Source organism: Notolepis coatsorum (assembly GCF_963971535.1).
Source record: "Notolepis coatsorum genome assembly, chromosome: 8".
NCBI lineage: Eukaryota > Metazoa > Chordata > Actinopteri > Aulopiformes > Paralepididae > Notolepis > Notolepis coatsorum.
In genome coordinates, this window is record NC_140172.1 from 56,730,310 (window position 1) to 56,995,088 (window position 264,779).

Genomic DNA, 264,779 nt, shown 5'->3' on the forward strand with positions numbered 1-264,779 from the left:
CCGCACAAGCGGGCACGGAATTTTTGTACTTCGACACCACAACCTTTACCTTATACCACCACCTTAAAGCGGACAAAAGGCACTAGAGAACACTTAAATTCACACCCTTTAATTAATGAAGCAAACAATAATAATAATAATAATAATAATAATAATAATAATAATAATAATAATAATAATAATAATAATAATAATACACTGTATTTGTATAGCACCTTTCATACAAGAATTGCAGCTCAAAGTGCTTCACAGCAGTAAAAAAAGACACAAAAAAACAAGGCATAAAATGAGCACAACATTGGCAGATCAAGAGCAATGCATAAAGTGCAGACATAAAGCATAAAATAGATAGCAGCAAAATAGACAGAGTCAAGGTAAGACATAGAACATTAAATCACATCGTTTTTCATATTAGGATCTAAGATCTAGGGTTAACTCGCCGAACGTTGAGCGCCAGGAACCCCGAAACAGTGGCGGCCGCTGGCGCTGGTGCCTTGTGGGTCGCAGTTCACGTTAATAGGTCGAGTTGAAAATGTAATGCTCTGAGATGCTCTGGAGCAATCTCTCTCTGTCTCTCGGATCAATCAAATCAAATAATTAACACATGTATGTTGTCATTTTAAACAACTCACCATTCATTCATTATGCATCAGCAGCAGCTAAATTAATGTTATAGTTCAGCGTTTTGAATCGCTAGCCTATTAATTATCGTCTCAGCAAGCTCAGTCAATACTTTTTTCCGTAGCCGCATTTCGCGGAGACAGCTGTGTATAGCGAGAGAGCGAGAGCGAGAGCGAGAGAGAGAGAGACTGACTGACTGACTGACTGACTGACTGACTGACTGACTGACTGACTGACTGACTGACTGACTGACTGACTGACTGACTGACTGACTCACTGACTCACTGACTCACTGACTCACTCACTCACTCACTCACTCACTCACTCACTCACTCACTCACTCACTCACTCACTCACTCACTCACTCACTCACTCACTCACTCACTGTTTAGTTGAAACGTCCAGGGCAGGAGAGCTTGATAAACGTGTATAATCCACTGTTGATGTATTCCAGACCACTGTCCACTGTCTCCAGACTGCATCCGCCATATAGCTTGTTAGCACAACACAAGTACATTTCTTTGTCCATTTTTCCGCGTCGAACAGACTGCAAAATACCTGGCGTTCTATCGCCATGCTCTAAGACAAACTCTAACCTTAACCAACTTTGAAAGAGTGCCTAAGCTTAACCGTCTAAAGAACTTGCAGTCATGGCACGCTCTGCTGCCTGCATCTCACAACAACACAACTATCTCTCACCAACGGACCAACCTAGGAAGCTAGAATTGGAACATTAGAAATTGGATTCGGCCAATCAGAGATCGTCTCTGTGAAATTCTGCTACGGAAAAAAATACTGGCGTCGGCCAATCAGAGAGCGTCTCCGCGAAATGCGGCTACAGAAATTCTTGACGCTACTGGCTAGACCGCTTCAAATCGCGCCCGGATTCCAACATAATAGTGATATTTCAACGCACAACGCGTTATGCACTGATTGGCTGTGACGGATACAGCGATCAAACTGTGACGCGCACTCAGAGCGCTATCGCGTCTAGCCCGGGCCGAGAAATACGAAAAAATAAAGAAAATAAAAAAAACGTCACTTCCTGCTCAGGAAAACTAGTGTTTTTTTATTTTAGATAATAACGTTATATTGTGCATTGGAAATACAAACATACTTAACACTTTGACTGCCTAAAAACGCTTTACAGCGTCATTGCTGGCCATGCTAAAGTTGCCGGGGGACGCTGTACAGCGTCCTTATATCAATATTTCAAAAATCTGGAATCGGATTCATATTCCCCCTCCGCTGGCCTGAGGTCCACCAGCAGGACCCACTGAGCTCTCTGGCGGTTCAGGAGCGCCATCTGGTGGCCGATCGGCGCAACCGCTTAACAGGAAGCGCAGTAGAGGTTTTGCTGGTCGGCCCTATTACTTCCGGGCACTCGGTATTGGTTCCGGCATTCTAGCTCGTCACTCTACATAGCGATCGATTGCCAATAACTCGATAAACAACATGATTTGGACGTATATACCATTATACAAGCTGGAGATGGACCGGGTAATAATATATCCCATAATGATAAAATTTCTACTCGACGATGATCGCCCAACGGCGCGCGGAGACTGGGGTGAGTTTCAGCGTGTAACGTTACCATCTTCGATACTAACTGCTTTTATCAACATTTGACCCACATTAGATGATTGGTATAACGCTGCCCACGGAATTATAAACGCCCCCTCGCCCATCCGGTCAACATCAGATGACGTGTAGTAACTTCTAGAAGTACGTCTAGTTGGAATTTTTTATATCGCGCTGATTGCCATCAAACTGTATTTCATCATCAATATAATGCATTTGGGGCTATATATCACGTTCTGGAGAAAGCTGCAGAAAGAGATGAAAACATACTTATACATTAGACCATACTTTACTATGAATATGTGAATGAAAAAGTTTAACGTTGCTACACAATGAACAATACATATAGGACTTTGAATGGGCCCTAATAATGGCAATGTAGCAATAGAATTTAAAAAGTTATAGCCCTGCAAAGAAGGGGACTTTCTCCATAGACAAATAGCGCTGGCAATCTATGGTATATCATTAATTTAACCCAAGGCAACCAAAGTGTTAAAATGAGTAAATATTATTCATTTTAAACATGTTTATATTATTTATAGGGCTATAAAACAAAAAACGAAAAAGTTTTATTTTCTTCTTCTCTGATTAAACAGCAGGTGGGTCGGCGCCCTTGCGCCCCTAGTGGCAGAGCCGCCACTGCCCCGAAAACCAGAGTATAGTCGGGTTTTCATCGTTGTTTCTTTTATTCTTTTATAGCGCCTTGCGCCCGCTATTGCACTCCATTTGAAACGATGTGGCTTGGTGTCTGGGCCGAGCTGCGGCCTGCGGGCGGGGTCTAACTAATCTGTCAAGCCAAACGCTTATAACGCATGCATCGACGATGTGAGGATTCGTCTGTTCCCTGAGCATTTTCCCTGCCTCCTACTCTTCACCAGCCCCCACCCTTGTGAGAACTTTTGCCTGCCTCCTACTCTTCACCAGCCCCCACCCTTGGACATTCTGTTCCTCTACCCTCACGCACCTGTTGGGAGTTTGCAATCAGCTGGAGAGTACTTAGGTTGCAGACTCCCCTCCAGTCCTTGTCGGGTCGTTCTGTGTTCTGGACTCTGTGTTCGTTCTGTATCTGTATCTGTGTACACGCTGTGTTCATGGAGTTCTGTACGTTACCATCCTGTACGTTACCATCACCTGCCGCGTCTCCGGCGTGAGACGACGTGCCAGCCATCACCACCTGTCGCCGTTTGCCTGGAGTGGGACACCGTCTTCGCTCTCTAATTCTCTACGGGAGGTTTTCCAGTGTTCCCACTCCAGACGTCAAGCCGGCTCGTCATTGCTCCCGACTCCACGGGAGGAAGGCGTCTCTTCGTGATCCTCGTTCCTGGGGGTGAGGCTCGTCGTCGCTCCCTAGTATTCCACGGGAGGACGGCGTGTGCCCATCCCGTTCCCCTTGGACCCAGGCTCGTCGTCGCTCCCTAGTATTCCACGGGAGGACGGCGTGTTCCCATCCCGGTCCCCTGGGACCCCCTTTGTTCTGCGCTGCCCGTCTGCAGCATCCGAAGAGGAGGAGGAGGATCTCCGTGCCAGGCCCCGCTGTCGGGCCCCTGTTCCCGTGCCAGGCCCCCGCCGTCGGGCCCCTGTCCCCGTGCCAGGCCTCCGCCGTCGGGCCCCTGTTCCCGTGCCAGGCCTCCGCCGTCCGGCCCCTGTCCCCGTGCCAGGCCTCCGCCGTCGGAACCCTGTCCTCATCCCTGTAAGCAGCTCTGGCCCTCGCCCTGTCCAAGGCCTTAACCCTGTTCTCTGTCCCTGTCTCCAGCCCGCCTCTCCGGGCCTCTGTCCCTGTCCCCCTCTCCAGTGCCCCTGGTCCTGGCCATGACACTTAGCCCTGGTCCTTAGCCCTGGCCCTTAGCCTTAGTCCCTTAGCCTGTTCGCCTCTTAAAGGCACAGTGCAGCATTTTCCAGATTTCCTTGACTCTAGTGTTTTTGTGTTTTCCCTTAAAGGGACTGTGCCGCTTTTTGTTCTATAATAAATATTTGCCCTGTTTTGGCTTACTCTCATACCTGTCTTGTGTTGTGCGATTGGGGTCGGTTACAAACCATAACAGACGAGGGTTGGGTTCATGTTCAATGCTGGATTACATTGGCACCTTGATCGACATCAGTACTTGGAATGGCGATCAGATAATTGGAATATTATTTTCGGGACAGATCCTGGTCAAGGTAAGGACTATATGGTATCAATATTGCATTGATCCAAAAATTCCTTCATGCTGATCGGGCCGTGTGTGTGTGTGTGTGGCGTGTTCCGTTGGTTGCGATCAAAGCACGGAGGGGTGCCCCCCCCCCTTCATGCATCCATGATGAAACATAATACCGATAATCTAAATTTGATTTGAGAACAGTAGCTAGTCCAGGGAAGAAACGATAACGCGTTTACTAGAATACACGTTGCCGGCCATTACGAAACATTTTGGAAATGACACCAGACCACCCTGAAACTACACTCATATTCACGACGGTATAAACGGAAATGTATGGATGGAAAAATGATCTGTTTTTTGCATCTTGACCGGAAGAAACTCAATGACAATCGACTATATTATTAGATCCATAGCTATAATATATAATATAGTTTAGGCCTGCAAACACAGCCACGTATCCCCATGTTAAAAGGTGCTGGCCTTTCAACAGTAACAGTAAACAGCGCCATCTGGCGCTGAAAGTGTTAATAGGCTTTGTTTGTTTACGGTTTGATTATCACTGATACAAAGTTAAATAGTGCAGTGCAATAAAATAGTTAGTAAAATAGAATAAAATAATGCAATAGTGCATTGCAATAAAATAGTTATCATTGTATTTTTTCGGGAGGCCGGTAAGGAGTGCGTTACAGTAGTCGAGTCTGCTTGAGATAAAGGCATGGATCTGGTTTTCAGCGTCCTTTTGATTTATAAATGGCCGTACTTTAGCTATGTTTCTAAGGTGGAAGAATTATGTTTTTGTCAACTTGTTGATTGTGATTTAAAGCTTAGGTCTGAGTCTACCATAACACCAAGACTTAACTCACTCAAATACAGTTAGCAGCTGGATAGACTACAGATGGAAATTAGCTTCTGCTAAATCTGGTGCAAACATATTTTCATGTAACAATGATTAATTGTCTTTTTTATTTTTTATTTTTTTTAAAGTAGATTCGGGGCTTTTCAGAAAACATTCAGGGCTTGAGCCCAAGTAGCCACCCCCTAGCCCCGCCCCTGCCAAGACAGCTTTTGAACTTCTGTGTCACCAGGGAATACCGATTTTATTCTACATGGATGACATTCTGATTTAGCCAGTCAGAGGAGACAGTTGTAATTTGCACTTCTTTGCCCAGCCAGAAGATGGCATTCTTGAGCATCATTCTGAGCTCAGCATCAATAATGATTTCTCAGAGGCGGAGTTCCTTCTCCACCCTCTTCTCCACTGAGAGAGACAGTGGTTTTGTGATTACAGGTCTCATTCCAGCAACTCTGTCTCATGGCTCTCCACATTGCAGGTGAGGACAATGTGAGAGCAGACACCATCTCTCGGGATGAACCCAGATGAGTAGATATTGTATAACAAGCGGTAGTGAACCGCTTTGTGAGCAAAGAAACCACTCATTGCCTGCTGTGGCTTTCCGACAGGATGCATTCTCCTTGTTCTCGTAGCCAGACTGCCAGACGGGCTCTGCTTTGCGATTACTGATGAATCAGTTGTTGGAAAGAGTGAAACTAAAGCACTGGACTCTTATTCTGATAGCTCCGGACTGGCCACATCCTGATACAGCTACTGGCAGCTCCTCCATGGCCATTCCATATATCTCATCATATCACCAAGGTTTTGAGTCTCTTTTGAGCCATTCACTGGTCAAGCACTTTCTGCAAGTTGCCTCAAACCAGTCAAGAGTTTGTACATTGGAGGTGGGGGGGGGGGGGGGGGTTGGGTAGGGGACACACACACATTTTACACTGTACATTGGAATACTGACAAAGCCTTACTTGGTAATTTACTGTCCAACTAGGTTAGGCCAGTTTCGAATTGCAGTCTCACGTAGGTGTTTTTTGAGAGTGTTTTTGAAAGTGGGTAGTGATTCACATTCCTTTACAGCTTTAGGTAGGGCGTTCCACATTGATGTGGCATAATTGCGAAACGTGTTTAGTCCCTTGTTTGAGCCGAATCTGGGTTTTACATGATTTGTGGAGCTCCCTCTGGTGTTGTGATCGTGGTATTCACTGACCTTTGGGAAGTATTTTGACATGTACATGGGTACCTTGGTCACGTAGTGTATCTTGTAGACCAGGCCCATTGCAAGTTGCTGTACTCTGTCGTCTACTCTAAGCCATCCTAGGTTGTCAAAGTGGGCAGGGGTGAGGTGGGTTCTAGGAGTCAGGTCAAGCAGTAGTCTGACTAGCTTGTTTTGAGATGTTTGTAATTTGTTTTTTAGTGCCTTTGAGGTGCTTTGGTACCATGAGGTGCAAGCATAGTCGTAGTACCCTTGAATGAGTGCTCCTGCTAGAGTCTTCAGGGTATTCTTGTTTACCAGAGAGGAGATCCGGTACAAGAATCGCGTTCGTTGGTTGACTTTTTTTATCACATTGGATGCCATTTTGTCACAGGAAAGATTAGCCTCTAGGATGGACAGTTCTGGGCAGTTCCGTTGGGTCAACACCTAATGGAAAGGAAACTTCTATCAGTGGCTTGCCGTTTCCCTCCAACCATTCACAGCGAGGTGATAAAAGGCACTGGGCATTGAGGAGCCCCAGATGAGTAGCCTCAGTGCCTGCAGTGGAATAAGAGATGGATGGGTCATGGGGAGAGGACAAAGCTGGAGGATGTAACTGAAGCCAATTTCGCAGAAAGGAGGGTGCGCATTCACGTTCAGAGTCTTCCACCAGGACAGGTCTTCCATGTTGACTGTTGGCTCCCATTATAATGCCCAGTTGTGTCTCGGTTATGCAGTAAATCCCAGGTATATATCCACGGCACTCCAATAGTATACACAATCTACTGTACATGTGGCATATTACAACAGTCTTTAGGTGTTTCAAAATAAGTGTTTGTGAAAAAACCCAAAATAAATTGCACATAAAAATGACAACATTTTAAAAGGGTTAGCGGGAGAGCATTGTCCTGCCAACCTCTGACACTACCCTTAACCCTGAACATAACAGCAATATGGAGTGGTAGTGTAGTGGTTAATGCACCTACCTCCAACTGCAGAGACTGCTGGTTCAAACTTTGGTCATGGAATAATTGTTTTGCTGCTGGTAGTTAACTGCACCTTCATCCCTGTGTGTCCTTTTCACGCACCATAACTGTTTATCGCGACACTGACACGCTATCCTGTGTAGTGGACTGGCGTTTGTATTTCACGCATGAGCGTGATATATAGGGTTCAACACACACACACACACACACACTTGACTTGCCAATTTCAGGCGAAACACCGCTAGAGGGTGGGGAAATTCTTGTGGACCTGAACACAACCAACAGAGTGACCTATAGTTGCTGTTCGCAACTAACGTTTATTTGACTATCTCTGCATACTGTACAGTCTTGGAATTGCATAATTTGGGTAAAATTGGGAAGCTGAGACTCTAATGGATCCAATGAGCCAAATTGTATTCATGTGTGATGATGTTAGTCCCCATAGTAGCAATTATATTGTAGTGAGACCATTTCTTTTTAAACTTGACTTCAATGTATAAAATCACCTATTGTGTCCTCTAGTATAATCACAGCCTTGTGAAACTTTACAACCACAGACTAGAAGCGTTGTCCCTTCATAGGATAAATAGCTTATAGGTGTTATGGTTTGTAATGCGACCCCAATTGCACGACACAGACAGGTAATCAGAGTTAGCCAAAACAAGGGCATGATTTATTATATACAAAAAAGCGGCACTCAGCCTTTAAGGGGGAAAAAACACCAAGTCCATAAACACAAAAAACGCGGCACTGTGCCTTTAAGGGGCGCACAGGCAGGAATCCTCTAGCACACAGGCAAAGAGGTACACGGGAAATCTTCCAGAAACACGGGCAAAAATACACAGGACTCTTCATTGAACACGGGCATCCTCCCGACCAGAATGCTGCAGATGGGCAGCGCAGCAACCAGGGGGTCCAAGGGGAATGGGGTGAGAACACGGGCATCCTCCCGTGGAGTAATAGAGAGCGATGGCGAGCCTCACCCCAGGAACGGGTCCATGTAGAGGGAGTTGGGAAGTAGCCGGCAGGACATCTGGAGTGGGAACACTGGGATCCTCCCGTGGAGTAATAGAGAGCGAAGACGGTGTCCCACTCCAGGAAACGGCGACAGGTGGTGATGTACAGGGGTGGCACGACGTCTCACGCCGGAGACGCGGCAGTAGATGGTAGTAACAAGAACGACCCGACCAGGAGTGGAGGGGAGTCAGCGTATATGAATCCTCCCGATGAGCTGATTGTGGATCAATCTCAGGTGCGTGACTCAGAAAAACGGCACGCCCCCTCGTTGGGCAGTATGCAGAATTCCTCCAGCCCTCACAGTACCCCCCCCCCCCCCCCCTCCACGGGAGCCACCCGGCGACCAGCCAGGCCTGCAGGGAAAATCTTTTTTCAGAGAGGCACCAGGGAAACTGACCTTGCTAGCTGAAGGGGCAGTCCTAGCAGTGGGGAACAGGGTAGCTACACACAAAGTGGAGGCCATGCTAGCCGGGGAAGCTACACATAAAGTGGGGCTAGCAGAGGGAACAGGGTTAGCTGCCAGGGCATAGCTAGCTACAGGGCCTATGCTAGCTGTAAGGCTACATCAACATAGAGGCTGTGCCAGCTGCTGGAGCTAAGCTAGCAGACTGCTGGACTAGCTGAGGAAGCCGGTTAGCTGCAGGGGCTTAGCTAGCTACAGGGCCTATGCTAGCTGTAAGGCTACATCAACATAGAGGCTGTGCTAGCTGGTTAACTGCAGGGGCTAAGCTAGCAGACGGCTGGACTAGCAGAGGAGAACAAGCTAGCTGAAAAGACAGACCTAGCTGTGGGGAAGCTACTGTCACAAACAGGTAATTTATGACAAATAGGGAGTCCACACGTGATAACAATTTAACAAAAATGATTTATTTAAACCTATCTAAATCCTAATCTAAACAAACAAAAGCATAAGCACATGAACAATGGAATGTTTTGTATTAGAATCAGTGGTGAGTGCAGTGTGTGGATGAGTGAGTAAGTATGCTGTGGTGTGTGTTTGGTGTAAGTATCAAAGTCAAAGGATGCAGCTTGGGTGTTGGTACAACCTGTGCCTGGGAGTGGAGAAAGCAGACAGAGAGGGAATTAGAATGAGACACATATATTGAGGTGCAGGCAGCTCTGCTCTGCACAGGTGAGTCTCATACAGTTAACGAGCCACCCACTCCACCATGCTTCCTGGTGAGTCAGACTCTCCATTTAGCAGGTAGAGTGGGGGTCGTCACACCCTCCCCCTAAAGAAAAGGGTTCTTCCCTATTAACAAATTACATTTTAATATACAAGTGACTAACCAAACTAAATCCATACATAAACTCAAGTAACACAATATTTTGTCCCCTATATTCAAATAAAAAATAAACATTGTTTTACCCTTCACCCAGTCCCCTCACCATCCTGCCTCCGCTCTCAGCAACATAGGGCCCTAAGAAGCTATTTAAGAGAGCAGGAGACAGTAGGGATTGGGGAACAGATAGAGAGAGGCAAAACAAGGTATCCTCATGGGACCAACTTAGGGTATGCGGGACAATGCGTCCGCAATTACATTCTGAGACCCTTTAATGTGACGAATGTCCAAAGAATAGGGCTGTAAAAACAAAGCCCACCTCATCAACCTCTGGTTGGGATTTTGGAGGGACTTTAAAAAGGTCAAAGGATTATGATCCGTGTACGCCACCAGGGGAGTCACCCCTGACCCCAGATACACGTCAAAATGTTGGAGTGCCCAAATCAGTGATAACGCCTCCTTCTCGATAACTGAGTAGTTAAGTTGGTAGGTGTTAAATTTCCTCGAGAAGAAGGCCACCGATTTATCCACCCCATGCACATCCGCCTGCAGGAGAACTGCCCCTGCCCCCACGTTGGAGGCATCCACCTGTAATGAAAAAGAGGCATTTAAACGTGGAGCAGTTAACACAGGTTCAGAGCACAATAGGGCCTTCACATTTTCAAATGCCACTTGGCATCTGCCTGACCAGACATACTTGGAGTCCTTCCTCAACAAGTTAGTCAACGGCTCTACTACGGATGAGAAGTTGCGACAAAAACTCCGATAATAGCCCACTAAACCCAGAAAACGCATCAAATCCTTTTTTGTCGCTGGAGGGGGATAATTTACAATAGCCACAACTTTATCCTGAACCATGCATACGCTGCCCTGACCGACCACCTTCCCTAAATAGGTGACAGTGGCTCTTGCAAATTCACATTTGGCCAAGTTAATAGTCAACCGTGCCCAGACCAATTTTTTGAACAGTGCCCGGATACGCTGAAGGTGTTCAGACCATGTGTCGCTGTAGATCACCACATCATCCAGGTAGACGGCACACCCATCCAGACCAGCCACTACTTTGTTCATAAGGCGCTGGAAAGTAGCGGGGGCGTTTCGAAGACCAAACGGCATAACCAAGTATTTGTACAACCCAGAGGGAGTGATAAAAGCGCAAACCTCCTGGCCACGCTTAGACAGCGGGACTTGCCAATAACCTTTTAAAAGGTCAAACTTACTCACGTAAGTAGCCGATCCCACCTGATCTACACAGTCTTCCATGCGGGGAAGAGGAAACACATCTGGTTTGGTAATGTTATTCACTTTACGAAAGTCAGTACATGGTCTATAGCTTCCGTCGGGTTTACCGACCAACAGGCAAGGCGACGCCCAACTTGACGAACATGATTCGGCAATTTGGTTGTCCAACATATACTGAACCTCATTGTCCAAATGCTTGCGTTTCTCGGGTGAGACACGATAGAAGCGCTGCTTTATTGGGGCTGCCTCTCCCACATCCACATCATGTTCAATTAGATGTGTGCGTGAGGGTACATCTGAAAACGGTTAATCAGAGCTATTAACTCAACACGCTTCGAGTCATCCAAATCTGCCAAAATCACATCCAACCTCCCCAATGACTCTGAATTTTTCAACCGCCCCTGCAACACCACATCCGGGTTTACTCCTTCCTCAGGGCCGGCTACTGGAGAGGTGGACCTGTCCACTGTAGTGGTACAAAGAGAAACCTTCTCAGTCTCCCCATTATTCTCCCCATCATTCACCCCCCCTTCAGCACGGCCAGAGTAGTAGGGTTTTAAAAGGTTCACATGACACACCCTATTTGCCCTCCTGCCTTTGGCAATAACATAATTCAGGTCAGACACCCGCCGCACAACAGTGTAAGGGCCCGTGAACTTTGCCTGAAAGAGAGACGTTACTACCGGCTGTAAAAGCAAAACTTGATCGCCAGCCTTAAACTGCCTAAGCTCAGTGCGATGATCATAAAGGGATTTCATTTTACCCTGAGACCTCCCCAACTTCTCCTTCGCACACTCAACAGACAAAAATAACCTGCGTCTGAAACCATTGACATAATCAACCAATTTCCGAGGGGGTTCTGTCATGTCCCAGCTGTCTTTCAACACAGCCATGGGACCACGGACTTTGTGACCAAAAACCAGGTCATTAGGGCTAAACCCTGTGCTCTCCTGGACTACCTCCCTGGAGGCCAATAGAAGCCAGGGCAGGCCCTCCTCCCAGTCACCCCCTAACTCCACACAATAGGAGCGCAGCAATGACTTCAACGTCTGATGAAAACGCTCTAACGCTCCCTGAGACTGGGCATGATACGCTGACGCTTTGTTGTGCTTGATGTGCAGTTGCCGGAGAACTGCCGCAAACATGTGTGAGGTGAAATTGGAACCTTGATCACTCTGAATGACCCTGGGTACCCCGAACACAGAAATGAACTGCGTCAGCGCCTTAACAACAGACTTTGTCGTTATTGACCTAAGCGGAAACGCTGCCGGGTATCTGGTCCCCTGACACATTACCGTAAGCAAATACAAATGTCCCTGTTTGGAACGCGGCAATGGCCCAACACAGTCAATAATCAAATGTTCAAATGGCCGATCAACAGCAGGAATAGGAGAGAGCGGGGCCGGTGTGATGGTCTGACTGGGCTTCCCAGTTAACTGACACGTGTGACGCATTTTGATATATGCGGCAATATCACGTTTTAAACGGGGCAAAAAACAGTGTCTCAGCGCACGGTCATACGTTTTCCGCACTCCCTGATGCCCTGCCACATTGTCATGACAGGTCTGCAACACCAATGGACGAAATTTGCATGGTACCACAAACTGAAAAATGGGGTCACCCACGAAAGCATCCCCATGCGGTATCCACTTCCGAAACAATAAACCGTCATGAAGACAGTATCCCTGCGCCGAGCTACCTATGTCTTCAAATGGTACGGCTTTCTCAAACAGCTCTCTTAAAGCTGGATCATTCACCTGTTCTGCAACCAAATCAGCCTTCGACATGGTCTGGAGTTGCTCAGGCAGAATCAAACCCACATGAACCGAATCAACACCTGTTGCCTGGGTAGCACCCGGTGTGTCACCCGCCGCTGTCATGGCACGTGTAACCGCACAGGCTGGATACACAATGACATCAGATGAAGCGTCTAACAAAGTTAGACTAGGTGACTTTTGGGTGACTACATTAGGGAGAGGCCCATCGGCCCACACTTGTACCCCGGCCAGATTGTTACCCAAAATGATGTCCACTCCATCAACAGGCAACTCAGCACGCACACCTATCTGCACATCACCATTCCCCAAACCTGAAACAAGAGAAATGTTATGCACAGGAACAGGGAACACAGACATCCCCATCCCTCGAATCAAGATAACATCCCCTGTGTCAGAATCAATTGAAAAAGGCAACACTGACTCACGCACAAACGAATCGATTGAGCCAGTGTCCCGCAGTATCTTGACCGGCACCCTAACGTCACTGCCCTGTAAAAACACAAAACCATCAGAAAGAAACGCACCATAGCCTTCCAGGCATGTCTGTCCTATGGTCTTAGCAGACGGTACCGATGGTGACACCATCCCATGGGTAAGGGAATTGGCCAGCAGAGCAGGTTTTACTTGTGCCTTAAACCCACCCCTCGAGCCAAGAAGTGGGCACTCATCCTTCCAATGTCCAGAACGTTTACAGTAGTTGCATGTTTTGACAGACGCCGGTGGCTGTCTATACCGTGTGTCAGATGCAGGTGGCTGTCTATACCGTGTGTCAGAATCACCCCTCCTCTCTGATCCAAACTTTGGACGAGGAGACAAAGTCTCTCTGCTATGAGCCTTTTCTATAGCTAAACCACCGAAGGTACCCTTGTGAATCAACACATACTCATCTGCCAATGCCGCAGCCTCCCCCGGCGTCACCGCACCCTGCTGTGTAATGTAAGTTGCCACATTTACAGGAACAGAGTTTTTAAACTGTTCTAATACCAGCAGATCAGAGAGTTGTTCAAAGGTATCGACACCAGACGCTACACACCAACGGGTAAACTGGGTACTTAAATCCTGTGAAAATTCAAGATGAGACTGTTTGTCCCTCTTCTTCCACGTACGGAACCGCTGTCTGTACGCCTCAGGTACAAGTTCGTACACCTTAAGCACTGCCGATTTCACCCGCACATAAACCTTACAGTCCGTGGGACTCAATGCAGAGTACGCTTCCTGGGCTCTACCAGTGAGAACACACTGTAACATCATACAACTATCATCACTACTCCAGTGCCTTGCATCTGCCAAACGTTCAAACAATGAAAAAAAAACATCGGGGTCCTTTTCATTAAACTGAGGAAGCAAACGCAGTTCACGTAAAACGTCAAATTTACCCCCCTGAGACGGATCCCCAGCACCATCAGTAACATCAGAACTGAGCCACTTTCCCGCTCCGACCAAATCCAGCTTTCTATTCTGCACCTCTACTTTGGCAAGCTCAGTCTTTTGCTTAAGTTCCTCCAAAGCAAACTCTTGACGCTTACTATTCTGCTTAAGTTCTTCCAAAGCCAACTCTTGATGCTGCTGCAGTAACAGAAGTTCCTTCTGCTGCTCAAAACTGAGAAGCGGTACCCCAGCTGGCTTGAGAACACCTTTCTCCACCAACGCTGCCTTTAAAGTGGCCTTGACTGCCACCTTTGACAGTCTAACAGGTATCTCAATATCATACTTCTCAGCAATCGCTAACAACTGCTCCTTAGTACACTGATCAATCAGTTCCACTGATGGTGACTGCTCAAAGTCCTCCACAACAGAGGTCATAATGTACCAGTGGCTACAAACAAACCAAACTTATGTCGGGATCATGAAGCGTGAACACCAATAATAAGACAGTCTGATCCAATGAACCTCCCCACCCTGACTAACTACAGGTCCTAACTAACTAACTAACTACCTCAAAACCTCAATCTTCGTGCCACTACTTGTAGGGGGTATCTATGCACTAGAACTCTCTGGGCAGAAAAAGTACCTGTTATACAGCCACTCCTCTGAGCCAGAGACGTGCTCCCGAGAGGACAAAAGCGCCTATGCCAGTGCCTGTCTCTGCCTACGTTTTTGCGGCCGCCTAAAAAAGAAAATACCAAGACAAGTCCCCCTATTGGAAACCTGCCCTCTTCGCCTACCTGGGGATTTTTGGTTCCCAAAACACACAGACTGTATTATTTAAGGCATCAAACCCCAAAGCCACAACACAAGCAATAACAAACAAACAAACAAACAAACAAAACAATAAAACAAAATAACAAATCTCTACTACAAGAAATCTGCACAAACAAACTGCTACTCTCTCCCAAATCCCACACAACCAACACCCCCAAGAACAAATCACGTGCTAACTCCCCAACACTGGCATACAAATAATTAGGCTACAAACAAACACTAGCCAACAGGCTACAAATACTAGCTGCAAACCACAGGTCACAGACACTAGCCAAATTAAGCAGCCTAATTACCTTTCAAAATAGCCCTCCTGTACTCAAGACAGAGCCCAAACAAATTGTCCCCATAGGAACCTAAATACAAATGCCAGCCAAATACACAATACCAAATGCTAATCAAACTACAAATACCAAATGCTAGTATGAATCCAACCAAAATTCAACCACACTAGGCCAAATACAAACAAATGCACCAACTCCTACAAAAAGGCCCTACAAACGGACGAGCCCCCAATTTGTCACAAACAGGTAATTTATGACAAATAGGGAGTCCACATGTGATAAAAATTTAACAAAAATGATTTATTTAAACCTATCTAAATCCTAATCTAAACAAACAAAAGCATAAGCACATGAACAATGGAATGTTTTGTATTAGAATCAGTGGTGAGTGCAGTGTGTGGATGAGTGAGTAAGTATGCTGTGGTGTGTGTTTGGTGTAAGTATCAAAGTCAAAGGATGCAGCTTGGGTGTTGGTACAACCTGTGCCTGGGAGTGGAGAAAGCAGACAGAGAGGGAATTAGAATGAGACACATATATTGAGGTGCAGGCAGCTCTGCTCTGCACAGGTGAGTCTCATACAGTTAACAAGCCACCCACTCCACCATGCTTCCTGGTGAGTCAGACTCTCCATTTAGCAGGTAGAGTGGGGGTCGTCACACTACACATGGGGTTAGCTGCAGGGGCTGTCTCACATACACTGTCTGTGCCGGCTGGGGTCGTCGACGGGTCGGGTCGTACTGTTATGGTTTGTAATGCGACCCCAATTGCATGACACAGACAGGTAATCAGAGTTAGCCAAAACAAGGGCATGATTTATTATATACAAAAAAGCGGCACTCAGCCTTTAAGGGGAAAAAAACACCAAAGTCCATGAACACAAAAAACGCGGCACTGTGCCTTTAAGGGGCGCACAGGCAGGAATCCTCTAGCACACAGGCAAAGAGGTACACGGGAAATCTTCCAGAAACACGGGCAAAAATACACAGGACTCTTCATTGAACACGGTCATCCTCCCGACCAGAATGCTGCCGACGGGCAGCGCAGCAACCAGGGTGTCCAAGGGGAATGGGGTAAGAACACGGGCATCCTCCCGTGGTGTAATAGAGAGCGATGGCGAGCCTCACCCCAGGAACGGGTCCATGTAGAGGGAGTTGGGAAGTAGCCGGCAGGACATCTGGAGTGGGAACACTGGGATCCTCCCGTGGAGTAATAGAGAGCGAAGACGGTGTCCCACTCCAGGAAACGGCGACAGGTGGTGATGTACAGGGGTGGCACGACGTCTCACTCCGGAGACGCGGCAGTAGATGGTAGTAACAAGAACGACCCGACCAGGAGTGGAGGGGAGTCAGCGTATATGAATCCTCCCGATGAGCTGATTGTGGATCAATCTCAGGTGCGTGACCCAGAAAAACGCCCCCTCGTTGGGCAGCATGCAGAATTCCTCCAGCCCTCACAATAGGTATATTATCGACAATAAGGAGGGGGGGTTCTAAGGGCATGTTGGGGCCCCAGCATCAGCACCATGATTAGTCGAGAGGGGAGAGTCTCCATTTAGTTATGACACTAATTACTTCCTAAATTGCTGACAAAAACCAAACACCCCTGGGTTTCTGAACCATTTCCAGAATTGATCCCCAATGAACCTGTGAGAACTGGGGTCTGGAGCACAGCCCAATTGCTGAATACACGAGAAGAGATAGGAGCGGTTTCAAGGGTGTTTAATGTCAAATGAGCAACACAGGAATTGGGGGGAATAGAACGGGGTTATGTTCTATCTTGTGGCGGCAGTGAGCGAGCAAGCGGTCTTGGTGCTTGTCTTGGAAGCTGCTGGGTTGCAGCGGGAGAACGAGTGTTCCTCTTCGGGGACAGGTGACGTCCAGGCAGGGACGGCGGTCCTTTGGGGCACAGGAGAGAAACAGGTTAGAGTAGGCAAATACATGGTTGGTATCTAGCAGAGCTTTCGGCAGAGACGTCGTACCTGGGCAGTGGTAATTAATACCACGACAGCTTCTGGTCAGCGTCGAGGTGTAGAAATAGTCCCCCCATCAGGGAAGGATTGAGTGCAGCTGTGGAGAGTGGGGTGCTTGACCGCGTGTGAATTAGGGGGATGGAATACAGCTGGGCTTATGAGGGTGAAGGAAGGGGTGACTGGAGAAAGAGAGGATGAGGAGGAGTGCGCAGTGGATGGAGAGGGGGATGAAGAGGAGCGTGTGGAGGACGTGAGGGGAAAAGGAGGGGGAGTGAAGTAGGCCCGTGCTGTGATTATGACAGGACCCCCCCCCTCGACGGGCGCGTCCCGGCGGCCCAGGCTTGTCAGGGTGAGCCCGATGAAAGTCCTGGACGAGATCTGGGTCCAGGATCATCGACCGGAAGATCCAGCTCCGCTCCTCCGGGCCGTAGCCCTCCCAGTCGACCAGGTACTGGAAGCCGCGGCCGCGTCGCTGCACGTCCAGCAACCCCCGGACCACGTAGGCCGGGTGGTCGTCTATCACCAGCGGAGGAGGGGGCTCTGGAGCAGGGGGAGACAGGGGACTGTAGACCACCGGTTTGAGCTGGGAGACATGGAAGGAAGGGTGAATGCGCATATGGGAGGGGAGCTGGAGCTTGACAACAGAGGGATTAATGAGGGACAGGATCTTGTAGGGCCCCACGAAACGGGGGGTTAGCTTCCGTGAGCCGGATTTGAGTGGCAGGTCCCGAGACGAGAGCCATACCATCTGACCTGGTACATAGGCGGGAGCCGGGGTCCGGTGGCGGTTGGTGAAGCGCCGGTTCTGGTCCGCAGTCCGGAGCAGCGCAGCCCTCGTCTCCTCCCAGATCGTCCTGCAGCGACGGAGATGGTCTTGCACCGACGGCACGGCGATCTCCTCTTCCTGGGCAGGGAACAGCGGGGGTTGGTAGCCCAAAGATGACTCAAAGGGGGACTGACCTGTGGCCGCCGAAGACAGGGAATTGTGGGCGTATTCAACCCATAGCAGGAAGGCGCTCCAGCCGGAGGGGTCCCGGGCTGTCACGCAGCGGAGTGCGGATCCCAGGTCCTGGTTGGCCCGCTCCGACTGGCCGTTGGTCTGTGGGTGGAACCCGGAGGAGAGGCTGACCGTGGCCCCCAGAGCCCGACAGAAAGCCCTCCAGACCTGGGATATGAACTGAGGGCCCCTGTCGGAGACGATGTCAGCCGGGATCCCATGGAGCCGGAAGACGTGGAGTACCATCAGGTCAGCGGTCTCTGCAGCAGAGGGGAGTTTGGGAAGAGCAATGAAGTGCACAGCCTTTGAGAAATGGTCAACAATGGTTAGGATGGCAGTGTTACCGTGTGAGAGGGGAAGGCCGGTGACGAAGTCCAGGGCGACGTGCTACCAGGGCCGACCGGGGACTGGGAGCAGACAAAGGAGCCCGGCGGGCGGTCGATGGGAGGCCTTCGCACGAGCACAGACGGTGCACGCCAGGACGAAAGCGCGGGTGTCCTCTCTCATGGTGACCCACCAAAAGTGCCTCTTCAGCAGGGATAGTGTCCGGTCGATCCCCGGGTGGCACGCGAACCGGGAAGCGTGAACCCACTCGAGCACCTGGGAGCGGACAAGGTCAGGGATGAAAAGCCGGTTAGGTGGACCGTTACCTGGGTCCGGCTGGGCACGCTGTGCCTCCCTGACGATGGACTGGATCTCCCAGGTGGCGGTGGCCACCAGACAGGAAGTGGAGAGGATGGTGTCGGGGTGTGTGGGACCCTCCTCAGGGACGAACTGCCGGGAGAGAGCGTCTGGCTTGGTGTTCTTGGAACCAGGCCGGTAGGTCAGGGTGAAATTAAACCTGGCGAAGAACAGCGCCCAGCGAGCCTGGCGAGAGTTCAGGCGCTTGGCCGTTGAGACGTAGGCGAGGTTCTTGTGGTCCGTCCACACCAGGAAGGGGACCTCCGATCCCTCCAGCCAGTGCCTCCATTCCTCCAGGGCTAGTTTGACCGCCAGGAGCTCCAGGTTCCCGATGTTGTAGTTGACCTCGGCTGGGGTTAAGCGGCGTGAGAAGAAGGCGCAGGGGTGCAGCTTCTGGTCGGTGGCGGAGCATTGGGAAAGAACCGCCCCCACTCCGGTGCAGGAGGCGTCCACCTCCACCACGAACTGGCGGGACGTGTCCGGCTGGACGAGGATGGGAGCGGTGGTGAAGTGCCGGCACAGCTCGGCGAAGGCGGAGTCCACTGCGTCGGACTAGACGAAGGGCACCGAAGGGGAGGTGAGTTGGGTGAGGGGCGCCGCGACCAGGCTGTAGTCCCTGATGAAGCGCCGATAAAAGTTCGCAAAGCCCAGGAAGCGTTGGAGCTGTTTGACGTTGGTGGGACGGGGCCAGTCGGACACCGCTCTGATCTTCTCGGGGTCCGCCCGGATCTTGCCGCCCTCAATGATGTAGCCGAGGAAGCCGATGGAGGAGACGTGGAACTCACACTTCTCTGCCTTGACGAACAGCTTGTTCTCCAGAAGACGCTGGAGGACCCGGCGGACGTGCTGGACATGCTCCTCCATGGAGCGGGAGAAGATCAGGATGTCGTCTAAGTAGACGAATACGGAGCGGTGAAGTACGTCACGGAGAACGTCATTGACGAGGGCCTGGAAGACAGCAGGGGCGTTGGTCAGTCCAAAGGGCATTACCTTGTACTCGAAATGGCCGAGTGGTGTCTTGAAGGCCGTCTTCCACTCGTCTCCCTCCCGCATGCGGACAAGGTGGTAGGCGTTCCTGAGGTCCAGTTTTGTGAAGATGGTGGCACCTTGCAGGGGCTCAAAAGCAGAGTCGATTAAAGGTCAACCTCCACGTTGTATTTTTGTTCAATAAACAATGTGGACTAGGCCAACAGTGACTTTCATGAAGAATTGGGAAAAAAAGTATTGAAATTGACCCAGTTTTAGCGTTTTTATCAAAACATTTTGTCTGCCCAACACAATCACCACGCACGTGCATATTTTAATCAATGGTTCATAACGTGCCTGTGTAATGTCGTCACAACAGGTGTTGGTCACCAGGGGGCTCTGTGAGTCACAGGCAGTAGCAAGGAGGCAGAGCATTATTTCCGGCGTTGGGTGCATGATGCGCATGCGCTGTGATCACACCAGGCAGCCAACGCCGGAAATAATGCCGTTTTGAGCAGTTTATAAAAAATATTTAAAATGTTTATTAGCAACGCAGAGCTTTCAAGCCATCCCGTATCTCTGTCCGAAACCCTCGTGCAACTGTGAGTACATTTGAAATGTCTCTGTGATACTTGTATAACGAACGGTTCGGCCAGAACCAGTCCTTCATGGTAAATCTAGGTTGGTTTCCTATTAAGGAGCAAGTGACTGTGGATTCACTCGGTGCATCAGTCACGAAAGGGGCTATGATGAGCTTGGCAAGCCAGAGTAAAACACAGTTTTCATTCAATCAATAACAACATTAACCAGACTCTCGTTGTGTCTATTATGCTAACGCTAACGTTACCTCATTGTGTCTATTCTACAAGCTTTAACGTTACCTAGCCTCTCGTGTCTATCTGCTAACGTTAGCATTAGGCTAACTAACGTTACCACTCGTCCCTAACCCCAACAACAAGCGTAACTAATCAGCTATCTTTTTGTCAGACTAAACTCTCCGCTCGGTGGCAAATTGTGTTGATGTCGGTTTTGTTTCATCAATAAATGAGGCAGAATACACAGTGACTGTATCCTTTTTTATTGCACTTGTTTCGTGCTGCAAACATACATAAGACATCCTACGCGAGACATTAAAGATGGCGGCGTTCTGTTTTCATTCAAACTCTCCAGACAGTGACGCGTCTCTCTTCTGACCAATCAGTAGTCTGCAGTTTTTCACGTGACATTTCTGGAGCTCTCATGCTGATCACCAGCAGCCCCGCCTCCCCACACGGAGACAAACTGAGTACTTTATTTTAGTGGAAAAGCAACATTAGATTCGGCTCATTAATATGCACCTGTGTCCTGTTGTGACGTCGGCGTTTGATACGCTTTTTTGATTCGCGCGTGCATGTTATTCGTGCGTGGACCTTTTTAACTCTTTCAGAGTGGCATTTCCGGTGTCAAATGGAAAAAAATAAATAATGAAATTATATACCAATGATGTAAACTACCCATAATTGATCAGTAGGGTTTAAGCTGGAGGTTGGCCTTTAAAGGCAGGGGGTATTTGTTCTTTACCGTGATGTTGTTGAGACCCCGGTAATCGATACAGGGGCGAAGGGAACGATCCTTCTTGGAAACGAAGAAGAATCCTGCGCCGACAGGAGAGGAGGAGGGGGTGATTATGCCCGAGGCCAAGGATTCGTGGACGTACTTCTCCATTGATTCTCTCTCTGGGCGCGAGAGGTTGAACAGCCGACTAGCGGGGAGTGGCGCTCCCGGGAGTAAATCAATGGCGCAGTCATATTGGCGATGGGGAGGTAGGGAGAGAGCCTGTTGTTTGCTGAAAACCACTTTTAAATCATGGTAGGCCGGCGGAATTGCAGACAGATCAATGTTCTCATTGGGGGGGTGCGAACCGGCGCCCTCTAGTGGCGGCCGAGCCGACTGCAGACAAGCGACGTGACAGTGGGCGCTCCAACTGGTCACCAGGCCGGTAGGCCAATTGATAACGGGATTGTGTAACTTGAGCCAAGGCATGCCCAGGACAATGGGATTGTGGGGAGAGTTGGTAACGTGAAACCGAATATTCTCGCTGTGATTCCCAGATAGCAGAAGGCGAAGGGGTACGGTGTGGCGAGTAATCCGCGTCAGAAGTTTCCCGTTTAACCCCCGGGCGTCACGGGGTATCGGCAAGGCGTCAGTAGCAATGTTGTAACGGGAGACTACTCCGGCGTCGATGAGGTTCTCGTCGGCCCCTGAGTCAACCAGGGCAGATAACGGGAGTGATTGGTTATTCAGACACAGCGTGGCGCGGAATAGCATGTTTGGGCCGGAGCTGGGAGCGACATCAAGACTCGAACAGACGCCCAGAGCTACTGTCGAGCCCCGTCGTCTTGGGCGAAGCGAGCACGAGACAACGGAGTGACCTGTTTGACCGCAGTACAGGCATGCTCCTGTAGCGAGCCTGTGTCTGCGTTCGCTGGGGGGTAGACGTGAGCGGTCGAGATCCATGGGCTCGGAGGAACTATTTTCTTCAGCGCGGGCGCCGCGACGAGGCGGACCGGGTATAGGCGAACGAGCGGTGCTAGCTTTCTCTCGACGACGTTCCCGAAGATGCAGGTCCAGTTCCCTGGCCAAATGGATTAGCTCGCTCAGGGAGGTGGGTCTTTCTTTGGACGCAAGCTCGTCTTTAATAGCGTCGTTCAAGCCCTGGCGAAATGCGCCTCGCAACGGTGTGTCCCCCCAGTCGGAGCCGGCGGCGAGGATGTGGAAATCGATAGCGTATTCGCTTACGCTGCGGCTTCCCTGGCGGATTGAAAACAAGCCGGAGGCCCCCTCTGAGCCATCTGGAGGGTGGTCGAACACTTTACGCATGTCGTCGACGTACTTGGAGTACGAATTGCAGAGGAAGGAATTGTTAAAGTGGAGAGCGGTGGCCCATTTCAACGCCGCGCCTGTGATCAGCGCCGACAGGTAAGCTACTTTAGACCTATCGCTGTGAAACATGTGGGGTTGTTGTTCGAACACTAACGAGCACTGGAATAAAAACGCACAGCATTTGGAGACGCTTCCGTCGTAACGTTCTGGTGCGGGGACAGGGGGTTCTCTATGCGGGGGGCTTGGTGCAGCGGGGGTAGCGGCTGGTAGGCCCTGCTGTGCCAAGTGTGCCTCAATACGGAGATATTGTGTTTCTCGCTCCGCAAAGCCGTGTGCGAGAGCGGTAAGCTGAGCAATGATGTCATCCAACGAGTGAGCGAGTTGGTCTACCCGAGCATTCTGGTTGTCGATAATACTCACGGGCTCCCCTTGAAACTTTCTCTTACGTGATGGATGTGTATCCTCCTCCTCTGTCTCGAGTACAGCTGGTGCTGACATTTTGGTCGTGGTATTCTGTGAGAACTGGGGTCTGGAGCACAGCCCAATTGCTGAATACACGAGAAGAGATAGGAGCGGTTTCAAGGGTGTTTAATGTCAAATGACCAACACAGGAATTGGGGGGAATAGAACTGGGTTATGTTCTATCTTGTGGCTGCCGTGGCGGCAGTGAGCGAGCAAGCGGTCCTGGTGCTTGTCTTGGAAGCTGCTGGGTTGCAGCGGGAGAACGAGTGTTCCTCTTCGGGGACAGGTGACGTCCAGGCAGGGACGGCGGTCCTTTGGGGCACAGGAGAGAAACAGGTTAGAGTAGGCAAATACACGGTTGGTATCTAGCAGAGCTTTTGGCAGAGACGTCGTACCTGGGCAGTGATAATTAATACCACGACAGCTTCTGGTCAGCGTCGAGGTGTAGAAATAGTCCCCCCATCAGGGAAGGATTGAGTGCAGCTGTGGAGAGTGGGGTGCTTGACCGCGTGTGAATTAGGGGGATGGAATACAGCTGGGCGTATGAGGGTGAAGGAAGGGGTGACTGGAGAAAGAGAGGATGAGGAGGAGTGCGCAGTGGATGGAGAGGGGGATGAAGAGGAGCGTGTGGAGGACGTGAGGGGAAAAGGAGGGGGAGTGAAGTAGGCCCGTGCTGTGATTATGACAGAACCCCAAACAGCAAACCACCTCTGTGGGTTTCAGGACGTTTAGATTAAATTAGATTAGATTAGATTAGATTAGTGGTGGTCGTTTATATGGTGGGGTGGGGGTGCTGTCAACGTGTTCAGAGAGATGACAGCTGAGGGAAAGAAGTTGTTCCTGAGTCTGCTTGACTTGGAACAGAGGTTCCTGTAGCGTCTCCCAGAGGGGAAGAGGGGAAATCAGAGGTGTCCTTGACAATGCTGCATGCCTTCCTCAGACACCGTTGGTGATGGATAGACTCAATAGTGGGGAGTGATGTACCGGTGATGCGTTTCACCACCCTCTGCAGTGATTTCCGGTCAGAGGCAGTGCAATTGCCGTACCAGAATGTGATGCAGTTGGTGAGTATACTTTCTATGGCACACTGGTAGAAGTTCACCAGAATCTGAGGGGACGGGTGGGCTTTCCTCAGTCTCCTCAGGAAGAAGAGGAGCTGGTGAGCCTTCTTGACCAGTGCTGAGGTGTTGAGGTTCCAAGAGAGATCCTCTGAGATGTGGACTCCCAGGAATTTGAAGCTGGAGACACGCTCAATCTCCATCCCGTTGATGTGGCCGGGCACGTGTGCACTGGCTCTAGTCTTCCTGAAGTCCACAATGAGCTCTTTGGTTTGGCTCCTCCCTATAGGCAGACTCATCGTTGTCTCCAACAACCCCCAGGCTTCCACAGGCTTCTCCCCCTTGAAGTTGCTCTACGGCCCAAGGGGGCTACTCAACCTCAACAAGGAGGCCTGGGAGCAGCAGCCCTCTCCCCATCTTAATGATGGAGCATATCAAGGAAGTCCAGATGCGCATGGCTACCCTGTGGCCCCTGGTGATAGAACACACGGCTGCCCAGGCCGTCCATGCCCACGTATACAACCGGAGTGTGCAGCCACAGGAGTTCGGCCCAGGAGGTCCTAGTCCTGGTGCCCAAGTTGACATATCCTTGTTGCCTAGAGAGGAACGGAGAGAAATATTGCTAGCTACAAAGGCCCAAGAGGCATATGAAGAGGCCCAGAAAGCTATTAAAGTGGCAGCACGTATCCGTGAGTTGGCACGGTATAAGTTGGGTAATGCTGGTGTTGTTGAAACCTTAAGAATGCACACCATGAATGTACCCCTGCATGATGTTCTTGATTGTGCCCTAGTGTCAGGCCCAGTAATCGGAGTGGTGGCTGATAGTAACCCTATGGAGGGGGTAACGTTGCTCCTGGGAAACGACATGGCTGGAGGGAAGGTGAAACCCAAGGTGACATGCGTGCCAGATACGCAGCTGGCAGGTGACGATCTGGCGAAGCAGTGTCTCGAGGTCTTCCCAGCCTGTACGGTGGCTGAGGCCATGATCGAGTTGGAGGAGGAGAATGAGAAGGATGCTAATGATGCTTCATGTGGCACCATTTCTGTTGATGTTTCTGCTAATTCATGTGGCACCATTTCTGTTAGTGCTAATTCATGTGGCACCATTTTGATTGGTGATGCTACAAGGCCAGAGTTAGGCTGCCAGCCTTCCTACGATAGCTCTGATGTTTTTGATGACTCACTTGTTAGCAGTGTGGATCCCAGTATGTCAGTTACTAATTCTGATCTTGACTCACATGACCACACTGACACGCTAACAGGCACTGGGTATGCCAGGTATGCTAGTCAGCCTGGTTACCTGTGTCCTGTACAGCAGCATCCTGCGCAACCGAGCCTAATGTGTGGCAACCATTTTGATCGTAATGATGTTGATGTGTGTGCCACCATTTTGGATCCTGGCCGTGTTATTTTTTGTGACACCATTTTGGTTCAGGACAATGTTGATGTGTGTGCCACCATTTTGGATCCTGTCAATGTTACTTTGAGTGACACCATTTTGGATCCTGTCAATGTTACTTTGAGTGACACCATTTTGGATCCTGTCAATGTTTTTTCTGACACCATTTTGAGTCATGACGTTGATTTTTGTGCCACCATTTTGGATGGTGAGAATGTCATGGCTGTTTCTGTGAATAACAAAGTACTGTGTTCCAGCGGTGGTGTTGACATGCCTGAAGCAGTACATACTACCCTGGAGAGGCATGAGTTACTGTCTGCTGCACTGGCGATGCCAGGAAAGGAGATGGGCGCTGTGATGGTACCAGGGAAATGTGATGCTTTTTGTTTTCCTGTTGGCTATCCTGAGCACAATGAGTTTATTATTTTTTCGAGGAAATGATTCCAGTTTGCTGTCTCCTTTTGACAGGTCGGTATCGGTGGAGCAGCCTGTTAATGTGAAGCCTATGTTTTGTGACGATTTCTTGATGGGTGGATTGGCTTTTAAGCCTTGCGCCTCAGTAGAACAGGTGGTGGGGAAACCAGGTTGGGTGTTTCCACCAGCTCCACTCCATCCAGGCCCAGCGGTATATGTTTTGGAGAGGACTCACTTGCCCGAGAGTCGGGACAGTGTTGTTTTTTGGCTTAAGCAACATTGTCGAATGTTCTCAAGTGGGGAGCATTCGACAAGATTAAAGGTTGTGTTCGACAGGGGCCGACCCATTGTCGCTCTGTGGTAGTGACTCACGGCAATTCCCAATTCGTGGGTCACACATTTTTAAACAGGCTTACTCATTCAGTGAAGTGAGATCAAAAAGGCCCAGCATGCAATCTACTGCTACACTGAATACAGCCAGCCAGGTGTACAACTGTTTGTTCTGTGACAGTGCTGATCACAAAGCAGAACATTGCCCAGACAACAACGTTATTGAACGTAAAGACATTAATGAGAATGGGGAGATGTTTTGTGTGTTTAGGAAAGAAACACATAGCCAAATTCTGTAAAAAGCAGGTCTCCTGTGCAACCTGTGGAAGAAGACATCACATTGCTGTGTGCACTGGCAAGAAAAGTGAGGAGCAGAAACCCCCTGTTTCGGAAGAGGCTGTTGTTTCCTCAGTCATTCCTCATTCAGTGAAGATGAAACCAGATGGACAGAACACTGTGCTCTTACAAACTGCCAAGGCATGGGTGGAAGGCCCAGGAGGCAGGGCAATAGCTTGTTGCTTACTAGATGGAGGGAGTCAGAGGAGCTTCATCCATGAAAACCTTGTGAAGAGCCTGAAGTTACCAGTAATGCTACAAGAGAAACTCACTCTTCACACATTTGGATCCTCTGTCCCTACAATGTCACAGTACAACACAGTGAAGGTCACCTTGAGGAATGTCTGGGACACCCAGCAAAAAATCGAAATAGAGGCTATAGAGACCCCACAGGTGTGCTCAGCAGTGATGAAGGTGCCTGGTGACCAGGTTCAACATGAGCTCAAGAGAAAGGGGCTGAAACTGGCAGGCTTCCCAGGAAATGAAAGTGATCCAGAGCTCTCCATCCTGATAGGAGCAGACTATTATTGGCAAATAGTATCAGGCAAAGTGGAGAGGCTGACAGAGACTTTGGTTGCAGTGGAGAGCACCTTTGGATGGTCTGTGCAGGGGCCGGTGTCCATGTCAAGTGTAGCTGAGGCAGCATGCATGTTCATCCCCATTGATGAAGACACACTTGTCTCCAAGCAACTAAAGGAATTCTGGGAAATTGAGTCTCTGGGTATAACAGGCGAGAAAACACAGAACCCAGCGGAAGAAGAAGCTCAACAGATGTTCGAGAGAACAACAACCTTTAAAGATGGGCGATACCAAGTGGAGTTGCCATGGAAGGCAGAAAGAACAGAACTCCAAGACAACTACAGAATCGCTAAGAAAAGGTTTGATGGTCTGAAGAAAAGACTAAAGAAAGATGTTACCTTTTACAGCCGATATCATGAAGTAGTGGAGGACTATTTACAGCAGAACATAGCAGAGGACGTGCCGAAGGATGATGCAAGGACAGACCGTGTGAAATACTACTTACCTCACCACGCAGTACTCAGAGAGGACAAGGTGACGAAGAAAATTAGAGTAGTGTTTGATGCTTCATCTCATGAAAATGGCCATCCATCCCTCAATGACTGCTTATTCACAGGACCCAACCTGAACCCAGACCTCCTCAATGTCCTGATTAAGTTCAGGCAACATGCGATCGCCTTTATGGCAGACATCAAGAAGGCCTTCCTGCAGGGCGGTCAGGTGGCGTAACGGAGATTGCGTTCGTCACCAACCCCGGAGACGCTGGATTCGCCTGTTCGAATCCAGCTCACAGCTCCGGGGTTGTCACCAGCTTGGCTGGCCGTTCACACTAATACAATTGGCAGTATTAGAGGGTGGGAGAAGCTGGCGGGGTGGGTCTGGGTCGTTGTAAACAGCGACTCCTACAGTTCGGTCAGGGCGCCTGCTAAGCGCGGATAGGATCTAAGTGGGATAGTGTGATCCTTCCACACGCTAAGCCCTCTCAGTGAGAGTCCACGCTGCCAGGTGAAAAGAAGCGGTTGATTGGCTAGATGTGTGTCGGAGGAAGCACGTGATAGCCTCCACTCTCCCAGACCGACTGTGGGGGGTAAGTGCGCAGCGACCAGGAAGGGGATTGGGAATTGGCATAACGACTAACATTGGGATGGGAGAAAATCGGAGGAAAAAGGAGGGGGAAAAAGATTAAAAAAAAAGAAAAGAAGGCTTTCCTGCAGATATCCCTCCCAGAAAGGGACAGAGATGCTGTGAGGTTCTTGTGGCTCACTGGCCCACCAAAGGGAGAACAGGATGAAGAGCCGCGAGTGTTAAGGATGACCAGAGTGGTCTTTGGCGCTTCCCCAAGTCCATTCTTACTTGCTGCTACAATCAGGAAACACCTGAAACAGTATGAGACAGAACATCCATCCGTTGTAGAGACATTGAGAGAATCACTTTATGTAGATGATTTTATTGCAAGTTTACACAACGTTGAAGAAGCTTACACTGTGACGACAACTGCTAAACAAATGCTGTTGACCGCAGGCATGGACCTCTGCAAGTGGATAATGAACTCTCCTGAGCTGATAGAAAATGGGAGAATAGCAAAACTGACCTCACGGTGGCACACAGAGCAGTACTGAAAGTGCTCGGTTTGGTATGGAGGCCAGAAACTTAAGGCCACTGGTGAGCATTCTAAAACAGAAGGAGAACACAAAGAGAAGTGTTCTGCAATCGTCTGCATGCATCTATGACCCCCATGGGTTCCTGACTCCTTTCACAGTCCGAGTCAAGTGCATGTTTCAAGAAATGTGGGAGAGAGGACTCTCCTGGGATGAGGAGCTACCACCTGATCTGACTCGAGAATGGCAACAGTGGTGTTCGGAGCTCCCCCAGCTACACCAGCTCGCTATCCCAAGATGGTACAGAATAGACCTGCAGACAGAGAACAGCCACATCCTGAAACGACATGTGTTCTGTGATGCCGGTGAAAGGGCTTACAGTGCTGTAGCCTACCTGCAGGGCGAAAACCAAGATGGAGAACTTGGAACGAGCTTAGTGCCATCCAAGTCCAGGGTAGCCCCTCTCAAGAAAATGACACTGCCGTGCCTGGAGCTCATGGGAGCTGTGATTGGGGCAAGACTAGCCAGCCACTTGATGAAGACTTTGAAAATGGAACACAAACCGATCACAATGTGGACAGACTCTATGATTACGCTGCACTGGATTTGCAGCTCCGCTCAGAAGTGGAAACAGTTTGTCTCAAACAGAGTGACAGAGATCCAGTCCTTGACCAACCCAGAGTCATGGGCACACATAGAAGGGAAGGTAAATCCAGCTGACCTCCCTACCAGAGGACAGACTGTGGAAAACCTGATACAGAACAAGCTATGGTGGTACGGACCTGAAGTTCTGACAACACCTGACCAGTCAGAGGAGACTGATGAGGGCCAGGTTCCAGAAGAAGTTCACACAGAACTCAAGTGCCATCACCAGGTCACAGTACAGCTTACTGCAAACGACACAGATCTCTCTGAACCAGTATTGGAGCTAGCAAGATATAGCAAACTGAGAAGGGTCTTAAGAGTGACTGCCTGGATCAAGAGATTCATAACCAATGCTCAAAGGAAGACAAAGACACAAGGAGAGCTGACTGCTGACGAGCTCTTTGAGGCAGAAAGGTACTGGATCAAGATTTGATTTGATAGTTTATTTGGTAGGGACAACACACGTCAATGAACATCAAGTACAGAATACAAAATGTAGACATGCAGGGTTGTAGCAAGAGCTAATTTACACCTGTAGTCCCTAAACAGGAGACATAAAAACTCTTTCAATCAATAAATAGCCTGCTTAAGGTAAAAGCATTGTGACAATCAATGATAAAAACAACAATAAAACAAGTTACATTACTAAATTAGATTAAAAATGATCACAGTTCTGGTTTGCCTTGAGATGCAGTTTAAGATGAGTTTTGAACATGGAGTATGTGGGGCACTCTCTAATCGCAACTGGTAGGTTATTCCAGTAGTTACCACCTTTAACAGAAAACACAGTTTTTGCAAAGGTAGTATACCGAAAAGGCACCTTACAGTCCCCTCTACTGATGGCCCTGGTGGTAATGCCAGTGTCTCCTTTTTGTTGGATGAACTCATTCAATGGGGGAGGGGCAAGTCCATGCAGAAGCTTGTACATGAAGCAAGTATATTTAAAAACTTGGAAATTCGCGAAACTTAGCATGTTATGTTTTTCTAAGATATTACAGTGATGAAATGAATTTGGTTTCCTATCAAATACTTTTATGGTTTTTTTGTAGAGTAATTCTATTGGTGTAAGAGTAGTGACATATGAAAGAGACCAGTTAATAAAACAGTACTCAATGTGTGATAGAATCATTGAATGCATGAACATCCTTGCAGCATTAACTGGTAGGCAGGGCCTGATCTGCCTGAAGTTTTCTATGTTAAACTTGACTGTGTTTGTTACTTTCTTTACGTGACTTTTGAAGGTCAATGTAGAGTCCAATGTGACCCCAAGATACTTGAACTCCTTTACAATGTCCAGCTCCGCCTCTCCCAGAAACACATTAGAGTGAGTGACCTCTACTGGTGACTTTGTGAACATCATACACACTGTTTTTTTGGTGTTTAGTGAAAGACATGATTTTGTTAGCCAGTTTTGAACATGGGTCATTGCAGATGTCAGGGTTGCAGAGGCGTCTTGTATTGATTTTGCAGATGTAAAGATTACACAGTCGTCAGCATACATTTGGACATTGGTGTTATGGCATGCATCGGGTAGGTCATTGATAAATAATGAGAACAGTATTGGCCCAAGACGTGAACCCTGTGGAAGGCCTGTATAACAGTCAAGGTAGGGAGATTTGACACCATCAACACAAACACATTGCTTTCTACTGGATAGATATGATTTCATCCATAATAGAGCTCTTTCAGAGAAATTAAAATGTCTGAGTTTGGACAATAGAACCTGGTGGTTGACAGTATCAAATGCCCGCTTCAGATCAATGAAGACGGCGCCAACACAGTAATGTGTGTCCAGTGAGTATTTCACTTTTTCTAAGAACATACAGTTAGCTGATTCTGTTGAATGATGGGCGCGGAACCCGAATTGCATGGGGTGCAATAGGGTACAGCTTTTATTTAGGTGTTCATTCAATAGCTTTACTACCCACTTCTCAGCTACTTTAAATATGACGGGAGAATACTGATTGGCCGGTAGTTAGCAATGTCATTTTTTGACCAGATTTAAAGATTGTGGCAACCGTGGCCACCTTCAATGCTGAAGGAACAGTTGATTCCCTGAAGGACAGATTGACCAGATCTGTGTGATTGGGGGGACCAAATATTCTATATGGGTTTTCAAGAAATTGGTATCAAGCCCATAGGCGTCCTTAGCTTTGGAACTGTTTAGTGTACCAATGATATTGGTCACCTCCAGCTCTGTTATTTCCTCTAAATTAAAAATAGGTTGTGCATGATTAATAGTGCTATGGATGGCATCAGATGGGGTAAAACACTGTGTTATCTCCTGGACAGAATCCAAAAAGAAACTGTTGAATTGGGTGGCTAGAGTTAGTGGGGTTTTCACTAATTCATTATTAATTTTGAGTTCTAATTTTTTGTCGTTATGTTTGTTTTGTCTACCAATTAGTTTATTAATATGTTGCCAAATTATCTTTCCATTCCCTTTAGCATCTTTGATCATGTCCATAAAATAATTTGCTTTGGCCATTCGCATAGTATATATTACTTGATTCCTCATTGAAGTGAATTTCTGTCTGTCTGTCTGCCTGTCAGCCAGGCCAGAATTCAGAAATGTTTTGAGCAGAAGGTCTATTACTTTCATCTGTCTCCTACATTCATCATTCAACCAGGGCAACGTGTCCTTATTTCTTCTCTTTTGACTCCTCATCTTGGTGAAGGAGGACACAACTTCATTAATTGTTGCCAGGAATGATTCGCAGCCACTCTCTGTCCTTATTTAGGAGAATTTCACTCCAATCCTGCTCTTTAAGAGCTGCCACAAGATGGTGCTGTTGATTCTTTGGAACCGTGTTCTGATATACAGTAGGTCTAGATTTAAATGAATTAGAGAATCGTTGTTTTGTTAGCTTTCTTGAAAGAAAAATTGCATTGTGATCTGATATACCGGTCAAAAAATGATAGGTCTTAGTTATTCTTTCGGGTCGATTGGTAAACAATAGGTCTATTCTAGTTTTTGAGGTAGGAGTTATCCTAGTAGGCTTTTCTATAAATTGAGTAAAACCCAAGTAATCTGTAATCTGTTTAAGATTTTTCCTTTCCTTATTTACATCCCAGTTAATGTTAAGGTCACCTACAACAATTATTTCTTTCTTAGAATCACAGTGATTGAGGGCGACCTTCAATTTATTATAGAAGTCTACCTTTGTTGAGGGTTTCCTATAAATACAAATGACACAGAAGGACATTTCGGGGGAGAGTGAAATGTTCACACCAATACATTCCAAATCTACTTCTCTTGGCCATTCAATTAGAGTACATTTCAAGGAGCTTTTAACATACAGCAGAACCCCTCCATGTCTGTCTTGGTCTCTGTCTTTCCTAAACACATTATAGCCAGGCATAGTTATTGCTGCTTGTGGGGAGGAATGGGTTAACCAAGTTTCTGTCAGACTTAAGAAGTCAATATTAGAATTGCAGAGTAGGTGCTCTAGTTGTTCATGTTTAGGTATCATACTCCGAATATTTAGGTGTCCCCCAAATAGCCCTTTTGTTTTACATTGTGGGTTCCAGACTATTTTGGATGCATTCAGTGTTTTGAAAATTTTAGTTTTTCTGTGTCTTTTCACAACTGGATTCCTTTGTCTAGTTGGCATGGTTTGTTTGTCCATTTTATGACCAACAAGGCTGCGACTGTTCCCATGGGACACAATAATTACAGGGGAGGAAGGGTGTTGGTCCAGCTGAGCATCCAACACAGAGAAGGTGTTATGTCAGGCCACGACGCTGGAGATGTGACATGCAAAGTTTTTGGCTGCAATCCCATTGTGATTGGGGTGGAGATTGTCATGTTTGTAATGTTTAGACTCAGTCCAGAATGAGTCAAAGTGGCTGATAAAGCCGTGTCCACAAGCTGAGCTGAAATGTCGCAGCCACTGATCGGCACTGGATAGCCGACTAAAATGTTCTGAGCTCCGTCTAAGGGTGGGGATTAGACCGGAGAATGTACAGGTTTTCCCAAGGCTCTCTATCAGCACTGCCAGCGTTTCGTAATCTTTGGTGAGTTTGATGTGCCCGTATGTCTCGCGATGGTCTGCTGATTATTTACACCTGAGGCTGACGTCATTCACTCCCACATGCACGATGACTGTATGAGCAGATGGGTAGTGCTCCACAATTGATGGGATATGTTGGATTAGATCAAGAACTTTTGCACCAGAAAAGGAGTACGAGATGCCCTTGGGAATCGGGACGTTTCTCACTATGGAATCTCCCACGAGGATATATTCGGGAGGAGAAAATAAAGAGGGCTTGCCCTGGGGACGTGAATGGCTAGCATCAGCTATGCTAGCTGTAGCAGCGTTGTCAGCGTGCGAGGAATCGAGGGAGGCTGTGGGGGCCAGCGGGGAGCATTTTCGTGTACGCTTACCGGAGGGAGAGCGAGATGTAGACGTGACCTGGAAACGTTGCTGCCGGCAGAGGTGCGTTTCCTACGTGGGGTAGCTCCGTCTCCCTTCACCGTCTTGGACCAGGCAGCTAGTCCAGCGGCGCTATGTGGCCGAATTGGAGAGATCACGGGGCAGTTAGACGGTGGCGTTTGATCGTGGAGTTGAAGATGTTCCTCATCACGTCTCAGGGGATCAGGAAACTGCGGGGTCAGCCTCCTTTTCTTTGTCTGCAATCCCTTTGTCTCCACCGAGGCCCAGGAGGATGCGGTGTGGGGCTTGCTATTTGCGGCTAGCGTTAGCCCAGGGTAGGCAGCCAGCGAAGCGGCGCCGCCACGCCGGAGGGTCCGATCTGGGGAAGCTGCTCCTTGGATAACACCATGCTCGTCAGAAGAAGGTGATCCTGAGGCGTCTAAGTGTTCTGACAATGGAGCATAACGATTGGAGAGCATCGGGGAGTCCATGGGGTCGAAGAGAGGAAGGGATACTTTTCTTTTCCTCCTCACAACTGTTGCCCAGGAGGAGCGAGCAGGCGAGGGGACAGCGGCCGATGGCTCCAGACTATCCAGTCGGGACAGGAGCTCAGTTTGACGACTAAGAAGTTCCACAATGAGGTGTTCTATGGATTTAATTTCGGCCCGCACTTCTATAATGTCCGAAGTCGCGGCCATACTTCCGCATCAGCGTCGCCAAGACAACAAGCCAGGTATGTAAACAACCTCCGAAATGTCTGGATGTTGCTTGTGTGTGGCCAAGTTTTGCAGAGAGTGGTAAAAACAGGATAAAACAGGTGACGTGACCGCAGCCCAATGCAGTAAACATTTCCCGGGAGCTCTTTGAAAGACAATACAACAACAAAGTTTCAGTCAGGAGATCAAATTACTGAAGACAGAAAATAATCTGACGAATGACTGTAAAATAAAGGAACTCCAACCATTCCTGGATGAATATGAACTGCTCAGCGTGGGAGGAAGACTGCAACAGTCCAACTTCACCTTCCGAGAGCAGCACCCGTGGATTCTGCCCGGAAAACAAAGATACTCAGAAATGCTGATACAGTCCTGTCATGAAAAGATAATGCATTCAGGAGTGAGGGACACCTTAGTACAACTACAGTAAAAGAGAGATACTAGATCCTGCGTGCTAGACAGCTAGTCAAGCGTGTTTTAGCAAGATGCACTGTCTGCAAGAGATTCAAGGCAAAGGCTGGATGTCAGATCACTGCACCTTTACCAAGAGACAGAATAACTGAATCCCCACCCTTCCAAGTCACAGGTGTGGATTTTGCAGGACCGCTTTATGTGAAGGCAGACGGATCGGTGACGAAGTCATACATTGCACTGTTCACCTGTGCTGTGACCAGGGCGGTACACCTGGAACTGGTCTTGGATCAGTCGACAGAGAAATTCCTGTTAGCTCTGAAAATATTCATTGCCAGAAGAGGAATATGTAAAGTTATCTACTCAGACAACGCAAGAACATTCAAGAGAGCTGAGCAGGACTTGAAGGAGCTGTGGAAGGCCATCAAATATCCACAGCTGTTGGAGTTCTTCTCAGAAAAGGGCATCACCTGGAAGTTCATAGCCGAGCGAGCTGCATGGTGGGGCGGATTCTGGGAGAGGCTCGTCAGATCCGTAAAAACGTGTCTGAGGAAGGTGCTTGGAAGAGCTTCACTCAACTTTGAAGAGATGTGCACAGTCCTAACGGAGGTTGAGGCTATCCTAAACTCTAGGCCTCTGACCTTTGTGCACAATGAAGTGGATGAACCACAGCCGCTGACCCCAGCCCACTTCCTGGTGGGTAAAAGACTCACATCTCTGCCGCCAAAGACATTACCAGTTGACACACAACGCTCAAATCCTAAGTGTGAAGAAATCAACCGAAGATGGAAGTACAGGCAGAGACTCGCAACCAGCTTCTGGAATAGCTGGCATAAGGATTACTTGCTGGATCTGAAATCAGCACATCGCTGTGACACGCCGTCATCCACCCCTCTGAAAGAGGGTGACATTGTACTCATCGGAGAAGATAACACACCCAGACAAACCTGGAAGCTGGGAAGAATCAAGGAACTGTTCCCAGGCTGAGATGGACTTGTGAGGTCGTGCACAGTTCGCACTACGTCAGGAACTTTGTTGGGGAGACCTATTCAGTTATTATATTGTTTAGAGGTCTAGGATGAACTAGCAGTTCATCGGGGGGGAGAATGTTGTAACTTAATGATTATGAGTTATATTTCATATATGTTAATATCAATTATTGTTTACTAGGGCTGTCCCCGACTAAGGATTTGGATAGTCGACTTTGATTGGCCGAAATTAGTCGACTATTAGTCGACAATGGAAAAAAAATTAAAAAAAATGTTTTAATTTTTTTTATCATTCCATTTGGGCTGTGGGGGTGCTTAATGTCTGAAGGAGTCGACGGAAGGCTTCTTGTCCTCTGCAAAGCATGCAATTGGTCCACTGATGGATACATCTTGATATTTGTCTAGTCTAGTGTGTTCATTAGATGGGTGCAATCCTCTTTCAGTGCCTCTGTGCCTGTTTTCTTAGGCAGTTAGCCTCTGGTATGCGTGCCATTAGCGTTAGCCTAAGCGTTCTAGGCCTCTTTTCTTTTGGAAAGAACGATAAAAAAAATGTATGTAAAAAAAAATATATATTATACTTTTTTTCTTTTTTTTGCATTCGACTAAGAGGTTGGCAGTCGACTACGGCTCCTTTCGATCGATTAGTCGACTATTCGACTAATAGGGGTCAGCCCTATTGTTTACATTTGAAAGAAGAAGAGTGGAAGAGTGTTTGTTTATAGTCAGAGATACTATTATTTACATTAGTCGCCACATTAATAGAAATACAAGTCCCAGAAGGCCTTGCGTCTGGTAACCAGCTGTGTCCTTTTAGGGTGATTGAGTTGCAGACTGCAGTGAGAGCATTTTGTGAATGAAACTGATGAGAACTGTAATGTAACGTGCGCTGAAAGTTCTATATAAAGTACAGCCTATTGGAACCCGACATATTGGACAATCTATTATTTTGGAAAGTAGTTATTCTACACTACAGCATGGTCAAGTAGATTAATCGACCGGTAATGATCTATGCAGAAACACAATATTTTTTTTCAGTGAATCTCTTAGTGAACTACATTGTGTAGCTAAGCAGGGTTGTACTTATAGGTGAAGTATTACAAATGTTTGCCATTTGGCAAAACAGACTGCTGCTTTGGCCAGAAATTACATCCCTGTTTCACTACAATATTCTACTTGATGGTGGCCTAAGTAAGGGATAATGTATAGCTACGAGGTCATTGTCGCAAAATAATTGACCGACACAGAGTTTAAAATACCGAGCCGCCTCGGCGAGGTGTTTTAAACGTCAGTGAAGGTCAATTATTTTGCGACAATGATCGAGTATAGCTATACATTATCCCGCTTATTACATGGCTAACTTACTAACAATATACCTAATTCATTTTACATCGACTCGCAAGCAACACTGGTTCAGGCTCCGCTCGTTGCTCCGCCCTGTCATCGCTGGCAGCAGAACACCTGGTTGCACTGATGTCAGTGGGCTTGATTGCGAACAGCTGCGCACAGCGGTCATTATTGTCCCACAGCGGTCATTATTGTCTGATAACTGACCTCTGACGCGCGCTATTGACCAATCACAAGCAAGCATTTCGCCGAATGTGAAAACGCCATGTAATAATAGGCAATAATAGCAATCATTAAATCAATACCAAAAATGAGTTTGAACGTGTCTGACGAACCCATAGAACAGGTAAATAAAGTAAAATTACTGGGCATAATAAGTGATAGCCAGCTGTCATGGGCAGAACACATTGATACCATAGTGAAGAAGATGGGGAGTGGTATCTCCATGTGAGGAAATGTCTTTCTTATGTCCCTACATATATTGTGGGACAGGTGGCGAAATCTTTAATTTTATGTCACCTAGATTATTGTGCACCAGTATGGTCCTCTGCATCCAAAGGTCAACTAAAGAAATTGCAAACTGCCCAGAACAGAGCTGCAAGGTTAGTTTTACATTGTTCCATGAGAACAAACACCATCACTATGCACCGGCAACTCTCATGGTTAACGGTAGAGAATAGGCTGGTTTTCAACACAGTTAAATTTTTCAGGAACACTGTCTTTTCGTCTCAAACTGTTTTCTTATACAAACAAATTGTCAGATGCAGTCAGGTTCATTCTTATTTTACTAGGTCAGCTGATGATGGACAGATTATGTTACCACGTCCAAAATCAAATGCTTTAAAGAGGACTGTTGTTTATCGTGCCATCAATCATTACTACAAGTTACTCTCGATTAAATATAGCTCAACTACAATGGAAGCTATCCCCAGATAAATGTAGCAAGCTACACTACAAGAACATGGCAAAAATAGCTAGCTACATCGGCACTACTTTTTTTTTTTTTTCTTTTTTTTTTTTACTTCATGATCAAGTTTCCACCAAACAAATAGACAGGCAAAATAAATGCTCAGTTTGATTGTTTATTATAAAACTGAAACAAGCCCTCGGTCTGGCTTTTTGTGTCATCCTTTTAACATGAACTTGTATTATGTACAAAATCCAGGAAGGCAAGTTTAGCTGGGTGCAGCCTCTACAAAAGAAAAGAAAGAGACAATTTGGTTTTTATAGTATAGTTTGTTGATTACTTTTGATGCAGTAATGGTCTTTTTCTTTTCTATTCTATCTTTATGTATTATTTATCCCTAAACTCTGCATCTTCTGGCTGCCTGATACCCTCTCCTAGCTGAAACCTGCCCACTTTATCAACCAAAAACACACTTCTTCAATATCTGAATTTTAACTAATAATAACGTTAGGTTATGACTATAACCAAGTTCTGTTAATTAGGGGTGACGCTTGGCATCACTCATGCACTCCCTCGCGTACGTGCACGCGCACTGAATAAATTCCACAAATGTACCTTTAATACCAGTATTAGTCTGACCACACCCCTCATCAGCTTACCTTCATAAGCAGGTGTGTGGTCACCTGCTCTCCTCCTTCCCAAGCTTTCACCACAAGGTGAGGTCAAGGGCTGCAGCGGCCGTCGGATGCCAAGCGTCACCCCTAATTAACAGAACTTGGTTATAGTCATAACCTAACGTTCTGTATCATTAGGGGATCCGCTTGGCATCACTCATGCACAAAGGGAGGCCAAGCGGAGCCACTGGCCGACAAATACACCCCGCTGAAGGCCCCCCACAACCAACAGAACAGGGAGGGCCGAGCCCCCCCAACCCTCCCTAATGGAGGGCACCCCCCCTATTAGAGGTTTACCGGGAGGGCGACGGACCCGACCGTGCGAAGAGGCACTCAAGCAACTCAACGCACAGGGTGAGCAGACCGTGGCTTGACCCCACGACTACACACACACACAACCCGCATGCCACCCGGGAACGAAAGGAGGGAAACAACCTCGTTACTGCCCCCAGAATCACGGGGTCAAGGGCAAACCCAACCCCGTGGCAAGGCCGTAGCAGCGGAGCGCGAAGGAAGACCCAGACCCACCAAAAGGACTGGACTCCCTGGAATGGGGGCCCGGAGAAGACCATGATGCCAGCATCAAGACCCCACCAGGTGGGCACTTAGTGACCCCGCCCCCCACATCGCCAGCGTATTCGGACAAAGGCCCCTCAGCCGAGCGGGCCCTGTCCTCCCCAACAGTACACCGTCTGGCACACTGGCCCTGTAACAGGCAGACAGCATGGCCGTAAACACACAAAGAGTTAACCAACGGAAGCAGGCAGTGCACCGGGGAAAAAGACCAGGCAACAGGCTGTTAACCCTAGCCTGGAGACTGCGGACGAGACAGGCGCCAGAAAGGACAGCTGAACACAGCCGCCCCGGCGGAAGGTGCGTATGCTGGCGTTGTTGCATGACCAAGCCTCCACAGAGAAGGCTGACACGATTGGCAGACGTCATGAACGTGCAGGGGCACCCTCAACCGGTGAACCCGGGAGTTGACACTGCAGCAACACACCAGAGAACCAACCACCCAGGTGTTACCCTACGCGGTGGTTGGTCCCATAACCCCTCAGGAAAAAAACCCAAAACACACCTGCGGCACTGCCGCAGCCCGTGTTCCAGTTTCCAACAGGGTTATCCCGGGCCTACGGGTCAACGAAACATTACCCCGGACCGGGCCCGGTGATACGGGGAGCACAGGGTCCCCCGAGGAGGCCAAAACCACCCCAAGGCCCCTCTTCGCTTCGCGTAAGAGAAGAGCGTAAAAAATGGAAAACCAGCCCCAGCACCCCGCACTTGGTATTCCCAGGAGGCCACCCAACCAAGTACCAACCAAGACCAACCTGCACGGCGGCCGAGATCCGACGAGATCGGGCGCGTACAGGTTGGCACGGCCGTAAGCCATTACGACAGTGTAGAATACAATGTACCCAACAAGGGTTCCATAGCGCCCAACCCTGTGACACCCGGACCGACCTAGCATTTTTCCCCCTGAAAAAAGCCCAAGTCCCTCAGGGTACCAGAACAGCAGATCTGCATCCCCGGCGGACAACGGGTTTAACTGATCCGGACCAGCGCGACCAGAACCAGTCCCGTGCCATAACCACGCCGACATGCCAACTCCAGGAGAAGGGGCAGATATGCGTGTTGATCTCAAAACATAAAAAGAAGGCGCCACCCAGACGTTTCGGTGCGAACCGCGCCCGGCGGCCCACCCCCAGGGCGTGAGACCCTTCCCCCTATGTTCAGATCCATTCCGTCATCATCCCCTGATATGAACGGGAACCCATCGACAACCACACAGGGCGTCGGAAGAGGAAAAAAAACCCATCCCAATTGCTTCATAAAAAACGCTGTTTTAACCCCAAGCAATCAAGGCGCGCGTGTGAATCCTACACCCGTTGACTATGTCGTACATAGCAAAAAACGCTGACCGAGAGTAACGGCTAGGCCGTGGAATGTGCGTGTACGAGTATTACTGCAACTAAACAACACAGCATTGTGAGACACATATACTTAGTTCAAGCAATGGAATAACACCAGTTTCTACCTGCATGTGGAGCATCAAGCTAATAGAACCTATTACTGAGTGTATGTTGCAGACCTTGCTTAACCTCGTAACACAACACGACTCATCTCACAACGTAAAAGTGCAGATTCATATATACACAACCCCACCATATGAATTGTTGAAGAAACACACAGTTTGTTCGGCCAAAACATAGTCCCCCTTATGTCGGGGAACTTTTTTATTTATAATGTTTTTTTTTTTTAAGGCACAAAATCATAGAGGGGCCGGGGAGGGTGTAAAAGAGAGGGGATACAGAGGGGAAAAGTCACTCAGCGGCGTCTGCCACCTCGCGCCGCTCGAGTCTTGCCACCCGAGGAGCCCCGGAGGGACGGTAGGTTACTGTCTGCTGGTCACGACGTTCCCTACCGTCTCCTCCGGTCGTGGATGGGCCGGCGGTGGCAGAAGCGCCGTCTCTTCTCCTGGCCCTCTTGGAAGGGCCAGCAGCGGCGGCGGAGGCAGTGGTAGCGGCGACGGAGACAGCTCGACGTTGCGGAAGCCTTCTGACTCCACCGGCAAGGACGGGAGGCGGAAAATGGGGTTGGAGGATGGATCTCTCCTCTGCCATCTCTCTGCATGTCGAGGTCATCAACCGCAGGGCCTTCCCGAACAGACCAGCGTCGGAGAGGGCGGCCGTCAGAAGAGGGGCTCTCTTCTTCTCTGGCACACGGGCCTGCTCCAGCCAAAGATGACGCTGGCCCAGGGTGGCCAGGGCGCGCACTTTCCCCATGGCTATGGCCAGCACCTGGGAAAGGTGCAGGACAGCTCCTGCAGCCTGGGTGATCTGATCGCATTTTACCTTGTTCAGATCCGTGCCGCCCGTCATGATCCCCGATACAAATCTAGCCAGGTGGGCGATGTTAGACGCCGCAGCCAGCGATTGTGTACCAGTGATAAATGACTGGTCACCCCAATAAGCCAATCGCCTAGCCGATTTCCCCTGGAGGACCGGCTTGCATAGGGGTTCCCACACCATATCCGGACAGAGGAGAGCGGCCATCGGACTGTCAAGCCGAGGCACGCCCTCCCCCATACCTTTGACTAACCCCGACACCCGCGTAACTGGTACGTAGGTGGGAGTTAGTCCCATGATGTTGGACACCGCCTGACCCCGACGAACATAGGCCCCCATTGAGGGGAAAAATGGGTAGACAACGTCCACCCCTCTCACTGGGCGACGCTGCCAGGGATGACCTATGAGATCATCAGGGACAGGTGCAGGCAATGGCAGCGGCAGCGGCACGCCGTTTGCGGCGGCGGCTACCGCCATGAGCTCGGGAAACAAAGCCTGCAGTTCCCCCTGCGGACTTTCCTCCACCGACCCCGCATCCCTCACATGCAGCAGGCTGCGACTGGTTAAGGAGCCACAGTCTGATGTGGCCGACAGTAGGGCATCCTGCTGATGAGGCCAAGGTGGTTCCTCGACATCCTCGAACAGGGAGCCCCATGGAGCCATTTCTCCCCCCTCCGGGGTCTCCTGAGGAGGGATACTCTCCTCCACGGGACCATCATACAAGAATCCGTCCGCCTCTTCCATGAAGTCCTCAGTTTCCATCGGAAATCCAGAGCCGGACGCATCCTCGCTGGTCTCCAGCAGTTCCCCAAACCCAGGCCGTTCGCGTCTGCATGCTACCATCTTGCGACGTGAACGGGCAGACGCGAAAAATTTGCGTCGCAAATCCTCTGGCTCCAAGACAACCCCCCGTTCACCAACGGACGATTCCCCGGAACCAGAAGAACCAGAGTCGAGATCAGGCCATCGCCGGAGCGACGGCACCGACTCCTCGGCTCTTCGGAGAGGCAAACTATCCATCGGCTGGGTCGGCAACCATGAAAGTGGCAACAGCCCAGCACCAAAACGCACGACGGAGGCGGGAATGGAGAACCGCTGGTGAAGAGTAGGTCTAGCGGGTCTACTCTCTGCGGAATACATTATGACCCAAACTTTTTCTTTACAACAGATGTGAGAGAAGAAAAAATTAAGCACAATGTAAACTCGTCACAACTCTTTTCAACTAACAACACGTCAAGTGGGGTACTACCGGGCACTTCCTTGTGGTGAAAGCGAGAAGGAGGAGAGCAGGTGACCACACACCTGCTTATGAAGGTAAGCTGATGAGGGGTGTGGTCAGACTAATACTGGTATTAAAGGTACATTTGTGGAATTTATTCAGTGCGCGTGCACGTACGCGAGGGAGTGCATGAGTGATGCGAAGCGGATCCCCTAATGATACAGAACTGTCTTACTGCATTTTACTATTATGCTACCATGTCTATACTACCACCAACTATGCTAATATGTCTATACTACTACAGTACAGTATGTACTCAAGAGTATAACACTCAAGCTAGACAAACAATACTACTTATCCTTGGCTGCTAGATATGTACCACTCCTGCTGACTTGTTGTACACAATTTGTAAGTTGCTTTGAATGAAAGCGTCAGCTAAATGTATTTAAATATGTAACTCACAAAACATTCCATGGCCCCAAAATCATGTGGGGAAGGGAGGCAAGGACAGGGGTGATGTGGTCTCTCTTGCGGGTTCCGGTCAACAGTCTGGCAGCGGCGTTTTGTACCAGTTGTAAGCGGGACAGGGAAGACTGGTTAATGCCTATATAGAGGGAGTTGCAGTAGTCTAATCTAGATGAAATGAAGGCGTGGATGACTCTCTGAAGGTCTGCAGGGGAGAGAAGAGCTTTGAGTTTGGCAATGGTGCGTAGTTGGAAAAAACTTGCCTTTACCACTGAGTTCACTTGTCTGTCGAATTTAAATTGTGGGTCGAAAAATTACACCTAGGTTCTTGACATAAGGCTTGACCAGGGAGGACAGGTTGCCAAGGCTGTTGGTAAGGGTGGTGACAGCGTCTGGGGGACCGAAGAGGATTATTTCGTATTTGTTTTGATTTAGTTGTAGAATGTTTTGTGCCGGGGTGCTCCAGTAGCACACCATGTTACCGCGCTCGCGCGGGACTCCGTGCTGCGTCACGGATCTGGTTGACTCCGAGTTCGATTCCCGGACCCGCCGTCATTTGCCGAATGTCTCCCCCTGCTCTCTCTCCCGTTTCACCCTGCAACTGTCGGTCATGCTTGACCAGGAAAGCGATAAACGCTAAAAAATAAAGTTTAAAAAAATAAATAAATAATGTTTTGTGCCATCCAACATTTAACGTCATCCAGGCAGGACATGAGACTGTTAAGTAGAGACTGGTTGTTAGGTTTCAGGGAAACGTAAAGCTGTGTGTCGTCAGCATAACAGTGAAAAGAGATGTTGTGCTTCTGAATGATTGGACCAAGGGGTAGCATGTAACGAGAGAACAGGATCGGGCCAAGGATGGACCCTTGCAGGACCCCACAGGAGAGGGAGGTTGAGGGGGAGGAGCAGTTGGCGATGTTGACAGCAAAGCTTCTATTCGTGAGATAGGAGGAGAACCATGCTAGTGCAGTGCCACTGACACCAACCCCATGTTGGAGACGATCTAATAGAGACAACTTATTCCTATCAAACCATTTCTTTAACTTTATCAATTCCCTTTCTACTGTTTTCAATTATTCTTTTATGTCCTCCCCTGAACAAAGTAAATTAGTATCATCAGAAAACGTATGCATTTTCAAAATATTCGATACTGTAAAAATATCATTTAAATAAAGTATAAATAACTTGGGTCCCAATACGGAACCCTGTGGAACACCACAAGTTACTCTTCTAAGATGTGATTCTGTATTATTAATGTTTACATATTGAAACCTATTATTTAAATAACTTCTTAACCAATGATGAGTGACACCTCTTATTCCATACCGTTCCATTTTTTGTAAAAGCAGGGAATGATCAATTGTGTCAAATGCTTTACGTAAGTCAATAAATACACCTATTGAGGGTTGTTTTTCATTAATTGCTGTTGATATATTTTCCACTGATCTATTGCTCCTAAAACCATACAAATAATTTTTCGAATATCTTTGAAAATTGAGGTAGCAATGATATAGGTCTGTAATTTGATAAAGTATGTATGTCACCACTTTTAAAAATTGGAAGATAAGAACTGTTCTTTGTTGTTGATATAATGGACACTGTTCTACGACATGTTCTACCGTTTCTTGACTAACACCGCACTCACATAGCCCATTAGCCATTAGTATGGTTTTTTAACTTTACTAACGTACTGTTCAACCCTGTATGTCCCAACCTCATTCTTGTAAAAATGTCCACCCTTTTTTTAACCCCATAAAACCATCTCCCTGTCCTCTCATTATCCCACATGACTTTCCATTTTTCCTTAGCCTTTAGTTTGACTATACTTTGGATTTCAGCTTTACTACTCTGTATATTTTCAGTGACTCGAGGAAGTTCACAAGCCTTTTTGGCCAACTTATCCGCCAACTCATTCCCTCGAACTCCTATATGGGCCAGAACCCACAAAAAGACAACATTGATACTTGAGTGCTGAAGTCTTTCTACCATCTGCACTATTTCCAGCACAATGTCCAGCCTTGACTGGGACACAACATCTCGAATACTTATCAATGAAGACAATAGTCTGACGCAATTAAGACATCACTCTTAGGTCTATTCTCCTCTATCCAGGATAAAATAAATAAATCATTATAGCTACTAGTTCTGCCAAATAGACGGCTAGTCTGTTACTTAATCTCTCTTTTTTTTTTTTTTTTGAAATTCTAAGACTGGGGATTGTAAATGCAGCACCCACTCTGTTTGATTCTATCTTAGATGCATCAGTATAAGCCACCAGTCTTTCTCCATATTAACCTGATATGGCTCTAGTCTCCACCATATGACTGTTAATCTCCTTTCTCCCCTTTAACTCTAATAGATCGTTCTAAATCAACAACAGGAGTACTCATCAACCACAGTGGAACTGCTGGGAAACAGACTGTTGGACACACACTAAGTTCCAGAAGGCCCATCTCTCTGGCTTTTTGTTCTATAATCCACCCAAAAACTTCTAGTTGAGCTTTCTCATTTTCCTGGCAATGCACTAGGACAGGGGTGGCCAACCTGCGGCTTATATATATATATATATATATATATATATATATATATATATATATATATATATATATATATATATATATATATATATATATATATATATATATATATATATATATATATATATATATATATATATATATATATATATATATATATATATATATATATATATATATATATATATATATATATATTATTATTATTATTATTTTTTTTTTTTTTTTTTTTTCACTCATTCCATAAGGACGTAGAATAAACATTTACATGTTTTTTTAAATGGTCCATTTGCATGTTCTTGGTATCTGAATCTAGGGACATATCGATCAGTGTCAGAAATAGTGTGTCTGTTACTAGGCTTGAGTAAATTGTAATGAAACAAAGGAGAATATCAATTCTATTTAAAAAAAAATATTATCTTTGACTGTGAATAACACCATGCAAAAATTTACCAGACCTGATAAATCTAAGCAAATGAATAAAGGGAAGATGATTCAACAGAAGGTTTTGTAGATACAGTACTGAATTCTGCCATCTTTTTTATAATGTAAATTTCTCCACCATTTTTCATCGTATTGCAACACCGTGTTTTGCAATTGATTGATTGATTGAAAACTTTATTAACAGATTGCAGAATGGGTACAGTACAGTACAGCTCAATACATACAATTGTTAAGGGGATGCAGACCAGAGAAAGACTTTCGTCTTGTTTACATCAGGGTCCCCCATTTTCAATTCATCGTAACATATGTGACATTCATGACATACCGATAGACAGTACTGCTACATCTATACATTTATGACATACCAGATTTGCAATTACAGTACTGTTTGTGATACAAAAAGAGTCCAGAAAGAAAAGAGTATATACATTAGACGTAGAAACTGTACATTGGATTGGGTGGGTGGGGGGGGACTGTACATTGGAGGTGGATGGGTGGGTGGGGGGGGGGGGGTTGGGTAGGAGTGGGGGGGGGGGGGGGGGTTGGGTAGGAGGGGTGGGTGGGGGACACTGTACACCTGTACAAACAAACACTGTACATTGGATTATTGACAAGACCATACTTGGTAATTTACTGTACATTGGAGGGGGTTGTGTTCGGACATTTACAGGGGCCAGTTTCGAGTTGCAGTCTCCCTTAGGTGTTTTTGAAAGTGGGTAGTGATTCACATTCCTTTACAGCTTTGGGTAGGGCGTTCCACATTGATGTGGCATAATTGCGAAACGTGTTTAGTCCTTTGTTTGAGCCGAATCTGGGTTTAACATGATTTGTGGAGCTCCCTCTGGTGTTGTGATCGTGGTATTCACTGACCTTTTGGAAGTATTTTGTCATGTACATGGGTACCTTGGTCGTGTAGTGTATCTTGTAGACCAGGCCCATTGCAAGTTGCTGTACTCTGTCGTCTACTCTAAGCCATCCTAGGTTGTCAAAGTGGGCAGGGGTGAGGTGGGTTCTAGGAGTAAGGTCAAGCAGTAGTCTGACCAGTTTGTTTTGAGATGTTTGTAATTTTGTTTTTAGCGCCTTTGAGGTGCTTTGGTACCATGAGGTGCAAGCATAGTCGTAGTACCCTTGAATGAGTGCTCCTGCTAGAGTCTTCAGGGTATTCTTGTTTACCAGTGAGGAGATCCGGTACAAGAATCGAGTTCGTTGGTTGACTTTTTTTTATTACATTGGATGCCATTTTGTCACAGGAAAGATTTGCCTCTAGGATGGAACCCAGGTAGGTAATATCTTCTTTCCTTGTGACAATATTGTCACCCACTGTAACTGAGAAGCCGTCGGTCTTGCTGAGTTTGTTATTTGAACCGAAGAGAATGGACTCTGTTTTGCCCATGTGTAATGATAGTTTGTTATCAGCGAGCCATATGCAGATTTTGCCTAGTTCTGAGCTGAGGGTTTTTTCAACCTGTAACTTGTTCTTGTCAGAGACCAGCAGGGCTGAGTCGTCCGCAAACAGGAACAAGTTGCAGTCACAAGCTGACGACATGTCATTTGCATAAATTAGGAACAGTAGCGGACCTAGTATGCTTCCTTGTGGAACACCACAGCTTACTGTGAGGGGGGGGGATAGGGTACCGTTTACCTCCACCATCTGCTCTCTCCCCTCCAGGTAGGATTGCATCCAGCTCACTGATAGACTATCAAAACCAATTGCTTTTAGCTTGTCAATCAGAATGGTGTGATTGACAGTGTCGAAGGCCTTTTGTAGGTCCAGCATGACCATGCCGCAGTATTTGCCCGCGTCCACAGAAAGGTAGACGTCCAAGGTAAACGTCCAAGACGTTCACAGAAAGGTAGAGAAACTAACTGTGTTCTGTTTTATGGCAATAACGTTCAGGTTTGTGGGAGATAATCCCAAAAAATAAGAGAAATAAAAAAGTAAATCCAGAAGTCAGATGATTGACAGGGGCTGGTGTGAGCTGGGTAGGGTAGTTTTTCGAAATTTGAAAGCCCTGAGTCTCTTCCTTCAAAAGACTACACTCACTTTTGGCTGTGCCACTTCCTCCTGTCAATATGCGCCGGTTTCCGACTCAATGCCCTGAGATTTCTATAATCTTATATTTCACTAATAACAGTTAAAATAATTGGTAAACAAACGTAATGCTGAAAATATACACTTTTACTGTATATCTCTGGCTTAAGAGGTTAACCCTGTGAGGCCCAAATTAAAAAGACATTAGCAACTTCAGAGGCCAGAGGGTGGGACATATAAACACATTTACTATCAAATAGCATTGTGAGGCTGAACAACAGGACCAATTGACTATACATGTGCTTACATTTTTTTAAATAAACATTCTTTTTTTAAATGGCTAAAAGTGATTTTGTAATTTTGCAACCGTGGGTCTCACAGGGTACTTTTAACCCTGTGAGGCCCAAATAAAAAAGACATTAGCAACTTCAGAGGCCAGAGGGTGAGACCTATAAAGTAACACATGAAGGGTGCCGTGACTGAAAAAACGGGTTGAGAAACGCTGCTATATGGTGTGGCTCTTTGTGGTACCACAGTCATTTTTGTGGCTCTTAGTCTCTGACTGGTTGGCCACCCCTGCACTAGGACATTTCTGCTAATATGTTCATCCTTATGACCTCTAAGGTTGGCCCAATACACTAGTGCCACCTGATCTCTTCTAATATGCATCTCCACTTGGAGTGCTGCAACTGCTGTAGTTTTCATAGCCACCCACAACACAATCTCAGCGCTTTGCTCTGGATTACATCCAACTTATTTAAATTAGTTTTTGCTGCAGACCTATATATAATACATCCATAGTCTATTATTGATCTGATGAGGCTAATATAAATTGTTCTCATTGCAGGTCTACTTGCTCCCCAATCCAGCCCTCTCAAACATCTCATCACATTCAGTACTTTCTTGCATTTGTCTACCATCTTACTTATATGTATAGAGACCATGTTAGTCTTTTATCAAACCACACACCAAGGTATTTAAAATGCTCTACTATTTCCAGGGTTTTATCACCAATTGATATCTTTAGATCTTGGGGAATGCTGTGTTGAGAGACAACATGCTACAAACCATTTCCAAATCTTGGAGGAAATTCGAAATTGAGACTGCAGAAAGATTTTTGTAACTATTTAAGGGTGAAGACCTGGCACAATGAACGTCCCAGATCAATAATTTCCAAAACGTTTCCAAAACTACACTGTGAGACAAGGGGCTTCAGGCTGCTTGGTCAGAGAAGGACATTCTGTGAATGACCAGAGGATATATTTTGATGAAGGGGCACGCAAAATAGCACCGTTTCACTGGGTGGGCCTTAAAATGTGTCAAACCATAACTGTACGTATCTTAACATAAACGACTTACATTGATTTACTGTCGTTAGTGAAGCACAACACTCCTCTGTGTCACCTGAGGTGGGCGCTGTTTTGCACGATACCCACAACTTTTTTTTAACTTGATTCACAGAGGAAATAGCCATTCTAATGAAACATTGGCATTCAAAAAATATGTTGTATGTTATTTGTGTATTATGTCCCGGGACCTCAAATGGGAGCTGAATTCCATCGCTCTCAACAAAAAGGCCCGGAAGAGGATGTTCTTTCTACGTCAACTGAGGAAGCTCAGGCTGCCGAGGACCATGATGGTCCAGTTTTACACCGCCATCATCCAGTCCATCCTCACCCTCTCCATCATCACCTGGTTCCCTGCAGCCACGGTTAGGGACAAGGCCAAGCTGCAGCGGGTGATACGCGCGGCGGAGAGGGTGATCGGCTGCTCCCTTCCCTCCCTCGAGTCCCTACACTCCACCAGGGCCTTGACGGTGAGGAAGATCATGGCAGACCCCGCCCACGGCCTCTTCATCATGCTCCCCCACGGCAGGCGGCTACGGCTGCCCCAGACACTTAGGTCCTGCCATAGACTGAGTTTCTTCCCCTCAGCAGCTCGCCTGGTAAACGAGTCAGGTGTCCCCCTGCTCCACCCCCCCCCCCCCCCCCCACCCCCCCCTCCTATGGCGAGCTGCTAGGGCTGGACCTCTGGACTTGAACTGTGCTGCACTGTATCCATGTCCCCAACCACTGCACTTTACAGTCTTATTGTTGTCTCACTGTTCTGTTTTGCACTTTATAATTATTTATTTACTGTTGTGTTGTTCTTAATTGTGAAAGAAAAAGCATATCTGTACATACTGTATACTCTTACTAGTTACACTGCTGGTCAGTATGATTTACTACCATAGTGTCTTTATATCTGTATCACTGTACATATTAATACTATAACTCTTACATACATATATCTGATTATTCATACATAGGACCTACTCCTATCCGAGCTCTGGGAGGGTCATCAAAGAGAAGCTGCCTATTCTCGGTCCTTGCCCCACAATGGTGGAACGAACTTCCCACCATAGTTAGGACAGCCGAAACCCGACCAATCTTTCGCCGTCGACTAAAGACACAATTATTCAATCAATATCTGAAATGAGAAAAAAAAACTAAAAGAAAATAACCTTCTTACTGTCATGCACTTTCTAATATACTAACATACACTGTAGCACTCAAGTCTGAACACTTTGATGAACATTGTTACTCAGCTGATAGAGTTGTACCCTTCCTACTGACGTGTCGTACAAAACTTGTAAGTCGCTTTGGATAAAAGCGTCAGCTAAATGACTAAATGTAAATGGCATGATTAGCACTATTACTCAGTAGTACTAATTTATATATTTTATACCCAGTTTTATGACATGTACGTTGTATATTACTATTGCACTTTACTGTTACATTTACACTCTGTTTAGATGCCAAACTTATTTTTGTTGTTCTGTACTTGTGCTGTATGATGACAATGTATTTGATTCTAATCTAATCTAAACAAGTTTAATGTTGCTTTGCGGTGGAATTTCTCTTTAATTCCAGAAAAGTTTACAGGGTTTTCACCCGACAACAGCGTATTTGGACCACCTGACAATTTGGTCTCTTTCAAGCAGTATAGCACACATACAGTAGTTAACATAAGCTTGTGTAAGTAGTAGTCACCTGTTCAATGATTATATATAAAAAATAGACTAAATTCAGGTAAAAGTTGGATTGACATGGAAAGGGATAATACAGCATTGCAGCCGCAGAATGTAAATAGCTGTGTGTGTGTCACTAAAAGCAGTTAAAATAATTTCATCCTACAACATTCTCTGAATTATTATTATTATGAATAAAAAAGCATTGTGTTTATAAAACTGCATCAACCACTAATAGCTTGTCGGAACCAAGTGACGCCATCTCCACCTCCATGGGGGCCTTCTGGTGCGGTGGGGAGAGGGGGGGCGTGGTGGGTGTGGCTGGGGCCGGGGCCTGTTCCGGAGGAGGGAGCCGGGGGTAGAAGGGCCCGACCAGCCAGTTGAGCGGCGTGTTATTGACGAGGTAATCGATGACGCTGTCGATAGATTCCTTCATCTTGACCAACTTGGATTTGCTGCTGGCCAGCACACCGTCGGGCAGGTCCCTGAAGGAGACGGCCTGACTGAAGCTGGTGTAGACCTGTGCGGCCGAGTGGAAAGAAGAGAAGAAAATGTAAAAAAGGGGAGTAGCGTAGAGGTCTAAGCACTCGCCTACCACCAGAGACAGAGACTCTGGGTTCGATTACAGCTGTCAGTGGCTCGGTCAGTCATTCCTACGAACACGATTGTCAGTGTTCGCGGGTAGGAACCCGGTGGGATGAGTCCTGGTCGTTGCAAACAGCGACTCCTACTAGTCGGTCGGGTCGCCTGTTCAGCATGGACCTGGGGGAAATAGCGTGAACCTCTGCACGCGTTACGTTCTCCCAGTGAAACTCCTCGCTGTCAGGTGAAAAGAAGAGGCTGGCGACTCCACATGTATTGGAGGAGGCATATGATAGTCTACACCCTCCCCGGACTGACGGTAGGGCAGCATGTAGTAGTCTACACCCTCCACCAGACCGACAGTAGGGCAGCATGTAGCATGGAAACAGCACGGCACAGGACAAGAAGGCCCTACAGAGAGTGGTGCGCTCAGCCGAGCGTACCACGGGTATTGCACTACCTCCCCTGCAGGTTCTATACAACAAGAGGTGCAAATCCAGAGCCTGCAGAATAATGAAAGACCCCCACCACCCCAATAACAGCCTGTTTCAGCTGCTGAGGTCAGGCAGACGCCTGCGAACCCCAGCTACTAGGACAGAGAGGCTTAGGCTTAGCTTCTTCCCCCAGGCCATCAGAGTCCTGAACAATGAACATTGAGTACCACAGAACACTGAACTATCCACACATAAGCACACATGAGCACACACACGACACGCACGCTGTGCACGCTCACACACTAGCAGCCACTTTAACACTTCAACATGAGCGGGCACACACTCATGCGCACACACCAGTGGAGGCTGCTGACCAAATTTTTAGGTGAAGCACAAATTATTATATTATATTATATATTAAATAATATTTTTAAAACATCCCCCACTGTGTGTCAGTGGTCAGTGGACACAGATGAAAACATATTAACATTAGGTGACAGCGGACCTGACCAGATGAAAACATATTAGGTGACAGCGCACCTGACCAGATGAAATCATATTAGGTGACAGCGCACCTGACCAGATGAAATCATATTAGGTGACAGCGCACCTGACCAGATCAAAACATATTAGGTGACAGCGCACCTGACCAGATCAAAACATATTAGGTGAAGGTGACAAGGAAGCCACAGACTCATACCCCCCCGACACTCAACTAACCGCCTCGGACAGTCCTTCATACCAGTGGTCATCAGGCTCCACAACAGTGGGCAGCGACTGCTGCCAGACATCGACCTAGAACTAATAGGAACCCAAGTAGGACAATAACACTACCTTATGCATACTGCACCTTATGTGGATACTGTGATACTGTGAATAATGAATAATGTATATTTCAGTTAGTTAGATAGTAAATTATATTGACCTATTTGTTTACACTGCTTGTGTTGTTTTCACTACCTGTACCCCCCCCCCCTTCCCCCATGCTGCTATGATGCCTGAATTTCCCCAAGGGGATCAATAAAGGAATATCTTATCTTATCTTAAAAGGAAAGATGAAATTACCTACCTGGGTTCCATCCTATAGAGGCAAATCTTTCCTGTGACAAAATGGGATCCAATGTAATAAAACTAAGTCAACCAACTAACTAGATTCCAGTACCGGATCTCCTCTCTGGTAAACAAGAATACCTTGAAGACTCTAACAGGAGCACTCATTCAAGGGTACTACAACTATGCTTGCACCTCATGGTACCAAAGCACCTCAAAGGCACTAAAAACAAGATTACAAACATCACAAAACAAACTGGTCAGACTACTGCTTGACCTTACTCCTAAAACCCACCTCACCCCTGTCCACTTTGACAACCTAGGATGGCTTAGAGTAGACGACAGAGTACAGCAACTTGCAATGGGCCTGGTCTACAAGATACACTACACCACTAAGATACCCATGTGCATGTCGAAATACTTCCCAAAGGTCAGTCAATACCACAACCACAACACCAGAGGGAGTTCCACAAATCATGTTCAACCCAGATAAAATAATTTAAAAAGTAAAAAAAAAAAAAAAAAAAAAATGTTTTTTTTAATAAAAGAAAATAGTCATAACTTAGAAATGAGATTGCATAGGTCTATGAATCGATATCGCGATTCTGTTTCGATTAATTGCCCAGCCCTACAGTGTGTACAGTAAGTTAGCTTGGTGATTATCATTGTGATGTAGGCTAAGCTGGCTAGCTACTGTTAGCATACAAGCACTGTAGCCTACTTACTTTTTCATCCACAACGTTTTTTCTGATCCAGATGCATAAGTCCACTTCTTCATGTTGCTCAGTTGCTGGTTTATACTTCGGTCCTAATGTTGGCGCAAAGTTTAATTTAGCCTGACTTGACTTGTTATAGCTGTACAGCTTACTAACTACTAAACAACAACTTTCTCATAGTCTCAACTTTCACATAGTCAAAACGGGTCCAGCTGCATGTCCGGAGGATAGGTTTAGCTCGGGCCAATCTCAAGTTTCTCAAGTTTCTTTATTAGTTGTCATACAGAAGTACAGAATACTTTTATACAAAATGCTTCTTTATGTTACATTTTGTATAAAAGTATTCTGTACTTCTGTATGACAACTAATAAAGAAACTTGAGAAACTTGAGATTGGCCCGAGCTAAACCTATCCTCCGGACATGCAGCTGGACCCGTTTTGACTTTGCAATGCAGCAATCTCTGATTGGATTTTCAAGGCTGCCAATCATATTCAACCTCCGTGTATTGGATGTCAAGGGCTGTCAATCAATCAATCCTCCATTCAATGGCAAGAGTTTAACTGCACAGACCGTGCTTAGATGAAGTTAATAGCCTATTTTGATTAGCTGTTATTTATTATTTATTTAACAATGGGTCACATCTGTGAAGTTTTCTTCACGAATAATTACTGCAGGCAATACTGCAGTGCAGGCCTGCTCAGAGCTGTCAATTTTGGCCATTTTTGAAGAAAAAAAAATTCACTGGAATTTTTTTACAGAGGAAAACATTTATAATAAAAAAATAATAATAATAATAATTAAAAAAAAATATATATATATATATAGTTTTTTTTTTTATATATATAGGTATATGTAAATTAATAATAATTATGAATTATGAGTGAATTTGTGTTTCACGTGTTGTCATAGAGAAACCTCCACTGGCACACACTCACACTTATTGCCAAAAGGAAAGGCCACTTTAAATCAGTATTAGCAACAGTAACAGTGTATTGCACTACCAAAGCTACCTAGCATGTCCTATATGCTCTGTAAATAACTATGTACAGATACCGATTTTGATGTCACACCATGTTACCTGTTACCTGTTATTGCAAAAAAAAAAATTGTATTGGATTCTATTATATGTTGTACCCACTGTATTGCACATCGTTGCGGGCAAGACCACCCGCATTTCATTGTATACTCGTATGCCGTGACAAATAAAAAACTCTTGACTCTCTCTTGACTCTTGAGTAGTCTACACCCTCCACCAGACCGACAGTAGGGCAGCATGTAGTAGTCTACACCCTCCACCAGACCGACAGTAGGGCAGCATGTGGTAGTCTACACCCTCCACCAGACCGACAGTAGGGCAGCATGTAGTAGTCTACACCCTCCCCGGACTGACAGTAGGGCAGCATGTAGTAGTCTACACCCTCCACCAGACCGACAGTAGGGCAGCATGTAGTAGTCTACACCCTCCACCAGACCGACAGTAGGGCAGCATGTGGTAGTCTACACCCTCCACCAGACCGACAGTAGGGCAGCATGTGGTAGTCTACACCCTCCCCAGACCGACAGTAGGGCAGCATGTGGTAGTCTACACCCTCCCCAGACCAACAGTAGGGCAGCATGTGGTAGTCTACACCCTCCCCAGACTGACAGTAGGGCAGCATGTGGTAGTCTACACCCTCCACCAGACCGACAGTAGGGCAGCATGTGGTAGTCTACACCCTCCACCAGACCGACAGTAGGGCAGCATGTGGTAGTCTACACCCTCCCCAGACCAACAGTAGGGCAGCATGTGGTAGTCTACACCCTCCCCAGACCAACAGTAGGGCAGCATGTGGTAGTCTACACCCTCCCCAGACTGACAGTAGGGCAGCATGTGGTAGTCTACACCCTCCCCAGACTGACAGTAGGGCAGCATGTGGTAGGAGAAAAAGATAGAAAGGCAAAAAATAAATAAAAAAGGAGAAAAGGATTTCAGTTTGGTTGTGAGCTCAGCCCAAATGAGGCAACACAGTGTCAGACGGGACAGAGGTCATAGATAAGCCGCCAGAAGATTGGCTAACTCTCTCTGTGCCAAACCTTCCTGGCATCTAGCCGTGCCAATCCTTGTGCAAAGAGCAGCCACATACCTGGTCGGAAGGCTGGTGGAGGATCGGTAACGTTTTCTCAATCTTGTCCAGACCTTTACAGGCCAAGTCGTTGGCGATGGTGACTGTTGGCAATAAAACAAGAACAGACGATACTGAGCAACGCAGGCTGATACAGGATGTGTACAAAAGGGTAAAGAAATAAACATGTACACATCTCTTCACTGCAGTAAGAGGTATTTATGGATGGGGCAATTCAAGTTTCAAGTTCAAGTTTTATTTTATTTGTGTTTTTTGTGGTTTTATTTGTCACATATACAGTGAAATGCTTGGTTCTGTATGAGCCTCCTGAGATTGTGCTTCATACAATAAAAAAGAAAGTAAAAAGAATAAAGACTAAACACTATACAAAATATACAATATACAAAACTAAAGTACAAAATGCAAACAAAATGCTCAAATGAGCTAGAGATATAATGCAAATATTTTAGTAATAAATAGATAAAATGTGGTGTAGTGTTAAAAAGACTTGTTTAAAGTGAACGATTTGAGTGGGTCGTCACTTTAAGTAACGGTAATTGTATCGTGCCTCTCTCGAAGAGGTCACAGGGTTTGAGATCCCATGTACACCTAAATTAGCATTATTAGGAGACATGTCTGACATTTCTCCAGATAAGAGAGGCAAGGTGCGGATCATTAAATTGGCCATGATTGCAGGGAACAAGTGTATTGCCATGCTGTGGAAAAGTGCTGAATCCCCGCCCATGTCTATGTGGCTTAGTGAAATCTCTTCGTACATGGCATCAGAGAAAATAATGTTCAATCTTAAGAAAAAACCACATCTCTTTGATAAATGCTGGGCTGGGTTTAGGCAATACTTAGAACAGATTACATAGTAGGTTGATGATGTAGGCTATTATTGAAGCTCCCTTTTGTCTTTCTGATGGGTATATATTGCAATGAATGATACTGTAAATGTTATTAGTTGCTCTTTGAAGAGAAAAGATGTAACGTTAGATATTTATTTGTTTGGTATAGAAGTATGGGCACCTGTTAGACGGGTGTAACTGGGTTTACTAAATTCTCAAAATGTGTAAAAAAAAGAAAAAAATGAATTTGTTGAGGTCCTAGTCTGGGGGAGGGGAGGGGGGGGTCTGGCCTAGAGGTTTTCTTTTTGTTTATAATGATTTTTTATTTTTATTTTAGGGGGGGGGGGGGGTATTTTGTATCTATTTTTCTGTAACTCGGGGAGGGGGGGAGGGGGGGGCAGTTGGCAGCATTTCCTTTTGTATGGTTGTTGAACTGTTGAACTGATGCTGTAAAACTGAAGAAAAAAAAATACCAATAAACATATTGTTTAAAAATTTTTATCGTGCCTCGGCGTGATCGTAAGGCGATAGATCATATAATTGGGTCAGAGGTTAAGATGAGAATGAGTCTGCTGACTGGTTTGGAAATCCCAGAAAAGCCTCTGGCTCATTAGGTCCACACACTCACTTGACAAGGAATTCCAGTTTCACAATGAGCACAAAACATTTGATGTGATATAGAAGATATTGTAAATAAAACACACTTCGAAGTTGCAATTGTTACCTAAATCTATGTAGGTCAAAATCATTATTATTTAATTTTTTCTTACTCTGAGGCTCCAGCTTGCTGATGATGGGCATGGCACTGGTGAGAGCCACAGACGTGATGGTTCTCACGCCCTGCTCTGCTGCCTCACACACAGACTTGATGTACGGGTAGGTCTCCTTGGTGTTGCAGTAGACACTGGACAGCATGCCATAGGTGGAGCTCACCAACAGGAGGCTGCTCACACGCTCCACCAGGTTCTGGGAACAAATCAATGGAAATCAAAAACTGTCCCGCTACACTGTAAAAAAGAATTATGTTTTTTCACGGGAAATTCACTGTATTATTTTACAGATTACTTTTTTTTTTTACTTTAAGTGCAAATGCCATAAAAAATACAGTAAATTACCTTTTATCAAAATATGAACCATTAAATAAAGGTTGTAATCTGTAAATGTATTTGATTTTACTGTAATTTGACAGTAAGTATTTGGAAACCATTGATGCCAGACATTTGCCGTTTTCTTGCAGCTTTTTTTCTTACAGTGAGTGTAGGCTGTATGTTGTTGCTACTAGTATCGTCCTAAAACTATCAGGAAATGTATCGTCACTCTATCGCTATATGCTAGAAACATAGCTGCATACCCATGGAGAGTGAAAAGAGCGATAAGACACAAAACCACTCGTTCACTTAAGTTCCCTAATTTGGGGTCAAAAGGTGACTAGAAAGCATGTAGAAAGCGATGAACAAACTACTCTTGTGTTATTTCCTCCAAATGTAGGCACACTGCTGCTTAACTGACAGCGGAAATTGACTCAAGGGTGTTTCTAAATCATTCCAACTAAAAACTACCCTTGGCTTGGAAACAACAATAACATATTGATGCTGAAATTCAGGGACGTTCCCGTTTAAAAGGCTATACAATCAACAGGTTTTGGTCAAACATAACAGACAGACAACCTATGTATCAGTCGTTTATTTGACAATGTTAATTAAAGTCAGTCAATAAAATTGTAGAAATGTAGTAGAAAATGAATGTAGAATAGAAAGTGTTCCAGATGACCAGACATACCTGGTTTGGGACTTCAACTTCAACTGCTGCCATGTCTACCTGTTAAACCTAGAGAAAAAGACATTTAAATGTTAGTGTAAAAAAACATTGTAACATCAACTTTAATGAATGAGTTATGACGTAGGACGTTGAACACGTTTTGTTTTGTGTCTCTCCAAGTGTCACAAGTAGACTCTCAGGCCCCGTTTAGACGGAAACGCTAGCAGGTGAATCCGCAAAAATATTTTTACAGATGTGCCTTTCGTTTATACGGAAACGGCGTTTTTACGGGGTGAAACCGCAAAAAAGTGAGACTACCTTCCAGGGTGGAATTCCTAGAAACGCAAAAGCTTTGCGCTTTCGTCTAAACTATCAAACCGTATAAATCTGTTAAAACGATGACGAAAGGGTTGTCACGGCTCTGGTCGCGCGTACTGCTTACGTCACAGGTAGCAGGTATGCGCCAGTAGCCGAGACGTAAACAAAGCAAGTATGTCTGACTTATATCAACGGAGATCACCTGAAGGCTACATTGGCAGTACTTTTAACCCTTTCACTGCCACACGACAGAAGGTTACCCCTTTACTATCACACAACCGGCTGTCGTGTGGCAGTGAAAGGGTTAAATACACAAGAATCTGTCCCGCGGCGTGAGACCCGTGAGTGGACCCACTGTCTGTGAGTGACTCTGCTTTGGTGCAATCACATTCCCCATCCACAGTCTGCGAATCAGAGGCAGAGTAGGGCGGGTCTTCACAGCACGTCATGTGGCATATGCGCCAATCGTGTGACAGCGGGTCTCCGTCGTTACAGCGTCGTCTGCACGGAGAATTCCACTCCAAAACGCTCGTCTAAACGTAAAATTCAAAGTGAAACCGCAAGATGACTTTTGCGGTTTCTGTTCACAAAACGCTCGTCTAAACGGGGCCTGAGAGGGAGACGAATCGATACTTTGAATACATATTTGATTGCTATTATACCACTATAATAGTAATCTACAGTAGACTATGATGATGCAGTGGATATACAACGAAACCTTAATATAATTAAAATAGAACTTGCGAAAGCCAGTTCAAGTTTTTTTTGTCACATGGGTACATGTACATACATTACAGTGAAATGCTTGGTTCTGTATGGAACCCCCTGAGATTGTGCTTCATACAGTGAAAAGGTCAACAGAATAGAGACCAAACACTACTGTACAATGTATACAATATACAACTAAAGTACGAACTAACTAAAGTATAAAATAAAGTACAAAATGCAAACAATGAAGTACAAACGCAAACTTTTTTAAATGCAAAAAGAAAGAGATAGTGCAAATGTTTTAGTAATACACAGATACAATATGGTGTGGTGTTTAAAAAGTGTCTAAATGAAATAGTCACAAAATACAATATATGAATACAAGCTGATCTTACCGATGTATCCGCGTCAAAAGTAAATTCAATGCGCTTTCAACTCCTCCCGTATGAAACGACTGACTGGCTTATGACTGAGTTGTAACAGCGGCTCAATATTTATATTCTCGGTTTATCGCACTTCCGGTATTTTGAGGTCGTAGGACAGGGCTATTCAACTAAATTGTTCAGGGGGCCACATTGTCAGAAACCCAAGGGGCCAGGGGCCAGACTGCCACGGCGCCTCCCCGTGCTATGAATATATGTACACTTGACACAACACGCAACCACATTTTCACAACTTTTATTAAACTACATTGCAAAAGTAGTATACTTTTCAAAAAAAGTGCTTCATTTATGTGCCACATCTGCAACATCTCCTGCAGAAAGTGCTTCATTTATGACTGTGCAACTACTGCAACATCTCCTCTTCAACATTTCAATATAAAAATAAAATAAAAAACAAACAAGTGCATGATGTGCATCTGAACATTCTAACATCAACACTTGAACAAAAAAACACATTTATAGTGCAGCTGAGCTTATGAAAAAGTGCTTCATGTCTGTGCAACAACAGCAAATCACAGCATCTTATTAGCACTTATTGTCCACTCTTAACTCTCAAACATCAGGGGGGTGGGGGGCAGACAGGCCTAGCCTACATACACACATCTAATGAGAGCGATTGCACTTCTTTGACTGGGCAATGGCAGAGAAAGAGGGTTCATAGGAAGTGAGGGCTACCCGCAAACAGTGATGCAAATGCTCATTTGTCAAGGAGGCACGTTGCTTGTTTTAATGGCATTCATGTGAGAGAAACTTGTTAGCACAGATATTGCCAGCGTTTATATTTTGGGGAATGTCTTGACATGAATACACTTTATCCAAAATGTTGTGGTGGATTCATTCTCAAGTGCCTGCTTCAGAGCAGATGATGCTTGCATGTCAATTATTTCAAGTTGCAGGAGACCTTCATCAATGTGAAGTGATGCAAGGAACTCTTGTCCTTTTGTGGAAATAGCAGCTACATTGGCAAATGGGTTGCTCACAAAATGCATCAATTCTCTGGACATGTCAAATTCATCAAATCGACTTGCAAAGTTTTCCCTCAATTTATCAATGAAATCTGTCATTAATTGAGTGACTTTTGGCTCAATTGTGCGTGTTAACGTTGACATGAAAAGAAAAAAGTAAAAAAAAAAAAAAAAAAAAAAATTAAAAGTTTTTTTTTTTTTTTTTATTATCATGTAATCTTTGGCGGGCCGGTCAGAATCATCCCGCGGGCCGACGGAGACGCTCTCTGATTGGCCGACGCCTGTTTCTACACTGGTTAAGCTTAGGCACTCTTTCGAAGTTGGTTAAGGTTAGAGTTTGTCTTAGAGCATGGCGATAGAACGCCAGGTAGTTTGCAGGCTGTTTGACGTGGAAATGGGCAAAGACACAGCTCATCACGGTCATAAAGTACAAAATAAACACCCAAGACAGTAAACCTTTTTCCCCTTCAACGTACAGATCCAATGAGTAGTGTTGCTAATTCTCGCTATATATATATATTTTATTTAACCTTTATTTTACCAGGTAGTCACTTGAGATCAAAGATCTCTTTTTCGAGCAAGACCTGGGCCCTGTTCCTCGTACCTGGCTAACTGAGTTAGCTGGATAATTTTCAGCATAGCTTGACTTAAGCCAGACATTTCCGTTCCCCGACGTCGGATTTTCTAAGTCGCTATGGCAACAGATCCAAAAGTTTGAACCTGGTCGAGGGCAGGGTTAAGTTCAGTTAGCTGGATAAACTGCATGGCCACACCCTCGCAAATAAATGCCAGCTCGCTTCCTGAAATAATTATCACAGTGTAGATCCCATTATACCATTCTGAATTATGTTTTTGTGCTTCGTTTTTCTAGAGGGGGCTTTTGAAATGTAAAATAATAGACCTAAAATGCTGATACTAAATTTACTTTGTCCTATATAATGCACGTCATAGTTATACGGATACGGCGCTCGCGACACAGTTATTTTAATAACGGACTAAACGGATCATTGCAAATGTGAATCCCGCAGGGATATTTTTAATGAATGAAACCCATCGGGCGTTTGGCTCTGATTAGTTTAATATTCTTCGCTGTGTATTTGCTTAACGGAGCGCCCGGATTGTGTTTCATTCAAGCATACATGAAGAGTCTATGCGTGGATTGTGGATATGAATTATGAGGAATCTGAATCTGTGGATTGTTTAATTGTATCACTGTCACTGTGACAGTGTCACACGTTATTGTGATATTGTAACTGGGTTTAAAATATATGAGGAGATGCGCTGTTTGATGGATTTGATGACGTGACGTGACTTGATAAATTGAATGAGCCTTTGACGTTTTTGATGAATGAATTTGAGAAAATGCATTTATCTTTTCAAGCACTGTTATCTGATGATGAACATGAGGTGTCACTGGTATAAACTAAAGGGTAATCAATTCAATGCATGTATGGATGATTAAAACCTGATTAATAGTGAAACTGCAAGCCTCCCTCCAAGCCTCTCTTTGGGAACCATGTATTTATATAGTACATAATAACTAAGCACATACAGTACAGATATCCTCATAATATAATTCGTATCAATTAGATATACTATTTGGGCTTGTTTTTATCCTTATTCTGAAAGAGTTGAAGTAGTTATTTTCGCTAGCAAGATCTCATTTGATTATTCATTCCATTAAGCCTACTGCCAGCAGCACATTTAAAGAAATATAATCTGATTGATTGGGGTAATGAGGGACTTAAAATGTGCCTATAGATTATGCATTTAACTTGTCAGCGAGGCTATTGAGCCGTACTGTATTGTACCCATTCTGCAATCTTGTTAATAAAGTTTTAAATCAATCAATCAATCAATCAATGCCGTTAGAAAATCAGGATTTCTGCGATCGACATCTGCTGTCTTTTCAGGTGAGGCGGCCGCGCGCAATTATCCTGAGTATCAAGTCTGGTTTGAATTAACGAGACTGAATCAGCCTTCGAGGAACAGGGAAAGCCCGGATTCAAACATCGGGTTAATTGAATCTGGATAATGGGACTTTTGATCGACTTAGTTGAACCAGGTACGGGGAATAGGGCCAGACACAGACAGAGACATAAAAGGCAAAGTGGGGCAAGCAGATACATTTGAGCTGCAGCAAACAAGATTGAATGGGATTGGGGGAGATTGGAGGGTAGGGTAAAAAGGTAGAAAGAGGATGGAAGGTGAGGCTTTGCAGGAGGTTGCTCACAACAGAGTTAGACGGCAGCATCGGTGCGGTTCAATCGTACACCGATGCTATTTACTGTACTTTCTTTGTGCAAACAGGGACTTAGATTCAGTCGCCGACCGTTGTGTGAACGAGGACCTCTTCATCCGAGGAGAGTCCAGGCGACAGTGTGGGCGGGCTGCGTAGTGGTCGGTCCTGTCTCTTCACGCGGGGCGGTGCGTGACGGGTCCTCCGACACCAAGAGAGAGCTGAGCTGTACCGGGAGAGGTCCACACCCTGGCCTGGACCTGAGGGCCTCCTGGAGTGCAGACCCCGTCTGTAGCAAGACCGCGTCCCTTTTGTCCCTTTAGATCAAATAGGATTCAAGCCTCAAAAGTCTATGAAAAATCTATGGCCAGGCCTCAGCTCTATTAGGCAGCGTGTGTGTGTGTGTGTGTGTGTGTGTGTGTGTGTGTGTGTGTGTGTGTGTGTGTGTGTGTGTGTGTGTGTGTGTGTGTGTGTATGTCTGTGTGTGTGTGTGTGTGTGCCCTCAACAGGCCTGCCCCGACTGCTTCCGCTGGTTGTAGATGTGTGTGTGTCTCTCTGTGTGTGTGTGTCTCTGTGTGTGTGTGTGTGTGTGTGTCTGTCTCTGTGTGTGTCAGCCCTCCTCAGGCCTGCCCCGCCTCCCTCCGCTGGTTGTAGATGTGTGTGTGTACGTCTCTGTGTGTCTGTGTGTGTGTGTGTGTCTCTGTGTGTGTGTGTGTCTGTGTGTGTGTCTGCCCTCATCAGGCCTGCCCCGCCTCCCTCCGCTGGTTGTAGATGTGTGTGTGTACGTCTCTGTGTGTCTGTGTGTGTGTGTCTCTGTGTGTGTGTGTGTGTCTGTGTGTGTGTCTGCCCTCATCAGGCCTGCCCCGCCTGCCTATGCTGGTTGTAGGCGTGGTAGATGTGTGTGTGTGTCTCTGTGTGTGTGTGTGTCTCTGTGTGTGTGTGTGTGTGTGTCTGTGTGTGTGTCTGCCCTCATCAGGCCTGCCCCGCCTCCCTCCGCCGGTTGTAGGCGTGGTAGATGTGTGTGTGTATGTCTCTGTGTGTGTGTGTGTGTGTGTGTCTCTCTGTGTGTGTCTGCCCCCCTCAGGCCTGCCCCGCCTCCCTCCGCCGGTTGTAGGCGTGGTAGATGTGTGTGTGTATGTCTCTGTGTGTGTGTGTGTGTGTCTCTCTGTGTGTGTCTGCCCCCCTCAGGCCTGCCCCGCCTCCCTCCGCCGGTTGTAGGCGTGGTAGATGTCCAGGAACATGTCGCGGCAGGCGATGCGCGCGCCCAGCCGGGAGCAGATGAGGAAGGAGCCGGCCATCTTGCGGTGCAGGGAGTAGGTCTCCTCCGGCGGGGGCGTGAGGCGGTGCCGCAGCAGGGCGGGCACCAGGCTCTGGATGCGCTGCGTGGTGCTCTGGGTGCTGAAGTCGAACGGCTCCGCGGAGGCGAAGGCCTCGCCTAAGATCATCACCGCCTCCACGTGCGCCTCCTGGAAGGCCTGGGGGAGGAGGAGGAGGAGGAGGAGGAGGAGGAGGAGGAGGAGGAGGAGGAGGAGGAGGAGGAGGAGGAGGAGGAGGAGGAGGAGGAGGAGGGAGAGGAGGGGGAGGAGGAGCCATTAGTACGGGTTACCTGGCAGGTGTGTGTAGAATAGAATAGAAATCATTTAATAATCCTGAGGGAAATTCGGCACTACAGATCGCTCACATTGAACAACAATAAACATTTAGGTAGTCAATAGGACAAAAATAGGAATAATAATATAATAATATTAAAAATAAGAATAAAATAGAATAAAGAATTAAATACGGTCCAGTATCTACATTATGGTATGTATATATAATATATACATTCAAAAATCTTGAATATACAACTATACAGCCAAAAATATACAGTAAAATGTACAGTAATAAGTGTAACATTTTTAAAGTATCCAGTAAGATTTCGCCAGGCTGTACTGTCACCCAGTGTGTGTGTGTGTGGCCCACATCTCCAATAGAAAGGCTAAACAGTTAGCAAGGTATTGCTCTATATCTGCTATTATTGCTCTATTTGGAGACAGAGTTGCTTTTGGTACCCATAGAGTAGATGTAGTTTTACGGTAACGCTATTGTATCTGTTAACCCACATTTGAAACATCCTCTGTTAACACTTTGCATGCCACGCCCGAGATTTCTCGGGTTTACCCCCCGCGGGTTGAATGCCCATCACGAGGATATATTCGTTTTATTCGTTTTTTTTTTTTTATTAGCGATCTGAAATCATATTGCATCAAGCGAGTCTACCGTTGGAGATCCAGTCACCCCAGGCGCTCAGATGTGACAAAAGCGCCCCCTATCGTCTCCCAGATGGTAAATCACCCTTTTGGATTGGACTCAATCTGGGAGAAAAAAAACCCGCACTCCACATTTTACTTCTCACTCATGTAACCGGGGTCTACCAGCTTCACTCTGGAGCCTCGGAGCCGCGGGGAATATGTGTTTTACTGTATACACGATGGATCAATCAAATGAGCGATTTTTTCGAATGGCGATCAGGAATTGGAATAATCCATTTGGATACCATCTGATCTCAGGTAAGGAATCTATGTTATCAGTATTAGGATAATCAGACCCGTTTTCACGGATATATAAGCTTTTATGCGATTATGGTGATAGGCTGTTTTACTCTGCTCGCGGTCAGGAAATAGGAGAATCGATTTTCAACTGGCGGCACGAGCGTGCATGCGTACACATATACTATCGATCATCTAGCGTTTATTTGAAAACTATTCATAAATAGGCCGAAAAATGACAACGTTCTAGAATATTCCAGTAAAAGGTGATTATCATAGAATGTGTTGTTTTTCCCGTGAAAACGAGTGATTTTCAAAATGCTATCAAACGGAAATGAAGCGATAAAAAAACAATCTGCTACGACAATGTTGACTGGAAAATTAGTCTTTGATAAGCGACGGGCAGATTAGACACATAGCCATAATTTAAGACATAGATTAGGCGATATTAACGTTAACATTGGAGTGGATGTGGGCATTAAAGGGGGTAAAAAGGAAAACACGGCTGGCTCTCAAAGTGTTAATATTGTATGTGTAAGATGGGTGCTGCAGTCACAAACGTAAATGAATGACTCCCAATTTACTAGGGAGTATAGCTCGCAGTGGTGGGTCCTGTAGGGGGCATTGGTAGCGAAGCGAATGGCGGAGTGATATAGGATATCTAAGCGCTCTAGATCACCTTTACGGGCCAAGCGGTAGATTACATCGCTAAAATCAAATAGTGGCAGGACAGTCATCTGGACCAGGGTGAGTTTAGCAGATCTAGTGAAGGAGGAACGGTTCCTATACAGAAAGCTAAGCCTTGCTTTGACTTTGGCCTGCAGTTTAGTTAGGTGTTCAGAGAAGGAGAGTTTGGTGTCGATCCACACTCCCAGGTATTTATAAGAGGTGACCAGTTCAAGCTTTTTGCCATCGGAGGCTACAATGGTGCCAGTCTGGGAGGTACCCTTGTGGCCGAACCACATAACTTTGGTCTTGCTGGTGTTTAGGACCAGGCAAAGGGCGGAGAAACCAGCTTGGATTTTTAGAAAGCTCTCCTGGAGAGTTTTCAGGACAGCATCCGGGGAGGGACCAGAGGTGTACAGGACTGTGCCATCAGCATAGAGGTGAATTAGGGAGTTTCCAGCGAACTGCCCTATGTTGTTTATATAGATGGAGAAGAGGATTGGAGCTAGTAAGGAGTGCGATCAGAGAGGTAGTTCTCGAACCATGCTACACTGTGATTAGTGACACCAATGTCTCTCAGCCGCTCCAAAAGCTGTTCATGATCGACAGTGTCAAAGGCCTTGGCCAGATCTATGAAGGCAGCAGCACAGTAGAGTTTGGAGTCAAGGGCATTGAGGACATCATTGAGGACTTTCATCGTAGCAGTCTCACATCCATGCCCTGAGCGGAAGCCAGATTGTCTGTATATGTGTATGTGTCTGTATATGTGTGTGTGTCTGTTAGGGGTGGGACGATACATCGATCCAGATCGATACATCGATGTAATTATCAACAATCGAATCGGATCGATGCGATGTAATAAGATCGATTCATATCGATACTCTTATTTTGAAAATCCTGTGGTGAGTCTCATATCCGCCCAAGAACAACAGCAGTAGCTCCGTGTGTGTAGATGTTACAGCATAGCATTCTCCCTTTCTGTGTGTGTGTGTGTGCGCGCGTCTTTGGAAAGACCAGATGAGGTCAGAGGAGTTTGATGTTTAAATGTTATTTAAACATAAACAATATAATACATAATAAATGTAGGCCTATACATGATCATGCAACATCAACAAATTGTTGTAGGAACGGTTTGGGAGAGGGAGGTTGTGAGTTTTGAGTTCCAAAAAATGTAGCTTAAAGTTTAAAGCTCAATATATAAAAACGTGGCACTTTACAGTGAACAGGAGGTCTATTTGTATTAAAAACAATAGATTGATTTTCCTTTAAATGTCTGGAAGAGCTCAAAAATACAAATGTCAAATGATATTTTCATGACCTTTTTTTTGTTGATCTAAATGTTACTGATTGTGTTAAATGGGCATATGATATCATCTCATATCGATCGCAGGCACCTGAATCTAATCGTATCGTATTGTATCGTGAGAGACTTTGTGATATCGGCAAATATCGTATCGTTGTCCAAAGAATCGATATCGTATCGTATCATGATGAAACTGGTGATTCCCACCCCTAGTGTCTGTATGTGTGTGTCAGAAATGCCCTATTCACAAAGTACAAAACAAGTGTGTGAATTCATCTTGAGGACGTTTTCAAAAGCTAGTCCTTTAAGACTGTTTTGAAACAGGATCTCAAACAGGATCTCAAAGAAGACAGGTCACAGCTTGTAAACAGTAAATACCCTGGCTCGTTAATAATAGACCTTGGATGAGTAGCGGACATTCTCGTGACACCCAACAAAGTGGGTTGCTAAGGTCATAAAACTGATCCCTCCAGACTATATGCGGATGATCAAACAGGAGGTTGTGTGTATTTTAGGGTAAGACAGCAAGTGACCATTGTGAGAAAGCCCCCCTTTTTCAAACAACCTTCTGTCAGGAAGGAGATAAGGTTGTTAAAGAAACAGGAACCGGCTCCAATCATAAAATTAGAATACAGTTTGAAGTCAGAGGGCTGATGAAACTTGTCAGCTAAACTAGGCCCTAGGAGGAGATAGAGAAAAGGCAGCTGGTCAAAACAGATTATGCCTTACACAACTGAGCAAAAAGCTAAACTTCAAACTAAAAATAATTATTAATTAAAATATAATGTAGGGAAAACAGCAAGAAAACGCAAGCAATATAGTACCAAGGATGAGACAAATTGGACACTGATAAAGGCAAAAAGTATCATTAATGATATAAAACAAATTTGGTAATAACACTCTAAAGCAAAGTGAACTAAACAACCATACTCAATTAGTTGGTATATTAAACAACAGTATTGCCTTTCTCCTGATGCATTGCTTCTTAAATAAAACACTATTGTTTTCTCTTAAGACATCATTCTATCAACCTAACAGTAGTAATGTGGTTACAAAGCTGAAAATATGGAAAATGTATAGATAGCAGACTGTATTCTATGTATGAAAATGCTTCATATTATAGAAAGTGAAAATGTTGAACTGTGCTGCCACAAAAGATTATAATCAAACTAGGTTTGATTTCTATTCAGAAAACGGCCCAGGCCAAAAATAGGCTGTCTCCTTACAGAACAGAGACAGCCAGCACAGGGCGTTAGCCAATCAGGCGAATGCTGGAGTCTTTGAAATGTGACATCACATTCCAAAGACTCGATTACTGGGGGATGGGTTTTGAGTCCTATATAACACAGATCAGGGACATTGGTGGAAGAGAAGCGCTGAGACGAAAACTACACCAGAGGAGACGGAGACGAAAAAGCAGCTTGAGACTCGGACCTGAAACACTCCCTCACTAGACATTCACTCCCTCCCTAGGCTGTTTTTCCTTAAATTCCTCCCTTCCTGTCTAGCGTGACATACTCTAGTCTTCCCTGGACTCCTCTCCTCTGGAGGCTCGTATGTGCTCCCTCCCTCCCGGGCCCCTCCCAGTGTGTGTCCCCCTCCCCGGCCCGGCAACACCCTCCCACCCCCTCTCTTCCGCTCTCCTATTAGGGAAATATTGGAGGGTTAGTTAGGGGGGGAGTGGGACGTGGTTATATATTATATGGTGAACGTGTTGTTATGAGGGGTGTTGTTAATTGTTGTTTGTGGGGCGTTGCAAGGAAAGTAGGAAACACGCGGCAGGAGGAGGGAAGCAGGGATAACGCGGAGGAGGGCAGGCCGGTCCAAGGATGTTTGGTTTGTCTAGGCATGCGGAGTGCGCGTTGGTGATGTGCACTCTGGTAACAGGTTTCATATTATGTACGGCGGGAGTTTTGTTTTATTGTTGGCCCCAGGCGCCGGAACTTATAAATATAGATGTGGACAAGCGGGCATTGCGAGAGCTTCACACGAATATGTTTATAAAAATAGCGAGGGAGGTGGCGAAAAGTGCGAATAGAACTGATTGTTATGTGTGCGGCCTAGCACCAGAATCTTCTGCAGCCGGTTTACCGCTTATGGCCCACCCAGTCACTGAGTGTCATGACTCTGTGATGAAGGGGTATAATTTGCCTTTCCTATGTAAGGGAGTGAGTGAGGGGAGGATAGAGGCGTATCGTAAGACGGGGCGGTTGCTAGGGGGTGAGGCGGAGCAGGCTAGGTTGGATGTTAGGCCTATTCCGGTGGCGGTTAGGCCAGAGGAGTTTACGAGATGTGAAGACGGCGAGAATGGTAGGTATGTGGGCACGCTGGGGAATTGTGTAGGTGGGGTGAGCCTGGGGGCTGCAAAGGTGGCTGCACGGGCTCCCCCGGGTACGTATTGGATTTGTGGTGAGAATGCGTATGCAGCGTTGCCAGCGGGTTGGAAAGGAAGGTGTGCGTTGGGATATCTGGTGCCGGCGATGAGGGTAACGGATGTCTTGCCGACGCACCCTGGGGCGAGGAAGACGCGGGCTGTGAGTGCGGATAATTTTTTTTAGGGTGGCGCTTCCTGCGTATGGGACGTATGCTAATATGAAAGAGATTGATCATTTGGCTGCATTATTTGAGGAGATGGCGACCACAACGACAAAGGGGTTTAGCCTAGAAAATGAGGAGATGCGGTCGTTGAGGTTGATGGAGATGCAGACAAGGGCGGCTATGGATTTTTTGTTGGCAGCTTCAGGGGGTACGTGTGCGTTGATTGGTCAGGAATGCTGCACATATGTGCCCGATAATGATGAGATAGGGATGCCAGACGTGATAGCACATTTAAGGAACATTACGAGGGATCTCCATGACTCTCGAGAGAGTTCGTGGGAAGATTGGGGTCAGGAGCAGATGGGGTATATAGGTTGGGTGATAATTAAGTACCTTCTCTATGCAGTGGTGATATTTGTGATATTGGTCGTGTGTGTGTCAGTGATTAAAGCATGCTTTGGGTGTCTGATTAGGACTCTCTGCGCAGCCGGCCCGGCGGTGGAGGAGTCACTCCGCTCGGCTGCTCCTGTTATGACTAAGATGATGGCGGTAGAGGAGGATGAGGAAGGGAGCCGAGCGGAGGTGGGCGTTCCGTTGGTGCCAAGATACCATGAGTACGCCCTGGCTACCATTTTGTGATCTGGACTGCTGGACAGTCTGGGTCGATGGGTGGTGGATGGGGTGTACAGAGGGGTATGGTATTGGGGGACGTGCCTGGGGATATTGTAAAAGTAATGTTTGTATTTATGGATGAATTTTGTTTCCGTAGTAGGTACACAGGGGAAGAATGAGTTAAGAGTTGTTAGGTCCCTGGGGTCTGGTGCTGAGTCTGTACGGTTATGCATGATCGTTTAGCAGGGCACTGGGTTTCCTGGGGTTAATAGACTGGGTGACAAGGCGGGGTGCCTGGGCGTTAACTACCTTGTACCTGTGGTGAGGTTATCCTGGCCTCTGTGGGGAGTCTGTAATGGACGCTTCAGAAAACAGAGGGTGGGGCCTCGCGGCGTGCAGGGAGTAATGTCAGGAGGTGCTTAAGAACGGTGTTAGTGGACACGTGTCTGAAGAAGACAAATGTCCACTGGGGGGAAGTGGTATTGAGAAATGGAAACAGAAAAATGAATGAAATGTGTAATCAGGGTTGAGACACTAATCTAAAAATGTTTGTGATTTTCGAGGTGAAACAGAATATTGGAGTGGGACCACAGGGGAAACATCAGAAAGCCGAAATTCGACGAAAGAGGAATCAACATAAAAGCGGAAATAAGGGAGTAGACACCGGAAACGCAAACACCACTGTCAATCACAATATCTCTAAAATTTTTGAATAAGTTGTATGAATTAAGTAAAGGATATTCATACTGTTGGTAAAAAATCTCTCAAAAATTTGATGTGGTATGAATATTAGATAGAAGATATATTCATACTGAAAAGACGGAGTAAAGTGAAATTCCAGTTGAAAATTAAAGAGAACTGTTGTATTTTGTGCTCTGTTTTTCAGCAGTTCTGCCAGGCAACAAGGGCACCGCAAGTCAGGTAAGACTACAGATCACCAGTGAAAAGGGAAAGAAGAGAATAGACAGGGCTACAAGTACCGTTAGCGGTTGTTCAAGTAGGAGATAGTCACAAAAGCATAGACACCTACATTTAGACAGGGAATACAAAGACCACTCTTGCCTGCTGCCATTAAAAAAAAAAAAAAAAAAAAAAAGAGAACACGAGAAAAAGATTTCTTAAAATAGGAAACAGAAAGAGGAATTAAAAACTCTAGTACATGAGAAGATGAAAACGGAGGCAAATAAAGATGCGACTACCCTAATTGGTTGGAGGGAGGATAACCCGATACAAGTGCTTGCTAAAAATAATCCTTACACAGAGGACAATCCTTATTATGTGGCAAGACTTACTGAGTTATCACTGAAATGGAATGAAAGATGGCCAAACATCACCAAACCCTGGCCTATTGAGGGCTCTTTTGATTTAGAGATAATATCAGATCTGCATGCTCTAATTAGGACATATAGAACGGGGGAGGAAAAAGTGGGAAAAATGACAAAAAGAGGGAAAAAACGCATGCAAGAAATGGACGCATTAGCACAATTCGCTCGGGAAGCTGAGAAGGAAGAGTAAGGAAAAGGGCAGTTCGACTGTCAATGAGGAGGCCCTGCCGACAGAGGAGATAGCCCCCATCCCGACCACTCCCCTGACCCCTAATAGGACAATAGTCACCTCCCAAAGAGCAGCTGAGGTAGTCCCGCTCACCCAAGGACCCCTAATGAGAGCAGAACAGGTAAGGACTGAGGTAGATATAGCACCCCCACCATATGCCAGCAGGAATAGGGAAACAATCTACCCTATCCTGCCTGTGATAGACATGGATAGCCAATACGAGATAACCAACAATAGCGGCCATAGGACAGAGACGGGACGGGCAGTGACAACAATCACCCTAACGCCTGAAACAGACGAGCCAGAGGAGGAGAGAAGGAGGGAGCGAGACATTCAGCCCCACAATATTCCTCATCCCAGGGCGGCGGAGAGATATCAAGACGAAGGGAGACATCGAGGCATACATATACCGCTCAATGCCGCACAGAAAGACATTCTCTGGGCGGAAGGAGAGGGACGCCGAAGCGACGACATCAGGGCTTTGGATGACCAAATAGAAAGTCTATACGACAGAGATCTCAGCCACAGAAGAGACTATCCCTAGGGAAGGTCAAGACAAGCTCCCATCCATCGTCGGCTCTCCCCCCCCCCCGCAACCCGCGAATACTGGGAAGACACAGAGGAAGACGTAGATATGGGAAACACTGGACAAATACCAGGAGAAAGACAGAGAACGAGAGGAAGAGGAGAGAAAGGAGAGAGCCCCCAGAGGAACGACGCCAAGCAGAAGAGCTGCTCCACGATTCTCTACCCCACTCTACGCTTCCGCACCTACCATCGAAGAAAGCAACCAGATGCTGAGACTGACGGGTACCATGGAGGAATTAAACCGACGGCACCAGGGAATGAATAAGGAAAACCGCGAGATGGAAGCACAGATACAGTCCTACCACGAGGCCAAAGACACTGTTTCCGAGGGATACAAAGCAAGCGCCGCAAACTGGAGAAGGGTCAACACTGCACGACGAGAATTGGAAGAACAAATAGATAAAGCAAGGGATGAAATCAAAGCGTTGAAAAAGACGGAAGACAAAAGAGTGACCAGATCCAATACCAGAGAGCAAACGGTCAGCATGCAACCATTGATGATAAGACATCAGGGATTGGAGTACCAGCCATGGAATGCTTCAGACATGTCCCAAATATCGGAGAAGTTGCCCTCCCTCCAGAATGGGGCTTTTCCGTGAATTGCCAAGCTGGAGGAAATGATGGTAGGCCAACAGCTGGCTATCGGCGATGTCAAGCGATTGCTCTCTCACAAAGTAGGAGTCGCTGGCATGGAAGAACTACTAACCAAGGCTGCTATGGTGCGGTACGTAGTTTCAGGAGCCCACGACCAGGACCTCTTCGCCGCCCACAGAGGAGCACTGTGGCGAGTCCTGCGGGAAACCTATCAAACCATGATGCATCCAGACAAGATCCACATTGGTGCCTTAGAACCTGATACCCCCCCCAGAGAGTATGTGGCAAAGGCCTACGCCACCTGGAGAGACATGACTGGCCAAGACCCCGCAGCAAATCCAATGGGAGAGGCGATGCTTAGAGAAAAGATACAGAAGGGCCTCTCCAGCGAGGTGAGACAAAAACTGAACGAAGTAGTATGCCTGGGAAGCCTTCCTTTAGATGCATACATGGAGAACGTGAGCCATCAAGTGGAGCTGCACAGGAAGAAGGAGCAACAGGCCAAAGACAAAGAAACGGCAAGTCAGCGAAAGCTCATGTACCAACAGCCTGTCGAGGCAATCAAGGTGGTAGAGTACAGTGGTGCAGTGGCAAATTGACAGTAGGTCAAACGCTCCACGCGCGTGCGCGCGCATGCAGTTTTTTTTGGCTGCTCTCGTCCTGCAGCTGGATACTATTGCCTCACAGCGCGGCCGTCAGCTGCATGCTTCTCCGTGGGTCCGGTTGGATAATGCCATGTAAAAAGCGATTGCGCGTACTTCAGCCTCAGTGACCGAGGTATAACGCCGTTATACCGAGTTATACCAGCACTGCACCACTGGTAGAGTACCTCCAAGCCATGGTACAAGCCACACAGCCCAGAGCCGAGACGGGGAATAGTGGACAACTGAACAACCAGGAAACAGCACAGCCCACAAAACAGGAAGCGCCGGCACCCTTTCAACAACAGAATCAGAGGGGATCGAACTGGCAGCCCCAAAGAGGAAATGGACAGCAAAGAAGCGGACCCCCGGGATGGCCGGCATCGGCTGAGTGTTGGCATTGTGGAGAAATCGGACATCTCGCCCGGACATGTGACAAAGGGTGGCGAAGCCCAGGACCCAGCAGCAGGGGTCGAGGAAATAACAGAGGAGGTGGCCGAGGAGGTTATGGCCGATTCCAGGATCAGTGGTACGGACCGAACCAATACCAGACCCAAGACCAAGGCCAGACCCAAGACCAGAACCAGCAACAGAACATGGGCCCAGTAAATCCATCCAGAGGGCCGGAACAGGCGTTCTGACGAGGCCCAGATAGTTCAATGGGGGGGTGCCAGCTGTCATTGTCACACTTAAGGGAGGAACCAATAGTGCACGTAGCGGTAAATAATAAATCTGTCAGGATGATGGCAGACACCAGGGCGGCGTACACTGTGGTCCAACTTAAAGATGCGACACACCTGCCCATGTCTGGTCGATATGTACGGACCATTGGATTTGAGGGAATAAAAAAGCTGATTCCAGTGACAGAACCTGTCACCCTGAAGTACAGAGGCAAAGAGGCGACTGTTTCCATCTTGGTCTCCGACACCGCACCCATCGGCTTACTGGGCAGGGACGGCCTTGGTATGCTGGGGATGAACATTCTATGCACGCCTGATGGTTGTGTGATCGACGTCCCAGAAGACCAATACTATGAAATGATGCAAAGAACAGACCCCCGACCCCCGGAAGTATACTGGTTGGGGAACCTAAGCCAGGAATTGCTCGGACCAGCGTTGGAATGGGAGACATTCATCACCGCCAATATGCCAGCTGCAAAGAACCCAGAGACACCATACCATTGCACTCTACAGTACTATAGAGATGCGGATCAAAGACAAGCCAAGGAGTGGCTGAGAAATCAACCAGAGGAGGTGCAGCTCAACGCCACCAGCATAGTGATGGGTCCCCAAGGAGCAGCAATACGGCTTGCACGGAGCAACTATCTGCAAAAGGAACACGAGATCACAGACAGCGTTCCCCACGTGACTCCCCACTAAAAGTGACCGACTCGTGCGACCAACAACACATCGGAATGATGATGAAAGAGGCAGAAGAAATAAAGTTCGAACAGATGAAGGAGAACCGACTCATATGGATAAGCCCGGACAAGCGGTTCGTCAAGATAATGATTCAAGGCACAGGGATGGGACGTCCCCAGACGGTGCAGCTGTCACAGGAGACAGTAGAAGACACCCCCAAGAAATTGAGCCTCCAGGAGGAGATGATGGGGGCCATACCAGAAGTGCTGTGGTCAAAACATAGCACCGAGATTGGACTGATCAAATCTGCTCAAACAGTGAGGGTGGAGCTTAGACCAGGAGCAACCCTGCCCTGGAAAAGTCAGTACCCACTGAAGGAAAAAGCGGTGGCTGGAATCGAGCCACAAATCAAAGGACTTCTAGAAGCCGGAGTACTACGAAAGACAAAGAGCCCCAAGAGTACTACTGCACTAATACAATACTATACTACTGCACTAATACAATACTATACTACTGCACTAATACACTACTATACTACTGCACTAATACACTACTATACTACTGCACTAATACACTAATACACTAATACAATACTACACTACTGCACTAATACAATACTACACTACTGCACTAATACAATACAATACTACACTAATACAATACTATACTACTGCACTAATACACTACTGCACTAATACAATACTATACTACTGCACTAATACAATACTATACTATACTACTGCACTAATACACTAATACAATACTACACTACTGCACTAATACAATACTACACTACTGCACTAATACAATACTATACTACTGCACTAATACAATACTACACTAATACACTAATGCAATACTATACTACTGCACTAATACACTACTACGAAACAGACTGAGGTCCAAACGACACAGAACCACATTGCCCAGCATATTGTTGGCCAATGTGCAATCGATAGGAAATAAACTGGACGACATCAGAGCACGGATCCAATTCCAGAGGGACATTCGGGATTGTAACGTCCTCTGTTTCACAGAAACTTGGCTGAGTCCAGATGTCCCGAATCACGCAATAGAACCGGCAGACCACTTCTTCGTTCTCCGCAAGGACCGGACGGCAGAAGAGTCACTAAAGAAGAAAGGAGGCGGCATTGCCTTCATGATAAACAAGGAGTGGTGCGATTTAGGCAACACAAAGGAACTGTCTAACCACTGCTCCCCAGACCTGGAGTTTATCACGATAAAATGTCGACCCTTCTTCCTCCCAAGAGAGTTAACGTCCATCATCCTCATCGGAGTGTACATTCCACCACACGCGAACACTGGGGTCGCACTTTCAAAACTTCACGACGAGGTAAACAAACTCCAGACAGCTAATGTTGACGCTGCCATTTTGGTTCTGGGTGATTTCAACAGCGTGCGTCTTAAAAAGGTGTTGGCGAATTTCTATCAGCATGTGACCTGTCCCACCAGAGGCGAGAACATATTAGACCATGTATACTCGCAATTTAAGAATGGGTACAAGTCACAGGCTCTTAGTCCATTCGGTAAAAGCGATCACGCCGCCATCTTCCTTTTGCCAAAGTACAAACAAAGTCTCAAGCGAACGCCGGTGGTCTCGCGAGAGGTTAAGCGTTGGGCCGTGACGTCAGAGGAGTCACTCCAAGCTGCACTTGGATGCACAGACTGGAGTATATTCCGTGATAACACAGCCAATATTAACGAATACACCGAAACGGTGATTGACTATGTCTGTACTCTGGTAGAAGAAACAATCCCCTCCACCAAAATTAAAATCTACCCAAATCAAAAGCCCTGGGTAGACAAATCCGTCCGTGAGGCTCTGAAAGTGCGCACATCAGCATACAACACCGGGCTGGTGACAGGCAACATGGAAGAACACAAGATGGCAAGATACAACGTCAGGAGAGCAGTAATAGAGGCAAAACGGCGTTACAGGGATAAAGTTGAACTTCAGTTTGAACAGGCTGACTCTAGAGGCATGTGGCAGGGCCTCAGAACAATGACAGACTACAAAGGCACCCCCCTCAAACTGAACAGTGACATCTCCTTAGCAAATGATCTCAATTCCTTCTATGCGAGGTTTGAGGCTGTGAATAACAACACCAGCCTACAAACCACGGCAATGGGGGGGGGGGGGGGTCTGCTGATGGAGACTCAGTGTTCAGGGTAACAGAGCATGAGGTGAGACAGATCTTTAAAAAAGTGAATATCAGGAAGGCAGCAGGACCGGACGGCATCCCCGGCCGCGTCCTAAAAGTCTGTGCCGACCAACTGGCCCCGGTATTCACTGACATCTTCAACCTGTCCTTGGAACAGGCTGTCATCCCCACCTGTCTGAAGAAGTCCACCATCATCCCTGTACCCAAAAAATCTACGCCCGCTTGCCTCAACGACTACCGCCCTGTAGCCCTCACCTCCATAGCCATGAAGTGCTTTGAGAAGCTAGTGAAGGGCTACATCTGTTCCTCCCTCCCCATCAACCTGGACCCTCTGCAATTTGCATATCGCCCCAACAGGTCCACGGAGGACGCCATAGCCCATGTGCTGCACACAGCAGCATCACACCTGGACAAGAGGCAGGGGAACTATGTGAGAATGCTGTTCATCGACTACAGCTCAGCATTCAATACCATAGTCCCCTCCAAACTCATAGCCAAGCTCAGGGACCTGGGCTTGAACTATGACCTCTGCCAGTGGGTCTTGGACTTCCTGACGGGCAGACCCCAGGTGGTAAGAGCCGGCAACTGCACCTCCTCATCCATCACGCTCAACATAGGGGCCCCCCAGGGCTGTGTTCTGAGCCCCCTCCTCTACTCCCTGTACACACATGACTGCGTAGCACAGCGGAACAACAACACCATCATCAAATTTGCTGATGACACAGTAGTGGTGGGCCTGATCTCTGCCAACGACGAAAGGGCCTACCTGGAAGAGGTAGAGAACCTGTCACAGTGGTGTCAGGAGAACTGCCTCTCCCTGAACGTCAGCAAAACAAAAGAGATGATTGTGGACTTCAGGAGGTCGGGGGTCAAGGACTACAGCCCCCTCAGCATCGACGGGGCACCGGTTGAGAGAGTGAACAGTTTCAAGTACCTCGGAGCCCACATATCCGAGGACTTGACATGGACCACACACATTGACAGTGTTGTGAAGAAGGCACGACAACGCCTCTACTTCCTCAGGCGCCTAAGGAAGTTCCAAGTCAGTCAGAAGATCCTTAGGAACTTCTACTCATGTACAATAGAGAGCATCCTGACCGGCAACATCACCTCCTGGTTTGGGAATAGCACTGCACAAGACCGTAGCAGACTACAAAGAGTGACACGTTCAGCCGAACGCACAATTGGAGGGGGGCTTCCCACCCTCCAGAACATTTACAACAAGCGGTGCAAGGGGAAGGCTAAGAGAATTATTAAGGACTCGAGCCACCCGAACAACTGCCTCTTTGAACTGCTGCGGTCAGGCAAGCGATACCGGAGTCTTAAGGCGAGCACAGAAAGACTCAGAAGAAGCTTCTATCCCCAGGCCATCAGGCTGCTAAACGAACAATAATCACTATGCAACAACCATCAAATGCACACAGCACACACACCCACACGCACACACTCACTCAAACAAACAACACACTGCAGCACCCACTCTCCACACTTTAGATCACACAAACACACTTACACTTTATATTTATTGATAAAGGATTTGCACTACAACTCGTACACCTACTGTGAATTGTACCTAAATTGCACCTCGTCCCATTTCTCCATTTCTGCCTTGCACTATATAGTATTGTATATTAGTACACTACAGTATTGTATATTGTATGGTAACTACGTCTATTCTGCATCGAACATTGTACATGTGTCTAAACTGAACACTGTGACCTCATTTTTTTTACTTCTAATTTTACTATGTTATTTTATACTTATCTTGTCTTGCACAGTCTCTGGAGCGCAACAGTAAGAAGCATTTTGTATAAAAGTATTCTGTACTTCTGTATGACAACTATTAAAGAAACTTGAAACTTGAAACTACACTACTGCACTAATACAATACTATACTACTGCACTAATACAATACTACACTAATACAATACTATACTACTGCACTAATACACTAATACAATACTACACTACTGCACTAATACAATACTATACTACTGCACTAATACAATACTACACTACTGCACTAATACAATACTATACTACTGCACTAATACACTAATACACTACTACACTACTGCACTAATACAATACTATACTACTGCACTAATACAATACTACACTACTGCACTAATACAATACTATACTACTGCACTAATACACTAATACACTAATACAATACTACACTACTGCACTAATACAATACTACACTACTGCACTAATACAATACTATACTACTGCACTAATACACTAATACAATACTATGCTACTGCACTAATACACTACTGCACTAATACAATACTATACTACTGCACTAATACACTAATACACTAATACACTACTACACTAATACAATACTATACTACTGCACTAATACAATACTACACTACTACACTAATACAATACTATACTACTGCACTAATGCAATACTACACTACTACACTAATACAATACTATACTACTGCACTAATACAATACTACACTAATACAATACTATACTACTGCACTAATACAATACTACACTACTGCACTAATACACTAATACACTACTGCACTAATACAATACTATACTACTGCACTAATACAATACTATACTACTGCACTAATACACTACTGCACTAATACACTACTGCACTAATACAATACTATACTACTGCACTAATACACTACTATACTACTGCACTAATACACTAATACACTACTGCACTAATACACTACTGCACTATTATACTACTGCACTAATACACTACTGCACTAATACACTACTATACTACTGCACTAATACAATACTATACTACTGCACTAATACACTACTATACTACTGCACTAATACAATACTATACTACTGCACTAATACAATACTATACTACTGCACTAATAGAATACTGCACTAATACACTACTATACTACTGCACTAATACAATACTATACTACTGCACTAATACAATACTATACTACTGCACTAATACACTAATACACTACTGCACTAATACACTACTGCACTAATACACTACTATACTACTGCACTAATACAATACTATACTACTGCACTAATACAATACTATACTACTGCACTAATACAATACTATACTACTGCACTAATACAATACTATACTACTACACTAATACAATACTACACTACTACACTAATACAATACTATACTACTGCACTAATACAATACTACACTAATACAATACTATACTACTGCACTAATACAATACTACACTACTGCACTAATACAATACTATACTACTGCACTAATACACTAATACACTACTGCACTAATACAATACTACACTACTACACTAATACAATACTATACTACTGCACTAATACAATACTGCACTAATACAATACTACACTACTACACTAATACAATACTATACTACTGCACTAATACAATACTATACTACTACACTAATACAATACTATACTACTGCACTAATACAATACTACACTAATACAATACTATACTACTGCACTAATACAATACTACACTACTACACTAATACAATACTATACTACTGCACTAATACAATACTACACTACTACACTAATACAATACTATACTACTGCACTAATACACGAATACACTACTGCACTAATACAATACTACACTACTACACTAATACAATACTATACTACTGCACTAATACAATACTACACTACTGCACTAATACAATACTACACTAATACAATACTATACTACTGCACTAATACAATACTACACTACTGCACTAATACAATACTACACTACTGCACTAATACAATATTATACTACTGCACTAATACACTACTGCACTAATACACTACTGCACTAATACAATACTACACTACTACACTAATACAATACTATACTACTGCACTAATACAATACTATACTACTGCACTAATACAATACTACACTACTGCACTAATACAATACTATACTACTGCACTAATACACTACTATACTGCTGCACTAATACAATACTATACTACTGCACTAATACAATACTACACTACTGCACTAATACAATACTATACTACTGCACTAATACAATACTATACTACTGCACTAATACAATACTATACTACTGCACTAATACAGTACTACACTACTGCACTAATACAATACTACACTACTGCACTAATACACTACTATACTACTGCACTAATACAATACTATACTACTGCACTAATACACTACTATACTACTGCACTAATACACTACTACACTAATACACTAATATATTACTGCACTAATACAATACTATACTACTGCACTAATACACTACTACACTAATACACTACTATACTACTACACTAATACAATACTATACTACTGCACTAATACAATACTACACTACTGCACTAATACAATACTATACTACTGCACTAATACAATACTACACTACTACACTAATACAATACTACACTACTGCACTAATACAATACTATACTACTGCACTAATACACTAATACACTACTGCACTAATACAATACTACACTACTGCACTAATACACTAATACAATACTATACTACTGCACTAATACACTACTGCACTAATACAATACTACACTACTACACTAATACAATACTATACTACTGCACTAATACAATACTATACTACTACACTAATACAATACTATACTACTGCACTAATACAATACTACACTAATACAATACTATACTACTGCACTAATACAATACTACACTAATACAATACTATACTACTGCACTAATACAATACTACACTACTACACTAATACAATACTATACTACTGCACTAATACACGAATACACTACTGCACTAATACAATACTACACTACTACACTAATACAATACTATACTACTGCACTAATACAATACTACACTACTGCACTAATACAATACTACACTACTACTAGGGGTGGGACGATACATCGATCCAGATCGATACATCGATGTAATTATCAATGATCGAATCGGATCGATGCAATGTAATAAGATCGATTCATATCGATACTCTTATTTTGAAAATCCTGTGGCGAGTCTCATATCCGCCCAAGAACAACAGCAGTAGCTCCGTGTGTGTAGACGTTACAGCATAGCATTCTCCCTTTCTGTGTGTGTGTGTGTGTGTGTGCGCGCGCGTCTTTGGAAAGACCAGATGAGGTCAGAGGAGTTTGATGTTTAAATGTTATTTAAACATAAACAATATAATACATAATAAATGTAGGCCTATACATGATCATGCAACATCAACAAATTGTTGTAGGAACGGTTTGGGAGAGGGAGGTAGGGAGGGGTTTTAGGTTGTGAGTTTTGAGTTCCAAAAAATGGAGCTTAAAGTTTAAAGCTCAATATATCAAAACGTGGCACTTTACAGTGAACAGGAGGTCTATTTGTATTAAAAACAATAGATTGATTTTCCTTTAAATGTCTGGAAGAGCTCAAAAATACAAATGTCAAATGATATTTTCGTTACAGTTTTTTAGTTGATCTAAATGTTACTGATTGTGTTAAATGGGCGTATGATATCATCTCATATCGATTGCAGGCACCTGAATCTAATCTAATCGTATTGTATCGTGAGAGACTTTGTGATATCGGCAAATATCGTATCGTTGTCCAAAGAATCGATATCGTATCGTATCATGATGAAACTGGTGATTCCCACCCCTAACTACTACACTAATACAATACTATACTACTGCACTAATACAATACTACACTACTGCACTAATACAATACTACACTACTGCACTAATACAATACTACACTACTGCACTAATACACTACTGCACTAATACACTAATACACTACTGCACTAATACAATACTACACTACTACAATACTATACTACTGCACTAATACAATACTATACTACTGCACTAATACAATACTACACTACTGCACTAATACAATACTATACTACTGCACTAATACACTACTATACTACTGCACTAATACAATACTATACTACTGCACTAATACAATACTACACTACTGCACTAATACAATACTATACTACTGCACTAATACAATACTATACTACTGCACTAATACAATACTATACTACTGCACTAATACAGTACTACACTACTGCACTAATACAATACTACACTACTGCACTAATACACTACTATACTACTGCACTAATACAATACTATACTACTGCACTAATACACTACTATACTACTGCACTAATACACTACTACACTACTACACTAATACACTAATATATTACTGCACTAATACAATACTATACTACTGCACTAATACACTACTATACTACTGCACTAATACACTACTACACTACTACACTAATACACTACTATACTACTGCACTAATACACTAATATATTACTGCACTAATACAATATTATACTACTGCACTAATACACCACTACACTAATACAATATTATACTACTGCACTAATACACTAATATATTACTGCACTAATACACTACTGCACTAATACACTACTGCACTAATACACTAATATATTACTGCACTAATACACTACTACACTAATACAATACTATACTACTGCACTAATACACTAATACAATACTATATTACTGCACTAATACAATACTATACTACTGCACTAATACAATATTATACTACTGCACTAATACACTACTGCACTAATACAATATTATACTACTGCACTAATACACTACTACTGTTACAAAGGATCAGATTAAACCGAATATATATATTTATTGATTGATATATATTGCATAGTATTTGTATATCGTTTGATATCCCTTGTATATTCCTTGTACATATACACGGAATATCCCTTTAGCCTAGACCAGACCATAATATTTCATTCTCCTATTGGACAGCGGTCCACAGGCGCCAGAGCCATGCCTCCAGAGTCAGGTTCAAGGCCACCGACAAGACATGTCTGTACATGCCCGGCCTTGCCCAGGGATACGAGACAGAAATGAGGTTGGCACTAGATTGTTCGCCGTGCATATAAATATGGCGCAGGTGAATACAGAAGTAGAGTTACCCAATAAGTTGAAGCCTCACCCACGATACAACGTGCGGTGAAGTATGGCCTGTTTGGCCCCAAATAGAGCATTGAGACCGCGTGCGAATTAATAACTGAATTGTCAGAGTTTGGCGCTATACCGTCGAGTGCGACATATTTCTATTAAGTCAGTAATAGTCTATTTGTGTATAGTGTATCGTGCGGCTAAAGTTCTACAGTGACCAGCATCACCAACGCTTCCTCGTACCAGCTAGAGTGCTTATCCAGGCTGGGCTGCTTTCATGGCGCTTTCACCCGAGGAGACCTAGACGAGAACCGTGTGGACATGTACACTGGATTAATCTACCCGACGACTACATAGCCCTTTGCGGCTGGATTATATTTGTTTTGGTCCTGTGATTTATGGAGCGGAGAATCGCCGACGCCTACACGTGTGGGATTTACCCTGTGAGGAGCCAAGTCGAGTCTGCGCCTCAGAGAGCCTGAGGCCGGCTAGCTTTCTTCACTGTGGAGCTACAGTCTACAGAGAACAGCTGTATTCGTCTGTGGATCAAGAGACTATTGCACCGTCTCCTGTACTTGGAGTCTCCTTAGTCATCGTTGACCAGACTCTCTACTACCGACAGATCCTCTACCCCTGCTGGCTTACAACCGGGGGGACCCTTCCAGTATCTCCCGCTATATATTACTAGTGTACCATAGATATAATTCCCTAAGATTCAGGTTGTATAATTACCTCCTGCGTAACCAGAGAATGGACATTCATTATTGATTTGCCTACGCACATTCCTTTGCCTTATAAGCGCATCCAAAGTAAGATAGAGAAGTATATTATGTACCTTTTGCTGCAATAAATACTTAATTATTACTTTGTGTGGAACCGATTCATTGTGGGAAGTGTTCATCATATTTATATATCATGTACTGTATGGCCAGTAATTAAAGTACATAAAGCGGTAGTGGTTTAATGATACCATACTTATCAATACAGTCAGGGAATTGTACCCCTCAGTTACAATTGGTCCTTCGAGCCGGAGGGTAACTAGTGTAATATTAATATAGTGGTATTAATATTGACATGGCCTATGATGAACACTCCACAAAACGGTTCTCCTAAAGTAGATCGCCCGCAGCGTAGACGGCAGACACCTCAGTACTTAGAGGATTACGTTGCCAATATACTACCTAGCTTTCTACAGACGGTAAACGCGGAAAAAGTAGATAGTAAAATTATGTCCGACCCTATCGACCAGGCTACCCCGCCAATAGAGGCCCTAGTGGGTTCTAACGTAACTGACCAAGCTCACGGTAGGGACCAGGAGGGACCCGACATGACTTTACCCCCCGCCAAGACAGAAGAAGTAGTCCCCGGAGAGCTCCAGGATAAAGACAGCTCTCCAGGGATGGAACTCTACCCGCTACAAGAAGAGGAGAGCACCCCGGAGATGGATCTCCAGGACTCGCCACAGGAGAACAGATCTCCAACGAGTACTGCCAGGAGCGGATCACCTCAACCAGCGTCTTTCCCCAGCGAGGCGGACAAGATGCTGGCACAGGCATTCCTCGCCAGCCTAGCAGCCTCAACAGAGCGCGATCGACTCCAAGCACAGACGCTTAGTGAGCGCGAACATTCTTCCATGGAAAGAGAACGCCTTCAGGCGCAGCAACGGAGCGACGAAGATCGTATACGTCTAGAGATTAGACGCCTTCAGACGGAAGAGAATATGGTAAGGGGCCGGGCCGAAGCCCAGCGCGCCGCCGCCGAAGCCCAGCGCGCCGCTGCCGGTGCCCAAAGAGAAGCAGAGCGCGACCTCGCTCGCACCAAGCGCGAAGCCGAGCGCGACCGATTACAAGCGCAGATAATGGAGCAGCTGATCACCAGGGCAACACCCCCTCCCTCCGCACGGGGTTCCAGGGCCTCGTCAAGACAAGGGTCAAGGGCACCCTCCCCTACCCGATCAAGCGACCCTGAGCCCGACCACCAGAGAGAGCCTATACCCCCCTCCGAACTCCTTCCCCGACCGGTCCAAGTGAGACCCAGCTACAAGGAAGAAACGGTCTACACCGCGGAGAGGCTAAATAGACGACTACAGGATCTAGAGGACCTGCCAGAGGAAGAAGAAGAGGGAGAGGAGGAGAGTCAAGACCGACAGCAGCACAGTACTCCACAGGACCAGGAGGTCCAGTACAGCCCAGGCTCTACCCCCGCGGCTCTGCGCTACAGACCCCCGACTCAATTCACGGGTGAGCTTGACGCACGACCAGCCCCGAGGAACAGCACCTGGATACGCGGGCCATGGTACCCAGCAGGTACCAGCCCACCAAGAGGCGTAAGAGGAGACTCGCCTAGGAGGCCTCTCTTCCAACGCTCACCGATGTGCCAGCCATCCATGGCATCATACATTGGCACATTGACGTTTCCGGACTTCACCCACGAGAACAGAGCACAGTACACGGAGCTACGAATGTGCTTAGAGACAATGATGTCCGATGCAGCTGATGAACCGTACAAGTATGCTATCCTACTGAAGCACCTCAAGGTGCCCCGAGCGCACAATATAGCGCTGGCCTATGCCACCTCTACTACCCCATACACAGCGGCTCTAGCAGCACTCGACCAAAGATATGGACGCATATGGGACTACGTAATACAAGAGATAAGGCATATTGACCGCCTACCCCCAGCCACAGACAATCGCTCACTAGATGACCTGTCTATCAAGGTACAATCCCTGGTAGGGATGCTGGGGGCGCAAAGAGAAAAGGGTATGCACGAACTGTACGCAAACTCTAATGTCGAGAGGATTTTAGAGAAGCTTCCGCCCGCCCGACAAGAGCGCTTCAGGCGGCAAAGAGACCACCGTGATCCTAACGGTCCCGAGCCATCCCTCCTAGACCTAGCCGACTTCCTGGCGAGAGAAGTCAACAGCCTACGGTTGGATACGTTCATGCGGAGCACACCAAGCTCCAGAGAGGGACCTAGGAGAGCAAACGATGGCCGAAGATTGGTGACCGTCATGCACCAATCAGAATCAGTACCGAGCAGCAAGAACCACAGTACCCCCTCGATGAAAGAGAAGTGGAAGATGGTGTGCCCGTACTGCGAAAAGGAACACTGGTTGTCACAATGTGACACGTTCAAGAAGATGACCGCCGACGAGGTGAGTCAATGGATAAAGTCCAACCGACGCTGTTACCAATATGCGCGCAGTCACATGGCAGCCGATTGCCGCTTAAAGAAGAGGTGTAGTCGGTGTGACGGAGCCCACCTAGATGTCCTACACGACAGTAACAGAAGAAAGCCTGCACCCTCAAGCAGCACAAAGGCAAGTGTTATGTACATTGACCCCGCCAGCAGCGGGGGCGCCCGGGTGCTCTTAAAGGTGGTCCGCGTAACACTGAGTTACCAAGACAAGGTCATGGACACTTACGCCGTCCTTGACGACGGGTCAGAGAATGGAGGTGCCCGCGCATGCGCATGAGATCCGACACGAGCGGAGCTCAATATATATAAGTCACCGCCCCTTATTCAGTATCTAGCAATAGCTCAATTGGCAAGGACACATGGCTGTGGATCCTATGGCTTGTTTGCTGGCGAGTTCGAATCCCATCGAAAATATTTTTTAACGTGATTTTTTTTTAACGTGTATTCTTTCGGTTAAGGTTAAGGTTAAGGTTAGGCATTGTTTCGGAGTTGGTTAAGGTTAGAACGGTTAAGTTTAGGCGCTGTTAAGGAGCTGGTTAAGGTTAGAGTTTGTCAAAGAGAATGGCAATATAATTTCTATGGTTAAGGTTAGGCATGGTTAAGGTTAAGGTTAAGGTTAGGCATTGTTTCGGAGTTGGTTAAGGTTAGAACGGTTAAGTTTAGGCGTTGTTAAGGAGCTGGTTAAGGTTAGAGTTTGTCAAAGAGAATGGCAATAGACAGCCTATTTCCGCGCGACCTGGGCGCTGGGCGGCGGAAAATGAAAGGCGCATTACTGCATGCCACTACGGTAAATTTTTGCACTGCTTGCTTGGCATAAAGCTACACGCCGGCTGGACCCCGCGCTACCACAGACAATGTACAGGCCTGAAGAAGCGAACGGCCGAAGAATGTGGAGGTACAGTCAAGTATTGGCTGACAAGTTTTGGAACAGCTTCCTACTCCACTATCTACCGTCTCTACAGACCCGCCAGAAATGGGTGAAAGAGAGAGACAATTTGACAGAAGGAACAGTCGTCATGATTATCGACCAGTCACTACCCCGAGCTATGTGGCCGGCTGGCCGCGTAAGCAAAGTGATCACCGGTGCCGACGGAAAGGTCCGAGCAGCCGAAGTGCTCGTCCAAGGACGGATCTACACCCGACCCGTGGCGAGGCTAATAGAACTGCCAAGGCTCCCCGATACTATCGATGACGACCATGACCCCATGACTTTGTGAACTGCCCGACCCCTCACAACAGACATTGAGTAGTGGACAGTGCGGTTAATCTGTCTCTGCTTAGCTAATTAGGTGGGACTAATTAGGAGGCGGCTGTTACAAAGGATCAGATTAAACCGAATATATATATTTATTGATTGATATATATTGCATAGTATTTGTATATCGTTTGATATCCCTTGTATATTCCTTGTACATATACACGGAATATCCCTTTAGCCTAGACCATAATATTTCATTCTCCTATTGGACAGCGGTCCACAGGCACCAGAGCCATGCCTCCAGAGTCAGGTTCAAGGCCACCGACAAGACATGTCTGTACATGCCCGGCCTTGCCCAGGGATACGAGACAGAAATGAGGTTGGCACTAGATTGTTCGCCGTGCATATAAATATGGCGCAGGTGAATACAGAAGTAGAGTTACCCAATAAGTTGAAGCCTCACCCACGATACAACGTGCGGTGAAGTATGGCCTGTTTGGCCCCAAATAGAGCATTGAGACCGCGTGCGAATTAATAACTGAATTGTCAGAGTTTGGCGCTATACCGTCGAGTGCGACATATTTCTATTAAGTCAGTAATAGTCTATTTGTGTATAGTGTATCGTGCGGCTAAAGTTCTACAGTGACCAGCATCACCAACGCTTCCTCGTACCAGCTAGAGTGCTTATCCAGGCTGGGCTGCTTTCATGGCGCTTTCACCCGAGGAGACCTAGACGAGAACCGTGTGGACATGTACACTGGATTAATCTACCCGACGACTACATAGCCCTTTGCGGCTGGATTATATTTGTTTTGGTCCTGTGATTTATGGAGCGGAGAATCGCCGACGCCTACACGTGTGGGATTTACCCTGTGAGGAGCCAAGTCGAGTCTGCGCCTCAGAGAGCCTGAGGCCGGCTAGCTTTCTTCACTGTGGAGCTACAGTCTACGGAGAACAGCTGTATTCGTCTGTGGATCAAGAGACTATTGCACCGTCTCCTGTACTTGGAGTCTCCTTAGTCATCGTTGACCAGACTCTCTACTACCGACAGATCCTCTACCCCTGCTGGCTTACAACCGGGGGGACCCTTCCAGTATCTCCCGCTATATATTACTAGTGTACCATAGATATAATTCCCTAAGATTCAGGTTGTATAATTACCTCCTGCGTAACCAGAGAATGGACATTCATTATTGATTTGCCTACGCACATTCCTTTGCCTTATAAGCGCATCCAAAGTAAGATAGAGAAGTATATTATGTACCTTTTGCTGCAATAAATACTTAATTATTACTTTGTGTGGAACCGATTCATTGTGGGAAGTGTTCATCATATTTATATATCATGTACTGTATGGCCAGTAATTAAAGTACATAAAGCGGTAGTGGTTTAATGATACCATACTTATCAATACAGTCAGGGAATTGTACCCCTCAGTTACAACTACACTACTGCACTAATACACTAATACAATACTATATTACTGCACTAATACAATACTATACTACTGCACTAATACAATATTATACTACTGCACTAATACACTAATACAATACTATACTACTGCACTAATACAATATTATACTACTGCACTAATACACTACTGCACTAATACAATATTATACTACTGCACTAATACAATACTATACTAATACACTAATATACTACTGCACTAATACACTACTACACTACTGCACTAATACACTAATACAATACTATATTACTGCACTAATACAATACTATACTACTGCACTAATACAATATTATACTACTGCACTAATACACTACTGCACTAATACAATATTATACTACTGCACTAATACAATACTATACTACTGCACTAATACAATATTATACTACTGCACTAATACAATACTATACTACTGCACTAATACAATACTGCACTAATACAATACTATACTACTGCACTAATACAATACTATACTACTGCACCAATACAATACTATACTACTGCACTAATACAATACTACACTACTGCACTAATACAATACTATACTACTGCACTAATACAATACTACACTACTGCACTAATACAATATTATACTACTGCACTAATACAATACTATACTACTGCACTAATACAATACTGCACTAATACAATACTATACTACTGCACCAATACAATACTATACTACTGCACTAATACAATACTACACTACTGCACTAATACAATACTATACTACTGCACTAATACACTACTGCACTAATATACTACTGCACTAATATACTACTATACTAATACAATATTACTGCACTAATTATAATAAAAAGTATTTTTTTTTACATTTATCTAACCTTTATTTACAATTAATTCTTATTTTATTTATTGTGAAAAGTATGCATAATGTTGTGTTTTTGGGGGGGAAAACCCCGCATATATCGGTATCGGAAATTAAGAGTTGGACAATATCGGTATATCGGATATCGGTAAAAAAAGCCAATATCGAACATCCCTAATTACTGCACTAATATACTACTGCACTAATACAGATCATGGGAAACCCGGGGTCCTGCACTAATACAGATCATTCAAAACCGTCTTCCCCAATGAAAGGTGGGTCTTAGTTTTGAACTTACTCTATATGTAAACAACAACAGCTTAAGAGTTAAACAACTTAAAATCTCACCCTCTGGCAGGACTACGCTCATTTTCCAATTTCCATGTATTTTGGGCAGTGTGTGGTATTAATTTTCATGTGTTTTGAGCAGTGTGTGGTATTAATTTCCATGTGTTTTGGGCAGTGTGTGGTATTAATTTTCATATTTCAGAGATAAACAGAGATAGATAGAAAGAGAAACAGAGAGAGAAAGAGAGTGAGAGAGAGAAAGATAAACAGAGTGAGCGAGAGAAAGAGATAAACAGAGTGTGTGTGTGTGAGAGAGAGAGAGAGACAGAGGTGGAGAGAGGGAGAAAGCCCTTACCTGGATCTTCATGGCGATCTCTCTGCCATCATGTAAAACCCCATGATGCACCTGGCCTATGGACGCTGCAGCGAAGGGTTTGTCTTCAAAAGACGCCAACTTTTCTCTCCACCCCGCCCCTAGCTCCTCCTCCAGGACTTTCTACACACGCATGGACGCACACGCACACACACAACATTGATTGTCCCCATAATTCTGGTACATGTGATGACAAATGTGCTCAAAGACATATTACCGACACTGCAGGCAGCGACTCCAGAGTTACAGCCAGTCTGAGCGTGTTACATCTTTAACAATAGCACCCCGTGTGGCCACTGGGGGTTATGCCGCACGTGGAGCCGTGAGACGCAATCCTAACATCATTGTATAGGATCCCATGTATCAAGCACATACAGATGAAGCCATGAATTGTCCGAAGAATCTCCGACTTCAAAGCTGCGGTGTCTGTAGCTGGCATTCTTGAAGGAGTGGCTTTCGTCACCGGTGTGGTGGTGGAACTCGGCATCGAGGCTGTGTTGGGCCTAGGAGTGGATGGTCCAGTGTACTTAAATCTACGCAGATTCATCGCCATCTGTCCACACAAATATTGTCCACTGGCTTAGTCAATGTATCCTGAGTAAAATTCACCAAGTTTTGTGAAGTAGAAAGCTTATTAAATTAAAATAAAGCAGAGACTCGACGAGAGCTCAAACAAACCACGTGTTGCACCATTGCCAGGTTAGCCACACCCCTGCTTTCTACCTTTTGAACCCCCTTCCCTCTGGCAGAAGACTCCAAAGTCTCAGGTGCAGGACATCCCGTTTTAACTCAAGTCCAAATGCACAGGCACTTTGTACCACAAGGGCTAGCACCAGCCGACAGGCACTTTAAGGCAATATGCACTTTAAACTGGAACACTGAGCTATTTATTTTAGGTACTGTAGCATTTTTTTTCTTCCGTTTGTGTACAACTTTTATTGTGGGGATTGTATTGCATGTATTCTTGTGTTTTTATATTGTATGTGCTGGCACCAAGACAAATCCCAATCAACCATGTGTTGAAATGGCAATAAAGTTTTCTATTCTATTCATTTACACTACTAAGAAGTGCTTCTACTTTATTCACCTGCAGTCTTTTTGAGAGTATCTCAGACTTATCTTTAGCTCTTGAATGCAGGGGAGCATAATGAAGAGTGGGTCACAATATCACTGATAGCCTGTTCAGAGCCTATTGTACTCCATTTTATAGTCTGACATTGATTGATTGGTCGGATAGATCTAACGTTAATATCACGTTAACAATCTAATGGCTAGCAAGCTCACCTGTGACATACAGTGCAAAATACAAGAGTACAATCTTAGTCGACTTTTATGAAAACAATACACAAGTTGGAACATAGTTTTGAACGTTTTATTAGTTTGTTTATTTACCGTCTTTCGAGTTTCAATGCATAATCCAGACATAGTTGCATTCCAGATCCACCCTGTTGTTGACATGTCCTTAATTCTTTGAAAACATAACGTTACTGAAATGAATAAGGAATGCAAATATGTTCGCTAGCTTAGCAACGTATTTTCATTCATACAGTAGCTGAGTACTGAGGCGGAAGTGACAATTTTTAAAAGTAAAAGAAAACAGCTTTTTGCGCGACGGAGAAATGCAATTTCACGGAGAGAATATGTCTGGTGGCCATATTATATACAATAAACAAGTCTCTCTCACTCTCGCGCCGTCCCAATGTTGACAGTGGCTCGCCTGTAGTGATGAGGAAGTCAACAGACTTTGCGCCTCCTGGCGGCATTAAAACAGAACAGCAGCCTGGTTTCCTAATGAATTCAAATGACGTGAGACCACCATGCGCTCGTCGTGGCAAAATGGTTAGGAAAACTAATGGCTCCATCTGTAACATCAAACCTTGAACTCCTAATGAATATCATCATGAAATCTATACATAACTTGGCAGACTTACCCATGAAACCTGGTCCCAAACAACAAACAGTTACTTATTCTCAAGTAATTCATTATTTCGTTTACTAACTGTCTGAACACCCCAAGGAAAACCGTTGACATGAAAAAACGTTGAGACTGATCACTTACATTCATTTGCCAGGTGGGCATGAAGTCTGCGCTCTGTCTGACCCGCTCAAAGATCTTCTGGAGCTGAGGGTTGATGAACGAGTTGTCTGGAAGGGAACAGACAACATTAAAACAATATTACATGACTGTTAATGTTCAGGATCCTGGCTAATATTCAGTCTTAAAACCGGATTATGCGTTTATACACATGTTGACCAGGATACATTATTGGGGCGACAGTTGCTCAGGAGGTAGAGCAGTCGTCTGGTAATCTGAAGGTTCCCGGTTCGATTCCCGCTCCTCCCGGGCAGCGTGTCGAAGTGTCCTTGAGTAAGACACTTAACCCCTAACTGCTCCCGATGAGCAGGTTGGCACCTTGCATGGTTGCCTCCGCCGTTGGTGTGTGAATGTGTGAGTGAATGGGTCAAATGTGAGGAACTAAAATTGTAAAGCGCTTTGGATAAATTAAAAGCCGTTATATAAATGCACCAATTACCATTTATTATCCTGGAGTATTGAGAGTATTGCCAGGTGGGGTTGAGTGATAATTCTATATTATCATTCATTGTGTCAGGATGACTTCGGGATGAAATTATGATGTTGTGATATCGGAAATGAGTAAGTATGTATTATTTGAGGGGATGTTGAAAATAAGCATTTTGGTTTTATATCACTGTACATCATCATGCAGTTCAATGCGATGAACTGCAATTGGATTATATATCTTGTGATTTTGCACATGTAAACAGATACTGTGATATATATTGATATCAGAAAGAATCCAGATTATCGTGATATGAATTTATTTTATATTACCCAGCCCTGTTACCATGGAAACCAAACTCACAAAGACCACAAAACCCAACAGTAGACAGGATTAGGTGTTTCCAAATGAGCTCATCCTGGCTATTATAAATGAGATATGGCCTTTACGTTCACACACGGCAATTCACACACAAAATACTTGAGTGTCGTGAAAGATATTGGAATATTAATGTGCATGTAAATGTATACACTGACTTTCACTGTCCACAGTGTGATGGATGTCTGTCCAAAAGGTCCACACTAGGACCATGTCCCTCCTAGTTACACATACACAGTCCTCATATCCCTCCTAGTTACACATACAGTCCTCATATCCCTCCTAGTTACACATACACAGTCTTCATAGCCCTCCTAGTTACACATACACAGTCCTCATATCCCTCCTAGTTACACATACACAGTCTTCATATCCCTCCTAGTTACACATACAGTCTTCAAATACCTCCTAGTTACACATACACAGAGTCATCATATCCCTCCTAGTTACACATACAGTCTTCAAATACCTACTAGTTACACATACAGAGTCATCATATCCCTCCTAGTTACACATACAGTCTTCAAATCCCTCCTAGTTACACACAGTCTTCAAATACCTCCTAGTTACACATACACAGAGTCATCATATCCCTCCTAGTTACACATACACACAGTCCTCATATCGTAAGGTTATCCTATAACCCTAGTTATATGAATACTGGCTGAGCGTCTCCCACTTGCACGTGACCACGCCACTCCCATGCGTGCCTCTATATTAGCCAGGAAGTGGTCACGTCTCACCCTTCCAAGTTCGAATTCCATACGCGGAAAACATCCAAGGGACCTCAGGGCGCTGAAGAGCGAGACGCTCAGCCAGTATTCATATAACTTGGGTTATAGGATAACCTTACGTTATATTATCATACTGGCCAATCGCGTCTCGCTCTGACTACTGAGATAAAGGGCAGAGCGGACGCGTGGCCACGTCAAATGCACCCCCTGAGGGCCCGTAAGCCCCTGCCAGGGAGGAGGGGAGTCCCGTCCACCCGCCCGTCCTAACGAAGGGGGGGAGGCAGTCAACTACAACCAAAGTGAGAAAAAAGGGGAACCAGGCACCCCCGAAGGCACCCCCGAAGCGGGACCACATGTGACACAGCACTCAGTGGTCCACACCCACACACTCCCGCTAGCCCACCTGATGGCGGGATGCAGGAGAGGTCACGGACCACAGTGATGTGCCTAATGTCACAGTGCCATGCCTAATGTCACAGTGCCATGCCTAATGTCACACAGTGATGTGCCTAATGTCACAGTGCCATGCCTAATGTCACACAGTGATGTGCCTAATGTCACAGTGCCATGCCTAATGTCACACAGTGCCATGCCTAATGTCACAGTGCCATGCCTAATGTCACACAGTGATGTGCCTAATGTCACAGTGCCATGCCTAATGTCACAGTGCCATGCCTAATGTCACAGTGCCATGCCTAATGTCACACAGTGATGTGCCTAATGTCACAGTGCCATGCCTAATGTCACAGTGCCATGCCTAATGTCACACAGTGATGTGCCTAATGTCACAGTGATGTGCCTAATGTCACAGTGCCATGCCTAATGTCACAGTGCCATGCCTAATGTCACAGTGCCATGCCTAATGTCACACAGTGCCATGCCTAATGTCACACAGTGCCATGCCTAATGTCACACAGTGATGTGCCTAATGTCAGTGCCATGCCTAATGTCACAGTGCCATGCCTAATGTCACACAGTGCCATGCCTAATGTCACAGTGCCATGCCTAATGTCACACAGTGATGTGCCTAATGTCACAGTGCCATGCCTAATGTCACAGTGCCATGCCTAATGTCACAGTGCCATGCCTAATGTCACACAGTGCCATGCCTAATGTCACAGTGCCATGCCTAATGTCACACAGTGATGTGCCTAATGTCACAGTGCCATGCCTAATGTCACACAGCGATGTGCCTAATGTCACAGTGCCATGCCTAATGTCACAGTGCCATGCCTAATGTCACACAGCAATGTGCCTAATGTCACAGTGATGTGTCTAATGTCACAGTGCCATGCCTAATGTCACACAGTGATGTGTCTAATGTCACAGTGCCATGCCTAATGTCACACAGTGATGTGCCTAATGTCACACAGTGATGTGTCTAATGTCACACAGTGAGGCATAAAAGAAGAAATTGTTTGGTTCCTGTTGGTTGTCAGTTAAGGCCATAAGGGAATTTATTTTATTTAATTTTTTATTTAATTTTTTCCCACGGCGACTATGGATAGGGAATTTTTTTATTTAATTAAAATGTTCACAACAACATGGATGCATGTACTCTGCCAGCATGTTTAATATACATAATACTAAAGGTTTGACTAACATTTTTATGAAACTTTATTGTAAAAAAAAATATATATATATATTTTTAATATATATTTTTTAAACTCATAAAATAAATTGGGTCACACCAAATCAACAGGGTCGGTCGGCTAATGTCACAGCAATGTGCCTAATGTCACAGTGCCATGCCTATTGCCTAATGTCACACAGTGCCATGCCTAATGTCACACAGTGATGTGCCATCAGAAACACTGGTCAGGGCTGGCGATTAGTAGAGTTTCAATTACAATTATGATTTAATCTTCACATGAAAACAAGATAATCGGGATAAAAAAAAGATTATTGTCCTGCATGTCGTGTTGCTCTCATTTTGTCTAGTGTTGTAAGCTCAGCACACCCTTCCTTCACAGCGCTGCCACCCCCCATCCCCCAAGCAGTAGCTCCAGCTCGTGTTGAGTTACTTTGGTAACTTGTAGAAGATGACAGAAAGGCAGCCTTTGGGCAAGAAGAAAGTTAACTTAAAACAAATCCAGTCGTCTGTTTTGAGGTGTCGCTCTTACACAACAAGCTGGAATACTGTGTGCAGGATTTGTTACACGGTCGTGGCTGCGCCACAAAGAGACCAAACATGTGTTAAAGTTCAATAAACACATATGATGTTCTCCAATCAATGAGTGATCGTGTTTAATAAATCGGCATTTCAATATCAACCAACATGATGGTGATTGTTTCCACAATCGAGCAGCCCCAGCCCCAGCCCTGGTACAGTCCAACTACAAGCAGCTAGCGCTGTAAGCAACGCGGGGGAATGTCTTCCCCAGCCCTGGAGGTGTCCCGTGTCCGGTTTCATCCCACGAGCCACAGCTGACCTTCTGTCTGACGGGTTTGACCAGGGCCTGCTTGGCCTCCCTGGCCTTCCTGATGTCCTCCGGTGAGAGCCTGGCCACCACCGTGTCGTGGACGAATCTGGTCTGCTGGTGGTGGAGCCGGCGACCGGGGAAGACGTGGAGGAAACGGGCACTCTGCCCCGGCCAGCCTGCCCCTCCTGGAGCTGCCCCTGGGGCAGGAGGCACGCCTGTGGTGAGGAGAGGGGAGAAGAAAAGGTAACCACTGCCTTACTGATGACATGACTGGTGAGGAGAGGGGAGGAGTCACATCTAGTCTTACTGATGACATGACTGGTGAGGAGAGGGGAGGAGTCACATCTAGTCTTACTGATGACATGACTGGTGGGGAGAGGGGAGGAGTCACATCTAGTCTTACTGATGACATGACTGTGGTGAGGAGAGGGGAGGAGTCACATCTAGTCTTACTGATGACATGACTGGAGAGGGGAGGAGTCACATCTAGTCTTACTGATGACATGACTGGTGAGGAGAGGGGAGGAGTCACATCTAGTCTTACTGATGACATGACTGTGGTGAAGAGAGGGGAGGAGTCACATCTAGTCTTACTGATGACATGACTGTGGTGAGGAGAGGGGAGGAGTCACATCTAGTCTTACTGATGACATGACTGTGGTGAGGAGAGGGGAGGAGTATCATCTAGTCTTACTGATGACATGACTGGTGAGGAGAGGGGAGGAGTCACATCTAGTCTTACTGATGACATGACTGGTGAGGAGAGGGGAGGAGTCACATCTAGTCTTACTGATGACATGACTGGTGAGGAGAGGGGAGGAGTCACATCTAGTCTTACTGATGACATGACTGTGGTGAGGAGAGGGGAGGAGTCACATCTAGTCTTACTGATGACATGACTGTGGTGAGGAGAGGGGAGGAGTCACATCTAGTCTTACTGATGACATGACTGGTGAGGAGAGGGGAGGAGTCACATCTAGTCTTACTGATGACATGACTGGTGAGGAGAGGGGAGGAGTCACATCTAGTCTTACTGATGACATGACTGTGGTGAGGAGAGGGGAGGAGTATCATCTAGTCTTACTGATGACATGACTGGTGAGGAGAGGGGAGGAGTCACATCTAGTCTTACTGATGACATGACTGTGGTGAGGAGAGGGGAGGAGTCACATCTAGTCTTACTGATGACATGACTGTGGTGAGGAGAGGGGAGGAGTCACATCTAGTCTTACTGATGACATGACTGTGGTGAGGAGAGGGGAGGAGTCACATCTAGTCTTACTGATGACATGACTGGTGAGGAGAGGGGAGGAGTCACATCTAGTCTTACTGATGACATGACTGTGGTGAGGAGAGGGGAGGAGTCACATCTAGTCTTACTGATGACATGACTGTGGTGAGGAGAGGGGAGGAGTCACATCTAGTCTTACTGATGACATGACTGTGGTGAGGAGAGGGGAGGAGTCACATCTAGTCTTACTGATGACATGACTGTGGTGAGGAGAGGGGAGGAGTCACATCTAGTCTTACTGATGACATGACTGTGGTGAGGAGAGGGGAGGAGTCACATCTAGTCTTACTGATGACATGACTGGTGAGGAGAGGGGAGGAGTCACATCTAGTCTTACTGATGACATGACTGTGGTGAGGAGAGGGGAGGAGTATCATCTAGTCTTACTGATGACATGACTGGTGAGGAGAGGAGAGGAGTCACATCTAGTCTTACTGATGACATGACTGTGGTGAGGAGAGGGGAGGAGTCACATCTAGTCTTACTGATGACATGACTGTGGTGAGGAGAGGGGAGGAGTATCATCTAGTCTTACTGATGACATGACTGGTGAGGAGAGGGGAGGAGTCACATCTAGTCTTACTGATGACATGACTGTGGTGAGGAGAGGGGAGGAGTCACATCTAGTCTTACTGATGACATGACTGTGGTGAGGAGAGGGGAGGAGTCACATCTAGTCTTACTGATGACATGACTGTGGTGAGGAGAGGGGAGGAGTATCATCTAGTCTTACTGATGACATGACTGGTGAGGAGAGGGGAGGAGTCACATCTAGTCTTACTGATGACATGACTGTGGTGAGGAGAGGGGAGGAGTATCATCTAGTCTTACTGATGACATGACTGGTGAGGAGAGGGGAGGAGTCACATCTAGTCTTACTGATGACATGACTGGTGAGGAGAGGGGAGGAGTCACATCTAGTCTTACTGATGACATGACTGTGGTGAGGAGAGGGGAGGAGTCACATCTAGTCTTACTGATGACATGACTGGTGAGGAGAGGGGAGGAGTCACATCTAGTCTTACTGATGACATGACTGTGGCATGATACATGACACACTGGTATGATAAATGACACACTGGTATGATAAATTACATAATGTGGTATGATAAATGACACACTGGTATGATAAATTACATAATGTGGTATGATAAATTACATAATGTGGTATGATAAATGACACACTGGTATGATAAATTACTAGGGGTGTAACGGTACACAGAAGCCACGGTTCGGTACGTACCTCGGTATTGGGGTCACGGTTCGGTACAACAGAAAAAATTATATTTATATATATTTTTTTTATTATTAACACTTTGCTCGCCATGGGTTAAATTCATAATTTACCATCCCTCGCCATCTCTATTTGTCTATGGAGAAGTTCCCCTTCTTTGCAGGGCTATAACTTTTTAAATTCTATTGCTAAATTGCCATTATTATGACCCATTCAATGTCCTATATGTATTGTTCAGGGTGTAGCAACGTTAAACTTTTTCATTCACATATTCATACTCTAAAGTATAAGTGTTTTTATCGTTTTCTGCAGCTTTCTTCAGAACGTGATTTATAGCCCTAAATGCATTATATTGATGATCAAATACAGTTTGGTAGGAATCTGTGCGAGATAAAAAAAAAATTCAACTGGATGTGCTTCTAGGAGTTACTACATATCATCTGATGATGACCGGATGGGCGGGGGATCGTTTATAATTCCGTGGGCAGCGTTAGATGATTCATCCAGAGTGGGTCATATGTTCATCATAGCAGTTTATATGGAACACGTTAGAATATAACGCTGAATCTTACCGTGGCTTCCTCGCGCCGCTGGCAGATGAGCGTGGAACAGAATTTGTTCTATTATGGGATGGAGAAATGCCAGATCCATTTCCAGGTTGTATAATAGTATATACGTCCAAATCATGTTGTTTTTTCGAGTTATTTGCACCGATCGATGTTCACTGTGTCAAGACGGAGTCTATCTAACGATAGCGAGTGCCCGGACCACATATGGATGAGCACTACCGGTTCAAAGGGTCATTTCCGGTTGGCGATCTGCCGATCGGCCACCAGATGGCGCTCTTGAACCGCTAGAGAGTTGAGTGGAGCTTTGCAGTGTGTCTCAGGGCTCCGGAGGGAAAATATGATTTCGGTCACAGATTTTTGAAATATTGACATCAAAGACGAGTTACGGCGTCTTCGGCAGAATGAGCATGGCTAGGAATGACGTCTTAACTCGTCCACGGCGATCATAGTGTTAATATTATTAGTTTTTTATAATAATATATAATTATTATTATATATTTATGATAATTATGATAATTATTATTAAATCGAATAATTTTCTATAGGCTTGCCGTGGTAGTCAGTGATACTGGTGTCATTCTGTGTTCAGGCATCCACTGAATAAATTAATTGCCTACTGTCCCTTTAACAACTTATCCTTGCTAAGTTTCAGTTTCACTTCTAGAGAGAATTTTACTTCACGAGACTGAATAGAGAACAGATGACATGTTACAACAATGGCAGAGGATTATTTGGATTTAAACACAGTAGCAGTTAAACTGGAGAGGAGCTCAGTATGTAAGTTTCTTTTTTTTATTTGATCAGCTCTGCCTGAGAGTCCGGCGGGGGAGAATGTTGGTGTGTGTGTTGGCGACGTGTGTGTGTGTGTGTCTTTCCATTGGCTTCATTTGGTTGACATTATTGGGCGAACAAGAAAATGAAAGAAAACTGTAAAATTGTAATGACCCTGCAGCTGTTCCAATGTAAATGTGCCATCTGAAGTCGGACTCGGTGTGCCGCACGCTGTTCTCACACGGACCCCGCGAGTGCCTGCATGAGCGACTGGTGTGTGTGCGCTGTGAGGCGTATTCTTCGTATGGCTGTGCGTACCGCACCGTGACGGCCCGCCGTTCCGTAAATTCGCAGGACGAATACACGTACCGTTACACCCCTATAAATTACATAATGTGCTATGATAAATAACACTTTTTTGATAAATTACATAATGTGCTATGATAAATGACACACTTTTATGATAAATGACACACTGTGGTATGATAAATGACACACTGGTATGATAAATTACATAACGACTACACCGTATTTGCCCACAGGGATGATAAGTGTAGCTAGCAATTTCTGGTAGTAGATAATTTCCTAATGTCACATAGTGATGTACCTAATGTCACACAGTGATGTGTCTAATGTCACAGTGACCTGCCTAATGTTGTCTAATGTCAGTGATGTGTCTAATGTCACACAGTAATGTGCCTAATGTCACACAGCCTCATCCTTCCCACAAGCAAAGTTTCAATGTGTCGGATAGGTGAGAGCTGTGGGGTAGACGTTTCCGAGTAGAACTAAATTAATGTTTATTATTTCTATAAGCTATTTTTAACAATCAAGTTATCAGGGCTCCAGACTAACCTTTTACATTGGTTGCACCAGTGCGCCTAACCTTTTCATTTAGGTGCACCAGCACATAATTTAGGTGCACCCAAAAATTTCCACTGTGCCTTTTGCCACTGCAAATGCAATAATACATTTTAAGCGTTACCTTTACCATGACCTTTTTTGTCAGTTTCCATACAGTAATTTCTTAAGATGTTATGTAAATTATTGTAAAAAATAACATTGTATTACAGTTAGCTCTCGCAAAGTCCAATCCTTCACCTTTTTATGTCTATTTTAACACATTCAGCTCAGCTCCAGTTAGAGCTGCCCCAAGCCTGTTTTTGGGATTCGAACATTCGGATGTTCGAACCATCGTTTTTAATCATGCAAACAATTTTCTCCTAAATAGGGAGGTGTAGTCTGACGTCACTGAGGTCCACTCGTATCGCCTGCGAGGTCCACTCGTATAGGGATTTATCTTTGGGAAAATGGATTATCGGCTATTGTAACAATTCTACCATGTATCATGAACATTTGGAAAGCTTTCCATTTTTGCACAAAATGAGTTCCCTTCTATCACTTAACATTATTTGTTAAGCATTTTTGGTTGAAATAAAATTCTGCGATTTTCTTTTTTTACAATTAATTGCGAATATTTTCCTGTTGAGCTATAGATTGTGGATGAATAAGCACAGAAAGGTACACCATGCAAATGTTGATGCTTTATTTGTTTTAAACGAGACTATTTAGAAATGGGCAATGGGCAAATACATTGTGTTTTCAAGATGATGGACCGGCCGGAAACAGCAATCATGTAACCACTACACCTCCCTATAGACCAGGAAGTAACCACTACACCTCCCTATAGACCAGGAAGTAACCACTACACCTCCCTATAGACCAGGAAGTAACCACTACACCTCCCTATAGACCAGGAAGTAACCACTACACCTCCCTATAGACCAGGAAGTAACCACTACACCTCCCTATACTAATAGTCTTTCGGGTATTTTATTTTAAAAAATGGTCACTTCCGCCCGCGCCTCAACCCAGCGTACTGTCGAGTCTTGACTAGCAAAGTTTAAGCACATAGCGCACATTGCTGCGGTTGAGTAGTAGATGTACCTACTTACTGGTCACGGAAGGCTTGAATAACGTTTGAATGATAATCCATTTTGTGAATACATTTGTTGAAACAGCTTTAATTGTTGGCCGACGGCTCCTGCTATCTTAACGTTAGCTAAAGCTAAAGGGCTGCGGTCTAACGTTACATAGCTTAATTAACGTGTATAACATACCTGTGTAACGTTAAGCAGCTTGTGTTCCGCTGGGAAAGCATCACTGCATACACTTTGTTTAATACAAAAATCCATTCGGAAACGTTGTATTATGAAACCAGTATGATGAGAGGCTGTGTTTTTTTATCGTTTCAATTCGGAAAGTTGATGCTCACATGGCTTTTTTGTTTATCCCATCATTCAGCGAATAATAATGGCAGGGTGATGATCAGAGCCAATCAGAGCCAGATCGGGGCTGGTCTTTGCATAATGCACATGTTATAGCCAATCAAAGGCAGAGATATTTTTTTTTAGAACGCACATGGCCACGCGGAAAAAAACGATACACATACACACAGACAGACAGACAGACAGACAGACCTGCTGGGAGCTGGGAGCACCAGTGCGACAAGGGAAAACATCCAGTCGCACGGCACTGAGATTTGGTCACAAAACGCGACCAAAACAGTCGCACCCTGGAGCGCTGAGTTATAATTTGGAGGAGCAGCGTTACCTGCTGCTGACGCCTCAGCCCCTGGGGGGAAGTGTGAGCCCACAGCCCACTGGGCAGCCTCGTCAGGGTCCATCTCCTCCCAGCCCTCGGCGTCGGGGAACACGTCCTCCTTCACAGACTGCTGCTGCAGACAGAGAGAGAGAGAGAGTAGGGAGGTCAGACGTTCTGCCGTGATGCCATCAAACGGGAGCTCCGTTCCGGCTCCTTGCGTCTTCGGGCCACTTCCCAAAAAAACGTTCAACTGGTAGAACAAACAGCCACTCAAACTGTAGCCGACCCCTGTGCCACACCATGGTGTTTGTCGGTTGATGATTTGTTGGAGAAATGCCTGTCAAAATGGCATCTGCGTTTTTCATTCAAATGGCTACTCCCCTTAAAATGGGAGGCAAAGTGGTTTTCCAAAGTGAGAATCCAAATTTCTCGACTATAATCGTGCAAAATCAGATTATTCTTTCTGTTTGGGACTTTTGAGTTTTTAAATCAAAAGCACCGTCACCTAATAGGAATTAAATGCAGCCAAAGCGGCGCCAGCGTTCTCTCTGCCATTTCCAATCCTCTCTGAGGCTCAAAAGGCTGTTTTCCATAATCTATTATAACGGATTATAGCCGGTCAAGTGATTACAGGAAGTTGCTGTAACAAAATGATAATTTCTTTATTTCACCACTAAAAACTAATGTTTAGGTTTTTTTTATATTGTAGACCATCTCACAGAGGTGTAATTTGCTATTTAAATAAATATTTAAAATACAGATTTTAAAAGAATAGTATTTTCGGTGACAGAAGAATGTTTGACCTCCCATGTATACATGTTTATTTTGGTTGTGGACATGTGGACATTTCTACTGGCTACTATCTCAAGCAGCAAGCTTGTCTTCCCACAGTCTTTTCATTCTAAAGTCTAATTTGGCTGTTAACACTTTGAGTGCCAACGACGAGAATTCTCATTAGTTCATGCCAACCGTTGAGTGCCAACGACGAGAAATCGTTGTTTAATCGTTTTTTTTTTAATTTATTGGCGATTTCCATTCATTTTTCATCAATCTAGCCTCACGTTACCACTGGGACTCTCTCTGAGCTCGAACAGGGAAAATACCACCCCCTATCGTCTCCCGGATGGTAATGCACCCTTTGGATTGGACTGAATGAAAACGCATGGGGAAAAGAAAGTCCGGAATCCACATTTTACTTGTCAGGTATGTAATCCGAGCCGATTGCAGTCTTCGCCGACCCTCAGAACAGCGTGGCATATGTGTTTCCAGTACCCAGGGTTGGATCAATAAACGCGATCGATATTTGGAATGGCGATCAGGAATTGGAATAATATTTTTGGAGAACATCTGATCTGAGGTAAGGAATCTATTTTACCAGTCTTGGGATAATCAGAGCTTTTTTCACAGATATATCAACGTGTCCCGTATGTGTGTGTGTGTGTGTGCTGATCAGGAAATAAGATAATAGATTTTTCAGCCCGCTTCTCTAGCGTGCATAAGTACACATATACTATCGATAATCTAGCGTTTATTTGAAAACTATTCATAAATAGGCCAAAAAATTACAACGTTTTTTGTGTATTCCTGCAGAATCACGTTTTTCAAAATGGTATAAAACGGAAATGTAGGGCTGGTCAATATAACGATAATTATTGCGATATATTTTAATAATCGATATCGGGGAAAAAATATCGAATTTTTTTTGTGACCTGCAACAGGGCAGTTTTAAAACCAGAGACAGTGGACAGACTTGTCTTTCTTGCCTGCAACTTAAAGTAATGGCTTTGCTTGTCCAAATGACAATACTGACCAAATTGAGATTTATTTTTCTCTTTTTTATTTTGTTTGCTTTCTAATTTAAAATACAGTTTGAAACCGTCTGTACACAGTAGGCTATGTGTGCTAGCAGAGCTAGTCTCCAGTCATGAGTCACGGTGCACATGTGCGGTGGTTTGTCCACCAAAAAACTCCCCTGGAGCCACAGCCAGCAGAGAAGCCGGTTTACTTTCGCTTTCAAACCAGCTGCAGCCTGAGAACTGGAGTGTGAGGGGATGTAACACTAAAGATGGCGGCAACGACAAAGAATTGCTGCAAAATAAACATACATCTGTTTAATAATTTTTTTTTTTTTAATACTCGATATATATTTTTTTATCGAGTGATATGATATCGTTATCGATATCGTTATTGCGATATCATTTTTGGCCATATCGCCCAGCCCTACGGAAATGTACCGATTAAAAAACAATCCGTTTCGACAATGTTGACTGGAAGCAAGTCATTGATAAGCGACGGGCGTATTAGACACATAGCCATAATTTAAGATATAGTTCATGCGTATAATTTAAGATATAGTTTATGCGTTCGCAAATGTGCTCGCTCTCTCATTGAATAGAGCGTTAGCACTCAAGCGCTAAATCGCGCGACCCCTGCTGGCACTCAAGTGTTAAGGAGATTAAATTGGCTACTCAGGCCCCGTCCACACGAACGCTGGTTTTAATATAACCATGATTGTATGTGCGCAGTTGCACTGTTCGGCCACACACAACCGGGGATTTGCTACACTGCAACTGCGGTCTTTGAAACCGGTGGCCAGGGTGAAGTTGTGCGGTTTTGCAGTTGCGTGTGGGCATAGCAACCGAGGTTATTCCCAGTGTTTACAGCAGAGCTGTCGCAATTATTCCCCATGTTCACGGCAGACCGCGGGGTAGAGAGATTAGAGCAGAGCCAACTACACCAGTGTTTACAGCAGAGCTGTCCCAAGTAGCGTTATATGAAAATGATTGTAACAAACTTTTGTTCAAAACGTATCGTCTGTGTTGAAGAGTGTTGTGATCGACTGATGTCTGTTGACGCTCAGAGAAAACATGTAGCTGCAGCTAAACTAAACTCATGTGTTGTCAAGTTATTGTTATAAGGAACCCAGTCCAGACTGCATCCCCTTAACAATTGTTTGTATTGAGCCGTATTGTATTGTACCCATTCTGCAATGTGTTAAATAACGTTTGCATCCATTTCATATCGGTAACGTTACCACATTACGTTAGCATTTAAGCTATATACTATACATGGATATAGCCATTCACATTAGCATGTAGCTAACAACACCGGCGGTCTTTTGTGAGACTAAACTATCCGCTCTTGGTGGTAAATTGTGTTGCTGATGGTTTTGTTTCATCAACAAAATGAGAGGCAGAACACACAGTGAATGTATCCGTTTGTTTATTGCAGTTTCTTTCTTTGCTGAAAATATATGTTCCGTTGGCAAAATTATCAATAGGGTCCAGCTATGTTTCTAAACAGGAAGTTCTTCTTCTTCTTCAGTGAATTAATGGCAGATCGCAACCACAGGAAGTTTAGTGAGCGTTCAGCCTTTTCTGATTGGTTGAAATGGCCTTCATGTCTGAACAACATCGCCGCCTACTGTTTTGGCATTGTACTAAATGTATCGGTTGCTGGGTTCCCAGCTCTACCGTGAGTACGCAGTTATACACAGTTGTTCACCTGTGTTCACCGTGTGGACGGAGTTTTATTTTTTCAAACTTCGGTCATATTAAATCCAAACGCTCGTGTGGACAGGGCCTCAATCTACCAGCCACCATGACTGCTGGTTGACAAAGAAAGCAAGCTTCAATGTCCTGTTGGGGGGGGGGGGGGGGGGGGGGGGGGTCAAGTCTCAAATCTGCTTCTGGAGAAATGAGAATACATTTGAGAGTGATTGTAATGATTAGTTTGTAGGGCTGGAATCGTATACCACATTTGTTTTACTAGTTCACTTAGTAGTAGGGCTGTCTTAAATACTTCGAAGCTTCGTTCGATGTGCATGGGATTCGAATATGAAAATAAAATTCTTTTTTGGGTGCAAAATCAACTCTGCCTCTCTTTGTTAATTACAACAAGCAATGCTGTTTGTTATTTAAGATGAGGTCGGACTGCACTGACAGATGTGTTCATTGTGCTGCTTTTATAAAGCCTCAAATGACGGCTTACAATATTTCATGAAAGCAAAGTGTTTAGTTTGTCTAAGATTTAAAAAGATTTAAACTTTACAGCACTGACAAAGTTGAACAAAGTGCTGTACAAGTCCCACAACATAAATTATTTTTTTTTTATCTCGAAGCTTCGAATTAAAATCGAATATCGGCCCCGAAGCTTCGAATTCCAAAAAAATATTCGAAGGTCAGCCCTACTTAGTAGCAAAGTGCATAATAGTAAAAGACAGTGCAAAGGTTAGTAGATGTTTTTTTACTTCAGATATTGTTTGAAGAAGTGTGTTTTTAGTCGACGGCGGAAATGAATAGGATGAATACGAGTGGGTTTCAGTTAGGAGAAACAATAATATATACCGTAATTCCTCTAATAGTAACCCCGGCTTGTATTTGTTTCAACTGTAGCGGGTACCAGGCTTGTATTAGGAGGAGGCCTGTATAAGAGGGAGGCCTATATTTCAAATTTTCAAACGGATCATAATGAATAAATCAACATTTTGTGTCAGTTTGAACCCAGTAAAATGTACTGGGTTCATTTATTGAAACCAAGTACTGTATGAAATAGTAAACAGTGCAATTACAGGTGGTCACTGGTCATTTCAACGTTTTCAAAGTGAAATCAAGTAACTAGCTCAGTATGCAGCTCAGTATATTAGTAACCCGGCTTGTATTAGGAGGCCGGCTTATAATTGCTTAGCTCAAGAGCGCACCCGGCCATTAATAGAGACCCGGCTTGTATTTGAGACCCGGTTACTATTAGAGGAATTACGGTATATACATATGTGTGTGTGTGTCTTAATCCTCACCGTAGCACTGCCTCCCATGAAGGTGCCCACCAGTCCCTCCACCACACTCTGGGCAGCCTGGACTCCTGCCGCCAGCGTGGAGTTACAGGCCATGAGTCTGAGCTGCTCCCCCTGCGTGGTGACCAGGGCAGAGCCCACCTTGCTGGCCCCCCGCAGCACCTGCAGCGCCTCCGACAGCATCACTACGGAGACACCAGGGACACGTGTCGTGGTTAGGAACACTTCAGAGACACACCAACAGAGACACACCAACAGAGACACACCAACAGAGACACGTGGTTAGGAACACTTCAGAGACACACCAACAGAGACACGCCAACAGAGACACGCCAACAGAGACACATGGTTAGGAACACTTCAGAGACACACCAACAGAGACACGCCAACAGAGACACGCCAACAGAGACACATGGTTAGGAACACTTCAGAGACACACCAACAGAGACACACCAACAGAGACACATGGTTAGGAACACTTCAGAGACACACCAACAGAGACAAACCAACAGAGACACAGTGGTTAAGGACACTTCAGAGACAAACCAACAGTCAGAGACACACCAACAGAGACACGGTGGTTAGGAACACTTCAGAGACACACCAACAGAGACACGCCAACAGAGACACGCCAACAGAGACACACCATCGGAGACACACCATCAGAGACACACCATCAGAGACGCGTGGTTAGGAACACTTCAGAGACAAACTAACAGAGACACACCAACAGAGACACACCAACAGAGACACACCAACAGACACACCAACAGAGACACACCAACAGAGACACGTGGTTAGGAACACTTCAGAGACAAACTAACAGAGACACACTAACAGAGACACACCAACAGAGACACACCAACAGAGACACACCAACAGAGACACGTGGTTAGGAACACTTCAGAGACACACCAACAGAGACACACCAACAGAGACACGTGGTTAAGGACACTTCAGAGACAATCCAACAGACACACCAACAGAGAGACACACCAACAGAGACACAGTGGTTAAGAACACTTCAGAGACACACCAACAGAGACACGTGGTTAGGAACACTTCAGAGACAAACCAACAGAGACACGTGTATTATGTATTGAAATAACGCACCGGACTGCGACTTAACGTTTGACCGTTTATTTGATCCGCTCCACCAGTGCACAACACACACACACCATCTCCCGTTACCACAACGCTTTACGGTATATTACAGCAGTGTCGCAACATTACCGTGCCATCTTAAAGGCCCGGTGAACACCGTTGTGATTCACATACACAACATATCCCCCCCCCCACAGGGAACCCCGAAGAACATCCCCATACAGTTTAATTCATATCTAATTCATACTAACAGTCCCTGCAGCCTACCTAGGTGAACCGGGTAGACTGCCAGTCACCGACATAGTCTTGTGGATTATTCTGCCACGCAACAGACTATGCTCTGACTAAAACGGTCAATGAATAAATATAAATAATCTGTAACATAAATAGTCTATCTCTCAAGTAACATAGTCTCTCAAGTAGGCCGGTCTATTTCGGACACGGACTGGCCGTGCGTCCCGGTGAACCTGGGGCTCGACTGGCAATGGCAATGGTGAGCCCCGCTGGGCGCGGTCTGGAGAGGCCTCCAGGTGAACCTGGGGCTCGGCTGGCAATGGCGGGCCCCGCTGCGGCTCATCTGGCAAAACCCAGTCCTCAATGTCCAGCTCTGAACCCTCCCTGGACTGGACGGGTGGTGAAAACTGAGGAGCCGTAAAACTGTGCCGCCAGTTCCTCCACTGTGGGCAGCGGGTACTTATCCGGAATCACCGCCTTGTTCACCTGCCTGAGGTCGACGCATGGACGCAGTCCCCCTAATTTCCTTTTGACTATCACCAGGTTGGAAACCCATGGTGAAGCGGCGACGCGCTCGATGATGCCCGCATCCAAAAGCTTCTGCAGCTCGGCGGTGACATCGTCGCGTAGGGCGAGGGGCAGGCGGCGCAGCGGCTGGATCACCGAACGCACCTCCGGGATGAGGAGAGGCTGGTGGTGAAACGCAGTGAGGCAGCCCAACCCACTAAACAGAGCAGGCCAGCGCTGGTGACAGGGCGAACCCACAGACAGAATGTCAGCCCCTGTATTGTCCACCAGGGAGAACCCAAGCCCACAAAACAAATCGTAGCCCATGAGGTTGGCTCCCTGATGAGACACTTGGAAAGTGAATGAGGGAAGGGCCTTGGTCCCGTAGCACACGGTGAAGGTGATTGTGCCTGCCATTCCTATCTTAGAGTGTCCATACCCATACAGGTCCTCTGCGTTGGCGGTGAGCGTCCGGCGCGGGAAAAGTCGTCGAACCGTGGAAATGTTCAAAAGTGACTTGGAGGCCCCCGTATCCAACAGGAGTGGGAGAACCACCCTGTCGAGTTCCACCGTGCACCATTTAAATGCACGAGAGGTGGCGTCCACTGAATGGATGGTTGTCGGCGTAGGTGGACGTGGCGAGCGTGGCGGCGTGCTATCAGCACCAGGAGCAGAGCGGCAGACCCGGGCAAAATGGTTCTGCCTGCCACAGCGTTGACACCTCTGTCCCCTAGCAGGGCAAACTGGAGCCCGGCTGCGGTGTGATGAGGAGCCACAATTTCCACACACGGCCCGGCCTGCTGTTGACGCGGTCGTACCCCGGCGTGCAGCGAAATTTACCTCCAGGCTGTCCTCCGGGAAAACCGGTTCGGGAAACTCCTCGGACGGCGCCACAACATCAGAGGTTTGGGAAAAACATTGCTGGAGGGTGCTAGCTGTGATGCCAAACCTGCTGCTGACTCGAGATGGAAAGCAATATTAACAGCCTTTGTCAATGTCAATTCATCTGGCATCATTAATAGCTTATCTCTGAGCTTTGGGTTGTTAGTATGTTCAGCTAGAGCTAGATGATCCCGTATCAGTTCATCTTCCAGCACTCCAAATTTACAGAGGCTAGCCAGGCCCCGTAGGTCAGCTACATAGTGGTGGATCGACTCACCCACTTGCTGACGGAAGACGATCCTCCGGAGCATGACGTTTTGTGGAGCAGCGAAATGTCCCGACAGCAGTGTGACACAGTCCGCATAACTCGGTGCAGCTCCGAGAGTCCTAAAGATCTGTTGTCCCTCGGCTCCTAGGTTGTGAATGAGCAGGGCATTCTTCCGAGCAGCGTTAGCATCGGCGAGCCCGACGGCTATTATGAACGTATTAAACGCTTCCAGCCAGTGAATCCACGGAACCGGTGGCTCGCCAGGCAGGGTGAGGAACGGAGAGAGAGGTGCAAGTAGGGAATCCATGATCCCATCCTCGTCGCCAATATTATGTATTGAAATAACGCACCGGACTGCGACTTAACGTTTGACCGTTTATTTTACCTGCTCCACCAGTGCACAACACACACACACACCATCTCCCGTTACCACACCGCTTTACGGTATATTACAGCAGTGTCGCAACATTACCGTGCCATCTTAAAGGCCCGGTGAACACCGTTGTGATTCACATACACAACAACGTGGTTAGGAACACTTCAGAGACACACCAACAGAGACACGTGGTTAGGAACACTTCAGAGACACACCAACAGAGACACGTGGTTAGGAACACTTCAGAGACAAACCAAGAGAGACACGTGGTTAGGAACACTTCAGAGACACACCAACAGAGACACACCAACAGAGACACGCCAACAGAGACACACCAACAGAGACACGTGGTTAGGAACACTTCAGAGACAAACCAAGAGACACGTGGTTAGGAACACTTCAGAGACACACCAACAGAGACACACCAACAGAGACACACCAACAGAGACACGCCAACAGAGACACACCAACAGAGACACGTGGTTAGGAACACTTCAGAGACAAACCAAGAGAGACACGTGGTTAGGAACACTTCAGAGACACACCAACAGAGACACACCAACAGAGACACGCCAACAGAGACACACCAACAGAGACACACCAACAGAGACACGTGGTTAGGAACACTTCAGAGACACACCAACAGAGACACACCAACAGAGACAGTGGTTAGGAACACTTCAGAGACACACCAACAGAGACACACCAACAGAGACACACCAACAGAGACAGTGGTTAGGAACACTTCAGAGACACACCAACAGACGGACAGAAACCTGCGTGTCTGTGTGAATAAAATGTAAACAGTGCATTTATATAACAGCTTTTATCCAAATCGCTTTATTTTGTTCCTCACAATCACTCATACACACACAGCCGGTGGCAAGGTGCCAACCTGCTCATCGGGAGCAGTTAGGGGTTAAGTGTCTTGCTCAACATGCTGCCTGGGAGGAGCATGAATTGAACCGGAAACCTTCCGATTACCAGACGACCGCTCTACCTCCTGAGCCACTGTCGCCCCACTGTGTCTGTGTGTGTCTGTCTGTGCAAGAGGAAACCTGATGTATTCAAGGGCCAACTTTTACATCATAAGTTATATTATTTACATTTAAATCCTTAATCACCAACCATTCCACCATAATCTGCAATTGTTTTTATTGATTGTACAAACTCTATTATGATTGCACTTAGTGTATACTGTATTGTTTATTATTGTATTTACTATTTATCATGTATTTATTATACCATTGGCCAGTATGACAACATACTATACCATAGTATCCCTGCACATAATACTACATCTGATTAGCACTATTACTCAGTCAGTAGTACTAATTTATATATGTTATACCCAGTTTAATCACCTGTACATGTTGCTATTGCACTTTACTGTTACATTTGCACAGCACTCTGGTTAGATACCAAACTTATTTCCGTTGTACTGTCTGTACTTGTGCTGTATAATGACAATACATTTGAATCTAATAAAAATATATTATGTATTGTATACTCGACATCATTGGAAATCATATCAACTTATGATCAAGAGAGAAGCACACAGATTGACACGCCCACCACGCTCCAGAAACTTACAACTGTAGGCCTAACGTTTCCTAACGAGTTAACTTTACGATTTCAAGAGGATTGCATTATGAAAACTCAAGACATTCGTGTTAAATAATTATATCTTCTTAATCCCATGTATTGGAGGTTTAACCTTGAATGTGATTGGCGATCTGTCCATGTTTGACCCACTAACCTATACAACGCGTGTCACCTGACATCATTATTTAAATTGCGGATAATATAATACAGTCAGTCAGTCAGTCAGTTAGTTAGTTACAGAGGCATTTGCTGGGAACCAGCTAAACAAACTGATAAGTAGAGTTGAATATACTGCTAGCTAAACCACCAGTCAGTCAGTCAGTCAGTGTTATTATGTAATGATGGAATGCTTGCTAGCGACAGGAGTTCAAGTCTACGTATCCTCTACTCCTGTACTTACATGTTAATCATAACACATTAGCGTTTAACTGAGTAAACAAACAATGACACTCACTCTTTATAGAACAGAATCTCCTGTCTGTTGGAAGAGCTTGACTGCGTCGTGGTGTCCTCCTCTTGCACCACTCGTGTGAATGGAAGCGATTTGTTTTGCAATGACGCTCGACTGAGGAACCAGAAGTTGAGGCCTGACAGGCGCGTCTGCGTCTACTCGGCAGCCGGCGTCTTGCTGGAGACTACGCGTGCGCAGATTGCTATACATATAATAGACTCCTTGCGCAATCTGCATGCATAGTTCGGGAGTAGGTGCGAAAATGCGACTATAGCTCGGCCGAGAAAGTGCCGATCGATTTGGGATTGGTCGCGCCGTGTTGGCGTATACAAATCTATTGGATCATGTCTCCAGCACCCCCACAGCCGTAGCAACAACCACTTAATCGAGGCTCTCATCCACATTCATTCATTTTCTCCCCCTGCTCTCTCTCCCATGATTTCAGAATCCCGGAAGTGTTGCGGTAGTGTTAGTAATCAGACAGGGGGCGCTCACCAGGCGCCGAAAAACATACTCGGACAAAGAGGAAGAAGAGGAGAGCGAATGAGAAAACGGCAAATTCTTGACTTTAACCAATCAGCGCCCGCTCTGAACGGGAGGGAAGCGTGTTAAAAATTCAAAAAGGTTAGTTAGCCACTAACAACAACAACCACAGCACACAGTCTGTATACCGTAGTTTAGCCAGAATTAACCTAGATTTAGTTCTAATATAATATTAGACTAGCTTCCAGCTGCCTGGTCTTGGAGGAGTTGCGAGTTAAATAAGGACGACATATAGGTTAGCCTAGGCGTTGAGTGTCTTTCGACAGCCGAGGTAAGTTTATTGTTAACGTTAGCTAACGCTCATTGATTAATTCAGATATCTTTGAGTCTTTGGTAACAGTACTCCACGTTCACAGATTATGCATTGTCTCCTCATATTACAATATTGTGATATAACTTATATTAACGTAACGGTAACTATAATGGAGTCGTTTGAACATGATTGCTCAACGTTAGTGCGGACTTGTAATATTTCCAACCGTTTTTTCGCTTACTGAAAGTTGACGTCGCTATGAGGCTTTATGATAAGAATTACTTATTAATCATTGGTTTAATTTTCACCACTGGAGACAGTCGGAGGGAATTCTGGTCTAACTGATTGATTGATTGATTGAAAAGTTTATTAACAGATTGCAGAATGGGTACAGTACAGTACAGCTCAATACATACAATTGTTAAGGGGATGCAGACCAGAGAAAGACTTTCGTCTTGTTTACATCAGGGTCCCCCATTTTCAATTCATCATAACATATATGACATACATGACATACAGATAGACAGTACTGCTACATCTCTACATTTATGACATATCAGATTTGCAAATACAGTACTGTTTGTGATACAAAAGTGTCCAGAAAAAGAGTGTATATACATTTGGCGTAGAAACTGTACATTGGAGGAGGTTGGGTGGGTGGGTGAGGGCTGTACATTGGAGGTGGGGGGGGGGGGGGGGGTTGGGTAGGGGACACGCACACATTTTACACTGTACATTGGAATACTGACAAAGCCTTACTTGGTCATTTACTGTACAACTAGGTTAGGACATTTGTAGGGGCCAGTTTAGAATTGCAGTCTCACGTAGGTGTTTTTTGAGAGTGTTTTTGAAAGTGGGTAGTGATTCACATTCCTTCTTTACAGCTTTGGGTAGGGCGGTCCACATTGATGTGGCATAATTGCGAAACGTGTTTAGTCCCTTGTTTGAGCCGAATCTGGGTTTTACATGATTTGTGGAGCTCCCTCTGGTGTTGTGATCGTGGTATTCACTGACCTTTGGGAAGTATTTTGACATGTACATGGGTACCTTGGTCGCGTAGTGTATCTTGTAGACCAGGCCCATTGCAAGTTGCTGTACTCTGTCGTCTACTCTAAGCCATCCTAGGTTGTCAAACTCGCATCTAAGTACGTCTCATGGGGAGTTTTTTTTAATTGATTGAAAATTGGTATTAAGTTAACAGATTGCAGAATGGGTACAATACAGTACAGCTCAATACACACAATTGCATTGGGGATGCAGACCAGAGAAAGACTTTCGTCTTTACATCAGGGTCCCCCATTTTCACTTCATCATAACATAATATGACATACAGGTAGACGGTACTGTTGCATTCTAGACATTTATGACATACCAGATCTACAAATATACAGTACTGTTTATGTGTACAAAGGAGTCTAAAAAGAGAGTATATACATTTGAGGGAGAAGAAACTGTACATTGGAGGTGGTTGGGGTTGGGTAGGCGGGTGGGGGAAACTGTATATTGGAGGGGGTTGGGTTAGGACATTGACAGGGGCCAGTTTCGAATTGCAGTCTCCCGTAGGTGCTCTTTGAGAGTGGTTTTGAAAGTGGGTAGTGATTCACATTCCTTTACAGCTGTGGGTAGGGCGTTCCACATTGATGTGGCATAATTCCGAAACGTGTTTAATAGTCCCTTGTTTGAGCCGAATCTGGGTTTAACATGATTTGTGGAGCTCCCTCTGGTGTCGTGGTATTTTGACATGTACATGGGTAACTTAGTGGTGTAGTGTATTTTGTAGACCAGGCCCATTGCAAGTTGCTGTACTCTGTCGTCTACTCTAAGCCACCCTAGGTTGTCAAAGTGGGCAGGGGTGAGGTGGGTTCTAGGGGTAAGGTCAAGTAGAAGTCTGACCAGTTTGTTTTGTGATGTTTCTAATTTTGTTTTTAGCGCCTTTGAGGTGCTTTGGTACCATGAGGTGCAAGCATAGTCGTAGTACCCATTGCATGTCTACTCGTTAACATGAAATCCAGGCCACTTATTTGTCAAACACATTACCCGAAGTTGTTTAATTACATGGTCCAACTCAACCTTTCAAAAGAGTGTGTTTACTGGCGGCTGACATCTTTATTTGAGCTAAAATGTGTTAGTTTAACTCTGAAGTTCCATTCGATTCATCAGGGCAGCGTCCAGTAAACACACACAGACTATTGAAAAGTTGGATAGGTTAAGTATTGACTAATGTTAATTTATGTGAATAGTCTGGAAGTGCATGGAACAGACCAGTCTCTTTGACTTGTGGGTTCCAAGTCATTGCCGTTAATACAAAAACCAAGAGACCCCTTGTTTTTTCATACTCTTTTGCCATTACTGAAAAATTTGTCATTATTTTTTGTTGATTTGCCATATGCTTCCATTATATCTGAAAATGTATCTTACACACTACATAAACTGAAAGTCACCACAGCTGACTAAATGTAATATCTTATATATCATTAACGGTAGAATATTGTGAAAAAAGAAGGGCACCTTGGTTTTTGTATCAAAGCAAGAATGACTTGGAGTCCATGTGTGTAAAAAAGACTGATATGGTCTTTTTAAAAGCATTAGGCTAGTAGTCAAAGAGACATGCCCATCTCTGTCTAACAGATGAGCGTGCCATTGTGTTTGGCCTCACCGAGTGGCCCCCTGTACGACGAGGAGGAGGACATGGCTGTGTTTGAGTCCACAGCAGCAGAGCTGGACGGCCTGGTGAGGCCACAGCTGCCCGAGCTCTCCATCATATCTCCTGGCATGGAGACATGGCCATCCAACAGAGAGCAGGTGAGGTTTAGGAAATACTCAATATTAGTAATCCTATTAAACAAAAGTAACATTCACTCTGACTATTTCAAACGAACTTAGGTGGGAACACGCCCCAACATGCCATGAATACCATTATGAGTGTATTACGTGGCCTGTAATTGCTCCCAAAACAGGATTGTCAACTTAAACAGACCATTGCCTTTTTGGTGTGAGCTCCAGGTATTGATACCGATACCAAGTACTGATCTGATCAATCCCTGACCTTTTTTCTTAGAATTACCAGAAAACTGCTTTGAAGGCTGGAGTAACAAAGCAGGCCAGCATTGAGGAAGGGACTTCTGAGAAAGTGAAGGTTTATCTCCGCATCCGACCGCTTACCAAGGCAGAACAGGAGAGGGGAGAGGAACAGGTGAGACACATTTTCGCATCAAAGTATGCCAGTAATATTTGTTACTTAAAGGGGCACTTCACCAAAAAACAATGCTGATCACACACATATCCAAAAACTCTTAGTTTTGCACACATTAATTTAGTTTGACAGTTATTGCGAGTAAATTAGTTTGATTATGGTCACCAGTGATCATCATCAGGGATTATTAAATGATAGGATGAATAAATAGCAATACCTTGTTGGAATACCTTCAGTTGGAATTTACGTCTAACATAATATTAAATGAGTGTGCTATGCAAAATATACTGCATTATGTCTGTTTTTCGGCTGAGCTGACATTTTCCTTTAGCATAAGGTGGGTCTCCCAAGACTTAACATTAATTTTGCACCGCCAAAATCTTTAAAAGGATAAATTCATAATTTTTGGGGGGAGGAAAGCATTACTTTTATTCAACACCTTTCTGAAAGCTCTGTATTATTATTTGTAATTGATTACTCTACATAAATCTGGCAGGTCTGTTATAACAATGCGTTCTCCAGGCCTCTACTCAAGGCTGGCAGGTCTGAGCAATGTGTTCTCCAAGTCTGGAGAACTACAACACTGCCATACTCAAAAGGGCACAGGTATAGGTAGTTTATCTGGGGTTCTGTACAGGTACTGTGGAAGAGCTCACACAAACATGTAATGGCTTCATAAAGTCAGAGCCTCGTTCATTGTCTATGGAGCAGCCCCAGATTTTACATCCCAGTTAGATTTCTGATTGGAGGATTCTCTTTCTAATTTCTAGTTTTAGGAGAGTTGTGTGTCTTCACAAATAACTGACTGAACTGACTTGGAGTACCAGAATAACATATGAATTCTTAAAATTGACCCATGGTCATCACCCCTCAGTGCAAAAAGGATTTCCGTTCTGGAATAGTTGGTATCTAAATGTATTTTCCCGTTGCTTGATGTTTAGCGCTGTGTGCATATTGAGAATGGAGAGACCCTCCTGCTGACGGCGCCTAAGGACTCCCACAACATGAAGACTGCAGAGAGGGGCATCACCCAGAGTATCCACAAGTTCACCTTCTCACAGGTACCTGTTATTTACAATAAAACACAACATACTTGTGCCCTAATGTTCAGGAGAAGTGCTCGATGAAGAAACCCACTCCCAATGCCAAAGGACGGTTCATCATGCCTATAAAAACACAATAGGAATTAGAGGTTGACCAACTAATCAGCACCGATGGGACGTTTTCCTGTTGTGGGCTGAACTTGGCCCTTATAGGACATTTTACAAACTATTGTTGGGGGCTGAACTTGGCTCTTATAGGACATTTTACAAACTATTGTTATGGGCTGAACATGACTCTCATAGGACGTTTTACAAACTATTGTTATGGGCTGAACATGGTTCTGATAGTGGCCGATGGCACAGCCTCCACTGGTCACGCTGGGGCATACATCAACGTTTGCACGTTTGAGCATAATGTTGTTGGTTATAGTATGGCATAGGGATGGGCATTTTTAAGAGAAATCCAGATCGATTGATCGCATGCTATACTCGATTGATCGTGTATTACTCGAAAAGGGGAAACAACTAAAAAAAATCTTAATTTTGTACATTCACGTATATGTTTAAGGAAACCAACAAACTGTTATAATCTTACACATGCATGTGAAACAAATGTGTAAAAAAAAATATATATATATATATATTTTTTTTCATAAAAATTATTAATAATTTAAGATCGATTCTTCTCATAGCTACGAGTAATCGATTACTCACGCCCATCCCTAGTATGGCATTATTAATGCATTAGACTGCAGACTGATTAACTACTGCTTTGCTGAAAGCATACAGTCCATACCTGTAAGCAAAGTGCAAGCCTATCACAACTATGGGCCAATGGCCATCATTTGAGGTAAATATGGTAATATATAAATAACTATGTATGTTGTACCGGTCTCGCTTTCACCAATAAAGAATAATTGTCAATTTTATTTTTGTTTGTTTTACATTGGCAGATTAATCGTCCTTTTCCTGCTCCAAACTATCATTATTATATTATTATTATATTAGCCTTTAAACGTCTAGTATAAGTCGACCTCTACTATGGCCCCCAAACAGCATTGACCCCCCCCCCCCCAAACAGACACAAAAACAAGACTGCGCATTGTGGAGCGCAGATTGTTTCTGATTGTCGCTGGTTTTGGTTAATGTTTGTCCTAACCTGTCCTCCATTAGATCTCTGGTCCAGGGACCACCCAGCAGGAGTTTTATGAGGGCACCATGAGGACCATGGTGAAGGATGTTCTTCAAGGAGAGAGCAGGCTCCTCTACACATATGGTGTCACCAACTCCGGCAAGACCTACACTATTCAGGGTCAGTGCTTCCTACAAGGCTTTATCCATCATCTCAGGGTTCTACTCACAGGGCAGTCTTCTGCCCAGTGATACATCTGTCCAGGTCATTTGACCCTGAGCATATAGATGTTACAAATTCTCAAGATACCAGTAGTGTTCAAAACCAAATGGAAATAGACAGGAGGCTGCGGTGAGACACATGTCATCCTCACAATTGAATAATTCAGGTAAAATAAATTAGGTGAAATGCCCCTTAATAATTGTGTTCATGGTTTTAGTGTGTCGAGACTTAATCACAAAAACTATTTGACGATTGATAATTGAAGTTTCAATATTTTAGAACACATGTTTATGTTGTGTTGTTGTAGTAACATCTCATTATACCATAATTCTTAAAAGAAAATAAGTATATATTAGGGTTTCCTCTAGGGATTTTATGTCTGGCCATTGTGTCCGGAAATATTCTAAAAGCTAATCCAAAACTCTGCAGCCCGACTGCTTACTAGAACCAAAAGGAGAGAGCACATTAGTCCAGTCTTAGCTGCTGGCTTCCTGTAACATTTAGAATTGACTTCAAGGTCCTTCTCCTTACATACAAAGCTCTAAAATGTATGGACAGGGACGTAGCTACATCGCCAACACTCTTAATAAATTACAGGCCAGCAAGAACACTGCGATCATCAGCTGCTGGACTACTAGAGGCTCCCAGAAACAGTCAAAAGAGGATCGGTAATGCAGCCTTTATCAACTATGCCCCAAAACTATGGAACAAACTACCCCAAAACATCAGGGAAGCCAACTTATTAGGGCCCGTGTCGACCGGGGATGTTTTATGAGTTGTCAGCTCCTTTCTGTCATTCATTTCTATGCTACAGACACGACAGGCGCGCTCCTTTTCCCAGCGTCGCTTTTTAGCGCTCTCGGCGGCTAGCGTTTTTGGCCGGAGCTCTCCCAGCGCCTAAAGTTGAAACTAGTTCAACTTTTGGAGAGGAGCGCCGCTCATCAAGGTAACTTTTTTCGACTGACCAATCAACATCGAGCAAGTGGCAGAGCTGCGGGAGTCGCGAGACGCTCTGCAAACGCTCTGAGCATGCATATTTTTGCTTTTCAAAGCGGTCCGCCTTGAGAAAAACGTCCCTGGTGGACACAAAGCCTTACCCTACCTACTTTTATACACTTCCTATCAAATTCATGTGTCGGTTCTATGCCAGTTTTATCTCACTACCTGCACTGTAATTTTAAGAGCACTGCTCTGTTGTAATTCAAAATTGAACTATTTTATCACACTTTTTACTTCTTACTGATGCACTGCTCTGTTGTATGTTAAATACCCTGTTGTATGTCTGTTCTATTTTATAATTTTTGCCTATTCTATTTTTATTATTTGTATTACTGAATGAAACTAAACAGAAAGGCCTATTGGGATGTTAGATCCTAATGTGAAACACTGATTTACCTTACCTTGCTACCTCTATCTTTTTTATGCTCGCTTATGCCTGTATTTTTTACTGTTGTGAAGCACTTTGAACTGCAACTTCTGTATGAAAAGTGCTATACAAATAAAGTAATTATTATTAATTTACCGACCAAATGTAAAATTGAACAGCCATATCATGTAATGCATGTATGGTCATGAAGAAATGCATGAAAAGATGATACGGGGAAGTAGATCACAAGTACTTATCAGTCACAGGAATCTTCAATAACATTGAATGGTGATCCATTTTGTGATCAATACATTTGTTGTATTGTAAGTAACAATATCTTGGTTGGCAGACGACTCCATCAGACAATCTCACGCTATACTGTTAATGTTGTGTTACCTTACGTTAATATAACTAGCAAGGGTAGTCGTGTAGGTCATCCTGTGTTCTTCAGACTTGTTGCCTCTGTGAAAGATTTGTTTTCTTTCCCCACTGGTACTGCCAGTTATACATTTTTTACTTTAAAAAAACGTTTAATCTTTTTAAATAAATGTAAACCTGTGCCACCTGCAGGCGTGGGTCGGGAGGCGGGCCTGTTGCCGAGGGCCCTGACCTGTGTGTTCCGGAAGCTGCAGGGGCGTCTGTACGGCGCCATGAACCTGAAGCCCGTTCTGCACCACGACATCAGACAGCTGGACCCTGGAGAGGTCAGGGCCGAGGAGCTCCGCAGAGACTCTCTTCTCAGAGAGGTAAACACAATCATTAAGTCTGCTGTAAGCCATTCTCTCTTTCTGTGTGTGCGCCCCTCCCATCTCTGGTCTTTGGAAAGACCAGATGAGGTCAGAGGAGTTTGATAGTATTTACTGAGGATGGCCAGATAATGTTGATATTTAAACATAAGAAAATAATAATACATAATAAATGTATACATCATCATGCAACATTAAAAAAAAAAAGTTGTAGGAATGGTTTGGGAGAGGGAGGTAGGGAGGTGTTTTAGTTTGTGTGGTGTAATAACAATGTTGAAATTGAGAAGTTTAGACTTATAAAAAGAGTAATGTACCGGAAAAAGGTACCTTTGGGTATCGGTTCAAATGTGAACGGTTCCCAACCCTATCCACAGCCATGTCTTGCTGCTTGTATTTTGCAGTGATGGTCTAGATATGTTCTCACTTGTGTGTTGCAGGATGAGTCTCTGAGCTCTCGTCGAGTTGGTAACAGCAGCACCTGTGACAGCGGCATCGCCGGACTCACTACCAGTCACATTGGCACCCAGCTGGAGGGTAAGGACCACATTTATATATACATATTTATTCTGAATGTTGAAAGATTTTACAGAAACATATACACAACCAATTACATTCATCCTATAGACCTTTTCAGAAGATTTCCGTGGGTAGGGAAACTGCCTGGGCCATAGTGTATTTCCTGTCGGCTGGTAAAAATGTTAACTCGACTATTTATATAGCACTTTTTGGGGTGGGTTCTGCTGTCCAATAAAACCAATTACAACTTGTGCCTCACATTCACCCATTTACTCACACACTGACGGCGAAGGCAGCCACGCATGGCAACAACCAGCTTGTCGGGAGCAGTTGGGGGTTAAGTGTCTTGCTCCAGGACACTTTGACATTAATTTGGGAGGAGCCGTAATCAAAGAAGGGAACCTTTGCGACTGCTCTACCCCCTGAGCCGTTGCCACCCTGTATTGGCAAACGCCACAACAGGAAATAAACTTGGGCCCATTTAGAATGTTTAGGGAAAAGTAATAAAAAAAAATCCCTGACCCAGAGGGTTGACCTACAGTAGTCAATGTGCCTAACTGACTGCCTGTCTCCCCATAGGGAGGTGTAGTCTGACGTCACTTTAGTTTCCCGCGGGTCCACTCATAAGGATTTATCATTGGGAAAATGTATTATCGGCTATTGTAATAATTGTGCCTCATGAACATTGACAAGCTTTTCCATTTTTTCAAAAAATGAGTTCCCTTCTATCATTAATATTATTGTTTAAGCATTTTTGGGTGAATTCAAGTTAGTTATAAGGTTGCTTAATTTGTCGTTAAAAAATAACTACACTTACCAGTAGAAGCCGTTCAGTGCTGTCGCCTAATACACAGTCAGTCAGTCAGCAGCGCCAAAGTGAAGTGTAGTTCCTCAGTGAACGAAAACATAAAACATTTTATTTTGCTACTTTTACGATTAATTGTGAATTTTTTCATGTTGAGCTATAGATTGTGGATGAATACACACAGAAAGGTACTAGGGCTGTCCCCGACTAAGGATTTGGATAGTCGACTATGATTGGCCAAAATGTGCCGTTAGTCGACAAAAAAAAAGAAAAGAAAAATATTTATAACTTTTTTTCTTTCTGTGCCTGTTTTCGTAGGCCGTTAGCCTCTGGTATGCGTGCCATTAGAGCTAGAGGCCTCTTTTCTTTTGGAAAGAATGATTAAATATAATATATATATATTTTTTTTTGTATTCGACTAAGAGGTTGGCAGTCGACTACGGCTCCTTTCGACCGATTAGTCGACTAATAGGGGTCAGCCCTAAAAGGTACACCATGCCAATTTTCATGCTTTATTTGTTTTAAACGAGAAGATTTAGAAATGTGTCTCATTGCAATTTCAAGTGGGGTGGACCGTGCGGGAAACGACAATGACGTAACCACTACACCTCCCTATTGTTGAAACACACATACATGCGTCTGTTTTAAAAATGTAATTGTGTCTCATGCAGTTCACACTATGTTGACACCATCTCAGTCCTCTAGGCATCTAAAGATCTCTCTCTCTGTGTGTAGATCCCGACAGTGTGTGTCTGGAGCCTGACAGTCTGTCTCACAGCGCGGGGGGTGACCTGGTGGAGGGTGTGCAGTTTGCGATTTGGGTGTCCTTCTACGAGATATATAACGAGTTCCTGTATGACCTCCTGGAGACCCCGCCCTCTCTGCAGCCCAAGAAGAGGGCGACGCTGCGGCTGAGCGATGACAAGCAGGGGAACCCCTACGTCAAGGGTAATAACAACACGTACATTAACATCCCTGATTAACCCCTACGTCAAGGCCCGTACATTAACATCCCTGATGAACCCCTACGTCAAGGCCCGTACATTAACATCCCTGATGAACCCCTACGTCACATACATTAACATCGCTGATGATCACAATGTAACTGAGACTAAGATTAAAGGTACCATGCATTATAAATGGCTTTTTACAGTGTTTAGCATTGTTTTATAGCAATAGGGAGGGATTAGTATCAATGGGTTTGTGTCTCTAATGACCATATTGTCGGATTCCTCTAATTCAGTTACGACAATCTCCTCCCCCAGTGAATTAGGTCATTCTAGTTTTGACTTGCAATGCGACGTAGCAAGGAGCTGATTGTTATCTGATTGGCTCTGTGGTTGTAGTCACCGCCCACAATCAACAATTCGCTCAGAGCGAGTGGAATTTGCTCAGAGCGGAACAGAGCGAGTGGAATTACTTCCTCAAACAGCCGACAGATAGCAGAGAACGAGCGAGGGAGGGGGAGAGCGAGAGGGGGACCCGCGCGCAGGAGTGTGTGTAAATGTGTGTGCGCGCGGGGCTGGTGTGGTTCTTCTCCCCCTCAGTCAGTCGGAAGCACTCTCATAATCACTGTCAAAATATCTTTGCGCACGCCCATATTCCGATCTGTGCAATAATAATCACAGGGGTATATATTGTCATTTGAAACAAGTTACCAATGCATTGTCTCGTGGGATTATGCCCCCCGTGGCGAAATTAATTAGTATCCCCCTCAATCTCTCTCTGTCTGCCACTTGCAGACTGTGTGGGTGACTGTCACTCAAAACGCTTATGGGCGGAGCCCATCCAATAACAGCCTGAAATCCTGAGGTAGAAAAATTATGCTTTTGAGTACTTCATTAGAAATATAAAACAATGAATTATTTTGAAAAATACTTTACAGATGTGTTCCATAGACTCACAGGAATTGTGTAAAGTTGCCCAAATACTGCAAGGAATAGCAATGCATGGGACCTTTAACATGTCACCTTGATGATCACTATGTACATTAACCACGTCTCAACGCACCTGTCTGCACCACGCTGTGTTATTGCCTCTCAACCAACACATCGGTTGAAAGCTAAAATGACCACCGTTTGATTGACACACCGCTTGACCTATTACGTGCTTCCAATCGCAGGTTATAAGACAAAACACTGAAAATTATTGACCGTTTGCGTATCCAATGCAAAGCATTGGAGGCTTTTAAACAGGGCCGTACTGGGGAAATCATTCAGGCCAGGAAATATAGTGCAAAATATAGCTCCAGTCAGGCCACTTTTTAAGCAGGGGGTCTGGGGGTCCCCCACCAGGACATTTCTTGTTACAAAGACTTAATTTCCTGCATTCTGGTGCAGGCATTTTTTTATTTGTACCCTTTAAATGCCAGTGTTTGTGATGGCATCACAAATTATTGTTAAAAAAACAGGCTAGCATATGTATGATTAGCAACAACACTGATTTTGATGGATTTTCAGTTTTTTTGTAATGTCAGATTGAAAATAATACAATCTTTTATTCAACTTCAGCCCTGATCATAACACCACATATACATTTTATAATTCTAACCCTTTAAATGCCAGTGTGTGTGATGGCATATATTTGCAATATATCAAATGCAAAGTAGATTTTTCTGGGGGGGATTATTACAGGCTAGCATGTGTCAATGATTAGCAACAACAGTTTTTTGTAAGGGTCCCGCCTCCACCAATCACATGCGGCTCCTTTTGTGTGTGTGTGTGTGTGAGAGAGAGAGAGATAGTTCTCCAACTTGTGTGCGTTGCAGTGATCTCCTTGTTGTTCCCCACCTAGGTTATCTAACTATTGTGCTGCTGCAACTAGAAACACTGTCCTGGCCTGCTTCTAAGTTCAGTGGCCTGACTGCAATTTTTTTTTTTTTGGAAATCATCTGGCGACCCCCCCCCCTCCTGTGGGTCGCGACCCCGACTTTGGGAACCCCTGGTGTATGTGACAAGAGATTAGTGGGGAGGGGCGGGGAGAGGCGACTGAGGTAGTGTTGACTCATCTCACTCCTTTTTGGAAAAACGCCTAAAGATACCATTACATAAAGATGTGTAAAACACACATTTTTGGTGATATTGTTATCGACGTTGGACATGTTCTTTCTACTCTAGACTTAAGGCTATGGCCCCAATAGTCTTTTCAGCTAATGACTATAGAGTAGGGATCTGCAGGCATCCGTTTGCAAAATAATTCAGACGAAAATGAAAACAACCTTTATTTCAGTGTGTTCAAACCTCTGTAACTCTATGACAATAGCACTCAGAGTGATTGTTGTGGAAGAAGATTCAGAGTGTTGCCTTTCAAAAGAGGCCAGACTTGTTCATCTGCTACAAATGGTTCCCGAATAGCGTCCAATTTACATTCAGTATGCAATCGACAGGCGTTTTATGCTAACATATGTGTAGTTGAGACGTTGGCACATGAACTTGTGGAGAGTGCACTTGTTCTTTTAATATTGTCTATAGCATAATACTGGACTAATGTTTCTGTGTGGTAATATGAATGTACAGTAATTAATAATGCTGTGTTGGACAGACCTGACCTGGATCCAGGTGCGTAGTGCAGAGGAGGCCTGGAGGGTTCTGCGAGCCGGCCGAAGGAACCAGAGTTTTGCCAGCACCCACCTCAACCACAACTCCAGCCGCAGGTATGACACCATCCTGCTCTCTAACACTCCTTATTAACACCGGTATGACACCATCCTGCTCTCAAACACTCCTTATTAACACGGGTATGACACCATCCTGCTCTCTAACACTCGTTATTAACACAGGTACGACACTATCCTGCTCTCTAACCTGCCTTATTAACACTGTTTTTCCTTTTGATGTTTTTTACATTTCGTCATTTGGTGCTGTACCAAAATTGAGGGGGGTAGATATTAGGGCTGACCTTCGATTTCTTTTTTTGGAATTCGAAGCTTCGGGGCCCAGATTCGATTTTAATTCGAAGCTCCGAAATAAAGAAAAAAGAAAAAAAATATTAGTATGTTAGTTGTGGGACTTGTACAGCACTTTGTTCAACTTTGTCAGTGCTGTAAAGTTTAAACCTTTTTAAATCTTAGACAAACTAAACACTTTGCTTCCATGAAATATTGTAAGCCGTCATTTGAGGCTTTACAAAAGCAGCACAATGAACACAAATCTGTCAGTGCCAAGTCCGACCTCATCTTAAATAAAAAACAGCATTGCTTGTTGTAGTTAACAAAGAGAGGCAGAGTTGATTTTGCAAAATATATATATATATCATATTTTTTTTTTACATAATCAAATTTTATTTTCATATTTCGAATCCCATGCCCATCGAACGAAGCTTCGAAGTATTTAAGACAGCCCTAGTAGATATTGTACCTGCTGCATCATATGCCTCGTGAATCTAATGCAATGCAGGGTCTCTGCCTTTAACCCATATATGGACTTGTGGTTTGTAGTGCAATTTTATATTTACTTTGTAGTTTGTACAATGTTAATATGACACTGCAGTGTATTCATGACCATTATTCATATTACCGGTAGTCATTATTTCTTACTTATACTGAAAAAGACAGTTGGTTTGAATGCATTTCAAGTAGAATTGACAGGCTACTGGAAATGAAAAAGAACACTGCAGATGCTCCCTGAAATAATGAAATAATATGCGTTTTTAATCTCATTTTCAGTCACAGCATCTTCTCCATTCGTGTCCTGCACATCCAGCCAGCGGTAGACTTGGGCCAGGCTACACACGTCAGCGAGTAAGTCCTCCTAAAGCACACTGTCATTGGTTTTCTTAAGCCTTTCACTACCACACTACCAAATGGTTAACCCTTTCACTGCGACAATACGGAAGGTTAACCCTTTCACTGCCACACAACAAAGTGTGTTAACCCTTTCACAACCACACTACAGAAGGTTATCCCTTAACCGTCTGTAGTGTGGTAGTGAAATGTTAACCTTCTGTAGTGTGGTAGTGAAAGAGTTAAGCCCTTTTCACACAGTACCTACGGCATTGTAATGCAATATAACAATACGATGCGTCGGTCATGAATATGCAAATCAACAATATTTTCCACACCAAAACACACGCACACATAGTGGAACAGAGGACAGAGAAATCACATATTAAACAATGTCTGTTTCTAAGCTGGCCCTACGCTTTCACTGCAAAAGTGAAATAGAAATAAAACACATGGTGGCGCTGGCGCGTTGTCATAGGTGTGCTGGACCCCTTTGGATACATCTATTAGTGACATCACACATGCAGATTTCAGGAAAGTACAGAGAAGCTCTTTCTCTCCAGGCGAAGAATGTGAAAAGGGCACCCTGGTGACAAGTTCTGTACAAATAACAATCTGTATGTGTCAAAATCATGCCTTGCTTTTGATTCCTTTATGCTGTGGAGTAAACTGAGAGTAACAATCCCATTGTACTTGTTGCATATAGCAAACAATCTGACGAGGAGTTGAGCATAAGAAAAACACGTTTTTGAGTGCAGTGGATGTTTTAAGAGTAGGCAAATGCAATAATGTATGAACGTGTTTGCCTATAGAGGTATTGTTTTGGGATAAAATAGAAATGTTGTACTTGGAATGGAAGTGACTCTTCTGTGTTTGCAGACTGAGTGTGTGTGACCTGGCGGGCTCGGAGCGCTGTAAGGACCAGCGTAACGGAGAGAGGATGAAGGAGGCCAACAACATCAACACGTCTCTCCACACCCTGGGACGCTGCATCGCTGCTCTGAGACACAACCAGAACAACAGGTTACCCTTTTCATCTTTATGATATGACACCGTCAGATATACCTTCTGTCAGAGATGCCTCGTGGGAGATGGAATTCTAGCTCACTCATAAAAAAATCACTTGTTTTACTAGCACGTAACGTTAGTTAGCGCTAGGCTAGCTCCATCTCTCGGGACGGTTGACTCAAACTACCGGTGGATAATGTTAATGTTACTCTTGTGGAAGATGGGCGATAGCTTCATCTTTCTGCCTGTAACATTACTGTTTTAGGCCACTGCTATATATTATGCGATGTGGCTGTCGATACATGTTATGATTAGGGATGGGTACAGAATCCGGTACTTTTAAGGTTATCGACTGAATGAGTCGGATGACGTCAACCTTTCGTTTACCACAAAACCTATGAAGTGTGCCTCACGTCAACTCTCACGCGCACAATACATGCTTACTTAGGATTTGACTTGATTCAACAGCAAAGCAGTCGGGGCAATGGCAAGCCGAAAACGGTCGCAAGTGTGGTTACACTTTACAAAGCTAGATGCAGACAACGCTCGCTGCAATATTATATGTATATTAACAAATTGTTCTGCGGTCAGGTGGCGTAGCGGAGATTGTGCTCGTCACCAATGCAAGAGGCTGCGGTCTCGACTCCCGGAGAGTCAGCATTGCCTTGGCTTGGGCTGATCGCTATACTAACTTGTTTGGCTGAGTTAGGGGGAGGGAAGCCGTGGGTGGGTCCTGGGCGTTGTGGACAGCGACCCCTACAGTTCGGTCGGGGCGCCTGCTCAGCGAGGGTAGGATCTGGAGAAAGGTAGTGTGACCTTCCACATGTTACACTCTCCCGGTGAGAATCTGCACTGCCAGGCTGGCTGCACATGTGTCGGAGGAAAACATGTGACAGTCTCCGGCCTCCCAGACCAACAGTAGGGGGGGGGGGGGTGCGCAACAACCAGGAAGGGGGTTGGGAATTGGCATAACAAACAGTGGGATGGGAGAAAAATCGGAAAAAAGGGGGGGGGGAAAGAATGATAAATAAAAAAAAAATTCTAAATAAATAATAATGATGATAAATAATTTGAAGTTTGGACACTTTTTTTACAACCAAGATAACTTTTTGAGAAGTATCGGAAAAAGGTACCGTTGGGTACCGGTACCTTATCGGTTCAAATGTGAACGGTACCCAACCCTAGAGGGTGGGGGGGGGGGGGGGGGTTAGACAGGGGTATTTGTGAGGACGCGTGTTGCTTAATGACAGCGGAAGAGTGCAAGGGCGCTTCCGCATTCTTCGCCGCGAATGCGCATGAGGTCCTCGCTTAGTTCAGACGCCCCATTCAACACGGTGAATCCCAAACTCGAAACTCCGTTAAGCTCCAGAGAGAGAGGCTGAAAACCGCCAGTTCTTGCCCGACGGATGGGAGCCGAATCGGGATCCGAATAGCCCCAAAACATGGAGGTCGCGATTCGCGAATGGCGCCGGCTTCGCTGACCAGAGCTCTCTCAGATTCAAAATTGCAGCCTGGAACATGCATGTTTCGGAACCAATGTGTAACTAGACAGTTACAATATAACATTTATATTAATTAACCCAGTTAATGCCTTGAGAAAGAGTCTGGTGGTCAATTACTACGGAAATGTTGTGTCTTACTAATAATAAGTTAATAACTAATTCCGCGGTCAATATAAGTCTCTGTGATACTTTCTGAATATGATTTGGGAATGGGCAGGGTTATATTAGAAGAAAGACAGTGTAAGGCGGTTAGGTGGCCGAGCGGAGATTGCGTTCGTCACCAACCCCGGAGCATTCGCCTGTTCGAATCCAGCTCACAGCTCCGGGGTTGTCACCAGCTTGGCTGGCCGTCTGCACTAATACAATTGGCTGTATTAGAGGGTGGGAGAAGCTGGCGGGGTGGGTCCGGGTCGTTGTAAACAGCGACTCCTACAGTTCGGTCGGGGCGCCTGCTAAGCGCGGATAGGACTTGAGGGGGATAGTGTGATCCTCCCACACGCTACGCCCTCTCGATGAGAATCCGCGCTGCCAGGTGAAAAGAAGCGGTGATTGGCTGGACGTGTGTCGGAGGAAGCACGTGGTAGCCTCCACTCTCCCAGATGATCTGACTGTGGGGGGTAAGTGTGCAGCGACCAGGAAGGGACTGGGAATTGGCATACGACTAACATTGGGATGGGAGAAAAATCGGAGGAAAATGGAGGGGGAAAAAGATAAAAAAAAAAGAAGAAAGACAGTGTAAACAATATAATTAACTCTGAATATAATAATGACGAAAAATAAACAGGATACACAACACAACAAGGTGCACTACCCTGTTTATTTTTCGTCATTATTATATTCAGAGTTAATTATATTGTTTACACTGTCTGTGGGAGGGTTGAATTGGATGATATGAAAATTGGGATGGGAGAAAAATAGAAAATGGGAGAAAAAGTGGATTAAAAAAAAATTGCCATTACTTTGTAAAGAAACTCAAAGTTAAGATGACTGCTCTGTTGTGAGTGATGTACTGCTCTGTTGTTCTATAATGTAATTTAGAACTGTACTTTGTAAATTATTATTTAGAGCGATGCACTGCTCTGTTGTTATATATTTTTATTGCCTATTTTTAAACTGAATCAACCCGCACTTTTTTACTCTTATCTATTCTATTTTATAAGTTGTATTACTGAAAAACTGATTTACCTTACCATACCTTGCTACCTCAATCTTTTTTTTATGCTCGCTTATGCCTGTATTTCTTTTTACTGTTGTGAAGCACTTTGAACTGCAACTTCTGTATGAAAAGTGCTATACAAATAGTTATTATTTCACCAGGGGATATAGGTGCCAGTGCCCCTGGAGAAGTGAGGGGTTCAGCGCCTCACTCCAGCAGCTTTAGCGGGTGTTTAACCCATGATGCCCTTCTGGTTCCAGGTCTCGACCCCCTCAGGTGGTGCCGTTCAGGGACAGTAAGCTGACCCGCGTCCTTCAGAGCTTCTTCTGCGGCAGAGGAACCAGCAGCATGGTGGTCAACATCAACCCGTGTGCCTCCACATACGACGAGACCCTGCAAGCACTCAAGTTCTCCTCCATTGCTACTCAGGTACATTTAATTACTACTAGTAGTAAGTAACTACTGTACTAATACGATTCATTGCCGTCATTAAACTCTATTTAATTGCTAAATAAATTGGAAGGGTGAAGAAATTTGGAGTTGTTGTCATCTCATCCAAGTGTTAAATACAGCTCAGTGCAATGATAAGGAAAGTCATAAAACCATGGCCACAAACCCATGTCTCTCCCTCCTCCCCTCCAGCTGGTCCACGGGCCGTCTACAAAGACCAGAGTAGCGTACATCTTGTCACTCTTGCGAGAGCCGGCGGGACTGGGCAATGACGGCACATTATTGGAGGATGAGGAAGAGAGTGATGGCGAAGAGGGGGACATCACCATGTTTGATTCTGAGGTATGGGAACTAATCTTTATTATGATTAATTTAATAATTACATTTAATCATTAAGTTGACTCTTTTATCCAAAGCCACTTACAAATTGTCATAGTAACAAGTCAGCAGGTAGGGGTACACCTCTAATGGTATGGGTAAGTGGTATTGAGATAAGATAAGATATTCCTTTATTGATCCCCTTGGGGAAATTCAGGCATCATAGCAGCATGGGGGGGGGAGGGGGGGTACAGGTAGTAAAACAACACAGTGTACAGGTAGTAAAAACAACACAGGCAGTGTAAACAATTTGGTCAATATGGTCAATATAATTTACTAGCTGAAGAAATATTCACATTATTCACAGTGTCACATAAGGTGCAGTATGCATGAGGTAGTGTTATAATTTACTTATATATAATTTTTAATTTATTGTTCGTCTAGCAGTGCCAAACTTGTGCATAGTTGTATAGACATCCGAGTGCTATATCTCATATTTTCAGCTTGATTGTGTGGACACTTTGAAACAACAACTTGATTGTGAGGACACTTTAAAACAACTTTATTGTGAGGACACTTTGAAACAACAACTTGATTGTGAGGACACTTTGAAACAACAACTTTATTGTGAGGACACTTTGAAACAACAACTTGATTGTGTGGACACTTTGAAACAACAACTTGATTGTGTGGACACTTTGAAACAACAACTTGATTGTGAGGACACTTTGAAACAACAACTTTATTGTGAGGACACTTTGAAACAACACCTTGATTGTGAGGACACTTTGAAACAACAACTTGATTTTGTGGACACTTTGAAACAACACCTTGATTGTGAGGACACTTTGAAACAACAACTTGATTGTGAGGACACTTTGAAACAACACCTTTATTGTGAGGACACTTTGAAACAACACCTTTATTGTGAGGACACTTTGAAACAACAACTTGATTGTGTGGACACTTTGAAACAACAACTTGATTGTGAGGACACTTTGAAACAACACCTTTATTGTGAGGACACTTTGAAACAACACCTTGATTGTGTGGACACTTTGAAACAACACCTTGATTGTGAGGACACTTTGAAACAACACCTTGATTGTGAGGACACTTTGAAACAACACCTTTATTGTGTGGACACTTTGAAACAACACCTTTATTGTGAGGACACTTTGAAACAACACCTTTATTGTGAGGACACTTTGAAACAACACCTTGATTGTGTGGACACTTTGAAACAACACCTTGATTGTGTGGACACTTTGAAACAACAACTTGATTGTGAGGACACTTTGAAACAACACCTTGATTGTGAGGACACTTTGAAACAACACCTTGATTGTGTGGACACTTTGAAACAACACCTTTATTGTGAGGACACTTTGAAACAACACCTTGATTGTGTGGACACTTTGAAACAACAACTTGATTGTGAGGACACTTTGAAACAACACCTTGATTGTGAGGACACTTTGAAACAACAACTTGATTGTGAGGACACTTTGAAACAACACCTTTATTGTGAGGACACTTTGAAACAACAACTTGATTGTGAGGACACTTTGAAACAACACCTTTATTGTGAGGACACTTTGAAACAACACATTTATTGTGAGGACACTTTGAAACACCTTGATTGTGTGGACACTTTGAAACAACACCTTGTGTGGACACTTTGAAACAACACCTTTATTGTGACAACTTGATTGTGTGGACACTTTGAAACAACACCTTTATTGTGAGGACACTTTGAAACAACACCTTTTATTGTGTGGACACTTTGAAACCACCTTTTATTGTGAGGACAATTTGAAACAACACCTTGATTGTGAGGACACTTTGAAACAACACCTTTATTGTGTGGACACTTTGAAACAACACCTTGTGTGGACACTTTGAAACAACACCTTTATTGTGAGGACACTTTGAAACAACACATTGATTGTGTGGACACTTTGAAACAACACCTTGATTGTGAGGACACTTTGAAACAACACCTTTATTGTGAGGACACTTTGAAACAACACCTTGATTGTGTGGACACTTTGAAACAACACCTTGATTGTGAGGACACTTTGAAACAACACCTTGATTGTGAGGACACTTTGAAACAACACCTTGATTGTGAGGACACTTTGAAACAACAACTTGATTGTGTGGACACTTTGAAACAACAACTTGATTGTGAGGACACTTTGAAACAACACCTTTATTGTGAGGACACTTTTAAACGACACCTTTATTGTGTGGACACTTTGAAACAACACCTTTATTGTGAGGACACTTTGAAACAACACCTTGATTGTGTGGACACTTTGAAACAACACCTTGATTGTGTGGACACTTTGCAACAACACCTTGATTGTGAGGACACTTTGAAACAACACCTTGATTGTGAGGACACTTTGAAACAACACCTTTATTGTGAGGACACTTTGAAACAACACCTTTATTGTGTGGACACTTTGAAACAACACCTTTTATTGTGTGGACACTTTGAAACAACACCTTGATTGTGTGGACACTTTGAAACAATTTGAAACGATTCTGAGGTATGGGAACTAATCTTTATTATGATTAATTTAATAATTACATTTAATCATTAAGTTGACTCTTTTATCCAAAGCCACTTACAAATTGTCATAGTAACAAGTCAGCAGGTAGGGGTACACCTCTAATGGTATGGGTAAGTGGTATTGAGATAAGATAAGATATTCCTTTATTGATCCCCTTGGGGAAATTCAGGCATCATAGCAGCATGGGGGGGGAGGGGGGGTACAGGTAGTAAAACAACACAGTGTACAGGTAGTAAAAACAACACAGGCAGTGTAAACAATTTGGTCAATATGGTCAATATAATTTACTAGCTGAAGAAATATTCACATTATTCACAGTGTCACATAAGGTGCAGTATGCATGAGGTAGTGTTATAATTTACTTATATATAATTTTTTATTTATTGTTCGTCTAGCAGTGCCAAACTTGTGCATAGTTGTATAGACATCCGAGTGCTATATCTCATATTTTCAGCTTGATTGTGTGGACACTTTGAAACAACAACTTGATTGTGAGGACACTTTAAAACAACTTTATTGTGAGGACACTTTGAAACAACAACTTGATTGTGAGGACACTTTGAAACAACAACTTTATTGTGAGGACACTTTGAAACAACAACTTGATTGTGTGGACACTTTGAAACAACAACTTGATTGTGTGGACACTTTGAAACAACAACTTGATTGTGAGGACACTTTGAAACAACAACTTTATTGTGAGGACACTTTGAAACAACACCTTGATTGTGAGGACACTTTGAAACAACAACTTGATTTTGTGGACACTTTGAAACAACACCTTGATTGTGAGGACACTTTGAAACAACAACTTGATTGTGAGGACACTTTGAAACAACACCTTTATTGTGAGGACACTTTGAAACAACACCTTTATTGTGAGGACACTTTGAAACAACAACTTGATTGTGTGGACACTTTGAAACAACAACTTGATTGTGAGGACACTTTGAAACAACACCTTTATTGTGAGGACACTTTGAAACAACACCTTGATTGTGTGGACACTTTGAAACAACACCTTGATTGTGAGGACACTTTGAAACAACACCTTGATTGTGAGGACACTTTGAAACAACACCTTTATTGTGTGGACACTTTGAAACAACACCTTTATTGTGAGGACACTTTGAAACAACACCTTTATTGTGAGGACACTTTGAAACAACACCTTGATTGTGTGGACACTTTGAAACAACACCTTGATTGTGTGGACACTTTGAAACAACAACTTGATTGTGAGGACACTTTGAAACAACACCTTGATTGTGTGGACACTTTGAAACAACACCTTTATTGTGAGGACACTTTGAAACAACACCTTGATTGTGTGGACACTTTGAAACAACAACTTGATTGTGAGGACACTTTGAAACAACACCTTGATTGTGTGGACACTTTGAAACAACTTGATTGTGAGGACACTTTGAAACAACACCTTTATTGTGAGGACACTTTGAAACAACAACTTGATTGTGAGGACACTTTGAAACAACACCTTTATTGTGAGGACACTTTGAAACAACACATTTATTGTGAGGACACTTTGAAACACCTTGATTGTGTGGACACTTTGAAACAACACCTTGTGTGGACACTTTGAAACAACACCTTTATTGTGACAACTTGATTGTGTGGACACTTTGAAACAACACCTTTATTGTGAGGACACTTTGAAACAACACCTTTTATTGTGTGGACACTTTGAAACCACCTTTTATTGTGAGGACAATTTGAAACAACACCTTGATTGTGTGGACACTTTGAAACAACACCTTGATTGTGAGGACACTTTGAAACAACACCTTTATTGTGTGGACACTTTGAAACAACACCTTGTGTGGACACTTTGAAACAACACCTTTATTGTGAGGACACTTTGAAACAACACCTTGATTGTGTGGACACTTTGAAACAACACCTTGATTGTGAGGACACTTTGAAACAACACCTTTATTGTGAGGACACTTTGAAACAACACCTTGATTGTGTGGACACTTTGAAACAACACCTTGATTGTGAGGACACTTTGAAACAACACCTTGATTGTGAGGACACTTTGAAACAACACCTTGATTGTGAGGACACTTTGAAACAACAACTTGATTGTGTGGACACTTTGAAACAACAACTTGATTGTGAGGACACTTTGAAACAACACCTTTATTGTGAGGACACTTTTAAACAACACCTTTATTGTGTGGACACTTTGAAACAACACCTTTATTGTGAGGACACTTTGAAACAACACCTTGATTGTGTGGACACTTTGAAACAACACCTTGATTGTGTGGACACTTTGCAACAACACCTTGATTGTGAGGACACTTTGAAACAACACCTTGATTGTGAGGACACTTTGAAACAACACCTTTATTGTGAGGACACTTTGAAACAACACCTTTATTGTGTGGACACTTTGAAACAACACCTTTTATTGTGTGGACACTTTGAAACAACACCTTGATTGTGTGGACACTTTGAAACAACAACTTGATTGTGTGGACTCTTTGAAACAACACCTTGATTGTGGTATTGGCCTCTTTTAGGAGCTGCTGCGAGCCATCGACGTATTGAAAAGGGAGGTGCAGCGGCAGCGAGTGGAGAAGGAGGAGCTGGAGGCTAATGTGAGGGAGCAGGTGGTCACAGAGATGATGGAGGTCGTCTCCAACATGCAGAAGGATTTCAGGTAAGATCTATTGGGGTTATTGGGGTTCAAGAAGCCGATCACTTAGGGCTGGGCGATATAACGATAACGATAAATATCGCGATATATTTTAATAATCGATATCGAATATCGGAAAAAAAATCGAATTTTTTTTTTTTTTTTTTTTTTTTTTTTTTTAACCTGCAACAGGGCAGTTTTAAAACCAGAGACAGTGGACAGACTTGTCTTTCTTGCCTGCAACTTAAAGTAATGGCTTTGCTTGTCCAAATGACAATACTAACCAAATTCAGATTTCTTTTTCTCTTGTCCATTTATTTTGTTTGCTTTCTAATTTAAAATACATTTTGAAACCGTCTGTACACAGTAGGCTATGTGTGCTAGCAGAACTAGACTCCAGTCACGAGTCACAGTGCACATGTGCGGTGGTTTGTCCACCAAAAAAGCGCCAAAAGATCGAAAATAAACTAGCAGAGCCAGAACTGTTCAACTCCTCTGGAGCCACAGCCAGCAGAGAAGCCGGTTTACTTTAGCTTTTAAACCAGCTGCAGCCTGAGAACTGGAGTGTGAGGGGATGTAACACTAAAGATGGCGGCAATGACAAAGAATTGCTGCAAAATAAACATACATCTGTTGTTAAAAATATTTTTTTTTTTTTTTTTTTTTATACTTATAACAATTCGATAATTATCGATATCGAGAAATAAAATAAAATTATCATATCGTTATCGCGATATGATTTTTTTCCATATCGCCCAGCCCTTGATCACTGTTAAAAACCAGTAGTCATTTTACAATATCGTAGTGTTGTAGCGCTGGAGGAATTGGCTGTTGTGTCCTTCGTCGTATATCAATCAATATATTATTATTTTGTTATATTGATGAAAAACAGTGTGCAATTGTGAATAACGGCTTAGTTTGCACAGACCTGCCAACCTGTGCGCATTTTGCATACTTTTATTTTATGGCAAGAACGTTGAGGTTTGTTTGACCTGTGAGATATAAACACAACATTTACACCAATATTGTACCAAAATACACTTGACTGCTTTTTTGATAGGGTTAGGATCTTTACTCTTGGTTACATTTGAAAAATAAACACAACATCACTTAATACGGACTGTATTGATCTATTTGTGATCTAGGCCCGGTACCAGCTCGATCGGGCTTAAGAGGTTAACATCGCAGATAAATTAAAAGGCACACAATGTATAAATGTTAATAGATATGATATTAAACAAAATTATGATATTGTCAGATGTGTATAACACACCTACTAACAGTACCCAAACAAACGATAATCCTAGATGCAAGTTAGGCTTGCCACGGTTAGTCTACTCTGTGTTCAGACATCCACCAAGTGCATTACTTGTCCACCACCATAATAGAAATAAAACCCATTTAGTTCATTTTCGCATATCGGTGCCCACATAACAAAAACAAATGTGTTATGCTAAACTTGTTATCAAGCGTGTAAGTCAGACAACATTATAAACGCATCATGTCTGCGCCGAGAGCAGTTATTTTTAGCTTTCACTTTCACTTAGTGTAGTTTTAACTTTGCGTGAAGGAGAAAAACACTCGGAGCAGCCTCACAAAAAGGGTGGAGCGCTCTGAAAAAAATAAGCTGCATCGCTTTTCCTCTAGGCGGCTGCATGCTCACCTGATTCTGGTTCACAATTTACTATATGCAATATAAAGACCAAGCTTCACTTCTGGCAGATGAAAACAGACCTCAGGAACGGGCACTTGGGAGCCTGCATGACGATTAGGGCTGACCGTCGAAGCTTTTTTTGGCAATCGAAGCCTCGGGGCCGAGCTTCGATTTTAATTCGAAGCTTCGAGAGAGAATTTCTTTTTTATTATATTATATATATATATATTTTTATCTTATGTTGTGGGACTTGTACAGCACTTTGGTGTTTTTAAATGTGCTCTATAAATAAAGTGGATTGGATTAATTAATTAAGTAGCAGCCCCTTTCGTGACTGTGACGCAGCCAACAAGGTTTCACTCGGCTGCGCTGCCTGGGTGCAGTGGGGCTGCTCTCACAGCCAACGACATGACATTACATAATTATGTTGCAACCTTCGTCTATCAAGCAAACAATTATATTGTATTTAATTTATAATTATATCAGACAATGCACCTACAAAAGCAGATGATTACAATTAAATTAGCCAACTTGGTAACACATTAGTCATAGCAGCATAGGCATAGCCTTATTAATGTTTTGTGTGGCGTCGCCGTCGTGTACAACTCCAAGGGATATTCCCTTGGAGATGCATTTTGGAGGCAAATCATTTTTTTTCTTCTTTTTTATGTTCGAAGCTCATGCCATCGAACAAAGCTTCGAAGCATTTAAGACAGCCCTAATGACGATCTTAATGAATGGGCCTCTTGCCAAGGAAGATGAAGTGCAGCGATGCATCCTGCACACTGTGTTCATGATGTGCTAATGTTTAGCAATAGTCATAGGCTACACAGCTTATTTCTATAAGTAGTAGTAGTTTGTTAAGTCATCCTCTCCTTGTGATCACTTTGTTTTTAAGTCTTGAATACACAGAGCAAAAAAAACTCTTAACATAAATATAATTTGCCGACCGCCTGCTGCGCCATGTGACCAAAGCCGACCAAGCCAACATGCCACCCTGTTAATGGTTTGTTCGATGCATATGAGCAGGCCTGAAATCGAGGCATTACGCATGGGTGATTGTTTCTTCTACCAATAAGCTCTTGTTATACAAGTAGTAAGGAATAGCTCAGTGCATGGGTTGAGTAAGTGAGTAGTGTCGACCTTCTAGAGGTCCACACAGGAATTTCTAGAAGCCTCTAAAGTCTGTGTATATATACCGGTAGCTACCGGTATTAGGGGTGTAACAATGCATCGATTCTAAGGTTGAATCGAATCGTGGTCAAATGAAGAGATTTCATGATGCATTGAATCGTTGCCTGAAGAATCATAATCGAATCGTTGTGGGGTCAAATATTTACACCCCTAATATCTATGTATGTGTGTATATATATGCATAATCAGTTGATATGTTTCTCACATAGCAACTGTTGTTTCTTCCAACGTGGAGGACAAAGGGCATCCTAAACATTCGATGACTGAACTCTATTCTGACTGAGAATGACTTGTGTTTTCATGCCTCCTGTAGTGACACGCTAGAGACGCAGCGTGCTCTGATGGAGGAGAGGAATGAGGAGAGGATCCGCAACCTGCAGACGAATCTCAAGAGGTTCTATACCCAGGAGCTGGAGGTGAGTACCACCAAGTACAGGATGATAGTACACATCATGGCTTCCAAGTTGCTTGCTTGTTTGCAGGATTGGGAAAGGATTACTTTAGTCATCATCTCATCCACTCTAGATGACTGATTACAGAGATGCAAACTTGTTACCTTTTTGCTGCTTTGAAAGCTAACGTGAAGCTAAAATGGCAAAAATAGATTATGAAAATGCAACCATGAAGAAAAGTAGGCTACAGGACATTATACAATGGCATGCAAATTTCTTGATTCTGATTGGCTGAAACAGTCAAGTTACCGGTTGTTGTTTTGTACAACACACTCCACGTGACCCTAGATCCCTCCCACAACCGAATAATTTTTTTTTCTGTCTGAATAAATCCACCATAGATAGAAAAATGGAAGTATGAATAGCTTTTGAACGAATCCTCCAAAAAAGATAGTCAACTGGAATATGTTAGTTCGTTACATACACATGGATTATGTAATTAATTTGTCATGACCCATTGTGAAACAAAAGAAAAACCGCGGACATTAAAAAAAAAAATGGCTGTCGATCTTTATATCTATTTTTTTGTCAGATTTGATTGATTGAAAATTGTATTAACAGATTGCAGAATGGGTACAATACAGTACGGCTCAATACACACAAGGGATGCAGACCAGAGAGAGACTTTCGTCTTGTTTACATCAGGGTCCCCCATTTTCAATTCATCATAACATATGACATACAGATAGACAGTACTGCTTCATCTATACATTTATGACATACCAGATTTACAAATACAGTACTGTTTGTGATAAAAAAAATAGTCTAAAAAAGAGAGTATATACATTTGACGAAGAAACTGTACATTGGAGGTTGGGTAGGTGGGGTGGAGGGGGGGGGTAGGTGGGGTGGGGAAACTACATTGGAGGTGGTTGGTTGGGGGGGGGGGGGGGGTAACTGTACATTGGATTATTGACTAAACCTTACTTGGTCCCAAGAAAAGGATCTTGTGTATTATTGGGTTAGGACATTTACTGTACATTGGAGGGGGTTAGGACATTTACAGGGGCCAGTTTCGAATTGCAGTCTCCCGTAGGTGCTCTCTTTTGGTTTTGAAAGTGGGTAGTGATTCACATTCCTTTACAGCTGTGGGTAGGGTGTTTAGTCCCTTGTTTGAGCTGAATCTGGGTTTAACATGGTTTGTGGAGCTCCCTCTGGTGTCTACTAGTGGATCTACTTTCTCTGGATGGTTTTGTGAATAAATCTCCATTATGCTTCAATTACTGTGTTTATTGTATAGCAATAAGGTTGTCATTGTATAAACGCATTACATCACTTGAAGTCGTGTGTTATACAAATTAGATCACACCTATGGGGGTCTAACGACCCTCGGCTGCGCCTCGGGCCTAACAACCACCCATAGGTGTGATCTAATTTGTATAACACACTCCGTCGCGTGATGTAATGCTTAAAGGGGACATGTACTATAAATGTCATTTTTCAGTCTTTAGCATTGTATTATAGTAATAGGAGTTAGTATCAATGTGTTTTAGTCTCTAAATACCATATTGGCGGATTGCTCTGATTCAGCTCAGATAATTTCCTGCTCCAGTAAATTAGTCCATCCTGATTTGAAGGCCTGAGTCACGTCATTCAGGCTCTGGGTAGAAGACAGTGATGTGATTGGCTCTGTGGTTGTAGCTAATGCCCGCCCACTTCCTCATACTGCGAGGCAGATTGAAACCCGACACCTCTGCATACTCTGGAGGGAGAGAGAGAGAGATAGAGAGGGAGAGACAGAGAGAGAGGGAGACAGAGAGAGAGGGAGGGAGCAAGCTGCCACAGGGAGAGAAAAAACGAAAGGAAGAGACTGCCTGTCTTTTTTTTTCTCTCTCTCTCTCTCGCACCCCCCCCCTCTCTCTCTCTATCTCTCTCTCTCTCTCGCACCCCCCCCCTCTCTCTCTCTCTATCTCTCTCTGTCTACCAGTTGCAGACTGTGTGGACTGACTGTCACTCAAAGTGCTTATGGGCAAAGCCAGGCCATAACAGCCTGAAATCTTGGAGCTGAAAAATTATGGTTTTGAGTACTTGATTAGAAATATAAAACAATGCATTTTTTTTGAAAAAAAAAACGTACAGATGTCTTCAATAGACTAACAGGAATTGTGTAAAGTTGCCCAAATAGTGCTAGGAATAGCAGTACATGTCCCCTTTAATTCAAAGATGAGTTGCATTTGTCTGCTTTGTAAAAACATTAGCCATTTAGATTAAAATAACCTGGTCTCTTTTGAAAGATAACATTCTGAAGTTTCTGATACAATAAAGAAAATTCACTTTTAGTGCTAATGAAATAGAGTAACATATGTCTGAACTTGAGTTGAACTTGTGTACTCATGTATTTCTGTAGTAGTTGCAATATCCAAAAGTATATTTCCAAAAAAATTCGTATGGCTGAGGTCCATAGCCTGAAGTCTTGTATAGTACATGTCCGAATTTCATAAAAATCCATTCAGAAATGAGTGATTAGGAGCGACTTGGGGGGGGGGGAACTCTGCCGGTTTCAGTTTTCTCATTGACTCGAATGCATTCCGTGTTTTTTTTTCTATTCCTGTTTTCGCTTGTGACTTTTCACCTAGATCCCTGATTTTCTCATCCCCACGTGGGGTATCATTGGAAAGCCACACTCATTGATTACAACCCTGTCCAATAATTTTCGAGATCGCCAAATGATTGACTGAGCTGGAGTCGCAGGTGGTATTCGGAAAAAGAAAAAAAGTCTGCCGTGTACTTTGGTGCACGCCTCACATATCGGCATGTAACTCGAGAACCGCTGAACGGAATTTGTCACAATCGACAGGCAACAAATAGGGCTTTAATTCAATATATTGTATTTAGAAATATGCACACCAAGCTGCTAGAGGTCGCCAAAGAGCTGTGTTCGGCCGGTGGGCAAAACGTCCCGGTGCCTGTTATCATGTACCTCGCGAGTGTTGTGAGCTCAGAACAAGAGTTGAAGATCAGTTTGAGACATACGCTAGTTTGAAAAGTGGCCGTTAATATAGTTATTTCTTTCATGTGGGATCCAGTCTGATATCCAGATTGTTGAGTCAATGACGGAAAGTAAGTGGCTGCAGTTTATTGTTATTTGGTACAATATTTCATAAAAGCAGTGTTTTGTTTGTCTAAGATTTAAAAAGGTTTAAACTTTACACCACTGACAATTCTCTAGTATTTTTTATAGTGTCCTGACCCATATAAAAACATGTCTTAATAAAAAATTAAGTCGAATTCTGCCTTTGTCTCTATTAACTACATATAAATATTTATATAATTGTTTGCTTTATAGACGAAGGTTGCAACATAATTATGTAATGTAATGTTGTTGTCTGTGTAACGGAGAGCAGCAGCCCAGCTCCCGACTCATTATTAATTTAATTAATAAATCCAATCCACTTTATTTATAGAGCACATTTAAAAATGACAAAGTTGACCAAAGTGCACAAGTCCCACAAATTATGATTACAAAAATATATATATTATAAAAAAAATTATCTCGAAGCTTCGAATTAAAATCGAATCTCTGCCCCAAAGCTTCGACGGCCAAAAAAAGTTTTGAAGGTCAGCCCTACAAATTAGCCTATACGAGTGTCTTAATGTGAAGCAAGCATTAGAAATAGCTCGTTGAAATGGCCTAATCAAGATTGCAATCAAATCAATGTTTGGATTTAGCCTGAGAGTTTTCTGAAGCAGTCACTGTCATGCAAAATCAGCTGAAAAACGTGCACTGAAAAGTTACAGTATGTAGATGGTTGATTATCTGACAAAGTCAGACTCAACCCATATCAGTTTTATTTTATTAATTGAAAACCGCATTGATATTACATAAAAGCAAACTGGCAATAGAAAAGATGTTCAAAATAATCTTGTTCCCTTAAAACGCTAACGCTATTAAATAAAAAATATACAGTGGCGGTTAAACTTGGCCTGAAAAAAAAGTTGTCGGGAGATTTTTTTTGCTTTAAAGGGGAGATGAAGCAGTGAACAATGTGATCCTAGTTTGTTTGTTGTGTACCTTGTGTAAGACAGGGTCCTATAATAAAATGTGAAATCCTGCTTATTTGTCTGAAAAATCAAATATAATTTCCCTGTTTTCGCCATGGGCGCGGCCATTTTGTTGCTGACGTCATGGGGCTGGTTTGGTGTATACACTGCTGGTTAGCTGCCTATAGTGAATGGGTCAGTCAGTAAATAAATTGTTGCCTACAAAACAACGGGACCGCAGTGGTTCTTTTTGTATTGCTCCTGGCTGTTCAAACTAATTTTACCGTGTGAAAGAGAGGAAAGTTGGTTAATTTCCACAAACTACCAGTGAAAAAAACAGTGTTGTTGGCACGTTGGCTCAGGCGGCGCAACCAGCCTGTTGGACAGGGAAGGAGGATCTGCAGCGAACACTTCATTGCCTCGGATTATGTTGTTGGGGTGGGATGTTTGTCCAGAAGACCACTAATCAGCTGAAGCAGGACGCGGTTCCCTCGGTCTTCGACAGACAGACCGGCCCAGGCAGTTCAGCGTCGCGGAGCATTCAGCCTGCTGGCTACCTAGCTCCACTTCAACCAGCCGAGCGTCGGGAGCTCCAGCAGCTTGTCGATGTGCTAATAGCCTGGAGCTAGCTACCGTTAGCTTGCCGAGGCTCCAGCACACCGACAAGCTGCTGGAGCCAGCTACCGTTAGCTTGCCGAGGCTCCAGCACACCGACAAGCTGCTGGTAGCCAGCTACCGCTAGCTTGCCGAGGCTATTAGCACACCGACAAGCTGCTGGAGCCAGCTACCGTTAGCTTGCCGAGGCTCCAGCACACCGACAAGCTGCTGGAGCCAGCTACCGTTAGCTTGCCGAGGCTATTAGCACACCGACAAGCTGCTGGTAGCCAGCAGGCTGAATGCTCCGCCAGCTACCGTTAGCTTGCCGAGGCTATTAGCACACCGACAAGCTGCTGGAGCTAGCTACCGTTAGCTTGCAGAGGCTATTAGCACACCGACAAGCTGCTGGTAGCCAGCAGGCTGAATGCTCCGCCAGCTACCGTTAGCTTGCCGAGGCTATTAGCACACCGACAAGCTGCTGGAGCTAGCTACCGTTAGCTTGCCGAGGCTATTAGCACACCGACAAGCTGCTGGTAGCCAGCAGGCTGAATGCTCCGCCAGCTACCGTTAGCTTGCCGAGGCTATTAGCACACCGACAAGCTGCTGGAGCCAGCTACCGTTAGCTTGCCGAGGCTCCAGCACACCGACAAGCTGCTGGAGCCAGCTACCGTTAGCTTGCCGAGGCTATTAGCACACCGACAAGCTGCTGGTAGCCAGTAGGCTGAATGCTCCGCGACGCTGGTTGAAGTGGAGCTAGGTAGCCAGCAGGCTGAATGCTCCGCGACGCTGAACTGCCTGGGCCGGTCTGTCTGTCGAAGACCGAGGGAACCGCATCCTGCTTCAGCTGATTAGTGGTCTTCTGGACAAACATCCCACCCCAACAACATAATCCGAGGCAATGAAGTGTTCGCTGCAGATCCTCCTTCCCTGTCCAACAGGCTGGTCGCGCCGCCTGAGTGCAGCCAGCCTGAGCCAACGTGCCAACAACACTGTTTTTTTCACTGGTAGTTTGTGGAAATTAACCAACTTTCCTCTCTTTCACACGGTAAAATTAGTTTGAACAGCCAGGAGCAATACAAAAAGAACCACCGCGGTCCCGTTGTTTTGTAGGCAACATTTTTTTTACTGACTGACCCATTCACTATAGGCAGCTAACCAGCAGTGTATACACCAAACCAGCCCCATGACGTCAGCAACAAAATGGCCGCGCCCATAATGATAAATGCTTCAAAAATGCACATAACAAATCGTTTTTTCTTAGAAACTGCTTATTTTTATAACGTGATTTTTTTCTGTGGCTTATCTAAATACTAATGTGATGCTATGAATATGTATTTATCGCTATGCTTCATCTCCACTTTAATCCCTGACACGTGTTGTCAGCTTGTAAATCTCCTATTGGTAGCCGGATGTTGGTTTGGTTGATGAATGTCCGGCAGCGTGGCTATATGAGTAGAGCTCCGGAATCATGATCGGAAGATCACCGGTTTGAGCCCCGGTCAAGGCTGCTGTCGGAAAGTGGTGTTGTTGTCCAGCAGGGGGCACTCTGTCCTCTGGACTAGTCAGGACACCGTACAGCTGTGAGTGCTGTCCTTCGGATGAGATGCTAAACCGAGGTCCTGACTGAATTCGGTCGTTAAAGAACCCAGGATGCCTATCGTAAAGAGTAGGGGATTCCCCGACATTCCTGGCCAAATTCCCAATCAGGTCTCTGACATCAAGGCCACCTAATCATCCCTTCCCCTTAAATCCCTGTCTCCTGAGCCGTTCAGCCATTGTGTAGTGTGATGTGTGCCGGGTACCAGTGTATGGTAGCCATTGAGCCTGCATAGCCCAAGGTTGGGTGCTACCAGTGGTGGCGAAGGAGGCAATTTCCACCCTACATTGTAAAGCGCTTTGAGTGTCTAGAAAAGCGCTATATAAATGCAATTCATTATTATTATTAACGTGGTGTTTTTTGTAATGTGGCTCAGTGTGGCTCCTGATTTGGTAAGTAAGTCTGAGTTACCACTGGTCTAGAGTATTTAAATTTGATGGCTGGATTAGAGAACCGCAGCAATGTGTGGAGTGATGCTGAAATCTCATAATTTTGCATATTTTCATAAATTTTACAATTTTGCGCCGTGCTCCCTAACCATAACCCGAACAATTGTCACCTTTTTCACCAGCTGAATTTTAAATGCTTTTATTTTGTGTTTGCATTCATACCACTGTACAGTATACTGTATTGTCTTGTGCTGTGGTGTTCCACAAGGAAGCATACTAGGACCGCTACTGTTCCTAATTTATGCAAATGACATGTCGTCAGCTTGTGACTGCAACTTGTTCTTGTTCGCGGATGACTCAGCCCTGCTGGTCTCTGACAAGAACAAGTTACAGGTTGAAAAAACCCTCAGCTCAGAACTCGGCAGAATCTGCACCTGGCTCGCTGATAAACTATCATTACACCTTGGTAAAACGGAGTCCATGCTCTTCGGATCAAATAACAAACTCAGCAAGACCGACGGCTTCTCAGTTACAGTGGGTGACAATATTGTCACAAGGAAAGATGAAATTACATACCTAGGGTCCATCCTAGAGGCAAATCGACAAAATGGCATCCAAGGTAATAAAAAAAAGTCAACCAACGAATAGGGATGGGAATCGGTTCCTAATTGGCAGATGCCTGGAACCGTGTGGCTCCCGTGACTTTCGATTCCCTTATCGCTGCCAGGTTTTTCCTACAGTTGCGCAATAACGTTAGCATGTAGCCATGGCAGACTCTATTTGATTCCTTAAGGGCTTGAAATTGCCTGGGTTTTGGTAATATGCTCCCGAAATGCTCCCGCTGTTTGGCTACTTCTATGTGCAGTGAAAACTACTTGAATGCTTTAGAACCTAGTCATTGATTTAGTTCAGGGTGAGCTAAAATTAGCCGCGGAGCTAACGCTAGCTAACGTGAGCTAACGCTATTTAATCAAGCTCACAAAGAGAGATAAACAGCTGACAGCGGATAGTATAGGTACAAATACAATAAAACAGCAGGTGGGGGCTGTTGTGTAAACCTTGTACTCTTTAGTTCACATATAATAAGAGACGAGTGTTTGTTTACTAGTCTCAGTAAGCCAGGAAGTACCTTGGTGCAACATACAAATGTGTCCGTGTAGCAACACAAGCCAATACCTTATAGGACAGGGGCCCGGGGAGGGAGCTCTGTGTGTGTGTGAGTGAGTGAGAGAGAGACGGAAGTCAGAGGAATAACGACCTGTTATTCAATAGATTAAATTAGTTTAAGAATAAAAAAATAAATACATTTTAAGAGAATCTCAAATACATTATTTTATTTAAGTGTAGGCTATAGTTAATGTTTTATTTTTTACAGTTTTTGTATTTTTCTGACATAGGGCCTCAACAATAAATGACAATCAGAAATGTCAAGTTGCATGTTGTTATTCTAACCAGCTTAGACCCCTACGCTCTGCATCTTCTGGCCGCCTCAGACCTACTCCTATCCAAGCTCCGGGAGTGTCATCAAAGAGAAGTCTCCTATTCTCAGTCCTTGCCCCACAATGGTGGAATGAACTACCCACCCCAGTTAGGACAGCCGAATCACGTCCAATCTTTCGCCGTCGACTAAAGACGCACTTCTTCAACCATTATCCGAATAAAAAAAAAATATATCTAACCCTAACTAACCGTACTGTCATGCACTTGTCCTAATAAACTAACCTACACTGTAGCACTCAACACTTTGATGAACATTGTTGCTCAGCTGATAGAGTTGTGCCCTTCCTGATGGCTTGTCGTACAGAACTTGTAAGTCGCTTTGGATAAAAGCGTCAGCTAAATGACTAAATGTAAATGTAGTTCTGTTGCATTTCCAATTTATTTATTTAAATCATAAATTGATCAGGTATCGATAAGGGAATCGATAAAGAATCGAATCGATAAGCAGAATCGATAATGGAATCGTATCGATAAAATCCTATCAATTCCCATCCCTACCAACAAACTAGATTATTGTACCGGATCTCCTCTCTGGTAAACAAGAATACCCTGAAGACGCTGGCAGGAGCACTCATTCAAGGGTACTACCAGGGCACAAAATTAGAACCCGCCATTGGCGGGCAGATTTTACGTTTGGCGAGTGAGACTGAGAGGTCTGTCCGCCATGTGGCGGGCAACGAAATAGTCATGTGAAAACCAATCGAAAAACATGATCCAATTCTTAGCGGAGTTCTCACTCGCTGTCTCAAGCGCACTGCTCCTCCCCTCCTCCTGCCCCTCCCAAACCCATGACACAGAGGCTATTGCCTGGCAGTCTGCTGACTGCTCTAGTGTAGTGGGACCTCCGTGAGCTAACGTTAGCTACCGTTACAAAGCTACCGTTACAAAATGACCCAGTCAACTATTCACTTTTAGTTTCATACATGTGGCATTGTCTAACGTTATCTAGCCGGCTAGCTACTGATAGCTCCTGATATCAACAAATGCTCCAGCAAGTCTAGTAGTGCATAATACCTCCGTTGGCTAGGTAGCTCACGTTAGCTCACTACGAAATGACCAAGTAAACTAAATAGTTCACTGAGGCGTTGTCTTAACGTTATCTAGCCGGCTAGCAGTAGCTACAGATAGCTCCTGATATCAATGTCTTATAACATTGATTCAATGCGTATTCGAGCCCCTGGCTTCCATCGCATGAGGGCATGCTGAATGTAGAGTATAAGGTCCAGCTGCAGCGCCGGAGAATCCTTGCTGGAGCTGCAGGCTACTCGAGTATAGGGTCCAGCTGCAGCGCCGGAGAATCCTTGCTGGAGCTGGAGGCTACTCGAGTATATACACAACAGTGGAGCTGTTTGCAGATAGCAAGCATTTAGACTTGTTGCGTGGTGGCGATGTCGCGCAGATAATACAACTACAAGTATGATTATATAATATATATTATATTTTATTAAAAAAATATTTGGCTGGTAAGAAATATGCTTGGCGGGTAGATTTTTCCCATCTACCCGCCACTGGCCGGTGAGTCAAAAAGTTTATTTCGTGCCCTGGGTACTACGACTATGCTTGCACATCATGGTACCAAAGCACCTCAAAGGCGCTAAAAACAAGATTACAAACATCACAAAACAAACTGGTCAGACTACTACTTGACCTTACTCCTAGAACCCACCTCACCCCTGCCCATTTTGACTACCTAGGATGGCTTAGAGTAGACGACAGAGTACAGCAACTTGCAATGGGCCTGGTCTACAAGATGCACTATACGACTAAGGTACCCATGTACATGTCAAAATACTTCCCAAAGGTCAGTGAATACCACGACCACAACACCAGAGGAAGCTCAACAAATCATGTTAAACCCAGATTCGGCTCAAACAAGGGACTAAACACGTTTCACAATTATGCCACATCAATGTGGAACGCCCTACCCAAAGCTGTAATTGGAATGTGAATCCCTACCCACATTCAAAACCGCTCTAAAAGAGCACCTATGGGAGGCTGCAATCCGAAACTGGCCACCGTAAATGTCCAAACCCCCCCACCCCCTCCTAATAGACAGTCTCCTCCCCACCGTATGTATATATTCTCTCCCCACCGTATGTATATTTCTCTCCCACCCACCCACCCACCCCCTCCTAATGTACAGTCTCCTCCCCACCGTATGTATATTTCTCTCCCACCCACCCACCCCCTCCTAATGTACAGTCTCCTCCCCATCATATGTATATACTCTGTCAGGATCTATGGGTAACAGTACTGTATATTTGCATATCATATATGTCACAAATGTATGTTGTGTATGTCATAAATGTCACTATGAATTGAAAATGGGGGACCCTGATGTAAACAAGACAAACGTCTTTCTCTGGTCTGCATCCCCTTAACAATTGTATGTATTGAGCCGTACTGTATTGTACCCATTCTGCAATCTGTTAAATAAAGTTCACATTCATTCATTCATTGTTATGAAAAATGTATTTGTTGTAAAAGACCTCCCACTCAACCAAACCGAAATAGGTGACCCCAAAACTGTGATATGAACAGTGAGTTTTGTGAAATATTCTACCACTAAAAGGTGCTAGGGGAGCATAAATTAATTTGAGGAATTCCTAGAAAGGGAACAGAGAGCTGGCTGAGGACGGATGGTAAACTAAAATGACCTGAAGTCAGAATGGAGAAATATGTCAGCAAAGATGAAGATGCTCATCACGTATACACACTCGGTCTTTGTCTGAAGGCTTCATCTGACCTCATGGTGGGAACCCTGCTCTTTGCTTGACCTGTGTCTTTTCTAAGGAGCGTGATGAGCAGATTGAAACGCTTACAGCTGCCCTGGGAGTCTGTGAGGAGGCGCCCCGTCGTTCTCAGCGGCTGGCCTGTCAGAGCACAGAGCTGAGCATAGCACGTGCTGACCTGGACCAGTGTCGGGTCGAGCTGCTGACCAAAACACAAGGTGAGAGGAATGCGCCACAGGTGCCCCCTGACACCACTTTATATTGGGTTGCCGCGGTGATGTGAAATTTCCCATGATTAATAAACGATCATGATGACACCGGACATTTTACAAAATTACGCTCAATATCTGCAGAGCACTCACTTTTATCTTTAACTTTATGCGGCTACAATGAGGGGGGGGGGGGGTCACCGTCATACATTATCAGGAAATTACTCAATCCTGTGAAAAAGAGAGTTGACTGACTTACACTCGCCCGTCGTATTTCATAATACAACGTTACCGAGTGGACGTTTGGATTGAAGCCTCCAGTAACTAACCGCAGCAATATGTGCTACGTTATGCGTAAATGTGCGCTGTGTACCTAAAGTCAAGACTCGACAGTACTGAACCAGAAAAATTATTTAGGAGCACATTCTTTACGTGATTAAAAACGATGGTTCAAACGAAAAACCCTGGTGAAGTTCGAAGCCCAAAAACAGGCTTTGGGGACAGCTCTACTGTCCATCTATGTCTGTTAATACATTTTCAATACATTTTCAATGAGTATCCATTTGTTGGACAGACAGAGTTAACATTTCTAATAAAAAAATAAACCAACGGACAGTAATACCTTCTGTTAGTTTCCCATCTGTTCATCAATGTAGCTGCTGGCGTAAGTGGATCATGCAAACATACTGTTGTTGGTCTGGACTGGTCCTCTGAGTTCCTCTCCAGTCGAGCTATCACAGCAGCAGGGTTTAAATCCGAAAGATTGCCAATCCTCCGCCAACGTTGTGTAACCTCTCATGTCGTCTCTAGAGCCTCTTTCCTTCATGTGAAGTTAAATCTACTCTAAAAATGAAGTGAAACTACTCTCTGCTGGGACTGCTGCACATACCTAATAAATAGCTATGCTGTCTGCGCAGACCCTTTCAGTTTATGATGTTATCTGATTGTATTGATAGCATGCTTAGTATTTTACAAATTCGTTTTTTCTTTGCACTGATATATGTGAAAATGAACTAAAAACAAAGCATATACCCGTGGGTATATAAGTACCGGGGATGCCTTAAAGGGGACATGCATTGCTATTCCTTGCACGATTTGGGCAACTTTACGCAATTACTGTGAGTCTATGGAAGACATCTGTAAGGTTTATTTAAAAAAAAAATTATTGTTTTATATTTCTAAAGCATCATTTTCCAGCCTCAGGATTTCAGCCTGTTATTGGATGGGCTCCGCCCATAAGCGCTTTCAGTGAGTCACCCACACAGCGTGATACATACGAGAGAGAGAGATCCCCGACACACCTAGTCAAGTTTGTGTATGTGTGTCCCCGACGAGGGAGAGAGATGGCGCACACACACTTCTGCAGTCCCTCCCGCCTTCCCTCTCTCTCCTCGCTCGCCTGTCAAACACCGTTTGAGGAAGTGTCTGGTTACACTATGCCTATGTCCCCGACACACACGCAGTCAAGTTTGTTGTATGTGTGTCCCCGACGAGGGAGAAAGATGGCGCACACACCAGGGCTCGAGACTAACGATGTCCCGTCGTCCCGGGGACGATCAAATATTGATTTGGGACGAACAGAAATCTTTGCTGGGACGCAAACGGGACTGAGAGGATTTTTTTTTTTTCACAGGAAATGTCAATTGGCCGACTGTCGGTGCGCGCATATATTGCTGTCAAATGGTGAATGTCTCATGCTGACTAAATTGACAGAGTTCACTGAAGTCTAAACGTAGCGTGATTTGCCAAATCCAATGACTATCTCCGCCTCCCAATGCAGCCATACGCTAATCCAGCATCAAGCTCCTACCCACCTCATCAGCCAGTCGCGTTGCAGCAGCGTCACACCCCAAATTAATCGAAAAAGAAAAACGTGTTAACAGGTGAGGGAAATCTCTCTTACCTAGGCTTTCTCCACTGGTATTTAACCCTGGTTGTCAGTGAATGACAGCTGGTAATTGACAGCACGAGACCACTGTACAAGAACCGCGAAAAGATCAGAATGTTATAAAAAAAAAAAAACGCTATACTGTGGCATCCTCTCAGTGAAGAGATCACCGCAAACATGCTGCGCTATTTGAAGAGGATAAACACAGACCCAAAATGACCAACAGGGAACTGCATCCAGCAATACTACCCCTGAGTCTAAGGTAAGGACACATTTAAAATCACAGAAGTGTAATGTTAGTCTATTGGAACTGTATACAGTTATCGACCCGTTCTAGTTATAGCTGCTTATTGCTAGCTAACGTTACTGACTAACGTATCAGACTGCCACTGATTAATCCATAGTTCACACTATTTTATTCTTATTTTTAATATTATTATATTGTTATTCCTATTTTAGTCCTATTGACCTAAATGTTTATTGTTGTTCAATGTGAGCGATGCATAGTCTGCTCTGTAGTGCCGAATTTCCCTCGGGATTATTAAAGGATTTCTATTCGATTCTATACTAACACGTAATGTTACTACCATTGCGAGTTAATTGGCATAACGTTACATTTATCGAAACGAACGCGGAGAAATAGACGACAGGCTATAGGCAAACTTCACTTCAGCTACACAATGAATCCATATTCAGTGAGGAGGGCCCGCTTGAATTTAGCAGCAGTTATCAATATCGACCAGGAGGACAGCGCGATCTAAGGGACATGTTTCATTACTAGTCAAGTGTCATTACTTTAGTTATCAAAGGTGGAATCTCTGGACGCAATGACATTATATAGTTTAAAGCTAAACTACGTTTTTCTTTCTTGTTAGAAGAGGGATAACTTATTCAGTTAGATTTGATTTGATCTTTATTTATCTCTAACATTTTCAACCATAAACACACACATTTGTAATAACAAAACGAAATAAAATACAAATACATTTAAATATATTTTCCTATGGAAGGAATAATCAACATGGCTCCAATTGGTTGACTATAACAGCACTGTGACCAAATATCCCTATACTAGCACCTTGTTAAACACTTTTATATATATATATATATATATATATATATATATATATATATATATATATATATATATTTATTTTTAATCATAATTATTCTTGTGAAATCTTTCCACCTGGGAGCCTTTTGACTAAATACATGTATTCTCCCCTTCTCTGAATGGTGTTTCTTATGGCAATAACAACTATAGACGACAAAACCAAAGTAAAGAAACGACATTTGATTTTTGGGACGGTTACATTCACTTTGGGACGGTTAAAATTGTATTTTGGGACGGTGGTGAAAAAAGTTAGTCTGGAGCCCTGGCACACACACTTCTGCAGTCCCTCCCGCCCTCCCTCTCTCTCCTCGCTCGCCAGTCAAACCCCGTTTGAGGAAGTGTCGGGTTACAATATGCCTACGTCCCCGACACACACGCAGTCAAGTTTGTGTGTGTATGTCCCCGACGAGGGAGAGAGATGGCACACACACATTTACACACACTTCTGCAGTCCCTCCCGCCGTCCCTCTCTATCTCTCTCTCTCTCCCTCTCGCTGTTCTCTGCCTGTCAAACCCTGTTTGAGGAAGTGTCAGGTTACAATGAAAATGAAAATTGTGGGCAGGCATTGGCTCCAACCACAGAGCCAATCGGATCACAATCAGCTCCACCAGCGCCTCGTTACGTCACCTTGCGAGTCAAATCAGAATGACCTAATTAAATGGAGGAGGAAATTGTCGCAACTGAATGAGAGCAATCCGCCAATATGGTATTTAGAGACACAGACACATTGATACTAACTCCTATTACTATATAACAATGCTAAACACTGAAAAAAGCCATTTATAATGCCTACTGAGTACTGTGTAAGCTTGATAAAAGCATTTAATGACCTTATTATTTTTTTTATTTTGTTCACTGAAAAACAATGCAGATTAATTTGCACATGTATCCCAAAACTCAAGTCTTGCACACATTTTTGAATATGTCCATAGTCATGTCATCGATATTATGACTGGAGGATACATTCAAACTCTCTAACTGCCCAACTAAAGGCATGTTTACAGTTTGGAGGATATGTGAGTTTATGCAATCATTCACTTCTGACCCACTAGAAGTGTGTATCTGCAGAGACCATTCCCTCTGCTTTATGGATTTAAGCTGTAGCCCTATTTTCAGAAAATTCACCTAAAGGTACATGCCTAAGTAAATGGAAGATTACTCTAACTCTACTTCTACAAGGTCAATTTGCATGTTCTTGGTATCTAGGAACATCTAGGGGCCTGGGGGTATGTATTCCCAGTGTCTGAAATATTGTATCTGTTACTAGGCTTGAGTAAATTGTAATGAAAAAAAGGAGAATATACCGTAATTTTCGGACTATAAGCCGCACCTTTCCCCCCAATTTTTCGACCCTGCGGCTTATATAACGGTGCGGCTTATATGTGACTCGACGTGACCAAACCCGAAAATGTAAAAATCTAAATATAGCTTTTTTGACTGCATTGAAATGTTATTTATCTGTTTCCTTATTTGCTAAACTTAATACAACTTGTAAATGAGTTAATTCTTGTTATTTGTCCGACAGTATTGTGTCCCAATGCTAATTACATATGGTAATTAAACATTAAAACACCTGCGGCTTATAGTCCAGTGCGGCTTATATATGTACACATCATTCAATTTAGCTGCTGCGGCTTATATTCAGGTGCGGCTTATAGTGCGAAAATTACCGTAAATGATATTTTTTTGCATCTGTGCCGGTGAATAACACCATGTTACACATGTGCTGGAACCGTGCTCGCTCACTGAGCTCATTCAGCACCTTCTTGAGATAAAGTGTACAAAAAATCTAAGCAAATGAATAAAGGGAAGATGATTAAACAAGAATTTGTAGATACAGTAATAAATTATAATCTATTTTAATTATAAATTCATATTTGACCTTGAACTTGACATTATGGCCAAATCATACATCTATGAATAGGGAAAAGGCTCCTCTTTCCAATGGCATTAAAATAAATATAATTAGCATTTTTTTCAAAAAATTCTTATTTTCGATATTTTCTTTTAACTTTTTCTCCTTATTTTTCTCCCATCCCAATTTTGTAATTCCAATTCTCCCCTCCCCTGTCTTGAACGTTGCTAGACTATGCCTCCCACTGGTCGGCTGTAGTGAGGATAGAAGCCTTGCATCATCACGTGTCCCCTCCGGTACCCGAGGAGGCAGCCTGTCGCATCTTTTCACCAGACAGCTCGAACTCTCAGTGGCGAGGAGTAACGCGTGGGAGGCTCATGCTGCCCCCGATACTTCCTGTTTCTGACCTGTAGGAGTCGCTGTCCACAACGTCCAATCCCAACCCACCGGCTTTCCCACCCTCTAACACTGCCAATTGTGTTAGGGGCCTTTCTCACTCAAGTATTGGGATCGAATCACTGCTCCCGGGAACGGGGGGGAGTGTTCTCACTCAGACGGACACACCCCTTTTTGGGATCGAGCCGGCACTGATTCGTTTTACCCCCCGCTGAACCTGGGACAGTTGGATTAGGTGGTTTCGGAATCGGGCCGTGGGAGCGGGGGGCGTGACACACACAACGTCGTTACTGTCATGCTTGCTTGAATTTTGGGCAGATAAAACCACACTGGACAATACCCAAAAAAACGATATTTATGGGCAATTTGAGAGTTCAGACCTCAACCAAAAACAAGCATGTGGAACCTCACAGCTCAGTGGATGAAAACATGAAGCCACATTACAAAGCACAGCACTTCTGGCTCGCATTAGGCCTGGTAATTTTTGTTTGCCATGCTATTTCTATACATTAGTTTCTTGTTTGAATGCATTTATTTCTATTAGACCAGTGGTGCCCAACCAGTCGGCCGTGGTCGACCAGTAGATCAATGACATGTAATATAATTGCCACGAGCGATGGGATAATGTTAGCTGCTGGACAGGCTAAGCTAACTAGTGTTAGCCGTTAGCTTAGCGTTAGCCATTGCTGTATACTATACTTTCTTGTTCGAATGCATTTTCTTGTTCGAATGCATTTATTTCTATTAGACCAGTGGTGCCCAACCAGTCGGCCGTGGTCGACCAGTAGATCAATGACATGTAATATAATTGCCACGAGCGATGGGATAATGTTAGCTGCTGGACAGGCTAAGCTAACTAGTGTTAGCTGTTAGCTTAGCGTTAGCCATTGCTGTATACTATACTTTCTTGTTCGAATGCATTTATTTGCATTTATTTCTATTAGACCAGTGGTGCCCAACCAGTCGGCCGTGGTCGATCAGTAGATCAATGACATTCAATATAATCGATGCAGCAATGTTACTAGTAAAAGGCTAAGATAACTAGCATTAGCCGTTAGCTTAGCGTTATCGTTATCCCTGCAAAACGCTCAAAAGCGGACTCTACAACACCATCCATTCGTGATAAAATGGGGTGGGTTATATTGACAAGGCTTGACAACAGAGGTTCAAATATAACTTCATATTTATTGGTTATTTGTTTCTTTTATATCAGCATCCAGTCTCCGTGTTAACACACTTCCTGTTTACATTTTCGAGCGTGACATCATCGCCTACAGCAAGCGTAAACGCTCAAAAAGCAAACCGTAAACAGAACCCGGAGCGAACGAAGACACAAACGAGAGGGGGGGGGGGGGGGTTCGCACTCTGACCCGGAATGAGGACGGTACGGACAGAATGAGTGAGTGAGAAAGGCCCCTTAGTATGACGGCCGGCCAAGCCGGAATCAACGCAGAGAGCTGGGCTCGATACCAGCATCTCCTGCGTTATTGGAGAGCGCCTTGCCCACTGCGCCACCCAGCCTCCCCTTATTTTCGGTAAATCTTTTTTTTTCTCTACTTTTTCTCCCCATTTTTCTATTTTTCTCCCATCCCAATTTCGTATTATCCAATTCTACCCTCCCCTGTCTTGAACGTTGTTAGACCATGCCTCCCACTGGTCGGCTGCAATGTGGACCAAGCCTTGCATCACGTGTCCCCTCCGGTACACGAGGAGGCAGCTGTCGCATCTTTTCACCTGTAAAGCGCGATCTCTCAGCGGCGAGGAGTAACGCGTGGGAGGCTCACGCTGCCCCCGTTGCTTCCTGATTCTGCTGTACAGGTGCACCAACCGACCTGTAGGAGTCGCTGTCCACAATGTCCGATCCCCACCCACGGCTTTCCCACCCCCTAATACTGCCAATTGTATTAGTATGGACGACCAGCCAAGCCAGAAGCAACGCAGAGAGCTGGGCTCGAACCCAGCATCTCCTGCGTTAGTGGCGAGCGCCTTGCCCACTGCGCCACTTAGCCGCCCTATTTTCGGTAAATCTCAAACATCGGTAAAAATGAAAATATACACTTTGACTGCTGTTTTGATAGGGTTAAGGTCTTTACTCTTGGCTACATTTGAAAAAGAAACACAACATTAACATCCAAGGGCAGACGATGATTCGCGATGCGCCACTTTGTCGACCTCTAGTGGCTCGGTTGTGCATTTATTTTAATACTATATATATCCCTATTTGTTGCCTGTCGATTGCCATTTCAGGCGACAAAATCCGTTCAGCGGTTCTCGAGTTACATGCCGATATGTGAGGTGTGCGCCAAAGTACACAACACGTACATGATTCCCGGGGCTCTAGCTCCATCAATCATTTGGCGATCTCGAAATAGTTTGGACAGGGTTGTAGCCAATGAGTCTGGCTTTCCAATGATACCCCACGTGGGCATCTAATACGGCCTGTATTGATCGATTTATGATAATTTAAAAAAAGCAGGGGACCCTACAGCTTAAACGTTAAAAGTATTTAATGTTCTCCAACCACAACCATTTTCACCTTGTTTAACAACCAAGATAAAGTTGTATGTTGTAGTTGTAATCTGTACACGAAAGCAATACTTGTTGTATCTTTTGATGTATTTACAATTATCACTTCGGCAAAACAAGACGTGCAGTGGTTTGTTTACAGTGGCTCCTTGCTGCCCTCTGGTGAGCAGAAATTAATTATTGCCGCTTTTAACGATGTTTCCTTCTGCAGAGCTGAGGCAGTTGGAGGTGCAGTTCGTCATGCCAGGTCCCACAGACTCCCTGACCAATGCTGCCAACCGCAAGCTGGAGGAGGGACAGAGGGTCAGGAAACACTTTTATTATCCCTTTTACCATGACATGCTGTGGTGCAGACCAGTCAACTCCTCCTCAAGGCATGGCTTTGATTATACCAATTTATTATTTGTGCAGAACTTGTCACCAGAGCTTATTCATATTCTTCATCTGGAGAGGGAGAGCTTATCTGTACTTCCCTGAAATCTGAGTTACACGTGTGATGTCACTAATAGGTTGCATCTAGCACGGTCCAATGTGTGGCACCTTTAGCTTCAGTATGCATAGAAAGCTTAGTAGGTATTGACATGTCTTAAAAAATATAAGCTGCTGACTTGGAATTCCTGGTAAATATCAATAGATGCTTATTGCCAATTTGCATATTAGTAGCTCCTTACATTCCAATGAGGGTAAAGGTGTAGAGATGCTGCTGAGCCCTTTTCATTATTGAACAATTTGGTGGAATTTTTATTTATATAAAATGGTTATTCAATATAAAAAAAAAATGAAGGGTTTAAAATTAGTGCTGTCAGGCGATAATTTTTTTTTATCTAATTAATTACAGGATTTGTAATTAATCTAATTAATCGCATTTTAATCGCATAACCATTTTATGCCTGATATTCTATAATCATATTTCAAATTGCATGTGTCCGGATGGCAGAATTCAGTACTGTATCTACAAAACCTTCTGTTTAATCATCTTCCATCTATTAATTTGCTTAGATTTTTCAGGTCTGGTCAATTTGAGCATGGTGTTATTCACAGTCAAAGATCACATTTTTTTAATTGATATTCTCATTTGGTTCATTACAATTTACTCAAGATAAAATGTTCAATCAATCACCACGCAGATTGATTGATTGAATGAAAATTGTATTAACAGATTGCAGAATGGGTACACTATAGTACGGCTCAATACACACAATTGTTAAGGGGATGCAGACCAGAGAAAGACTTTCGTCTTGTTTACATCAGGGTCCCCCATTTTCAATTCATAATGAATTGTAAGTAAGGGTGCAACTTGCACCGTGCAATCCATTCTTCTTCTAGCCCACAGTATTTCTGACACTGGGAATACATTCCCTGAGATCCATAGATGTCCCTAGAATCAGATACCAAGAACATGCAAATGGACCATATTAAAAAAAAGTCTGTAAATGTGTATTCTACGTTCTTATGGAATGAATGAGATTAAACAAATAAAATTATAAAAAATAAAAATAGTTTTTTTGTAATGAATTGTGAGTTAATTTTCATAACGCGATAATTTGTTGTGTAATTAATTTATCTAATTAACGCGATAAACTGACAGCACTATTTAAAATACATCTGGAGGGGATCTTGCACCAATGTGGTTTGCAAGGTACTAAAGTACACCATGATTTTGTAAGGGTTAATTGATATTGGAGGAACACGGTTTAAAATGGGACATTGCTCCGTTGATGTTAGTATACATGAAGCTTGACCAACCATCTATTTGACAAATGTATCTATGAGGGGTATCACTATACAATGTATAAAACAAGTTGAATCGACTCAAAGCATCTCTCAAATTATTCTGTATTAAGTCGACACCTATCTGGTTTCAGAGCAAATCATGGCACAATCTCAGCCACTGCTACTACTTTACACTATTCCACTACTTTATTGTAAAGTATAGTACAGTATCTGACCTAGATAAAAGACAAAGACAATCCTGCACTATTTGTAGATGTATCAAAAGCATTCAATACAGTTGACCATTCTCCTTTTAAATAGACTACACAGCATTGGTTTTGGTGCAAATGCTTGTGGTTGGTTTCAGAGTTATTTGTCTGAGACTTCAGTGTGTGAAAACTTGGAAAGCCACACCAGAACTATTGCCCATTATAAAATGTGTCCCATAGGGATCATTCCTGGGTCCTGTCTTATTTACCTTTCTATATTAATGATATTGTCTCATCTTTGAGTGTATGTCAAGTCTTCACTACTTCCATATTCCATATTAGATTCCAATATTCCAGCATAGAGGTATGAGCTGGAAAGTACCGCGGTTCCATAGCCTGAAGTATTATGTAGTACAGGTCAACATTTGATTAAAATCCGATCAGAAATGGGTCTTTGAGAGACGTCGGCGACACAAAAAAAGAGCTCTCAAATCCATTTCCTCATTCACGGCCGTTCATTCTGAAGTGTGATTCACATCTCGTTTTCGCTCGTCAACTTTCACCTATTTCCTGTATTTGCACCCCCCCCACGTGGGTTATTGTTGGAAAGGTAGACTTATTGGCTACAACGCTGACCAATAATTTTCGCCATCAGCGGATGATTGGCAGTTCTGGAGCGTCCAGGGTGGTAATCTGACGCGCGCCGCGTAACAAGACACTCGCCTGACATATCGTCATGCATGTACAGAACCAAGGCACGGATTTGGTAGAGTGAGGTGGCTTTCGAACGGCAACAAATGGATCTTTCGAATGGCAGATTATAGGTTCTACGAAAAATGCAGCCGCTAGACGTTCGCAAAGTGCCGTGACTTGTGTGCAAGGGCAAAACGGCACGTATACGTGCCAGTGCAAGTTAAGAGATTAAGAACCTGCAACTTGTATTTAATATGCACTTATTGGACTTAAGCTTGTACTTAAGCCCGAGCCCTATTTTCTGAAAATCCGCATAAAAATACATAAGTAAATGGAAGATTGCTCCACTTCTACAAGGTCCATTTGCATGTTCTTGGACCTAAGGGAATGTATTCCCAGTGTCAGAAATAGTGTGTCTATTACTAGGCTTGCTTAAATTGTGATGAAACAAAGGAGAATATGCGATCTATTGAATACAATTCCTAAACTCATATTTCATTAATAACACTTTAACCTATGACTGCTGTTGTGACATGGATGTTTACTGTTGGATACATTTGGGAAAAAAAAAAAACAGTGTCATACAGTCTAGACAGATTGATTTATGACGTGTAGGGCTGACCTTCGATTTTTTTTTATATTCAAAGCTTCGGGTCCGAGATTCGATTTTAATTCGAAGCTTTGAGATTCAAAGCATTGCTTGTTGTAGTTAACAAAGAGAGGCAGAGTTGATTTTGCAAAAAATCATATTTTATTTTATAATCTAATTTTATTTTCATATTCGAATCCCATGCCCATCGAACGAAGCTTAGACGTATTTAAGACAGCCCTAATGACGTGATATGACGGTACCGGACCGCACGGGTGGAAGAGGTTAATGCAAGCACAACAAAATCCATGATGTTCTCTAAGGCTAGATACATTGTTTACAATGATTTATTTTGCATACAGTATATCGCCTGAATGGGTCTGACATCAAGAGTTACAGAATACAAATATCTTGGTATCCGGCTTGATGAGAAATCTACAGTCCACGACAGTCACCTCGTTTTTGCCTCACTTTGTGTATTGCTAACTGTGTAAACGGGGCACAGTTATGCCTTTGTGTAAAGTTGTTTTGTCTTTGTGCCCAATAGAATCTCCGTCAGTTGCGCCTGGACTTGCAGCGTCTGTGTCTGGACCTGCAGTCTGGAGAGAGAGCCTGCTGTCGCAACACAGGAGGAGAGAAGCTGCGGAAAGCACTTAACAATGCAGATGAAACACTAGCCAAACAGGTAACACTGTAGATGAAACACTAGCCAAACGGGTAACACTGTAGATGAAACACTAGCCAAACGGGTAACACTGTAGATGAAACACTAGCCAAACAGGTAACACTGTAGATGCAACACTAGCCAAACGGGTAACACTGTGTAGATGAAACACTAGCCAAACAGGTAACACTGTAGATGAAACACTAGCCAAACAGGTAACACTGTAGATGAAACACTAGCCAAACAGGTAACACTGTAGATGCAACACTAGCCAAACGGGTAACACTGTGTAGATGAAACACTAGCCAAACAGGTAACACTGTAGATGAAACACTAGCCAAACAGGTAACACTGTAGATGAAACACTAGCCAAACAGGTAACACTGTAGATGCAACACTAGCCAAACGGGTAACACTGTAGATGAAACACTAGCCAAACAGGTAACACTGTAGATGAAACACTAGCCAAACAGATAACACTGTAGATGAAACACTAGCCAAACGGGTAACACTGTAGATGCAACACTAGCCAAACAGGTAACACTGTAGATGGGTGGTGACCGTGGCTCAGGAGGTAGAGCAGTCGTCTGGCAATCTGGAGGTTCCCGGTTCGATTCCCACTCCTCCCGGGCAGCGTGTCGATGTGTCCTTGAGCAAGACACTTAACCCCTAATTGCTCCCGATGAGCAGGTTGGCACCTTGCATGGTTGCCTCCACCGTCTGTGTGTGAGTGAATGGGTAAAATGTGAGTAACAAATTGTAAAGCGCTCGCTTTGGATAAAAGCGCTATATTAAAAAAAAAACAGCCATTTACCATTTAGATGAAACACTAGCCAAACCGGTAACACTGTAGATGAAACAAACCGGTAACACTCCTGTAGAGACACTATAGTCAAATAGGTAACACTCCTATAGAGACACTATAGTCAAATAGGTAACACTCCTGTAGAGACTCTATAGTCAAATAGGTAACACACTCCTGTAGAGACACTATAGTCAAATAGGTAACACTCCTGTAGAGACACTATAGTCAAATAGGTAACACTCTTGTAGAGACACTATAGTCAAATAGGTAACACTCTTGTAGAGACACTATAGTCAAATAGGTAACACTCCTGTAGAGACACTATAGTCAAATAGGTAACACTCCTGTAGAGACACTATAGTCAAATAGGTAACACTCCTGTAGAGACACTATAGTCAAATAGGTAACACTCCTGTAGAGACACTATAGTCAAATAGGTAACACTCCTGTAGAGACACTATAGTCAAATAGGTAACACACTCCTGTAGAGACACTATAGCTAAACATGTAACACACTCCTGTAGAGACACTATAGCTAAACATGTAACGCACTCCTCTAGAGACACTAGCTAAACATATAACACACTCCTATAGCTAAACGTGTACCATAACTGGTCACACCAGACCATTTGAGGGTAGAGAAAGTGAAAGTGGTGTGTTGAAGCACGAGTGGTGTGTTTTCTACACTCTCCAGAACTTAATTAATTTAAGTGTAAAGCAACATGTTATCAGTCAAATAGTTCTGCAATGAACCTTTTTTATTTCATTTATTTTTTACATTGTTTCTTTCTCTCTCCCTCCTTTCTTCTCTCCCTCACCCCAATACACTGTCAGGTTCAAAGCTAACGCATTGGGTCTGCCACATACAGCAGGTGTGTGGCCCTATAGCTCAATGGCACTAACCAGGGTTAAGTAGGGGTGTAACGGATCATAGTTTATCCCTGATCCGTACGGATCACCCCCCCTCTCTATATTATGCGATATTCTCCAGCATAATTTAAGTCTGCTTTTTGGCCACATTATAGATTTTATTTAGTCTATCATAGAGATGGATTAAACTGAATTTAAAACGCACCATGAGGCAAGCGTCGTTTTTAATCTGGGTAATGGTCTGTTACTAGCAGATACGGGAAGGCAAAAGCTTCCCAAAGTATTTATTTAGCGTTACACAAAACAACCTCTGCATTTGGATATGCAGTCACAGGTAATTTGTAATTTCAGTGCACAAGGTTGAGCCACAGTTTTAATATTTTATTCATAGTCACTCCAGCAACAAGGTCATTTTCAAACATGAACAGACACAAAGCAGAATTGTCAAAGAATTATCCAACTTGTCCATTATAGGCCACACTACTTAGCTTCTGTATATATTATAATTATATGCTTTCAGCTAATGCATTGGCGTTTTTTAGTTTTTTTGCTGATCCGAAAAACGAACGTGATACGATCCGAACCGTGAGTTTTGTGATCCGTTGCACCCCTAGGTTTAAGGTTTCCATCCCCACTGGTTGCCCACCCCATGCAAAAATAAATGCACCTGTGATTTGGCTTGTGAACTGTCCTTCACCCTCACTGCCCTCCTGCTACTCGACAACTCCCGGTCCTCTGGAACATCCTCTGCTGGCTCACCCAGCCATAGGAATACAGTCCACTAGAATTATGAGTAGTTTGGTAGCAACAACAGCTGTGAGACTTCTGAATAGAAGCTGCATGATGTTGTAGCTTTATTCAATCTATATTTGCTTAGTCATGAAGGGAAGGGTGAGAAAAAGAAGAAAGGGAACAGTTTCCCAAAATGGTGGCTAGTTTTCTCTTCATGGGACCGGTAGAATTCAGCAGCATGACACTTATATTCACTGGTAAATCTATGGGCATATATCCTCCTGTCTACCTACCCTGGCAACCATGGTAACATCTGCCTGGTAACCTGACTCTGCCTGGTAACCTTGGTTGCTTCTGACCCTCTCACTCCTTGGTGACCTCTGACCTTCTCTGCCTGGTAATCATGGTGACCTCTGATCCTCTCCCTGCTTGGTAACCACTGACCTCTCTGTCTGCTAACCAATAACCATCTCTGCCTGGTAACCATGGTGACCATTAACTCTCTGCCTGGTAACCATGGTCCTCTCTGCCTGCTAACCACTGACCCGCTCTGCTTGGTAACCTTGGTGACATCTGACCCCCTCTCTGCCTGGCCTGTGTTGTCTGTCCTGTTCTCCAGGGTCAGACCTTCGTGGAGCTCCAGAACAGCCTGTTGCTGGTGAAGGCCGATCTGAGGAGGATCCAGGCCACCCAGCCCCCGCTCCCCCACTTGGGCCCTGTGGTCTCCTCCTTGGCCTCCTCGGTTACTCCGGGCTTCTGTAAGAAAAGAGGCTGTGCAGCGGCTACAGCAACAACACCAGGCAACAGAGAGAACCATCGGCCCGAGAAACGCCCTTTTTTCCAGTCTCTCTTCCCCACATGCACGCCATCACGAAAAGGCAATAACACCCATGACCTCACCCCCTACTCGCGCATCTTACGCTCACGGCAACAGTCCCCGCCCCCTAGTCCCAGCATCCCCCGCAGTCACAGGGCCAAGTACTGAGTTCATATTTGTGACTTTTTGTCACTTGTTATTATGCCAAAGTAATCAGAAATCTGAACTGGTTGATGTGATTGTTATAGCAGGTAGGGATGGGAATTTAAAGGCATATCAATATTAGATTTTTCTATTGAATACATTTCGGTTAATCGGATATCCTAAGCACCCGGAGGGCAAAAGAAGAAGCAGCGTGCTTATACTGTGTCGCATCCTCTTGAAATATAACATTTCTGCATAAGAAAACACACAGCTAATTTGTCTTTCTTACTCTGTGCTCCTATAGACCGCTAGCGGACTGTTCTGTGTAACGCAGTCTGCTACAGTGCAATCGGTCATTAGTTACTAACGTTAGCCACAACTACAAATGTAGCTGGCAAGCTAACAAACCTCAGTGCATATCTTATTAGATTACGAGGGAAAGTAAAAATACCATTATGGCTTTTCATCTGAAACCTCTCCAGAAGCTTGTAGAGGGAAAATAACTCCATATAGCTCCAACAGCTGCCTGGCTAACATTAGTAAGCAAGCTAACGTACTCTACAAAAACTCTCCAGGAGCTCATATAGAAAAATTGTCATCAATAGTCCAATAAACAGTCAACCAGCAATCACAATTCTCTGTCAGATCAGCTGTGCAGTGCACAGCATAAGTGTCACTTTCGGCATAGCAATTCTGCCTTCAAAATTAAATTAAAATATTTTGCCTGAATACGTAATTTAGAATATTGGAATACCCATGCCCGTCCCTAACAGCATGTATGGGAGTGGTTTTGTTGTTGTATCAATATTTCACTGTAGACTATGCCTTAATTATATGGGCATAATACATACACTATATTGCCATTATTTGTGGTGGACGTTCCATAATATTTTGATCTAAAGTCTAGGTTTGAGTCTACGTTACATTTTCTTATGGAATTTCTCATAACCTCATACATTTGATGTGTTCCTGGGATTGAGGCATGTCTGTCAAGACTTCTGTCACACTACTTGATTATTGCAGGATACTATGCTGTAATGTAGAGCATGGTTAGTTTTCTTTTTTATTGCAATGTCAATATAAATGTATTGTTACAGTTCCACCCCTTTGTTTGCTCTCCACATTTCCTGTCAAATATATATTCTGATGTTCAAACACTTTTCACGTGCATCCATGTTGTGTATATTTTCTAGACATGGGTATTAAATTGGAATTTAATTGTGGAAATAACATTTTCCTGTGTTTTGCATTGTTTGGTTGTCCCAACACTGAATAAAAAATAAAATCATCTGCATTGTGACTTTTATTTCAGATTCCTTTTATTGTCACTTATTTACGTACTTTACAGCAAGAAGAGTGAAAATCTATTTATTGTGGTCCCTCGACTATAGCAGCTTCCAATAATTATATACAATAAATTTAGCATAGAATAAAATACGATTATTAACAAGATTACTACGGTATATACAGTTTGAAATAGTATGCAGTGCAATACAATAAATTTAGAATAAAATAAGATTACAAAAATAAAGAATGTTATGATGAATTGAAAATGGGGGACCCTGATGTAAACAAGACGAAAGTCTTTCTCTGGTCTGCATCCCCTTAACAATTGTATATTGAACTGTACGGTACCCATTCTGCAATCTGTTAATAAAGTTTTCAATCAATCAAACTTCTTCAGCCTCCTGAGGGCGTGTATGCTTTACCCAACGCAGTTGTGCGATTTTGGCCACTGACGTTTCTGGTCATGTGACGTGCGCCCAATAGCGTGATGAGCTGTGTCTTTGCCCATTTCCGCGTCGAACAGCCTGCAAAGCACCTGGCGTTCTATCGCCATGCTCTAAGACAAACTCTAACCTTAACCGACTTCGAAAGAGTGCCTAAGCTTAACCGGCGAAAGAACTTGCAGTCACACGATTGGTGCACATGTCACACAGACCCGGCGCCATTGGGGGGCCGGGCCCGCCCACTGAGTCAGCTGTGCCCACCCTTTTTTTTTGTCAATCAAAGTCAACTATCCAAATCCTTAGTCGGGGACAGCCCTAGTGGGCACTGATGTCAACAACAACACTACTGAAGCTACAGTAGCACGGCACTCTGAGAATTTGTTTTCTACCCTCAAGAACGTCTTTACAGAACATCGCCTTAGTATGCTTCATCGACGCAAGGCCAATTTAATTCAGTTGGCATTTGAGAAGGACTTAACAAAAAAGTTCAGGAATGAGTGGAGGGGCAGTGTTTTAAGAAGATTTCACTCTGTCCCCAAACGCCGCTTGCCGCTCTACTAATGATGGTGAGTAGCCTGTGGAGGAATTTTGTTTGCTTTTTTATGCACCTTATTTTTGTCAGTGAATTCAGAAGTGTTGAATAAATGGAGACTTTTCAAAGATATAGAATAGAAATGTATTATCCTGAGGGAAATTTGACATTGCAAATCACTCAACATTAAACATTTAGACAGAACAAGTCACGAATAAGAATAACAAAACAAATGGCCTAAGAATAGAATGAAATAGAATAAAAGATACAATAAATACTGAAGTCTACAGTAGGTGTAATATTGCACAGTGCTGTTTAAAAAGTAAGAGTCCAGGAAGATCGTAACTGTCACTCTGTGCTCAGTGATGCATTGTATAGTCTGATGGCTGTCGGAATGAAGGACTTCCTGTGCCGTTCAGTGCTGCATTTAGGTAGTGTGAGCCTATAACATGCTCCTCCTGTCAGCCAAGTCTGTGTATAGTGGGTGGGAGGGGTTTTCCCTGATGGCTTGGAGCTTAGCAAGGTTCCTCCTCTCCGCCACCCTCGCTAGAGTCCAGCTCCACCCCAACCACGCTACTGGCCTTCCTGACCATCTTATCCAGCCTGTTTGTGTCCCCTGCTCTCAGTCCGCTGCCCCAGCAGGTCTGTTATATATATCCATTCAGTCTGTTATTGTATAAGTGAATGTTCTTAAGATAGAGAGAAATTTGATTTTTCAATTGCCTCTCTGCTGTTTAGTTCAGCACCGTGGGCAGTGCCAAGCAAGCCACAGCACCGTTGTCCCAGCTGAAACATATAAAAGGGAACCTGTGTTGAAAAAACATTGTGCCCCCCCGAGAACATTTTATGCCCCCCCCACTCATTAGTTTCTGCAACCTGGTCTGATGTCACATGACCAGAAACGTCAGTGGCCAATCAGATTCGCAAATCCCACAACTGCGTTGGGTAAAGCATTCACGCCTCCTGCGGTGGTAGAGGCATTGTTGGGCCTTCTTTACCACATGAGTTGTGTGGATGTCCCAGGCGAGTTTGTCGGTGATGTGGGCACCGAGAAACTTGAAGCTGCTGACTCCATGTACATTCATAAAGACACCAAATGTATTAACCGTACAGACCTAGATCATGAGGCTATTGAAACTGTTTTTGTAGAAATTCTATTTGAAAGGGCTAAATCTGTTCTAGTCGGCACAATTTACAGACCGCCAGACCAAAATGGCTTTTATGATGTGTTGGAAGCGTGCTTAGCTGGAGCTGAGGATGCAGAAATTATTCTTATTGGGGATTGGAACACGGATATGCAACAAAAAGATGCACGTCTTCAAATCCTACAATAGGTTTTGTGATCTGCACGGCCTCAGCCAGCTAATCACGCAACCCACGCGTGTATGTGAGTCAACTCAGACTACCATTGACCTCATCCTGACCTCTGACAAGTCCAAGATCGCCAATAAAGGGGTTATAGCATGCAGGTTAAGTGATCATTATATGATATTCTGTACCCGCAAAAAGCTAAAACAAAAGGCTGGCTGTCACAAAACAGTCACATCTAGAGACCTCAAAACCTACTCTAGCGAGGCCTTTAACCATGAACTGGAGAGTCTGGAGTGGTCAGATGAGCTCAATGGTACACTGGTTGAAGAAAAATGGCTTGGCTTCAAAACCAAATTTTCAACGATACTAAACAACATGGCCCCCCTAAGAACCACCAGGGTAAAAAATCGCGCGGAGCCGTGGATGCACACTGAAATACTGACCGCTATGAAAACCAGAGACAAAAAATGCTCTGAGTTTTGTAAAAGTCAGTCAAAGCTTACCATAAGCACGAGCAGTGAACTCCAAGCCCACGTGACTGAACTCAAACTGGAAAGAAACAGACTAAGAAATGACGTAAACTCCATGATCAAAACAGCAAAAAAATATTTCATCAATGACAAAACCGAGGAAAACAAAAACAAACCACGTGAACTTTGGAAATTACTCAATAACCAACTAGGCTGCAGTAAAAAATTTAAAACCAGATTCTCAAACATAAACATAAAGACGGACAACACGCTCATCACAGACAAGCTGGATGTAACCAATTACTTAAATAGTTTCTTCACAAACATAGCCACAACACTGGTAAACAAACTACCCTCCCACTCAGGGCATTATGGGGTAGAACACATAGTAGCATACTACAAGAACCTAGGGGTCCACAAAGACGACTTCAAACTGGAAATGGTAACAACAGATGAGGTACTCAAAAAACTGAGCGCCCTCCAACCTAACAAGGCCACTGGCCATGACAACATCCCCTCCAAATTCCTCAGAGACTCAGCAGCCGCCATCACCCCAGTCATCACACACATAATAAACCTCTCCATAAAACAGGGACACGTCCCCAAGGACTTCAAAATTGCGAGAGTAACACCCCTGCACAAAAAAGGCAGTAAATTAGACCCAGGCAACTACTGCCCTGTTTCTATCCTTACCTCCATCTCGAAAGTCATGGAAAAAATTGTATACGAACAGGTCGAAAAATACCTGGCGGAAAAAAATCTAATCTACGAATTCCAATCAGGCTTCAGAACATCCCACTTCACTGACACATGCCTTCTCTATTTAAACGACCACATCAAACAAGAGGTGGACGCGGGTAAATACTGCGGCATGGTCATGCTGGACCTACAAAAGGCCTTCGACACTGTCAATCACACCATTCTGATTGACAAGCTAAAAGCAATTGGTTTTGATCATGGCCGTAGCCAGCTATGAGGTCACCGAGGTCCGGACCTCGGTAACTATTTGTAACTATTAAAAAAAAATAAAAAATTATATAATTTTTATTTTTTATTTTTTGGTCAACGACCGGCCCACTACTAGGCTGAGACATCGGCCCATTGGTACTGACTGACACTGGGCTGGCCCAATCACATCTCTTACTAAGCACCCCCCCCGCCAGTCGTGCAGGTATATGACTGAGAGGGGGCTGGTACATGACTGAGAGGGGGCTGTGGTACATCACTGAGAGGGGGCTGGTACATGACTGAGAGGGGCTGGTACATGACTGAGAGGGGGCTGTGGTACATGACTGAGAGGGGGCTGTGGTATATGGCTGAGAGGGGGCTGTGGTACATGACTGAGAGGGGGCTGGCTGGTACATGACTGAGAGGGGGCTGGTACATGACTGAGAGAGGGCTGGTACATGACTGAGAAAGGGCTGGTATACATGACTGAGAGGGGGGCTGGTATACATGACTGAGAGGGGGCTGTGGTACATGAGTGAGATGGGGCTATGGTACATGACTGAGATGGGGCTGTGGTACATGACTGAGAGGAGGCTGGTACAATACATGACTGAGAGGGGGCTGGTACATGACTGAGAGGGGGCTGGTACATGACTGAGAGGGGGCTGGTACATGACTGAGAGGGGGCTGGTACATGACTGAGAGGGGGCTGGTACATGACTGAGAGGGGGCTGGTACATGACTCAGATGGGGCTGTGGTACATGACTGAGAGGGGGCTGGTAGATGACAGAGGGGGCTGGTATACATGACTGAGAGAGGGCTGGTACATGACTGAGAGGGGCTGGCTGGTACATGACTGAGAGGGGCTGGTACATGACTGAGAGGGGGCTGGTACCATGTATTGGGCATCATTGTAGGTCAAACCATTAAAAAGTTAATTTCCACGGCAGCCATTTTGGATTTTGGTCTCTCACAAATTTCCCCCGCCTTTTTAAAAAATCCATTGAGAAACTAAGTGCCACAGATGACCCAACTACTAGGTCCATATCGTATCATCATAATATTATTTTTTAAATCATTAGGATAAGGGTTCCCTTGATAAAGATGCATGAAAAGGCTGTATAATATACAACACCAGTAGCTCAACTGCAAAAACTGCTTTTTTATTTGATTAGATTTATTTGGAAATTAAAAACACATCATAAAAACAAATGATCTTGACCAATTTGTATTCCTGAGGATATCACCTAAAAGCATTCATTAACAAGCATTAACACTTATTTCCAAGGTGGTCCTCGATGGAAGACATAAAAACACAGCACATTATAGCCTACTCAACTGCAAATTTTTCCTCAACTGCAAAAATGTATGCCTACTTATGTATTAGCCTACAGGGAAAAACACATTCACAACAGGCAGCAAAGTTTGTTTTCAGCCAAGTATGGTAATAAGGTAACTATTAGGATATATATGGTATGGATTACTTACTCTTAATAACTTATTACTATCTGTGGTAGCTCTAGTCTCCACCTACACAAATTGTTTTTGTGCTGTCCATTGATCATGCACCTTCACGTGGTAGGCACATAGGTCAAACTCCCCAAACAAACACACCATTGATTTAATTGCCATATAAGATGAATATAAAACAAGAAGGTGATCTATTAACTGTGTAAACCTTATGCAATATTCATCATTGATATTTGAATACTTGAAATCTGTATGAACTGAGTAGTTAGTATCAAATGAAATAAGATGGAACTGCTCCATGCATTCATTGAATAAACAACTATTTTCTCATTACCAGTATGGTATTGTTTAAATTGTACAGCTTTTTGCACATCTTTGTCAGGGGATTCCAACAATTCTGGACCTGAATGTACCAGTTAATTGTAATCATCTCTCTCCTTATGTCTAGTCAAGCCAGGTTGTGGAGGAGAGAGACAGGGATGAACAGGCTATAGACTACGTTGCCCATCCTGAGCCTGCTATGATGCAGGTGTTTTTACATCACCACCCAAAACAAGATTCAGCCAAGAGCGAGTGAGTACACTGGTCCACTTGGCCATGGCACTTACTACCCAGCTTTGTAATGGGTTGGGGGGGGGGATAGTACAGTAGGTACGCATATTTAAGGGGACCGTAAGGATGGTGTACTGGTGGGTGGTGTCCGACCGATTATAGTGGGCCGGTCTGGGCCAAAAAAATAAATGGACCTCCCTAATTTCTAAACCCTGGCTACGGCCCTGGTTTTGATAGTCTATCAGTGAGCTGGATGCAATCCTACCTGGAGGGGAGAGAGCAGATGGTGGAGGTAAACGGTACCCTATCCCCCCCCTCACAGTAAGCTGTGGTGTTCCACAAGGAAGCATACTAGGTCCGCTACTGTTCCTAATTTATGCAAATGACATGTCGTCAGCTTGTGACTGCAACTTGTTCCTGTTTGCGGACGACTCAGCCCTGCTGGTCTGACAAGAACAAGTTACAGGTTGAAAAAACCCTCAGCTCAGAACTAGGCAAAATCTGCATATGGCTCGCTGATAACAAACTATCATTACACATGGGCAAAACAGAGTCCATTCTCTTCGGTTCAAATAACAAACTCAGCAAGACCGACGGCTTCTCAGTTACAGTGGGTGACAATATTGTCACAAGGAAAGAAGATATTACCTACCTGGGTTCCATCCTAGAGGCAAATCTTTCCTGTGACAAAATGGCATCCAATGTAATAAAAAAAAGTCAACCAACGAACTCGATTCTTGTACCGGATCTCCTCACTGGTAAACAAGAATACCCTGAAGACTCTGGCAGGAGCACTCATTCAAGGGTACCACGACTATGCTTGCACCTCATGGTACCAAAGCACCTCAAAGGCGCTAAAAACAAAATTACAAACATCTCAAAACAAACTGGTCAGACTACTGCTTGACCTTACTCCTAGAACCCACCTCACCCCTGCCCACTTTGACAACCTAGGATGGCTTAGAGTAGACGACAGAGTACAGCAACTTGCAATGGGCCTGGTCTACAAGATACACTACACGACCAAGGTACCCATGTACATGTCAAAATAATTCCCAAAGGTCAGTGAATACCACGATCACAACACCAGAGGGAGCTCCACAAATCATGTTAAACCCAGATTCGGCTCAAACAAGGGACTAAACACGTTTCGCAATTATGCCACATCAATGTGGAACGCCCTACCCAAAGCTGTAAAGGAATGTGAATCACTACCCACTTTCAAAAACACTCTCAAAAAACACCTACGGGAGACTGCAATTCTAAACTGGCCCCTGTAAATGTCCTAACACAACCCCCCCCCCCCCCCCAATGTACAGTAAATGACCAAGTATGGTCTTGTCAATATTCCAATGTACAGTTTTGCTTGTACAGTGTCCCCCACCCACCCCTCCTACCCAACCTCCCCCCCCACTCCTACCCAACCCCCCCCCCCCCCCCCACCCAACCACCTCCAATGTACAGTACCCCCCCCCCCCACCTACCCAACCTCCTCCAATGTACAGTTTCTACGTCAAATGTATATACTTTTTCTCTGGACTCTTTTCGTATCACAAACAGTACTGTATTTGCAAATCTGGTATGTCATAAATGTATAGATGTAGCAGTACTGTCTATCTGTATGTCATATATGTCATATGTTACGATGAATTGAAAATGGGGGACCCTGATGTAAACAAGACGAAAGTCTTTCTCTGGTCTGCATCCCCTTAACAATTGTATGTATTGAGCTGTACTGTATTGTACCCATTCTGCAATCTGTTAATAAAGTTTTCAATCAATCAATCAATCACTGCAGCCCGTCGATGGTAATGGGGTCCAGCTTCTCTCCCCCTCTCCTGTAGTTTACGCCGGACCGCAAATGACATCACGTCATAAATCAAGCTCTCCAGACTGTCTTTTTTTTTTTTAACGTATTCAACAATAAACACCATAACCATGTCACAACAGCAGTTATAATGTATATTTTCATCAATACGTTACCAATAGGTTAACACTTTAAGTGCCGAAAACGTGTTAGGCGTCTTTCCTAGCCATGCTCAAGTTGCCGAGGACACCGTAACTCGTCTTTGATATCAATATTTCAAAAATCTGTGATTGGAATCATATTTTCCATCCGCAGCCTTCACACACAGTTCTGAGCTCATCTCAATCCTCTAGCGGTTCAAGAGCGCCATCTGGTGGCCGATCGGCAGAAGCGCCAAACAGGAAGTGATGTGGATGAAGTGCTGATCACCCATATTACTTCCGGCCACTCTCTATAGCTCCCGCGACTCCATCTTGACACAATACATAGCGATCCGTTGCCAATAACTCGATAAACAACATGATTTGGACGTATATACCATTATACAACCTGGAAATGGACCGGGTATTTTTACATCCCATAATGGAAAACTGTCTACCCCACGCTGATCGCCCAACGGCCCGCGGAGACTGGGGTGAGTTTTAGCGTGTAATATTTCCGTGTTCGATACTAACTGATCTGATGAACATATGACCCACATTAGATGAATGGTATAACGCTGCCCATGGAATTATAAACGCCCCCTCGCCCATCCGGTCAACATCAGATGACGTGTAGTAACTTCCAGAAGTACTTCCAGTTGGAATTTTTTATATCGCGCTGATTGCTATCAAACTGTATTTCATCATCAATATAATGCATTTGGGGGGGTCCTACTAATCACCCCAAAGTACCAGAAAATACCAGAAAATACCAGAAACTACCCCAAAATACCCCAAAGTATACCCCAAAATACCAGAAACTACCCCAAAATACCCCAAAGTATACCCCAAAATACCAGAAACTACCACAAAATACCCCAAAATACCAGAAAATACCAGAAACTACCCCAAAATACCCCAAAGTATACCCCAAAATACCAGAAACTACCCCAAAATACCCCAAAATACCAGAAAATACCAGAAACTACCCCAAAATACCCCAAAGTATACCCCAAAATACCAGAAACTACCCCAAAATACCCCAAAATACCAGAAAATACCAGTAAATACCCCAAAATACCCCAAAGTATACACCAAAATACCAGAAACTTCCCCAAAATACCCCAAAATACCCCAAAGTATACCCCAAAATACCAGAAACTACCCCAAAATACCAGAAACTACCCCAAAATACCCCAAAGTATACCCCAAAATACCAGAAACTACCCCAAAATACCCCAAAATACCAGAAAATACCAGAAAATACCAGAAACTACCCCAAAATACCCCAAAGTATACCCCAAAATACCAGAAACTACCCCAAAATACCCCAAAATACCCCAAAATACCAGAAAATACCAGAAACTACCCCAAAATACCCCAAAGTATACCCCAAAATACCAGAAACTACCCCAAAATACCCCAAAGTATACCCCAAAATACCAGAAACTACCCCAAAATACCCCCAAAATACCAGAAAATACCAGAAACTACCCCAAAATACCCCAAAATACCAGAAAATACCAGAAACTACCCCAGAATACCCCAAAGTATACCCCAAAATACCAGAAACTATCCCAAAATACCAGAAAATACCAGAAAATACCAGAAAATACCCCAAAGTATACCCCAAAATACCAGAAACGTCCTCAAAATACCCCAAAATACCCCAAAGTATACCCCAAAATACCAGAAACTACCCCAAAATACCCCAAAATACCAGAAACTACCCCAAAATACCCCAAAGTATACCCCAAAATACCAGAAACTACCCCAAAATACCAGAAAATATCAGAAACTACCCCAAAATACCCCAAAGTATACCCCAAAATACCAGAAACTACCCCAAAATACCAGAAAATACCAGAAACTACCCCAAAATACCCCAAAATACCAGAAACTACCCCAAAATACCCTAAAATAGCCCAAAGTATACCACAAAGTACCAGAAAATACCAGAAAATAGCCCAGAATACCCCAAAGTATACCCCAAAATACCAGAAACTATCCCAAAATACCAGAAAATACCAGAAAATACCAGAAAATACCCCAAAGTATACCCCAAAATACCAGAAACGTCCTCAAAATACCCCAAAATACCCCAAAGTATACCCCAAAATACCAGAAACTACCCCAAAATACCCCAAAATACCAGAAACTACCCCAAAATACCCCAAAGTATACCCCAAAATACCAGAAACTACCCCAAAATACCAGAAAATATCAGAAACTACCCCAAAATACCCCAAAGTATACCCCAAAATACCAGAAACTACCCCAAAATACCCCAAAATACCAGAAACTACCCCAAAATACCCTAAAATAGCCCAAAGTATACCACAAAGTACCAGAAAATACCAGAAAATAGCCCAAAATACCCCAAAGTACTCCAAAATACCCCAAAGTATACCCCAAAGTACCAGAAAATACCCCAAAATACCCCAAAGTATACCCCAAAGTACCAGAAAATACCAGAAAATACCCCCAAAATACCCCAAAGTACCCCAAATAGTGTGTAATAGTGTAATAGTGTAATAGAAGTAATAGTGTGTAATAGTGTAATAGTGTGATAGTGTGTAATAGTGTAATAGTGTGTAATAGTGTAATAGTGTGTAATAGTGTGTAATGGTGTAATAGTGTAATAGTGTGTAATAGTGTAATAGTGTGTAATAGTGTGTAAAAGTGTAATAGTGTAATAGTGTGTAATAGTGTGTAATAGTGTGTAATAGTGTGTAAAAGTGTAATAGTGTGCTAGTGTAATAGTGTGTAATAGTGTGTAATAGTGTAATAGTGTGTAATAGTGTAATAGTGTGTAATAGTGTAATCGTGTGTAATAGTGTAATCGTGTGTAATAGTGTGTAATAGTGTAATAGTGTAATTTTGTGTAATAGTGTAATAGTGTGTAATAGTGTAATAGTGTAATAGTGTGTAATAGTGTGTAATAGTGTGTAATAGTGTAATAGTGTGCTAGTGTAATAGTGTAATAGTGTGTAATAGTGTAATAGTGTGATAGTAGTAATAGTGTAATAGTAGTAATGTGTAATAGTGTGTAATAGTGTAATAGTGTGATAGTGTGTAATAGTGTAATAGTGTGTAATAGTGTAATAGTGTAATAGTGTGTAATAGTGTGTAATAGTGTAATAGTGTGTAATAGTGTAATAGTGTGTAATAGTGTGTAAAAGTGTAATAGTGTGCTAGTGTAATAGTGTAATAGTTTGTAATAGTGTAATAGTGTAATAGTGTGTAATAGTGTAATAGTGTAATAGTGTGTAATAGTGTGATAGTAGTAATAGTGTGTAATAGTGTAATAGTAGTAATGTGTAATAGTGTAATAGTGTGTAATAGTGTAATAGTGTGATAGTGTGTAATAGTGTAATAGTGTGTAATAGTGTAATAGTGTAATAGTGTGTAATAGTGTAATAGTGTGTAATAGTGTAATAGTGTGTAATAGTGTGTAAAAGTGTAATAGTGTGCTAGTGTAATAGTGTGTAATAGTGTAATAGTGTGTAATAGTGTGTAATAGTGTGTAAAAGTGTAATAGTGTGCTAGTGTAATAGTGTGTAATAGTGTGTAATAGTGTGTAATAGTGTAATAGTGTGTAATAGTGTGTAATAGTGTAATAGTGTGCTAGTGTAATAGTGTAATAGTGTGTAATAGTGTAATAGTGTGATAGTGTAATAGTGTGTAATAGTGTAATAGTGTGTAATAGTGTAATAGTGTGTAATAGTGTAATAGTGTAATAGTGTGTAATAGTGTAATAGTGTGTGTGCGTGTGTGTGTGTGCGCGTGTGCATGTGTGTGTGTGTGTGTGTGTACGTGTGTGTGTGTGTGTGTGTGTGTCTGGGTCTCTAGCACTCAAGATGGATTCCAACTTGTATGGCATCTTGATGGAGGAGCTGTGGAACAAGGGAAACCAACCAGGGGGGGAGAGAGAGGGGGAGAGGGAGATAGAGAGAGAGAGAGAGAGAGAGAGAGAGAGAGAGAGAGATAGAGGGGGGGAGATGGAGAGAGAGAAGGGGGATAGAGGGAGATGGAGAGAGAGAGAGAGAGGGGGGAGATGGAGAGAGAGAGAAGGGGGATAGAGGGAGATGGAGAGAGAGAGAGAAGGGGGATAGAGGGAGATGGAGAGAGAGAAGGGGGAGAGAGAGAACGGGGAGAGAGAGAGAGAAGAAGCGAGAGAGAGGGAGGGAGAGAGAAAGATGGATAGAGAGAGAGAGAGAGGGGGGAGATGGAGAGAGAGAGAAGGGGGAGAGAGGGAGATGGAGAGAGAGAAGGGGATAGAGGGAGATGGAGGGAGAGAGAAAGATGGATAGAGAGAGAGAGAGAGAGAGGGAGAAGAGGGGGAGAAGGAGCTATTTATATAGCTCTTTTATCCAAAGCGCTTTACAATGTATGCCTCACATTCACTCACACACCGACGGCGGAGGCGACCATGCCAAGTGCCAATCTGCTCACCGGGAGGAGCAGGGCTTAAGTGTCTTGCTCAAGGACACTCGGACACGCCGCCGGGAGGAACCGGAATCTAACCAGGAATCTTCTGATTAACCAGACGAGCGCTCGGCTCTACCTCCTGAGCCCTCTACGTTTTTTATGTCTCACTCTTTGTCTCACTAAACCTTTACTGCGTTAATCCCTTCCTGGATGCAGCCAGAGTACAGAGTGCCTCAGTCACTACAGCCATAATGTGGAGACACACACACACACACACGCACACGCGCACACACACACACACACACACACGCACACTGTAACTGAGGGGTACAATTCCCTGACTGTATTGAGAGTATGGTATCATTAAACCACTACTTAGTTATGTACTTTAATTACTGGCCATACAGTACACGGTATATCTGGTGAACACCCACACAAGAATACGGCTTAACAAAGAAAGTTATATTTAGAAGTATTTATTATTAGAGCAGCAACAATAGGTTACAATATTGAGAATTATGAATTGCGCTTATATGGCGAAGAACACTTAAGTAGGTCAAGAGCGTAAGTCCATGAGCATATTAAGATGGGTATAATTGACACCACCTGTAGCATAAGAATTACATAAGGCACACTCGTAGTCAGCTGGAGATACTAAGGGGGTTCCCTCCGGTTGTAAGCCAGCAGGGGAGAGGAATGGTCGGGAGCAAAGTCTGGATCAACGAGGAATAAAGAGACTCCAGATACAGGAGACAGTGCAATAATCCTTTGGTCCGTAGACAAAGCAACAGCTATACTCCGGTATGCAAAACAGCATGGATGAAGCTAGCCAGCCTCTGTGGGTCCTAGAGGCGGGCTCGACGGTGCTCCTCACAGGGTAGATCCCACACAGCAGTGGGGTAGACGGTTCTCTGCTCCAGCAGCCACAGTACCAAAGCAATATAATCCAGCCGGAAAAGGCTCTGCATTCGTCGGTGTAGGTTCTCCGGTGTACATATCCAACGGTTCTCGTCTAGGACTCCTCGGATGGCGGCACGAGTTTAGGCCGCCTAGCCTGGATAAGTGCAATAGCTCGGTACAACGAACTGGTGGTAATGCTGGTCACTGTAGAATGGTAGCCGCACGATACACTATAAATAATAGACTATTACTTTATAATAGAATAAGTCGAACTCGACGATACAGCGTTAAACTCTGACACTTTAGCTATCAATTCGCACACGGTTCTCAAGGCTCTATTTAGGGGCAAAAGGGGCCCACTTCACGGCACGTTGTATCGTGGTGAAGGCTTCAACGTTTTGGTCTAACTCACTTTTAGGCTAAGTGCTTCTGTATCCACCTGCGACGTATTTATACGTAAGGTGAATAATCTAGTGCCAACCTCAGTTCTGTCTCGTATTACTGCACAAACCTGGACATGTTGAGACATGTCTTAGCGGTAGCTTTGAACTTGCCATTGGGGGTATGGCCGTTGGCGCCTAGGGGTCGCTGTCCAATAGGAGAACGAATATTATGGTCTGGCCTGTACCTAGGTAAAGGGATATTCCGTGTATATGTACAAAGAATATATAAGGGATATCAGACGATATACAAATATTATACAATATATCTCAAGTAATAAATATATATATTCGGTTTAATCTGACCCTTTGTAACAGCCGCCTCCTAATTAGTCTGCACCTAATTAGATAAGCAGAGACAGATTAACCGTCTTGTCCACTACTCAATGTCCGTTGTGAGGAGTAGGGCAATTCACAAAGTCAGTGGGTCATGGTCGTCATCAAGGGAGTCAGGTAGCCTTGGCAACTCTATCAGCCTCGCCACGGGTCGGGTGTATGTCCGTCCCTGGACGAGCACTTCTGCCGCTCTGACCTTTCCGTCGGCACCAGTGATCACTTTGCTTACGCGGCCGGCCGGCCACATAGCTCGGGGTAGTGACTGGTCTATAATCATGATGACTGTGCCCTCCGTCAAATTGTCTCTTTCTTTTACCCATTTCTGGCGGGTCTGTAGAGACGGTAGATAGTGGAGGAGGAAACTGTTCCAAAACTTGTCAGCCAATACTTGACTGTACCTCCACATTCTTCGGCCGTTTGCTTCCTCAGGTCTGTACACTGTCTGTGGGAGCGCGGGGTCCAGCCGCACCATCAAGAGAGTGTTGGGGGTGACTGGGTCGACATCTGCTACATCACTTGAGACGTAACCGAGGGGCTTTGAGTTCAATACTCCCTCGATCTCTGTGAGGACTGTCGTGAGGACTTCTTCCGCCACGGTCTGGGCCCCAAGCACGGCGTACAGGGCTGTCTTTATTGAACGTACTTCTCGTTCCCAGGTTCCCCCGAAGTGAGGGGCGTTCGGGGGGTTAAACTGGAAATCAATCTGAGAGGGAGCGAGGTGGGTCTTAAGTTCTGGGCCCATAGCTTGGAAGCTCTCTCTCAGCTCTCTTTCTCCGCCTTTGAAGTTTGTCCCGTGATCAGACAATAATATAGACGGTTTTCCTTTCCGCGCTGTGAATCTCCGGAAGGCCATAAGGAATGAGTCCGTACTCATGGTTGGAAGGAGTTCTATGTGTATCGCTCGGGTGGTCATGCATTTGAATACAATACCCCACCTCTTCTCCGTCCCTCTTCCTTTCTTCACATACAGCGGGCCGAAGCAGTCCATACCGGTGGAGTGAAAGGGCTTGTCGCCGAGTCGGAGGCGACAGGGGGGTAGGTCAGCCATCCTGGGTATACTGGGCTGTGCTCGCCACTTGCGACAGTCTAGACAGGTCCACTGGAAGCGTCGTACTGCTTCTCTTCCTTGCAGTATCCAATAGCGACGTCTGATCTCAGCAAAGACTCTCTCTGCCCCAGCGTGGTGCACGTCCTCGTCGTATTTCTTTATGATGAGCTCTGTGACCTTGTGTCGGCTGTTGAGAACTATAGGGAACTTGACGTCATCCGTTAAGTCCGGGGCCCTTCTCAGACGACCAGCCACTCTGATGAGATCATGGGCGTCGCGCTCAGGGGCCAAGTGGAGCAGTCTGCTGTCTGACGGGACTGGCTTTGATCCCTGCAGACAGTCTAGCTCGTCGGGGAACGAGTCTCTTTGGGCTCGCTGTAACAGAAGGAGTTCTGCTTCTTCGTAATTAGCTGCATTAATGTCAGTAGTGGAGGGGACCTCCGGGTGGTGCCACAGGAATGTCTTTAACTGCGCACTCTCGAGGGTGGGGCAGTCGTCTATGTTGGGGTCTGTGGGGACTGGTGTGTGCGTCAACCCACAGAACATAGATTTCTTCATCTCTGCCTCCTCTTGACTAGCCTCCCGTGGGGTGGGTTTAGGCCACTCTTCTTCCGGGAGCTTGAGGAACTCGGGACCGTCACTGTAGATATTGTGACGAGTGAGGTCATCCAGGGACATTCCCCGTGTGATGACGTCTGCTGGGTTCTGTTTTGTGTCCACGTACCTCCAGCATGCTGATTCTGTTAACTCTTGGGTCTCTGTGATTCTGACTCCCACGAAGACCTTGTATCTACACAAATCGGACTGGATCCATGTGAGTACGGTCATGGAGTCTGACCACAGGATTGTTCTTTGCACCGGGATGGTGAGTTCACGTTGGATTAACGTGGCGAGTTGCGCTCCTACTAGGGCTGCGCAGAGCTCTAGACGCGGGATCGATTGTTGCTTGCGGGGGGCTATCCTTGAACGAGCCAGGATGAAGGCGGTATGTATTTCTCCTCCCTCCTCTCGGGCCCGCAAGTAGGCCACCGAACCGTAGGCTACTTCGGAGGCGTCGCTGAAGACGTGCAGGTCCATCTGACACGTCTCCAGCCGCACCGTGGGTGGGAAGTAGCTGCGGCGTATGTTGACACCTGGGAGCGAGTTGAGTTCTGTTTCCCACTCTCTCCATGTGGAAGCAAGGTGGTCGGGTATGGGGTCGTCCCAGCCCTGGTCCTTGTCCCATCATTTTTGCCCTGGTGGTGTAAGGTAGAATACATCCCAACGGGTCATATTGTCTGGCGAGTGTTCTGTATACACTCCGTCTGGTGGTCGGTAGTGAAATCGACCTTCCCTGCTCCTTGGTCAGGGGTGTGTGTCTATAATGGAGCGAGTCTGTTTTGAAGCGCCAGACTAGTCCTAATGTCATTTCTTGGGCTTCACCTGGGATGGTCGCCATCCAGGTCTCGCTGCTTGCTGCCTTGTTCTCTGGGGAGAGGCTGCGCAGTACTTGAGGGTCGCTGCTGGCCCACTGCTGGAGATCAAAGCCGCCTTTGATCAGGGAGGCGCGGAGCTTGAGTAGGAGGGCCTCGGCCTCTTCTGGCGTCGAGACGCTTTGCAGACAGTTGTCCACGTAGAAACTCTTCTCTACACTTTGTCGGACCTCCTCGTCAGCTGCTGGGTCCTCTGCGACATGTTTTTGCAGTGCGAACGTAGCACAGCATGGGCTGCATGTAGTTCCGAAAGGGAGGACTTCCCATTGATAGATGGATGGTTGCTCATCCCCGATCCTCTCTCTCCATAAGAACCGCAGCAGGGGCTTGTCCTCTTCCACTAGTCACACCTGCAGGAACATCCCTTTGATGTCGCCGCTGATGGCCACCTTGTTCTGGCGGAAACGTAGCAACACGCCTAGTAGAGAGGGGCCGAGTGTTGGACCGGGCAAGAGTTCTTTATTCAGATTTTGTAATCCGATCTGGTAGCTGCAGTTAAACACAATACGATCCTTGCCGTTGTGGTGGACCTTGTGGTGGGGCACGTACCATGATTCGGTCGTCTGATCGGCCTCTTGAATGTCAATTTTCTTTATGTGTCCCGCTGTGATTAGCTTGTCAATCTCAGCGCGGTACACAGTGGCTTGAGCGGGGTCTCTGGCTAGGCGCCGCTCGGTGTTCAGTAGATATCGCTCCGTCGCTTCTTTTGAGGTGTGGAAGGTGGGCATACCCTCTCGCCTCAAGAGTGGAATTGCGTATCTCATCACTCCATTGACCTCGACTCTCTTTGTCCTCCGCTCGAGGAGGGCTATGGCATAAATGTCTTCCTTGGAACGAATGTGTTTCTTTTCGTTCTTAAAGGGCATTGTCTCTAGTGTCCATAGCCTCTCGACGTGCTGTAAGAGGGCGGTGTCTTCTTCTGTCACTCTGGAGTGGAGGCAGCGAGTGGCTGCTGGTCGGTTGGGAGACCTGGAGAGGGGGCCTTGTAGTGTCCATCCTAGGCGGGTCTCGACTGCTGCTGGACAGCCTCTGGGCCCAATGTGGACCCGGTCCGTTGGGACGATGAGGTGTGCGTGGTCGGATCCTATGAGCAGGGTCGGGGTGGCGCCGTCGATGAGCGGTATAGGTAGTTGACGCAGGTGCACGTATTTTTCCATCAGCTTTGAGATGGGGTAGGTGTACCGCGACAGGCCTATGTCTTGGCTGGTGAAAGCGTTAGTGATCCTATACCGCCTCTCTGGCTGCCCGCTTGCTGCGATAGTGAAGGAGACGTTCTCACCCTTTATTGTCTTCAGGTCTCTTCTTATAGTACGAATTGTCATCGTTTCTTCGCTCCCCCGCAGACCCAGCTGGGCTGCAGCGGATGCGAGGAGGAGAGTCTTTTCTGACCCGTCGTCAAGGACGGCGTAAGTGTCCATGACCTTGTCCTCGTAGCTTAATGTCACTCGGACCACTTTCAAGAGCACTCGGGAGCTCCCGCTGCTGGCGGGGTCAATATACATGACGCTTACTCTGGTGCTGCTTGGGGGTGCGAGTTTCTTCCTGTTACTGTCATGCAAGACGTCCAAGTGGGCGCCGTCACACCGGCTGCACCTCTTCTTCAAGCGGCACTCGGCTGCCATATGGCTGCGCGCACAGCGGTAACAGCGGCGGTTGGACTTTATCCATTGACTCACCTCGTCGGCGGTCATCTTCTTGAAAGTGTCACATTGTGACAGCCAATGTTCTTTCTCGCAGTACTGGCATACAATCTTCCACTTCTCTTTTGTCGAGGGGGTGTTGTGGTTCTTGTTCCGCGGTACAGATTCGGCTTGGTGCATGACGGTCACCAGCCTGCGGTTATCGTTGGATCTCCGAGGTCCATCTCTGGGGCTTGGTCCACTCCGCACGAACGTATCCAGTCGTAGGCTGCTGACTTCTCTCGCGAGGAAGTCGGCCAGGTTTAGGAGGGATGGCTCGGGACCGTCGGGATCACGGTGGTCTCTTTGTCGTCTGAAGCGCTCTTGTCGGGCTGCAGGGAGCTTCTCTAATATCCTTTCTACATTAGAGTTAGCGTACAGTTAGTTTCTACCCTTTTCCTTTTGGGACCCCAGCATCCCTACCAGGGATTGTACCTTGATAGAGAGGTCATCCAATGAGCGATTGTCTGTGGCTGGGGGGAGACGGTCAATATTCCTTATCTCTTGTATCACGTAGTCCCATATGCGTCCATAACGCTGGTCGAGGGCTACTAGAGCCGCGGTGTATGGGGTACTTGAGTTGGAATATGCCAGCGCTATATTATGCGCTCTGGGCACCTTCAGGTGCTTGAAGAGGATAGCATATTTGTACGACTCATCAGGGACGTCGGACATCATAGTCTCTAAGCACATCCGTAGTTCCGTGTACTGCGCTCTGTCCTCGTGCGTAAAATCCGGGAACGTCGGTGTGCCAAGGTACGATGCCATGGATGGCTGGCACATCGGTGAGCTCTGGGGGAGAGGCCTCCTGGGCGAGTCTCCCCGTACGTGTCGTCGTGGGCTGGTACTTGGTGGGTACCAAAGCCCTGGTACCCAGGTGCTGTTCCTCGGGGCTGGCTGTGCGTCAAACTCACCCCTGAGTTGAGTCGGGGGTCTGTAGCGCAGGGCCTCGGGGGTAAAGTCTGGGCTGTACTGGACCTCCTGCTCCTGTGGAGTACGATGCTGCTGGTGGGCTTGACCTTCCTCCTCTTCCTCTTCCTCTGCTAGGTCTTCTAGATCTTGAAGTCGTCTATTCAGTCTCTCTGCGGCATAGGCCGGTTCTTCCCGGTTGCTGGGTCTCGCATGGACCGGTCGGGGATGGGGTTCGGAGACGTGGATAGGCTCTTTCTGTTGGCCGGGCTCCGGGTCGCTTGTTCGGGTAGGGGAAGGTGCCCTAGACCCTTGTCTTGATGATGCCCTGGAGCTCCGTGCGGAGAGAGGGGGTGTCGCCCTGGCAATCAATTGCTCCATTATCTGCGCTTGTAGCCGGTCGCGCTCTGCTTCGCGCTTGATGTGAGCGAGGTCGCGCTCTGCTTCGCGCTGGGCTTGGGCTGCGTCGCGCTGTGCATTGGCGGCGGCGCGCTGTGCATCGGCGGCGGCGCGCTGGGCATCGGCGCGGTCTCTTTCAATATTCTCTTCCGTCTGGAGGCGTCTGGTCTCCAGGCGTATGCGGTCGTCATCACTCCTTTGCTGCGCCTGGAAGCGCTCTCGCTGGGTTGCAGAGTGTTCGCGTTCACTAAGGGCTTGCGCTTGGAGTTGCGCGTGAAGGCGCTCTCTTTGGTCTGCAGATTGTTCGCGCTCACTCAGTTGTTGAGCCTGCAGGCGTTCTCTTTCCATGGTAGAGTGTTCGCGCTCACTTAGCTGTTGCGCCCGGAGGCGCTCTTGTTCCATGGAAGAATGTTCGCGCTCGCTAAGCGTCTGTGCTTGGAGTCGATCGCGTTCAGTGGAGGCTGCCAGGGTGGCGATGAATGCCTGCGCCAGCATCTTGTCCGCCTCGCTGGGGGAAGACACTGATGGAGGTGATCGGCTTCTGACAGTGCTCGTTGGAGATCCGTTCTCCTGGCGCGCTCCGAGGAGGTCTATCTCCTGGGCGCGCTTCTCTTCTGGTAGTGGGTCGGGTTCCGTCCCTGGAGCGCTTTCTTTATCCTGGAGCTCTCCGGGGACCGTCCCGTTGACGTTGTCGGGGGGTATAGTCATGTCATGTCCCTCCTGGTCCCCCCCGTGAGCTTGGTCAGTTACGTTAGAACCCACTAGGGTCTCTACTGGCAAGGTCGCCTGGTCGGTAGGGTTTGACATGCTTTTACTATCCGCTTTTCCCGCATTTAACGTCTGTATAAAGCTAGGTATTAGACTGGCAGCGTAGTCCTCTAGGTAAGGAGGTGGCTGACGTCTGCGCTGCGGGCGTTCTAGCTTAGGAGAGCCGTTTGTGGAGTGTTCACCGCTGGCCATGGTTAATATCAATATTATATTTAGATATTACACTGATATTCCTCCGGCTCGAAGGACCAATTGTAACTGAGGGGTACAATTCCCTGACTGTATTGAGAGTATGGTATCATTAAACCACTACTTAGTTATGTACTTTAATTACTGGCCATACAGTACACAGTATATCTGGTGAACACCCACACAAGAATACGGCTTAACAAAGAAAGTTATATTTAGAAGTATTTATTATTAGAGCAGCAACAATAGGTTACAATATTGAGAATTATGAATTGCGCTTATATGGCGAAGAACACTTAAGTAGGTCAAGAGCGTAAGTCCATGAGCATATTAAGATGGGTATAATTGACACCACCTGTAGCATAAGAATTACATAAGGCACACTCGTAGTCAGCTGGAGATACTAAGGGGGTTCCCTCCGGTTGTAAGCCAGCAGGGGAGAGGAATGGTCGGGAGCAAAGTCTGGATCAACGAGGAATAAAGAGACTCCAGATACAGGAGACAGTGCAATAATCCTTTGGTCCGTAGACAAAGCAACAGCTATTACTCTGGTATGCAAAACAGCATGGATGAAGCTAGCCAGCCTCTGTGGGTCCTAGAGGCGGGCTCGACGGTGCTCCTCACAGGGTAGATCCCACACAGCAGTGGGGTAGACGGTTCTCTGCTCCAGCAGCCACAGTACCAAAGCAATATAATCCAGCCGGAAAAGGCTCTGCATTCGTCGGTGTAGGTTCTTCGGTGTACATATCCAACGGTTCTCGTCTAGGACTCCTCGGATGGCGGCACGAGTTTAGGCCGCCTAGCCTGGATAAGTGCACTAGCTCGGTACGACGAACTGGTGGTAATGCTGGTCACTGTAGAACGGTAGCCGCACGATACACTATAAATAATAGACTATTACTTTACAATAGAATAAGTCGAACTCGACGATACAGCGTTAAACTCTGACACTTTAGCTATCAATTCGCACGCGGTTCTCAAGGCTCTATTTAGGGGCAAAAGGGGCCCACTTCACGGCACGTTGTATCGTGGTGAAGGCTTCAACGTTTTGGTCTAACTCACTTTTAGGCTAAGTGCTTCTGTATCCACCTGCGACGTATTTATACGTAAGGTGAATAATCTAGTGCCAACCTCAGTTCTGTCTCGTATTACTGCGCAAACCTGGACATGTTGAGACATGTCTTAGCGGTAGCTTTGAACTTGCCATTGGGGGTATGGCCGTTGGCGCCTAGGGGTCGCTGTCCAATAGGAGAACGAATATTATGGTCTGGCCTGTACCTAGGTAAAGGGATATTCCGTGTATATGTACAAAGAATATACAAGGGATATCAGACGATATACAAATATTATACAATATATCTCAAGTAATAAATATATATATTCGGTTTAATCTGACCCTTTGTAACACACACTATTACACACTATTACACTATTACACACTATTACACTATTACACACTATTACACTATTACACACTATTACACTATTACACTATTACACACTATTACACTATCACACTATTACACTATTACACACTATTACACTATTACACACTATTACACTATTACACACTATTACACTATTACACTACTACACTATCACACTATTACACTATTACACACTATTACACTATTACACTAGCACACTATTACACTATTACACACTATTACACACTATTACACTATTACACACTATTACACTATTACACTATTACACACTATCACACTATTACACTATTACACTATTACACACTATCACACTATTACACTATTACACACTATTACACTATTACACACTATTACACTATTACACTATTACACACTATTACACAAAATTACACTATTACACTATTACACACTATTACACTATTACACACTATTACACTATTACACACTATTACACTATTACACTATTACACTATTACACACTATTACACTATTACACTATTACACACTATTACACTATCACACTATTACACTATTACACACTATTACACTAGCACACTATTACACTATTACACTATTACACACTATTACACTATTACACTATTACACACTATTACACTATTACACACTATTACACTATTACACACTATTACACAAAATTACACTATTACACTATTACACACTATTACACTATTACACACTATTACACTATTACACACTATTACACACTATTACACTACTACACACTATTACACTATTACACACTATTACACTATTACACTATTACACTATTACACACTATTACACACTATTACACTAGCACACTATTACACTTTTACACACTATTACACACTATTACACACTATTACACTATTACACACTATTACACTAGCACACTATTACACTTTTACACACTATTACACACTATTACACTATTACACACTATTACACACTATTACACTATTACACACTATTACACTATTACACACTATTACACTATTACACACTATTACACACTATTACACTATTACACACTATCACACTATTACACTATTACACTATTACACACTATTACTACTATTACACTATTACACTATTACACACTATTTGGGGTACTTTGGGGTATTTTGGGGTATTTTCTGGTATTTTCCTGTACTTTGGGGTATACCTTGGGGTATTTTGGGGTATTTTCTGGTACTTTGGGGTATTTTGGGGTACTTTGGGGGTATTTTGGGGTATTTTCTGGTATTTTCTGGTACTTTGGGGTATACTTTGGGGTATTTTAGGGTATTTTGGGGTAGTTTCTGGTATTTTCTGGTATTTTCTGGTATTTTGGGGTATTTTGGGGTAGTTTCTGGTATTTTGGGGTATACTTTTGGGTAGTTTCTGGTAGTTTCTGGTATTTTCTGGTATTTTGGGGTAGTTTCTGGTATTTTGGGGTATACTTTGGGGTATTTTGGGGTAGTTTCTGGTAGTTTCTGGTATTTTCTGGTATTTTGGGGTAGTTTCTGGTATTTTGGGGTATACTTTGGGGTATTTTGGGGTAGTTTCTGGTATTTTCTGGTATTTTCTGGTATTTTGGGGTATTTTGGGGTAGTTTCTGGTATTTTGGGGTAGTTTCTGGTATTTTCTGGTATTTTGGGATATTTTGGGGTAGTTTCTGGTATTTTGGGGTATACTTTGGGGTATTTTGGGGTAGTTTCTGGTATTTTCTGGTATTTTGGGGTATTTTGGGGTAGTTTCTGGTATTTTGGGGTATACTTTGGGGTATTTTGGGGTAGTTTCTGGTATTTTCTGGTATTTTGGGGTATTTTGGGGTAGTTTCTGGTATTTTGGGGTATACTTTGGGGTAGTTTCTGGTATTTTGGGGTATACTTTGGGGTATTTTGGGGTAGTTTCTGGTATTTTCTGGTATTTTCTGGTACGAACAATACATATAGGACCTTGAATGGGCCCTAATAATGGCAATCTAGCAATAGAATTTAAAAAGTTATAGCCCTGCAAAGAAGGAACTTCTCCATAGACAAATAGAGCTGGCAAGGGATGGTATATCATGAATTTAACCTTAGGCAATCAAAGTGTTAAAGTGTTATTAGTGAGATTTTAGTTTTTGAAATGTGTTTGTTGTGGTCGCGGAGATCCGCCATTTTGAATAAGTGGCCCACGCTGAATGATGGAAAATGTAGTAATTTTGAGAAGAGGACATCCAGAGCTTTCAATAGACCACTACACTTCTGCGTTACATTGAAATCGGGGAGGAGATTGCGGGGGGGTCAAATGAATGAATGTGGATGAGAGCCTTGACATTAAGTGATTGCCGCTACGGCTGTGGGGGTGCTAGAGACATGATCGAATAGACTTGTATGCGCCTGAGTCTCCTGAACACGGCGCGAGACATTCCTAATCGATCAGAGAGAGAGAATACAGATACGGTACCTGTCAGTTTATGCAAAACACGCCCCTTTTAGTTTGATTGATTGATTGATTTTTGGAATTTGGAGCGTTCTGATTGGTCGAGAGGTTTAAGGGGGCGGGACTTAGGGGTATGTCATACCTTATAAGGGCATATATCAAAGTTTGATGGATTGTGACCACGCCCCCTTTTTGAGATGATTTATGACCCCCTAGGCCTAGGGCTTCTCTGATTGGTCGAGGAGGCGGGACATCCGGTTTTGAGGGCGGGACATCCGGTTTCGGAAGGGGTGGGCCATCTGGTTACGGAAGGGGAGGAGTTTTCAGATTTTTTTTCAAAATAAACGTTTTATTTTTTTTCAAAAAAAAAGTCCTTCAAAATAAAAGATTAAAAAAAATTTTTTTAGATTCAAAAGTTTTTTATTTTCAGATTGTATGTATTCCAAGGTTTTCACAATATGTATTTCTGTATTTCCAAAAGTCTTAAGAATATATCTTCACAATTAAGAATATATGTATATCTTCAGAATAAAATACATTATGTGTATTCCAAATGCTAAATGTAAAATACAATGTGTGTTTTCTTCAGAAAGTGCATTTATTTCAAATGTGTGTGTGTTTTCTTAATGCCAAAAGCCAAATGTAAAATACAATGTGTGTTTTCTTCAGAAAGTGCATTTATTTCAAATGGTGATTGTTTTCTTAATGCCAAAAGCCAAATGTAAAATACATTTAGTGTGTTTGTGAGTAGAAAATGCATTTATTTCAAATGGTGAGTGTATCTTAAGAAGGTGCATTTTCTTCCAAGTGATGTTTGTATCTTAAGAAATACCCTCTCTCTGTCTGTTTGCTGTTGGTGTGTAGAAAGAATTCTCCCCAAGCTCTGTGTGTCTCCACACTGTAGGTTGTCTCCTCTCTCAAATGTCTCTCAGTAGACTGAAATGAAAAGCTGCAGGTTCTCTGAAAATTCTGATAGTGACAAACCCCCGTAGATGTCATAGGAGGCTGGAGAATGACTACGGCCAATGAGATGACTCAAAACCATCTGCCAAAAGCAGATTTATGACTCTGCGACTTCCCGTTTCTGTAGACCACACAGTCCCCCCAAGGTGGGTGTATGTGTCTGTGTGTGTATTCCAAAGTCTTAAGATTTTTTGTATTCCAAATTACAAATGTATGTCTAATGTGTTTAAGCAAAAGTCTAAATAAATGTAAAATACAATGTCACAATCTTTAGATAATTGTGTTCAGAAAATTACAAATGTATGTATGTCTATATATTAGTTTCTTGGATAAAGACATAATCTTTATACACTTGTGTTTAAGCAAAAGAAAATTACAAATCTATCCCCTTAATGCTCTATGGGTGTCAAAGTGCACCATTACATTAGCATGCATGGGTCTAGGGTTTGAATATATCCTTAATACGGGTGTTTTTATTTAAAATAGATTCTTTTAAAAAGGTTGCATTACAGTGTTTTATATTATTCACATTAATTATAAATGTTAAAGACATGATAGCTTAAAGAGTTGGGCTGAAAATATAAAGTACAGAAAAGATTGGTGTGACAGTGAGGCTATGTCTCTGTTCGGGGGGTGTGAACAGGGCCCTCTCTTAGGTGCTAAAACACAGCATGGGAAGCGTGAAGATTAGGGGACAGGCAAACTCAACACACATTTACAGTCATCATTCAAATGGTTTATATCTTTGTAACATGTACAAGTATTGTATACTCATAGCATATTTTTAGTTCACACAATGTTCACATGTTTTCACACATATTTTAAAAGATTTCCCCATAAACATGCTATTGTCCTAATAAACTAACCTACACTTTGATGAATATTGTTACACCGCTGACAGAGATGTATTATAATTATAATTTGGATAAAAACGTCAACTAATTGACTAAATGTAAAAGGTGTAATACCAACTAATTGACAGTTTGGGACACGGTGGTGATTCTTATTTTCTTATTTCGTAAGACTAAAACTAAAATTAAAAGGCTACAGATCATAGAAAGACTTATGTCTTGTTTACATCAGAGTCACCCATTCTCTAATTATAATTCTTAATGTTACATCCAGACATTTAGGACATAGCAGAGTGCTACTCCTCACCTACAAAATTTTAATTGGGCTTGCACCGCTCTATCTATCTGATCTCATCTCCCGATACTCGCCCGCTCGTGCTCTGCGCTCACAAAATGCGGGGCTTCTATCGACCCCTAGGGTTAAAAAGAAATCCGCCGGCCACAGAGCCTTTGTCTACCGCGCTCCCTACCTGTGGAACAAATTACCTGCCGTCATCAGGGGCGCCTGCTCTGTCGAAGCTTTTAAATCCCTGCTTAAGACTCATCTTTTCTCTCTCTCCTTCAACCTACCTTGATCTCACCTGGTCGGGGACTGACCTTTAGATTAATCTGTGTAGTTTAGTTATGGTACAGGGTACTACATGGTACCACTGGGTAGTTTACTATAGGGTAGTTTAGTTAGGGTACAGGGTACTACATGGTACCCAGTGTTGTGCTAGTTACTGAAAAATAGTAACTCAGTTACTTTACTAGTTACTTCATTTCAAAGTAACTTCGTTACTGTACTAGTTACTTACACCCAAAAGTAATGAGTTACTGTGAAAAGTAACTATTTAGTTATTTAAAAAAAAAGATAAAAAAAAAAAGATTGCTCCCGAGTCCCATGCCCTATAGTACTCAAAATCGGTTGATCAACTTGACAGTTTCCATTCACATCACCGAACTCTGCTAAGCAATGTGGTCTAGATACAAACACAAATCTGACACAAACAAATGTTGTCCCGAGTCATATAATAAGAAGTGCGCCGGTTGAAGGAACAGCCTTGATGTCGCCGGAGCGTTTCATTATAACCATTATAATTCAAGGGTACTACGACTATGCTTGCACCTCATGGTACCAAAGCAAAATTACAAACATCACAAAACAAACTGGTCAGACTACTACTTGACCTGAACCCCAGAACCCACCTCACCCCTGCCCACTTTGACAACCTAGGATGGCTTAGAGTAGACGACAGAGTACAGCAACTTGCAATGGGCCTGGTCTACAAGATACACTATACGACCGGGGTACCCATGTACATGTCAAAATACTTCCCAAAGGTCAGTGAATACCACAACCACTACACCAGAGGAAGCTCAACAAATCATGTAAAACCCAGATTCGGCTCAAACAAGGGACTAACGTTTCGCAATTATGCCACAACAATGTGGAACGCCCTACCCAAAGCTAGTGGTAACAGTACTGTATATTTGAATACCGTTTATGTCACAAATGTATCAGTACTAAATACCTATGTCCCTATGCCATAAATGTCATGTATGTTGTGTATGTCATAAATGTCTATATGAATTGAAAATGGGGGACCCTGATGGAAACAAGACAAACGTCTTTCTCAGGTCTGCATCCCCTTAACAATTGTATGTATTGAGCCGTACTGTATTGTACCCATTCTGCAATCTGTTAAATAAAGTTTTCATTCATTCATTCATTCACCATCTTGCAAGTTGCAACGTTGTTTAAGATATCAATCAAAGCATTGCAACTGCAACGTTAGAATAGTTAGGATATCAATTGTGCATGAAAGGACTATATTTATATTGTTTGATTAGTATTATGAGATTCCCTGGCAGATTTCGTAAAGTCAAAATCCGTTGATCAACTTGAGTTTCAGTGAACACATTGCACTGACTCACCAAAGTCTGCGGTGGTTGAGATGTAGTAACGTTACGTTAGTCCAGTTGACTCCAGCAGCGCCTCAAACATGTTCTTTATCTCGTTTCCATGTTGTATATTAATTATCTCTCCAAGTAGTTGCTAAATGGTTTGTTAGTTTGTTACTGCGTTCTTTTTATGTCGATTCATAGCGAGCGTTTGTCTTGTTTACAATAGAGAGGGTCTATTTCTTTCCGTAGCCGCATTTCTTGCGCACTTCTGATTGGCCAGTGGCCAGACTCGCCTCGTATCATTCTACGTGGGTGGGGATGAGGATAATAATAATAATCACTACCGCTCGCTATCAATCTACGCCGTATATAACGCAAATAACGCAGTGACGAACCATTCAGTAACGTAAGTAGCGTTACTGAATTTCAAAAGTAATGCGTTAGAGTACTAGTTGCGGCAAAAAGTAACTTCGTTTCTGTAACGCGTTACTTTGTAACGCGTTAGTTCCAACACTGATGGTACCACAGAGTACTACTTGGTACTGCATGGCATTACAGGGTACTACATGGCTTACATAGCTCTACATGGCACCACAGGGTACTACATGGCACTACAGGGTACTACAGGATACTACGGGGTACTACATGGCACTATGGGGTATTATAGGGTACTACATGGCACTACGGGGTACTACATGGCACTACAGGGTACTACATGTCTGCTCCTTTGCAGCACCACAAACATGGGAACTCTCTAACTCTTCCCCCCCCCCCCTCTCCCCCCCCCCCTCCTCCCTCCCCCTTCTCTCTGAGTACCCGTCTCCTGGCGCTGACCAAGGTGATGGATGCCTCGGGGTCTTGGCCAAGCCTGTAGTGACTGCTCTACATGCACCTCCGAGGCATTGGATCAGTTATTCACCGCCGTCTGTCCGTGGTCCTGTCAACTGATTAACAGACTGTTAACAGATTAACAGTCAACGCGGTTTCATTGCTGGGTTAAGTACTTCTATTCTATTCACATAATACGCTTACTTCATATATCTACTCCATTCACATATATGCCTACCACTTGTATCTATTGCTATGTCCGCCTACTACAATCTCATGAGCTGTCTAACGCCTGTCCCGTCTCCCTGTCTTCCTATGACTTGCTGTCCTGGAGTGTTGACCGGAGTGTTGGACGTCCCGTGACGAAGGCCGGGAGATTGCGACCCCCTCTGCGTGCCCCCCTGTCTTCGGAGGTCTCGTAGTGGTGACCGGAGTGCCGGATGTCCCGCGATGATGTCGGGGAGTTCGCGACCCTCTCTGCGCCTTCCCCCTGTCTCCGGCTGTCCCTGAGCAACGACCGGAGTGTTTAATGTCCCGTGACTAAGACGGGGAGGACGTGACCCTCTTGCGCCGCCCCTGTGCCTCAAATAGATCCGCTATCAACTCTATCTTTAATCTTTCAAAATGTTCAGTTGCTATCGCTATTAGCTCTATCTTTAATTTTTCAAAATGTACAGTTGCTATTGCATGCACTCATCTGTGTTTCACCACACACATGAGTGCATGCTTACCAACTGTCCGTCTGCAACACTACTATCACCGACATCTAAGAAGGGAGATCCCCCCTTGAACGGCCCTTCTAAGGTTTCTCTCCTCCACATTGCCTGTGGAGCTTTTTTTCCCTATTGTTAGGTTTTAGTGAGTTTTTCCTTACCTTCGCGTGGGGTATGTCTGGGAGTGCTTGCATTCTTTAATTTATTTGCATTCATCTAAAAAATGTTTGGACCCTATGGTGTTCTTGTTCTGTTCTTGACTTATTGTTATGTTGTCTTCTTGACTTGTTTAAAGAAGACCTGTACGGCCCATGGGGACATTAACGTGTGTTGTCGGGCCCTATAAATAAATTTGATTTGATTTGATTTGATTTACAAATACAACACTGTTTGTGAAAACAGTCCAGAAAATATATGTCTATCCAAGCTGTTTTAACTGTTTCAATAGGGTATTTCAACCATCTTTAATTAAGACTTATTTTGGATATAGATCACCTCAAGGCCTGAATGTCCATACACTATAGCAATGGTAAGCATGCATTTTAGGTCAACTTCCCCTTTTTAGCACGGTTCAGACCTCACCACCCCCATTTTATGTCACAGTACCACTGAAAATAACACAGAGTATGGAGAAAAGGCATTTATGTGATAGCTAGCTATGTCTGTAAAGGACTTTCAAAAACCCATTCAATATAGTTTGCTACACCTCAAATGTAATGTTCAGAAAATGTGTATTTTTAGGTCTTTGCTGTTGCTGTCATTTTGACCATCTAGCTAAAAGAGGGGTCAATGATCGCAAATGAATACATGGTAAAAAGGTCTACCAATTGTCATGCAAGAATGCACTTCTAATATGTTACACACTAGTAATTCAGCCATAATATTTCCAAATAGTATTGTTCTAAACAGTGTATTACAAATACAGTGTATTTGTAGCTAATGTAGACAATAGGCAATTATATAATTGTCACCTGAAAACATATTGCAGGATATTTTCAAGATAGCTACTTAAACAGTTCAACGCCACCCCGCTCACACCGTATGTTTGTAATTTAGAAATTAAAATGTGATGATCAATCGTATCAAATGCTTTTTTTTTTAAAGTCAATAAACACCCCTATTGTGTAATTCCTTTTCATCTACGGTTGTGGTTATTTCTTCATATATATTCATTAAGGCTAAGGCTGTTGATCGATTTGCCCTGAATCCATACTGACTCTCAATCAGTAGGTTATTCTTTTCAATAAAACTATCTAAGAATCTTGAATCAAGAATCTTGAAAAATTGTGAAAGCAAAGACACTGGTCTGTAGTTGGTAAAACTGTGTTTGTCCCCAGATTTAAATAGAGGAATAATGTAGTGAATTAATAGAATTTTCCCACAGGGATGAGGTTTATCTTATGTGCTACTGTTTAATAGTGTATAGGGACATAGTGTGTAATAGTGTAATATTGTCATAGGGTAGTCCTATAATAGTATGTAATAGTGTTATATAGTGTAATATTGTGCAAATGTGTAATCATGCAATAGTGTAATAGTGTGTAATACTGCAATAGTTTAATACATTATTTTATTTCCTCAATGTTCATGTAACTTGCATCAATCCGATCATACTTATTATAATCTATACCCTTAATTTCAGTCACCTTTCAGCCAACTGTGTTGAAGATTTGTAGCTTGGTCCAGAGTTATTTTTTTATACCTATACCAGATAATCTGTAGCAGGCTAAATGTGAATAAAACACATTGAAAGCCAGGTCAAGAGGCTAAAAGTGAGGTTGGGTTTCTTATTCAGAAACAAATCGTGCTTTTTTTTTCTTTGATTGTCAAGGATAAACATAAATTATAGACATCTAAAATCATGAAACAGGTCGATTTTTAGTAGATTTAATCAATAGTCAGAAGGATAATGCTATTTTAGTCAAGGGTTGAGATATATCACCCCCATGACACATCCCTATTTTGTAAGACAAGCAGTTTGATGTTGTAATTTCAGTGATTAGGCTCGTTTGCCTGTATAATTTTTTTTAAACAATCTGCTTTTGGTGTATTTTTTAGGTGTTTGGTTATGTTTTTATCTGTCATTTTGATCAGGTCTAGCTAAAAGAGGGGATTTATGATCTCAAATGACTAAGGTTTACCAATTGTCATGCATGAATTTCAACTCTAATGTGTTACATAAGTAAAACAGACTATTTGCAAACAACATTGTTCTAAACAGTGTATCTACTATAGACAGTGTGTATTTATATTTTAGCTAAATGTAAAAAAACATGAGAACACAATCCTAGTGAATTCTGAATTTGATGTTTATTGGTTGAATGTCAAGGATAAACATAAATTATAAACATCTAAAACCATGAAACTGACTGATACACTTAAAACAGACATGTCAACATAGTTTTTTTTACCTGTTTGCATAATGATAAGGTATAAAAACAAAGTGCTTCAATACAAATGTATTTTCTTTAACCTGATCTAAGGTACATTATACAACTCATTTATGAATTACTTTGCAACGTCTAGTTTTTTTTAGCCCCCCAGAGTTTTATGCTCTCAATATTATGGATAAGCATTAAATCCTACACACGATAGGAAATATTCAATCAACTCAAAGATGATGGTTCTAAGGTAAATAAAATGTAATTCACTCATCATAGTTAGTGTATAGTATGGCTAACATGTATGAAAGTTGTTGATACAATATTATAATTCATAATTTTGCAGAAAAAAAGCTAAATACAGAGTATTACCGGCGAGGTTGTTTGATTTTTGTCCCGATGATTGAAGGAAATTCATTTTAAGAACCATTTAACATGAAACATCTTAATACAAAGATGTATTTTTATTCATTATAACCATGAAAATAATGCAATGTTAGGTTTTACTGTGATTATAGTGTTCACAGATAGGAATGTATCATTCACATTCAGTAACATCAGTAACCCTGAACAGACTTGTGAAGTTAGAGATAGGAATGTATTATTCACATTCAATTATCCAAATGTACTCTGTTTGAGTCAAATTTACTCTGTGAAATGTACTCTGCGAAATGTAAGGTGTAGCAAAAAACAATTCATATTGTTTCAGTGATTGCCTGGTTGATAGCTACATTGTCGAGTTGTCTTATTTTTTATTCTTATTTCATTGTATAGTGAATCCAGGGGTATAGTGGATCGATTATATTTTGTTTTTATAATATTTTATAATAACAAAACATGTCTTATGTTCTTATATATCTATAAGGCTTATAGAATGATGTAAAAAGAGTTCTACTAATATATTTCACTTAAAAAACTTGTACAGAAAGATAAATTTCCGACCCCCGGAGCCCTGTCAGAGTGTATACAGGTTCTGTACAGTATACCACATGCAAATCCCATATGGTCTAGCGGTCTATAGAAAAAGGAATAACACCTTTTTCTATACATAGCAAATGTGTTGGTATGCTTTATTGTAACTGTTTGACCGTTTTTAGTGCAACACTACTGTCACCGGCATTTAAGAAGGGTCTAGGGTTATCTCCTCAACACTAGGTCGGAGATGCATTTAAGTCCTATTGATAGGTTTTTCCATACCTTTGCAAGGATATGTATGACTGTGTTGCATTCATTTATTTTAAATCTGGTGGACTTTATGGTATTTATAGCTTATTCATGATTGTGATACTTCTTATTGAATTGTTTAAAGAATATGTGTATGACCCAAGGGGTGCATTAATGTATTGTAGGACCTTACAAATATGATTTGATCCCAACAAGTGGTGACATTTCGAAGTCTTAAATGGATCACATTCACATAGCTGAATATAGTTGCACAACTGGATAATATTTGTATTATTACTAGGATGAACTTAAAATCATTCAAAACAATTATTACATAACAATTATTACAATGAAATGCAGATGGTTATATTATAAATTTTGTATTAAAGAATATTACAAATCATACTGCAACCTTTTTTTATCAATAATATAAGCGTGCATAACATCAATAATGTGATTAATATCTAAAGTTTCTAAACACTTATGATTTTTCAGTTTAAAAGCCGTAACATCCACTATTACGGTGTATAAACATAACAGGTGTGCTCTGTTAAAATGACCATTCATATGATCTAAAATAGTAACTAAGCCGTTTTCAGATAGAAGACTTTCATCCTCTGAGAGTGTCTCTATCATATATTGCCAATTATTTAACAAGCCTTTCTCTCTCACCAGCTTCAACATATTTTCAAAAAGCCTTAAGCGCAGGCTATTGACATTCCCGGTTACAGTGTACAAGTGGGCATCGTTGACTTTATTAGCTATAGCATGCTTTAAAAGCAATGCGATATCATAGTTTATAGAGGTTGTGATATAGCTGGTAGTCCTACTGAAGAAATTCCCCATTTCCTATGCTACGATCCTGGTACTTTAAACAACAGCTGATATAGGGTGTGTATTTCTGTATGGGGGTGGGGGCGTAGCTGCGGACGGGTGTATATGACGCTATAGATGTGTAGGATAGAAACCTATATATTTAGAGAGTTACCTCTTAGAGAGACCCTAAAAAATAAAATGGCGAGCAGTCTAGCTACAACGGTTAGCCATGTTACGGACAGAGCTACCAGGATTAAAACCATGTTACTTGCACCTTGCAGATATGGTAGAGAGATCTATAACGAACTATGCCCGGTCCTCGGTGGTATCCTAGGATTTGAATACGATGCTAGAGCTGAGAGAATACTGTTCTACAAGATGACCGTGGAGGATTTCCAGGGCGTTGCAAGCAGGCCTGAGATGTATCTAAAGGAGACGGAATTTTGGGAAATGAAAAAGGCTTCTTTTAAGTCTATGGATGGATTAGTGGGTAAAACGCTTAAGGATGGACAGCTAATCACGCTGTTAATAGGCCATAGCCGGCTAGGGTACGGGTATGTGCATTACGAGGGTAGGATATCTATAAAAAGTACTCCGACACTTGATGTAGAGGCTGATCTAGCCATCTCCAGGGGGTATAATTCAACTCTTGACCATTTCATCTTCTCACTTCCGGTAACCAAGTGGCTGCAATGTCTCTGGACATGCGGGGAGGTCCTTCAAGAGGTGTTCGAGGCGAGAAGGCTCTTACAGAGCGATTCAGGGGACCTGGAGTACGATTGACCCCTGCGAGGGGGCGCCGGAGGGGGCGTGTCAACCCTAAATCCTCCTTTAAAAAGACTTACAGTGCATTTTGTACTTTTAGATAGCAATCATGGCTTTGTATGTGGCACATGAGGCTGATCCTGCTAACTCTGCATTGGATACATTAGATAGCCTGTCTCCACTAAACACGCCTGACGATGTTGAGACACTACCCGCTGGCGGTTATAGATTCATGGACCCTCCTTCAACGCGATCAAACTTTGTTTGGTATGAGGCTGATCCTTCTAAGCATGCCTCAGATACACTAGATAGCATGTCTCCACTATACGCTCCAGACGAGGAAGTTGAGACATTACCCGTACCCCTGTATGGTTCAACTAAAACTCCTTCATTGCTAAGCCTCCTAGACAGCTTTAGGACTAGATACAGCCCTCTTTCAACGATTTGGGAGACTTCATCGCCGGATTCACCACCGTCAAACCCCGTCAGGTGTACGAATCCTAATAGCCCCTGGTACACGGGTCCTTGGGAGACTTCGTCGCCGGATTCATCACCGCCAAACCCCGTCAGGCATATGGATGTCCCTCCTAATAGCCCCTGCTACACCCCTCCTACATTAGAATCTGATGTATTCCACCCTGACCCCGAAGAAATACCTCTCATTGATGTAACCAACATAGCATCAGGACTGCCATCCCCAACCTGGGGTACGGTTAAGAGACTGTGTCCTACTAGAAGAAAAACCTTCCACTTCCCAATCAAAGTATCTACTCTTAAAGCCTTAGTGACAGCCGCGGAGCTGTCAGGACAATTGTACATCGATGGGTAAACGGGAATGTCAATAGCCTGCGCTTAAGGCTTTTTGAAAATATGTTGAAGCTGGTGAGAGAGAAAGGCTTGTTAAATAATTGGCAATATATGATAGAGACACTCTCAGAGGATGAAAGTCTTCTATCTGAAAACGGCTTAGTTACTATTTTAGATCATATGAATGGTCATTTTAACAGAGCACACCTGTTATGTTTATACACCGTAATAGTGGATGTTACAGCTTTTAAACTGAAAAATCATAAGTGTTTAGAAACTTTAGATATTAATCACATTATTGATGTTATGCACGCTTATATTATTGATAAAAAAGGTTGCAGTATGATTTGTAATATTCTTTAATAAAAAATTTATAATATAACCATCTGCGTTTCATTGTAATAATTGTTATGTAATAATTGTTTTGAATGATTTTAAGTTCATCCTAGTAATAATACAAATATTATCCAGTTGTGCAACTATATTCAGCTATGTGAATGTGATCCCTTTAAGACTTCGAAATGTCACCACTTGTTGGGATCAAATCATATTTGTAAGGTCCTACAATACATTAATGCACCCCTTGGGTCATACCCATATTCTTTAAACAATTCAATAAGAAGTATCACAATCATGAATAAGCTATAAATACCATAAAGTCCACCAGATTTAAAATAAATGAATGCAACACAGTCATACATATCCTTGCAAAGGTATGGAAAAACCTATCAATAGGACTTAAATGCATCGCCGACCTAGTGTTGAGGAGATAACCCTAGACCCTTCTTAAATGCCGGTGACAGTAGTGTTGCACTAAAAACGATCAAACAGTTACAATAAAGCATACCAACACATTTGCTATGTATAGAAAAAGGTGTTATTCCTTTTTCTATAGACCGCTAGACCATATGGGATTTGCATGTGGTATACTGTACAGAACCTGTATACACTCTGACAGGGCTCCGGGGGTCGGAAATTTATCTTTCTGTACAAGTTTTTTAAGTGAAATATATTAGTAGAACTCTTTTTACATCATTCTATAAGCCTTATAGATATATAAGAACATAAGACATGTTTTGATATTATAAAATATTATAAAAACAAAATATAATCGATCCACTATACCCCTGGATTCACTATACAATGAAATAAGAATAAAAAATAAGACAACTCGACAATGTAGCTATCAACCAGGCCATCACTGAAACAATATGAATTGTTTTTTGCTACACCTTACATTTCGCAGAGTACATTTCACAGAGTAAATTTGACTCAAACAGAGTACATTTGGATAATTGAATGTGAATAATACATTCCTATCTCTAACTTCACAAGTCTGTTCAGGGTTACTGATGTTACTGAATGTGAATGATACATTCCTATCTGTGAACACTATAATCACAGTAAAACCTAACATTGCATTATTTTCATGGTTATAATGAATAAAAATACATCTTTGTATTAAGATGTTTCATGTTAAATGGTTCTTAAAATGAATTTCCTTCAATCATCGGGACAAAAATCAAACAACCTCGCCGGTAATACTCTGTATTTAGCTTTTTTTCTGCAAAATTATGAATTATAATATTGTATCAACAACTTTCATACATGTTAGCCATACTATACACTAACTATGATGAGTGAATTACATTTTATTTACCTTAGAACCATCATCTTTGAGTTGATTGAATATTTCCTATCGTGTGTAGGATTTAATGCTTATCCATAATATTGAGAGCATAAAACTCTGGGGGGCTAAAAAAAACTAGACGTTGCAAAGTAATTCATAAATGAGTTGTATAATGTACCTTAGATCAGGTTAAAGAAAATACATTTGTATTGAAGCACTTTGTTTTTATACCTTATCATTATGCAAACAGGTAAAAAAAAACTATGTTGACATGTCTGTTTTAAGTGTATCAGTCAGTTTCATGGTTTTAGATGTTTATAATTTATGTTTATCCTTGACATTCAACCAATAAACATCAAATTCAGAATTCACTAGGATTGTGTTCTCATGTTTTTTTACATTTAGCTAAAATATAAATACACACTGTCTATAGTAGATACACTGTTTAGAACAATGTTGTTTGCAAATAGTCTGTTTTACTTATGTAACACGTTAGAGTTGAAATTCATGCATGACAATTGGTAAACCTTAGTCATTTGAGATCATAAATCCCCTCTTTTAGCTAGACCTGATCAAAATGACAGATAAAAACATAACCAAACACCTAAAAAATACACCAAAAGTAGATTGTTAAAAAAAATGTATACAGGCAAACGAGCCTAATCACTGAAATTACAACATCAAACTGCTTGTCTTACAAAATAGGGATGTGTCATGGGGGTGATATATCTCAACCCTTGACTAAAATAGCATTATCCTTCTGACTATTGATTAAATCTACTAAAAATCGACCTGTTTTATGATTTTAGATGTCTATAATTTATGTTTATCCTTGACAATCAAAGAAAAAAAAAGCACGATTTGTTTCTGAAAAAGAAACCCAACCTCACTTTTAGCCTCTTGACCTGGCTTTCAATGTGTTTTATTCACATTTAGCCTGCTACAGATTATCTGGTATAGGTATAAAAAAAAAAACTCTGGACCAAGCTACAAATCTTCAACACAGTTGGCTGAAAGGTGACTGAAATTAAGGGTATAGATTATAATAAGTATGATCGGATTGATGCAATTACATGAACATTGAGGAAATAAAATAATGTATTAAACTATTGCAGTATTACACACTATTACACTATTGCATGATTACACATTTGCACAATATTACACTATATAACACTATTACATACTATTATAGGACTACCCTATGACAATATTACACTATTACACACTATGTCCCTATACACCAGTCGTGCCCAACCAGTCGATCGTGATCGACCGGTAGGTCGCGCGCTGGTTTCAAGTAGGCCGCGAGATTATTTTGGAAAATCATTTAATTTGATTTGATTTGGAGGGGAGGACAACACACGTTCGAGCAGTCCTGTGTATAAAAGGCAGCCTGGGCCAATCGATACCGTCTACATTCCGGACAGCGAGCTTCACCATAGGGATGCAAATTGATGCCTTTGTTTTCATGGAGTGGCATGAGTGGGGGTCGGGCCCATCACCTGGCAGGTACAGTATAAACGTGGCTCTGAGACCAGTCTTGAGTCACTCGAAACTGCAAGATGAATGGAACACCACCAGCTAAAAAGAGGTTCATTCAGAGGACGCTAGTTTTCAACAACGCAAGCAAGACTTCACTGCCGCCGCCGCCAGGACCCTCCGACGAGCTGCCGCCGCCAGGGAGCAGCTCCAACGCCGCCTCCGACGAGCTGCCGGATAGCACCAGCGTCAGCGCCGCAAGCAGAACCGGAGCAGCCAAAAGACCAAAAACATATCATTTCCATGAAGAGTGGGAGGAGGCTTACTTTTTTGTTTATTTCAACGCAAAGTCAGTATGTCTGATTTGCAAACAAACTGTGGCTGTGCCGAAAAAGGGTAATTTGGAGCGGCATTATACAACGATGCACAAGAAACACAGCGCGGATTTTCCTCCAAAAACAGTCCTACGAAGAACAGCACTCCAGCAGCTGAAGTCTTCACTAGTGGGACAACAGTCCACTTTTACGAAGCCCAGCACCAAGGCAAAAGCTGCAACAATTGCTTCTTATCGTGTCAGTCACATTCTCGCTAAAAAGAAAAAATCCTTTAAAGACGGCGAATGTGTAAAAGAGGCATTGACTGCCGCTGCCGATTCACTCTTCGGTAATTCCAAGTATCACACAGAGATTATGGATGCTGTTAAAGACCTTCAGCTGTCACGTAATACTGTGACCCGGCGCTGTGAGGAAATGTCCGAAGATGTTCACGAGCAACTCATGAGGGACATTAATACATGCGAGTGTTATTCCCTGCAGTTCGATGAATCGACTGATATGGTAGATGTGGCACAGCTATGTATTTACATTAGAATGGCCTTTGACGACATGAGCGCAAAAGAAGAGCTGCTCACCATATTGCCTCTTAAAGGATACACTAAAGGTGAAGACATCTTTCAAGCCTTCATGGAGTTCGCTAAGCAGAGCAAACTACCCCTCCATAAACTCATCTCTATTACAACCGATGGGGCACCAGCCATGGTTGGCTGTAATAATGGGTTCATCGGACTGTGCAAAAAAAGCGACGCTTTCCCGGACTTCCTTAATTACCACTGCATAATTCACCAACAAGTGCTGTGTGCAAAGATTTTAAATATGAAGGACGTTATGGACATCGCTATGAAGATTGTGTGCTCTGTCAGGGCAAGGAGCCTACAGAGGAGGCTATTTCGTGCACATATGGAGGAGACGGGGGCGGAGCACACAGACCTGCTGCTGCACACAGATGTAAGGTGGCTGAGCAGAGGTAAATTTCTGGAGAGATTCAGCGAGTTGCTGCCTGAAATTAAAGAGTTTCTCAAGCTTGCTAAACATGCTGAATATACACATCTAGAGGACAACAACTGGCTTTTGAATTTGGCATTCATAACCGATGTCACTGGCATGCTGAATAACCTGAATTTAGAGCTGCAGGGAAAGGATACATGTGTAATAAACATGATCAGCTCAGTGAATGCTTTTAAAAGCAAGCTCACCATGTGGGCCAGAAGGCTGCAACGCAGTGACCTACGCGACTTTCCTCACATGCAAGCAGAACTTCAACGTCAGGGTGAGGACACCGCACAGTTTGATTGCACACATTATGAGGAGCAAGTTCAAAGCATCTTGTCACAGTTTGATAAGCGCTTCACAGACTTTTCAATACTTGAACCTGTTGCAAGCTACATGTGTTTTCCATTTGGAACTGTAGATGTGGATGACATCACATCCAAAGTGGCCACACTGTTTAATCTGGACAGCCATGCTGTGGAGAACGAGATCCTCACACTTCAAACTGACATTGAGATTAAAGCCAGGGCAACACAAGGGATGAAGGCAGAGTTCTGGGAGCTACTGCTGCCTGAGAAGTACCCCAACCTCAGAAGATGTGCCATGAACTTAACAGCATGTTTTGGATCAACCTACCTGTGTGAGTCTGCTTTCTCTCACATGAAGATCATCAAGTCCAAGTACAGAACCACATTGACAGATGACCATCTTGTGGACTGCCTGAGGCTTGCAACGAGCTCCTACAACCCAGACATTGAAAAACTAGCTACCTCTTCCCAGTGCCAGCGTTCTCACTAAGGTAGAGACATTTAATAAAAAAAAAACAGATAAAGGAGAACTATCAGTGACTGTTGACAGACCTTTTTGTGGAATTGTTTTTTGATTGTATTCCATTTTGCAATGTGACAGCTCTGTTTACACATCATTCCTATTCCTTTTTTTATTGTACATATATTTTTATTGTATTGTTCCACTTTTGCTTTGGCAATGTAAACACATGTTTTCTCATGCCCATTGAACTGAGTGTGTGTGTTGTCAGTGTGTATGCAGAGTGTGAAATAAACTTGAGAAGTTACAGTTACAGTCTTGTCATTCTTGTAAGTCCTACACTACACTGTTACAATGATATATAAAATAGCATATTATATTATATACCCATTCAATATGCACATGACAGAAAATATTATATGCCATATAATATTTTCTGGCGTGTGCATATTGAATGGGTAATACTATTACTACTAATACTAGCCTTATGCACCTTATCACACTGAATACTGTGAATATATTTTTCAGTTAGTTAGAATCTAACTAACTGAAAAATATATTCACAGTATTCACAGTGTCATAAGGTGCATAAGGCTAGTATTAGTAGTAATAGTATTACCCATTCAATATGCACATGACAGAAAATATTATATGGCATATAATATTTTCTGTCATGTGCATATTGAATGGGTAATACTATTACTACTAATACTAGCCTTATGCACCTTATCACACTGAATACTGTGAATATATTTTTCAGTTAGTTAGAATCTAACTAACTGAAAAATATATTCACAGTATTCACAGTGTCATAAGGTGCATAAGGCTAGTATCTTCTTGCATGACAATTGGTAGACCTTTTTACCATGTATTCATTTGCGATCATTGACCCCTCTTTTAGCTAGATGGTCAAAATGACAGCAACAGCAAAGACCTAAAAATACACATTTTCTGAACATTACATTTGAGGTGTAGCAAACTATATTGAATGGGTTTTTGAAAGTCCTTTACAGACATAGCTAGCTATCACATAAATGCCTTTTCTCCATACTCTGTGTTATTTTCAGTGGTACTGTGACATAAAATGGGGGTGGTGAGGTCTGAACCGTGCTAAAAAGGGGAAGTTGACCTAAAATGCATGCTTACCATTGCTACAGTGTATGGACATTCAGGCCTTGAGGTGATCTATATCCAAAATAAGTCTTAAGGGGAGACACTGCAGGTGAATAGGGTACAAAAATTAACTAATAGATATCACAATGAAACTTCCCCAGTTGATTACTTATATTAAGAGAAGACTTTTTTGTATTACAAGTTTTCTGAAATTGTATGTTTAAATATGCAAATGAGGCATGATCTACTTAAATATGCACTAATTTGCATATAATTCCAGGACAGAAATCTGAACATTGGATAAAGCCATTTTCAAAATTATAGTTTCATTTTGTTGACATATTAGAGCCAAAGGTTATTACAGAGGGGATTTTGGATATCTCTTTTTATCACTCCATAAATCAGAAAATACTCCATTCATTCCATCTTTATGGTAAAATTCCATATTTCGCCATGTTTTTAGGAATAAAATGTGATATAAATCAGGGTATGAATGCGATATCAACAAACCCTTCTGTAAATACCTTCAGAACATAGATATGAATAGAACTGGAAGGTTTGGTGTATGTGAGTGCTACTGAAGTAGAGATTTATGGCTCAGAGTATGAGGAAAAACTCTTAAAACTCATTTTTGGGAAAACGCCTTCAAAGTTCTGTATTGTAAAATGCCATACTCTTTTTTTTTAAACAGATATTTACAAACAATACCTAATCAAACCATTAGTAATAGACAACCTAAACACATGCCTGATAACTGAATAATAATAATAATGATGTTATTGAACTGAACAGAACTACACACAGGCTACAAACAGTGTAGTACAGTGTAGTACCCCCTAATAGGCAAAAAATATTTGAATAGATATCACTATGAATCTTTCCCAATTTGTTATGTACATATAAACTAAGAAAAAATATATTGCAAGTTTTCTGAAATGTATGTTTATATATGCAAATGAGGCACTTCCCCATTAAATATGTGCACATTTATGGATGCAATAAGGCAAAATGATGTAAAATAAACAACTAAATGTGTGTTATTGACGTTTTATTGTCACTACTTTCATAGAAGACATGTTTAGGAAGCAAAATATAACAAAATCTCAAAATCAACAAAAAAAGTATATTTGACTATTCACCTGCAGTGTCTCGCCTTAATTAAAGATGGTTGAAATACCCGATTGAAACAGTTAAAACAGCTTGGATAGACATATATTTTCTGGACTGTTTTCACAAACAGTGTTGTATTTGTAAATCTGCTATGTCCTAAATGTCTGGATGTAACATTAAGAATTATAATTAGAGAATGGGTGACTCTGATGTAAACAAGACATAAGTCTTTCTATGATCTGTAGCCTTTTAATTTTAGTTTTAGTCTTACGAAATAAGAAAATAAGAATCACCACCGTGTCCCAAACTGTCAATTAGTTGGTATTACACCTTTTACATTTAGTCAATTAGTTGACGTTTTTATCCAAATTATAATTATAATACATCTCTGTCAGCGGTGTAACAATATTCATCAAAGTGTAGGTTAGTTTATTAGGACAATAGCATGTTTATGGGGAAATCTTTTAAAATATGTGTGAAAACATGTGAACATTGTGTGAACTAAAAATATGCTATGAGTATACAATACTTGTACATGTTACAAAGATATAAACCATTTGAATGATGACTGTAAATGTGTGTTGAGTTTGCCTGTCCCCTAATCTTCACGCTTCCCATGCTGTGTTTTAGCACCTAAGAGAGGGCCCTGTTCACACCCCCCGAACAGAGACATAGCCTCACTGTCACACCAATCTTTTCTGTACTTTATATTTTCAGCCCAACTCTTTAAGCTATCATGTCTTTAACATTTATAATTAATGTGAATAATATTAAACACTGTAATGCAACCTTTTTAAAATAATCTATTTTAAATAAAAACACCTGTATTAAGGATATATTCAAACCCTAGACCCATGCATGCTAATGTAATGGTGCACTTTTAATTTTACAAATTACATTTGTAATTTTCTTTTTGCTTAAACACAAGTGTATAAAGATTATGTCTTTATCCATGAAACTAACATACATACATACATACATACATACATACATACATACATACATACATACATACATACATACATACATACATACATACATACATACATACATACATACATACATACATACATACATACATACCTACATACCTACATACATTTGTAATTTGGAATACAATTATCTAAAGATTGTGACATTTGGCATCTGGCATTAAGAAAACACACACAGACATATACACCCACCTTGGGGGCCGTTTTTTCTACAGAAACGGGAAGTCGCAGAGTCATAAATCTGCTTTTGGCAGATGGTTTTGAGTCATCTTATTGGCCCTAGTCAATCTCCAGCCTACTATGACACCGTCGGGGGCTGTCACTATCAGAATTTTCAGAGAACCTGCAGCGCTTCATTTCAATCTGCTGAGAGACATTTGAGAGAACACACAGCCTACAGTGTGGAGTCAAACAGAGCTTGGGGGAATTCTTTCTACACACCAACAGCAAACAGACAGAGAGAGGGTATTTCTTAAGATACAAACATCACTTGGAAGAAAATGCACTTTCTTAAGAAATACACACTCACCATTTGAAATAAATGCACTTTCTGAAGAATAATAGATTCATACACTAAATGTATTTTACATTTGGCTTTTGGCATTAAGAAAACACACACACACATTTGAAATGTTTCATCTGAAATAAATGCACTTTCTGAAGAAAACACACATTGTATTTTACATTTGGCTTTTGGCATTAAGAAAACACACACACATTTGAAATAAATGCACTTTCTGAAGAAAACACATTGTATTTTACATTTAGCATTTGGAATACACATAATGTATTTTATTCTGAAGATATACATATATTCTTAATTGTGAAGATATATTCTTAAGACTTTTGGAAATACAGAAATACATATTGTGAAAACCTTGGAATACATACAATCTGAAAATAAAAAAAACTTTTGAATCTAAAAAAAAATTTGAATCTTTTATTTTGAAGTACTTTCTTTTTGAAAAAAAATTAAACTTTTATTTTGAAAAAAATCTGAAAACTCCTCCCCTTCCGTAACCAGATGACCCACCCCTTCCGAAACCGGATGTCCCGCCCTCAAAACCGGATGTCCCGCCTCCTTACATCCTCGACCAATCAGAGAAGCCCTAGGGGGTCATAAATCATCTCAAAAAGGGGGCGTGGCTACAATCCATCAAACTTTGCTATATGCCCTTATAAGGTATGACATACCTAAGTCCCGCCCCCTTAAACCTCTCGACCAATCAGAACGCCCCAAATTCCAAAGGGGCGTGGCTACAATCAATCAAACTAAAAGGGGCGTGTTTTGCATAAACTGACAGGTACCGTATCTGTATTCTCTCTCTGATCAGAACTAAATTGGCAGCGAAAAAGACCGTTTTCTTAAGCATCGATTCCCCATGCACATGCGCAGATTGGCCACAGAGTGTGACGCAACACACATCCACTGGAATGTTCCATTAGAGGGGCATTAGAGGGGGTGTTGTGTTGTGAGAATGATAAGATAGAATTAAATATACAGTAAAAGGAATACAGTACAAATATACAGAAGTCTACAGTAAGTGTAATATTGCACAGTGTTGTGCATGTATAATCAGTAGCTTAGGCTACATAGTAGGCTAATGACAGCCTATTCTAGTCTAGCAGGTGCTGGTATAGATGTATGTATAATATATGACATATATGACATTTTTTGCCTAGATACAAAATGTCATAGATGACTGAAAATCAACATTACTAGTCTATACCTATAATATTTGAGGGGGGAGCGACATCGCCGCTCAGTTCGCTGTCGCTCGCGGTAGGTCAGGATAGTCTGATTGAAACGAATACATTTTAATCATTTTCGCAATCACGCTCGCTCGCGTCGGTCCGTGTACGTTTTGATAGTTCGTTTTTCGTTTCAAACGGAAATACGAAAAAACTGAAATACGAGGTTTTTCCTATTTCCGTTTGAAACCAAAACCGAAAAAACGGGGAAAAACAGAAATACGGAGCTGTTTTTCATATTTTGGTGTCAGAATCAAATGAAAAAAAGGAGTAAATAATGGGCCGTGTACGTTTAGTTCGTTTTTCGTTTTTGATGTAAAGAATGGAGAACGGAACCACGTGACAAGTACATTTTTCAATGTAAAAGCCATGCACGATCTAACGCTAACGAATATGTATAACGTTATGAATAAATACATAAATACATGCATACAGATCTATACCAGGGTAACGTTATGATACATACATTTTTTGTTTTGTGCATTTCATTTAGACATTATATTTTATGTGAAGTAATAGCCTAATATGGAAATATAGCCTGTGTGGTCCGTGTACAACCTCGATTCTTGAATGGATCAATAAGCCGTCTAACGTTAACGAATATGTATAACGTTATGAATAAATACATGCATACAGATCTATACCAGGGTAACGTTATGATACATACATTTTTTGTTTTGTGCATTTCATTTAGACATTATATTTTATGTGAAGTAATAGCCTAATATGGAAATATAGCCTGTGTGGTCCGTGTACAACCTCGATTCTTGAATGGATCAATAAGCCGTGACATAGTCGACAAATCATTTTTTTTTGATCACATTTTTTTTATTATTATTCACATGAAACAACACAATAACCACAATCACAATACTCAGAACTTCACAGAAAATAACAGAAACAATAATAATACAGAAATAACAAATTATAAAGACAAAAAGAAGGGAAAACAGAGTTCAACCTATTAAATTTCAAGGGGTACTATCTAATAAATAAATAAATGGCCTCTCCCAGTATTCAGCACCGTTTACCGGCCGTGTGGCCCTATATTAATAAAACTATATCTCTAATTTTCAAAAGGCCACTCTCCCAACCCACCTCACAACAATCACCCTATGTGACAGATGCCACCGGGTCACACAGTGGTTGGAGCCCAGCCTCAAAACGGCCTAAGGTCCTGAGGAAGAAAAACGCCGCTTTTGATCACACGATCAGAAAACAAAACAATGAGCCTTCTTGAAAAACAAAACCTACAGAGGTGTTCCATAGACTCACAGGAACCGTTTAAAAGTGTCCAAATAGTGAAGAAATAGCTAAATAGCTGCCCCCCCATAAAATCCCTAGTTAAATTCAAGACATCACAAAAGACAAGACAGACAAGATATTTCCTCCTCCCCCTCCCACGAGACCGCCGGACTCCCCCGAACAAGCACCCCAACCCCGCTCAGCCGCACACGGCGGTCCTGACCTTCTCGGCTGTTGCGAACCATAGGTCAATCCCAGCCTGCCCCACCCCAATCACCCGCGCCGTGGATATCTCAAGATAAATCACATCCAACAGTGTTAGGGACCAGTTAATCACTGTGAGCTTCTCAGGCTCCTTCCATCTCATTGCTAGTAGCTTCTTCGCTGCTGTGACGCCCGCTAGGACAACCCTTTTCAGTTGTACGGACGCGGGTAGTGTCGTTATATCGTTCAGGAGTAGCGTAACAGCTGTGAATGGGATAGTTAAGCCACACAAATCTGAAAGTTTGTCCGTTATTGACCTCCAGAAGCGGGCCACTGGTGGGCAATCCCAATACATATGCATATAAGTGCCAGCGGCCCTTTGAGAGCACAAAGTGCACCGCGAGTCGGATACCAGTCCCATAGCAAATAGCTTCCTAGGTGTAAGATAGGTCCTATGAATATAATTAAAATTAATTTGCTGGTGGTTGGGGTTGCGGGAAGACAAAGCCACATTTGCCCAAACATCATCCCAGTCAAACTCGGGGTCCAACTCCGGGATATCCACACGCCAGATTGTATCCAAAGATAGATCTTTATACGTGGATTGAATTAAGAGCGTATAAAAGTCTGAGACAAACCCTCTGGAGGTCGTCCTGTCCACACATAGTCGACAAATCATATTGATTTTCAGTAGGCAGGCTTTTTATTTGATCAACAGAAAAATAATCGTAACTACATATAATCTAGGTATTTTGGCTCATTAGTATAGCCTCTGGTATTTCATCAGTGCAATGTGTGGTCCGTGTACAACCTCGATTCTTGAATGGATCAATAAGCCGTGACATAGTCGACAAATCATATTGATTTTCAGTAGGCAGGCTTTTTATTTGATCAACAGAAAAATTATCGTAAATACATATAATCTAGGTATTTTGGCGCATTAGTATAGCCTCCGGTATTTCATCAGTGCAATACAGAGCCGCGCCTGTATACCTAATTTCTATGCGCAATTTGTACATGTCCATCGTTACTTCTGTGTATTCTAACGTGCAGTAAAATATTACATGGACTTTGTTAACTGTGTAAATACATGTAGACACTACAGTAAAGTGTGGAAAAACATATCTAATCTAAAACTATACTTACAGAAACTGACCAGCAGGTGTCGCACTGTCAATTATTATTATATGCCACATAATTATGGCATCACTCACCCAAATGTGCTTAAAGGGTGTTAGATCTGTGTTGTGCCTTTTATCATAAATATAAGGCGGCACGGTGGTGTAGTGGTTAACACTGTCGCCTCACAGCAAGAAGGTCCAGGGTTCGAATCCCGCTTGGGGACCAGGTTTCCATGATGCCAGTTACCCAGGTGGGGTATCTCCCAGGCCTTTCTGTGTGGAGTTTGCATGTTCTCCCCGTGCTCGCAAGGGTTTCCCCCCCCGATAAGATAAACCCAATGGAAAAACATGCACAACAACAAGATCGCTAACGCTGTGGCGTCCTTGACGAAGACGGACAGGAGCACTTGGATTGGTCCCCTGGCGCGGCTCACGTGGCGCCTGTCTGCTCCCGGCTGCCCTTGGGGGGGAAGGACGACGGGATGGGTTAATCGCAGATACGCATTGTATGCATGGTTCGCATGTGTGCCAAATGATGACCTCGGAGCAGGTCCTAAATTATTAAATTATTATTATTATTATCAGAACCACATTAACCTTCAAAAATAATCTGTTAAAATTGACAAAAAGTACTGCACTTTAATTTTCTATTTTAACTCCATTATCTTCTCTTTAGGCCTAGCTTTTTGGAGGAAAAACGCCAGAAAGATGGTTGCCCTTGTAACCGGTCTCGTATTGCTCTGCGTTGTGTTTCAAATTCCTATTCGACCCCTGTTAACACTTTGTATGCCACTCACGGCTTTTCTTGGGTTTACGCCCCGACCGTTGAATGCCACGGTCACGATGTATTCTCGGGTTTTTTTTTTATTTATTTTTTTATTAGCGATCTGAAATCATATTGCATCACGCGAGCCTACCATTGGAGATCCAGGGACCGCCGGCGCTCAGATGTGAAAAAAGCGCCCCCTATCGTGAAAGTGAATGGGAGAACGGATTTCTGACTCCACATTTGACTTCTCACTGATGCAGCCGGGGTCTACCAGAGTTCATTCTGGAGCCTCTGAGCCGCGCGGATCATGTGTTATACTGTACACACGATGGATCAATACATTTATCGATTTTTTTCGAATGGCGATCGGAAATTGGAATAAACCATTTGGATACCATCTGACCTCAGGTAAGGAATCTATGTTATCAGTGTTAGGATAATCAGACTTGTTTTCATGGATATATAAGCGTTTATGTGATATCGCTGCTGGCGGGACAAAACCTCATAACTCCAAAAACCCAACTTTTCAGCAGATGAAAAAAACTAACACAGATTTGAGGGTGAATAGAGTTAGGAGGTTTAGACAGATGATCGGTTTAATGCTTTCCCATTGTTTAAACGTTGTAAAACCCACACACACATATGGAGGATGATCTACGGAGTTGATTTATATATAAAAAAAATATTTAAAAATGGAGTTATGCGGTTTTGTCCCGCCAGCAGCGATATGTGATATGGATGTTTTGACTGTAAAAGCCATGAGGAAATAAGAGCAGCGATTATCAGCGCACGGCACGAGCATGCGTGTGCACACATATACTATCGATCATCTAGCGTTTATTTGAAAACGATTAATAAATAGGCAGACAAATGACAACGTTCTGGAATATTCCAGTAAAAGGCGATTATCATAGGCATGGGTTGTTTTTCCCCGGAAAATGGGTGATTTTCAAAATGCTATCAAACGGAAATGAAGCGATAAAAATACAATCTGCCTTGCCAATGTTGACTGGAAAATGAGTCTTTGATAAGCGACGGGCAGATTAGACATAATTTAAACCTTAGATTAGGCGATATTAACGTTAACATTGGCCGTGGATGGTGGCATTCAACGGGGTAAAAAGGAAAACACGGCCGGCACTGAAAGTGTTAAGGGATTGCCCTGAGTGGGAGTTGAACCCCGGTCTCCCGCACCGGGGCCGACATCACAAACCGCTGCGCCAAGAAAGGATATCCCCTCTAAGCGCTCAGTTTGGATGCCTCTGGGGAGTGAGTTTACTTGCAGTACCGCTTACCATCCACAGCCACCGAACTACTTGTACCACGTGACTGTGGATATACTGCGGTACCTCCGTTACAATCACCCCCCTAAACTCACTCCACCCAGGGCATCCGGGTCTATAGGCACCACTGTAACCGGTCTCGTATTGCTCTGCGTTGTGTTTCAAATTCCTATTCGACCCCTGTTAAGGGATCGCCCTGAGTGGGAGTTGAACCCCGGTCTCCCGCACCGGGGCCGACATCACAAACCGCTGCGCCAAGAAAGGATATCCCCTCTAAGCGCTCAGTTTGGATGCCTCTGGGGAGTGAGTTTACTTGCAGTACCGCTTACCATCCACAGCCACCGAACTACTTGTACCACGTGACTAGGGAATTGCCCCCAGAAAGTACAGGCCGCATGAGACTTGGCGCGAGACGCTGACAGCGAGGGAGGAGGCCCTCCGCAAACGCCACATCGGCACAGCGAGCACCTGGGCAGAGCACACTAAACGCCTCCCTCCGCTCGTAGTGGGGGACTTGGTCCGTGTGCAGAACCAGACAGGGCTCCACCCCAACAAGTGGGACAGGACGGGCTGCGTCGTGGAGGTGCGTCAGCATGATCAGTATGTGGTCAAGATTGACGGCTCCGGCAGGGTCACGCTTCGGAACAGGAGATTCCTGCGCAAGTTCTACCCGGTTCGCAATGACCGGCTTCCGCCCCGATCGATCTATGATGATCTGCCAGTCCGCGTCACCGCGCCAGTGCCCGTCGTCATTCCTCGGCTGCCTGGCCTCACACGCAGCTCTGGGTTGCCCGTGACGGGGCCTCGGTCCGGCCTGCCACCTGCACCGCCGTCGGCAAGCTCTCCTCAACGCTGGACACGGCCCGCCTCTGCCCCGCCGGTGACACCGGCTCGGGACCCGCTGCCGGCCCCGGTGGCTCCGTCTCCGCCGGACTTTGTCGTGTCGCCGCTGGCATTGGAATTACGCCGGTCTGCCAGGGCGACCTGCGTGCCCGCCTGGCACAGTGACTTTTCTATGGACTGACTTTACGTGGGTGGTGCTCATGTTGTATGCTATACTTGTTGGTTCGCAACTGGTGCACTTGACTCTGCTGTTTACTGTTTGCTGTTGCAGTGTTGCTATTCTAGGATTGTTTTATTTTAGCCTTTATTGTAGTCGTGTTAAAGACTTGGGAGGAGATAGGGAATATTGCACTCCGGTTACATATTGGTGCACGCACCGGAAAGGGAAGTAGTTAGGCTACTGCTCTGATGTAAACAGACACACGTTTCCCCCGGCTCATGACTTGTTTGATTATTGTCATTTTGCCTATTAAAGCAAGTGAACAAATAGAATGTTGTTCTTATTTAGTGACTGTGGATATACTGCGGTACCTCCGTTACACTCACCCCCCTAAACTCACTCCACCCAGGGCATCTGGGTCACGGCACCACTGTAACCGGTCTCGTATTGCTCTGCGTTGTGTTTCAAATTCCTATTCGACCCCTGTTAAGGGATTGCCCTGAGTGGGAGTTGAACCCCGGTCTCCCGCACCGGGGCCGACATCACAAACCGCTGCGCCAAGAAAGGATATCCCCCCTAAGCGCTCAGTTTGGATGCATCTGGGGAGTGAGTTTACTTGCAGTACCGCTTACCATCCACAGCCACCGAACTACTTGTACCACGTGACTGTGGATATACTGCGGTACCTCCGTTACACCCTCTATGACAGCTCCCACAAGGAGCTGTTACAGAACAAGAAGAGGAAGAGCACAAGGTAACAAAGCATGGTGTTTATCTTGTTTTCACACCTGTAGTTCGTTTGCTTTGTTCCGATTCAGGGAGACACAGGGACTATAATGATACAATGTTGCACTTGCCCCTTAGTTTGTTTGTGTTCACACGACTGTGTTAACAGCGGACCAAAACAAACGCATGCACGAGCAAACTGTCACTCATTGGTCAGATTTTGGGGTGTGCCCCCCCCCCCCCCCCCCCCCTAACCCTGAATCTCCGCGTCACATTGAAATCGGGGAGGGGAGAGCGGGGGAGCATATGAATGAATGTGGATGAGAGCCGTGATGTAAGTGGTTCTTGTCGTAAATTAATTGAATCAAAAATGTACGGTACAGTAAGGTTAGGGTTTTAAGGAGACATATGGTCACAGCTTTAAAGAGGAATGACGCTCAAGTCAAAGCAAACAGCAAGGAATGCACTTTTGTTGAGGGGTAGATTACTGTTTCCTCACCCCCCACTCGGCGAGGTCAGTAACGCCATAAAAGCCTACCCCTCCGACACCAGAAGGAGGGGTTGGTGTATTTTAGGGTAGAAACAGACCAAACCATGGTGCTATTCTCCTCCGGTGACAGTTTAAGTCTTCTGCCAGGAAGACAGATAAGATGGTTACAGGGTCGCATACCTTAGAACGACAGTTGGTGGTTTAGATGTGAGTAGGAGATAGAAGGCCAGGAGGAAATAACTTCGCAGCTGGTCCAAAACAGATTAATGACTTACAAATGCAGAAAGTTAAGACTCTAAAATAAGCAAGTTATTAAGCAACAGATAACTATAGGAGACACATTAAGAAAAAGCAAGCACTATGACACTAAGAAATAGACGGATTGACCACTGAGAAGTGGAATAATCTGACTCGCGGATAACGGGAAATAACCACACATAGGATTAAAACATAACATTGTCAAAGAAATAAGATTTTAGTTTAATATAGGTAAAAAGCCATTACCAGAGAGAGACCAAATTAAATAAAACAACAGTCCTAAATACATTGCTTATGAAATAAAAAAGAGATGGAGTTTTGCATACTACTGTACCCACAATAATCTAAATCTGAATTAAATAGGATTTAGATGATCTAGCATAATCTGGAATGTAATAGTAAAAAGCCTGTAGTAAAGTAGAGTGAATATTTTATTGTTCATTTAGAAAGAAAAGGTTAAGACCAAATTGGAAAAAATAGCGGGCCTAATGTAAACTTATCCAAAAAGGTGATTGCTAATTTAGATCCCGTTGGTAAGAGTTGTGTGTGTATTATACTGTGCTATAACCATTCTGCAATCTGTTAAACAAAAGTATTCACTCATATATTTTGATCAAACAATAACTGTGTAGTCCTTGAAAACGGCCCGAAATAAGTTACTTCACCTCCTTATTTGGAGAGGAAGACAGTCTCCTAGAGTGGTAAGCCAATCACATTGGAGTCCTTGGCATGTGACAGCACATCTCAGAGACTCGATCAATGGGGGATGGGTTGTCGAGTCCCTATATTTACCACAGATCGGAGACATGGAGAAGAACGCACGGAGACCAGCAGACCACGTCGACGCACGGAGAACATCATCTTGAGACGACCCCCAAAACCTACGCTGAAAACCTATCCAATCGAGACGTGCTGCAGATGCTTTTAGACAATAGAAAAGTTGACGAGAACTTTAAGCTGTTTGGATCTTCCAATAAACGACGGCCAGACTGTCTTTGTACCTTTAGCGCCTGGCTCCGACTCCAAATCATTTATAAGACAATTGAACAGAACGTGTGAGTACAACAGCAGAGATACTATAGAGATCCACTATACGATCCTAAGACTTTAGTAGATAGATTCATTGGAAATACACGTCATTCTATACGGCTGTGGGGGTGCTGGAGACAGACTTGTCGAATAGACTTGTATCCGCCTGAATCTCCTGAGTCATTCCTAATCGATCAGAACTAAATCGGCAGCGAAAAAGCCCATTTTAAAGCACCTATTCCCCATGCACATGCGCAGATTGCCCACGGAGTCTGGACGACGCGAGATGACGCACGAATGAATGTGGACTGTTCCATCAGAGGTGGTGGTGAGCTACAGACCGCTGCACTTATAAACATATAAATATAAACATATAAACATATAAATATAAACATTAGTCTACCTGGAGATGGAGACTCAATGTAATTGTAGATGTCGCCATAAGACGCGCCTGGCCATTTAGTGGGATAATTTTTTCATTATCCTGTTCGGCTGAAAGCAGTGGTGCAGTCGTAATATGGGCCAAGGCCAAACGCCATGTGCACGCGCGCTCCCGCGCATACATGTATCTCTCCTCTTTCATGAGTCGGAGCTGGGGACGAGACGGGCGGTCTTTTGTCACATAACACACGCCCAACACTCCACACACACACACACACGCACACACACACACACACACACAGTCTTCTAGGTGATAAGTGCCGGCCGGCACTTATCACTTAGACTTTGCATAATAATAGGATGCGCACAATTCTGTCTCAGTGACGAAGCCCAAACGTCGTTTGACCGCTTATGCCCAGCACCCCTGGCTGAAAGGACACTGGCCACCGAAGCTCCCCCCTCTGATGGAACAGTCCACATTCATTCGTGAGTCATCTCGCGTCGTCCAGACTCCGTGGGCAATCTGCGCATGTGCATGGGGAATGTGCTTTAAAATGGGCTTTTTCGCTGCCGATTTAGTTCTGATCGATTAGGAATGGCTCGCGCCGTGTTCAGGAGTTTCAGGCGGATACAAGTCTATTCGATCATGTCTCCAGCACCCCCACAGCCGTATAGAACCACTTACATCACGGCTCTCATCCACATTCATTCATATGCTACGGCAAGTGAGTTGTGTCGGTTTGTTAAGTCGATTGCACAGCGTACGAGTCGCGTCTGGTTCGGTTGGAAGTGCACCGAGACCACCCTCTCTAGGTGGTCTCGGCCCGCTTGTTTTGTTCCGCAACAGAATGGGATTGCTGTGTTCACATAATATGCCCAACTGAACCGAAATAGGGGGTAAATGCTCTAGGTTTCGGAACAACAGCTCCAAACGAGCTAGGTGTGAGGATTAAATATATGTTTATTGTATATGCTGAAAGACCATGTATTATGGACCATGTATACAGCAGTTCAGTTGCTCCGGTCTCCGTTAGAGTGAGTCAGAATGAAAGGGGCCTCTGGGCTGTACAAGAATGTGTAGGGAGGTGAGCACTGACTACAGAGCACTGAGCTCACAGCACTGACCTAGACAGAAGAGCCTGCAGAGTTAAACTCTTGCAGTCTGGAGGCAGAGAGCTAGTATACATTATAATGATATATGAATCAGTGTTATTGTATATGAGTGTTGAAATGATTATGTATATATATCTGTATATGTATATATAGGCGTGTTAGGCTATTCATGCTAAGAAGGACCATGTACTATATAGTACAGCAGTCTCCCTCTTCTGTTTCTCTTACTGTTGAGAGTGGGTAGGAATGTGCCGGGAGGTGGTGACCTTGGGAGACGGCTCCGAGCAAGAAGGACTCATAGTAGATGGAATCCTGGGTGCTTCCCCAGCACAGAGAGACAAAGGGAGGTTCCACCATATCATACTCTGTTACTGTTACAATAACTTTTTAAGTTACAACCCAGTGGAGTAGACGGGAGCCAATGGCAACTAGGAGGGGAGGAGGGTTCATCCTTAATAATAATAATAAATAATAATAAATCAAATTTATATAGCGCCTTTCATAGAACCCAAGGTCGCTTTACAATCAGGACAAAAAATAGGGCAAGGAAAGTAGGGGGGGAGGGGGAAGAGGGGATGAGGGAAAGTAGGGGATAATGGACCTAATTTAATCTAAAACTAACTGATGGGGAAAGCCTTGGTGAAGAGGTGTGTTTTTAGAGCGGATTTGAAGGTGTCCAGGGTTGGGGCGTTGCGGATTTCGGGGGGGGAGAGAGTTCCAGAGGGTAGGGGACGCCACGCTGAAGGCTCTGTCCCCAAAAGTCCGTAACCTGGTGCGAGGGATGGAGAGGAGACCTAGATCAGAGGATCGTAGGTTCCGGGATGGAGTGTACTGGTGGAGGAGATCAGACAGGTACCGGGGGGCGAGGGCATGGAGGGATTTGTAGGTGAGGAGCAGGAGTTTGAAGGTGATGCGGAACCTGACTGGAAGCCAGTGGAGATGGATGAGGGTGGGGGTGATGTGCTGCCAGGGCTTGGTGTGAGTGAGAACCCTGGCAGCTGAGTTCTGGACATACTGGAGCCTGTCCAGGGCTTTGCTGGGTACCCCGAACAGGACTCCATTACAATAGTCCAACCGGGAGGTGACAAATGAGTGGATCAGGGTCTCCGCCACAGAGTCTGAGAGTGAGGGTCGGAGACGGGAGATGTTCCTGAGGTGGTAGAAGGCAGACTTGGTGACAGATTTGATGTGGGAGTGAAATGAAAGTGTGGAGTCAAGGGTGACGCCCAGGTTACGGACTTCGAGAGACGGGGAGATGGAAGAGCCGTCAACGTGGAGGAGGAGATCTCCAACCTTCCCGAGCAGTGCCTTGGGGGCCACAACCATGAGCTCTGTCTTTTTGCTGTTGAGTTTGAGTAATTTGGTTGCCATCCAGGTTTTTATAGCGTGGAGGCAGTTGACTACAGACTGTGGGGGGAGCTGGGAGGATGGTGAGGTGCTGATGTAGAGCTGAGTATCATCAGCATAACAGTGGAAGTTGAGTCCGTGGTGACGTATAATCTGACATCTAACGTATGTGTTATACGTTGATTGGCTAGTGAAATAACATCACTGTATTTAAACCAATAGCAAAGAGATATTGAGTTCTTTATAAAGACCAACTCGCTGGATCTCAGTCAGATTTTCAGATTTGCTATGCAGTTTTTCCATTTTTTACTTCAAGACACATTTAGTGTTAGAGATGAGATGTTTTGTTTTTATAATTCTTTTTAACTGGATTGGACATTTCCAATACAGTCTCTTTTGTAACCTTCAAAATAAAAATGACTTTTTATAATTATCCATTGAGTTCTTGGACTGCTTTCTACCAGCAATGGGCCAAGAGACGGGCCGCGCCCTGCATTTCTGCATTGAGGTGACTATGTTACAGATTGAATCAATTGCTGGTTAATGCTTTTCAGCTAAAGTTATAATATAGATTATATATATATATGGCAATGTTTGTTGTTTGCGGGTTCCGGTATCTCTGTGTCCGACGGACTCTGTCAAGTTTGTGGGAAATCGGTGTTCGAGTCACTGCAGGACTTGAGGATCGGTACCACGGATCGATGGATCTGTCGGATTGATAAGGGGTACTGGGGCTTGCAAATAATGATTAAGTGTTAGTACGCTAATGTTACACTATTGGCAGTAGTAAAACTTATTAAACGGTGAAGTAATATCACCAAGCTTTCAAATGATTGTTAGTACGCTAATGTTACATTATTAACAGTAGTAATACTTATTAAAAGAGTAGTAATACAACCAAGCTTTCAAATGATCAGTATTACAGGCCTTTCCTCACAAATGAGGATAGCGGCGATGATGGTGAAGTAATACAATCAGGCTTTCAAATGAGCAGTATTACAAGCCCTTTCGTAAAATGATGATAATGATGATAATAATGATAATAATGATATTATTGTTATTATAGGCAATAAGAGTTCTCCCAGCCACACATTCGGTTTATTACAAACAAAGAAGAGGTTAACAACTCTTCTACGCTTATATTTCATATCAACTGGATATAACTAACTAGTGACTATGAAATAAGCGTGATTAGGATTAGTAATTGACTCGAGAACTTGGCGAGTTTAGCACCTCGCTGGGGGATATCGAGCGGCCACAGGGTTCTATCTCGAGTAGGTGATTGAGATAGATAGAGACACCTGTAGCTCTTATCATGGCGTCCCTGGGTTAGGGCTGAGATCGGTATGATAACAGCCGAAATAAAATAAACTAGAAATATTGAAAACGGAGAACCGTGAAATGAACAAATTACAAAAGTGAGTTTAAACCTTACTTGAAGGTGCTCTTATTAGCACCTAGGGAGCTAAAACCTTCCGCTTTAGAATACACCAGACAAAGGATATTGATCTGTATAGCCCTCAGTGGAAAGCAGTGGCAAATTAAAAGGCAAATTCTGCATAGTGGGGGCATTGCTGGTGGAGCGGTTGAAGCCGCAAAATTTGATTAAAGACAAGAGAATCCTCTCTAATGACACTGGAGACAGACAGGAGCTAACTAGCTCACCACAGGCTAACGAGCCAGTGCTAACAGGAAGTAAACTGGCCCTAGCCAGACAAGAGCTAACTAGCTCACAACAGGCTAGCTAGCCAAGAGCCAATGGATGGCTGGCTAGCCAAGAGCTAATGGATGGCTACCTAGGCCGAGACTACAGGAGGCTACATAGCCCTAGTCAACAGGAGCGCAGGCTAACGAGCTGGTGCTAACAGGAGGCTACCTAGCCATTGCTACCATTGCTAACTGGAGGCTACCTAGCCAGAGACTACAGGAGGCTACATAGCCCTAGTCTACAGGAGCGCCGGCTAACGAGCTGGTGCTAACAGGAGGCTACCTAGCCATTGCTACCATTGCTAACTGATGGCTACCTAGCCCGAGACTACAGGAGGCTACATAGCCCTAGTCTACAGGAGCGCCGGCTAATGAGCTGGTGCTAACAGGAGGCTACCTAGCCATTGCTACCATTGCTAACTGGAGGCTACCTAGCCCGAGACTACAGGAGGCTACATAGCCCTAGTCTACAGGAGCGCCGGCTAACGAGCTGGTGCTAACGGGAGGCTACCTAGCCATTGCTACCATTGCTAACTGGAGGCTACCTAGCCCGAGACTACAGGAGGCTACATAGCCCTAGTCTACAGGAGCGCCGGCTAACGAGCTGTGCTAACAGGAGGCTACCTAGCCATTGCTACCATTGCTAACTGGAGGCTACCTAGCCCGAGACTACAGGAGGCTACATAGCCCTAGTCTACAGGAGCGCCGGCTAACGAGCTGGTGCTAACAGGAGGCTACCTAGCCATTGCTACCATTGCTAACTGGAGGCTACCTAGCCCGAGACTACAGGAGGCTACATAGCCCTAGTCTACAGGAGCGCAGGCTAACGAGCTGGTGCTAACAGGAGGCTACCTAGCCATTGCTACCATTGCTAACTGGAGGCTACCTAGCCCGAGACTACAGGAGGCTACATAGCCCTAGTCTACAGGAGCGCCGGCTAACGAGCTGGTGCTAACAGGAGGCTACCTAGCCATTGCTACCATTGCTATCTGGAGGCTACCTAGCCGGAAACCACAGGAGCGCAGGCTAACTAGCCAAAAGTGAATTGAGTGCTATCTGGAGGCTACCTAGCCGGAATCCACAGGAGCGCAGGCTAACTAGCCAAAAGTGAATTAAGTGCTATCTGGAGGCTACCTAGCCGGAATCCACAGGAGCGCAGGCTAACTAGCCAAAAGTGAATTGAGTGCTATCTGGAGGCTACCTAGCCGGAGTCCACAGGAACGCAGGCTAACTAGCCAAAAGTGAATTGAGTGCTATCTGGAGGCTACCTAGCCGGAGTCCACAGGAACGCAGGCTAACTAGCCAAGAGCGAATTGATGGCTAACTAGCCAAGAGCTAACTAGCTCACCACAGGCTAACAAGCCAGGAGCTAATTGATGGCTAACTAGCCAGGAGCTAATTGATGGCTAACAAGCCAGGAGCTAATTGATGGCTAACTAGCCAAGAGCAAATTGATGGCTAACTAGCCAAGAGCTAACTAGCTCACCACAGGCTAACAAGCCAGGAGCTAATTGATGGCTAACTAGCCAAGAGCGAATTGATGGCTAACTAGCCAAGAGCTAACTAGCTCACCACAGGCTAACAAGCCAGGAGCTAATTGGTGGCTAACAAGCCAGGAGCTAATTGATGGCTAACTAGCCAAGAGCGAATTGATGGCTAACTAGCCAAGAGCTAACTAGCTCACCACAGGCTAACAAGCCAGGAGCTAATTGATGGCTAACTAGCCAAGAGCTAACTAGCTCACAACAGGCTAACAAGCCAGGACCTAGTTGATGACTAACTAGCCAAGAGCTAACTAGCTCATAACAGGATGCTACCAAGCCAGAGTTAACGGAAGTTAACAGGAGACGCCAGCACAGCAGATGCTAGCACATCAGACGCTAGCTCGAGAGAAGCTAGTGCAACAGACGCTAGCTCAGGAGAAGCTGGCGCAACAGATGCTAGCTCAAAAGAAGCTGGCGCAGAAGATGCTAGCACAACAGATGCTAGTGCAACAGATGCTAGCTCAGGAGAAGCTGGCGCAACAGATGCTAGCTCAAAAGAAGCTAGCGCAGAAGATGCTAGCACAGCAGATGCTAGTGCAACAGACGCTGGCTCAGGAGAAGCTGGCGCAGCAGATGCGAGCTCAGGAGAAGCTGGCACAGGTAGCTCAGATGAAACTGCCGTACAGAAACCAGACATGGTTTGGTCCCTCGGAAACACCAAGGGAAGCAGTGGGTCACTCAGACCAGAGGGCTCAAATTACGTGGCCCCGGTCAGGACGCGTCTCTACAATTCGTAGCCGCATTTCTGCAGACCCCTCTCTGATTGGTTGAGGCCATTTCTGCAGACCCCCTCCCATTTCTGCAGACCCCTCTCTGATTGGTTGAGCGAAGCCCCTCTCTGATTGGCCCCCCGCATGAGCCGAGACAAGCTCCTCTAGCCAGGAGTCGAAACTCCGTTAACTCCAGAGAGAGAGGCTGAAAACCCACGGTTGTTGCCCGACGGATGGGAGCCGAATCCCGGATCCGAGTTTTCTGATGAATAGCCCCAAAACATGGAGGTCGCGAACGCAATTTATACGCATGGAAGTATTGATTACGCCATAACGAATCATTAAAAAAATATACCGTTAACTGGAATATGTTGTGTGTGCCTTTACACATGTTGGATAGGATTATGTAATTGGTTTGTATAGCTTCGCGTATAACGTTATTTCGCGTGACTTCACGGTTTATTCACATTTCACAACACAGCCAGCGTTCAACTTGTTTACACTCCCCACTTACTGTACAATGTAACATTTAGATTAACCCAGTTGTCTATCTGTATGTCATATGTTACGATGAATTGAAAATGGGGGACCCTGATGTAAACAAGACGAAAGTCTTTCTCTGGGGTCTGCATTCCCTTAACAATTGTATGTATTGAGCTGTACTGTGTACTGTACCCATTCTGCAATCTGTTAATAAAGTTTTCAATCAATTCAATCAATCAATAACTAGACAGTTACAATATAACATTTAGATTAATTAACCCAGTTAATGCCTTAAGAGAGAGAGGCTGGTGGTCAAGTCAAGTCAAGAGTTATTTGTCACAAGTTGTTTATTTGCATACAAGTTTACAATGAAATGCGGGTGGTCTTGCCCGCAACGATGTGCATAATACAATAGTAATAACATATAATAGAATCCAATAGAACGACATTGTGCAATAAAACAAGTAAACAGAGTAGGGCATATCGGTATATGTACATAAGTTATTTAGGTCCCGTCAATAGAATGACATTGTGCAATAAAACAAGTAAACAGAGTAGGGCATGCATATCGGTAATAAAACAAGTAAACAGAGTAGGGCATATCGGTATATGTACATAGGTTATTTAGGTCCCGTCAATAGAACGACATTGTGCAATAAAACAAGTAAACAGAGTAGGGCATATCGGTATATGTACATAGGTTATTTAGGTCCCGTCAATAGAACGACATTGTGCAATAAAACAAGTAAACAGAGTAGGGCATGCATATCGGTAATAAAACAAGTAAACAGAGTAGGGCATATCGGTATATGTACATAGGTTATTTAGGTCCCGTCAATAGAACGCCATTGTGCAATAAAACAAGTAAACAGAGTAGGGCATGCATATCGGTAATAAAACAAGTAAACAGAGTAGGGCATGCATATCGGTAATAAAACAAGTAAACAAAGTAGGGCATGCATATCAGTATATGTACATGAGTTATTTACAGAGCATGGTAGGACATGCTAGGTCCTGTGGTAGTGCAATACACTGTTAGCTCCGGATGAGGCACTGGGTCTTTATGTACATGCTATATTGGTGGTCAATGTCACTTCGGATTGCTACGACACATCTCTACTGCTTGTGACAGGCTGTGGTGCGTTCCAGACTTTACTCCCGTTGGGAAACTATAGCGATGGTCTGTGCTCACCACACTTTTCTTCAGCCTCCCCGCAGCGAGCCGGCGTCGACCCCCGAGCTTCATTTTACGACGGGCAACAGAGGTGGGTTGAGCCGCTATGCTTGGCCCAGCACGGTTAGCGACTCGCCTGAGCGTGTGTGCACGTTTTGATGCATGGCTGATACCAGAGCGGCCGAAGGTGTGTAGAGCTGACAGCAGCTTGGAGGGATTCCCCTTCAGCTGATTGAAGATCTTTATCATGGCTGACGCTCCCCCTTGAAGTTCCTCATTGGTCAGCATTTCGTGGAACTCCTCTTTGAACTCCTCCAATTGGGACCGATACCTCTCTCTGGCTAAAACAGCTGAAAAAAGATGGAGCAATAGATGATATTGTATTTGAACTGTAGTGTAAACATTTATATTAATTCAAAAATGGTCAGCAGAGGAGATCGAGCCTTTGAGGTGTCAGCACCTAGAGGTACGCCTTGCCAATGGACATCCCACGTGTTGAGCAACCTAATTGTTGTATTGATATTGCATGTATAAAAACATTGACTATTGGCCATGACAATGAACACAATTTTGAAAAAACAAGTCTCCACCTTCAATGCCGTCAGCTCCCATAAATGTGGTCTGGTCGCTCAGCTCTGGAGTGACCTGTGACCCACCGGATACACCCGTCACATGAGGGTTCAGAGGCTCCAGGACCTGTGACCCACTGGATACACCCGTCACATGAGGGTTCAGAGGCTCCAGGACCTGTGACCCACTGGATACACCCATCACATGAGGGTTCAGAGGCTCCAGGAAACTGTCATGGATGTAGTCATCTAGGATAGAATATCCAGCTAAAGTCAGCATGTACAGTAATAATTCATTGATAATATTTAGGGTTTGTTTCGTAGCCATGGATTAGACCAAGTCCGGGATCAGATAGTTAATTGAATGGACCAACTCTAGATAGTACTGTCATGTCTTAGACCATGTCTGTAACTGGCCCATGTGTTAATATCCGTATACGTACATACACAGTATACCGGTACACTCTACAGACTAGAGTAATTGTATTCCTTCTCTTACTTACTTCCTGTGGCAATATACAACAGTTTTGCCTTCATGCTGGGGGTAACTGGCAGAAAAGTGCAGCTGTTCCCAGGGAATACCTTCATAACACCAGCTTGATGTTTACAAGGTGCCCCTGAGCTGCCCACAGGACATGAGCACGTCTCAAGGTTTGTGTCGACCAGGTAGACCTTCCCAGGTGTGGAGGCACTCTTCACCTCGAACGCTGACCCATCAATCTACACATAATGACAGATACAAAAGGGAAGTCATAATTATAATGACTTATACATTATTATACATTTATTTCCTATTTTCTAATCTGAGAAAACCTTGAATTTTAGGTGTTCTATTGTGCTACTATCGTATTAGACAATTTCTTTTTACTTATTTTGTTGCAAGAAATGTCAAATCAACATAGGTCAAAAACACAACAGACTCAGTCATTGCATGCTGTATAAATTAGGTGTGTGTGCCTTTTTGTGCCAGTTTGATTGTTATTTACCCGAGAAATGTTCTCTGGCTTGACGTCACTGGTCTTTACCAGGGACCTTGACTTATGGAACCTGTCCCACTGGCCGAGAGCTGCATCTGTGATGCGTGCCTCGTAATACCCATTGAGGCGAGTGGTGAGAAAATCAAAAAGTTGGGGCGCGTTGTAAGCCTTGGTCCGGCGCAGGATCTTATCCTTCACGATCCTATTTGCGGCTTCTGCATAGTTGTTTGTGTTGTTTCCACGGACCGGCAACGCTGCTCTGAAGCACAGGGCCCAAGACTCCTTCCGGCCATACAACGTCTCCAAGTATGCCCTGAAGTTGGGGTACCTGGCATTTTACAAAAAAACAAAATGTACAGGACAAGGACGACAACAGACGACAGTCATGTAAACCTACACATCTCAGATCCTTCCCCTTGAGCTAATATAGTGCATTTGTATTGCTTTTCCCTGCATTTATGCACTTGAATGCTTGTTTATAAAGGGAAATGTACTTGTGATCTCCGAGTGTACCGAGTCTCCCATTTGTCTGGGATATACCTGTTCACAAGATCAATCTGCAAGGCTTGTTGGAAGAAGCCATCTGCCTCACTCGCCTCCCTGGCATACATGATGTTCTTCACTACTGTGAACAGAGCCTGCCTGTCAGCCATGTGGATGTTGTGGTCTTTGTTCAGCAGCCATCTCCACACAGCCTGCAGCACATGGAAACTACACAGGAGGAGCGTGGCTTCTGGGAAGGCCCTGTGGATGGCTGCTCTCTCTGCTGTGCTGTCGTCTGTCAGGAATATCTGTGGACCTGCCATTCCTCTGCCTGAGAAGGCATTCTCAGAGAGGAGGGACTTCAGCATCTCCAGTCCCTGGAAGTAGGGATGTAGCAATAACCGGTTACTGTGATTACCTTGGTTAACTAGTATTAGCACTTACTGTACCTTTTCAATATCAGGATAACCGTCAACTAAGTAATAGTATAGTATAGTATTATGCTATTGTAATGGGGGGTTACCTGGTAGATGACCTCACTCGCTTCTGACTGGGTGATGAGGATCCCCAGGGGTAGACCGCCTGCACAGCTGTGCGTCAGGATCAGGAAGACACGGCAGTGTTGTCTGTCCATGTTACCGGATGCATCCATAAAGGCCATCTCTCCACTCTGCTTAAGGCCAGCATGAACCCTCTTCATCAGAGGAGAGCAGATCACGGCAAGGAACTGCCTACCATCCCCTGCCTGGCTCACTTTGGCACAGTCACTCCCACACTGAGCATTGTACATTTCAACCTGCCTCTCCAGAGCCTCTCGCATCCCCTTCCCCTCTGAGCTTCCATACTCTGCCTTGAATATCTGGTGGTACAGTCTGTTAAAATAGAACATGACACACAATGAAAATCTAACAATATGACATCAGTTCATGTTGATTTGTGCCAATTTGAGCAATTTGTAATGTGCCGTGTCAAAAATACAAGGCATGAAACATACAACACATATCACGGTAAAACAGGTACAGGATGTTGTCTCATGTGAAAGTGTATACATCACCACAAACAATATATGGGCTGACTTTGTAATGTCAGTACTATCCAGTCATCATACATACGCATAGCAGAACCGCAGGTCAGGACAGATGGAGCGGTCTGCTGAGGCGTAGATGTACTCATCCCCATGTTCGACCTGCAGATCATACTTGAACACGTCCAGTGCAGAGGACGGCGAGTGTCCAGACTCGAACAGCTTGGTGAGCTTCTCTACGGCTTCGCTGCCCACATCCTTGTGACGCACAGCATCAGCCACATGGATGTTGTGATTGTGGATATTGCTGATATACACGCTCATGGGATAGGCGGGAATGTGGGGATCAGTGCTCCTGGTGTGGTAAAACATATTGTTAAACAGAGAAATAAAAAACAAAAAATATAAAATTTGAATTCCATTTGGAATGTAAATGGGTTTGTGTGTTACACATACGTGCTCGGTCGTCCACTGGAGTCCACAGTGCGCACAAGGGTGATCTTCATTCCAGCCGGGCAACCTGTGTTTTTAGACACCTTGCCAAGTGTTTGTGTGGTTGTTGTGCACCTGGTGTTGTGCTGGCACCTGTAGTCTCTCTGTATACAAATTATAAGATATTTATTTTACCAGAAAGATCCTCCCAAGATGTTGCTTTGTCATGAACCCATGAACCCAAGTAATGACATCCACTGTAGTTATGCAAATGTGGTTGAAATGGTAAATAAGAGTCAAATGATCCAGAGCCATCATATATTTGGAGACAAATATTATAGTATCAGCCATAAATGACCTTTCAGCTGAACGTACTGAAAGTGGAAAATCACTTCTCAGGGAATGTTGACCATACCAACTCTAAAAGAACAACATACTCTGAAGATGATCTTCTTGGGTCTTGTATGGGCCACTCTCCAGGTGACCTGCATCGACCTTGCCCACACCAGGATCTCCTCCTCAGACTGGTGAGTCATTCGCACAGTGGCCTCAAAAGAGGTATGGTCAACGCAGGATGGGTTCACCGCACGTCTGTACGTGCAGACATGATATGTGTAACTGAGGAGTACAATTCCCTGACTGTATTGAATAAGTATGGTATCATTAAACCACTACTGAGTTATGTACATTACTACTGGCCATACAGTACACATGTATATGAGATGAACACCCACACAATAACACGGCTTAACAAGAAAGTACTGTTTATAATATTTATTAGAAGAGCACCAAGATTATCTTACATTTATTAAGAATGAGAGTTGCGCTTGTAAGGCGAAGAATGTGCATGAATAGGTCAAGAGCGTAAGTCCATGAGCATATTACGAAGGAGATAATTAATACCACCTGTAGCATAAGAATTATATATGGTACACTAGTAGGTCAGCTGGAGATACTAAGGGGGGTTCCCTCCGGTTGTAAGCCAGCAGGGGAGAGGATTTGTCGGTAGCAAAAGTCTGGATCAACGAGGAATAAGGAGACTCCAGGTACAGGAGACGGTGCAATAATCCCTTGATCCGTAGACAAAGCAACAGCTATTCTCCGGTATGCAGTGCCGCATGGATGAAAGCTAGCCAGCCTCAGAGTCCTAGAGGCGGGCTCGACGGTGCTCCTCACAGGGTAAATCCCACATGGTAGTGGGGGTAGACGATTCTCTGCTCCAGCAGCCACAGGACCAAAGCAATATAATCCAGCCGAAAAGGGCTCTGTAGTCGTCGGTGTAGGTTATCCAGTGTACATATCCACACGGTTCTCGTCTAGGGCTCCTCGGATGGCGGCACAAGGTTAGGCCGCCCGGCCTGGATAAGCACACTAGCTCGGTACGATGAAACGTTGGTAATGCTGGTCACTGTAGAACGGTAGCCGCACGATACACTATACATAATAGACTATTACTTAATAATAGAATAGGTCGAACTCGACGATACAGCGTTAAACTCTGACACTTCAGCTATCAATTCGCACGCGGTCTCAAGGCTCTATTTCGGGGCAAAACGGGCCCACTTCACAGCACGTTGTATCGTGGTGTGAGGCTTCAACTTATGGGTAACAACACTGCTGTATCCACCTGCAACGTATTTATACGTAAGGTGAATAATCTAGTACCAGCCTTATTTCTGTCTCATATTACTGCGCAAAACTGGGCATGTTGAGACATGTCTTAGCGGTGACTTTGAACTAGACATTGGGGGTATGGCCGTGGCGCCTAGGGGATCGCTGTCCAATAGGAGAACGAATATTATGGTCTGGCCTGTACTAGGTAAAGGGATATTCCGTGTATATGTACAAAGAATATACAAGGGATATCATACGATATACAAATACTATACAATATATCTCAAGTAATAAATATATATATTCGGTTTAATCTGACCCTTTGTAACAGCCGCCTCCTAATTAGTCCGCACCTAATTAGATAAACAGAGACAGATTAACCGCACTGTCCACTACTCAATGTCCGTTGTGAGGAGTAGGGCAATTCACAAAGTCAGGGGGTCATGGTCGTCATCAAGAGAGTCGGGGAGCCTTGGCAACTCTATCAGCCTCGCCACGGGTCGGGTGTATGTCCGCCCCTGGACGAGCACTTCTGCCGCTCTGACCTTTCCGTCGGCACCAGTGATCACTTTGCTTACGCGGCCGGCCGGCCACATAGCTCGGGGTAGTGACTGGTCGATAATCATGACGACTGTGCCCTCCGTCAAATTGTCTCTTTCTTTTACCCATTTCTGGCGGGTCTGTAGAGACGGTAGATAGTGGAGGAGGAAACTGTTCCAAAACTTGTCAGCCAATACTTGACTGTACCTCCACATTCTTCGGCCGTTCGCTTCTTCAGGTCTGTACACTGTCTGTGGGAGCGCGGGGTCCAGCCGCTCCATCAAGAGAGTGTTGGGGGTGACTGGGTCGACATCTGCTACATCACTTGAGACGTAACCGAGGGGGTTTGAGTTCAATACTCCCTCGATCTCCGTGAGGACTGTCGTGAGGACTTCTTCCGCCACGGTCTGGGCCCCAAGCACGGCGTACAGGGCTGTCTTTATTGAACGTACTTCTCGTTCCCAAGTTCCCCCGAAGTGAGGTGCATTCGGGGGGTTAAACTGGAAATCAATCTGAGAGGGAGCGAGGTGGGTCTTAAGTTCTGGGCCCATAGCTTGGAAGCTCTCTCTCAGCTCTCTTTCTCCGCCTTTGAAGTTTGTCCCGTGATCAGACAATAATATAGACGGTTTTCCTTTTCGCGATGTGAATCTCCGGAAGGCCATAAGGAATGAGTCCGTACTCATGGTTGGAAGGAGTTCTATGTGTATCGCTCGGGTGGTCATGCATTTGAATACAATACCCCACCGCTTCTCCGTCCCTCTTCCTTTCTTCACATACAGTGGGCCGAAACAGTCCATACTGGTGGAGTGAAAGGGCTTGTCGCCGAGTCGGAGGCGACAGGGGGGTAGGTCAGCCATCCGGGGTATACTGGGCTGTGCTCGCCACTTGCGACAGTCTAGACAGGTCCGCTGGAAGCGTCGTACTGCTTCTCTTCCTTGCAGTATCCAATAACGACGTCTGATCTCAGCGAAGACTCTCTCTGCCCCGGCGTGGTGCACGTCCTCGTCGTATTTCTTTATGATGAGCTCTGTGACCTTGTGTCGGCTGTTTAAGACTATCGGGAACTTGACGTCATCCGTTAAGTCTGGGGCCCTCCTCAGACGACCACCCACTCTGATGAGATTATGGGCGTCGCTCTCAGGGGCCAAGTGGAGCAGTCTGCTGTCTGCCAGGACTGGCTTTGATCCCTGCAGACAGTCTAGCTCGTCGGGGAACGAGTCTCTTTGGGCTCGCTGTAGCAGAAGGAGTTCTGCTTCTTCGTAGTTAGCTGCATTAATGTCAGTAGTGGACGGAACCTCAGGGTGGTGCCACAGGAATGTCTTTAACTGCGCACTCTCAAGGGTGGGGCAGTCGTCTATGTTGGGATCTGTGGGGACTAGTGTGTGGGTCAACCCACAGAACATAGATTTCTTCTTCTCTGCCTCCTCTTCACTCGCCTCCCGTGGGGTGGGTGTAGGCCACTCTTCTTCCGGGAGCTTGAGGAACTCGGGACCGTCACTATAGAGATTGTGACGTGTGAGGTCATCCAGGGACATTCCCCGTGTGATGACGTCGGCTGGGTTCTGCTTTGTGTCCACATACCTCCAGCATGCTGCTTCTGTTAAATCTTGGATCTCTGTGATTCTGACTCCCACGAAGACCTTGTATCTACACGAATCGGACTGGATCCATGTGAGTACGGTCATGGAGTCTGACCACAGGATTGTTCTTTGCACCGGGATGGTGAGTTCACGTTGGATTAACGTGGCGAGTTGCGCTCCTACTAGGGCTGCGCAGAGCTCTAGACGCGGGATAGATTGTTGCTTGCGGGGGGCTATTCTTGAGCGAGCCAGGATGAAGGCAGTATGTATTTCTCCTCCCTCCTCTCGGGCCCGCAAGTAGGTCACCGAACCGTAGGCTACTTCGGAGGCGTCGCTGAAGACGTGCAGGTCCATCTGACACGTCTCCGGCCTCACTGTGGGTGGGAAGTAGCTGCGGCGTATGTTGACACCTGGGAGCGAGCTGAGTTCTGTCTCCCACTCTCTCCATGTGGAAGCAAGGTGGTCGGGTATGGGGTCGTCCCAGCCCTGGTCCTTGTCCCATAGCGCTCGTACAATCATCTTTGCCCTGGTGGTGTAAGGTAGAATACATCCCAACGGGTCATATTGTCTGGCGAGTGTTCTGTATGCACTCCGTCTTGTGGTCGGTAGTGAAATCGACCTTCCCTGCTCCTTGGTCAGGGGTGTGTGTCTATAATGGAGCGAGTCTGTTTTGAAGCGCCAGACTAGTCCTAATGTCATTTCTTGGGCTTCTCCTGGGATGGTCGCCATCCAGGTCTCGCTGCTTGCTGCCTTGTCCTCTGGGGAGAGGCTGCGCAATACTTGAGGGTCGCTGCTGGCCCACTGCCGGAGATCAAAGCCGCCTTTGATCAGGGAGGCGCGGAGCAGCGCACGACGTCGCCAGTCAGTTTTCTTTATGTGTCCCGCTGTGATTAGCTTGTCAGTCTCAGCGCGGTACACAGTAGCTTGAGCGGGGTCTCTGGCTAGGCGCCGCTCTGTGTTCGATAGATACCGCTCCGTCGCTTCTTTTGGGGCGTGGAAGGTAGGCATACCCTCTCGCCTCAGGAGTGGAGTTGCGTATCTCATCACTCCGTTGACTTTGACTCTCTTTGTCCCCTGCTCGAGGAGGGCTATGGCGTAAATGTCTTCCTTGGAACGAATGTGTTTCTTTTCGTTCTTAAAGGGCATTGTCTCTAGTGTCCATAGCCTCTCGACGTGCTGTAAGAGGGCGTTGTCTTCTTCTGTCACTCTGGAGTGGAGGCAGCGAGTGGCTGCTGTTCGGTTGGGAGACCTGGAGAGGGGGCCTTGTAGCGTCCATCCTAGGCGGGTCTCTACTGCTGCAGGACAGCCTCTGGGCCCAGTGTGGACCCGGTCCATCGGGACGATGAGGTGTGCGTGATCGGATCCTATCAGCAGGGTCGGGGTGGCGCCGTCTATGAGCGGTATAGGTAGTTGACACAGGTGCACGTATTTGTCCATCAGCTTGGCGATGGGGTAGGTGTACCGCGACAGGCCTATGTCTTGGCTGGTGAAAGCGTTAGTGATCCTATACCGTCTTTCTGGCTGCCCGCTTGCTGCGATAGTGAAGGAGACATTCTCACCCTTGATCGTCTTCAGGTCTCTTCTTATAGTCCGAATCGTCATCGTTTCTTCGCTCCCCCGCAGCCCCAGCTGGGCCGCCGCGGACGCGAGGAGAAGGGTATTTTCTGACCCGTCGTCAAGGACGGCGTAGGTGTCCATGACCTTGTCCTCGTAGCTCAATGTTACGCGGACCACCTTCAAGAGCACCCGGGCGCCCCCGCTGCTGGCGGGGTCAATGTACATAACACTTGCCTTTGTGCTGCTTGAGGGTGCAGGCTTTCTTCTGTTACTGTCATGTAAGACGTCCAAGTGGGCTCCGTCACACCGACTACACCTCTTCTTTAAGCGGCACTCGGCTGCCATGTGACTGCGCGCACAGCGGTAACAGCGGCGGTTGGACTTTATCCATTGACTCACCTCGTCGGCGGTCATCTTCTTGAACGTGTCACAGTGTGACAGCCAGTGTTCCTTTTCGCAGTACTGGCATACAATCTTCCACTTCTCTTTTGTCGAGGGGGTGCTGTGGTTCTTGTTACGCGGTACTGATTCGGCTTGGTGCATGACGGTCACCAGCCTGCGGTTATCGTTTGATCTCCTAGGTCCCTCTCTGGAGCTTGGTACGCTCCGCACGAACGTATCCAGTCGTAGGCTGCTGACTTCTCTCGCCAGGAAGTCGGCCAGGTCTAGGAGGGATGGCTCGGGACCGTTGGGATCACGGTGGTCTCTTTGCCGCCTGAAGCGCTCTTGTCGGGCGGGCGGAAGCTTCTCTAATATTCTTTCAACATTAGAGTTTGCGTACAGTTCGTGCCTACCCTTTTCCTTTTGTGCCCCCAGCATCCCTACCAGGGATTGTACCTTGATAGAGAGGTCATCTAATGAGCGATTGTCTGTGGCTGGGGGTAGACGGTCAATATTCCTTATCTCTTGTATTACGTAGTCCCATATGCGTCCATAACGTTGGTCGAGGGCTACTAGAGCCGCGGTGTATGGGGTACTTGAGTTGGAATATGCCAGCGCTATATTATGCGCTCTGGGCACCTTCAGGTGCTTGAGTAGGATAGCATACTTGTACGTCTCATCGGGGACATCGGACATCATTGTCTCTAAGCACATTCGTAGCTCTGTGTACTGTGCTCTGTCCTCGTGTGTGAAGTCCGGGAACGTCGGTGTGCCAAGGTACGATGCCATGGATGGCTGGCACATCGGTGAGCGTTGGGGGAGAGGCCTCCTAGGCGAGTCTCCCCTTCCGTTTCGTTGTGGGCTGGTACCTGGTGGGTACCAAGGCCCGGGTACCCAGGTGCTGTTCCTCGGGGCTGGTCGTGCGTCAAACTCACCCTTGAGTTGAGTCGGGGGTCTGTAACGCTGGGCCTCGGGGGTAAAGTCTGGGCTGTACTGGACCTCCTGGTCCTGTGAAGTACGATGCTGCTGTTGGGCTTGACTTTCCTCCTCTTCCTCTTCTTCTTCCTCTGCCAGGTCTTCTAGATCCTGTAATCGTCTATTTGGTCTCTCGGCGGCGTAGGCCGGTTCTTCCCTGTTGCTGGGTCTCGCATGGACAGGTCGGGGAGGGGGTTCGGAGACGTGTATAGGCTCTTTCTGTTGGCCGGGCTCCGGGTCGCTTGATCGGGTAGGGGAGGGTGCCCTAGACCCTTGTCTTGACGAGGCCCTGGAGCTCCGTGCGGAGGGAGGGGGGGTTGCCCTGGCAATCAGTTGCTCCATTATCTGCGCTTGTAATCGGTCGCGCTCGGCTTCGCGCTTGATGTGAGCGAGGTCGCGCGCTGCTTCGCGCTGGGCTTGGGCTGCGTCGCGCTGTGCATTGGCGGCTTCGCGCTGTGCATCGGCGGCGGCGCGCTGGGCTTCGGCGCGGTCCCTTTCAATATTCTCTTCCGTCTGGAGGTGTCTGGTCTCCAGGCGTATGCGGTCGTCTTCACTCCTTTGCTGCGCCTGGAAGCGCTCTCGCTGGGTCGCAGAGTGTTCGCGTTCACTAAGGGCTTGCGCTTGGAGTTGCGCGTGGAAGCGTTCTCTTTGGTCTGCAGATGGTTCGCGCTCACTCAGTTGTTGAGCCTGCAGGCGGTCTCTTTCCATGGTAGAGTGTTCGCGCTCACTTCGGTGTTGCGCGCAGAGGCGCTCTTGTTCCATGGAAGAATGTTCGCGCTCATTAAGCGTCTGTGCTTGGAGTCGATCGCGTTCAGTGGAGGCTGCCAGGGTGGCGATAAATGCCTGCGCCAGCATCTTGTCCGCCTCGCTGGGGGAAGACACTGATGGAGGTGATCGGCTTCTGGCAGTGCTCGTTGGAGATCCGTTCTCCTGTCGCGCTCCGAGGAGGTTGAATTGAATTGAATACTTTATTTTGACACAAATCGTATGACAAAAAAAACATTTTAAAAGACAAGACAATAACAGTGTCAATAACGCAGGTCAAAAATGGATAAAACACAATAAAGCCAAGGCTTGTTTCCATTGTGGTCCATACATGGAACATAAAAAGGCACAGAAACACAAATGGACATGTACACTGACAGGACGCATTCTAATTTTTTTTTATAAAAACACCTAACCTGACAACTCATACAGTTAACTAATGTTAAAAGAAAATCCGCAAACCCTTAAAAGCAACTCATGATAAAAGAAATAAAAGCCAAGTTATGATAAAAGAGATAAAAAAAACATTTTAAGACCAATTTGAGTTGCTGCTGAGCCATGTTTTTAGGGCGGATTTAAATCCGAGAGGGGAGTTCAGGAGTTTTATAAATGTTGGCAGGGCATTCCACATTACCGCAGCCGAGTAAAAAAATTCATCTTTCCCCATGCATGTCCTGACTCTCGGCGGGACCAGGTCCGTGGGGCTTCCTCTTGTGGCGTGTTTGTGGACATCTCCTACTTTATTAAAATAATTGACTAGGTACTTGGGGACCGTTTCTTTTAGTACTTTAAAAACCAGTAGCATTTTAAGCTGGTGTACTCTTTCTTCAACCCTAAGCCATCCCAGCCTGCTAAAGTGGGCTGGCGTTAGGTGAGTCCTAAAGTGAAGGTTGTGCAGGAGTCTCACTAGTTTGTTTTGGGAGGTCTGGAGCTTTGTCTTCATTTGTTTTGATATGTTGCTGTACCATGAAGTGCAAGCATAGTCAAAGTGACATTGGATGAGGGCTCCAGCTAGGGTCCTCAGAGCGTTCCTATTTATGAACGAGGAAATTCTAAATAAAATTTTGTTTTTTTGATTGACCTTAGTAATAACTTTTTGTGCCATTTTTTCGTTAGAAAGTTTGTTATTTAAAATAAAGCCCAGGTAGGTGACCTCCTCTTTATCCTCAATAATGTTTTCACCTACTCTAATTTTAAAACCCTGGGATTTCTTTAGGTTGGCGTTTGACCCAAAGAGTATGGCCTCTGTTTTTCCCAGATGTAGAGACAATTTATTCTCCTGGGTGCGCGTCTCTTCTGGTGGTGGGTCGGGTTCCGTCCCTGGAGCGCTTTCTTTATCCTGGAGCTCTCCGGGGACTATCCCGTTGACGTTGTCGGGGGGCAAAGTCATGTCATGTCCCTCCTGGTCCCCCCCGTGAGCTTGGTCAGTTACGTTAGAACCCACTAGGGTCTCTACTGGCAGGGTCGCCTGGTCGGTAGGGTTTGACATACTTTTACTATCCGCTTTTTCCACGTTTAACGTCTGTATAAAGCTAGGTAGTAGACTGGCAGCGTAGTCCTCTAGGTAAGGAGGTGGCTGCCGTCTGCGCTGCGGGCGATCTAGCTTAGGAGAACCGTTTGTGGAGTGTTCATCGCTGGCCATGTCAATATTAATATTATATTAATATTACGCTAATTACCATCCGGCTCGAAGGACCAATTGTAACTGAGGGGTACAATTCCCTGACTGTATTGAATAAGTATGGTATCATTAAACCACTACTGAGTTATGTACATTACTACTGGCCATACAGTACACATGTATATGAGATGAACACCCACACAATAACACGGCTTAACAAGAAAGTACTGTTTATAATATTTATTAGAAGAGCACCAAGATTATCTTACATTTATTAAGAATGAGAGTTGCGCTTGTAAGGCGAAGAATGTGCATGAATAGGTCAAGAGCGTAAGTCCATGAGCATATTACGAAGGAGATAATTAATACCACCTGTAGCATAAGAATTATATATGGTACACTAGTAGGTCAGCTGGAGATACTAAGGGGGGTTCCCTCCGGTTGTAAGCCAGCAGGGGAGAGGATTTGTCGGTAGCAAAAGTCTGGATCAACGAGGAATAAGGAGACTCCAGGTACAGGAGACGGTGCAATAATCCCTTGATCCGTAGACAAAGCAACAGCTATTCTCCGGTATGCAGTGCCGCATGGATGAAAGCTAGCCAGCCTCAGAGTCCTAGAGGCGGGCTCGACGGTGCTCCTCACAGGGTAAACGATTCTCTGCTCCAGCAGCCACAGGACCAAAGCAATATAATCCAGCCGAAAAGGGCTCTGTAGTCGTCGGTGTAGGTTATCCAGTGTACATATCCACACGGTTCTCGTCTAGGGCTCCTCGGATGACGGCACAAGGTTAGGCCGCCCGGCCTGGATAAGCACACTAGCTCGGTACGATGAAACGTTGGTAATGCTGGTCACTGTAGAACGGTAGCCGCACGATACACTATACATAATAGACTATTACTTAATAATAGAATAGGTCGAACTCGACGATACAGCGTTAAACTCTGACACTTCAGCTATCAATTCGCACGCGGTCTCAAGGCTCTATTTCGGGGCAAAACGGGCCCACTTCACAGCACGTTGTATCGTGGTGTGAGGCTTCAACTTATGGGTAACAACACTGCTGTATCCACCTGCAACGTATTTATACGTAAGGTGAATAATCTAGTACCAGCCTTATTTCTGTCTCATATTACTGCGCAAAACTGGGCATGTTGAGACATGTCTTAGCGGTGACTTTGAACTAGACATTGGGGGTATGGCCGTGGCGCCTAGGGGATCGCTGTCCAATAGGAGAACGAATATTATGGTCTGGCCTGTACTAGGTAAAGGGATATTCCGTGTATATGTACAAAGAATATACAAGGGATATCATACGATATACAAATACTATACAATATATCTCAAGTAATAAATATATATATTCGGTTTAATCTGACCCTTTGTAACAATATGTGTAACCCTTCGGTAAAAAGTCCTTCAACACACAAGCAACAAGATGTTATTTTTTTGAAAGCCAGTAAATACTGACAAAAAAAAGCATAGACACTTAGAAGAAGCAATGTACAGTCCCCCCCACCCACCCAACCTCCTCCAATGTACAGTTTCTACGTCAAATGTATAGCCTTTCTTTTCTGGACTCTTTTTGTATCACAAACAGTACTGTATTTGTAAATCTGGTATGTCATAAATGTCTAGATGTAGCAGTACTGTCTATCTGTCTACCTGTATGTCATATATGTTATCATGAATTGAACATGGGGGACCCTGATGTAAACAAGACGATGAATTGAAAATGTCTAGGCCTACCACAAGTTCAAAATCTGGTATGTCATAAATGTCTAGATGTAGCAGTACTGTCCATCTGTCTACCTGTATGTCATATATGTTATCATGAATTGAACATGGGGGACCCTGATGTAAACAAGACGATGAATTGAAAATGTCTAGGCCTACCACAAGTTCAAAATCTGGTATGTCATAAATGTCTAAATGTAGCAGTACTGTCCATCTGTCTACCTGTATGTCATATATGTTATCATGAATTGAACATGGGGGACCCTGATGTAAACAAGACGATGAATTGAAAATGTCTAGGCCTACCACAAGTTCAAAATCTGGTATGTCATAAATGTCTAGATGTAGCAGTACTGTCCATCTGTCTACCTGTATGTCATATATGTTATCATGAATTGAACATGGGGGACCCTGATGTAAACAAGATGATGAATTGAAAATGTCTAGGCCTACCACAAGTTCAGGGTACGCATCCAGATTAGATTCACATGGCGGAGTACAGGGAAAACGCTCATCATTGCTGACGCGTATTTTAAGATTTGCTGCCATATTAATGTGCGGCATCTTTTTTCTTTTTTTGGCGCGAGCACCGCGATAACCTTACAACACGTACCTGAGAGGGGCTTTGCTCAAACCAAGCGCGTACCTTAAAAGGGGCTTCGCTCAACCAATCAGAGAGAGGCTTCGCTCAACCAATCAGAGAGGGGTCTGCAGAAATGGGAGGGGTCTGCAGAAATGGAGTTCAACCAATCAGAGAGGGGTCTGCAGAAATGCGGCTACGAATTGTAGAGACGCGGTCAGGACAGGGGAGGATATATGAGGAAACAGGCCGAGCACTGCCTGCTCCCACTCCCATGTATATGGATAAGAGGGCACAGCCCTCAATGAGAGTTCCCTCTGGACACGAAATGGGGGGATTTACACCCAAAGAACTCCCTAAACCTGGAACAGGAGAGAAACCTTACTGCTGTGACCAGTGCGGAAAGACCTTCACGGAGAAGGCATACCTTAAACAACACCACATGGTACACAGAGAAGAGAGACCGTACTGCTGTGACCCGTGTGGGAAGAGCTTCAAGAGGAAGTCAGAATCTAAACGACACCACATGATACACACAGGAGAGAAACCTTACTACTGTGACAAGTGTTACATGAGCTTCAGGAGAAAGGAAGAGCTTAAAAAACACAGATGGCGGAAACATCCATGCAAGGTGCCAACCTGCTTAACGGGAGCAGTCAGGGGTTATGTGTCTTGCTCAAGGACACTTCGACACACTACCTGGGACGACGGGTTCCTAAAGGCCCGGAAGGAAAAACATCAATAGTATCCTTACCTTCTGGGGCCCTGACACATGACACTTGAGTAAGTGCAAACTGCACTTGACATTCAGCTCATCTGTCAAGAGGAATAATATATAGTGTTATTGTCATTTAGGAAGAAACATGACATAGAATACTACATGCATTTTGTATACATTTTAAGTATACTATGTAAAGATGTCTGTCTTTTCTCTAAACCAGAGTAAAGAGGACGAAAGAATTTGTAATCTATTTCATTCAAAAGGGATTTCCTGACAGCAACCATCTGGTAGGTTAGCACCCGTACCAACCATATCAGCTGCATGAGATGTACACTCACCAGTGCCTATGGATAAAAATTGAGACTCTGCAAACTCTCATCAAGCTTAGCACCTTGATTGCGGGGGGACAGAGCGAGCATCAGGGTCTCTGTATCCAACGGGCCTATCAGATTTGTGGGGACTTGGAAGCTTCAGCATACAGGACGCTGTGGTGCTTGGGCGGCCAAGTCACTGGTTTATAGGTCTGTCAAAACGGATCGGAGGTTCTGGGGCTTAGAACATGAGTTAAAGTAAGTTGGGCTGTATACTAATTGAATAGGTATTAACAGCCGAAAGAATATGAACTGAAATAACTGCTGTCAGGTGCCTCTGGAGTAAAATTAGTTACAGATTTGAGTCAACCTTACTCAAGATTGATCTTATCAGCAGAACCTCTCCAACCAAGACTCTTCCTAATGCTCGAGATCTGGAACAATAAGTGACGTAGAGGTCTGCAAAGCGCAGCAGACAGTTCCTCTATCAGGAACAAGAGAGGGTTGATAAGTAACAGCTTGAAGTAGCGTTTACTCACGACTAAAGGGTAACGTAATGTTTACTTACAGTCGAAACCTAAGTAGAAAATTATACTTGCGACTAACAAGTCACCTGAACTAGAAGTAACCTAATGTTTACTTAAAGTCAGAACTTAAGTAGAAAATTATACTTGCGACTAACAGGTCACCTGAACTAGAAGTAACCTAATGTTTACTTAAAGTCAGAACTTAAGTAGAAAAACTCTACGAGTCTATAGCATGATAACTAGCCATTGCTAACAGGAGCTACTAGCATGATAACTAGCCATTGCTAAACAGGAGCTAATAGCATGATAACTAGCCATTGCTAAACAGGAGCTACTAGCATGATAACTAGCCATTGCTAACAGGAGCTACTAGCATGATAACTAGCCATTGCTAACAGGAGCTACTAGCATGATAACTAGCCATTGATAACAGGAGCTACTAGCAGGATAACTAGCCATTGCTAACAGGAGCTATTAGCAGGATAACGAGCCAGAAGCTAGCAGGAGCATAAGTCCTGCTACTGTGACGGAAGTGGAACCAGCGTAATCATACAGGCTGGTGTTATCGGCAGGAGCCGAGTCTATAAGAGGCTACATAGCCTGAATCTACAAGCAGGCTAACTAGCCAGAGCTAACATCAGGCTAACTAGCCAGAGCTAACACCAGACATAACAGTCACTAACTACCCAGTCTGGACCGAGACAAGCACAACACAGGGTTGACCCCCTGTGCAAGAAGGAAGTGGACGGAAACAATCACGGAATTGGAACAAATGGGCGAATTGACTATGTTGGACTCTGCTCTAACAAATACCCCTGTAATGGGAGTCCCCAAACCCGATGGATCATGGAGATTAGTGCACAACCTAATTGCCCTGAATGCAAGAACTTGCTCAGATACCAGGACAATGATAAACATAGCACAAACAACCAGGAATCTGCCCAACAAACGTTGGAAGTCTAGCATTGATTTGGCTAATGGATTCTGGTCAGTACCTATCGACCCCCTATCCACCCAAAAGACGGCGTTCACCTGGAACGAGCTGTCTTATGGATGGACAGTATTACCACAAGGGTATAAGAACTCTCCGAATGTGTTCCAAGGAGTCATAGAGGACATCCTGAAAGGTCTGGACGTCACCATATACATCGATGACGTGTACTGGACCAATGACTCGGAAAAGGAACATTTGGAACTGCTGGACCAAGTAGTGACCCGCCTCTCCAGGGCCGGATTAAAAATAGGCCTCAAAAAGTGCGAGATCGCGAAACACACCCTGAGGTATCTAGGTTTCAATATCACGGACACCGGAAAGTCGGTCAGCAGGGAATACCTGGATCAGGTAGCGGCCATAGAGAAGCTGGTGTCCCTGAGTCAGCTGGACTCTGCCATGGGAAAATGCGGCCACATTATGACTCATGTGACTGGCTATGCGACAAAAGCATCACCACTCCACAAACTGAAAGGCAAAGCTCTCGGGGGAAAAAACCCTAGGAATAGGAACATCCCCATAGAGGAAGCGGATACCCTGGCCCAAAAACTACTTAAGGTCGGAGGGCTACACCTCAAAAGACTGGCCTTAGTCATACCCACGGCCTGGTAAGACAAAGGCACGGTGAGAGTACCGCAGGACGAGGCTACTCACATGATCAGACAGGTACATGATAACCTTGGACATGTCGGAAGTAAGAGGATGTTGGTATACCTGAGAACTAACAACATTCTCATACAGGTAGTCTCTATATATCTCAATCACCTACTCGAGATATAAACCCGTGGCCGCTCGATATCCCCCGGCGAGGTGCTAAACTCGCCAAGTTCTCGAGTCAATTACTATTTCTGTCTAGATTACTTCAAGTCACTGGTCTAGTTATATCCAGTTGATATGAAATGTAATCATGAAGAGTTGTTAATCTCTTCTTGTTTGAAATAAACCGAATGTATGTCTTAGGAGAACTCTTATAGCCTAATTATTTTGTTATTATCATCATCATCATTATTATAATCATTATCATTTTACGAAAGGGCTTGTAATACTGCGCAATTGAAAGCTTGGTTGTATTACTACTTTGTTAATAAGTATTACCACTGTACTAACACGAAATCATTGTTTGCACGCCCCAGCATCTCCTGTCCTCCTCCTCCAGCGGAACCGACCGTCCAACCCTGCAGTGATTTAGACGGTCGAGGTCCCACATAACTCGACAGAGTCCGTCTGGACACAGAGATACCGGAACCCGCAAACAACACACATTTCCATGTATAGTATTTATACAGTACATAGCATATATATATATATATATATATATATATATATATATATATATATATATATATATATATATATATATATATATATATATATATATATATATAATATATATCTTTTAGCTGAAAAGCATTAACCAGTCAGTTGATTCAATCTGTATTAAGTTACAGTACATGTATAGTCACCCTCCATTGGAACTCAGGGCGTCGGCTGGCATCGGAGCACATTGCTATTGGAAATCAGTCCAAGGACTCAAAAGATATATTATAAAAAGCTGTTTTTATTTAGAAAAAGCAAGTTACAAAAGAGACTTAATTGGAAATGTCCAACTCAGTTAAAAGAAGTATAAAACAAAAACATCTCTTCTCTTAAGATCGGCTTGTGCCTGCCAGGGCCAAGGCCTGCATCTTGTCTTCCAAAGTAACACAATGGTAAAATCTTCAAAAATCTGTCTGTGATCTGGCAAGTTGGCCTTTATAAAGGGCCCCAGATCTCTTTGCTTATTGGTCCAAATACAGTGATGTCATAGCTATGTCATTTCACTAGCCAACCAACGTACACTACATAGTAAGGATGGACTCCTCCCCTTCTAGTCATTACATCTACTGGAGAAGTAACAGATTACCTTGTGTTGGAAAATACCTATCTGTTACTAGCAGAGGCCAGAGGCCCCAAGGTTGTTTTTACATTCCTTAGTGGCCAAACAGTATTGAAGTGAAAGCAATTCACACTTCTAGCATGAGTATATAGTACATAGCCCAACACATACTTCAGATATATACAGATACACTGATTGATCACACATCATATATGTATTTTGTAGTTTAAAGTATAATATGTATGTATATTTTTGTATTATAATGTATAAAGGGTTAACTCTTGTAGGCAGAGATTCACTCCTCTGCTCACATCCCAGCCTGTGTGTGGGTCACTCCCTTTTTTTTGCACATTCCAGAGAAATGGACAGAGAAATGGACTCTGTGCAGCTCCATGCATTATCAAAAGGTTTCTGTTTCCCGTCTGACTGCATATTCCATTAACTGTAGTGTAGTTTTATAAGTGTATAAAGAGTATACAGGTCATATACATAGCTCCAATCATATATAATAAACATAAGAATATTATACAAAGTGTCACTCGTTGACTTGTGGCACTTAACATGTGTTTACACATAACATGTTTCTTCTCAATTCCTTTCTGACTGGGCATTACCAGCCAGAATACATATCACATCTAGACACCTATAGTAACATATGCCTAAACCTTTTACATTCCATAATTGACAGAGAGAACAGGATGTCATTATTAACTAGTGTCACTTAGTTGGCTGTGACACTTTACACCCCCTCTGTCATCCTGGTCGGTCATTTTCCATTGTCTTAGTAGCGTCTATACTGGAGGACGAGATGGCGACTGCGGGGTCACGTGGCTGTGACTCTCCACACCCCCTCTGCCATCTTGGTACCTTGTTACCCTGGTAGCCGGCGGGAAGACTTGCATCTGTTGTTCCCTGGCTGGACGGCTCGACAGGATAAGGGGTCACGTTGTTGCATGGTATCCGGCGGGAAGACTTGCATCTGTTGTTCCCGGCCAACGCACCTGGTGGTCATCTTGTGGTCATCTTGGTCATCTTGGTCATCTTGGTCATCGTGGGGTCACCGTGGGGTCACCCCCTCTGACCTCTTGGATCTCTCCCATAGTTTGAGGTAGGTTGAATTGTCACTTCTCGGGCGATCCCACGGGTCCCCGAGAATTGTAGCAGCAGTCCTTTATTGAAGGGTGGTTGGCCTGGTCGTGTGACCCTGTCCGTAGGCCTCGCAGGACATCACAGATACGGTCCACAGAGGACTCATTTCTTTTCTCTCTTTCAGGTCCATTCAGGGCTCTCGTCGCCCTGTAACCTGGGTCCAGGCCGATGTCTCTCTGTCCGGTCTAGGAGGTCTAGGAGGTCTAGGAGGTCTGGGAGGTCTGGGAGATCTAGGAGGTCTGGGAGGTCTAGGTGAGGACCTTGAGGATGCTCTGGAGCTTGACCTATCCCGGTCTTCCTCCATTTCCGAGTTCTGACCTGGGACAGTATATTCCTTCTTGCCATTCGCTGCATCGTCCACTGACTCCGGGGGACAGCCCCCCCCGTCTAAGAGTGTGGCACTGGTTCAGGTTTTGTCCCTTTACCAGCGCACATTGTTCACAGGCCTTTCGGACTGTTATCGCTCTTTGTTTGGCTTTAGGTATGAGAATGTTGTTAGTTCTCAGGTATACCAACATCCTCTTACTTCCGGCCTGTCCAAGGTTATCATATACCTGTCTGATCATGTGAGTAGCCTCGTCCTGTTAGCAATGGCTAGTTAGCCTGCTATTCGCTCCTATTCGCAATGGCTATTTCAGCCTGCTCGCAATGGCTATTTCAGCCTGCTATTCACAAAGTAGAGTTTTTTCTATTTAAGTTCTGACTTTAAGTAAGCTTTTAGTTACTTCAAGTTCAAGTGACTTTAGGGCTCCCTAGCCCTGTTAGTCGCGAGTAAACGCCACTTCAAGTGGTTTCTTATGAACCCTCTCTTGTTCCTGATAGATTTTTTACCTCTTAGGCTGTCTGCTGCGCTTTGCAGACCTCTACGTCACTCATTGTTCCAGATCTCGAGCACTTAGGAGGAGTCTTGGTTGGAGAGGATTGCTTGCTGATAAGATCAATCTTGAGTAAGGTTTTAACTCAAATCTGTAATAAATTTTACTCCAGAGGCCCCTGACCGCAGTTATTTCAGTTCATATTCTTTCGGCTTTTGATACCTATTGAATTAGCATAAAGCCCAACTCACGGATGTTCTAAGCCCCAGAACCTCCAATCCGTTTTGACAGACCTATAAACCAGTGACTCGGCCGCCCAAGCACTACAGCGTCATGTATGCTGAAGCTTCCGAGTCCCCACAAATCTGATAGGCCCGTCGGATATAGAGACCCTGATGCTCGCTCTGTCCCCCCGCGTCAAGGTGCTAAGCTTGATGAGAGTTTGCAGAGTCTCAATTTTTATCCATAGGCGCTGGTGAGTGTACATCTCACGCAGCTGATATGGTTGGTACAGGTGCTAACCTACCAGATGGTAGCTGTCAGGAAATCCCCTTTGCATGAAATAGATTACAAATTCTTTCATCCTCTTTACTCTGGTTCAGAGAAAAGACGGACATCTTTACATTATTTGTGTTGAGAAAGCATTTTGACTTGGTCATACAGCATGCATTCCGTCCGTAACTGGTCTTGGGACCATGCTGCGCATTTGGCTGCAAGACGGTTACCCCCTGGTACACCTATGAATGGCTTTTCAAGCAGTAAGCCTGATCTTTGCCTCGGTGTTCCACGTATGACTGATTCTGCTGCAACAGTGAGAGACAAGCTCCCGTCTCGCACCTGTGGGATTATTTTCTCCACCATATTTTCTCCTGGATCTTGACCGGGGATTCTTACTTCCATTTCCATCATTTGGGCCATTGAAGCCCCTTCGGGGATCTCCAGTCCTTTGAGGTGTCTCAAAATGCGAGCGGCCTCCGGGTCATCATAGAGAGGTGACCCATGGAAAATCTGAGCACACTTATGGATATAAGCAGCCTGGGTCTCCCCTCGAAGCACTTCTGGGGCTAGTTTTTTGAGCACTTGGGTTTTGCTTAACAATTCTTGTGCTTTGTTGCTTTCTCCATATTGGGTGCTGTCATGCAGACTCCTGCCTGTATGTGAACTCTTTCCTCTCGGTCGGTAAATGTCTCCGGGAGATTGGGCTAGTATGGAGTGAGGGCTCACTTCCGGTCGGTGTTCCTCTGTGCTGTGTCTCAGGGCTCGGATTGGGCTTATGGACGGGGCCTCGTTCAACCAGTTTCTTTCTCTCCTGGCTATTTCAGCCATGGCCCTGTCTAGCTTGTACACCTGTTCACGTAGTATGTCATAGCCTGCATGTAAGTGTGCATGCTCGTATGGTTCTGTTACTCCAGGGTGAGACAACACTTTTTCTGCCACGGGTGACCGGGCTAAGGCCTGAGCCGTTCCCCATCTCACGGGATATGCTGGCATAATATCCCCTGTTTCCTTTCCTTCCAAGTCTCCTTCACTCTCTTCGGAGACGTCCTCCAATCCTGAGCTCCAGGTCAAGCCCGAGGGTGACTGAAAGGTGGTGCCTTTCAGAGTAGGCCCCTTGCCTATAGGTCTCAGTTTGACCGGTTTCGCTCTCTTGTTTCGAGGTCTAGGAGGTTCGCCCCTCGGGTACCGAACTCTCTCCCTAGATCTTGATCGAGATGAAGACCTGGAGGATGCTCTGGAGCTTGACCTATCCCGGTCTCCCTCCATTCCTGAGTCCTGATCTAGATCAGTATACTCCTGTTTGCTACTTGCTGGGTCGTCCCCTGACTCCGGGGGACGGCCTAAAAGTCTATGGATACTCCTGGCCTGAGATCGCGCAGGTTCCGCCTTTTCAGGTTCGAACTGTACTGTCGGTCTCCTAGGTGTGGATGATCTCCCCCTCTCCGCTGCTCGGGAGGAGTTCTGGGAGTTGGACCTTTCTTTCCTGGGTACGGGTCCCGACCCCTTAGGGTTCGGAGGGGGAGTGAGAGGTACCAATGCAGGCTCATCGTCCTCGTCTTCCTCACCCTCCCCGGCTCTATCCACGGCCAGGGTTATTGCCTCATGGTCCCTAGGTTCCACCATGAGACGGATCTCCGTGTGCCCTGCACTCCTTAGGCTTGAGATTGCGCTGTTTACGGCTTTCCCCAACCATATGCCTCTTTGGCCATATCCTCGAGACCTGCCCCACATCAGGTTTATGGCTAGTCGGTAGGGCATGTCCTTAGTACCATGGCCAGCATAGATTTCCCTTTTCTGCAGTAGTTCCTTTATACGGGACACCAGTCTGTCCCAGTTTATGTGTGAGGACTTTATCTCCTTGTATTGGTCTTGGCTTAGTGTCACATGGACAATTTTCTCCGCGTGAAACACCTCATAATCACACTCTGTGATTACTGCCTTGCCTGGTTTCAGGGGCTTTTTGGTCCTTTTTTCCATTACCTGTTTCCTCAGGTTCCGGTAGTAAGAGCCTCCTGCCGTTACCATGCTTGTTTCCCATCTACCATAGTTAGTCAATGACGGTCCAGTGAAGGTGAGGATTGACCATGGTGTATCAGAGTTATCGGTCCAGACTGGGTAGTTAGTGACTGTTATGTTTGGTGATTGTCTGTGAGACCTTGTAGATGTCACTCTCACCCCTGAGTGTTCACCACAGGGAGATATATAGGTTGCTCTCGCTTGCCTCACTTCCTCGTGAACACGTGGTCCTGGGCTTATGCACTGCAGGGAGTGATCTCGCCCTGGTGTGGTTGATCCCCCCAGTGTCGGGAGGTGTCCCCTGAGTGTATATTCTCCCATTTTGTGTCCAGAGGGGGCTCTCATTGAGGGCGGAGCCCTCTTATCCATATACATGGAAGTGGGAGCAGGCAGTGTTCGGCCTGTTTCCTCATATATCCTTCCTTGTCCTGACCGGGGCCACGTAATTTGAGCCCTCTGGTCTGAGTGACTCACTGCTCCCCTTGGTGTTCCCGAGGGACAGACTGTCCGGTTTCTGTACGCCAGCTCCTCCTGAGCTAGCGTCTCTAGCATCTGTTGTGCTAGCATCTTCCGTGCTAGCATTTCTTGTGCTAGCTTCTCTTGAGCTAGCATCAGCTGCGCCAGCTCCTCCTGAGCTAGCGTCTCTTGCACTAGCATCTGCTGTGCTAGCGTCTTCCGTGCTAGCATCTGTTGTGCTAGCTTCTCTTGAGCTAGCATCAGATGTGCTAGCATCTGTTGTGCTAGCTCCTCTTGAGCTAGCGTCTGATGTGCTAGCATCTGTTGTGCTAGCTTCTCTTGAGCTAACTCCTTCTGCGCCATCTTCTTCTGAGCTAGCGTCTGCTGTGCTAGCTTCTCTTGTGCTAGCTTCTCTTGAGCTAGCGTTGGTTGCTAGCTCCGGCTATTTAGCCTGCTGTTAGCTCCTGGCTTTGTTAGCCTGTGGTGAGCTAGTTAGCTTTTGGCTAGTTAGCCTGTGGTTGGCTAGTTAGCTCTTGGCTAGTTAGCCATCAATTCACTCCTGGCTTGTTAGCCTGTTGGGAGCTCCTGTCTGGCTAGGGCCAGTTCATTTGTGTTAGCACTGGCTCGTTAGCCCATGGTGAGCTAGTTAGCTCTCGTCTGGCTAGGGCCAGCTCATGGGTGTTAGCACTGGCTCGTTAGCCGATGGTGAGCTAGTTAGCTTCCGTCTGGCTAGGGCCAGCTCATGGGTGTTAGCACTGGCTCGTTAGCCGACGGTGAGCTAGTTAGCTTCCGTCTGGCTAGTTCCAGCTCATCTCCAGTTAGCTCTGGCTTGTTAGCCGTCAATTCACTCTTGGCTTGTTAGCCTGTAGGGAGCTAGTTAGCTCTTGGCTAGTTAGCCTGTGGGGAGCTAGTTAGCTCTTGGCTAGTTAGCCTGTGGTGAGCTAGTTAGCTCTTGGCTAGTTAGCCTGTGGTGAGCTAGTTAGCTCTTGGCTAGTTAGCCTGCATTCCAGTGAGCGCCGTTTTAGCTAGCTCACGTAGCCTCGGGCTAGGTAGCCATCCAGTTAGCATTCAGTTAGCTTGTGGCTAGTTAGCCTGCATTCCAGTGAGCACCGTTTTAGCTAGCTCACGTAGCCTCGGGCTAGGTAGCCATCCAGTTAGCATTCAGTTAGCTTGTGGCTAGTTAGCCTGCATTCCAGTGAACGCGCCGTTTTAGCTAGCGTCACGTAGCCTCGAGCTAGGTAGCCATCCAGTTAGCACCAGCTTATTAGCCGCCGCTGCCAGCCTGTATGGCTGCGCTGATGTCTCTCTAAACTGCCAGACATTTTAGAGAGAGGGTTTTCTTTACTTTCTTTTTCTTTAATCCAATTTTGCGGCCTCAACCGCTCCACCAGCAATGCCCCCACTATGCAGATGCCTTTAATTTGCCACTGCTTTCCACCGAGGGCCATACAGATCAATATCCTTTGACTGGTGTATTCTAAAGCTCGGTTCTCAGTTTTTTCAATATTTCTATTTTATTTTATTTTGGCTGTTATCTTACCGATCTCAGCCCACCCAGGGACGCCATGTTAAGAGCTACAGGTAGTCTCTATATATCTCAATCACCTACTCGAGATATAAACCCGTGGCCGCTCGATATCCCCCGGCGAGGTGCTAAACTCGGCAAGTTCTCGAGTCAATTACTATTTCTGTCTAGATTACTTCAAGTCACTGGTCTAGTTATATCCAGTTGATATGAAATGTAATCATGAAGAGTTTTTAATCTCTTCTTGTTTGAAATAAACCGAATGTATGTCTTAGGAGAACTCTTATAGCCTATAAAAACAATTATTTTGTTATTATCATCATCATCATTATTATAATCATTATCATTTTACGAAAGGGCTTGTAATACTGCTCAATTGAAAGCTTGGTTGTATTACTACTTTGTTAATAAGTATTACCACTGTACTAACACGTAATCATTATTTGCACGCCCCAGCATCTCCTGTCCTCCTCCTCCTCCAGCGGAACCGACCGTCCAACCCTGCAGTGATTTAGACGGTCGAGGTCCCACATAACTCGACAGAGTCCGTCTGGACACAGAGATACCGGAACCCGCAAACAACACACATTTCCATGTATAGTATTTATACAGTACATAGCATATATATATATATATATATATATATATATATATATATATATATATATATATATATATATATATATATATATATATATATATATATATATATATATATAATATATATCTTTTAGCTGAAAAGCATTAACCAGTCAGTTGATTCAATCTGTATTAAGTTACAGTACATGTATAGTCACCCTCCATTGGAACTCAGGGCGTCGGCTGGCATCGGAGCACATTGCTATTGGAAATCAGTCCAAGGACTCAAAAGATATATTATAAAAAGCTGTTTTTATTTAGAAAAAGCAAGTTACAAAAGAGACTTAATTGGAAATGTCCAACTCAGTTAAAAGAAGTATAAAACAAAAACATCTCTTCTCTTAAGATCGGCTTGTGCCTGCCAGGGCCAAGGCCTGCATCTTGTCTTCCAAAGTAACACAATGGTAAAATCTTCAAAAATCTGTCTGTGATCTGGCAAGTTGGCTGGCCTTTATAAAGGGCCCCAGATCTCTTCGCTTATTGGTCCAAATACAGTGATGTCATAGCTATGTCATTTCACTAGCCAACCAACGTACACTACATAGTAAGGATGGACTCCTCCCCTTCTAGTCATTACATCTACTGGAGAAGTAACAGATTACCTTGTGTTGGAAAATACCTATCTGTTACTAGCAGAGGCCAGAGGCCCCAATGTTGTTTTTACATTCCTTAGTGGCCAAACAGTATTGAAGTGAAAGCAATTCACACTTCTAGCATGAGTATATAGTACATAGCCCAACACATACTTCAGATATATACAGATACACTGATTGATCACACATCATATATGTATTTTGTAGTTTAAAGTATAATATGTATGTATATTTTTGTATTATAATGTATAAAGGGTTAACTCTTGTAGGCAGAGATTCACTCCTCTGCTCACATCCCAGCCTGTGTGTGGGTCACTCCCTTTTTTTTGCACATTCCAGAGAAATGGACAGAGAAATGGACTCTGTGCAGCTCCATGCATTATCAAAAGGTTTCTGTTTCCCGTCTGACTGCATATTCCATTAACTGTAGTGTAGTTTTATAAGTGTATAAAGAGTATACAGGTCATATACATAGCTCCAATCATATATAATAAACATAAGAATATTATACAAAGTGTCACTCGTTGACTTGTGGCACTTAACATGTGTTTACACATAACGTGTTTCTTCTCAATTCCTTTCTGACTGGGCATTACCAGCCAGAATACATATCACATCTAGACACCTATAGTAACATATGCTTAAACCTTTTACATTCCATAATTGACAGAGAGAACAGGATGTCATTATTAACTAGTGTCACTTAGTTGGCTGTGACACTTTACACATACCTAAAGCCAAACAAAGAGCGATAACAGTCCGAAAGGCCTGTGAACAATGTGCGCTGGTAAGGGGGACAAAACCTGAACCAGTGCCACCGGGACGAATAGCAGTATCTGAAAGCAGGACTGAAACTACTGGAGGAAGCGGGTGTAATGGCCCAATACTCTGTACCCTACCAGCCCAATACGAACGGGGTGGCAGAGAGAGCTGTACGCTCTATAAAGGATCAGATGATCAAGGAGAATATGTTGCGATCCTGGGATGAACCGACCTCTCTCCTTAGGATACACCAAGGAGACCGACAGTACAGTTCGGACCGGAAGGATCAGAACCTGCCCTATCTCGGGCCAGGAGCATTCTTAGACGGGGGGGCTGTCCCCCGGAGTCAGTGGACGACGCAGCAAATAGCAAACAGGAATATACTGACCCAGATCAGAACTCAGAAATGGAGGAAGACCGGGATAGGTCAAGCTCCAGAGCATCCTCAAGGTCCTCATCTAGATCAAGATCTAGGGAGAGAGTTCGGTACCCAAGGGACGAACCTCCTAGACCGAACAAGAGAGCTAAGCAGGCCAAACTGAGACCTATCAGCAAGAGGCCTTCTCTGAAAGCTCTCCTGGAGCTCAGGATTGGAGGAGAATGGGCAGGCGATGAAACAGGGGATATTATGCCCGCATATCCTGTGACATGGAGACAGAGAGACATCGGCCTGGACCCAGGTTACAGGGCGACGAGAGCCCTGAATGGACCTGAAAGAGAGAAAAGAAATGAGTCCTCTGTGGACTGTATCTGTGATGTCCTGCGTGGCCTACGGACAGGGTCACACGACCAGGCCAACCACACTTCACTAGAGGACTGCTACTACAATTCTCGGGGACCCGTGGGGTCGCCCGAGAAGTGACAATTCGACCTACCTCAAACTACGGGAGAGATCCAAGAGGTCAGAGGGGGTGACCATAAGAACTATGACATTGTGTTCTTCAGATGACGACAACTGGGTGCATTGGCCGGGAACAACAGATGCAAGTCTTCCCGCCGGCTACCAAGCAACGACGTGGCCCCTATCCTGTCGGGCCGTCCAGCCAGGGAACAACAGATGCAAGTCTTCCCGCCGGCTACCAGGGTACCAAGGTACCAAGATGACAGAGGGGGTGTTGAGAGTCACAGCCATCGTGACCCCGCAATTGCCACCTCGTCCCCAAGTACAGACGCTATTAAGACAGTGGAAAATGACCGACCAGGATGACAGAGGGGGTGTGAAGTGCCACTGACAACAGTGACCCTTTTGGAAATTGACATCCTGTTCTCTCTCTGTAGACTCCGGCTATGTACTATTATGATTATGATTATGAGGCACTTGTATGATGTTATATATTAAGCATTAACATATATATATAGAGGATTAAATATATGTTTATTGTATATGCTGAAAGACCATGTATTATGGACCATGTATACAGCAGTTCAGTTGCTCCGGTCTCCGTTAGAGTGAGTCAGAATGAAAGGGGCCTCTCCTCTGGGCTGTACAATAATGTGTAGGGAGGTGAGCACTGACTACAGAGCACTGAGCTCACAGCACTGACCTAGACAGAAGAGCCTGCAGAGTTAAACTCTTGCAGTCTGGAGGCAGAGAACTAGTATACATTATAATGATATATGAATCAGTGTTATTGTATATGAGTGTTGAAATGATTATGTATATATATCTGTATATGTATATATAGGCGTGTTAGGCTATTCATGCTAAGAAGGACCATGTACTATATAGTACAGCAGTCTCCCTCGTCTGTTTCTCTTACTGTTGAGAGTGGGTAGGAATGTGCCGGGAGGTGGTGACCTTGGGAGACGGCTCCGAGCAAGAAGGACTCATAGTAGATGGAATCCTGGGTGCTTCCCCAGCACAGAGAGACAAAGGGAGGTTCCACCATATCATACTCTGTTACTGTTACAATTACTTTTTAAGTTACAACCCAGTGGAGTAGACGGGAGCCAATGGCAACTAGGAGGGGAGGAGGGTTCATCCTTATGTGTTATACGTTGATTGGCTAGTGAAATAACATCACTGTATTTAAACCAATAGCAAAGAGATATTGAGTTCTTTATAAAGACCAACTCGCTGGATCTCAGTCAGATTTTCAGATTTGCTATGCAGTTTTTCCATTTTTTACTTTAAGACACATTTAGTGTTAGAGATGAGATGTTTTGTTTTTATAATTCTTTTTAACTGGATTGGACATTTCCAATACAGTCTCTTTTGTAACCTTCAAAATAAAAATGTCCTTTTATAATTATCCATTGAGTTCTTGGACTGCTTTCTACCAGCAATGGGCCAAGAGACGGGCCGCGCCCTGCATTTCTGCATTGAGGTGACTATGTTACAGATTGAATCAATTGCTGGTTAATGCTTTTCAGCTAAAGTTATAATATAGATTATATATATATATGGCAATGTTTGTTGTTTGCGGGTTCCGGTATCTCTGTGTCCGACGGACTCTGTCAAGTTTGTGGGAAATCGGTGTTCGAGTCACTGCAGGACTTGAGGATCGGTACCACGGATCGATGGATCTGTCGGATTGATAAGGGGTACTGGGGCTTGCAAATAATGATTAAGTGTTAGTACGCTAATGTTACACTATTGGCAGTAGTAAAACTTATTAAACGGTGAAGTAATATCACCAAGCTTTCAAATGATTGTTAGTACGCTAATGTTACATTATTAACAGTAGTAATACTTATTAAAAGAGTAGTAATACAACCAAGCTTTCAAATGATCAGTATTACAGGCCTTTCCTCACAAATGAGGATAGCGGCGATGATGGTGAAGTAATACAATCAGGCTTTCAAATGAGCAGTATTACAAGCCCTTTCGTAAAATGATGATAATGATGATAATAATGATAATAATGATATTATTGTTATTATAGGCAATAAGAGTTCTCCAGCCACACATTCGGTTTATTACAAACAAAGAAGAGGTTAACAACTCTTCTACGCTTATATTTCATATCAACTGGATATAACTAACTAGTGACTATGAAATAAGCGTGATTAGGATTAGTAATTGACTCGAGAACTTGGCGAGTTTAGCACCTCGCTGGGGGATATCGAGCGGCCACAGGGTTCTATCTCGAGTAGGTGATTGAGATAGATAGAGACACCTGTAGCTCTTATCACAGAGGCTAGTAACTTACTTTGATTCTCTACTAACAAACCATATTCAGACGTTTTAAATTGAAGTAATAATTGCATTACCCTCTTCAAACTGGCCAGTCCCATTAGTGGGTTCAGCATTACAAACGCACACTGCTCTGACAAGCTTTGTTTAAAGCCATGTTTGGTGTAAAGCTGCAGCCATAAAACAATGGCATCTTGGCTTTGAATATTTTACTGTGATGTGGCTTAAATTAAACTGCAACCAGCAGATACACTATATGCATGTGACATTGTCCTACAATATGGAACAAGTGGTTTATAAAACTGGAGATACATAAAGGATACAAGGGAAATGCATGGGGAAATCTGAGTTTAAGGTGTTAACCTCATATTCAAATGGGAATACCTACTGACTTTAGTCATAGAATTGTTATTATTACATAGCCTACTAATATAATAATCATATGATCTAAAATTGTTCTAATACATTTCTTTTTATCTTGCAGATGTGATGGTGAACCCCGTCGTGGCACCATGCTGCCGAAGCCTTGTTGGGTGCCGGGTCTGCATGGCCCAATGGACGGCGAACACGCCGTATTGCCCTAAATGTAGGGATGGAACCTTCCCGGACAGGATGTTTGAGCTGACGGGGATGGAGGACGTGGTCAATGTTTTCAGGGATACAATAAGGCATTAAATCAGCCTGTCCAGGAAGGTTCCATCCCTGCATTGTTGTTTTGTTTGTTTTGTTTGTCGTTGAAAATGAGCAGCTTTCCCACCCTCTTTAAATTCATGTTATTGTTATGGCGTTTTTGCCATTGAAAGTATGTGCAATGTTCAATACATTTTTCAAATGTGAATGTATTCTCTTCACTTGGATGACATAATGGAAGTGTTTTTTGTCCATTACTATACACTGGAGTATATACTAGGGAGAATAAAGACATGAGACATCTCCCTAGAATTGGGAGAGTATCTTCCAAAGGCATACAGCCAGTGGCGGCTCACCACTAGGGGCGCTAGGGCGCCGCCCCCCCTGGTTAACCCTGGTTAAAAGAGAGAAGAAGAAATATTCTTTTTAATACATTTTTTTTATAGCCCTTTAAATATTATAAACATTTTTAAAATGAATAATATTTACTCATTTTAAGTATGTTTGTGTTTCCAATGCACAATATAACGTTAATATATCAAATATAAATAATTGTTTTCCTGAACAGGAAATGACTCACTGTCTGATAGAGAATACGTTCCGTTACCGTAGCCGCATTTCTCCTAGCCGCATTTCTCGGGCTAGACGCAATAGCGCTTACAGTGGGCGTGCACGCCGTGCACTGGTTTCATCGCTGTATCCGTCGCAGCCAATCAGTGCGTAACGCGCTGTGCGTTGAAATATGATGTATTATGATGGAAGCCGGGCGCGATTACTAACCAGTAATGGTTAGTACTGTAGATAGTTACTCTATGCTAGCTGTTGTGTTGTTGTGATGCAGCTATTTGTCTTAGAGCGTGACGGCAAGTTCTTTCGACGGTTAAGCTTAGGCACTCTTTTCAAAGTTGGTTAAGGTTAGAGTTTGTCTTAGAGCATGGCGATAGGAACGCCAGGTAGTTTGCAGGCTGTTCGACGCGGAAATGGGCAAAGACACAGCTCGTCACTCACACAGTACTTGTTGGCTAACAACAAGAAGCTATATATGGATGCAGTGTGGACATAGATGGACATCAACACAGTCTGGACAGTGGAGTGGATATACTTTTTATACTTCTGTCTGCTGGACCACTGTGCGTTTCAAGTTCAACTTAACAAGGTAGAGTTGCGATATCTCTCTCTCTCTCTGATTGTGTAGGGAATATTGGCTGCATTTGACTGACTGTGATCATATATTGATTGATGGCAATGGTGA

At 44.3% G+C, this 264,779-nt stretch overlaps 3 protein-coding genes across 4 annotated transcripts; 1 reads left to right on the forward strand and 2 right to left on the reverse strand.

The window, feature by feature from the left end:
• Window positions 1-51,338: 51,338 nt before the first annotated feature.
• On the reverse strand, window positions 51,339-60,332 carry LOC311233169 (perilipin-2-like). Its single transcript, XM_084320061.1, has 5 exons — window positions 60,287-60,332; window positions 58,887-58,934; window positions 57,878-58,073; window positions 56,281-56,363; window positions 51,339-51,894 (listed from the first exon to the last, which is right to left on the reverse strand). The coding sequence occupies exons 2-5, from the start codon at window positions 58,917-58,919 to the stop codon at window positions 51,586-51,588; spliced, it is 621 nt and encodes a 206-aa protein (XP_084176187.1). The 5' UTR covers window positions 58,920-58,934; window positions 60,287-60,332; the 3' UTR covers window positions 51,339-51,585.
• Window positions 60,333-64,722: 4,390 nt separating this feature from the next.
• LOC311233456 (atypical kinase COQ8B, mitochondrial-like) lies at window positions 64,723-115,593 on the reverse strand (the record flags this gene model as incomplete). Its single annotated transcript, XM_084320423.1, has 8 exons — window positions 115,190-115,593; window positions 109,763-109,944; window positions 104,977-105,100; window positions 98,420-98,713; window positions 94,501-94,586; window positions 92,852-92,944; window positions 92,424-92,564; window positions 64,723-65,013 (listed from the first exon to the last, which is right to left on the reverse strand). Coding segments are annotated over exons 1-8 (1,212 nt in total). The 5' UTR covers window positions 115,191-115,593.
• Window positions 115,594-115,791: 198 nt separating this feature from the next.
• Window positions 115,792-170,019, forward strand: kif20a (kinesin family member 20A). Of its 2 annotated transcripts, XM_084319795.1 has the most exons (20): window positions 115,792-116,000; window positions 118,611-118,784; window positions 119,041-119,175; window positions 120,117-120,236; window positions 121,392-121,530; window positions 123,509-123,684; window positions 124,122-124,218; window positions 125,741-125,953; window positions 128,546-128,657; window positions 129,669-129,743; window positions 130,605-130,748; window positions 133,652-133,820; window positions 134,034-134,183; window positions 139,291-139,430; window positions 142,568-142,670; window positions 153,564-153,720; window positions 161,703-161,794; window positions 165,243-165,380; window positions 166,999-167,036; window positions 168,386-168,495. In XM_084319795.1, the coding sequence occupies exons 2-19, from the start codon at window positions 118,611-118,613 to the stop codon at window positions 167,008-167,010; spliced, it is 2,346 nt and encodes a 781-aa protein (XP_084175921.1). In that variant the 5' UTR covers window positions 115,792-116,000; the 3' UTR covers window positions 167,011-167,036; window positions 168,386-168,495. The 2 variants fall into 2 exon arrangements, with proteins under 2 accessions (XP_084175921.1, XP_084175920.1); XM_084319794.1 differs by lacking the exon at window positions 166,999-167,036 and having other exon boundaries at window positions 168,386-170,019.
• Window positions 170,020-264,779: the final 94,760 nt, after the last annotated feature.

Excerpts from the sequence above, each read along its gene's own strand:
- LOC311233169 (XM_084320061.1), bottom strand. The coding sequence starts at position 58,919 with ATGGCAGCAGTTGAAGTTGAAGTCCCAAACCAG. Across the intron at positions 56,364-57,877 it reads CAGCAAGCTGGAGCCTCAGA|TCACCATCGCCAACGACTTG; the intron begins GTAAGAAAAAAT and ends TATTGCCAACAG. Across the intron at positions 51,895-56,280 it reads TCCACCAGCCTTCCGACCAG|GTCTACACCAGCTTCAGTCA; the intron begins GTATGTGGCTGC and ends TCGGCCGCACAG.
- kif20a (XM_084319794.1), top strand. The coding sequence starts at position 118,611 with ATGAGCGTGCCATTGTGTTTGGCCTCACCGAGTGGCCCCCTGTACGAC. Across the intron at positions 125,954-128,545 it reads GGGGAACCCCTACGTCAAGG|ACCTGACCTGGATCCAGGTG; the intron begins GTAATAACAACA and ends TGTGTTGGACAG. Across the intron at positions 161,795-165,242 it reads AGCTGGAGGAGGGACAGAGG|AATCTCCGTCAGTTGCGCCT; the intron begins GTCAGGAAACAC and ends TGTGCCCAATAG.